General features: G+C 42.6%; 2 protein-coding genes and 2 long non-coding RNA genes across 25 annotated transcripts; 2 read left to right on the forward strand and 2 right to left on the reverse strand.

The window, feature by feature from the left end:
- Window positions 1-11131: 11131 nt before the first annotated feature.
- LOC135320912 (uncharacterized) lies at window positions 11132-50934 on the forward strand. Of its 2 annotated transcripts, XR_010380287.1 has the most exons (5): window positions 11132-11335; window positions 13891-14005; window positions 18951-19050; window positions 46616-46713; window positions 50447-50934. It is a non-coding gene; the product is annotated as an uncharacterized LOC135320912 (long non-coding RNA). The 2 variants fall into 2 exon arrangements; XR_010380286.1 differs by lacking the exon at window positions 50447-50934 and having other exon boundaries at window positions 46616-47266.
- A 41716-nt stretch (window positions 50935-92650) lies between these two features.
- LOC135320917 (uncharacterized) lies at window positions 92651-232967 on the reverse strand. 9 transcript variants are annotated; one of them, XM_064484126.1, is made up of 34 exons: window positions 232731-232967; window positions 230926-231304; window positions 230173-230308; window positions 227617-227703; window positions 227109-227269; window positions 226772-226818; window positions 224095-224223; window positions 223618-223751; window positions 223159-223211; window positions 221216-221380; window positions 220796-220908; window positions 218844-219387; window positions 211375-211534; window positions 208091-208321; window positions 207595-207728; window positions 180674-180855; window positions 177967-178191; window positions 174219-177350; window positions 171697-171805; window positions 171179-171302; window positions 155902-156147; window positions 155124-155211; window positions 153691-153917; window positions 148525-148645; window positions 147849-147985; window positions 143193-143766; window positions 141640-141809; window positions 136854-139891; window positions 124589-124750; window positions 123937-124060; window positions 121260-121445; window positions 118577-118801; window positions 101351-101490; window positions 92651-93696 (listed from the first exon to the last, which is right to left on the reverse strand). In XM_064484126.1, the coding sequence occupies exons 3-11, from the start codon at window positions 230212-230214 to the stop codon at window positions 220905-220907; spliced, it is 822 nt and encodes a 273-aa protein (XP_064340196.1). In that variant the 5' UTR covers window positions 230215-230308; window positions 230926-231304; window positions 232731-232967; the 3' UTR covers window positions 92651-93696; window positions 101351-101490; window positions 118577-118801; window positions 121260-121445; window positions 123937-124060; window positions 124589-124750; window positions 136854-139891; window positions 141640-141809; window positions 143193-143766; window positions 147849-147985; window positions 148525-148645; window positions 153691-153917; window positions 155124-155211; window positions 155902-156147; window positions 171179-171302; window positions 171697-171805; window positions 174219-177350; window positions 177967-178191; window positions 180674-180855; window positions 207595-207728; window positions 208091-208321; window positions 211375-211534; window positions 218844-219387; window positions 220796-220904. The 9 variants fall into 9 exon arrangements, with proteins under 9 accessions (XP_064340196.1, XP_064340197.1, XP_064340198.1 ...); XM_064484127.1 differs by lacking the exons at window positions 92651-93696; window positions 101351-101490; window positions 118577-118801; ... (14 more) ...; window positions 177967-178191; window positions 180674-180855 and adding an exon at window positions 194104-194508; XM_064484128.1 differs by lacking the exons at window positions 92651-93696; window positions 101351-101490; window positions 118577-118801; ... (14 more) ...; window positions 177967-178191; window positions 180674-180855 and adding an exon at window positions 206481-206838.
- Window positions 232968-233079: 112 nt separating this feature from the next.
- On the forward strand, window positions 233080-240482 carry LOC135320918 (GDP-fucose protein O-fucosyltransferase 2-like). 11 transcript variants are annotated; one of them, XM_064484146.1, is made up of 5 exons: window positions 233099-233307; window positions 234693-234929; window positions 237053-237219; window positions 238047-238176; window positions 239085-240482. In XM_064484146.1, exons 1-3 carry the CDS (start codon window positions 233109-233111, stop codon window positions 237058-237060), a joined length of 444 nt encoding a protein of 147 aa, XP_064340216.1. In that variant the 5' UTR covers window positions 233099-233108; the 3' UTR covers window positions 237061-237219; window positions 238047-238176; window positions 239085-240482. The 11 variants fall into 11 exon arrangements, with proteins under 11 accessions (XP_064340214.1, XP_064340207.1, XP_064340206.1 ...); XM_064484147.1 differs by having other exon boundaries at window positions 237053-237154; XM_064484144.1 differs by lacking the exon at window positions 237053-237219 and having other exon boundaries at window positions 233080-233301; window positions 238119-238176.
- A 12765-nt stretch (window positions 240483-253247) lies between these two features.
- Window positions 253248-256888, reverse strand: LOC135320911 (uncharacterized). Of its 3 annotated transcripts, none has more exons than XR_010380285.1 (3): window positions 256511-256888; window positions 255554-255683; window positions 253248-253956 (listed from the first exon to the last, which is right to left on the reverse strand). It is a non-coding gene; the product is annotated as an uncharacterized LOC135320911 (long non-coding RNA). The 3 variants fall into 3 exon arrangements; XR_010380283.1 differs by having other exon boundaries at window positions 253248-254645; XR_010380284.1 differs by having other exon boundaries at window positions 253248-254648.
- Between the last annotated feature and the right edge of the window lie 8 nt (window positions 256889-256896).

A 256896-nucleotide genomic window follows, 5' to 3' on the forward strand; every position in this document is an offset into this window, starting at 1 on the left:
CAGTGTCTTTTTCTCTATTTTTTTAGATTGCACATATGAGTGATATCATTTGGTATTTTTCTGTTTCTGGCTGCTTTCACTTAGAATGACGATCTCTAGCTCCACCCATGTTGCTGCAAATGGTTTTATTTTGTCCTATTCATGGTAGAGTAATATTCCAGTCTATAAATATGCCACAACTTCTTTATCCAGTCATCTGTTGCTACATTTAGCTTGCCTCCATGTCTCGGCTACTGTATACAGTGATGCTATGAATACTGGGGTGCAGATATCTTTTCACATTGGAGTTCTTTCCAGTTATATACCCAGATGTGGGATTTCTGGGTCATAGGGTAAGTATACTTTTAGTTTTTTGAGGGATTTCCATGCTTTCCATAATGACTACACCAAACTGGATTCCCACCAGCAGTGTAAGAGGGTACCCTTCCCTCTACAGCCTCTCTAGCATTTATCATTCATGAACTTCTGAGCGATGGCCATTCTGACTGGTGTGAGCTGATATCTCATTGTAGTTTTGATATGAATCTCTCTGTTTGTTAGTGATATCGAGCATTTTTTCATGTGCCTATTGGCCATTTGTGTCTTCATTGTAGAAATGCTTGTTTAGGTCTTCTGCCTATGTTTGGATTGAGTTGTTTGTTTTTTTGTTTTTAAGTTGTATGAGCTGTTTATATATTCTGAAAATTAAGGCTTTTTTGTTAGTCGTATCATTTGCAAATATTTTCTCCCATTCGTAGGTTGTTGTTTCCTTTTGTTTTACTTATGGTTGCCTATGCTGTGAAGAAATTTATGAGTTTAATTACGTCCCTTTTGTTTTTTTTCTCTTATTTCCATTGCCTGGGTAGATTGCCCTAGGAGAACGTTGCTAAGATTTATGTCAGATAATGTTTTGCATATGTTTTCTTTTAGGAGATTTATCATGTCTTGTCCATCTGCATCTTAAGCCTGTACTCTAGATCTGTGCTTCAGTTTTGAATTTTGAGCTTCTTAGAGAACACCTACTCTTAGCTCATATGTCAGATTCAACATGTCTAAAGCTGATTTCATAATCATTTTTCTTGCAGCGTATCCATTTATTCAGTGGCATAATCATTCTTCTAGTCTTGAATACCCAAAGGCTTGGAATGGTCTTTGATTTATATTTCTCTCACCACCCTCCACATATTCTTGGCTTCTGGAACTGTATGTTTTTGGTTTCAAATGTCTATTCTGATTGCTGATACTCTGATGAAGAGCGTTCATCCCTGATACAAGAATTTTTCCTTCTGCTGAATTCTTGAATATTCTCTCCCCTCCTTTCAGTCAACCTTCAGTTTTGACCCTCCAACATCTAGAGTCAAGTCAAAGACTTACCACAACCAGATCTCAGCCAGGTAGTCTCGACCCTTAATCACTTTGGCCTTACCTTATTTGTTCCAATCATTATGTGACTTAGCCTCCTAGGGTAACCTGTGCCTTATTAAAAACCAGGAGTCACCAGTCTTTTCCTATCCAGTCCTCAGTTAAAACAGCTTAGAATTGCCCTGAGAACTAGTTGGAGCCCCATCCCCTTCATTGATTCTTCCCTATTTACTCCAAATATTTCTAGCTCCTCTTTGTATTTCTGCACTGTTCATGATCGGTAGCCTGTAATCTAGTCTTTGAGTACTGACTTGGTACCATTGCCGGTTGGTTTCCAATGTGTCTCCTCACTTAGCTGGTAACTGGAGAAGACTCCCTTGTTCAGCCTCCTTTATACCCTCACCCTGCTTAGCATCGGGCAATAGCAGGCATCCAGGCAGTGCTAACCTACTTTATTCGCAGGGGTGGTGGTTTGGAGTATAGCTAATAACTATTAATTCAGTGTTGCAATTAAAAAAGAAAGCCAAGAAAATCCATAAAACTTTATCTCCATGTTCAGTTTAGCGCTTTACCTCAACAGTTTTCTTAATTCTGTGTTTACATTCACATAGTGTTCAGTGCTTTTACAGTTCCCTGAGGCAAGCAGGTGAGTTGACATTATGTTTGACTTTCACGTTACATTTCATATTGGATATATTTGTGCAATGACAAAACCTTCTTTTTTAAGTAAACAGCTGGAAGCCCAGAGAGACTAACAGCCTAACCCAGGGTCACCTGGTTAGTGTTTGGCACAGGCCAGGACCGCGGTTCACATCTTCCAGCTGCTCCTCTTCCAGTGCTGGGAAATGTAGCCCCATCAGCCAAACGGCCAAGTCTCATTGCTGCCCCTTTACCTGCCAGTGATGGCAGTGCTACAAAACGTGGCAAAGGAAAGGTCAGAAATAGGAGTGATAAAAGACATGGAAGTGCTGGAAATGGATCCTCAGCCTCTTCCTCCCTATTTGAGCACCTCACAAGTGTCCCACTCTGACACTGCTGTTCATTGATTATAACACAGTCTTTAAAATCAGACTGATCTTTTGTAGGACATGCTTTTATCCTGGTCCCTTTCCTGCTAGTAGTCACCGTCATGGGCAGAAAGTGCCTGACTGTGCTCTGTTTGTCACTTAGGTGGGAGGGGAAGTGGGAGACGAAGCGGGTTGAACTGAAGCCGAGCTTTTTACAGCTCTGTTGTTCTAGGACCAGAGCAGTTCCACTCCTGCTTTCATCACCTCTCCACCTGTGAGTCCCAGCCACCCACTTCTGCCTGCTTCCCCACATGCCACGTCCTGGGGGAGGACAGTGTGGTTGGCAATGCCCCCTCCACCCTCCGCCTTCCGCCCTGGGAGGTGCAGGAGTCTGCTTCAACTTTTGAGCTGTTTTGGTAGTTGGGCTTTTCCAGCCTTTCTAGGCATCTGCTTTCCAGCTCTGGGAAATTGGAGATGTAACTTAACCATACAAGTTCTATACTAATGTATTCAGTGGCATTAATGTGATGTTGTCTTTAAGGTGTTCTGGGACTGGATAGGAGGTTTTTAACACAGGATGCTTCACATCCAATTCTAAAGGCCTACAGGATGCAGGTGTAATTCAAGTTCTTACATGGCTGTAAGGCAGACATGGACATTATTTTATAATATGACCATATGTTCATAGATTACGGTTAGTCCGCCGGCTCTGTATCTAATAAAAGTTTAAATTCCAAACGCTTGAAGAAAATTTGCGGACCATGTCTTTTTGCCTGTAACTAGTTGCAAAAACTGAAATCAAGACTCTACCACAAGCCAGTGTTTCCCAGTAGAGAAACCCTCTAATTTTACAACCTCTAAGTAATGCGGTGGTTCTTTGGGTGAGATGAGGGATGCCAGAGTATTTTGTTGGGACACTAGAGTGGCATGACAAGTATTCTGGGACTGGTTACAGTTGAATCTCTGCTTCCTATATCCTGGACTGATTACAGAGTCAATGTTAGTGCGTTAACCAGCTTCTGAATGCAAGGGTAGCTAGGAAGACAACAGAGAAAATAGAAGGATATAAAGTAATGGAGAGACTTCAGAGCAGTACAAATGTTGACTTTGACACCACCAGCTGCTGACGTGAACTTGGCAGGAATTTGTGAGAAATGGTGGGTGTCACTGCAAGCAGGAGAGTCCTGCAGCTTTTGTGGTGAACAGGCAAAGGGGAGAACAGTTATTGTGACCACTCGGGGGCTGATTATTTGTGTCCTGAATGTGAAAATGTCTGGTCTCCTGTTCAATTTTGCAGCCACAACTTCACGTGACTCAGGGCATTATTTCCACCAGAAAACCATAAAAACATAAACAACTTCTGTTTCCCAAAGTGTTTGTTCTCGATCTGAGATGATTGTCCTGTGGTGGGAGGTAAGTGGGCGGTGGGTCCTATTACATCACTCCCTTTCACTAAAAGTCTACCTCGCTGTTTTTCACCCTACTGAAGAGGTGCTGCCATTCTGTTACACCTAGACCTATAAGACGGGCTTGCCTGAATCCTCAGGTGAATAGGGATAGTTATGTGAAATTTTAAATAATTGCTTGGGTCATGTGGTCCTTTGTTCCCTCCATTGGAAATCACTATTCCAGAGCAAATAGTATGAATCTATATAAACTATATTGTTTGTAAGGTGTCTTCAGAAGTTTTGCAGTAGGTTTAAATATTTGCTTGGTGATGGCATCTTGATTGTTTGAAGGAGGCAACACTCACTAGGGGCTTTGTTGGCTCCCTTAGAGTTCCCTTACTGGCAGTAGAGTGTTTGTAGGCAGAGTTAGAAATTTAACTGTGCTGAGAAGCCAAATTTGCCCTCAGCTGGGAATTGGCAGAAGAGTCAGTTATGGAAGGAAGGCTTTAGGATTATCTGGTAGCAGAGTTGTGGGATCCAAGCCCTGGGAAACCTCAGCTTTTGTAGAGTATGTTCTGTAACAATAGGCTATTGGATAATTTTAACACTTGTTATGGGATGTAGAGTTGGGGAAAGACTTAAAAGTGAAAGAACCTTAAAAAAGAATCTCCAAATATTTTAAAGAAAACAGTACTCAGAATGAGAGCTTTCCTGGAAAAGACTAGTTCTTCACTTCACAGGGGAAGCAGGGAGAAGGTGTAACTGCACTTACGGTAACTTAAAAGGTAAACCTTACCCTCCCACTTAGCTGTTTCCTGGTGTAAGTTCATATTCCACATCTGTAGTTTTAGACATGATGTGTCATTTTCTGGTACTCCATTCTGCTTCTGAGTGAGAGACTGATGCAAAGTCACATAGCAATTGAAAAATTGCACAAAAGTCTTTATTGTTAAAAATGTAGATATGTGGCAGAGTGCTGCATTTGCAAATGACTTTCAGTACAGAGAACACTTAAAAGAATGCGGTGTTATTTCTTTTTTTATTCCTTTAAGCCTTTGAATAGAAGGTTTTCTTTGCAGAGTTTCTGGAGTACATCAGAACAAGCAGGAACTAAAAATAGCTTTAAGAAAGCACCAGTATAGATGTTGTTTATAGTATGGTATCTGTCTTAAAGTTAACTCTTTAAAGCAGGAAGTTGTAACTCTCAATTTCTTAAGCAAATAAATACATTCTTGACTGTTAATGACATACTTTGTGGGGTGAAGCCGCTTTTGCTTCCATTCTGAGCATTGAAAGGCCTTCAAGGATTATTCTACCAGTCCTCAATATTTTATTTTCCTTCTGTTGTGAACTTGTTATTAAACTTGAAGCAGATATAAATATCATTAACTTGCTACATATGTAGATATTTAGTGTTACATAGTCAGAAAGTTTGTGTACATCACACGTATCTACATAATTCCCCAGGTTCCAACTGTGTTCCTGATAAAAGAATGGTGGGAAATGGCATTATGGGGATATGTCTTACAGTACACAGTGTTTCCCCTGTTCCCTCTACCAGATCTGGATGTTCTTTCATCTTTCGGCTTCTAGAATTTCTACCTCTTTTTCTTAAGACAGGTGTAACTCATCCCCCTGCTCACACAAATATGCGTACACACACACACACACACACACACACGCACACACAATGTGCCGTAGGGAGTAGCGTGCACCATCCCATTCTCTGACTCCAGCTCTGATCCCACACACTGGAGGCAGTGTCTTGCACGAATTCATTTGTAAGTTCCTTTTTAAAACTCGAGTGGTCGGGAAATAGGACTGATATCCTCACCTAGTAGGCAAGCCCTCAAGGATAACTTCTATGGTTAATGCCAGGGTATCTTAATGTTTGAGTACCTGGGTTTCATGTCTTCCTGTACCACCTGTGTGACCCATGATTCCCACAGTTCTGTCTCCCGTTAGACTTTTTCTCTCAAACTCTGGACTCTTATAATATTCTGCTGATTTGGCATCTTCACTTGGAACTCTGATATCTTAAAACCAACATGTGTAAAAACTGAACTCTTGGTCCTCCTACCCCCCAAACTGGTTCTTTATGCAGCCTCCCCCATTCAGTTAGTGGAAACTTAATCCTTCCAGCTGCTTGGGTCAAAAAACTTGGAGTTATTCTGACTTTCACTGACATACCACATGAATTCTGTCAATAGATCTGGTTTAACACTGCTTTAAAACATATCCAGAGCCCAGCCACTTCTCACCATGGCTCCTGCTTCCACTGCTGCTTCCATGCCCTGAGCCACTGTCCTCTCCTCCTGCATAGCCCTTCTCAGTAGCTTCCCACCTTTCATCTCTGACCCGTTTGCACTATTCTCACCCCGCAGTCAAGTGAGCCTTGAAAACCTAAGTTAGATTGTGTCGTCCTTCTGCAGTGCCTCCCCATTTCACTCCGGGTAAAAGCCACAGTCCTTACAATCTCCTCCAAGGCCATACAGGATCTGCACTGACCCTTCTCCGCAGCTCCATCCGTGCCCCCATTCTGGAACATGCGAGGTCACGCTGGCCTTGGTGATGGTTATTCCGTCCTCCTGGGACTTCTCACCTCCTAGTCTTAATTCTAACCTCAGTTCACAGTGTGCCCTGCTCTGGTATTTAATACAACATCACCCTCATCCTATACCCTCAACTCTCTTTACTTTGCCCTTTTTACTTTTTTCCATGGTTCCTCTTTCCTAGCATGCCACCTCCTCTGCTGCTCTGTTGTGTGTATTGTCATCTCCACCCCCCACCCCAGCTAGACTCCAACCAAGCTCCGTGAGGACAGGACTTTTGTTTTGTTATTGATCTATTCCAAGTGCCTAGAGTAGTCCTGGGTACATTGTAGGCCGTCAAAAATTATTTGCTGAATAAATTAAAAGGCTATTTTAAAAATGAATCATCCTTTCATTAACAGGTGAGGAAAGGAAGCTGCATGAAGGAAAATAGTGCAGTAAATAATGATATTTGCCTGTTGTACTATGTATGATATATATATATGTGTTTTAGTCTTAATTTGGTATCTCAGTTTCTTAATTTAATAGCTGTATTAAGGTGTAATTTACAGGCCATACAATTCACATATTATAATTGTACAATTCAGCCATTTTAACTATTTCTAGAGTTGTGCAACTGTGTCCTCATAAAGTCCCCTTGTGTCCATCCATATGCAGTTCGCCCTCCCCTCAGTGGCACCCTGATTTTATTTGTTTTTGTTTTTTTGGCAATCACATCTGAAAAGAATAATTTACACAGCAGTACTAATATAGCTTTGCACTTTTAGAAATGACACACTTAAATATGAAATCAGGAGTCATTGCTGAATGTAGGCAGCAGTATCAGACATCGGTGAGAAGAATGGACTTGAGTGTCAGACTGGCTGCGATATTACCCAGCTCCACCATTTACCAAGTTACCCAAATTATTTTCTGTCTCAAGCTCTATGTCTGTTATATGGGTGTAATAATAGCAGCTTACAGAGTTGTGAGGATTAAGCAAACAGGGAAACAAAATTTAGTATAGTGGCCAGCTTATGTTATTACCTAAGAAATAGCCTTGCAGGTAGAGAGCAAAATTCAAATCAGTTTCTAAAGTATGTGTAAAATATGATCCAGTTCCTGCCTGGTTTGTAAACACATATGCCTACTGCAGAATGTAAAAGCAGGCTAATTTCCAACAGAAAAGATCATTTCTCAGCATTTCTTTCAAAGGTAGTTGCAAAATAATTTTTACTAAATTTTCTGTGCCCATCTCTGACAGAGCTTTGACACCAGGGAGGTAATTATCTACATTTTTGTTAAAATGATGCTGACCATCAGGAAGTGTTCCGAATTATATTTTAGCCTTTATGTTGGGAAATATTGTGAAACTTCTTCTAAATTAATGGAGGAGGGGCATTCATTGTAGCTCTTGTAGCCTGATAAGGCTTCTCTAAATTATCTTTTTTTAAATTTTAATTAAAGTAATTAATTAATTTTTTGCAGGGGGTGGTAATTAGGTTTTTATTTATTTTATTTTTATAAGAAGTTCTGGGGATTGAACCCAGGCCCTTGTGCATGCTAAGAATATGATCTTTCACTTGAGCTATACTCCCCTAAATTATCTTTAATAAGGTCTTTTTCTCTGTTTTGTTATTTTCTTTTATGTACAGATGCACAAAGCAGGGTCATCAGAAGCCTCTCAATTCCAAAGATGATTATAGTGAAAAACATTGCACAGTGACAGTGAATCCTTGGAATATGAAGAAAGATTGTAAAGTCCTGAATGAATTAAGAAGGAATTGTTACATTAACTTACATGTAACCATGGCTCTCTTACCTTTATTTTTCACTTTATAATGAAGATATTCCTCACCCGTCAAGGTTGCTTTGTTAGATATAGGGAATATCTAAAGCCTTTTCTGGAAGTTTTTTAAATAAATAAGAGCAGGTAATTTATCAGAAGTGTGAATGGTGTAATCTGCTCTGTCTAGTATGGTAGCCACCAGCCACATGTGGCTATTGTGAATTGAGATGTTCTATAAGTGGAAAATACATAATAGATTTTCAAGACTTCGTACAACAATAATAATGTAAAATATTTATTAAAAGTTTTCAAAGTGTTAATCACACTTTTGAAATGATAGTATATTGGATATTTTGGGATAAATATAATTATTCCTGGAATTAAGTACACTTGTTCCTTTTTATTGTCTAAATGGGATTACTGGAAAATTGTGACTTGCACTATGTTTCTATTGACAGTGCTGGCTTCTAACTTATTGCAAATAATATGAAAAAAACTTTGATTAAGTATTTTATAATTGAGTAGTTGATTTCCATCATATTATTTTCAGGTGTACAACACAGAGGCTCAACATCTTTATATATTATATTCCATTTAATGTCACCATAAAATAATGGCTATATTTCCCTGTGCTGTATGATACAGCCCTATAACCTATCCATTTTATACATAGTACTTTTTACCTCTCAATCCCTTACCCCCTTCCTGCCTCCCTCTCCTCCTTCTCCCCATTGGTAACCACCAGTCTGTTCTGTGTACCTGTGAGTCTATTTCTGTTTTATTATAGTAATTAATTTGTTTTATTTTTTAGATATACATATAAGTTAATAAATAGAATATTTGTTTTTCTTTCTCTGACATATTTCACTTAGCATAATACCCTGTAGGTCCATCCATGTTATTGCAAAAGACATTATTTAATTTTTTAATGGCTGAGCAGTATTCCATTGTGTGTGTGTGTGTTCATGTGTATATATGTGTGTGTATATGCGTGTATATATGTAAATATACATATATATATAATATACCACAACTTCTTTATCCAATCATCTGCCAGTGAACATTTGGGTTGTTTCAGTGTGTTGGCTATTGTAAATAGTGCTGCTGTGAACACTGGGGTGCATGTGTCTTTTTGAATTATATTTTTCTCCAGACATATACCCATGAATGGGATTGCTGGATCACACGGAAGTATATTTTCAGTTTTTTAAGGAAACTCTATACTGTCCTCCATGGTGGCTGCAACATTTACATTCCCACCAACCGAGTAGGAGGGTTCCTTTTTCTCTTAAAAGGTCAAAAATTCTCTACATTTATATACTTTCCTTACAGTTTAGGACACAATTTGGCAAAAGCCAGATAGAATTTAATAGGAGTAAATACAGTATTTTTTCAAATGTCCATGCATTATGGATAGATATGTTATTGATGAGTTGGTTCCCTATTTTTGTAGATGCAGAAGTTTTTATAGCTTCACAGACATTTCAGTCTTGCAGAAAGAAAAATGTCTTTGCATTTTGCTGAACTTGTCCGGGTGGCTTTATGGAATTTGGTCCAGGCCTGCAGAGGTGAATACACATCCAAACCTGAACCATTTGAATGTCTGCAAGATTTTAAGAGTCTAGAATGTCAGATCTGGACTATAACTCTGGTGAATGACATCAGTGAGTGGACTAAAGAAAACTCCATTTGAGTGCAAAGCCTTTCATAAGCCAAAAAAGGCTTTGAAATTGTGGCAAAGCCAGAGACTTTTGTGCACCACATATGGCCACAAACCCATGGGGACAACCACAGGCCTTCTGGAGTGCCAAGGGAATTCCATGTGAGGAGTCCAGCACTCAAAGGAATCCAACAAGTCCCTGCCAGCCAGAGCACCTTCATTGCTACTGTGGTATTTTGAGCAAATGTCTTTTCTTCAGGTTCAAATTGGTTTGTTGTTTTTTTTTTAATAAAAGAAAATCAAACAACTTCTTGTTCCCTTGGTGAAAGTAAAAGCCTAACATTTTCTGATTTCTTTTGACAGAGAAAACTTGAGCCTATGAATCTAAACTCATCTGTGATGGTCTGCAGCTGGGAGCAAGCAGATCAGTGTCAGTCCCTTTGCAGCCATTGGCTGGGAGCCTGCATGTTCCCTGGACTGATATTTGAAACATGTCACCCTAGCCGTGCCTTCGCTCTGGACTGGGAGGCGAGTCAGTCAGAATCTGCATTATGGAATGTATTTTTCAGATCCAAAGCTACGAGATCTTTTTTAATAGCCAGAGAATGTAGTCATAAATATATCTATTAATGTATTTATGCAAGAACAATTTTAAAGTTTTTTTATTATAAAAATTTCCCCCAAAATTGAAAATGAAAGAACATTGGAATTAAAATCCAATGGAATTAAAAACAGTGGAATTAAAAATCATCTGTACCTTAGTTATACATAAAGAATCTTAAAATCCTTCTAAACATTTTTTTGTTCAAATGTAGATATTTTTCCCTTCCAAAAATGAAAATTATTATTTCACATTTTTTTCTTTTTCCTTTTATTATATATTCCATATTAATAAATATAATTCTTTTAAATCCCTTTTAATGGCTGTTTAACATTATATTGAACAGATATGTAAATAGTCCTAGGTTTAAGAAATTTAAAAAATTGTCATTACAGTGCCCCTGCAAAGAATTTTTTCGTGTTTCTATTCTTAGTTACTAATTTGGACTAAAAGTTAACAAGTTTACTTTTCTTCATCTAAAACATTGGTTATTTTATGAATGAATTGTAAGGATTTTAAATAACTTTTCAGTAATTTCAACAAAGAAATTAACTTTAATGCAAAAATGTATGGTGGTTTGCAAATCTATTTTCATTATATCTTCACTTTTACCAGTGTCATATCTGTGTGTGTTTGCACAAGTGCTTTAACTACCAGCAATGTAAGAAAAATCTGTGTACTAAAAATGTGAAAATAGTTTCCTGGTTTGTGTTTTCATTCTCCCAATATAGGTTTTGGATGACAAGCTTGTATTTGCAAATGTACACACCCTGTGGGAGGTGATCTGTACATACGCTGAGATAGTGTACATAAAATTGCCTCTGAATCCCAATCATCTGAAAACCGTGTCCTCAGCCTTTGATACCTTCAGCTGTTTTATGAAAGTCCTCCAAGTGGATGAAAGTATCAACAACCGGAACAAGAGTTTTTCATTGCCCTATTTGAGAAGAGCTGCGTGAACGACTTTTATATTCAGGATAGAGATACATTCATCAATCCAACCACCAGGAGCCGCACTGTAAGTCTAAACCGAGTTTAGCTGCTGTCTTGGGGGTGATTTAGAACCTGCTGTTGAATTATAAGTGATTTGGTTTTGTTGGTTTGGTTTGGTTTTTAAAAGCTGCCCATAAAAATGAAAAAAGAGAAAGAAAAGAAATATGCCTACAGATTCCTGTTAGGATAGTAAACAGTGGCTGGTTATTTACCCTGTATAAACCACACGCTTTCTTAGAATCTATTTAGGTTTACTTCATCCTTTCTCAGATCAAGTATCAAGTAAGGGACAGTTTTAAAAAAAAATTCAGGATTAACTGGCTTGTGAGCTCCGGGATCTGCAAGGCAGCTTTCCCTTCCCATGGTGTAAGTCAAATGGCAGAAATGAAATAAAGCACTTCATGTATCCTCCGGTGTTAACAGGAAAAGGTGAGTCTTCTTGACCTTGTTACTTCCTGGGTAAAATGAAGATAATATGTCAGGAGTCGACAAGCCCATTTAGGGCAGGAACCATGTTGTCTTGTTCACTGCTGAATCCCAGGCACCAGGAAGGCTGAGTTTAACAAGTGGGTGAATGAATGAACTGTATTTCCCCCAGAGTTACCATGTGGGGCAGTGTGGATTAGCATCTAAGAACATAGACACGAGAGGTGAGGGTACAGCTCAAGTGATGGGGCGCATGCTTAGCACGCATAAAGTCCTGGGTTCAGCCCCCAACACCTCCTCTAAAATAGACAAATAACCCTAATTACCTCCCCACCCCCCCACCAGAATTACCTTATTATCTCCCTGACACCAAAAAAAAAAAAAAAAGGTAGAAGTGGCCAAGAGCATAGACTCAGGCTGGAACACTTGTGCTGGTTTCTCGCTGTCTACCTTGTAAAAGTCATTTAGCCTCTGTGTTTATCAAGTTCCTCATCAATAAAATGGGGATAATAATAGTACCCACCTCGTAGAGATGCTATGGGGATTAATGAATCTGCTTGAATTTTAGAACAGCCCTGGCTAATATTAAGTACTATGCATTTGCCAGCTCTTTTCATAATTACTGACAGATGTTATTATCAACCAAAGAAGTATTAGTTCTTTGTAAGGGAAATGCATGTTAGACCATTTCATTTATCATTTTCTGTAATTCAGGCTTTTTCCCTCTGAAATACCATTTTCTGTCTGTGCACTAGTAAATCACAGGGCTTTCCAAATTTCATCTGTCTGAGTTCTTGTCATGATGACAATACTGCAGAGTTTTGACATTTTTTAGGGACTCCATCTGAGATGACAGCAACCCCTCAAATTCAGAAGCACTTCTCTAACTGACAACATCTCGCATGAAATGAAGTTTGTAAAATGTAAGAGCTTCAGACGCTAAATGATGCCATAAATGCAAAGATGTTATATCTAAGCTCTTTAAATAAATCCTGTCATTGAAATAAAGGAAATACTATATTATAGCGCTCTATGACTTTGTTACCTTGCTATCCGTTTATCTGACTCTCTAAGACAAAAGAAAGCAAAGACTGAGATTGATCATTACTACTGTGTGGTACACGTATTTGTGGATGAAGACCATACTGAAATACACTGTCTAAGATACTAAAATGGACACTAAACAGCTGCTTGATGCACATGCATGAACAGAACAGGGAGCTGGTTGCAGGGAGCAGACACTGAGCTTCCTGGATCAGAGACTCAGCATAGCAGTCCAGCCCAGCAGTCCACATGTTTTATATTTATATCCGAGCAAAATTAGCAGTGAGAGTCTGAAATGAACTTTGGGGACACTTGCAAACAGCTGTCATGATTACTAATGTGGGACACCAGGATTCTACAGTGTTTAGTTGGCATCTGCACACAACCATTTCTTTTCCACTAAAGCCTGTTGTAATTGCTGGTTCCACATCCAGGCTGAGGAATCATCTCATGTGTTGTTTGGGAGGGAGGTAAGTGGAGTCAGGACCCATGCTAAGGCTGGGTGGGTAATAATCTGGTTCTAGTACAGGAGAAAGGAAAGTAGGTCAGGTGGGAAGGAGAATGACTGGATTTAAATTTTGTTTCTTGAGTAAGCTAAATATATAACATCATGTCAAGTTTCTTTATTGTTTATATTCCATGTGCTGTCACCGAATAACTACTGAATTGTGGGGACAAAATAGCCTGGGTTTTAGAATTGACCCTGCCCCTAAACAGCCAGAGTCCAGGTTCCTCTGGGTGTCCAAGGAGGGGGCTGCTGCCTCCACTGAAGCAGTTTGGGCACTTGGGTGGCGTAGTTTTTTTTGCTGTGGAAGACTGGCCCGGTTGTAGGACATTAAGCATCTGCAAGGCCCTCACCAGGTACCCACGGTGGTCCCAGGAGTGTAACATCCAAGTGTTCCTTTTCAGCCACGTTTGCAAATGACCCTCAAGGGGTTAGTATTAATCCTCGGTGAGAATTATGAAAAATTATATGGTACCTCCATCCCTTCTGGCAAAGGAGGGCCCCTTATTTACAAATGACCACAAAGTGTTAGCACCACATTTTATTAGCAGAACATGTGAACACGTGGTGACAGTGACGCTCACCTGTTTGCTTCTGCTTCCCAGTGCAACTTCAGCCTCCATCAGAGGACCTCAGCTGCCCCAGCGAACAGGGCCTTCTGTACAGGGAATGTGCTCCTCCTCGAAGCATAGACAAGAAGCAGCCCTTAGATCTCATCAGGTGAGCTGTTGTGGAGGGCACTCCAGTGGGAAGGGCTCAGGGTTGCCCTCATGGCTTCTGAGTGTGACAGTCCTCCGAGAGTGTTACCAACCAGGAAGCTCACAGGAGCTCTGAGCTTTGTTGCCCCAAGTTTTTACTGGAGACTTTATTACAAAGACATGGTTTATTGGGTCACTACTGACATGGCTACCCCACACAATAACTGTAAGTCAAAGCCCTAACATTTGAGCCCCTACCTCTCCTGATGGTCAGTCACTTGTCACAAAGCTCAAAGCCCCACTCCTCTAATCACATGGTTGGTGTCTCTGGCTGGCCAGTCCCCATCCTGAGTTATCTCATGAACACAAGCCATCCAAGGGTCCACCATGAATAGTAAAGACACTCCTATCTTGGGAAATTTCAAGGCTTTAGGGGTTGCCGTCCAGGAACTGGGAACAAAGACCTACCAAATTCTTCATTAAACAGGAGTAAATGTTAGGTTTCACTTAAATTATAAAATAAGAGAAGTATTCTCACTGCTTAGCTCTATCTGCTGTTCGACACCATTTCACTACACCACGTGACTGTAATGTCGCGCTCAGCATGTGTATTCTCAGAGCATCAGCGCCGGCTGCTCCCCGGGAGCTTATGCTGTTTGTGCAAGGCTTCTGGGAGGAGGGAGGCCAAGGACAACTGAGCAAACAAAAATAATCGGGCTAATAAGGAAACAATTTCAGATTGAAATGAAGGAAATAATACAGTGTTGAGATGGGAGACTTGGGGGAAATGGAGTCAAGAAAGCTATCTTTGAGAAGGTTACATGTGAGCTGAGATGGTGATAAGGAGGCTGGTCTTTGAGGATCTGGGATAAGTCACCCCAGGAATAGAGGCAGCTTGTCCATTGCCCCGAGGCACAAATGTGCTCAGCAGGTTTGAGGAGATACTGGAGCCAACGCTGGTGAGAGTGATGAGACGCGAGGTTTAGAAGGGCATCAGGAGCACGGAAAGTAGTGTAGACTCTAAGTGCAGTGAGAAGCAGTCATGATAGTTTAAGCACTAAGGTAATTTTCTCTCACAATTTGCAAAGATAATGTGGAGAATGAATTGCAGGGACCCAGGAAGCAGGGAGGCCTGGTCGGAGGCTCTTGGAGTGGGCCAGATGAGAGATGGTGGGAGCCAGGGAGAATGCGTTTGGGGAGTGGAGCTGACAGGATGCAGTTATGGGCTGGCTGTGGATGGTGAGGAGAAGAGAAGGGTCAAGGTAGCCCCAGGTCGGCCTGGAGCCAGGTGCCTGATCTTCCTAATCTCAGTGCCCCATTCAGATGCCCACCTACTTGGGCAAACCTCTTAACCTTCCAAGTGAGGGTTTTAAATCACTGAAGTCTTTTTGTTTGTTTCACATTTTATGGAAAGATACAAACACGTACAGAAGTAGAGAGAACAGCACAGCCAGCCTGTCTGTATCAGTCACCCATCTCCAGAATTATCAACTCAGAGTCACTGTTGTTGCAACTTTCATCTCCACCTCTTCCCCTCCCCCACTTCGGGATCATTTTGAAGGCAATCCTACGTAGCTTAACCTTTCATTAGTGAAATGACAAGGTCTCTTTCAAATACAATTGGAATATTCATTTTTTTTAGGGTTACAAAATAATTCCCTGATTGTCACAAAAATACACTTTTAAGCAGTTTTGGGGTTGAAATCAGGATCCAGACTAAGTTCACACATTGCAGCTAGCATATCTCTCAAGTGGGTTCTAATCTATAATTTTCCTGTTTCTCATTTTCCTTGAAATTGCTGAGGGATTTCTCTATTTCCTGTTTGGTTGATTTCATTCTCCCCTGTGGTTAGACTTATTTCTCCATCCTATGTATTGGCTTTAGCTAAGTGATTTTATCCTCCCCTAAAAGCTTGATCTGAACGAGGTTCAAATTTGTGCAAGAATATTTGTTATATGAAGTTTTGTACTCCTGTCATAAGGTACATAATGTCCAGTTGACTCTCTTTTTTGTGATGACAGCAGCCAATAATGATTGTCACCCGGGATCATTATTACATAAGGGATTTTATTTCATGTGGTCATACTCTAATTTCCTCCCACAATTATCAGCAGGATCACAGTCATGAAGAGGCACTTTCTCATTAACCCGGATTATCCTGTAGAACAGTTTTAAAACAGGAAGTTTTTATATTTGTAAATATTTAAAGTTGATACATTTTTCTATTGTTTCTAATGTTTTTTTCTAATAGAGGTACTGAAGATTGAATCTAGGACCTTATGCTTGCTGAGCACACACTCTGCCACTGAGTGTACCCCATCCCCCTTGAGATTCATATTTATATGATATATTCCTTCTGTTATTTTTGTTTTATGTTATACAAAATTTGATGGCAGGGCAATGGGTTTGATGGCTATTTAATCATTCTTTATGGGATTTTGGGGTTGGTGTGTGTGTTTGTGTTTGTAAAGAAAACAATTTTCCCACTATTTTAAGTATGTTTTGTGAAGGAAATTATGTTGATCTGTTCCCTTCTCCTGGTCCATGTATTCCCTTGTTGCTTCCCACTAGTGGCCCCTTGAGCTCTGTGACAAGACTAGCATGTCTTTAATCCAGGTTGAAGGAGATCTGAAGAGATTTATTCAAGGAGATGAAATTTGTAGACAGTGAATTGGAAAGTATTGAGAAAGTTATTCATTAGGAGAAGGTATGGGGTTGAATTGTTAAGCGCAGAAAAATCTAAGCTATGAACCACCAAGACAATTATTAACTCCAGGAAAAACAAAGTAGGGAATAAAAAAGTAAGCCTAGCAGACAACTTGCTACAGCTGTGAACAGTCTGTAGAGAGTCCTAATAATGTAAAGCAGGGATACTGAGCTGATCAAAATTATAATGTATTTGTATCAAAAGGTTGGAAGAATGAAGGTTTGGGTGTGTAGAGGAGATGTGGTTTGAAAGAGAGCTTAATATTCATTTTCCAAAATAGAAAGTTAAATAGGTGATACATAAAGCTGAAAAAGTCAGTAGGCTGTGTTACAAGGATATTAGTCAGAAATAGGGAGCTTTTATTCCAAGAGTCAGCAGTAGGAGCTGAACATTGTTGCTTCTGACCAGGAAATGGGGTGGTTGTTGGGAACTGCTCCTTTTTACAATCGGTGTTCGAGAACTGTTTGACTCTTTAATGAATGTATGGTATAAGTTTGATAAAAAGAAATCAAAGCTGAATTTTGAAAAATTGATGTTAAGAATTGGGGTGTTTTTGACAGAGAGAGATAACAATCAGACAAAACTACATTTGAAGGGATCCTCATTATTTCTAGCCTTTCAGCAAGGACTAGGGGGCAGACATCTGTTTAAGGTTCAAAAATTCTTTCTGACATTCTTGCCGACATGTAACCTTTGGAAGTAATGAACTCTCCGTCATTGTAAATATGCAGGCAGAGGCTGCCTGACCAGCTCTCTAACTGTAGCAGGGTGTGTTTACCATTGGCCAGTTGGAGCAAGCAACTTCTAACATTCTTTCAGTTTTGAATGTGGCATTTTCAGGATGGATAGTTGATAAGAATGTATTACAAAAAGCTTAACAAGAAAGAGTCCAAGATATCTCAAACCCATTGCCAGGGTTTTCTCTGCCAGACACCATCCTGAGCCTGCCATCTGTGAGCCAGGCCACAAAGACCAGTCACATGAGAATGAACACACTTTGTCCCTCCTATCTGATTTGGCATCGGGCTCAGCCATTTTCCCCATGGAATGGTCCACGCCCAGGTCTCTGACGATGGAGCTGGTCTCACAGCAGCCCTGTGAGCGCTGGTCCAGCCCTAGGGGTTCCTGCGTGAAGTTTCTCAGGACTCCAGGCTGTTCTCAGAGCTGAGTCCCCCCTAGACTAGGCCCTCGGAGCTCATCTCAGCTCCAGACTGAGCCGGAAGCTTCCGAGAGAACTCAGAGCTGAGGAAAGTCACAGGTTTTACCCAGCACTGCCGCGTCAGCAGTGCTCCAGCTGAGGGAAGTATCAGCAGCAGCAAACACACCTGAGCCGCCGCCTCATTGTTCCGCCTCATCCCTAAGCCCTCTGTGTCTGCCTGTCTGTGTCTGTCTCCCTTTCAGGACCAGCCTGGCACCGCTTCGTGCCCTGACTCCTTTCTTCTAATCTTGCCTCCCTGGCCTGTTCCGTCTACTCCAGATTAACTGAGTAACATTGAAGGGTTTTTGAAACCTAGGAACAGCCGACGTGCTAGATAAAAAGAATACAGGGCAGTTCCTTACTCAGCCACATCCCTCCTGCCCTCTCCCATTCCTACATGAGTTTTATAAATATTTTGTCAGAGAGACATTGCACTCCCAGTTGTTATCATTATCAGCCATTTCCTTATTATCTGTGGTTTACGATGCATTTGCTCCTGGGAAGTTCCCGAGATAAGGCAGACTCAGATGACTGAGCCAGTAGTTGAAGTCCACTTGTGTCAAGCCTGTTAAGAATGATCTTTGGTGGGATTTGTTGAATGTGCCAGACTGTCCAGTGAGTGGTGATGATCCCCTGCATCTGCTCCGGAGTCGGCCTCGTCCCCTCCTTTGCTCTGTTCTCATTTATCTCTCTTCAGCAGGTGAACCAGTGATCTGTATTTCTATGATACGTAAAATACTTCTTATTTCACGGTAGAATTTGGGGGCTGCTGTGAAAGCGCATATGTTTTAAGTGTGAATTGAGTCAGAGGTTTAAACTTAAAGCCCCCTTGATTTAGAATCAGAAATTAGTATGATGGAAGGAGGGTATAACTCAGTGGTAGAGTGAATGCCTTGCATGCATGAGGTACTGGGTTCAATCCCCAATGCCTCCATTTAAAAAACAAATAAATAAACCTATTTATGCCCCACCAAAAAACAAAGAAAAAAGAAATTAACATGAGGATGAAGCTACAGAGTGAATATGTGTGTCTTCTGAAACTACCTTCTGTCTTTCTACAGGAAATTCTACGGAGAGAAGGTCGGAATCTACTTTGCTTGGGCTGGGCTATTACATTCAGATGCTCCTCCTGGCAGCAGTCGTGGGGGTGACTTGCTTTCTGTATGTATATTTTAATCAAAATAACTGTACTTAGAGGTAACTTCTCTTTATTCCTTGTTACCGTGCTTACTTAACTTAGAATGACATTCTCCAGGAGCATCCACGTTGCTGCAAATGGCCCTATATTGTCAGTTTTTATAGCCGAGTGGTTTTCCATTGTATAAATATACCACTTCTTTAGCCAGTCATCCGTTGATGGACATTTAGGCTATCTCCATGTCTTGGCTATTGTAAATAGTGCTGCTATGTATATTGGGGTTGCAGCTGTCATCCTGAAGTAGGGTTCCTTCAGGATATATGCACAGGAGTGGGATTCCTGTGTCATATGGCAATTCTATTCCTAGTCTTTTGAGGAAACTCAATACTGTTTCCACAGTGGCTGCACCAAACTGCATTCCCACCAGAAGTGTCGGAGGTTTCCCTTTGTCCACAGCCTCTCTAGCATATGTCATTTGTGGATTTTTGAATGATGGCCATTCTGACTGGTTTGAGGTGATACCTCATTGTACTTTTGATTTGCATTTCTCTGATAATTAGTGATATTGAGCATTTTTTCATGTGCCCATTGATCATTTGTATATCTTCCTTGGAGAATTGCTTGTTTTGGTCTTCTGCCTATGTTTGGATTGGGTTATTTGGTTGTTTCTTAGTAAGTCATATGAGCTGCTTATATATTCTGGAGATCAAGCCTTTGTTAGTTTCATTTGCAAAAATGTTCTCCCATTCTGTAAGTTGTATTTTGTTTTACTTAAGGTGTCCTTTGCTGTGCAGAAGCTTGTAAGTTTCATTAGGTCCCATTTGTTTATTCTTGCTTTTATTTCTATTGCTTGGGTAGACTGCCCTAGGGGAAGATTTCTGAGATGTATGTCAGATATTTTGCCTGTATTTTCTCCTAGGAGGTTTATTGTATCTTGTCTTATGTTTATCTTGCTGAAGAGACTATCTTTATTCCATTGTATATTCTTGCCTCCTTTGTTGAATATTAGTTGACCAAAAGTATTTGGGCTCATTTCTGGGCTCTCTATTCTGTTCCATTTGGCTGTATGTCTGTTTTTGTACTAATACCATGCTGTCTTGACGACTGTAAGTCTATAGTATTGTCTCTAGTCTGTGAGAGTTACTCTTCCAGCCTCTTTCTTTTTTTCTTCAGTAATGCCCTGGAAATTCTATGTCTTTGATGGTTCCATATAAATTTTATTGTGATTTGTTCTAGTTCTATGGAATATGTCCAGGTTAATTTGGTAGGGATTGCATTAAATCTGTAGATTGCCTTGGGCAGTGTGACCATTTTAACAATATTGCTTCTTGCAATCAAAGAGCATGGGATACCTTTCCATTTTTTAAAGTCTTCTTTAATTTCCTTCACCAATGCTTTATAGTTTTCTGTGTATAATTCTGTCACGTCTGTGGTTAGATTTATTCCTAGATATTTTATTACTTTGGGTGCTATTTTAAAGGGGATTGTTTCTTTACTTTCTTTTTCTGTTGATTCATCATTTGTGTAAAGAAATGCAACTGATTTTTGAACATTAATCTTGTAACCTGCTACTTTGCTATATTCTTCGATCAGCTCTGGTAGTTTTTGTGTGGACCTTTTAGGGTTTTCTATATATATTGTCATGTCATCTGCATATAGTGACACTTTTACCTCTTCTTTTCCAATTTAGACCCCTTTTACTTCTGTTACTTGCCTGATTGCTGTGGCCAGGACTTCCAAGTCTATGTTGAATAGGAGTGGTGATAGTGGGCATCTTTGACTTGTCCCAGATTTTAGTGGGAATCTTTTGAGGTTTTCACCGTTGAGTGCTATGCTGGCTGTAGGTTTGTCATATATAGCTTTTATGATGTTGAGATATGTTCCCTCAATACCCACTTTGGTGAGAATTTTTATCATAAATGGGTGTTGAATTTTATCAAAAGTTTTCTGCATCTATTGAGATGATCATGTGGTTTTTGTCCTTTCTCTTGTTGATGTGAAGTATTACATTGATTGATTTTCATATGTTGAACCACCCTTGTGTCCCTGAGATGAACCCCACTTGAGCATGATGTATTATTTTTTTATGTGCTGTTGGATTTTATTTACTAGTATTTTGGTAAGGATTTTTTCATCTGTGTTCATCAGTGATATTGGTCTGTAATTCTCTTTTTTGGTGGTGTCTTTGCCTGGTTTTGGTATCAGGGTAATGGTGGCTTCATAGAATGAGTTTGGGAATATTCCTTCTTTTCAATCTTCTGGAAGAGTTTGAGAAGGACTGGTATGAGTTCTTCTTTGTATGTGTGGTAGAACTCCCTGGTGAAGCTGTCCAGTCCTGGACTTTTATTTGTAGGGAAGTTTTTTATTGTTAATTCAATTTCATTCCTAGTGATCCATTTGTTCAAGTGGATAGTTTCTTCTTGATTCAGTCTTAGTGGACTGTATGTTTCCAGAAACTTGTCCATCTCCTCTAGGTTATCCACTTTTCCATGTAGTTTTTCATGATATTCTCATATGATATTCTGTATTTCTATGTTATTTGTTGTAATTTCTCCATTTTCCTTTCTTATTTTGCAAATTTGTGCTCTCTCTTTCTTCTTCTTTGTGAGTTTGGCCAGAGGTTTGTCGATTTTATTTACTCTTTCAAAAAACTAGCTTTTGGTTTGATTGATTATTTTCTCTATTTTTTTAATCTTTATTTTATTTATTTCCTCCATGATCTTTATTATTTCCTTCCTTCTGCTGACTTTTGTGTGTTTTTGCTCTTCTGTTTCTAGTTCTTTCAGCTGGTGGGTTAGATTGTTTATTTGGTATTGTTCTTCTTTTTTGAGGAAGGCCTGCATTACCCTAAACTTTCCTCTTAGTACTGCTTTTGCTGTGTACCGTATGTTTTGTGTGGTTGTGTTTTCATTTTCATTTGTCTCAAGGTATTCTTTAATTTCAACTTTGATTACATCATCGACCCATTTGTTTTCTAATAGCATGTTGTTTAATCTCAATGCTTTCCTTTCTTTCTCCTTTGTTTCTCTGAAGTTGATTTCTAGTTTCAATGGCATTGTGGTCAGTAAAGATGCTTGAGATAATTTCTATCTTCTTAAAATTGTTGAGGCTTCTTTTGTGACTAAGTACATGATCAATCCTAGAAAGTGTTCCACACACATTTGAAAAGAATATGTATTCTATTATGGAGGATTGTAATGCTCTGAAAATATCCACTAAATCCAATTATTCTCTTGTATCATTTAATTTCTCTGTTGCCTTATTTATTTTCTGTCTGGAAGATCTGTCTAGTGATGTTAATGTGGTGTTAAAATTTCTGACAATGATTGTATTCCCATCAATTTCCCCCTTTATCTCTGTTAGTAGTTGTTTAATGTACTTAGGTGCTCATGTTGGGTGCATATATATTAATGATTGTAATATCTTCATCTTGTATTGATCCTTTAATCATTATAAAATGTCTTTATTTATCTTTCTTTATGGGCCTTGTTTTAAAGTCTATTTTGTCTGAAATCAATACTGCTACACCTGCTTTTATGGCATTTCCATTTGCATGGAATATCCTTTTCCGTCCATTCACTCTCAATCTATATGTGTCCTTCTCCCTAAAGTGTGTCTCTTGTATGCAGTGTATTGAAGGTTCTTGCTTTATTATCCAGTCTGCTACTATGTCTTTTGACTGGAGCATTTAGACCATTAACATTTACAGTAATTAATGATAGATGAGAGTTTATTGCTATTTTCAACTTATTTTTGCAGTTGATTTGGTATTTCTTCTTGGTTCCTTTCTTCTTCCTTTTGTGGTATGGTAATTTTCCTTTGTATTGTATTTAGTTTTTGTGACTCACTTGTAAGTTTTTGGCTTGTGATTACACTTTTTTGTAAGTCTGTTAACCAATTACTGTAACTGTGTGTACTAAACAGATATTAATGTAATCTCAAACCCATCCTACTGAGAACAAGATTTAAAAAAAAAAAAAAGAAGAAAGGAAAAATACTCTCACAGTCATGAATTCTCATTTCTGTAGCATCCTGCTTCTTTTCTATTTAGAGTAGACCTTTCAATATTTCTTTTAGCATGGGTTTAGTGTTGCTAAATTCTTTTAGTATTTGCTTCTCTGTGAAATTCTTTATCTCTCCTTCTATTCTAAAGGATAGCCTTGCTGGAGCAAGTATCCTAGACTGCATCTTTTTTTTTCATTCAGGACTTTGAATATATCTTGCCACTCCCTTCTGGCCTGTAGTGTTTCTGTAGAGAAATCAGCTGAGAGCCTTCTCTTGTAACTCACTCTTTGTTTTTCTCTTGCTGCCTTTAGGAACATTTCTTTATCCTTCAGTCTGGCCATCTTGATTTATGATATATCTTGGCGTGTTTCTCTTTGGGCTCTTCCTGTTTGGGACCCTCTGATCCTCCTGTGCTTGGGTGTCTGATTCCTTCTTTAAGTTTGGGAAGTTTTCAGTCATGATTTCTTTAATTACCTTTTCCATCCCCTTTGTTCTTTCTTCCCCTTCTGGTACCCCTATTATGCATAGATTGGCATGCTTTATATTATCCCATAGGTTCCTTATATTGTTTTCATTGTTTTATATTTGTTTTTCTCTCAGCTGTTCTGATTGGGTGCTTTCTGTTGTCCTGTCTTCTAGGTCACTTATTCGTTCTGCTGCATTATCTAGCCTGCTTTGTACAGCCTTTAGGTCAGATCTCATTTCAGCCAATGAATTTACCAATTCTACTTGGCTCTTCTTTATAGCTTCTATTTTGTTTTTGATATATTTTATGTCTCTAAAGACTATCTCTTTTAGTTCCTTCAGTAATTTGATCACTTCTTTTTTGAAATCTTGATCTAGTAGGCCATCAATGTCTATTTTATTGATCGTTCTTTGAGGGGATTTCTCTTGCTATTTTAATTGGCAGGACTTCCTCTGCTTCCTCATTCTGCTCATATCTCTCTGGCCCTGTGGCTTTTGGAGTATCAGTTATCTATTGTGGTCCTTAAAGGAGTTTATTTATTTATCTATCTAAAGCCTATGTGGGAATAAAACTTAAAAGAGAGAGAGAGAGAATTTTAAAAGAATGGAGGAAAAGAAGGTTTGAAAAGAGTGTATAATCAATAATAGAAGAGCAAGTTGAAGCAGAATAGCAATCGAGTTGAGATATCTTTTAAGAATCTTAATAAAAAGAAGAGAAAATTCAAAATACAATATTTGAAAACTGTGACTAATAAATAACAGATCAAAACCAAGAGAATATAAATGAAATGAGAATTGTAAACATATAGGACTGTTTAAAAATAAAGATTAAAAATGTAATAGGAATAAAACAGATATAAAAAGATTTTAAAAACAAAGATGTGTTCTCCTAGAGACTGCGTGCTCTTAATGGTTTTATTGAGAGGCCTTTGTGTCTTCGCCCTGTTTCACAAACTCACCTTGCTCTGTTTGCCCCCTTGTCTGTGCTGCTCACAGTGTCTTTCGGCAAGAAGATTGCACCCCTCCAACACTGGGTCAGGTGATCCTTTCCTTTGTGGTGGGTGGGTGGGTCACTCCCCCTCCAGATGCTGCAGTCAGTGCTGGGCCAGTTGCTCCATATGTGGGCTCAGCTTCAAAAGTAACAGCTTTATGGAGATATAATTCACATACAATAAAATGCAGCCTTTGAAATTGTGCATTAGGATTTTAAGTACATTTCAGTGTTTTGTAGCCATCACTCCCAAAAAGAACCAGTACCCTTTAGTAAGTCACTCCCTAAACTTCCTTTCCCTTAGACCCCAGCAGCCACCACTCTACTTTCTGTCTCTACGGATTTGCCTGTTCTGGGCATTTCATATAAGTAGAACCATACAGTATGCTGCCTATTTTGATTGTCGTCTTTCATTTAGTGTGACGTTGTCAAGGCTCATCCATGGTGTAGCATATATCAGTACCCAAAGTCCTTTTTGTGTTCAAATAATATGCCATTGTTATAAATACACCACTTTGCTTATCCATCTATCAGTTGATGATGAATAATTCTGCTGTAAATGCTCATGGACAAGTTTTTGTGTGAACACATATTTTCAGTTCTTCTCAGGATATATCAAAAAATGGAATTGCTGGGATGTATTCTACTTTTAACATTTTGAGGAATTGCTAAAGTAGTTTTTAAAGTGACTGCACCATTTTATATTTCCAGTAGTAATGTATGAGGAGTCCAGTTTCTCCAAATCCTCATCAACACTTTTTATTACCGAGTTTATAGATACATATTTATATATCATATATCATATATATTTGTCATCCTATTTGGTATGAAGTGGCATGTCATTGTGCTTTTGATTTCTGTTTCCCTAATGCCTACTGATGTTGAACATCTTTTTATGTGCTTATTTCCCATTCGTATGTCTTCTTTGGAGAAACATCTATTCAAATTCTTTGCCCATTTTAATTGTATTTGTCTTTGTATTTTCATGTTTTAAGTCTCCTTTGTCTATTCTGGATAAAAAGTCCCTTATCAGGGAAAATATTGGAAATATTTTCACCCATTCTGTGGATTGTCCTCTTACTTTGTTGATGAAGTCCTTTGAAGCACAGAAGTGTTTAATTTTACTGAAGTCCAGTTCACTTGATATATTTTCTTTTGTTGTTTGTGCTTTTGCTGTCATATCTTAGAAGTATTTGTACTTCAAAATCCTGAAGATTTTCTCATTGTTCATTTTCTAAAAGTTTTATAATTTCAGGTCTGTGATTTATTTTGAGTTAATTTTCATAAATGGTGTTAAGGTAAAAGTTCAGTTTTCTTTCTTTCCAGGTGTATGTTCAGGTGTCCCAGCATCATTTTTGTAAAAATTACTTTTTTCCCGTTGGATTGTCATGGAACCTTTACGAAAAATTAACTGGCTACATGTAAGAGTTTGTTTATGGACTCTCAGTTCTTTTCTCTCAATCTATTTGTGTGTCCCTTATGCAAGTACCACACTGTATGGATTACCATTTTGTTACTGAGTTTTGAATTTGGAAACTTCAAAACTTTGTTCTTTTTCAAGATTGTTTTGACTATTCTGGGTATCTTGCATTTCCATAGTTTTAGGAACAGTTTGCTCATTTCTCCCAAAAAGCCAGATTTGCATTGAATCTATAGGTCATTTTGAGGACAAATGCCATCCTAACAATGATAAGGCTTCTGATCCATGAACACAGAAGAGCTTTCCATTTATTTTAGGTCATTTTTAACTTCTATCAGTAGTATTTTAGTTTTCAATATACAAGTTTCAGACATTTTCCTCAGTATTCCACAAATTTTTCTTAATATTCCTAAGTATTTTATTCTTTTTGATGCTATTGTAAATGAAAATGTTTCCTACATTTTATTTTTAGATTATTCACTGCTGTTGTATAGAAATATAATTACTTTTTTATATATCGATTTGTGTCTTACAATTTTGGTCAAACTATGTTGTTAATTCTAATAGTTTTTTTTTTCTCTCTCTCTCTCTCTTTTTTCTTTGTGGATTCCTTGTGATTTCAATGTATAATATCATGTCATCTGGAATTGAAATAGTTTTATTTCTTTCTTTCTAATCTAGAGGCTTTATTTTCTTTGTCTGTTTGCTTTGACTAGAACCTCTAGTACAATGTTGATTTTGGGAGGAAATAATTCAGTCTTTCACCATTATGTATGATCTTTGCTCCAGGTTTTTCATAGATGTTCTCTGTCAAGTTGAGGAAGTTCCCTTCTATTCCTAGTTTTTATCTATTATTCTATTAATATGGCATATTACATGAATTGACTTTTGTATGTTGAAATGCCTTTGCATACCTGGATACATCCCACTGAATTGTGGTCTATTTTATATGTTACTGGATTGGATTTGCTTTTATTCTGTTGAGGACTTTTGCATTTATATCCATAAGAGATAGTCTTTAGTTTTCTTGTGATGCCTTTGTCTGGTTTTGGTATCAGTGTGATACTCGTGTCATTGAATGAATTGGGAAGTGTGCCCACCTCTTTATTTTTAGACGAGTTTGTGAAGCATTTTTTTGTTTGTTTGTTTTTTGTTTTTGTTTTTTCTTTAAGTAGTTGATGGAATTCACCAGCAAAGCCATACTGGCCTAGCATTTCCTTGTGGGAATGTTTTGGATTACTGTTTCAGTCACTACTTATTGTAGGATTATTTGAGTTTTCTATCTCTCCTTGAATTAGATTTAGTCACATATCCTTCTAGAAATTTATCCATTTCATCTAGATTATCTCATTTATTGGCTATACAAGTATTCATGGTATTCCCTTATATTCCTTGTTATTTTTGTTAGGGCAGTAGTGACATCCTTCCTTTCATTTCTCATCTTAGTAATTTGAACCTTCTCTCTTTTTTTCTTCAGTATTAGCTAAAAATTTGTCAATTTTCTTGATCTTTTCAAAGAACCAACTTTTCTTTTTGTTGATTATTCTCTGTTATTCATCTATTCTCTATTCCATTTATTTCTGCCTTTACTATTTTGATTAGAATATTTAATTCATTTACATTAATGTAATTTCTTATCAGGTTGAAGTTACATCTGCTATCTGCTTTCTATATGACTTTTTATTTCCCCAATGCTCTATTACTACACTTTTTTGTACAAAGTAGGCATTTTCAAGTGTGCCATTTTAATTTGTTGTTTATTTTATCTTTTTCTTCTCCTCCTCCTCCTCCTCTTCCTCCTCCTCCTTCTCCTCCATTGCCCTGGAGATTATTATTAACATATTGTTTTAAAGCAATCTTATTCACATGAATGCCAACTTAATTTCAATAGTACACAAAAACTTTGCTTTGATAACAATCTTTTCCCTCCCCCTCCTCATGCTGTCACTGTCATACAAGTTACACCTTTATGCATTTATAAGTGCATCTACACTGTTTCATAAGTATTGTTTTATGTAGTTGTCTTTTACATCAAATAGAAGAAAACACGTACATGTAATACTGTATTTATACTGTTTTATTTTCTTACTCATGTAGTAGTGCTCTTTATTTTTCAAGTGAGTGTCTTTTCATTTACACCTGCTGGACTATCCTTAGTATTTCTTGTAGGGCAGGCCTGCTAGCAATTGATCCTTTCAGATTTTGTAGGAGTGTGTTAATTTCTTCTTTTTTTTTTTTTTGAAGAATCATTTTGTTGGCTATAAAATACTTGGTGACAGTATTTTCCTTTTATCACTTTGACGATACCATCCCACTGCCTTCTGGTCTCCATGGTTTTTGATGAGAAATCAACTGTCTTACTGAGGAGCCTTTGAATATGTTGAGCCTCTTTTCTCTTTCTGCTGTCAAGATTCTTTGTTCTTCTCTTTTGACACACTTAGTCTGATGTGCCTATTTTCGATGTCTCTACGTTCATACCACGTGGAGTTTGTTGAGCTGCTGGGATGTACAAATTAATGTTTTCATCAAATTTGGGAAGTTTTCAGCCATTATTTCTTTATATATTTTTTCTACCCCTTCTTTTCTCTCCTTCCTTCTGGCGCTCATATTATATGTGTATTGGTATTGTTGATGGTGTCCAACCTATCTCTGACACAGTGTTTATTTTTTTTCATTCCTTTTTCTTTCTGTTCCACAGACTGGATAATCTCAGTAGTTTTAAATTAACTGACTTTTTCTTCAACAAGTTCATATCTACAGAGAAATCTCTTATTGAATTTTTCATTTTAGTCATTATATTTGTATCTCTAGAATGTCCAGTTGGTTTTTAATGTAAATTTTATCTATTGATATTCTCTGTACAATGAGATGTTCACATACTTAAATTCTTTAGGCATGGTTTCGGTTAGCTCTTTAATCATATGTGTAATTCCTTATTTATGTCTTTGTCTAGTAAGTCCAGTGTCTGGGTTTCCTCAGGGAGTTTCTATTGACTACTTTCTCCCCTGTGTTATGGCCAAACTTTTCTGTTTCTTTGTACATCTTGTAATTTTCTGTTGAAAATTGGACATTTAAAATATTACAATATGGCAGATCTGAAAGCCAGATTTTCCTCATCTCCAGGGTTTATCGTTGCTTCCATTGTCATTGCTGCTGCAGCTATTTATGTAGTTACTTTCCTGAACAAATTCTGTAAAGTCTGTATTCTTTATCATGCATGGCCATGAGATCTGTATGTGTGCAGAAAGCCTAGTTGTCATCACTGTAATAATGATTGGACAGTGAATTCTTTCAATGCCTGGAGCCAATCGTTTGAGCTGTTGCCAGGTGGCTGTGTGCCTGCGTGCTGAGGGAAGCCCTCAGCACCGGCAGGCAGTCTGCAGCTATTCTGTAGACTTTAGTTCTTGCTTATGCAGAACCTCAAGTTCAGCCAGAGTTGAAGGCTTAAGATTTTCTCAGATCTTTCCTTGCCATATGCCACACATGTGTATGGACTTCTACAATTCTCAGAATTTTTTGGAGCTATTTAACCCTACCTCCAACCCCAGAAAGTCTCAATACTCAATTTTGCCTTCTAAGTTTCCTAGTCAGCATCTAATTAGCCTGTACTGGTACCACTGCCTCATGCAGTTGTAAAGTTACTCACTGCTGATTGTTTTCCACAAACACTCTGGGGACAGGCTGTTTGCACAGCATGAGTTTGAGATAGGTGAATTAGTGACAGCTCTCTGGGGGCGGATTTTTTGGGTAACTTCAAATCACTTCTGCCTCTTCCTTGATTGTGAGACTGTTGCTTTCAAAGGCCACCATTTAGGTGAGGATACGGGGATGGGGGTAGTTCAAGTTACGATATGACAAACCTGACTATCTTTATGGAGATTTAGCTGTTATTTTTTCTCAAATAAACATTCCCCTTATTGCTGGAAGCCTTGGTTAAATTTCCAGAGTTCTGCAGAGGTTAATTTTAACAAATTTTGCCATTGTCATTGCTTAACAGAGGAGTAAGTTTTCCAAGATTTTTACTCAGATATTGTAGAAGTGTATCCCATTTGCATTTGTTTTTAACTGAGTTACTTGCAAGAGTAACTAATTCTACAGCTACAGCCCCATTCACATAAGAGTCCATCTGCATGGCTTCTCCTACAGGGAGAAGTGTGCAACCTGTTGTCCGTTTGTTGTTTTACTTATTAAAGTGTAGGGGTTTTTAAGAATATGCTCATGAATAGCCCTTTGTCATTTTTACACGTTACAAATCTTCCACTAGTCTGTGGCTATTTTTTTCCCTTTCTTTTAGTTGCTTTAATGAAGTTCTCAGTTTTAAGGATTTTCAGTATAGCAATATGTGGATGCTGATTACACGGGTGAGGCATTTAACTACTGTCTAAACCTCAGTCTTTGCTCTGATTCACTGTCTAGAACATCTGAACATATCTACTGAACCCCATATACCAATGGACACTGACAGTCCTAATTAAAAAAATGCTTTTTAAGTAAAGCAAAAAATATTATCTTCGACACTGGAAAAGACAAATTTCAAATTTACTAGCTGATCTTGTTTTCTGTGATCATTAGCTACATCATGATTATAGAGCCGAGAGGCATATTGAGCTACTGATTATATTTCATCGGATTTTAGAATGTAGAACACATTTCAGGCCCACTTATAGCACCATATGTGTATCTTTAAGGATATGTACATATGATGATGTCTTTATTATAAGTACCTTATTTTATTTTAAGTACCAACTCTGTGAACCTCATTAAGGAAAACTTGGAACTGCGGGACTGAAATTTTTCACACCACCACCATCCCGTAGCATCTCTTTTGCACTTAGATGTTGTGTGGCAGAGTATTTTTCTGCTCCCTAGGAATGATCAATGTTGAAGGGGGAAAAAAATCCCTCCTCTAATAAATAAAGTCCAAATCACATATTTATCTGAACAATGGCCACCATTTTAGTCCACACCAATCCATCTACTCATACTGACTCAGAGTCCTTAACACAGACAATCCACAACTGTAGTCAGGGTCCTCAGCCCACGTTGTATCCCCTCCTCATTCTTTGTTGATTCTGACCTACTTTTGTCCAACACGTCCTGCCAGCCTCTTCGCTACCTTACTGCAGTTTTTAATTTTTACCTTTGAGTCCCAGGCTGTGCCTAGTGATTTCCAGAGAAACGCCAGACACCTGGCTCATCAGGAGGGGTGGGGAGGATTTCAGGAAGCTATTACCAAAACTCACTTGCAGATCAGTAAGTGGCTGTTGTGAGCATTCCTTCTAGATCTCTGCCAGGCCCGCTGCATCCACCCCAGCAAAATAACGTAGCTCCTCCACCCACCTTTGCCTCCATTCATCTGGTTTTCTGCTTTAAGTGACACTCAGAAGCTGCTGATGGGCATTATATATATATATTTTTTTTTTTATTTGAAGTATAGTCAGTTACAATGTGTCAATTTCTGATGTACAGCACAATGTTCCAGTCATTCATATACACATATATATGTATGAATTCCTTTCCATATTATTTTTCATTAAAAGTTATTACAAGATATTAAATATAGTTCCCTGTGCTATACAGAAGAAATTTAGTTTTTTTAGCTATTTTTATATATAGTTGTTAATATTTGTAAATCTCAATCTCTGATGGGCATTTTTAAAGCCACATCTGGAACCCTTGCTGCAGAAGAGTCTGAGAAATATATTTTCAACCTCATAGCATTTTGGTTAGGAAGTTGGAATAAAGGCTGAGCTGGCTCACCTAACTTGTCTGCCTTTGTGAGTAAAGAGGTCTGGAGATTCAAGGCCCAATGAAATGTCCCAGCCCTTCAGTAGCAAACTCTTAAAGCAACCAAAATGCTCCCATCTGCCAGAGCATGACTTGTCCTTAGATACTGCTGGCCATAACCACCAACGCTGTCTAATGCATCGTCTTCATCTGGTGCACACTTTCTTTAGATGTCTAATATCCTGATTAAGAGGACAAGCTGGTTTGGATTCCCAAGGTCACAGGCAGCCTTCTGCCTGACTTTGATGTATATATGTTCATTGAAGAGTCCTCTCTCAGATCAGCTAGAGCTGCCTGGTGTGTGGCTTGCCAGAGAATGTGGGTATATTGCTCCCCACCAGAGTCCTACCAGTTGTTTTATTGCAGGAAGAGAGAGAGCAAAAGAGACAGAACAGAAAGTTCTTGTCCAGCCTCAAGCACAGTCACCCCTGCCCAGGGCCCTTGCTCTGGGACACGAAGAAGTACAGGTCAGCATCGACGTGGCCCTGGTGTACTCCAAAACATGGTGTGGTTTTACTGGGCTATCTGTGTCTTTCATGGACCCTGCAAAATTCTCCCCATTTGTGAAATGGGGAACCAAGGAACTCCCACCCATGCCTGTAGCTCCCAGGGTTTGCACCCTTATGGGTTTTGAGGATTTGCTGGCAATTCATTCTTTTACACCAGGTCATTTCTCAGTTACACGGCAGTCCTGTGACTTCCTCATCAGAACTACTCCTTAAGTACGGGATTCAGTGAAAGATGCCATTCAAGTTCAGGGAGGAGGAGGAAGACAACACAGATCAGAATTTCTGTTTTGCTTTTTTTGTTCTTGTTGTTTTCATAAGCCGTCTCCAGTTGTCGAATAGACCCTGAGCAAATGAATGACAGTTACACTCCCATTTGAAGGATGAGGAAAATGACACTCAGGGAGAGGAGGCAAATATCCTGAGGTTCCAAAGACAAAAAGGGATGAGCACAGAATAAGATCCCTGCAAATTTCTTGGCTGTCATCAGCCTTTAGGTCAATGACAGAGTGCCGTGTGTAGTAGTAAAGTTGTAGCGTGCATTTAGAAGGGTGCAGATATTCTTGTTTTAGTTGATACAATCACACTGTTTTGTCTGGGACTCTGAAAAAGAGAAATGGGTTAGAAAACGTTGGTTTCTCATCCTTGGTCCTTCCTCACCCTCACCCGTCTCATGAGATCAGTACTCATTCATTTCATCCCTGCCCACCTGTAGGTGATAAAGCATAGCATGATTTTCATGTCCTGCTTCACTGATTCTTGTGAAATTAGGTGTTTGAAGATAGGAAGTCATGAAAGGAAGCTGCTTTTTTTAAATAAAGTGCAGTAATTTTCTTAGCAGTGTAGGAAATTGAGGATTTTCTTCATTGAAAATCAATAGAGATTTCAAGAATATCTGTATTTCTGATGTGTAGATTAAAATGACAAAATCTAGAGGGATTATAGAAACACAAGGATGATACAAAAAGTATCTTTAAAGAGCTTTCCTAAGACTGGGCTTGTAAAGAGACTGTTAGTTGACAGAGACCCTCTTCTCACCCATAGTCCCTCTCCTTAGGTTGTAAAGGGCCAGCGTTTCCCCTGTGTGCAGTCCTGGTGCTTCAAGTGAGTTGTGGGGTAGGGCGGTGCACATGGTGCTGCCTTCAGTTTGTCCACCCTAAGTAACCTCTAACAGTCAAGGGGCGAGTGTGTTGTAACGGCATGAACCATGCGCCATGCTCTCCGGGGTGTGTGCCCATCTCAGCTCATCCCAGCTCAGGTGATGGCAGAGCAGAGAGTGGTGGCAAGAGGTCAGCCATGAGTAGCAGGGAGCACCTGTAGTCAGCTGGGACCCAAGAGGCTAGGAGTTCCAGGTGGAAATCCCAGGACTTCCCACAGCTCATTCATTCAGCTAATACTTCTCCAGCACCTGTGATGTGCTGGTGCTTCCTTTGTGAACAGAACCAAATCCTTGTCCTCCTGAAGTTGATGTTCTAGTGGAAATAAGAAATGATACACACAGGAGCAGATCCTGGTCAGGACACATGAGTGCTGTCTATTTTGGAGTGCACAAGGTGAGATCCTTTGGGAAGGAATGTATGATACAGGAAAATGTGGGGGAGAGGATGGCCATATCCCAGGTCGTATTTGGGTCCCTGGGATGCACCTCACCAAGTGTGGGTCCTTGGTTTGCCCAGCAACAAATTCGAGAGCCACAGTTCAGTAAAAGTAGATTTATTCAGAGAGATATATACACCATAGACAGAGTGGGCTGTTTCAGAAGGCAACAGAAAGGCCATGAGGCATGGGGGTTGGGTGCTCCAGTTTAAAGTAAAAGTAGATACACACTCCACAGACAGTGTGTGGGCTGTCTATCTCAGCAGAGAGAGCAACCACGAGCTGTGGGATAGTTAGATTTTATGCACTCAGTATCTTCATATGCTAATAAGTGGGAGGAATATTCCAACTGCTTTGGGAAAGGTGTTGGGATTCCCAGAAATTGGGCCACCACTCACCCTTTGACATTTTATGGTCAGCCTTGAACCTGTCCTGGGACCTGTGGGAGTGCCATTTAACATCCTGCTGTATTTCGGTGAGTGTGTATTGAAGCTCAAGATCTACTGGGAGTTGACTTTTCCACCATCTTGGTGCTAAAGGCTGTGCCATTCCTTTATTGGATTTGCCCGGCCCCTTCCTTTCTCATGAGGGAGCTCTGGACTGATTGCACAATTGCAGAGCAGGGGACACAGTGGAAAGAACTTCATAAGTGGAAGGTGGAAGGCAGTGTTTTCAGTAGAATTCTCAAGTCAATTACAAAGTAACGGTCTTCTTTTTGCTGGGGGTACATGGTGTCACATGAGGGAACTGTGAGCCTTGGATACTGTAGTGAGTGGGTGGCTCACTGTGTATACTGTGTTGCTTCTTAGGTGGCCCAAGGACAGTTGGCTTATAGGTGACCCATTCCCTCAAGCAGGGGTCTCTTTGGGGATTTTCTGCATGTGAGGGTAACATGGGTCACTTGGGGGGCAGGACCAGCCAGTCACAGCTTGGTCCACAGTCACCTAGTGCCCTCAAGGCTTTCACCCCATGGATGCGTCACCTCCCCCTGGATGGGGACAAGGGCACAAGTGGTGGGGCAGCTTCTCAGTGGTGGAGGCATTGCTCTCCAGACCCAACACTCAACAGCGTGGACCCCTGGTGTTGGCCACAGTCTTGGCTAGATGAGGCTGTTCGGTAGCTGAGCTCATGAGACATGGGTGCCATGCTTCCATTCTCACCAAGAGCTCTAGTTTCGAAGGTTCTCGTCAGACAGCCACAAATACTCCATAGCCCATAAACAAAGAACAGTCTCCTTCAATCGGGGAAGGGCACACAGAAGGAGAACGGATGATCCCGAGAGCAGGAGAGGACAAATCCGTCCTGCCATCAGGGATCTGACAGACGAGCCAGCTCAGTTCCTCTTACTAGTTGTTTACTTGGAGGATCTGGGGTATTTGGGTGACCTGCAAGTGTCAGGAAATAGTACACGAGGGCTTTGTAGATTTTCTGGTCCGGTGTTTACTCACCCTATTGTAGCTGTCGTGTAAGGAAACAAAACTTGTTGGACAACAGGCCATGGCCTCTGCTCCCTGGTGGAGCCAGGAGATTACAATATTAAGTACGACTGCGGGGGCATCATTTCTATGTTGAGAGGCCAGATGGCCTTACATAACTCTCATGCTGGATGTCTAAGTTGCAGAGGGAAACTGGATTCCATCCAGCTCTCCAGCCAAGGAGGATACCAGAAGTGGCCTCCGCCACCAACTGTGAGCTCTTTGCCTCCACTGACAGCAGCATCTATAGCAAAAAGCTGGGCTGCCACCTGCGTTTCCGTGTAAACATCCGAGTACCCACAGCAATGGCCTCGTGAGGGTTGGTGTGCCCAAGGAAGCGGTGTGTGAGATGGAGGGAGCAGTGCCGGGGTCAGACACCGGGCGGGCAGGCAGGCAGTGACGACATCTGTGCAGCGCAGGGCCCATGGAACTGAGCCAAAGGGAGGCGGGTTTTGGAGCAGGGAGCCTGGGCAGTGCCGTGTTATTCGTAAGAAGATCCTGGGCTCTGGATCCACGAAGTCATTGGCTTGATTCCAGACACTAACCTTCATCTTGGGCAAATGTTTGAAGCTTTCTGTGACTCTGTTTCTTGGTGTCCCAAATGGGGACAATAGTAGCAATTACCTCTGAGAGTCAGGAGTGCCTTTATAGTTGTCATTTCATTACGCTCACAGCAGCCCACGAGCACGGTTCTAGGTCCCCCAGTTTACACGTGGCAGACCGGTAACCTTTTAATCAGTAATCACGCAGCTAAGAATGGTCAGAACGAGCATTTGAATTTGATCCCTTTGTCCAGATTATTTCTATTCTCACCCAGTATTACTGGAAAAGTAGTAAACTCAGAAGAAACACTGCTGGGAAGTGGGTGCTTGAAACATGTTTGTCATTGGGGAGTGTTGAGTTCACGTTCCTCACAGCCCATCCGAGGCTCCCTGCATCTCCGGCTGCCCTTGCTGGGGTCTGCAGGGCTCTGGGAAGCTTCTCCTTGATCTCTACCCCAAGGCTCTCTGCTCTCTACAGGTTGATTCTCAACCCTGACTGCTCAGTAGAGCTAATGTCTAAAAACAAAAAAATGGTGGGGAGGGTATGGCTCAGTGGCTGAGCACTTGCTTAGCATGCAAGAGGTCCTGGGTTCAATTCCAAGTACCTCCATTAAAATAAATAAATCTAACTACCCCCCCAACAAAGGAAAGTATTTAAAAAACAATAAACAGTACAAAGGCCCCACACCAGGCTGGGGCGCACTATGTTTTAAAGTCTCCCAGATGCTTCCCATGTGCAGGACGGTGAGAGCTACCCCTCTACATCTCTTCTCGTGAGCTTGTCCACTCACAACCATTAGCCTCTTGAAGCAGGAAAACTACTTGGCTCAGCCTAGAACTTTCTCCCGATTTCTAGACTTTTATTTGCCTATTGGACATCTCTCCTGGAGCCCACAGGCACCCAGCCAGAACTGAATCAGTTGTCTCCTCTCACGACTTGCTCCTCTTCCTGCCCTTCTTGTTTTAGGAAATGGCACTATAATTTAGGACACTGCCAAAGCCAGAAAGCTGGCCGGCATCTTTGACCTCTTCCTGCCCTTCCATCACATCTGTGGCCAATCCGTCCACCTGCTGAAATGTTTTCTTCTCTCTCCTCCTAGCGGGGCCTCAGCAGGCCTTCACATGAACCTGCCAATAGGTCTCCCTGCCTCTATCTTTTTTCTTTCTAGATCACTTTGCATGTCTCCTTTACCTTGGAGGCACACAGAGTCCTGTGTGATGTGCACCTGTGATCTCTCCACCTGGTTGCCTCACCTGCCTCCCACACCCTGTTCTCACTTCTAGACTATTTGCAGTTCCTGGAAGTGACCTGGCTCTCTTTGGCCTCCCTCCTTTGCATGTGCAGCTCCCCAGGGAGAAATGGCCTTAACATTATAACTTCACCTGATCACTTCTAGGGCATCTCAGAACTCACCACAGTGGTTCCCTCCTCTGGGAGAGCGTTGGCTACAGTTCCGGCTCTCTGCCCCGAGCACCCACTGCTGACTGTTATCCAAGCCGTCTTAACACGCCTCCTCAGCCATCATTTCATGATGAGTCCTGTGCACCTAGGAGCTCCCGGAAGCAGGGACTGTGTCTTTTTTCTCTTTATTCTCAGAGCATGGTAGAGACTCAGGTATAATGGTGGAGGGAACAGTGGTTATTCTGGAATTTCTCTAGAGTTAGGGCCTAGGGGTAACAGTCTGGTTGGAAGAAGGGCTTAGGGGATTTACCCTGAAGCCACATTTTTCAATAAACATTTCATGTTGTTTTTGTCTACTATTTGAAGTTACGAGTCTTAAAACAGATTGACGATTTCTAAAAATTACTTTACCGAAGATTGAGGAAAATGGCAGTTTTCCATATTTAAGAATATTATTTTAATTTTGTGTGACTGGGGTGGTGGAAAATAGAAATGCAAGGGTTACTAAAGCATTGTTATCCCCTTCCCCACCCTCAGGTCCTTTGGACAGAAGAGACAGGGATGTGAGGAGAAGGCTTGGAGGGTGGACCGTGCACTGCTTTTAAATTGTGACAGTTAATTTTACTTTTTTTTAATTTTCTTTTTTAATGGAGGTACTGGGGTTGAACCCAGGACCTTGTACATGCTTAGCACGTGCTCTACCACTGAGCTATACCCATCCCCCTGATATTTGTGTTTTTAGTGGGCATAATATGCTGGTAGCAGGTACTTTAGCATCAGACACAGTCACCTGCGTCAGACCATCACGTTAATAACTTTTTCTTGAGCTAGAGAGCTAGTCTGTTTCCAAAAGTTCAATAAATAATCTACATTTTCTTTTTTCTAAAAAAAAGGCATTAACTCATGTTTCTCTTTAGTATCGCCTATAAATAAATGTGATTTTATTAACCGTTTACCAAAGTGTTAACGGTAATAAATATTAAGTGCTGGTTTCTGAAGCATCAGTCATCACTGAAGATCCACATTCTGCTGTTCTCTCTCTCTGTTAGTCACCTTACTTCTGGAGTTCTGGAAGCGGCGCCAGGCAGAACTTGAGTAAAAATGGGACACGTTTGAACAGGAAGAACAAGTCCAGCCAGAATAGGAGGCGCGGTGTCCCCACGTGGAGACAGATGAGATTACCCAGGAAAAGCGGGCGCTGTTTAGATGCACTTTAGTCTGTTTACTTTTGGGCTTGTCAGCCTTGGCTGCATGTTGGAATCACCAGGGTACCTTAAAAAATGTTGGTGCCTGGATTCCATCACTGCTAACTCGGATGGTACTTAGTGGCCTTTGGTGCATTCTGGCATAGGGAAGTTTTTAAATCTCCTCTGGTTATTCTAATGTGCAGCCAAGTTGAAGGAGCACTGACTGGAATGGTGTACACAGAAGAGAAGTGTGGTCCTTCATTCATAGTAACAGTAAAATGGGGGAAAAGAAAAAGTCTTGTATAAGTGTATAAGAAAAGAGGCATTGACTTTTATCCTTTCATAACACCAATAAATAAATGCAAAATATAAATTAGCTGCTATGACATAGATGTAGGAGGAAAGACACATTGGTTTTTATAGTTGACTCCCATTTTTTCACATGTGCCTTCATTATTGCCGCCTCCTTTTCATCGTAGACTAGGTGCCCCTTTGTCTTTAACTAAGTCCCGGTCACTGCTCCCACTTCCGTTTGGGATGTGCACAAAGCAGCATGACTCTCATCCTAAAGTCAGAGAAAGGTTAGGAGAAGCAGGGAAACATTTGTTGAGATGCCATCAGTGTTTGAGCAGTGTTTGAGCTAGGCATTTTATATAATTGGAAATGTAAATTTATTGCTGCCACTCCTGCTGCAAAATTAAAAAAATAAAACTATATATCTTTGTATCAACGTTCCAGAGCTATGAAAAGATGATTTTTTGAGTCATCTGTATTATTGCTTCTTTCCATCAGCTGAGATAATTTAGAGCTGATGGTACTTGCAGTCAGCAGCAGCAGGACAGTATGTTGTGAACATGAATAACACTTGGAAAGAAAATGCTTTTACTAGGAGCATCTGAAAATGTCTCCAACTATAGATTTAATAAATTGAATCACAGATCTACAGAATGTTGGCACTGAAAAGTTCTGGAGGGAGCAGGTAAAACTCCTCTTTTTATAAATGGAAAAAAATGAGGTTCAGCTACCAATAGAAAGTGACATTTGTCTTTTACAATGTAATAAGCTTCTAATAATCCCCATTATGAATATTTCCCATTGTTTACAACTGAAGATGGGGGTCAAAGCATATGTTGGTAAAAGACTGTACATTCAGAGTTGAAAGCTGAAACTTAGACAAAATTAGATGTACATAATGCTTTTGAGTCCTGAAAAACAAAAACGTATCATATTGGCAGCATACAAAACATACTGAAGAAAAGTTTTTTGGTCATTTAAACTGCCAATTTTAAATTTAAAATTGCCAGCTAATAAGTTTAAATTTTCATTAGAACATGCTTGTTGAAAAATTGAAGATGAAAACTCATTTCACTTTATCGTACTTCCTTTTTTAAAAAATTGCCTAATATTTTTTTGTTTAGTTTTTTAATTGAAGCATTTTACTTTACTTGCGAAAGTATGCTCCATTGTTTAGAGAGGCCAGCGTTGTGGTAGTGAGAGCTTGGGAATGAAGTTGCCTAAATTCATATTTGAACACAGCAGCTTGCTTCCTGAGTGATCTTGGACAACTTAACTTCTCTGTGCCATAGTTTCCTATAAAATAAAAATAAGAGGGTTGCTTCTTCATGACTGTGGCAATGACGGGTCGAAGTAATGTACAGAATCTACTTGGAAGACTTCCTGGCACAGAGGAAGGGTCATGTACTTAGGGACAGCTATTATTATACTATATCTGTTTTTATAATCCAGGTAAACCTTGATTCTTACTGATTTCATCTCTTAAAAATATTCGAAATATAAACTCTAAAATGTAAACACTAAAACTTCATAGTTGTAGCTAATTAACACATAAAGCTCAACCAAGAAACACACAGTGGAGACCAGTTAGCTGCCGATACCTCTGATACATTCTGTCCTGCACAGACTCTATGCTGTCACTACCGTCACTTCTGAAATCTAAGGCAAGCTCAGGCCTCGTCAGGTACCCAGACCCCCAAGCTCAGGCCATGGCAGGGAAATAGTTTACTGTTCACATATGCATTTTCAAAAAATAGTATTAAAATGAACACTGTACGTATTTTGTTGTTTGTTTGACATCGTTAACGGAAAAGAAAAGAACAAAAAAAAGGAAAAAACCCATGCAATTACAAATAATGAGGCTATGTCTGAAAATTATTTTTTTTAAATTATGTTTAGGATTTATTGACCAATTAGGAGAAAAGTCATTTCATTGGTGTAATCCCTTGATTGACTTAACTTGTTTTTTTAATTAGGAAGAAGAGAGTTTTCCATTTACCACCTGGGGAAAGTTTATACATATAACCCTTTGTGCAAGTGCTCTTTTTCTGGGTAAGAACCTGCCACAGACTTTTTAAAATCTAATGTGAAATCCTGAGAAAACTGAAAATCAAGCTGGGAACTATGAAGTCTCATAGAGAAAACTTTTTCCAGAGAACATCTGAGCCAATGCAGGGCGCCACTCTGGAGGTTCCACAGTCTCTTCTGCTCACAGTGCTTCCCCCTATTCTTTTCACCTCATTTGTTCAAATCAGATCAGTGGTTTAGGATTCTCCAGGGTCTGATTAAGAGACCAGATGGAGGCATTAAGATTTCTAAAATTTCCCAAGAGTAACAACCAAGGTAAAATGTCTAAGAATAACCTAAGAAAAGGATAGTAGGAACTATCAAAAAATAAAAGTAAAAACTACTGAAAGATATAAAAGATGCTTTAATCACATGATTCTAGATTAAAAGATCATATCTCCAAAATATCAGAAGTTATAAAATTGATTTGGGGTTTATTGTGAATAAAATCATATTAGTAATATAATAATTAATAAGATAATGAGACTTTTAGTAGTTCAAGAATAGCCAGATTAGAAAATAGGACAGGAAGTCCAGATATGGGCTCTGATATCAATAATAATTTAATATAAGAGATGGAAGGCATTACAAATCAGGGAGATAAATAAAGGTTATTCAGTGAATGGAACACTCGTTAGCTACTTGGGGGGAAAAGAAAAGATTGAAATCATACAGTGAACCATATATTGTGATAAATTCCAGAAACATTTAAAAAGTAACACAATTAGAAAAAAACTAGAAATAAATATGGATGTTTACACAAACTCTAGATGAACAGTAAGTTTCTGAGGAAAGTATACAAAGATTTCCATGCATCAGAAGCATCCTAATTTTAAACAAAACACCAGAGGATGTTATTTGTTTACAAATCCAACAAGGGGCTAATTCCTTCAATACATAGAGAGTTCAGATCACTTCAAAGGTAACATCAAAAAATCTCAGGAGCATAGAAGGCAGAGAAAAGGAACACACATTCACAAAGAAAAATAGATGTCACACTCCAATGGTAATTCACTCAGTGCACATCAAAATGAAGTAGTTTTCCACCTCTCAAGTGACACAGCTCTGTTTATGAGGATGAAATGCCAGTGATCACCAATCCCATGCCTAGGTTACTGGATATTTTTTGTGAAGTATGGTTGATTTACAATGCTGTGTTAATTTCTGGTGTACTCCTCAAGCTTTCTTAGAAAGCAGTCTGGCAGTTGATATCAAGAGTCAAAAATATTCCTATGTTTTAATCAACTAATTCAGCTTTGAAAAACTTTTAATCAGGAAGTATTTCAAAATGGCAGGGAAAAGTCAGTACGGATGCAAGTCACAGACATATTTTTATATGTATATATATATATATAAAATCTCAGCCAAAATATTCTTCCAAACGTTCACAAAGTAGAATAGTTTGCAGCCATGAAAAAGTGTGTCCATGAAAATATTTTATGACATGTCAAAGTGTTACACTTACGATAGGCTTGAGAATAAAATTAATATATAAAATGATTTGTAATATACAAACAATGTACCCTTCTGAAGGAATTATGTCTATAGGTAGAAGCATTTTCCTTATTTTATTTTTTATTCATTTTCAGAGTTGGAGTCCTTTCATTGTAGGTGACAAAATCAATTTCCAATGTGTTTAAACAACACCCAAAAAATGGGGATGCATGGGATTTATTGGTTCCTGTAAATGAAAACCTCAGATCTGAGGTCTGGCTTCAGTCAAGGAGAGATACTGTAGCCCAGATGATGTCAAGGGCTGGTCTTGTCCTGTCTTCATTCTGTGTCCAATTATGTCTCAGCATGCTGCTTCTAGGCACTCAGCATCCCAGATCATCCATCCAAACCAAGAGAGGTCTCTTTGGCAGCTTCCTCTCTTGATAGAGGAAGCTTATCATTCACATGGGCACAAGCACGTATCTCCTCACATAATAGTGGCTCTTACTGGGTTATTTGCCAATTCTCCAATCATGTGTGAGGCCAATACAATGAGGGGTATTATTTGTCTTAAACCAACTGAGATCTACCTCTGGTGCTTCAGAAAGAGTTGGTTAATCGAGCTTAAATCACAGGACTAAAAACAAAAGGGAGGTTATTTATCCTAAAGCAAATTCTGGGCCCTCTTCTAAGACTGGGGACAGATCCAGGACAACAGTTCTGTCCAGTACTGAGTACTTTCAAATTATCTTTAATGAGCAAATGTTAAAATTATGATCAGAAATGATGATAAATAAGAAGAAACTTGAGGAAGGAGAATGGAAAGCTTTCCTGTTTCGTAAGAAATATTGAACCCATTAAGTGCTTGGAAGAAAAATGGAAATGTGTCAAGTTTGTAAAAGTTCTGAAATGAATTACAATTGATTTCACAGACCATGTAGTAGACAGTGCTCTACAGTTAGTGTGTCTTTGGGCTCTTTGAGTATTTCAGTTCTTTCACTTAATAGTTGCTTCATTTGGGGCAAATTGCATCATCTCCATGTGGCCCTATTTCCTCATCTGTAAAAGAGATATAATATTACCTTCCCAACAGGGTGATTGTGAGGATTTAGAAAAATAGATGTGTGCTGAAGCAATAGTAAGCATTTAAAGAATCTTAACTATTAAGATTACTTAATATATAATTAAAAAATTATTATGCAGACTTTTTAAAAATGCATAGTATTTAAATAGCCTATATGTGCTGTACAAGAGAGGAAGGCTTAATATACCTTGTATAATACATTTTTCACAGCCTTAACTAATTTTCACATTTAATCACACACACACCAAAAAGTTATTCCTTTCACAATCATGAAGACTTACTGTGAAGAAAAGGATGATGAAAGAGAGTAGAGGAGAAAATAAAATGCTTTCTCTACAAAGTGATGGCTTAAAAACTAAGAAAAACACCTTTTTAAGACTTTGGTCACCATATTCATAGCTAACACTTAGGTATAGTTTTTCACATGCCTGTGGTTAATGTTCTAATTGTTTTCACAATTAATAAATCATTGACTCATCACAATAGTCCTATAAATTGCTATTATTATCCCCCCATTATATGGGTGAGGAGATTGAAGCCCCTAGAAGTTAAGAAATTTGCACAAGGCCCCACAGCTAGCATCGGAGCTGGGATCCAGATGCAGGAGTGTGGTTCCAGGAGGGGCTTGTAAACACTCCATCTGCTCTCCCCTGCAGGTGCAAGCCAGCCTCCCGCTGTTACTGTAAATAACATGATGTGGTTCACCTAGTCTTGAAATTCACATTCTTTGTAGCTTTCTCTCTGGGGCAGCCATCAGGAGCAGCCAGGGACCCTGAGTACATGCTTCTGGACTATGACCAAGAAGGTAGATGGAAGGAAAACAGTTTAAAAATGGTACCTTTAATGTGCATTCTTCAGTGGGCAGAAAAATACCTGCCTAGTGAGGAACTGAAGCCTTACCAGCCACGTGCAAATTATGATTCAGACACTCCCGTTGCCCTTGAGTCCACACAGTCAGAACTACAATGGATCAGGGACATGAATCTTGTGCAAATGCAGGGAGTAGGAGTACCTGTCATTTTAAGATCTCAAGGAGTATGAAAAGCATGTGAAGCTTTCATCAGCAGAGACCTGCAGTCACTTCCACTATTTCCCTCAGGGCATGTCCACAGCTTCACTGGTCCTATTCAGAATGAAGATGACAGCTAGCACCTGCTGACCCCTGAATCAGTGATAGGTTCTCCCTTGAAAGAAAGCATATCCCCTTCATGGGTTACAACTAGTTCATAACCTAAATAATTCTATAGATGTAGAAGGGATACTTTCATTTGTTCTGCTATCACAGACTTGTCTCCAAAAGAACATGCCACCAGTTACTCCATTTTCAGCCATTTAAAGATATACTTAACAGGCTTCCTTCTTTAGTGCAGTTTTAGGTTTACAGAAAAATTCACAGAAAGTGGAGTTCCCATATATTCCTTATGCCCTGCACACAGCTGCTCCTGCTGTCAGCATGTTACATTAGTGGATGCACTCATTCTTTTTGACATCCTTCATTCCTCCTCCCCTAAAATTTAACATGCCGGATATTCACGTCTCTTGTGGCATTTACATGAGATTTACATCACTTCTCAGGTTTATGTGAGGTTTACAGCACGTGCATGTTGTCTGTTTAAGCGTAGATTGGGGGCAAGTTTTCTGTGTAAAAATATGATCATTAGTGAGCCTTATGCTGCTGGGCTTTTGGGTTGTCAGGTCCTGTTGACCATTGCTTCAGTTATTGGGATCATTGTCTACGGACTTTCAGTGTTCATTGTATTTTCAGCAGAACTTCCCAAGAACCTGAATGGAAGAGACCCAATCCAGAAGTACCTGACTGTGCAGGTGGGCCACGCCCATCACTGCTTCCCTCATCAGTTTTAACATCATCGTGACCCTGAACGCCATATATGAGAAAGTGGCAATCAAGATGACTGAGTCTGTTAAGCTCCTTCTGCAGCTGAGGTCATTTCTACACCAGTTTTAGAACCAGGTCAAAACAGAGACTTTATCTTTTAGGCACTTCAATTCCAGTACATTACAGTCTTTAGAAAACTTCAAGTGTAAACGTATTTTCTCTAGCCTATATGAGAAGTGAATTAGCTGCAGCTATGCATTAGTAAAAGGGACAAAGATAGCTTTAGAATGTCCAAGCTCTGTGTAAATATGTCAGTGCTTAATAATAATTTCAATTACATTAGATCATGTACCCTATTGTTGAAAGTAAATAGTCTCTCTATTGCAAATAAGTGGAAGAGGGTCGTGGTTCCAGTGGCAGATTTGCTTGTGCGTTACGGAGAGGACAAGTAATCACACTGTTATGTGTCCTCCCCCCATGCTGTTCCTGTTAGTGTAGCTCCATTCTCATCAGCTGTGGCTTCTATAACAAATGTTTCTTCTCTCTGGCTTGTATCCCAGCCAGCGGCTTAGCGGCCCTAGTTAACTGCTTCCCACACACTGCATGTGGCTGGGTCGTTCTCCCAGTTGTCTGCTCAGTGGTCATCTTCTGAAAACACTAAGACCAATTCAAATTTTGAACTAGGAGGATGTTTTATGTTCCCCAAATGCTTCTAGCAAGTTGCCCCGTGTTTTGTTTGTTTTCTTCAATAGTCCTACCTTCCTGCCGTTCAGGGAGACAAGAGAATTTCACTTAGCAGGATGTTTAGAAGTAGCTTTCTTTCAACTTACACCTGACAGAGGACAGTTCTTGCCCATTGGATACTGTTGTGCTTATAAATTTTAAGGAACGGGTGACTTTGTTTTTTTTTTGCCTTGTGTGATATTGCATTCATAGTGGGAGAAACTCTTACAACAGTGTGTACAGTTGGAATTAACATAGTAGCTATTTTAAGGAATTCAAAACAGCTTATATGAAAAAAGTGTGAATTGTGTATATATATATATATATATACATATTTAGCTTGTTAACTCATGTGTCCGTGGCTTTGATTATGGTCTCAAAGCTGTTCACAGTTTTACAGACTTAACTTTTCTTTATTCTAGCTGCAGAGATCCCAAGGACCAGACTGACTGTGGGAACAACCTAGCCATGAAGGTGTTCTTCTTCCAGTTTGTCAAATACTACTCCTCGTGTTTCTACATCACATTCTTTAATGGCAGATTTGTGACTTATCCTGGAGATCTGGTGTATTGGCTGTGAAAATACAGAAATGAAGACGTGTGAATACAGCTTTGTGTTCTGACAGTCTAACCTGTTTCATGTTTTCTCTTAGTTGCCCAATGAAGAGTGTCTTTACTCTCTGTTCCTTAGATTTTTTTAGGCATAAAATAATGACTTTATTTCATGTTACAGCTATCTAAAATTTAAATGAGATTTTCTTTCTAATATTCCAGTGTGACCCAGGTGGCTGTCTCCTTGAACTGATGATGCAGCTGACAATAATCATGGGAGGACAGTCCATCTGGAATAACATACAAGAGGTGTTACTTCCGTGAGTACTAAGTCATGTGATCTTGGGGTGAGAACGGCCCACCCATCCAAGTAATTTTCCTGCATGCCCATCTCTAAAACAGGGGAGACTCTCTGCTTATTAAAGCTCTCCAGATAAGATGATCCAGCCAACAGTGTAAACATACCTCCTGTTTAATAATTATGTTTAAATTCCTTCCTTTTTATGTTTAAATTAAATCCTCAAGTGCTATAGTTTCTGCTTATTAGCCCATCACTGGGGACTGACTGATCAGAGCCCGTTGAGAGATGGCCCTTTTTGGGGCCATGAACTAAGTTTTCCCACAACTTCCCGCAACTTTCTCCTCCTTTTATACATGCATTTAAAAATCCATAACAGGAATTTGTTGAGTGCCTAGTATGTGTTAGTCACTGTATTAAATGTTGTACATATATGTGTGTGTGTGTGTACAATTTAATCACCCAAACAATCCTTATTCTTATCTTCCTTTTCAAATGAAGATCCTGTGGCTTAAAGAGGGTAAATGATTTGCCCAAGTTCTCATTGCCAATAAGAGACCACTGTGGGACTCAGATGTAAGACCCTATCTCATGGGATTCATGTTCTTCTAAGAACAGAGACTCTCTTGGTGTCCTAAGGCACAGGGCTACATAATGTTTTAAGAGACACTTGTCTAAAATAATAACTACAGAGGTTTTGACTTACTGTTCTCTTCCTAAAAATGAGAAAAGCAGATGTTAGCAAAGGTCACACTGTCCTTTGGACTTTCACATAAGCCCTATCCCATATCAAAGTGGACAGTCCAGTGTTATCTGCAATTTCTGAACATTTCAAGGAGCTTAGTGTATTCACTTTCTGTTGTAACAAGTATCCCCAAATGACATGGTAGTAGGAAGAAAAAAGAAATAGTCTCCACTAAACAACACAAATTTAACCTTGTAGGGTTCTTGAACGCAGGAGCCTGCTGAAGTCAAAATATTGGCACGGCTGTTTCTGAAGGCCTCAGGGGAAACTGTATGTTTGACTTTTCTGGCTTCCAGAGGCCACCTACGTCTCTTGGCCTGTGACCTCTTTTCCTTCTTTCAAGGTCAGCATGGTTGTGTGCCTCTGACTCTGATCCTGTGGTCAAATCTCCTCTCCTCTCTCCCCTCTTCTGTCTCCCTCTTCCTCATTTAACTACCCTGGTGATTAAAATGGGCCCACCTCTATAATCCAGCTCATCTCTCTTAGAGTAGGCTGGTTAGCAACGTTAACCACAACTGCAAACATAGGCCCCCTTTGCCAGGGAAAATTACCTCTTCCTATGTTCTGGGGATAAGGACATAGACATATTGGGGGGGGACATTTTTCTGCCCACCACACTAAGCTTTTTAAGATAATTTCTGGCTTTGAGTTTCTGTCCTCATGAAACTGTTGATCTCTCTTCAGTCTTGCCTTCCACAAAAGCATTCTGCTCCTGGCCAACCGAACTGCATTGCTCACCCCTCTCTGTGGTGTCCCCCAAAACCAATTACACAAGCAGATCTTACTGTTGTTTGGAGCATGGAGGAGAAACTCAAACAACTTGAATTTTGAAATAAAATCCTCCATCATTTTACAATCTTCCATGTCACTATAGAAAAATTATTTTTTAACTTCATTTTTTAATTTTTAAACTATTTTAAACTTTGTAACTTTTTTTAAACTTTACTTTTTTTCTTATCATCCTTCATTGTAAGCTCCAGAAACCTGCTACTCTGCCCACCGCATCCAAGTTCCCTTTCACTGTTTCTCCTCCCTTCCCTAACTTTCCTTCACTCTCCCTTATTACCAATTTTCTGTCCATTCTCTTTATAGGGCAGTTAAATTATTTTTTCTTTCCTTCTTTCTGTTTTTGCAGAGTGAACACATTTGTGTGTCAGTGTGTCCTTCCACATTTCTTCACAAGGTTTTCATCTTTCAGCTTCAGGATGGATTACTGTGGTCTGTCTCCAAACAAAGGCATTTCCCTTGTCCCCCAGCTCACCATGCCCCTCAAAAAAAAGATTCTGATCTTTGCTGTGAAATGAATCTTTTTTTTCCCTACTGTGCAGTAGACAACTCTTACCCTGAGCTCACAGTCAGATTTCTCCAGAGGAGTAAAAGTAGCTCATGTGCAAATAATACTACTTTTCTCTGTGAAAAGAAATAGATCAGATAGAGGAAATACTTAACTCAGATTACTCAAAAGCATTTCCTGAAGGAAATAGGTTAATTATTTAACACTAAATTTTGTTGAATCTGGTTATCAGTGAGCTATTTTTACCAATCAAGAAGGATATATTTCCTAAATTGGTACTGAGCAATTCATGTGAAATGAAACTTGCTCACATTAACTAGTTTAAAGTAAAGGATGCATTATAGTATCTGTGGTCTGTTTATACCTTCGCTTAAGTAAGCACATTGTTGTAGGTTCCAGTGAGCTGAACTTTGCCTACATGTATTTCTACTCTGGGCTAAAATATTTAGGGAAAATATTTTGAATTATGTTTCCCTTTTTTGAATACCAGAAATTCTGAATGGTAGCCAAGTTCGAGGGTGGCTTGTGTTTTCCTCACTGCCTCTTCCCTTTGTATAAGGTGCCAGTTTCCTTCTTAATTTTTCATATAAAATCCTAACATACTAAAGATCTATCAATTACTCTTGCTGCCCCAAAACTATACCCATCCTCAAAAATACATCGGAAGGGAAAAGAAAACTTATCAAAGTTAGTGACTATTTTCATGCTATTTAAATATGTCTAAAGGAACATAATGAAATGAATTTTACCATATCTCACCTGCCTCCACCCCCCAATCCCATGTGGGTTTGTTGAGTAGGATTCTGGGAGCAAATGAAGAAGGACAGTGATGCCGTGATCCAGGCTCTCTCTGGGGTCTCCCCAGCACTTGGATCGGCACTTGGTATAAAGTAGGTCTCAGTCCGAGCCAGCTGAGTGAGTGAGTGACTCACAGGCATCGAATGAGTAACATCAGTGAATTAACAGCATTCTTTGTAGGACTCAGAGAATAAGCTGAGTGCCCTATGGCCTTCCCAGCCTCCCGTACTATTTTGATGTTGGGGTCATTTCTGGGAATGTTATTCTGTACTTGACAAAAGTCTAGTACAATTCCAGGGTTAAGTAACTTGCCCTAGGGAAATTTTATGATAAAATATTAAGAAAAATGGTTAAATGCCCAACATGACATAGCACTGTCCTTTGGTGTTTAGATAATGTATGGCTGTAATTTTCTTACTTTATATGCTTTCTACATTTTCCACCGTGTGTACGCACTACTATATAGTAAGAAAATGCAAATATTTAAAAGAGAAAATCTCTCTTCTCCAGATATGATTTGGTTAGAGGATAAGTCAGATAGATATATTAAGAGAATCTTAAATACATGTGTCCATAATTCACTCTTTAAATCCAGGAACAGGAAACTCAGGAATGAAATAGATTAAGAGAATCAAAGATACTTGTATTCAAGATTAGCAAGTAGGAGTGTCCTCAAAAGAAAAGGTGATTATCTATAATTCAGGGATTAAATGTGATAATGAACGTACTAAGACAACATGAAGTAGAAAATGCCACGTGGGAAGCACTGAGTAAAGGGCAATTTACCATGATTATGCCAATATGTGTGGTCAATTCCCAAGCAAATTATTGTGTAACCCCTGCTAGAGGGAGAAAGCTTCCAGCCTTGGCTGAAGAGTGGGGAGGATCCAGTGTCTGTATTTTTTAAAATGTCTACAGGTGTTTCTCATGTGCAAATTGGTATCCCTGCATGAGAACCATAAACCAACAGAAAACCCAAAAGACCGAGGACAATGATGGGTTGCCGACAGCCCAAGCTTTTCTGCCACAGAAGAGTGGTTCCAGTCAGGAAGACTGAGCAAGAGGCTCAGAGTCTTAGCTAAGGACAAGCAAGTCGGGACTTCTAATACGACCTAATGTCATCGACGGGGGAGGGCAGTTCAGCACAAGAAGGGAGCACCAGGTGAGTTAACATGGAAGTTACATCCTGGATCCAAACAGTGATGGATTTGGGTCCCGGAGGGTTAAAGCCCTGCTTCCGTTGGGCATGGACCGCATTCCACAAGAGGCTGAGACAGGAATTATGAGGCAGAGAAAAATTCCCCCAGGGGACTCCCGAGTCTGGGTGCCTGGAAGGGTGATGGACGAGCACGGTCCCAGCTCCACCCGCACCGCAGGGCTCCGAGTGGCTGTGGAGCTGTGCGCTCCCGGCCGGACCTCAGACCTGACTGCAGTGCTCCGGGCTGCGGCCTGGGGAGCGGCATCAGGAGCAGGCTGTCCCCGTCATTCTCGTAGGTGCTGCAGTGACCCCCACCCCGGTGGCCACGGCGTTCCCAAGCCAAGGGTCTAAGTGACTTCAACCTTATTTACAGGTGACCACAGCTGGTTAGCCTGTGCTGCTCAAAAAGAAGATCCCATATGGGGTTTTGATGTGTTAGGGGGTTTGCTAATACCTGGCCTGCTTTGAATCGTTTCATCTTGACAGCAGCCTGGGCAGTCGAAGTTTCACTTCCCAATTTTATTTCAACATTTTTTGTTGAAAGTATAGTTGGTGTACAATATTGTGTTAATTCTTGGTATACAGCATAGTGATTCACATATACATACATATATATATATATATATTCCTTGTCATATACTTTTCCACTATAGGCTATTAAAAGTTTTTGAATGTCGTTCCCTGTGCTATGCAGTAGGATCTTGTTGTTTGAAACAAAAATTACTAAACAAAGTAACAAAGGAAGCAGACTAAACCTAGCCATGTATACGGCACAGATGAGTTTATCTCAGGATTTAAATGTGGTTTTGAACTCCAGGATCTCTTTATCAACTTATCTTATGTAAAGTGCCTGTGGAACACTTCTCAGAAAAATGTTTAAAAATCATAAGATTTAGAGAATAAAGAAGGAAGATAATTATACTTAAAAGCAGGTATCAAAATATAGAAATGGGCATTTTGTGATACAGTAATATCTGAATTATTGGAAGGACGTGTTGAATAAGAGGATCCAGTGATGGGTCTACTGACCGCAACATTCTGCCACAGCAGTGAGTGTAAGTCAACTTCTGAGATCTGCAACAATTGCATTTTGAATGTAAATAAAGTTAAATAACAAATAAGCCATGAAGTGTGGATTCAGATTCAGGGGTATCACGAGTCCATATCCCCACCCCTTCACAGAGCTCCCTGCTCTTCCCCTAATATCATTGAAAGAATTGGGGAAAGTTTGTGAAGCGAAGGGCATGTTCCATTGCAAAGAAATCTCGTAGCAACCCTGGGAGCATGGCCAGGGAAAGTTTAACGCTGAGATCAGAGGCAGTGGGAAACCTAGCAGGGGAAGCTCTTTGCAAGTCACATCATATACTCTGTGTGTGTCCACGTGTGTGTGCATACAGACGTGTGGGCATGTATGATGTATACACCTGCCTTTCGTGTGAAGACGCCTCACTGTCCAAATTTGAAATCCATCCAAACGTGCAGTGCAGTCAGCCGAAGCTCCGCCAGACGCTAAGTTGTCTGTTGTTGCTCTGTCTCTTCTGCTGAACTCCACGAGTAAACCAAGCGCCAGCTGTTGCTTTCAGGAACAACAGCTCTGTAGTCTACAGGTCCATGCCTTGTTTCACTGCCAACTCCGAATTCCTTTCAGGACAAATTGCCATTTGAAAAAGGGGGAAGCATTCAGTTGTCCCACAAGCCTCTGAGTGAGGAAAAAATTTAACCTTAGAGACAGCTCTGTGGGACAACATCCAGAAGGGTGCAGAGCACTGGGCTGCGAGTCGAGGCTGTTTCTTTCAAGCTCTGCACTGAATTTGAGGTGGCATGTCTCTTCTTTGGCCCTTGATTTGTTCAGCTGAAGTTAGGGTCTTGGACCTGTTCGATCCAACGGTAGAGTATCACTTTTCTGATCAGTGATCCTCCATGGTTCCACAATTCCTTCAGAGGGAAAAATGAACATCCTCACGGCAGCCTCTAAGGCTCCACCCCCCAAAACCACCACTTATTTCCTATTCATTCTGGCCCACACCAGCCTCCATGCTGTCTGTCCAGCGTGAGGGACCTCAAGGCCTGTGATCACTCTTCCCTCTGCCCACACCTTTGCCTCCGTCTTTGCCTTATTCAAAGGTCACTTGCCCCATCCACACTCCTCCCTACCACACATTCCTCGCCCTCCTTTATTTTCCTCTGCAGCACTTATCACCAGCTCACCGACCCTGTATTTCTTTCTTTTACTTATTTTCTCTGACAATTTACAAACTGGAAATGCCATGGTGGATAATAGCAGAGAAATAGGGGGAAAAAACTAATGAGGGTAGGTATCTTCTAAAAGCTAAAGTGCCCACCTGAAAAGGAGGTAGGAGATAAAGTAGTAGTAGTCGTTACAATTTTGGTAAACACAAGGTACGTAGTCAGGACTAGTTTTCACAATACTTGAGTGTAGGTAGGCAGCAATAAAAAGAAATTTATCCTGAAAACAAGAAATTAAATTCTTGGGAAGATGATGTGTTCAGCTTGAAATGTCAGTAATACTTTTATGACCTTGGTCTGATAATATCTTGCTTTATAATTTGATCTGTTTGACAGCTGGGTCATGAATCTAATGATGCCACAGTTACGGAAGCAGAACAGACCACCCCACGATGGGAATGGGACAACCATCTGTATCCAACGGGCAAACTGGGGTTATTTTATGAATACCCTGAAATGAGTAAGTCATCAGTGGGGATTTCTGTGCTGTCGGTTATACTAGAATATGCTTTGGGTCTCAGAAGCATCGGTTACCGAGCCAAACAAAGACCTAGCATACCGAAACGGATCCCGCTTTTCTCAATTAGATGCAATTATGCAGTCAGGCTTTCAAATAGGTTGCCTGTGTATATCTTTGTCAATATTTATGTTGTACAATGCTGAAGGTTTACTGCCAAGGAATGAAATGGAATACTCATTCAGGTAATTCTCCATCATTGATTCTCAGATCCTTCTGGTCATGTCGTCTAAGGATGAACTCAGAACCGTTACTAGATGTGACTCAGCACGGGCTGCAGCCCGTGTGGCACAGCTGTTGGCTGATATCCTTCTAAACAGAGTCATGTGAGCCCGCCAGCCTGTGCAGAAAGCCCGCAAGAGCATCCTGCCTCATGGCAGCAAGGGTCACAGGGTCACCCCTTCCACACCTCACACCTGCCTTTGACATTTTTCCTATTTCTTCTGGCCGATGGTTTCAGCCTGGTTCCTTGAGTCACCTCATGGCACATCACTGGCTTGAATTCAGGATGAATTTGCTGATCTGGAGTATTGGTAGAACACAGATCCCCTCCTTCTCCAATGTCTTTGTCCATTTCTGTAAATTTGCTTGGCCTTTGTTTCTCTTTGTTTGAACTTGGTTTTGAGCTCTCGGTTGCCTTTAAATTGTTGCATCTCAAAATAGATTTCCCTAGGAAACTTCAACTTTTCTATTATGCATGGCGCACTTTTATCTACTAGAAGGCTGATGATGTGCACGTTTTGTATCTGAGACCTTTGAGCTCACCACTGCCTTGAATTACTTTTTTTTTTTTAAGCTTAGGAGACAGGAAAGTATTTTTGTCAATAGGCTTTGCATTTATGCATGCCGGTTCATGTCTGCAAGACACCCCATTGGGCTTCCTGTTTATAAGTCTACAGAAAGAGGGAGTTTTCTTTTTCCTAAATTACATGCTATATATATAATAATTGCTTTTAAAATATATAATATACATAGAAAAGCATCTGATTCCCTCGGTGAATGAAAGGTCATTTTGTGTCATCTTCAGTCAGCTATGCTTTGTGGCCTGGTGTCTGATTTGAGTTTCATCTTTGCTTTTGTTGTGCTTAGTGACCAGGTTCGATTAAGGGTGCAGCTCCTGTCCCTGGTGTAGAAATTATGTTCGTTTTTTCTGCTTATTTTCAAAAGGACTTTAATCCAATGACCTGTTATTCCAAAATGAGTCATAATTGTAAATATTTCTTATTGGGGCTATTATCAGCATTAATAATAACAACAACATTCTGAGGGCAGCATATCATTTGGTATTTTAACACACACGAAAAAAGCCTTGGAAAATAGTTATTGTTCTAGTTAAGTCAAATAAAGGTCATTGAAAGGAAAAGTTGCACGCTTTTGGGAGAAATGGATAGGACTTTTAGAACTTTATAGTCTCATTAAAATACTAATTAAATAATTCAGCCTAACTCTACCCTACATAACAGGATGGAGTAACAGCTATTCTAGAGAGATTGTTCAGATTTATTCGTTTTCCTATTCTCTAAATAATCCCTAACGAATTAGAAATTTCAATCCATTTTTGAGAGTAGGCAGTCAGTTATTCTGTATTCAACGCTGGAGTGAAACTTATTTTGTGTTCTTTTCGTTCATGGGAGATAGGATTTCCAAGTGCTTTTTGAATTATTTTTGTTCCTCTCAAATAAAGTGCCTTTGGTGGTGATCTCCTGACCTCAGTTTCCTCCTCCCAGTTTTCCCCATGATCATTAATGACACCCCACCTGCCTTTTTAGTTAGGCCTCTTAGCTGCTGAAGGGGAACAGCTTCTGACAGATGACCCTGGAGCCCTCCACCCTTGCTTCTTTAGGCCTCGCACCCTGCCACCATCCCTAGTCTCCTTCGCCAGAAGTATCTTTCTCTGCTTTTCTGCCTGGAAGGGCTCTTGCCAAGCCTTGGCAGCAAACCCTCAACTTTTTAGAGATTTTCTGCTCTCCTTTCTAAGCATGAATTGCAGTTGATTCTTGTCTTGATGGTGCGTGATCATGTCTGTGTCCATTGCGCTCCCCGGCTGGACTGATCCTGTCGGAGGCAATAGTCAGGCTTTTCATCTTCCCGTGCATGTCTGAAGCACCACAGCCTGGACCCTGGTTCTCATACGTGTTTAAGTGACTTGAGCTTGGAGTTTCAATGCACTCACATACAACTGTTAGATGAGTTGGCGGTAACATTGCCCCCAAGGCCCCCACAAGTTTCTATAGGGCATATGTTTTTTTCTGAGTGAAATTTCTCTTTTATTTGTTCTAGTGATTTCCCCACTGTCCTTTGAGATTATTGGAGTAACCCTGAGTTATTAACCACAGTAGCTCACCCCCAGAAGCAAAAGATCCTGCTGTTTGAGAACTCAGACACGGGACATAAGAGAAATAATCTATCAGTCTTAAAATCTGGAAGCCATAAGATACCGTTTTGTACTTAGAGCACCCACAGCACAAACACCAGTCTCTCAAGAACTTGGCGCTGCCTTCCCAGAGGGCGGGTGCCGTAAGTGAAATGCAGTAAGTGATGAAGTGAGAGCTCTTCGTCTCTGGTACTGCCTTTTCCATCCTTGCTGTGTTAACTTGATCTTCCCTTCATTTATTATGTTCTCTATTTAATTTACTGCATTTAATATCAGTTGTTCTTCAACATCTCCTTGCACCCGCCCCCTCCATTCCCTCTCTCTCCAGTGCTCTCCCACCCACGCCTCTCCTGCGCTCTCCAGGACCGCCTTTCTCCCCCACGCCCTTACCTCTGTTCTGTCTGCTCACCACCTGCATTGACATTTCCTTAACTCCGCAGAATGAACTTTCCAAAATGGCAGCTGAGTTACTGGGGGGGATTGTAGACCTCTCATCTCTTTACTGATTCATTCGTTTATCTATCCAACAAACACTGAGCACCTGCTATGCCAAACACTGTATCAACTGCTGGGGAGACCAAGACAGGTAAGACATGGTGTCTGCACTCTGCAGGGCAGGCGAGACTTGGCGAGTAGTTGATGGATTGCTAAGCAGGTGAACACACATTGGACTTCATAGAGCTGGAAATATTTGAACTGAATTTTGAAAGGTGAAAGGAAGTTAGCTCTCTAATGTGTGGTAGAGGGAGTGGACACTTCATGCAGAGAGGTAGAGACATATAAGAGTACACGGCATGAAGCGGCTTGGCCAGACTGAAGAACAACAAGTAGGGTTAGAACAAAGTATCCACAGGTGGGAATATCAGGTGCACAAGGCCTCTGTCATGATGGGTCTTGTGTGCTTAGACTTGAATGTATCCTTAAAAAAACAGCGCTATATTGGAATATATGTAAGCAAGAGAATTGCATAATGATTATGTTAAAGAAGATCTGGTTATACTGGCAGCAGAATGGAAAATAATATTTTTGGGAGGAGGCCCATATTTTGGTGGGAAAGGATATTTCGGGGGCCACTCCAGGTAATCCAGACAAGTGGCACATGCCTGCAGAGAGGCCCTGGGCAGAGGGATAGAGACGTGGGCGGCAGAAGTGGTGACTGCTGCAGAGGGGACTGCAGGGCCGCGGCGGCGGGCCACAGAGCTGCTGAGGTGACTTTCCAGTGACCCATCTGGAGAGCGGATCTGCAGGGGGAGTGTAAGGGGAGGAGATGGTTTCCAGGAGATTGTTCTGTGTGTGGCATTTTGATTGCAAAGTGTCTATGGGACATCTGAGGAGTGATGCCCGTTGTTAAGCTGGATTCAACAGTCAGGAGCTCAGAGGAGCTGCGGGTGAGGCCGTGGGGGCGATTCATTCCTGCCAAGTGAAGGATTGAGGACGAGGCCCTGGGGAAAAGGGCCATGTACATGGCACATGGGAGAAGAGAAATCCAGCAAGAGAAAGAATAATATCAGAGCAGTTGGGAGAAACTAGTTGAGGCAACACAGAGAAGGCTGTAACTTGGCTTCAGAGGGATTTGAACACTGACTAAAAGGAGCATAGTGAGAAAGGGTGTGTGTGTGGGGCAAAAAAGCAAGAGCTAAAACCCAGCTTTAATTGCCAAGACTGGGGAAAAGGCAGAGGAGGACTATACTTAGGTAGACTTTAAAAAACAGATCTGTGTGTATCTGTGTGTGTGCATATGTGCACACACAATTTTCTGTCTGGGCTTTTTAAATTTATTTAAGTAAAACAAAAATTAAGGGGGGAAAATATTCCACTGAGAGGAAAATATTTGTCCACGGCAAAAGCTAACTGGTAATCAAATAAATAGGAGCTGGAAGTGCCGACTAGTTTGAAACACGCAGCCACCGGCAATGCAACTCCTGTCTCAGTGCTGCGATGAGGGCCGTGGGGGATGCAGGGCTCTGAGCCCTGGAGAAGTCTTCAGCGCAGGTACTTCTCCAAGAAACTGGACTTTAAAGGGAAGAAGAAAGTGTAGAAAGTATCAGAGAGCAACACAGGACCGTGAGAGAGGGTTGGGCGAGGGTTAGTTTTGTTTTACAGTGGGCGTTTCTGGCCTTGCTGAGTTGCTGGGCCTTTGCTCTTTTTGGTCTTTGCTCCAAAAGCTTTTTAGAAAGTTCTTCTCGCTTGAAAATCTGAACAGATTAAATCATGTTGGGTTATTTCTGGTGTTTTATTTTTTAATTAAAAAATTATCTGGAATTTATTTTAATGTCATAAATGAGGACACTGTACCAGGTCTTCCAATGATTTAGCTAATTACTGCAGTACTTGAATCCACTGATTTGAAGTGTCAGTTTTATAATATTACTAAAATCTCACAAATATCCACGTCTATTCTTGAAATGTAATCTATTTCATTCATACTCTCAGTGCACTATTTCTATAATGTTTCCATGAACATAGATTAATACCTCCTAGAGTTGGTCCTGTTTTATCCTTTTCCAGAATGTCTCTAATACTACAAATTCAAACATCCCTCCTCATTATTTTATTTGTATATATGGGTATATTTCTGGAATACATTTAGGATCACCTTTCAGATTTTTTTCTTAAATCCATTTGGGAATATTAACTAAATTTGCATTCAGATACTAAATTTATTTTGGAGAAAAAATGTTCTATGTCCCCCAAATTTGAGTCTGCCCACTGAAGAGGGTGGTGCATTCTACTGTTCATTCAATCATCTTTTTTTTTTCTTTTTTTAAATCATTTATCAGAATCTTCTTAATATTTTTCATTAATTTATTTCTGAATAGTCTGTGCCTGCTTTGTCATTATAAAATGATATCTTTTCTGGGTTTTGATCTGGGTTGATTGCTAATAAACTCATAATTTCTGGCTTCTCTTGAATAAGAAGGAGATCTGACACTGTGAGGCCCTATTTCCAATATGGTGATGGTGAGCATTGCGTTTCCTTAGGATGTCCACTTGCCAATTTGCCAGTGGCTGCACCCACTCCAAGCATTTCTGCTACTTACCTGCCCCCGTAGGCAGATGAGCTCATGTAGGGTTAGGTGGGTTATGGACACAGATACTGACATCAATGCTGCCACGCTGCTGACCCTGTGGCGTCACTAACTCTGGTTCTTGCTCTCTGACCTCCCTGAATATGACAGCTCCTTTTGGGCTGTGGACCTACTGCATCTTTCCAGCACTGTCGGCTTTTCTGCAACACACGCCTGCCTCTCAGGTCAGAAGCAAATGTCAGCTCCTCCTACCCATCCACCCCATTCACGGTCTTGCCGTTCCTGGCCAGAGTGGTCCCTACCCCTTGACTGAGCAGTAACACTAAAGGGACTATAAATTTGCCTCTCATCCACTGTCTTAGTTACATACCTGTGCTAGTTTACTTTAAAGGTCTGCCAGTTAGGAGGGGAGGGTCTAAAAGTCTTTTAGATCTCTGACCTTATCATTTCTAACCACTCCCCCACCCTATGGAACAGCTTACCACAGATCTCTGCTGCCCCATCTGTAGCATTGCCCTGTAAATTACACACAGAGAGAAAAGAACTTCTAAGCCACCACCATAACTTTGACTTCCTGTGACCACACAGACCATAGAAATATCAAGATAAAAATTCCTGAAGAAGAATATTTTGCTTAGGAAGACACTTTAATTGCATACCTTTCTGTGACTTGTAATAACTTCATAGACCCTCTGAATGTGCTGCACTCACTTTCCCAGACTCAAGGGAGCTTGCTCACTTGCCTATATTCAGTGTATTTCCTCCAACATTCTCTATGCATAGCTTTCCCAAAGGTACATTTCTTATTTCTATTTAAATTGTTAGATACATCCACAATATTCTTTTTTTAATCCTCAAATACAAATCATCTTCCAAGATTGTATTATTTCAACACTGAGAGTGAATAATATGCTTCAAGATTCCCAAGTTTATTATGAGCAAATAATTATGGTTGGTTGAAGATTTTTAAGTATGTTATTCCTACTAAGGGTATATATGTGAAAGAAACAGGTTGTAATGAGTCTTCTTCCCAGAGATTTTATATTTGCCTTTTGTTTGGATTCTTTCACTGTTGAACATTATTATTACCATGAACTTCTTTTCTCTTTGGGATTTAGTTCACCATTTTCCCCTCTCTCTTTACAGGAGTAAAAGAATTTATGTTGTCCTTCCATCCATCCACCACTTCATGTTTTGTGTCCATTCCTTCAACAGGTATTCAGTTTGGGTTCACCACAGTATATGTGGCCTCTTTCCAGTGGCCCCTCTGTTGGCTCTGGAGAACAATATATTGGAAATCAGAGTGGGTACGTGGAACCTTGACTACCCAGTATAGATGCATTGTGCCAGAAAGCCCAGAACATCGCAGCATGGCAGCCCACCATGCAAGGAACTGCAATTCTGGCTTTGGTGGACCAATGTGAATAAAAAGGCTTCATTGGGTGAAGACTTAGAAAAGTCCAAAAATGCATTGGTGTTGTTTCCTAAGGAATCTAGTGTTGGGTACTGTTTAATATGAGAGGGAGATGCTAACACTATCATCGTTATAAACAACATAGTTGTTGTAACTGTAATTGTTATTATTTTTAATATATTTTCTTTACAATTATTATTTGTGACTTACAAGACCCTTACAGAGGCAGTTGTTAAGGAGCGTGGCCGTTATACTGTTGCTGAAGTGTTAATTCAGTAGAAGCATGGTAATAGCATTAATAAGTACTCACTCTTTTGATCCTCACATTGACTATAAAGGTCACCCAGCAGTGCTTGTATAATGGAGATAGAAATCTATCCGTTTAAGTGTTTGTAGAACTTAAAATAAGAGCAGACATTCCACCGCATTTGACCATATATTCCAGACTATCAGTTTAAAATAGGAAATACCTGATGAGGCCATAGAAACACTTTGTGCATCCCCAATCATTCACTACCTTCCTGGTCCCCTGGGGCAGCGGTTCTTCCAGAAGGTGGCCCCATCTCTCCTCCCCACCCCACTCTTGGCCTTTGATAACAACTGTTGGTCATTAGCTAAGCATCCTCATGTCCTGCATGTGTCTGAGCTGTGAGGGAACAGAACTCAGCTGTTTACAAACTGTATTGACTATGACCAGTATGAACAGCCTCTCTCCTTCCCTGCCCACAACCCCACAGTGCAACACGGGGCTCACAACCACAGCGATTCCCATGCCAGCCCATCAGGGAACCTTCTTCCCTAGAAATATTCTTACAACCAGAGATGTTTCCTCCCTTACTTCACTGCCAGTTTCACTCCCAGGTTACAGTCCCCAACAAAAGGCTATCCCAGTTTGAATTCCTTAATCAAGTCTCATTGACCCTGAGTACCTGGCTTTTTCCTATGAGCACTCATAGAAATAGAACAGGGCCAGGCAGTGGCTGTGGGCCAGGTTCCTGGGTGAGGGGACTTGCTGGGAGCTTCAGGTTCTGTAGCCTGGCCCGAGCTGAGCTCCCAGCACGGCGTCTTCCCATCTGCATTATTTCGGGCCAGGCTTCAACAGTTCAGAGTTTCATTTTATCATCTGCAAACAGAAAAATCCCCTGCTGCATATTTTAAGACTGTTATGTACCACAAAGGGTTCTTAGGGAATTCAGTGAGTCAATGCATGGAAGTCACACAACCTGGTCCTCAGGGAATGTTAGTTATCTTCATTATGCACCATCGATAAAATTGGCTCACAGACTTGGCCAGGTATCAAAGCTACAGGCACAAGAATTTGACAGTGTGTTACTGTCTGGATCATAGTCACAATTTTACACAGTAAAACAAACTACCTGGGACCACCCAGCTGTCAGCCCACCTGACTCCCCACCCCAGGATCCCTCAATTTATCTGATTTGCTTGCTACCCCTACTTTTTGGAGAAAGTTGGCAAATCACACACAGTCAATGACTGCTAGGTTATGTCCATTCCCATTCACTCAAATTGCCCCATTTTCAGTATCCACTGTGCTGCAAAACATAGACTAATGTTCAGAAATATGACAGCAAGGCCTTTCCCGTTCCACAGTCAGAGAACTAAGAATCTGTCATGTTTAATATGCCATGTGACACTAAGCAAAGCAGGAAAACAGGCTTCTGTGCTTTAAGAAACTTTTTAACAATGACGTTTGAAACTAAAAGTGTTTTTGTTTGGCCTTCAGCTAACCAGAAAATTCAATTGACTCCTATTACCCATTACTCAGGTGTCCTGGTTTGATTGTATTAGGCACTTTTTCCTCATCTCCCCAGCATGGCTTTGCTCCATCAGCACAGATGGAGTGTCTCCAAGGCTGCTCCGTGTGCATAGGCGTGTGTATGCACACATGTGCACCCACTGATTGGTGCCACTGATTCACATCCAGGAGTTGTTCTGTCTTATAACTCAAGCACTGCTTTATTATATCCTAGAAAACTGCTTTTAGATCATTGATTGAACTATAGACCATTCTTTTGCCCACATTAGAAAGTGACATCTTCCAAGACACAGGTCCTGTGTGCTTGTATTTATGTATAAGTAAGAATTAAATATGTATGTCATCCCCTCACATATTTAATTTGTGCCTTCCCAATTGAATGTGCACAGTAAAGGCTAACTTCCCATAACAGGAGAACTTTTAGGAAGTAAGAAGAAGGAATTAGCCACCATGGAGAAGACAGGATATCAAGCAGGAGTTTGGTATAAAGTCATTTATTCTAAAGCTGCTCTGGCTCAATAAATAAGTGGAATTGACATTGTTGTATCATGCCAGAGCATCTGCTATTGAAGACTGATTTTAATTTACTTTGATATAAGTGGAAAATTGTGTCAGAACAGCATGGGAAATGAAGAACACTGCATCTATCTGTACTCCTGAAGTGTGTTTCAGAGCTGCTCAATTTTGAGGAAAATTATCTTGTCTGGAGACAATAGAATTATTTTCATTGTTGGAATTTTTGTAGCTCCCAGAAGCACATCTGCAGGTGATTGTGTAAAAGTCTAGAGTTGACTTAAATAGCAGTAAATTTTAGCCTATTGAAATCAGGAGATGTGAAATATTTTTGCCTACCACCACCACCGCCACCACCACCACCAGGCAAGCACTTGTACACCCAGAGAGATTTCACATCAGAGGGAATGACAAAGCTGGTTCTGTTACTGAGGCCAAACTTGTTCTCCTCACTGCACAACAGTGATAAATAAATAAATCAGGAGACAAGGTTTTGGGGCAAGGAATAGTAACTTTATTCAGAAAGCTGGCAGACCAAGAAGATGGGGGACTAATGTCCTGGAGAATCATCTTTCCCAAGTCAGAATTAAGGCTCCTTTTGAACTAAAAAGGGGAGGGGGTGTGGTTGGTTGTGAAACTTCTTGCTGCCGGGATTCTTTGTTCTTGCAGCCATCCATGTGGCTCAGGCTATTGTGTCCCTGTAAGCCTCCAACAAAACAAAGGTTATTCTCTATTTTGCAACTTGCCATCTCTGCATAAGTGCAGAAGTGCTAACATCCTTAAAGGTCAGAGCCCCGAGAATAGGCTTTCCTGTAGGTTTTAGGCTAAAGGCAACGTTGTTTTACAAAAGGTGCAAAGCCAGCAAGATTAAGCCTGGAAAACAGGGCACAGTGCTTCAAATTGAAGGAACAGATCCAATATGGCATCAGATTTGTTCTCAATTACAGTTTTAGTTAGGGGAAATTTTGCAGCAGAAAATCCCCTCAGTTGTTTTTCTTGCTTTGCCTGAGATCTTGTTTGCTGGCTTGTGGTCTCATGGTGTCAAAACCGTATGTTCAGATGAATACTATTAAAATCATATGGTGCACAAAACATACCTATTCTGCTTCAAAAAAATGACTGAAACATTTAGCTTTGTTTATTCCCATAGAATTTGGATTGAATCTATTCTCGACTTTCTTCTTCTTCAAACCAGTTTTTTACTGGAGGATTTAAAGCCCAAATTAAAGAATTTTGGAGAAGACTCATGTAATTTATAAGACGTTTACATCCGAATTTAAGACTGACTCATATTTGTACTTTTAATCAAGGAACACAATAAACTTTGTTAGTCAATCATTTATGACGTTTTAAACTTTGTCCATGTAATCTTTTGGAAGTTGAGAGGCTTAGACAATTGATATAACAAAACAGGTATCATTGCTTAACTGTGTGAATGAAAGAATCCCAGTATAGTTTCCTGAAAGTATATTTTATTAAAAATAATAATGAATTCTTGCTCTCTAATAAAGCAACAGACAGAAGCACATACTGAGTGTTTAAAATAAATAATACTGCGGGAAAAATTATCTAAGCAACTCAAGATAGTATAGAGAAAAAAGGATGAACTTGAAGGAAAATACATATTGTGCAATTAATATCTTATTTTTAAGAAGCAAATGATAAAAAAAAACCAATTTTTAAATGATTTATCGAAAAAGGATTTATATAAAGCCAACTTATTTTCATAAGTATTACATAAAACAGGGCTATCTAAATCTATATTATTAAAGAATAAAATATATGAAATATATCTCCAAGGTTAATTGATTTTCATAATATTATAATTTTTGAAAATATAACTTACATATACATATTCAAGAAGCTCTTCAGATAAACACAGTAACCTAGTATACAGTTATACCTATTCCACATAAAAAATGAAAAGGCAAAGATAATGCCCTTGCTTACGAACTGCCACTGGACTTCTGGATATTCCTTTAGATTAAAGACCAAAAGCAAATAACTAGTCTACTTTGAAGCGGTCGCTCAAGATTTTAAGATATTCACTATCTATATCCAGTTACAGGAAAAACTTAAGTTTTCTGAAGTTTAAAAAAAAGAAATCAACTGCTGAAAACGAAATTCTGTAATGTCTCATGGCCATAACTATAAAGGCTCTAAATTAATGCTCCCTTAACTGCTTTTTTTACAAGCACAGGTCATGATCATGACTTTCAAATTCCATTTATGCTAGATGAACGAACGTCTCCCCACATGCTCAATTCTGAGAGTTAAGTGTGTGTGAAAGCCGTCAGTCACCTACCTTATTGAGAAAACACAGTTTCATTTAAGTGGGAAACAACACTACATACATACATATGATGAGGAACAAGTTCCAACTGGGAATTAAAGTGAAAACTGCAGGAACTTAAAATCGGCAGAGGAAACATACTGAGAATCCAGAGTAAGTGTTTTAACTGCAAACCATTTCCCTTAAGCTAGATGAACGAATGTCTTTCCACATGATCAATTCTGAGATATAAGTGTGAGTGAAAAAGTCAATCACGTAGCTTGTTGGGAACACAGCTTCTTTTCAGTGGGAAACTACACTACATACATATATATGGGGAGGTTCTAGCTCCAAATCTGTTTTACAGTAAAAACTGCATGAACTTTCAACAGGCACTAGGAAACATACTGAAACCAGAGTAAGTGATTCTACTGAAACTCACTACATTTGAGCTAGATGAACGAATATCTCTCCACATGCTATGGTCTGAGATATAAGTGTGAGTGAAAGAAGACATTCACTTAGCTCGTTAGGAAAACAAATTTCTTTTCAGTTGGATTCTACACTACATAAATATATATTTATTGTTACTACCTCGAACTCGGGTTTACAGTGAAAACTGCATGAATTAAAACCCGGCATTTCGAAACAGAATGAGAAACCAGAGTAAGTGATCCTACAGCATCCAATTCCGTTTGTGCTACATGAAAGAACATCTCTCCAAATGCTCAGTTCTCAGGTATACGTGTGTGTGTGGCCGTCAATCATCTAGCTTGTTGGGAACATAAAGTTTCTCTAATTTGGAAGCAACATGACATACATATATATGGGGAGGTACAAGCTCCAACTCGGTTTTACACTGAAAATTGCATGAACTTCAAAACGGTACTAGGAAAAATACTGAGAAACCAGAGTAAGTGTTTTTACAGCAACCCATTTCCTTTGTGCTAGATTAACGAACGTCTCGCCACATGATCAGTTCTCAGAGATAAATGTGTGTGAAAGACGACATTCACATAGTTGGATGGAAAAAAAGGTTATTTTCAGTTGGAAAAAACAGAAAATATATATATGTGGGAAGGTACAAGCTCCAACAGGGTTTTAAGGTGAAAACTGAATTAATTCCAAACCAGCACTAGGAAACATACTGAGAAACCACAGTAAGTATTTCTACGGCAACCCCTTCCGTTTCTGCTAAATTATAGAACGTCTCTCCACAGGCTCAGTTCCGAAAGATAAATTTGTGTGAAAGCCTAACTTCACCTAGACTATAGGGAACATACAGCTCCTTTTATGTTGGAAATTACACTCCATACATATATATGGGGAGTTTCTAGCTCCAACACGGTATTACAGTGAAAAATTTAAAGTTCAAACCGGAAATAGGAAAAAGACTGACTAACCAGAGTAAGTGTCTCACCTTCAAGCCGTTCCCTCTGTGCTAGATGAACGAAAGTCTCTAAACAAGCTCAGTTCTGAGAGATAAGTGTGTGTGAAAGCCGAACTTCACTTAGATTGTTGGGAACACAAAGTATCCTTTCACTTAGAAACAACACAGCATGGATATATATAGGGAGGTACTAGCTCCAAATAGGTTTTACAGTGAAAAATACAGGAATATCAAACCGGCACTAGGAAAGAGACAGAAAAAACAGAGTAATTGTTTCACCTGCAACCCGTTCCCATTGTGCTAGATGAAAGAAAGTCTCTCAACATAATCAGTTCTGAGAGATAATTGTGTGGGGAAGCCGACTATCACCTAGCTTGTTGAGAACACAAAGTTTCTCTTTAGTTGGAAACTACACTGCATAAATATATACGGGGAGGTACAAACTCCAACTCGGTTTTTCATTGAAAACTGCAGGAATTTCTTACCAGCACTAGGAAACAGACGGAGAAAAGAGAGTAATTGTTTATCTTTCAAACAGTTCCCTTTCTACTACATGAGCGAACGTCTCTCCACATGCTCAGTTCTGAGAGATAAGTGTGTGTGAAAGCTATGCTTCACCTAGCTTATTGGGAACACAAAGTTTCTTATCAGTTGGAAACAACACGACATACATATTTATGGGGAGATACTAACTCCTAGTCGATTTTACAGTGAAAACGGCATGAATTTGAAAACGGCACTACGAAAAAGACTGAGAAACCAGAGTTAGTGTTCTACAGCAACAAATTCCTTTTGCGCTAGATGAACGAACGTCTCTCCACATGCTCAGTTCTGAGAGATAATTGTGTGTGAAAGCCGTCCTTCAACTATCTTGTTGGGAAAATAAAGTTTATTTCAGGAAGAAACTACATAATATACATATATATGTTGTGGTATTAGCTCCAACACGGGTTTACAGTGAAAATTGCAGGAACATCAAACCGGCAGTAGGAAACAGACTGAGAAACCAGTATAAGAGTTTCCCCCGCAACCCGTTCCTTTTGTGCTGGATGAACGAAAGTCTCTCCACATGCTCAGTTCTGAGAGATAATTGTGTGTGAAAGCCGTACTTCACCTAGCTTGTTGGGAACATAAAGTTTCTTTTCACTTAGAAATTACACTATATACATATATCTGGGTTGTTACTATCTCCCGCTTGGTTTTACAGTGAAATCGGCAGGAATTTGAAACAGGAACTAGGAAGCAGAGTGAGAAAAAATAGTGTTTCTCCTGAAAACTTAACTTTTGTGCTAGATGAACAAACGTCTCTCAAAATGCTCAGATCTGAGATATATGTGTGTGTGAAAGCCATCCTTCACCTAGCGTGCTGGGTACACAAAGTTTCTTTTAAGTTGGAAACTGCAATATATACATATATATGGGGAGGTACAAGCGCCAATACGGTTTTTCAGTGAAAACAGCAGGGACTTCAAACAGAACCTAGGAAACAGACTGAGAAAACAGAGAAAAATATTTTCCTGCAACCCGTTCCCTTTCTAATAGGTGAACGAACGACTCTCAACATGCTGAATACTGAGGGATACTTTTGTGTGGAAACCGTCCTTCAACAAGCTTGTTGGGAACACAAGATTCTTTTCAGTTGGAAACTACACTACATACATATATATGGGGAGTCACTAGCTCCAATTCGTCTTTACAGTGAAAACGGCAGGAAAATGAAACCGGTACTAGGAAAAAGCATGAGAAACCAGAGTAAGTGTTCTCCTGCAAACCGTTCCTTTTGTGCTAAATAAACGAACGTCTCTCCACACGCTCACTTCTGAGAGTTAAGTGTGTGTGAAAGCCGTCCTTCACCTAGCTTGTTGGGAACACAAAGTTTCTTTTAATTTGGTATATACACTTCATACATATGTATGGCTAGGTACTAAATCCAACTCAGTTTTACAGTGAAAAGGGCAGGAATTTAAAACCGGCACTAGGAAACAGAATGAGAAACCAGACTATGTGTTTCTCCTGCAAACTGTTCCCTTCGTGCTAGATGAACGAACGTCTCTCCACATGGTCTTTTCAGAGAGAGAAGTGCGTTTGAAAGCAGCCCTTCACATATCTTGTTGGCAACACAAATTTTCTTTTCATTTTGAAACTACACTACTTACACATATATGGGGAGGTACAAGTTCCAGCTCGGTTTTACACTGAAAACTGTAGGAACTTCAAACCGACAGAAAGAAAAACACTTTGAAAGCAAAATATTTCTCCTTTATCACGTTCCCTTCATGCTAGAGGAACGAATATCTCTCAAAATGCCCAGTCTGAGAGATACGTATGTGTGAAATGCGTAATTTACCTTAATTGTTGGGAAGACAAAGATTCTTTACAGTTAGAAATTTTACTACATACATATATATTTGGGGATGTTCTAGCTCCAACTCTGTTTTCAGTGAAAATTGCAGGAACTTGAAACGGGAACTGGGAAACTGACTGAAAATCCAGTGTAAATGTTTGTACTATTACACTTTCCCTTAGAGCTTGATGAACGAAATTCCTCCACTTGCTGAGTTCTGAGAGCTACGTGTGTGGGAAAGCCACCCTTCACCTAGCTGTTTGGGAACACAAGGTTTATTTTTAGTTCAAATTACACTGCATAAATGTATAAAGGGAGGTACAAACTCCCACTCATTTTTTCATTGAAAACTGCAGGAATTTCTAACCGGAACTAGGAAACAGACTGAGAAACAAAGTAAATGTTTCTCCTACAACCAGTTCCCTTTGGACTACATGAAGGAACGTCTCTCCACATGCTCAGTTGAGAGAAAATTTTTTGTGAAAGCCGTCTTCAACTAGCTTGCTGGGAACATAAAATTTTTTATCAGTTAGAAAGTACACTATATGGATATATATATTGAGGTACTAGCTCCAATAAAATTTTACAGTGAAAACTGCTGGAACATCAAACGGGCACTAGGAAACAAACTGAGAAAGCAGTAAAAAGTTTCCACTGCAAACCGTTTCCTTTGTGCTAGATGAACGAACGTCTGTCAACATGCTGTGTTCTGAGAGATGTTTCTTAGAAAGCCGTCTTTCATATATCTTGTTGAGAACACAAATTTTTTTCAGATGAAAAACATTATCTACATATATATGGGGAGGTAGAAGTTCCAACACGTTTTAAGTTTGAAAACTTCATAAACTTCACACAGGCACAAGGAAAAAGACTAAGAAACAAGAGAAAGTATTTTCCCTGCAACCCGTTCCCTTTGTGCTGGATGAACGAACGTCTATCCACATGCTCAGTTCTGAGAGATAATTTTTTGTGGAAGCCGACTTCACCAAGCTTGTTGGGAACGCAAAGATTCATTTCCTTTAGAAACTACACTACATACATGTATATGTAGATGTACTAGTTCCAAGTATTCATTACTGTGACAACTGCAGGAGCTTCAAATCGGCACTAGCAAACAGACTGAGAAAACAGAGTAAGTGTTTCTCCTGCAACCCGTTTTCTTTGTGCAAGTTGAACGAACTTCTCTCCACTTACTCAGTTCTGAGGGCTATCTGTGTGTGAATCCGTCCTTCAGCAAACTTTTTGTGAAAGCAAAGTTTGTTTTCATTTGGAAACTACACTTCATACATATATATGGGGTGGTACTAGCTCCAACTCTGTTATAGAGGGAAAACTGCATGAACTTTAAACAAGCCCTAGGAAACAGAGTGATAGAACAGAGTAAATGTTTCCCCTGAAAACCGTTCCCTTTTTGCTAGATGAACGAACGTCTATCCACATGCTCATTTCGGAGTATTAAGTGTGTGTGAATGCCGTCCTGCAGCTAGCTTGATGGGAACACAAAGTTTCTTTTCAGTTGGAATCTACACTACAAACATATATATGAAGAGGTACTAGCTCCAACTCGATTTTACAGTGAAAACTGCAGGCACTTCAAACAGACACAAGGAAACAGACTGAGAAATCACTGTAATTGTTTCCCAGCAACCCGTTCCCTTTGTTCTAGATGAACGAAAGTAGATCCACATGCTCATTTCTGAGAGATAATTGTGTGTGGAATCAGTCCTTCAACAAACTTTCGGGAACACAAATTTCTTTCCCTTTGGAAACTACCAAACATAAATATATACAGGGAGACACAAGTTCCAACGCAGTTAGACAGGGAAAAGAGCAGGATATTGAAACCTGCACTAGGAAACAGACTGAGAAACGAGAGTAATTGTTTATCCTGCAAAAACTTCCCCTTGTGCTAGATGAACGAATGTCTCTCCACATGCTCTGTTATGAGAGATTAGTGTGTGTGAAAGCCGTCCTTCAGATTGCATGTTGGGAACGCAAATATCTTTTCAGTTGGAATCTACTCTTTATACATATATATTGGTGGGTTCAAGCTCCAACTCGGTTTTACAGGGAAAACTGCAGCCATTTCAAACAGGCACTAGGAAACACTATGAGAAAACAGAGTAAGTGATTTCCCTGCAACCCGTTCCCTTTGTGCTAAATGAACGAACGTCTCTCCACGTGCTTTTTTCGGAGAGATAAGTATGTGTAAAAACCTTCCTTCACCTAGCTTGATAGGAACATAAAGTTTCTTTACATTTGGATACTGCACTTCTTACATATATTTGGGGAGATAATAGCTCCATTACGGTTTTAAAGTGAAAACTGCAGGAACTTCAAACCGGCACTAGGGAACAGACTGAGAACCCAGATTAAGTGTTTTCCCTGCGGCCGTTCCCTTTGTGCTAGTTGAACGACCGTCTCTCCACAAGCTCAGTTCTGAGAGATAATTGTGTGTGAAAACCGAACTTCACAATGTTTGTTGGGACCACAAATAATCTGTTCAGTTTGAAACTACAGTACATACGTATATATAGGGATGTACTATCTTCAACTCGGTTTTAGATTGAAAACTGCAGACACTTCAAGCAGACACAAGGAAACAGAGTGCGAAAACTGAGTAAGTGATTTTCTTGTAAACGTTCCCTTTGCGCTAAATGAACGAACGTCTCTCCACATGCTCAGATCTGAGAGATAAGTGTGTGTGAAAGCCGTTCTTCACCTAGCTTGTCGGTAACACAAAGGTTCTTTTCAGTTGGAAACTACACTACATACCTCTATAAGGGTATTTAATAGCTCAAACTCGGATTTACAGTGAAATCTGCAGGAACTTCAATCCGGCACTAGGAATAGTCTGAGAAACCAGAGTAGGTGTTTCTCCTGCAATTCGTCCCCTTTTTTCTAGATGAAAAACTTCTCTCCACATGCTCACTTCTCAGATAATGGTGTATGAAAGCAGTCCTTCCCCTAGCTTGTTGGAAACACAAAGATTGTTTTCAGTTGCAAACTATACTCGATACATATATATGGGGAGGTACTAGCCCGAAATCGATTTTACATTGAAAACCGCATGAACTTCAAACAGGCCCTAGGAGACAGACTGAGAAACCAGAATATTTCTTTTACTAGAAACCACTCCCTTTAAGCTAAATGAACGAACGTCTGTCTATATGTTTAATCCTGAGTGTTAAGTGTGTGGGAATTCTTCTATCTTCTATCTTGTTTGGAACACATATTCTTTTCAGTGGGTAACTACACTGCTTACATATATATGTGGAATTACTAGCTCCAACTCGACTTTACAGAGTAAACTTCATGAATTTCTAAAGGGCACTAGGCAAAGATTCTGAGAAACCAGTGAAATTTTTTCTACCTCAATCAGTTCCATTTTTGCTAGATGAAACATCGTCTCACCACATGCTCTATTCTGAGAGATAAATGACTTTGCAAGCCATCCTAAACCTTACTTGTTTGAAACACATTTTGTTTTCAGTGGGTAACTACACTACATGAATACATGTGTGGAGGTATAGCTCCAACTCCGTTTTACAGTGAAAACTGCAATAATTTCCAAGCGGCACTAGGAAACATACTGTGTGTCCAGGGTAAGTGTTTCTATTTCAACCCTTTACCTTTGTGTAGATGAACGAATGTCTCTCCACTTGCTCAATTCTGAGAGTTAAGTGTGTGGGAAACCTTCAATCACCTAGCTTGTTGGGATCACACAGTTTCGTTAAAGCCGGGAAATTCACTGCTTACATATATAATGGGAAGTACTATCTCCAATTCGGTGTTACAGTGAAAACTTCATGAACTTCAATCTGGCACGAGGAAAACATACTGAAAACCCAGTAGAAGTCTTTCTAGTAGAAACCATTCCATTTAAGCTAGATGAACGAACTTCTCTCCACATGCTCATTTATGAGATTTAATTGTGAAGCCATCAATCTCCTTGCTTGTTGGGAACACACAGTTTTTTTTATGTGGGGACTACACTTCTTATATATGTATATGGATGTACTAGCTCAAACTCGGTTTTATCGTGAAAACATCATGAACATCAAACCGGCAGTAGAAAACATACTGAGAAACCCGAGTACGTGTTTCTACAAACCCGAGTACGTGTTTCTACAAACCCATTCCCTTTATGCTAGATTATCGAACGTCTCTTCACATTTTCAATTCTGAATTTTAAATGAGTATGAAAGCCGTCAATCACGTAGCTTGTTGGGAACACACAGTTTCTTTTATTTTGGGACTACACTACTTATATATGTATATGGATGTAGTAGCTCAAACTCGGTTTTACCGTGAAAACTGCATGAACTTCAAACTGGCAGTAGAAAACATACTGAGAAACCCGAGTACGTGTTTCTACACACCCATTCCCTTTATGCTAGATTATCGAACGTCTCTTCACATTTTCAATTCTGACACTTAAATGAGTATGAATGCCGTCAATCACGTAGCTTGTTGGGAACACACAGTTTCTTTTGTGTGGAAAACTAAGCTAAATAAATATATTTTGGGAGGTACAAGCTCCAACTCGGTTTTTCAGTGAGAACTGCATGAATCTCCAACCGGCACTAGGAAAACATACTGAGAAACCAGAGCAAGGGTTTCTACTGCAACCCATTCCCTTCATGCTAGATGAATGAACGTCTCTCCACTTGCACAATTCTGAGAGTTAAGTTGTGTGAAAGTCTTCAATCAGCTAGCTTGTTGGGAACACACAGTTTCTTATGAGTGGGTAAATTCACTACATTTGTGTAAATGCGAAGGTACTAGTTCCAAATGGGATTTACAATGAAAACTGCATGAAATTCAAACCAGCACTAGGAAGCTTACTGAGAATCCAGTGTAGGTGTTTCTACTGCAAACCATTCCCTTTATTATAGACAAACGAATGTCTCTCCACATTCTCAATATTCAGAACTGAATGAGTGTTGAAGCCATACTTCACCTACCTTGTGGGAAACCCAGAGTTTCAGTCCAGTGGAAACTACGCTTCTTTCATATATATGGGTACTTTCTAGCACGGACTCGGTTTTACACTGCAAACAGCTTTTATTTGAAACCGGCTTTGAGAAACATGCTGACAAGTCAGAAAATGTGTTTCTGTATACCATTTAACCTTCAATGCTGGATGAAAAAATGCCTCTCCACAGGCTTACTTCTGACATCTGAATTTGTTTTGGAGACGTCCTTCAACTATCTTGTTGGAAAACCAGTTTCTGGTATAGGGGAACTACGCTACTTACATATCTAAGGGGAGGCACTCGCTCCAACGTGGTTTTCCACACTAAATCGCTTTTACATTGAAAACGGCATTAGGAAACTTGCTGAAATTTTAGAGAATGTGTGTCTATAATACCTCTGCATTTTATGCTGCATGAAGGAACTCCTCTCAACATGCTCAATTTTCATAACTGTATGAGTGTGGAAGCCGTATTTCACCCAGCTTGTTGGAAACCCAGAGTTCCAGTCCAAGGTAAACTACGCTCCTTCCATATATATCGGGACGTACTAGTACGAACTCGATTTTACAGTGCAAACCGCCTTTACTTGAAACCGGCTATGAGAAACATGCATAGAAATCAGAGTATTTCTTTCTGTATGTCCCTTAACCTTCAATGCTGGATGAAGGAACGCCACTCCACAAGCTCACTTCGGATATCTGAATGTGTCTTGGAGCCATTCTTCAACTAACTTGTTGGAAACGCAGAGTTTGTGGTATAGAGGAATTAAGCTGCTTACATATCTAAGGGGAGGCACTTGCTCCAACTTGGTTTTCCACAGCAAACCGGTTTTACATTGAAAACGGAGGTAGGAAACCTGCTGAGATAACAGTGTGTGTGAAGAATACCTCTGCATTTTATGCTGCATGAAAGAACGTCTCTCCACATGCTCCATTTTCAGAGCTGTATGAGTATGGAAGCCGTACTTCACCTAGCTTGTTGGAAACCCAGAGTTTCAGTCCAAGGTAAACTACGCTGCTTTAATATATATGGGGACCTACTGGCACCAACAAGGTTTTTCACAGTAAACCACTTTTATTTCAAACCGACTTTGAGGAACATGCTGAGAAATCAGAGTAATTATTTCTGTCACATAACCTTCCATGCTGGATGAAAGAACGCCTCCACACAAGCTCACTTCTGACATCTGAGTTTGTGTTGGAGCCGTCCTTCAGCTAACTTGTTGGAAACCCAGAGTTTCTGGTATAGGGGAACTACGCTACTTACATATCTAAGGGGGAGGCACTCGCTCCTAAGTGGTTTTCCACAGCAAACTGGATTTACATTGAAAAAGGCGTTAGGAAACATGTTTAGAAATCAGAGAATTTGTGTCTCGAATACCTCTGCTTTTTATGCTGCATGAAGGAACGCGTCTCAACATAATCAATTATCAGATCTGTATGAGTGTGAAAGCCGTTCTTCACCTAGCTTTTTGGAAACTCAGTGTTTCAGTCCAAGGTAAACTACGCTGCTTTCCAATATATGGGGATGTACTAGCACGAACTCGATTTTTTTCACTGCAAACCGCTTTTACTTGAAAACGGCTTTGAGAAACATGCTGAGAAATCAGAGTACTTGTTTCTGTATGTAACTTAACCTTCAAGGCTGGATGAAAGAAGCCTCTCCACAAGCTCACTTTTGACATCTGAATTTCTCTTCAAGCCGTCCTTCACCTAACTTGTTGGAACCCCAGAGTTTCTTGTATAGAGGAACTATGCAACTTACATATGTAAGGGGGGGCTCTCGCTCCAACTTCGTTTTCCAGATCAAACCACTTTTACATTGAAACCGGCGTAAGAAACACGGTCAGAAATCAGAGAATGTGTGTCTAGAAGTCCCTCTGCCTTTTATGCTGAAGGAACGCCTCTCCACATGCTCAATTTTCAGGAATGTAGGAGTGTGGAAGCCGCATATCACCTAGCTTGTTGGAAACCCAGACTTTCACTCCAATGTAAACTTCGCTGCTTTCATATATATGGGGATGTACTAGCACGAACTCAGCTTTTCACTGCAAACCGCTTTTACTTGAAACCGGGTTTAAGAAACATACTGAGAAATCAGAGAACGTGTTTGTACATCTCACTCTGACTTTTATGTATACTGTGAAATGCTGGTTTCAAAAAAATTACTTTGCTTTGGTAAACTGTTTTGAATCGTGTTCCTCTGCTTTGATATGTAAATTGGGTAGTTCCCGTATTCCAGAAACTCTGGTTTTCCAACATGTTAGGAGAAGGACGTCTCCAACACAAATTCAAATGTCAGAAGTGATCTTGTGGAGAGGCGTACTTTCATCCAGCATTGAAGGTTAAGTGACATACAGAAATACTTATTCTGAATTCTCAGCATGTTTCCTAATGCCAGTTTCTAAGGAAGAGTGCTTTGCTGTGGAAAACCGCTTTGGAGCGAGAGCCTCTGCTTAGATATGTAAGCAGCGTAGTTCCCCTAGACCAGAAACCCTTGTTCTCGAAGAATGTGAAGAATGGCTTCAACTCACATTTAGATGTCAGAAGTGAGCATGTTGGGAGGCGTTCCTTCTTCCACCATTGAAGGTTAAGTGACATACTGAAACACTCACTCTGATTTCTTAGCATGTTTCTGAAATCCGTTTCAAGTAAAAACGTTTTGCAGTGGAAATGCGAGTTGGTGCTAGGACGTCCCCAAATATAAGAAAGCAGCGTAGTTCCCCTAGTCCTGAAACTATGGTTCCCAACAAGTTAGGTGAAAGACGGCTTCCGTACATATACAGATTTGAAAATAGAGCATGTGGAGTGGCGTTCTTTCATCCATCATAAAAGGCAGAGTGACATGTAGAAACAGATTCTCTGATTTCTCAGCGTGTTTACTAACGCTGGTTTCAAAGTAAAAGTGGTTTGCTTAGGAAAACCGCGTTGGAGCGAGTGCCTCCGGTTAGGTATGTAAGTAGCGTAGTTCCCCTAGACCAGAAACTTTGGGTTTCCAACAAGATAGGTGAAGGACAGCTCCAACACACATTCAAATGTCAGCAGTTATCATGTGGAGAGGCGTTCTTTCATCCAGCATTGAAGGTTAAGTGACATACTGAAACACTTACACTGATTTCTCAGTATGTTTTTCAGAGCCGGTTGCAAGTAAACTCGGTTTGCAGTGTAAAACCTTTTTGGTACTAGTGCATCCCAATAGATATGTATGTAGCGTAGTTTCCCTATCCCAGAAACTGTGGGTTCCCAATTAGCTAGTTGAAGGATGGCTTCCAAACTCATACATATCTAAAAATTGAGCATGTGGTGTGGAGTTCTTTCATACAGCATAAAAGATGGAGTGACATATAGAAACACTAACTCTGATTTCTCAGCATGATTCTGAAAGCCGGTTTCAAGTGAAAGCTCTTTGGAATGGAAAAGCCTCCTGGAGATTGTGCCTCCCCTTATATATGTAAGTACCGTAATTCCCCGAGGCCAGAAACTCTGGGTTCTCAAAAACCTAGGTGAAGGTTGGCTTCTACTCACAAATGTTTCCAAAATGGAACAAGTGTAGAAGCATTCCTTTATCTTACCTAAACAGCAAGGCTTCATCTCAAGCACTTACCATGATTTCTCTGCATGTTTACTTGAGTAGATTTAAAGCTAAAAGCATTTTTCGCTCAGAAACCTAGTTAGAGCTTATTCCTGCTGTTATATATATCTGTCGGGCAGTGCCCCAACACCACAGTTCTGTGCTTCCAGCAGTGTTGGTGAAGGATGGCTTCCACACACTTTCGGTTTTCTCTCCTCCTCACTCTTCTGCTTAGACATCAATGCAGGTTGTGTATTGTGGAAGCCAAGAATTTTTTTTTCATTTAGGATCATCCTCGGAGAAAACTGAGACCTGCTTCTGCTTCTTTTCCCTGCTAGATTTCCCCTTGGTGCATTTCAAATTCTCAAAATTGAGTTCCTTTAACCAAGTAATTATTTCAAAAAAAATGAGCAGGTTTCCATAGGGCCATTACTTCTTTTATATTCTTGCTTTTTAATACCTCTCTTCCATCTCTTTATCTCTAGGTGTCTTATTTCTATGTCCTTTGGTTTGGGCTGATGGCTAATCAGCATTAGTGTAGAAATTGTTACTTGATATTACTGATCTATATTCTTTCCATGGATATTTGATTTATCATTGGATTTTAGGGAAGATAGTTTCTTTAAAAAAATTCTGGTAAGTAACTTGTGGGGGATTCTGATTCTCTTGGCCTAGAATTATAATGCTTAATTTCTGAATAAGTGATACTTTCATAGAGCTCAAAATTCCAAAGGTTTGAGTGCCACCACTTTCCCGAAGCCTTTTATAATTTTCTTTGGCGGCACCCAGAACTGAGTGTGTGTGTGTGTGTGTGTGTCCTTCTGGACTTAGTTTAGCCTGAAATGAGCAAAGGCAAGTACCCCCCATTTTACACAGACGACTTTCACAAATTGATACCTTTTAAAAATTTATGAACTGTAATGTTGTAGAATTTTACAAGAGGCAGTGACCTTCAGGGCTGTCAGCAATGGAGGCAGAACAGTTGGAGGGACAGCAGGTGCTCGTGCTCAGTGGCTGAAGTCACACAACATCCACGGCCACCTCTGGTTAATCTTATAGAGTTGGTGCTGTCTGCAGGCATTCAGGGCTGTGCCCCCCTCCCCACCATACATATATATTAGGAAAAGTGGTGAGACTCAGTATAAGAAACAATAAAGAATGAGTAAGGGAAATTGAGTTTATTGTTTTTAAAAAGAAAAATTAGCATCCATGTAGTTTAATTTCAGCTCCTAATAGATTGATGTGTTGACATTCACAAGGATGCGTAAACACCTGCAAGATCTTGTGGCGGCACCGGAGACTCTGAAGCAGCAATCACCACACACAAAGTTCACTGCTGCCCTTGACAGCCTTATAGATTTACTTGATTAAGAAAAGGCCATAGATGTTAAATATCATCATTTTGAGAAACGAGTTCTTTTGAAATCTTATATACTAATGTAACTGAATTGGATAAAGAAATGCTAAATGTGTAATAAAGTATTCAAAGAGGAAATGATTACTGAAAACACCACAAATTGAAGAGGACCACAGCATAATGTGCATATATATTTTAATTATCTGGAAGATTCAGCTCAGCAGTGTATTCAAGACATCTAGGTATGATGTCAAAAGGTGGTGTCTTTGGATAGCTTTTTGTGAATGTTAGAGTGAAGTCAGGGTCAGGTACACAAATTAGGTTTAAAAGCAAAAGGTGAACCAGATTTCTTTTCAAAAATCTATTGTGTCTGTTTAGAAATCATCAAATCCATGGGTCAAGGTAAGAAAAGAAAAAAAAAAAAACTAGTGACCACGTGACTGTTTCAGGAGCTGGTTGTAAAATGACAGTTGACAATTGTGTAAATTAGATATGATCTTGATGTCCAACTGACCCAAAGAATTTTAGTCCATGTGCCAAAAATATATCAAGGAATAAATAGTGATCTATGTTTTGTCAGATCTTTTATCCCCCCTTCAATCCTGCATTGTGATTGGGAAACTAAGAACTTCTACTGCAGGGAGGGGGATTTTCAGAAATGGAATGTCCCCCAACCGAGAAAATAAAGAAAATGTAGCCATACACTGTAGAGACACAGGGAGATCTGTTGAGCCAGATGACACTTGCTTTAATGTCAACTAGTAGGAGGTGCAGGTTTTGATGAATTGGGTACAATGTTGCTGCCTTTCTCAAGGTATTGCCCAAGGCTCTTGAGAAGCGATGAATTGGGGCCAAGGAATTAGCCTCCGATTGCCCTTTGCCATGGATGTTGTCTGTATTCTCCACTTTTAAGCTTTAGCTAAGACAAGTTGTAGCGTGTTGCCAAGTGAGCTACAGACAGGAAGTGAGTCTTGAAGCACACGGCTCTTTCCTCCTCACTGCAGCAGAGAACCTCTGCGTTGGAGCTTCCTGAGATGTCATCGATGGTCATTTTTCATGTCAGGAATCAGTAAGAATGCTATGTCCATATGGATGAGGAGGGTAAGATTTCAGTCTCTAAAGTGGTAATGATGGGTTGACATTTTCACTTAAAGAGACTCACATCAACAAATGCGTGTCTGTTCTGGACCAAGAAGAAGCAAGTGTTTGAAAAAGAATAGCTTGAAAGGTCAGTGGGACATGTCAGGCATCTTCTTCATGTCTTCAAGTTCGGGTATCAAAAATTCTTTTCCTATCCTGAGTGATACTGACAATTTGCCGTGCTCTGTGCCTCATGAATACCAAAGGCTTTCCTAAATAAAAATCTAGAAATGGTAACATTCTTGATATGTGTTAAACCAGGGGAGATGAAGGAATTAAAATTAGTCCCAAATTCTGATTTTTTTAAGGACATCAATTTTATAGAAACTTTTGAAAAATTAAAGTGACAGAAAATTACAAAGCACTTTTCCTTCTGGTAAGAAAGGGTTCTGTGTTCCTTTATTGATGAGTGTAACATAGAATCAGTACTAATATTGTTTGTATTGTACTTAGTGTTTACAGAGTGATTCACAGATATTCTCCTATTTCATCTGTGCAATGACCTCTGGAAGGTAAGATTTCCTAGTTATGCTTTTTAATGTCTATTTTTAGCTCTGTCTAAAAGCAGATTGATTGAGCTCCATTTGCTCAATTTAGAAGGCTGGACTGATTAATTGTGTCAGAAAATTCCAGGAGGCAGAGGAAAGGAAGAGACATGGGTTCTACACGATGGAAGCTGCTCCTGAAATGATTTGACCAGCAGTCTTATCCATTTTTCCCAAGGCTGGAAACAGAACACAACCCAAGACATGGATAACAGGGAGCCCATGTGACTCCAGCCTTGGCATGTATAGTCACGGCTGTACTCCTGTGCCTTGGAGAGGAGGATGCTTTGGGTCTCTGTTCTACAAACTCTGTTTTGCTTCATCTCCGCAGTGTCTTGTTTTATTGGCATATGCTGAAACTTGATTTACATTTCATAGCATTAAAACAAAAATCAAGATCTCTTTATAATTTATTAACTATTTGGTAAATAGTTTTTGGTGAATATTGAACTTTATTATTAGGTCTTACCATGGCAATGTACAACACCTAGTTCCCCAGATAACAGCAGTGGCTTAAACATGCTAAAATTGTATTTCCCTCTTACATAAAGAAGTCAAGCAATCGGTAGCCCAGGGCTGGTTTGCATGATGGCCCCTGGGTCAGAGAACAAGATGCCTGTTATCTTCAGCCCATCAACCTGATGGCTCAAAGTGGCTGCCTGAGGGTCAACCATCAGGTCCACATTCCAGGAGCAGAAAGGAGGGAAGAAATGTGCTTCAGTTCCCTTTTGGGATGGTTCTGTAAAGTCCCTTGTAGCTTTCCTGCTTTTATTTTGCTTTAGACAGAGGGCTGAGAGACAGCTTTCTATGAGGTAAGATCAACTCACGACCAGCCATCTCCCTTGAGAGGAGTGGAGGGAGTGGGCGGGAAGGAACCGATCATCCTGCACATGGTGTAAGACACCACGATGAGCCGCCGGGGGCCTCTGCAGTCCGTCCATTGCTTCGGGCTGCACTGAGCAGTTGGTAACGGTTGAGATTTTCACGTAGAGGTGCGTGTATGCTGGAACAATTGCTCGGTTCATTTAAACTAGTGGCGACCAGAGCACGTTGGAGAACACATTTGTTCTCACCTTCTAGCCAGTGACCCTCCCGCCAGGTTTCTGTCCTGCTGTTCATTTCCACGTTATTTTCCAAGACTTCCGGAGGAAATGTAAGCAGCCTGATGCTCAAATGCTTTTCTGTGTGATTACCCCCTTGTTCTTTGCAGGAACAATAATTTGCCTAGAAAAGAGTGGACGAAATTCCAACCCTCCATTTCTTTAAAGCTCTGAGATTTGGTGTTAGGAAATAGAAGAAAATTCCAGAAACACCCTTAAGAAACATTATTCTTTCAAATGTGATATGGAACAGCAAAAGACAATATATTTTATAGAACAATTTTTAAGACAACTGAATTGGCAGTAAGTTCACATAATGAAACTTCCAACAATTCTTTATATTTCTCCTGGAATTTCCTTGGTACTTGGTGTAAATTATTAGTAATTAATATCAGCTTTCTATTCTTTCTCTTCCTGTAGTTGTAGAGTTAACATGAAAATAGCTTCTTGTGTAACTGAGAAAGCCTCCTGGTCAGACTTCTAGTTAAACAGCATGTGTGCATTTCGGTGGCAGGTGTGCTAAATAGTAGTTTTCAGGCCCTTGAGGGATGCCCATCACACCAGCACTGCGGGAGCCTATTTCTCACCCTCGACCAGGTGAGACCCTCCTTCCTTCCGCTGCCTTGCCCAGGCCCCAGCATTCTGGTTCTTTCTCATGACCCATTTTCATAAAGTTCAGCCCTGCACCAGCCGAGCAAGCCTTGGTTTCTCAAAGACCAGGGTCTTAGTTCTAGGCTTTCTGTTAAAGGACAGTGTATAAAATCAGGAAACTTTATATGTCTTTTGAGGCCTCAGGATCTCTGCAATTAAAACAAGAACTTGAGTTACAATACTATTCTTTTCCACTTCTGAATTTCTAAAACTCCACACAATAGCTTTTTTATTAATTAGCTAAAAATTTTTCCAGAATATATTTTTCGAAGGTTCACAAATATCTGTTAATTTATATTTAAAGATGCTATATTTAAGAAATGGAATAATTATTTACTTTAAAAAGTAATTTAAGTCAAGAAATGTTTGATACTGAATGTTTACTATGAGCTTAATTTTTGTGGTACTGTCAATAAACCACACAATGTGAGAGTTCTGGGTTAAGTTTTATCTGGGGCAAAATGAGGACCAGAACCCAGGTGACAGCATCTCAGAGAGCTCGGAGGAACTGCTCTGAAGATGAGGGGGATCTCAGCATAATATGAGATTTCATTGAAGTGGGACGTGCCGTCAACTATACATTAAGTCAGAGGCTGCTGCTAGTCGAGGAACAGGTGTCTCTGTTAATGATTTTAGTGCTTTTCTAGATAGGAGGAAATGCAAGAACTTGGGCTCTTAAAGTTTCCTGAAAATGTCTATCTGAAGTTTTTCTGCCCATTTTCCCAGAGCACAGAGCGCCCCATTCCTGATCTCCACACAGATCTACTTTCAGAGGGTGTTGAAGGTCAGCAGCTGCAGTGGCTCATGACTTAATCAAATCAGAGGCAGATGGCAAGTGCCAATTTTTAGTTGACAATATGTATATATTGTAGGAAAAAATTTACTTTTCAAAACTACCCCTGTTTTACTTTTAGTTAGAGATCACCTGATAACTGTTAGATGACTTAAGTCAGACGAGGGGTTGAAGGAGTCGTCTCTTGAGCCAGCCAGTGCTCTATGTCAGCCTCCTTGATCACATTCAATTTTCTTTCTCTTCAAACAGCATGCATCTGATTTTATGAAGTTTGGAGCCTGTCCTGAGCACAGGGGGTCTGGAAGTGGCCCTGTTCCTGTGGTCTTTGTTTATTCTGTGAATTATGGTGTGAATCTTTATGTGCCCAAGCTTCATCATAATTTCAAACTTAAAGGATTTAAATATGGGAGATGGATGCCAAGTTCTGGGAATAGATTTTCAGGATAACAGCCAGGATTGGTAAAAAGTAGGGAGAATGGATACAGCCTTTAAAAAGAAATGTTATTTTACAATTTCTGGCAGATAAATTAAAGTGTTTGTTGGGATTCTGTCAGGAATGTTTAATTGGGAGACCTACCTCCCATTTTCATGAAATAAAATAATTTTATTATTTGTTTAGTGCCTACTGCCTAACAAATAAGTATCCCCTATGCATATAGTTTTATCGTTTAATCTCTACAAAGATTCCCTGGAGAACACAAGTGTCACAGGTGAGGGAACCAAGATCGTCCAGGGTATGTGGCTGGAAGGCAGATGGGCTGGATGGCTTACCCTCCAGGCTGAGACAGAGACACCAAGGTTTATTGACAAGCCTGTTGTTGAAGTGGTTTATTTAATACTTTGCTTCCTTGATGAAGTGGATCTCTTGAAATTGTTTATGTCTGGATTATCTTCCCCTCTCTCCTGTGCCTCAGGACTTCTCCTCATAAGTAGTATGAATTCAGCCTGAACTGATTCAGGAAAATCAGAAAATAAAAAATTAGCCCACACAAATGCCTGATAAGTCTTTGTATTTCAGTACTTCTTAAAACTCTTAGAAACGCAAGGAAGGTGTGTTACCTCGGGGACTGAGTGCATTTGAAGTGTGAGAAATGTAAGTGTGATCTGGTAAAGGCACAGGCTCTATAGACAGTGATCCGGGTTTGGATACTGGCTCCCCTAAGTACTGGAAACATGACCACCTAGAGCCTCAGTTTCTTCATGTGTTAAATGGGCTGATGGAGCTCACTTCCAAGTGGCTAGGTCAAAATGAGATGGTACGAGTGACTCTCAGGCAGAATGCTTGTAACAGTGCTAGTTGCTCTTGCTGCTTTATACTGTCTTCTTAGGTAATTCCGTTGTCCATTGGCTTGCAAATACCTCCTCATTTGATTTAAAAAAATAGCATGCCCTAAAAATTTTAAAAATAAGGAATGAAGATTTACTGATTAATGCTGGTTGTATTTTTATAGGTCATTTATTAAAAAAAAAATTAGGAGTTCTCTAAAGAGAATTTATTCTGTGTGCCTAGAATATGATTCAGTTAAAAATGATTTTCCTTTAAATACTTTTCAGAAATTATCTGTGATATTTTTCTTGAATAGTAGTTTAAGCTTTCTGAGGAAGTTTTACATTTAGAAAAGTTTATTCTTGTAACAATTGACACGTTAAATAAATGTATCAAACCCTGGACAGCATAAAGCCCTTGCTTTTTTTTAAATATCTATAATTTTGGTGGTTAGTGTTATGACATATTATTATTTATTAACGGTTTTGATTTTGCTTCTGGGTTGTCCTAGATTTCGGCGCATGTGCCTGGGAAGGCCTCTCGGGCAAAGATGGTTATTTAAGAAGGTTGTCATTGTAAATGCTCTCAAGAGGATTAAACAAATTCCACAGCAAATAAATGAACATGTTTGGAAGGTTTTCCACCCTCATGTAATTTCCAGAAAACAGACATGATTCACTTGCTAAACCATACACACTGGTACAGTAATGAGCCTGGCTCACATGACTGGACAGCACGGAGGGAGCCTCATCTATTGGCGTGGGTTACGCTGCAGGAAGCGCAACTGAAATTTTAATTAGAATTTATTTCCAGCGAGTGCTGCTTCCGTGTTTTTCTCCCCAATATAAGGAAGTGCCCTCTTTGCCTCGCCATCAGTCTGCAGAGCCCCTCGTCTCACACACTCCCCTGTTCATCAGAAGGCTGATGGAGCCAGTTTGCTTAGACACACTTAGCTACACTCGCAGCGGGGATCATCAGTCTCTTCTGTGTGTTCACCTCCACGTGCAGGGGAGAAAATCGACTTTTGCTGCCGACAAACGCTAATTGACTACCAGTTGTTTCAGAGGGACTGTGATGTTGAAAACTGGTGTCCCTTTCATTTTTATATGTTGGATGCTGACAAATTGCACGGCCACACCCCCACTGTAAGTACACCCACCAGGGAGGGTGTCGGAGCTTGAATCTGTGTGTTTTAGTATTCTGATTCTGGCACTTGTCAGCTTTCAGTGTTCTCGCTGGGTTTGGGAGACTATTTCTCAAGCGATTTCTTTGGCTACCAATAAATTTGCAAAGCCGTCTCCTTCAGTGGAGTTCCGATGAGCTGAGTTGGGAGGGGCATGTGAAATTGAGGCTGGCAGAGAGGTGCAATGAAAACTAGCCACCATCTGGTTACCTCTCATTTTTTATGGGCCAAAGATGCTTGTCTTCTTTTCTTTCCTCCTCCATCCATCCCTTCAGGTCAGGGAGTCGTCTTCAAGAATTTCATCCTAAAATGTAAAGTAATGATGAAGGCATTGTGTTTCTGTTGTTGATTTCATTTGATTTGCATTCATTGTTAAAGATTTTCTGGTGAGGTTCTTATGAGCACTTAAAAGCTGGAAGAGCAGCACAACCAAGGAGAGAAAGTCAGAGAAACGAGTCAGCGGCCCCTGTGAGGTCTGCGGGACGAAGGCAGGAGGTGGGGCAGAGGCAGCACCGTGGCCTCCCCTGCAGCCCTGAGGGCAACGTGCGCATGTAAAGCCAGCGTCTCTTGTCACCATGTGTTCTAACAGGACTCCAACTAAAGGAATGCGAGGAGATTTGGGGAGGCCTTACCTTTTACCCTCTGGTCAAACATCTTTAATGCTGACTTTATTTATTCAAGATGACACAGAGATCACCTGCAGAGCGTGAGGGAGTGGTGCTTGCTTCCTGTCTTACCCGCCCCAGGCTCACTCATCTGACACCTGATCCTCGTAGGCACTGCAGTGCCCGTGGGGGGAGCTCTGCTCCTCGGGGAGCTGGGCACGGGAGTGCGCACATTGGAGCCGGCTGCACCAGCGCTGATACATCTCTATATGTTGAGCCCTTTGTGTAAGTAGTAGAGGTGGGATCCAGAGTCTTCCTGTGTCCACGGAGTTCTCCAGCAAAGCCAACTTGGAGGAAAGAAAGAAAATTCCTACTGTTCCATGACTGTGTCCTAAGGGTTTAAAGCTCATGCGGAGCACACGTGAGATCTCATTCAGTAAATACTCTGGGGTCTTTACTCTGACTTGTCATGAATTTGGCATTCTCATAATGTTATTTCTCTTAAAACATGTCTAAGCAACCATTTTTGTGTGATGGTTATTGTGCGTAAGTGTCCTGAAGAAACTGTTGTGGATGGAAGTGTGGGCATCAGTGGTACAAGAATGTTTGGTGGCCCTGGGGGCTGCCCGAGCTCCACACAATTTGTTACCAGCAGTCTTTCAGATTGCATCTTATTCCAGAGCTCACCGGGGCTCCCATCTCTCACTACGTGTCTTGAGAGAATATTTGTTCAGAGGGGAGGGGACAGGATGCTTCCAAGTCTGGGTTCTGGGGTTCCTTGTCTAAAGGTGGCACTGGCACAAATCCTTTATTCATGGAGTAATGAAGCCCCCCAGTCTCGTGGCTAATTGGGACTCCCTGTCCTTCTTCATGTTAGGAGCCTGAGGGCTTGGGTTAGGCCCCCAAACCTGTTTTTGGTGAGCTTTCAGCCCTATCACACCACCTGTGTTTTCCCATTTCAGTCACATGACTTTGATTTTTGCAGGTAGGTGTGAATCCTGGACATTACCTGGGACATCCAGGTTTCCCCTACAGTAGGGACAGTGAAGAAATTTCACCCCGTATGGTGTGTTCGGTGTCCTCGAGGACAAGTAGGGACCCACAGATAGATGTCTGGATGGGTGGTGATCAGGCCCGAGTCTTGAAAGAACCGAGATTCCATTACTGTTTTAAAAGTGAAATTGAGGGATTAATTCTGGAAGGTCTGATGCAACTGAGATTAAAATTATTATATGGTTTTTATTGTTAGCAGAAGTGGTTTTTAACCCTTAGACCCAGTCCCCCCTATTTATAATAAATATTTTGTAACCTTTCTTTTCTGGTGCCCGGAAGTGAACGTCATAGAAAATGTAACCTAACTATAAGTATGATAAACAAATAGACAGGTAGATGGAAAGATGGGATACCCAAATTCTTATATTATGGGGTATTTTATATTCTATGCTAATTATTGACCTCTCAGGACAAAAGGCACATACAAAGGGAGTCACTTCTAATAAACTATTTTTCCAACCCTTACCTAACTGGGAAACAAGTGGCTTCACAATGAGCACCTCCCAGGTCCCCGGGGAAATCTTCTTGTCAGAGTTACACTTGCTTATGGTGTCCTGTGCCAAGTGCAAGCAGATGCGGTTTGGAAGCTGCCCGGAGGCTGACTCTGGGGATTCCTTCTCCGTCGCAGCTGTGAGGGAGCCTTGCCTTTCCTGACCACAACAACAGAGGCGATTTTGAATCTCTTAAAACTGCCATACCAGTGTATATCACAACCCTCACAAGATACGTTGAATAAAGTAGAAAACATTAAGTGTCTCCTTTAGGATAGAAATAGGGTATAAAAGAAATCATGAATTAAAAAATTCTAGTGCCCGAATAAGTGCTACATTACACTGGCTGCATCATAAGGTTAGAAAACTTCATTACCACTTTACATACCACATCTTATAGTTAGATTTTATTAATGTTTTTTTCCCTAAAGAAAAAAAAATCATTTCATGAGTTCTTGCGTCATAGATGACGAGAAGAGTGCAAGTGTAAAACCAGGAATCTTGATGCTGGTTAGTCTAGACCATCTCCGTCACTGCGCAGATCATCTTTACTCATTTTACTGCACTTTTTAGAATCACCTTCTCACTTGGAAAAACCCCTGTGTCAGTTGGATTTTTTAGTAAAACAATTCTTTTTCTTACCTAGAACATCAGTGATGTTTTCAAGATGATAAAAAAAATTTGCCCATGGCATTTAAACAGTTGCTAGTTCTCGTAATTTATGGCTCACTGTCTCGTATTTATCACAATTGGAGAACTGTGTTTACTTTCTGCAAATTCTCATTGCTTTGGTGACGCAGGGACACGTGTCCTTACTGGATGGATTATGAAAGTAGTTGTTTGCATTCTCTCCCTAAATCTGGAGTCCTGTGTCATGTTTCCTGTTAACTTAAAAAATAGGAAAATTGTTAATTACCTAAATATCTAACCTCACACCAGTGATGCATATCAAATTGGTCCAAATAGGAATTCCAACATTAAATGAGACAATAATTTCACAACCCACTTTTCCAAAAATTTGGATTGATGGTTCAATTATACCAGGGACATTAGCTGTTTTAATTGAATCAATCATTGCTTTCTTCAATAAAATTTTCCATTCCATCTGCTATTTTGGTTAATTGTTCTTCAGTGTTTCATTTGCTTTCTTTCCCAAAAATATATGATTTTGGCTTTTGTCATTGAAAATCCTTGCTGGTTTTGCTACCTCATGCTGGAGAGGAAGGCTTGTGACTGTTTTATAGTCACTGGTTTCATGTTTGTATGAGTGCTTAATGCCACGTTGCAGGGGTGTGGAGACATAATGAAGTGTGTACATAAAAGGCTTATTCTACACTGAGTGCAGGGTTAGTGTTCACAGCCCATGTCATCAGTATCATAATTAATCCATTACAATCATCCTCTATTAATCAGTGTTATCCTTCTAACGTCTCCAGGAGAGGAAATGTAGTAGTCTAAATGCAAATCTTTGCCAAACTTTCAGTCAATTCAATACCTTTAAAGCTTTGCTTTCAATAGGAATATGTGCCTGCTATCCCTACTTCTGCTCCTCCTGACCCAGGACGCAGTCTCCACAGCTGATGATCCATGAGGTACTGGATTCTTGATCTCATGGCTCTGTGTGTTCTGAGACATCTGGGGACTTCAGCACTGTTTTAGGGGCTTTGGGTCCCACCTCTTCATAGCATTGCTGAGATGAGATCTGTGGGTTCACCCTCATTCTTGAGTGTATGGTGCATTTTTTCTAGAACCAACACACGCCACCGTGACAGCACTGCTTTGACCACGTGCTGGGACATCATGTGCTTGTCAGTTCTTGGGTTTAAATTTTCTGTTCTAATTTCTATAATGGGGTATATTGACAGATAAACTCCATGTAAACAGAAGCTCTGTGGGGTTTTCAGCAACTTCTAAGAACATAAATAATCCTGAAGCAGCTAATCTTCCTCCCAACAAGTGAGGAGCAAGCCGGCAAGTCCTGGGGGCCTGTGGCGGCCAAGCTGTGCAGCCCAGGCTGCTCACCGAGGAACAAGGAGAAAATCTTAAAAACCTACTTCAATGCTGTCTTTCACAGAATCCCAGAAATGAACGTTTTAATATCTAAATAGGGGTGATTTTTTAAAATAAATTTTTTATTTTTTTCCTTTTTCAGTTTTATTAGGTAGAATTTTTACAGTTCAACTTCACATACACATATTGCATGCAAATATATGTATAGAGCATACTGCATTTTTTTGTTTACATATATGTACTAATTATTGTTTCTAAGAACAGATTAGAGCTTTAGATTTTTAAAATTAGTTACCAGAGGATTAAGGACATCTACAAAAGAATAAACAGAATATGGTAATCCAATCACAAAGGACAGTCAGATGTGCTTGCATATATTCAAAAAATCAAAACAATATTTAGTTCATTTGTGGTCTTATTATTATTGCTATTAATTTTAGATTCCTCATAAATGAAATCATATGGAATTTTTCTTTCTCTTTCCACCCCACTTCACTTAGAATGACAGTTTTCAGGTCCATCCATATTGCTGCAAATGGTATCTTTTATGGCTGAGTAGTATTCCATTGTATATATGTATCACCTTGTCTTTATCCAGTCATGTGCTGATGGACATTTGTGTTGTTTACATGTTCCTTGTTCTATGTCCCTTCTGGCAACAATTACGGATCTTAAATATTTTCCACCTTAAAATCCTTCCTGAAGGAGATGTGGTAACTGGAATCAAAAACAGTTACAGCACAGGGTTGTGTGTGATGGGCCCTGGGGGCTTGGTAGAAAGGTTGGCAGAAAGGATTTCAGATTCTGATCAAATGAGTTCTCCTCTTGTAGCCCTGCTGACCGCCTCTCTCACGGCCTGCCCTACAAGTCTGACAAGTCCCTTCTGTGAATCCTACTGTATTGTGCACAAATTTTGTCCAATTGGTGTCATCCAGAAGGGACCTTAAGTGAGGCACCCAAGCTCCTGTGTTGGTTTCTTCCATCAGCCCTTAACTTCCTTGGGAGCCAGGACTGTCTCATTGCCCCAAGGATCCCTAATGCCTAGTGAGATGCCTGATAAAGCTGATACTTAACGAGCACATGGGTCAAATGGAAAAACCTGATCAAAAAAAGGCCCTCATTTTTCAGACATGCCTACTTGAGCACATAGGGTAAAATGACATGTCTTCTTGGATTTGCTGTCAAGTACTTCAACAAAGGACAAATAAAAGAACAAAGGTCTGAATAAAGGAAATATGGAAAAGTTTGTGAATACCTTAATCTGGGTGATGGGCTGATTGTACTATACTTACTGATGTACACTTAATTTAGTTTATAATTTTACTGTCATTAGCTGAATAGCAAGTATTAATAAGTATTAATTGAAATCCTTAGAACTGAATAAACTTACCCCACACAAAATCCTTAATATCCTAGTAGTTTGTCTTTCAGAAATCTTTTCCCACAAAGACAGGAAAAAAGGGAAATGCAGATCCGTGGAGTATTTCCACGTTGTCAAAAAACCAAAGGCCGATACAAAAGAAGAGATTGTAAAAAAGATAAAGAGGCTGAAATCAATGTCCGGAAAACCTAGCTAACAATCCTAAATGGCCCAACTTAACTAACCTCAGCACTGCTGCATCAAGAATGGGGCAAATAGCACCTAGTGGATTTTTTTTTTTAATAAATAAATAATGATCCAGTTCCTACCACAGGCAATTATGATAAGACTGAGTATAAGTTCTAACACCAACTAGTGTACAAATCATAATTTCTACTTGATTCAAACTGCTTCTTCTATAAAATTTGAATCTTTTTATTCTTAAGACAGATTTGTGGCCTATGACCTAGTGATAGAATTTTCAAGTGGCTTGTATTAAAAAAGTTCACCATAGTGAGAATTTATTACATCAAGTATTCCTTTTTGGGAAACCCATGTGCCTTGTCACTCTCTTTCATAAGATTTCCTGTGGAAAATTCAATCCTTCATTCAGGAAATGGCTGAGCAATATATCTCATGGAAAACCTTCATAAACTGCAACACAAGAAAATGAAAATGAAAGTGAGCAGCCCGTGAAGCCAGCAGACACACAGCGCACGGCTGTGTTCTCGCCTCGAATTTCTGTAACCAGCAGGGAAAATGTGCATTTCAAGAAATAGACATAAACAATTTTCAGGACCTGAGCACACAATTTCCCTTTCAGGGTTTAATGGGCTTCCATTTAATTCTATGAGAAATGTTTAAAACAACAGAACAACACCTGAGATAGGGTTTAAAGTAACTTTTATGTCTTAGTGAAAATAAAGCCAACTGATAGTTATCATTTTTACTTTATTTGATCTCACTCTCTTACTTTACCTCCCCAACCTCCTCCACAAAATGATGGTGAACATCCCCTCCTGGGTCAGAAGGCTAAGTGGAAAGTACCAATCAAATGGAGGTGTGCTTTGTTGTTTATTTTTCAAAACAAACAAGTTTCATTCATGTGATTTAATAATTAAGATCAGAAACAAAGTCTACTCAATAAATGGTAGCCAACACATGTCATCATAGCTGCTCATCAGGTTTGGCCCCACGTTACACACTTTTACATGGACATGTGCCATGTGCTGTCATGGGAAACGGTGAGTGGGGACAGGGCCTCTGCTCTCACAGCGCACACAGCCTGGTGGGGGAGGTGGTGTTCAATCATTGCCCTTTTTTTTAATGTACTTACAAATTATGGGAAATGCTATTTAAAAACAACAAAATGAGTCAATGAAAGTGAAAAATACAAGGACAGTATTTAGGCTGAGGGAAGACAGGGAACCTCTTTGAAGAGCTGACACTCCACTGAGACCCCAAGGGCAACTCCGGTGCTGCAGGTGAAGGGCAGGGACACATTGATAAAGGGCTGATATCCAGAATATACCAAAATCTCTTTAAACTCAACAAGAAGGATGAACAACCTGATTAAAAAATGAGCAAAATGCCTGAACACACACCTCATCAAAGAAGAAATCTAGATGCCAAAGAAGTCTATGGAAAGATGCTCCACAGCATCTGTCATCAAGGGGATGCAGACTGAAACAGCGAGGTATCACTGCACACCTGTCAGAACTGCCAAAACGCAGAACACTGACAGCACCGAATGCGGGTGAGGATGTGGAGCGTCAGGAATTCTCATGCATTGCTGGTGGGAATGTAAAATGGCCCAGATATTTTGGAAGACGGTCTGGCAATTTTTTACAAAACTAAACGTACTCCTAACATATGATCCGGCAACTGTGCTCCTTGGTGTTTACTCGACGAAATGGAAACATATGTCCACAAAGAAATCTGCATACAGATGTTAATAGCAGCTTTATTCATAATCACCAGAACTCAGAAACAAATAAGCTCTTCTTCAGTAGGTGAATGGATAAACTGTGGTCCAGCCAGAAAGTGGACTATTATTTAGTGCTAAAATGAAATGAGTTATCAAGGCATGGAAAAGACATGGAGGAACCTTAAATGCATATTACTAAGTGAAAGAAGCCAATCTGGGAAGGTTCCGCAACTGTCTGATTCCAACTGTATGGTGTTCTGGGAAAGGGAACACCAAAGAGAGTAAAAGATCAGTGGCTGTCAGAGGCTAGAGGGGAAGGAGCAATGAATGAGGTGCAGCACGGAGCATTTTAAGGTCACTAAGACAGACTACTCTGTATGATGCTGTGACGGCGGATACATGTCATTTCACATCTGTCCAAACCCACAGAGTGCACACCACCAAGTGTAAATCCTAGTGTCAAGTCTGGGCTCTGGGTGATGATGACGTGTCAGTGCAGGTTCACCCATTGTCGCAAATGCACGCTCTGGTGCAGGCGTCAATAGTGAGGAGGCTGTGGGGACAAACTGCAGTTCATACACTGAATCCAGCCCCAGACACCGCTGTTAATAAAGCTCTGTGGGTGTGTGGAATGTCCGGATGCTCTGGCGTCTGAACAGCAGAGCTGAGCAGCTGCACCAGAGATCAGGAGGTTTGCAGACCCTGAAATATTTACTCCCAAGCTCTTGACAGAAAAAGTCTGCTGAGCCCTATTCTAAACGAATCAGAATTCACCCTGATGAGACAGGACAGCAGGGCCCAAACCAGGCAGGGTTAATGGGACTGAAGCAATGTTTTAGTTCCAACACCTTTGCTGAAGTCCTGCAGATCCCGCGACAGACTGTAGCCAGGAAGCGTCTGCAGAAGGAGTCGGGAGAAGACCTTCCCGCCAGGCTCCGGGATGCCGGGGGCCGCGCGCTGCACGGGGGCCACCCGCTTGAAGAAGGCGGACTTGCGGTGGAAGCCGATCAACTCATAGAGCTCGGAGAGGATGCTGCACTGCTGAATTCTCTCCTAGGAATGCTGAAGCACAGGGAGAAAAGCAACAAGCATCTGAACGAAACATGTAAGTGAAAAAAACCCGTAAAAAATTTTCCCTTAAAACAGAGACCCAATGACACAGGAAGGAAGAGGAAGGCTGACTTCGTGCACTGATGGGACCGGATGCAGAAATGCAGGGAAGCAGCGCTGTGCAGACGCTCCAGACCCCCTCTGGGCCCCACCTTTCCGCGTTCCTCCTCTCCTTTTACTAGAAAGGCCCGTATTACCTGAAACAGAGGAGTCTGCTACCTAAACATGGGACACAGAGAAGGGAAAGAGGAAAAGGACGGGAAAGTAAAGGAACAACAGTTCATCTACACCCTAGGGTTTGGGCGGGACTTTCATCAAACACACAACCTCTCAAAGCACAGAGCACACAGTGAGATGCTGACAGAGTGACTGCGACTTCTGCTCCTTAAACACCAGCTACCTGCCAGCACACGCTGTGCCCGTTACTGAATCATTACAATCATTTCAGAAAATATTACTACCCCGGCTCACAGGCAAGGAAATCTGAATCTCGGGGAGGATTTATTATCATCCTGGACAAATTCCCACTGCCCAGAAGTGTCAGAGCCTCCGGCAGACCCTGGACTAAAATGCTCCTCATCACCACGGGCACTGAGTCTCAGGCTGAGGCCACGTTAGGTCTGCACGGGCCCAGAGCATGAGTCTGTGGGACAGGGAGTGGTCCCACTCGAAGTGCCAGGCCAAGGCCCTCAGGAACCTATGTAATGAAACCAAATACCCAAACTCATTTCCAACCCGCTGCCCTGTCCGGGAGGACTGCTCGGCACATCTGGCTTATCACCTGTGCACAGGCTGTGCAAGGGGCCCAGACAGTGACGTGAAGTCCCAATGGAAGTGGTTCGGAGACCGCTTCATCACAGGACAGACTCTCCCGGCTTCCAACGTTAACTCTCCATTCCATTTCCAACTGGAAAGTAAGTTTAGACTTGTTTTCCTCTCCAGAAACAAAGAGAGTGGTAACATCAGGGGGAAACTCAAGACTGAGGAAGAGTCTCCTGGCCATTTGGAAGGATAGGCTGGGGAGGGAACAGAGACAGGGATCAGAAAGACCCGTGTTCCAGTCCAAAGTCTGCACGTCACTCGCTTTCACAGTTTCCTTATTAATACAGGTGATAAAATCTAATTATGATTGTTGGGAAAACTAAATGAAATAACGTATGCCCCTAGCATAGGTGTAAAATCCTAAATGAGTGTTCCAGAAATGGACGTGACCATGGTTAGATACTGTCTGCCAAGTCTTGTGTGCTAAGCTCACATCAGCCAGCCAGAGATGTGCCAGAGAATGCCTCAACAGCCAGCAGCCTTCTCCAACTTGGAAACTCACAGTGTCCGAAGAACAGGCAGTGGTGGATGCTTTGGGACACTCTGGAGGTAGCACTCCAGTGATGACTTTAAAAAGCTGGGGAGAATTTAGGGGACCATACAGTTCAAATACAGTAAACTCATTTCATGTCTACAAATATTCATCTCTAGCCATGATGATTCAGAAAGGAAATACATATTCAAACGTACATCATTTTCCCACATAAGTGCAACAAAACAATTTGGAAAGAATGTCACTTTCTTCTCTAGATCACACAGTGGGGATTACGAGGTTTGTACTGAAAGCCCTATGTGTAAATCATCTGCAAAAGTAACTGGGTCCATTATCAGTCATCATCATTCGAAGGGAAGGATGGAAAAATACTAAGCCAAGCTAATACGCTCCGGTATTTTGTTGGGTTACGTTGTCACAGAGGAGACGGACAGGTCATCAAGGAACCACTCGGCCGTGATCACGGAACCAGGGAGCGGGATGGGCGGCAAGATGTAAGGCGCAGCCGTAGCTGTGCCCGCGCTTCTAGGCAGGTACAAGGTGTCAAAATAGTATGCCCACGTCCTCATCACCTGTCATGCATTAAAGAGAAATGGAAACCTATAAACGGCCAATAACCTCGGTGGGTACACCGTCCAAAGAGCAACGTCACAGTTTGACAACTGGCCATCCCGGTTCCCTGGTTCATTATTGAAGAACCTTAAAAACCACTCCTCTGTCCTCAAGAAGTGCTGCCTACTTGTCCTATCTTTGGCTCAGGGATACAGCACGTTCACGTGGACTTTAATGTCTGCACAAATTTGACTGTCTTTTTCCAGGTTCACTTGTCCATTCTGAAGAGGCCTGAGTTAAGTCCAAACTCCATAAGATCAATTCCCTCCAGTGACAACTCAACGAGCCTGCAATTACAAACCAACTGAACAGGACTGTCCTCAGCTAAAAATGTCACCCGCCCTTCACTGCTTTCTTAATCTCCTATCCTGGCTAATTGCAACAGACTAACACCACCCTCCACCAAGTTCCCCAACTATGTCAAATAGAAAGTAAAGTCCATAAAAGAGGAGACAACTCCATAGTCACCTCTGAATTCCTAGCATATATTAATGTCAATAAATAGAACTATGATTATGGCTTCTTTCCTTTAAAACCTTTCTGGTTATTTAAATGAGACCATGGAAGGGAGGTGTTTGGGTCCAGTATCTTGATCCAGAAGACTCTGGAGAACTTTTTCGGAATGGCTGCCCACTGATTCATTCAAAACACAACTTCTCTTTCCGGGAGGAGCTGTGATTTTCTGCCAGGAGTTTGTTGTCACTCTCATGCCAGAACAGATTTAAACTAAATACTTACATTGGATATGTTATTTTTCCCCGCTTCCAAAAAAATTGACTTTCCTTACTTCCTTGCCTTGAGGAATGCTTTTTTAATTTTCTTTCTAATTCACCCTTTTATAAAGCAGAATTCTCAGGATGTGCTTGGCCTTACATAAGAAAAGCCATCCAACTCCCAGTGTGAGAGGCCTGGGGCTAACCTCCTGCACTCCTGTCAAGGCAACTGAAACAGTTCAGGAGCCAACTGTTCCCCAGGGCTTCTAAGGCTCGCGTATCTCCCAGAATCCCTGCTTTCTGGTTTGACTTGGCTTCTGAGGATTTCCCCTCACTTTCTTGACAATTAGCTGTGCAGCTTGAAAGATGAGGAAGGAAGGTATAATTTCTTAATCAGCATTTTAAGGAACTTATGTAATGAAGGTTTTCAAGAGTTTCTAGAACCCTCAAATGCCGAGACAGAAAACACACTAGATATATTCTAAATCTAGCTATCATGTGCATTTTTTATTTGCTTTTGTTTTCTAAACTGCTAACAGACATTTTTTAATTAAAAAATAAAATAAGGCCCCAAATAGGATAGAACATTGAAGAGGAAACAAAATTAAAGGACAAAGACAGAAAAATGATAAGTACTCTAGAAAGTTAATAGAAAAAATACACTATAGATCAGATCAGCAGTTCTCAGTAACAGCTAATTGAAACCTGACCATGAGGTAAAATGTCTCTCCTGTCAGGAGACGGGCAACAGAAAACAGAATTAAATCAACAAACTAAAATTCTAAGTCTGGCGAAGTAGAGAAGTCTACCAGCTAAATGTGTTTTCTTCTGGAAAAGAGGGAGACTCACAAGATCTTTTCTGTGGAGCCTGAGCCCAGGTGAGGATGGTGAAGTGAACTCTGTAAGAACCCAATTAGCAAAGTGAGTGATGAATAAAGAGACCTGAGCTTTGATGACAGAGATGATACTTACTATTCACTTGTCCTGTAAGTATGTCTTCACGTTCAATGATCAATAACTTGGCGTCCTCAGGGATTGAGATTATAGGAAAATGCACAGCCCGGGCCTAGACCTCCTCTGTGATTGTGGAACTGCACTTAGATGTTTCAAGGGAACCTCCAACTCCACCTGCAAATAGCTGACTTCACGGTGCTCCTCCCATAGCCGTCCTGCCCAGGGCCTCTTGTCGGGGGGCAAGGTCTCTCTGCCTCTCCCAGCTCAGTCCCATCACTCACAGATGTGACTGGACCCCTCCTTCAGGGCCCAATTTCCTCAGTCAACGAGTCACACCACCCAAACCTCAACTACCAGGTTCTCACTGGCACTCCCTCAGCACTGACTCTGTGCTGGGGACCACGCTGCACATTGTGCACACGTTACCTCACTGGATCTCCACAGAAGTCCTGGGAAGTCGGTATATCACTGCTTCAATTAATAAGATAAATTGTTTCACTTCCTTGAGTGCGTCATCCAAAGTGACACGGCTACTGAGCCACAAACCTGGGACTGAAAACCACTTGAAAATTGAACACTGCTGCACCAAAGAGCCACCCTACTCTGACTTATCACATCACCTCCTGCCGAGCCTTCTAAATGTTTCTAAGCATTCTACAAGACAAAAGTGATCTACGAGAGCACCTCTCTCCCCTACTTAAAATCTGACAATGACTTTCCACTTCCCTTAGGAGAAAGCCCCACTGATCCTGAGCACAGACCAACGGCCTGGCATCCGCGTTCCCTGCGCGGCCTCGCTGCCTCACCCACCACGCAGCACTACACGTGCCGTGACCAGGACAGGGATGCTGACTCCGTACAAACCGTGGCTCGTCTTACTCAAACAATGATCACCCTCTTCAGTGCTGACTCTCAGAAAAATGTTTTCTCTGGATGAATCAGTATCTTTTTCCTTACAACTTCCCATCATTGATAATGAGCTCCCCCCAAAAGAGAGAAAACCTAATCCTCAGACTCCTTATCTGTAAAGTGTGAATAACAAGGAAATATGAGAGGTTTTAAGCGAAATAATATTCATGTGAAGCTAAGGGACAATTCCCAACATACAGTAAGCACTCAATATGTGCTTACTTAATATTAATAAAATAGATTCCATTCCAGCAACCTTAAATCAATGCTTTATGGCTTTGTCCAAAAGACTACCGACAAACTATTGGACGAACCCCTTTGAGCAGATCCGCCCAAGCGTACTGGGATAGGTAAGACTTGACTCCAGTTACAGCTGCAGCCAACCAGCAGTATGGGGCGGGGGCAGTTTGCTCAAACTCTTACATGTTGTTTGTGCATTTAGTTGTAGTTATTGAATAAAGACAGGTATTATATAGTCAAAGCTCCTGAAACATAAATCTTCAAAGATTGATGCAAATTAGTTTCAAGTACAACACTCTCACTAGAAATTATTTGAAAATTATAGTCTTAGCTCCTCCACACATCGAAAGGGGATTTTCTTAATGTATCTGACTATATACACTGAAAGGATTGTTTAAAAGAAATTAAGATGAAGCCATAATGAATAAGCTTTCAGTATAATCTGCACAAAGCCCCAAACAAGGGTCTCACTTCTCACTTCCACATAGGTGTTCAGGTAGCTTAACCTGGGTCTTGGTTTCTTATGACACGGGGGTGGGAAGAATTGTGGATAGATTTATGTAGCAAATATAAATCTAGTGTATTTGCTGTGTGGGAATCCTAGAAATAAATAAATTGATATATAGTCCCACCCTTAGGAAGCTCAGCCTTTCCAATTACAACAGCATTAAAAATAAAATGAGAGATATATTTAACAAAATTTTACAAGATTTGCACATTGAACATTTTGAAGTATCACCAAAAAAAAATTAAAAGATCTACATATATGGAAGGCATCCCATGTTCATGGAATGGTAGACAATATTGTTAAAAATGTTAAGACTCCCGAAAGTGATCTACAAATTTAATGGAATCCCTATCAAAATTCCAGCTGACTTCTTTGCAAAAATTGAAGAACTGATGCCAAAATTCATATGGAAGTGCAAGGGAACCAGGTCAGCCAAAACAATCTTGAAAAAGAAGAGCAAAGTTGGAGGACTCACTCAAAGGTTACTACAAATCTATAGTACTCAAGTCATTATGGTACTGGCATAAGTTTGGATGCATAAATCTATGAGACACAATAAAAAATCTAGGGGGGAAACTTACATTTACAGTCATTTTTCCAGAAATGTGCCAACAAAACTCCATTGAAAGAATAGTCTATTCAACAAATGGTGCAGAGACACCTGGGTATCTGAAGGCAAAATAATTAATCTGGAATCTGGACCCCCGTATTTTATATAACAAATAAAATATTAATTCAAAATGGATCACAGACGGAAACGTAAAAACTAAATATATAAACTTTCTAATAAAGACATAGTTTAAATCCTTGTGGTTCAAGGATATGCTATGGCTTCCTAGATACAATACCAAGAGCACAAGTGAAAAACAAGAAAGATAAAATGGACTTCATCACAATTAAAACCATTTGTTACAAAGGACATCATCAAGAAAGTGAAATGAAGGGGAAGGGGGTAGCTCAAGTGATAGAGTGCGTGCTTAGCAAGAAAAATAAAATGAATAAATCTAATTACCTCCCCTAGAAAGAAATTGTTTTAATGTTTAAAAAAACTAAAGTGAAACGACAATCTGCAGAATAGGAGAAAAATTTTGCAAAGCCTATATCTAATAAGAGACTAGTATCCAGGATATAAAACAAATGCTTACAACTGAACAATACAAAGAAAATCGACCCAATTTTTAAATATGCCAAGTATTTAAATAGATACACAATTGGCCAATAAGCATATGAAAAGATGCTCAGCATCACTAGCGAAATCAACATCAAAATGATATCTGATTTTACACTCACTAGGATGGTTATAATCAAAACATGGACAATAACAAGTGTCGGTCAGGAGGCAGAGAAATGGGAACCCTCAATATGCAGCGGTTGGAAAGGGGCAATGGTGCAGCTTCTTTGGAAAAGCCTGGTGTTTCCTCAAAAGGTTAGAATTATATGGCACAGCAATTCCACTCCTACATATAGAGTCATTCCTCAGTATCCTCGGGGGGTTCGTTTCAGGAAACCCCCACCCTGGATACCATAATCCAAGGATGTTCGAGTCCCTTTACAATCAGCCATCTGGATCCATAAAGTGGAAACTACAGATATGGCGGGCCAACTGTACAGCCAACAGAATGAAAATATATTCTCACAAAAAGTTGCACCTCAATATTCATGGCAGTATCTTTCAGAGTAACCAAAGGTTACAAACAATATCCATCCATCAATGAACGGATAAACAAAATTACCAAGAATAGTCCCACAAACTTTTGGTCATTAAATCTTTGACAAAGGAGGTGAGAACATACAATGGAGTAAAGACAGCCTCTTCAGAAAATGGTGTAGGGAAAAGTGGACAGCTGCATGTAAATCAATGAAGTTAGTCTACTCCCTCACAGCATACACAAAAATAAATTTAAAATGGCTTAAAGACTTAAACATGTAGACAAGACACTATAAACCTCTTAGAAGAAAACATAGGCAAAACATCTGACATACATCTCAACAATGTTTTCCTGGAGCAGTCTACTCAAGCAATAGAAATACAAGCAAAATAATACAAGTAGGATCTAATTAAACTTAAAAGCTTTTGCACAGTAAAGGAAACAAAAAGCAAAACAAAAAGACAATCTATGGAATGAGAGAAAATAGTTGCAATAAATGAAATTGACAAGGGCTTAATTCCCAGAATATGTAAACAGCTTTTACACTTAATAAGAAAGAAAAACAAACAATTCAATTCAAAAATGGGCAGAAGTCCTAAAGAAACTTTTCTCCAATGAAGACATACAAATGGCCAATAGGCACATGAAAAAAATGCTCAATATCATTATCAGAGAAATGCAAATCAAAACTGCAATCAAGACTCACCTCTCACCAATCCGAATAGCCATCATTCAGAAGTTCACAGACAGTAAATGCTGGAGAGGCTACGGAGAACTGGGAACCCTCCTGCACTGTGGTGGGAATGCAGTTTGGTGGAGCCATTGGGGAAAACTGTACAGAGGTTCCTAAAAAGACAAAAAATTGACCTCCCATATGACCCAGCAATCCCACTCCTGGACATATATCCAGAAGGAACCCTAACTCAAAAAGACACTTTCACCCCAATGTTCACAGCAGCACTATTTACAATAGCAAGACATGGAAACAACCTAAATATCCACTGAAATATGACTGGATAAAGAGACTGTAGTATATTTCTCCAATAAACTACTATTCAGCCATAAAATAATAATAAAGTAATGCCATTTGCAGAAACATGAATGGACCTGGAGAATGTCATTCAAAGAAAAGTAAGCCCGAAAGACAAAGAAAAATACCATATGAGATCGCTAACATGTGGAATCTTAAAAAAAAAAAAAATCAAAAAACAAAGACACAAAAAGATAAACTTATCTACAGAACAGAAACAGACACAGAGACATAGAAACCAAACTATGGTTACCAGAGGGGAGAGGGTGTGGGAAGGAATATATTGGGAGTTCAAGATTTGCAGATACTGAGTATGTATAGAATAAACCGCAAGTTTATACTGTATAGCACAGGAGAATATATTTAATATCTTATAGTAACTTATGTTTAAAAGAATATGAAAATGAATACAGGTATGTTCCTATTTAACTGAATTGTTGTGCTGTACACAAGAAACTGACACAACATTATAAACTGACTAGACTTCAATGAAAATATTTTTAAATAGACCAAAAACGAAAAAAAAGAAAAAGGATATTATGAAACCAAAAGAATAAAGTACTGACTCAGGCTACAATATGGATGAACCTTGAAACTTTATGTTAAAATAAGCCAGACACAAAAGGACAAATAGTGCCCTTTTAGGTGAACTGTTTCTAAGCGTTTACTATACTACTCCTGTAAATTTTCCGGAGGTTTGAAGTCTATCAATATCAAAATAAAATGTATTATTCATTAAAATCATAAAACGCTTCCTCACAGGAGGGCTTTAATTATTAAATGCAGAAATGCATGTAAAGCTCCTGGAAAAACACTTTGCACGTCCACACACAGACACTGCTGTCACTGCCGCTCAGAGGGTGGTGCCAGCGCTGATGAGGGCTGCCTTCACTCGCTGCCCTGCAGACAGGAGTGAGGGCCTGGGCTCTGACAGGCAGGGTGAGCGTGACCCTGGGTCAGACACAGCCATGCCCCAGACTCTGCGTTACCCAACTTTCTTATACAAACTGCAACAAGTTATGTAAACACGCTACAGGGATGTATCTTACAACACAGGGAATACAGCCAATGTTTACAGTAACTATAAATGGAGCATCTATTGTACACCTGAAACATATCATATTTTAAATCAGCTATATCTTTGTAAAAAATTGAAAAATAACTTCAAAATGTTATCAATTTAATATTCAATTCGGTTTTTAAGTAACTACTAAACAGCTTAGAATGTATAAAAGCATTTAAGTGTGCTGTTTGTTTACATATTTATTTACTTTCAGCCTCCTGCTAAAAGAGAAATTAAACAATTTTTTTAAACACACCTTAACAACCATAACAACAAAAAGGCAATACTGAGAGTGAAGAGAAAATGGAGATTCAATACTTAAATGAAACCTGGGGGAGGTAAAGTCATAAAAATGGATTCCCTGGAGTCAGGGCAAGTGTTAAAGGACGACTAGAAATTCAGCTGTAAGATTCTTGGCAACTAAAGCAAAAAGAAAAGATCATGGGGGGGTGGTAGAGGGTGTGCTTAGCGTGCACAGGGTCCCGGGTTCAAGCCCCAGGGCTTCCACTAACAGATAAATACACCTAATTACCTACCCCCCCAAAAGAGTCCCAAAGAAAAGAAAAAGAGAAATTTCTTTCCAAAAAAACCTGATATTAAATTTGAATTAAATACTTAAAAAAAAAAAAAGAAATATAGAAAAGATGAATGACACTGTGAAGGAAAAGCCCAGCTGGGCTAACGAGCTAAGTCACAAATCTAAGTGTGATAAATGTCGGTTTACTGATCTAAGTATTGCTGGGCTAACTCGTAAATCTGAAGTTTAGTGTCAGTTGACTGGGCTAATAAGCTAACTCGTAAATCCAAGGTCAACAATTGTCAGTAAAGTGATCTGTTCCAAATTCATAAGCTTCAGTGTACTGATTCCTTGCTTTTTGTTGTTTGAGCCTTATTGGCTAATAGCCCCTTACTTGTAACTAACCCTATAGAACCTCATGTGCAGGTCTTGGAGGTGCTCAGAGCTTCGGAACAGAAGCCCCTCTGAGCCCGCCGGAGTAATAAATCTCAGTGCATGTTTCTTGGCTGGCCTGTTGTTTCCGTAACAACACAAGCGATAATGCCCTTGAGATAAATCTGTGATGGCTGCTGGCAGGTCCCCATGTCTCACGTGGCAAAATCTGAAACACCTTTCTCACTACTCAGAGTCATCATAAGCCCACTCCACACATCCTGCTGTTAAATGCAGGAGCACAGGCAGGGCCCTGCCTTTGCTCTCTCTGTGTCATCATAGTGAGACAGGATGGAATAGGCAGAGCACAGCCATTCAAGGAAGGCCACAGCAATTAACATCAAAATGGTGAAGGATTCAAACCCCAGTAGGCCTTGAGGCTCAGGATGAAGAGATTTAACTTCTAGCAGAGCTTGAGCATCATTATACACCCATTGTAATAGTAACATGGTGAACAACATGCCCCAAGGCACCATGGCAGTCCCAAGGCTAGCCACAAAAGGTCAAAGGGTGGGAAATGGCCAACTCCCTGGGAATCCCAGCCCCTTGCCCTTAGGCTGCTTCTTCTATATATTAGCAAATGAAACCACCAAGCCCAAGAAAACGAGCAACACAGCGCCACCTCGCGGTCACCCCTCTCTCTCCCTCTTCGGAGAAAGCCCACACTCTGTGGAGTGTGTACCTACTTTTAATCTGAGCACCCAAACCCCACACCTCGTGGCCTTTCTCTTGCCTTTCAATGTGTCTCTGTGAATAAATCTACCTTTCCTCAACACTGGCTTGCTCTTGAATACTTTACTGAACAAAGCCAAGGAACAAAATCTGGTGGGACACATTCCAGGGGCTCAACAAAAGCCTGGGAAACAGCCCTTCTCATGCCTCACGTTTTTTTCCTTGTATCAACAGGACTGGGTTGTGAAGGGAGCTCTGAGGCCCCAGCTAAGGGACAGAAGCTGCCCCCAGGGCTCGAATTGGCGGGCAGCCTCTTCCCCAGCAGGGGCCTTGGGGTCTGCACGGTTCTCTGTGTTTCTCTGTTGTGCTGAATCCCCAGCCACAGAGCGTTCTCCCTAGGCCTGTCCCCACAAAACCCTTCTCTCCAAAATACAAGCACATCATGTCACAATCCTCTTGTTCCACCAGGAAATGCTTAACCCACTTTTTCCCTCCACAGTAAAGTACCTAACTGTCCTCCCTCCCATCACAACTCTTCTTTCTTTGTGAGAACTCTGCACTCCCCACACACCATCCTGAACGCAGGTGCCTTGCTGGCTGGGAACGAGATGTTTCAGTCTCACACAGCCTGCATCCTTTCACTTTCCCCTTGTTACCATAAAAAAGCCTTTCCTGAGTCACCCACAAATCTGATTCTGAACTTCATAAAGTGCTGAAGTTGCAGTCACTGTGTGCATAACTCCCAGGTTTTGACTAAGTTTCCTTCACGAGATCTTCATTAAGGAGCTGCATCAAGAAGTCGAAAGAGGATATTCTTACATCTGAGCGGAGGAGCCTGCAAGAAATTTAAATGGCTTTCAAGAGAGAGTTAACCAGGGACAGAGAGGTCGCAGGTCCTAGTCAACAATGTCATGAGGCAAAATGTTCTTCAAAGACTCAGAGTGGCTTCTGAACGTAGAGTCGGCAGGGAGGAGGTGACACGCAGTGAGTGGGGTGAGTGACACAGGGTACGCTCCCCCAGCTGGGGAAGAATTGGATTTTGTTCTAGTTTTCCAAACAATTTCTTAATAGCTTTTTCTCCTATTGTCACATACCATTTCCTATGAATTAAGAATATCAATGTCAGTCATTTGGGCCGCTTGGGAGAGGCAACATGATGCCATTCACAGGGCTGGGACATGACAGCCACACCAGTCTAGGTTGAAAGACCAGTGGGGGTATTTCCATGGTGATCACGGGCATGCAGCAAACTCCCCAGCTTCAATGACCTCATCTCAAAGGTAGGGCAATAAAACTACCAAGAAAATTGCGTGATGATTATGGAAGACATCTGTTTACTAGGTAAGTGCCCGTGACAGCTGCAGCTTAATGGGGAATGTGTATGATTAACAAGGCCCTGTCTACCTGGCCACACGCTCCCTGCCTTCCTGCCTTGGTGGAGCAGCAGAGTTTGTTTAGCTGAGATGAACGCCCCCAGAGCAGCCCCGACGGGAAAGCTCGCAGCTCTGCATTGTGAGGCGTGTTCCTTTCCTTCTCAGTGCTGATCACAGTTTGCTGTCATCTGTTTTTATGTTTATCCCTTTTGTAATTTCCTCTCCTCCGGAGTTTTTGCTCAAGCAGCGCAGGGCCAGGTGTGTCTTGCGGCCTGCCCGATATTCTGGGCTGGGAAACAGCCGACCACACATCTGGCTCTGGTGCTGAACGGAGAGGGCAGAAGGCCCTGGGGCCCATGCTGAACCGAGGCCCATGCACCCAAAATTATGGTCTGACTTTGGGCAAATTACACAGTCTTCTTTACCCTGAGATTCCTCATCTGTCCATGAAAATAACTGCCCATGGCACACAGAGTTACCAAGATTAAAGGAAATCACCAAATTCACAACATATTCAAGGGGCTACCAGTGCATCCTCAACAGACAAATGCTGCCTTTACGGCTCTGACACACGCCAAGCGGGGCGGCCACACACAGTGAACACTGCTAAGTGCTTCATGTGTGCTACAATACACTTTAGAACTTACAACAATCCCAGGAAGAAACGAATATTATCATGCCCATTTCACAGATTCACCAACAGGTTAAGAGAGGTTGCATTCTAGTCCAAGGCCGTATGGTGAGGAAATGGCGATTTAAACCGGAATCTGGGCCCAGGCCTGGGCTCCATTTCTCTCCCATCCACCTGACCATTTGCCTATGAATTCCACCTGTCCAATACACAAGTTTGCAGCCGGCCAGCTCTTAAATGCAATGTGTGCCACCATTTGTAAATGTTGGTTAATTACCATAAACTGTTCTCAGAAACCACTACAGAAAAAAAAGGTGGACTTAAGGAATTCTGCATTGCGTTCTCCTGTAATGTGCAGAAACCCTTCCCTACACCACCAAATCCAAATGTATGCTTCCTCCATGTTTATGTTTGCACACGGCTTATTAAAGAAGAAGGTACCTGCAGTAATTCCATCTCGGTTCCTTTCCAAGGTTGCAGATTATCCATAATCAGTCCGTGAATGAAAATACTACAATGTGAATGAAAATACTGCAACCATGTCAGTAAACAAAGAGTGCTGAAACCAAGTCATTAGCGGCTGCCGCCAACTCCCAGCGAGGACAGGCCTGCAGCCCAGCAGCTGCAGCAACTCACAATGGTGCCCTCTGAGCAGACTCAGAATAAGAAAGGACAGGATACTGGCCCTAGGTAGCTAGGTGCTTGTTTAAAGAATGAATTCAGGGAGTCCAAAATATTTGCTTCCTCCCATACATAGAAAAGCACTAAATTCTTGAACTTGAGATACCTGGCTTTCTTTAGATAACAAGCAATCTTTTACTGTTCCAACAACCTGGTCTTTGTTGTAAAGCTCCTATATATCCTAGCTCCTCCTCAACCTCTTGGGAGCAGTCCCTCAGAGAGATCTGAGAGGCTGTCATCATGGCTCGAGTCGTCTCGCCAAATAAAACATAACTCTTAACCTTTAGGCTGCACATGTATTTCAGTCAACAGTTTTGGACATCATGAAGGGACCCAGAGCAGACTTTCTCCACCTGAACTCTCCGAGTATCTGGAGCCTTGGTACCATAAGTGGCCCTTTGTGCCCATCTGCCTCCTCGGGGAGTCCAGATGAATTTGGGTGAGTCTTTCTTGTTTCTCGGAAATCACATATTGTTTGATGATCCTGAGTTTTATTTGGCGGAGTTTCCAGGTAACTGGCCCTCCAGTTGAAAGATACTGGGGTGAATTACCCACCCAGTGGAGACATACTGGGTGGGGCCTGGTTGAAATATAATGGGAAATACCCACCTTGCAGAGACGTCCGAAGTGGGGCTGGTGGAAGCATACCAGGAAAATACTCACCCAGTGGAGACGTCCCGAGTGTGTCCAAGTTGAAGGACACTGGGTTCAGGGCTGAGTGGTTAGGTAAGAGGTTCTAATGTTTTCCTCAATTTGGTTACCTCCATTGAATTTTTCAGGATAAAAGTAAAACTCTTATGAGTAACCTTTCAACTCCAAAAATGGGACCCTCCTCCTGGCTGGTAACAGCTTTCTCTGGTGACAGAGAATCTTGCAGGAGTGGTAGAGGCAAAGACTTCATGCCATAGAGTTGTCCCTGAGGGAAATCTTACTAGCAAATTTATTCTGAGAACCCGAACTTACAATGTGGAATAGAACTTTCAAAAAAAAATAAAAAACAGAAAAGAAAAGAAAAAATTACAGATTGCCAGCCTCCAACTATTACCCCAGCCAGGTTTATGTACATACAAAACTTACAGCATTAATTGGGAATTAGAAAAAAAAAAAAAAAACAACTCACTATGAAAGTAACTAACCAGGCCTGATAAAAATATTTTTTGGAATTCTGAACTTATAAAAACAAAATCCCCATTAGGGGGAACTTAGATTTCTCTTCCTGTGTCCTTGAAATGTAAATGTTTTATCTTTCTCTGGGTGTTTTAAATGTGTGTATGTATGTATATATAAGTTTACTTTTTTTTAAAGGAAACCTTGGACTCTGCCATACAAAAGGTTCAAGTATTGTGTACATATGGTGGCCACGCAAATAAATTGGGATTCTAAGCAACTCTTTGTACCAATTGTCAGATATTTTGCCATCTTAAACTTTGTTTCATCAGCCTGGACCACAAAGGTCTTTAGCTTTTGAAGAGTAAACCTTTGAATTTTATTTAGGCAACACCCCCACTCTCATGTGGAAGAGCCTCTTCATCTTATTGGTTTAAAATCACTATATATATATTATATATATATTGTATAATAATAATATATATATTATTATATATATATATATAAAATGATAGCCATATGATGGATCCTTTAATTTGGAAAAACTTTTAAATTGGTGAAAGTTGAAAGAGATCTCATTATAAACAGCTGTTTTATTGGTATCTATTAAAATCAATTTTAAAGGTAGAAAAATATATCTAATGTTTAAGCTAAGAACTTAGTGAAAAAAATAAAACTGGTTTGAAAAGCTACATTTGTGTTTTTCCTTTCCGATAAATGGTTCTAGGGATGCTAATAAAATCTTAGAATAATTAATGTTAATTAGGTTGAATAACTGGAAAAAGGATTGTTAAAAGGTCGAAAAATAAAAGATAAGGGGCTTATCCCAAGTGGATAAATATTTTTATATGGTTATTTTGAATGAGATAAATAAAATGGACATTTTTGGATTTAGGTACAAGGTTTTGATACTACACTACATAAAGTAAAAATAAAGGGCCAAAGAGATCACCTACTGCCCCCCAACATTAAAGTTCAAACAAGTCCGTTTTATTTGCCGCAGTTTAAAATATATATATATATAGACTGAAATATTTGATCAATGATTGGGACAACAGACCAATTAATCAAAGTAAAAATTGAGAAGGGTCTAAGCTCTTTGGCTGAAACTTGGGCATCCTAGAGACTTTTCTATAAAATTAGATACAATGCACAAAAAAAAAAAAAGGCTTCTGGCACTCCTTCTAGAAATAAGAATTATTGATTAAAACATAAATATAAAAATTAAAGGTATAAGATTTAATAAAATTGAGATAAAAGTTTGTAAAATTGGTATATTTAAATGGTCTTTATATAAAACTTTTGCTTAATTATGTTGTGGGATAGATATGTTTCAATGGAAAAACGCGTCCCCTTCTTGGTGTTATAAGTCTGGGCACAAATCTGTCCCTCAGAAAATATTAATTGAACAAAGTAAAAGAAACCAACAGAGTTACATGAGCTGTCCAGTATAACGTAAAACTAAAAACTAATATTCAGTGGCTAATAAAAAAATATAATAAGAGGTTTACCCTGGGTTAACTTATAACTCAAGAAAAAGAGACCTTACTAAATGCCTTATGCAAGCTTTGGAAAACATGATAAATTAAACCTTAAGGTTTTAAAACACGGAATTCTTTGTTTACAGCTCTTCTCACTGATAAAAAATGCCAATTAAGGAGGGAAAATTGGGTCTGGGTGACAGAGCAGTTCTCTGGGGAATTGGAAGATTGTGTCTTTGTCTTGCAGATCAGAAATGTAAATACAGCAAACAATGACCTAGGACTGAGCCTAATTAGCTCAACGAAATAAAATTTAAGGCCAAGAAATTTTTGGCATTTTAAAACTTAGAACTCAGAACTCTGACGTGTCCTTCAGACTTTGTCAAGAAATCTTAAATGTCTGTTTCATAAATAGCAAGCCTTAGTGATTTGAGCAAGCAAATTCACTTTACTCCAACTATTATTATACCTATCTTATAAGTAAGTTTTAAAGTGAAGCTATGAGATCTCTAGCTTTTGTCTGTTTATAAGACTGTGTACACATTATTGATGTGAGATATTTCTACAGCTAAAAAAATCAAAGTCAAAGAGATATGCTTAATTGACGTAAAAAATAGGAGCTTGAAAATTAAGTATTTTTAAAATAAAAACTGAACAAATTGACTTTCAGCGTCACGTGAACTGGAAAATATTCAATATTAAGATAATATTTGATATTGTTTAGTTTAAGAATGTCCTAATTAATATAGACATCTTTAAAGTCATCAATATTAAGTATAATGCTTTTACTGTACCTAGGTTTAATGAAAGTCAAATAAGATCCTGTTATATCTGTTGCAGATATGCCAAGAAAAAAAAAACAGTAATGTGGTGTGGTAAAATTTTAAGTAAATTAAATGCAAATGAGATGAGAGCTTTGGGTAAATTTTTAAAATATATTTTTAAAATGTATGCTTAAGATAATCTCTAAATGTTTGGTAAATTTAAATTCTAGAGTTGTGCTAAATTAAGTCAAATGATAGGATTTTATTAAATAGCTATGCCATTTTCAGATAAAATAAGATTGAAATATGAATTACTTAACATGTAACTTCCTCTTACAGAGAAAATAAAGGTGTTTAGAAATACTAATAAATGGATGATGCCACCCTGAAATAGTCTCTATTATTAAGGGAATGATCTCAGTATCCTAGGAAAGTAAGATAAATGTGTAAAGGAAGATATAAGAATGGAATTATATTTTGTTAATGAAAAATAGTGGATTTCTCCTGAAGCTGGTTACTTCTGAATGGAAGAGAAAATAAGGGACACACTAATATGAGTATAGAAAGCTATGGAAGGCTTGTGGAAGTGGAACCCTGAGGAAAGAGTTTCATACGTGGTCAGAATTGGCTAAGTTTAGAATCAACTTGGGCAAAGTAAATGAATCTTAGAAGTAAGCAGGTACAAGACTAGATTTGGTTTTCTCGCTGTTAAGAGGAAAAAATTTTCTTAAAATGTTAATCCACCTTCAGTAACAGATTGTAAAACATCTTATACCACTTAACTGATCTGTTCTGCCATTACCTTTGACGCATTTTCTTGTTAATGAATTAGTACTACGTTACAGTGATCTATATGTTTATCTGACCAAGTGTTCTGAAATCTTTAAACAAGCTCCCCAAATATCAATTTCTAATTAAAGTTCTTTTAATCTCCAGTTAAGTTTGGGATGCTACAGAGGGCCCCTGAAACATCCCAAAGAGAGATTTTAATCTAGTAAATTTCATTTGGCATGTTAAATAACATGGTATTGTCAAATGAATAATAAATCTTCTAAGGTTATATTGTATGAGAAAATGTTATTAATATAGATATTGTAGAAATTATATGGACTCCCTAAAATTCTGGTATATCTGAAATGTTACCAGTGATAATTCTGGGTATAGTGACCAGGTTTCTTTATCGATTATAGTGTAACGGTGTTTAACCATGATTTTAAATCTTTTGTCATTTATAGACAGTTAATGGTTGTCTTCTGATGGTTTTGCAAAATGCTTGCTCTTCAAGGAGATTTACTGATTTCTAATAAATTTCAAACTATAGCAGTGAAATAAACTGGGTAAGAAATTTTAAATTTCCAATGAAAACTGTGATTAAAAGAATTAGTTACATGGGACTGAGTAAACTGGTGAATATGGTTATAATTTTTGATTTTGTTTAAAATACTACTGGCTTTTAACCTGTTTCCCAGACATAAAGAATCTCTTCTCTTTAAGCTAGCTATGATTCACAGCAATTTGATAAATTATACCTATGTAATCAGACTTGGAACAGTTATCTTTTCTCTCTATCTGATCCCTCAATAGACTAAAAACTCTTAGGTCCCCAGTGGCTCTATCAGACAAATGAGGAAGATCATCTCCTAACAGATATAGGAATCTCAAGGTATTTTAAGGATTTTAAAGAGAAAAGAATTTACCTAAATCTGTAAGGCAGAAATCCATGACAAGCCCTTGACGGGGCTTTCCTGGCCTTAGCAAACCTTATTAACATTCTACCCTGAGACTCCTAATTAAAAGTTCCAACACAGCCAATTTAAAAAAGCTTATATGATCAAATAATCAGACAACTTGTAAAGCAATTAATCTTGACATGGCTTTATTTGAGAAAAATGAGGGTAACTTTAGAGAGAAAAAAGATTATATTTTAGTGGATATTAAATTCTAGTTTTGTTGACGTCCGTATTTACTAACACACTTCCCAACCATTCCTTGCTGTTATGTCACATTGCTGTACAGTTTAACTGAATTATTAATAGGATACTCTAACTTTGTTTCTGAAGCTCACTAATCTATCCTTGGGTAAAATTCCAATGCCCCATGACCTGCAGCCAGGGGATTATACAAACTGGAACAGGCATGACTTAAAGAACTGTCTCCAACCTGAATGGAAGGACCCTTTATCAGGTACTCTTAAATAGACCATACACACCAAAGCTGAAGGAAACGGACTTTCGGGTTCATTTCCTATCAGAAATAGCCCCTGCAATGCACTGGCCTATAGAGCACTGCTCACCTTAAAACAATGCCCAAATGGAGAAAAAGCTACCAGGCCAGGATGAGAAGAAGACGATATCTGAGGTAGACAGCTGACCCAAGACACCGTACCAGGCCTGCATAAAAATTACTGTGATAATTTCTCCTACCTTTGATTATGAACTACTCCAATTGTTAAGTTTATGGTAAATTACCTATGTCTAGTTCTTCTGTGTTACCTTGGTGGGTTTCCCTACTCCAAGTCTCTAACTAGATAGCCCTCAGAAACGTTATTCTAAAAAGAAATTATAGTTCTGTTTAGACCTCTGTTGATCTTACAAGGTGGGAGACGTCACCTGACCAATTAATACCTGCTCTGAGACTGACCATAAATATGAACTTTCTCATAAGATCACTCAAACTCAATCAGAAACACAAGCAAAATTTTAACCCCAAAATACAACTTCCCGATTATTAAATTCTTAATCATGACTTTATTAACGTTACTAGCTGTATTACTTATATCCTGTCTATTTTATAAAATTGTCTGTTACATTTCCCAAAGTGTAACTAGGCCTACAAAATTGATGATGGCTAAACATCTTGAAGAAATAGAAAAAATTTATAACCCTGAATAAAGTAATTGTAATAGTGTGATTCTAGGTATGGGAATGAGCAATGAAGGGAAAACACTTCCTGGATCATAACAAACAAGTAAGACAGGTGATCCAGAGAATTTTTAGTATCAACAGGGCATCCCCGCCCCTTTTTAGTATAAAAGTGGACTGATTTCTGACTTGGGGGAGACGGTTCTCCAGCATGTCATTCAGCCATCTTCTGGGTCTGCCAGCTTTTCAAATAAAGTCACTATTCCTTGCTCCAAAACCTCAATCTCCCGATTTATTGGCCTGTCATACAGCAAGCAGTAGGAGTTTCGACTTGGTAACAAGATGACTGCATTGGAGGTAGTATGTCTCCACTTTTTCCTCGTTTCCAATATGTAACATGCACATCATTTATGATCTAGTGCAAATAATTCATCAAAGACAACCACAAAAAGAAACTACACTCACCTAGCTATCAACAGTGAAGTCACAACCTATCAATTTTATATGCTTATTAACAACACAACTAAAAAACCTAACATAGGGAATTGATTCCACAGAAATAAAATTATTTCTACTCCTTCAAAACCTTTTTTTCTTTTCTATTTTATTTTGTTTTGCATATTGAAAAGAAAATAAAAGACAAATCATTTTATTTCACGTATTTTGTTATAGCTACATAATATAAATACTACAAAGATATTTAAATTGCAATAAAAAATTGTTCATATATTGTACAAAGATATATACACAATCAATGTGGATAAGGAAAGGAATGGATATTTACTAAAAATCCACTGCACATCCAGTCTTTTACAAGCATATCCTGGAATATAAGATCTATGATCCAGGGGTCCCCCACCTGCATTCTCACTGTTGAGTCCCTTAGTAATCTTCTACCAAGGCACCAGCATAGAACCACGCGATCAGTATTTTAGGTATAAATGAGGAAATTAGCTCATTCAGTTCTAAAACAAAAACCCTAAAGTAAATACTGAACTTATTTACAGATAAAGAAAATTGGACACAAACAAGTACAGTTTCTTCCCCAAGTTCACAAAGCTAATAACTGGTAAAGGCAAGATTTGAACTCATCTGTCTGATTCTAAAAACTAAGTTGGAAATCCCTTTCGAATGGGAAGGGTCCAGCAGCACAGCCTATCACCCTATCTTTGTTCAGATCTAGCCTTAGACAGCCTGAGACAGCACCCCATTACTATGGAACTTGAGGGCAAATGATAACAATAAGGATTTTATATCCAGTAGTTTCTTAGGTATCATTTATATAAACTGTCAGCAGGACAGCAGAAAAACTCTGGGAAATATGAGTGGGTCCAGGGCTTTTTGCTGATTAGAAACTCAGTCTTTCAGGACAGAGTGACCTTCCCATGAGAGGCCACACGGACCTAAACTAAAGACAGCTGAGCAATGAAAACTAGCAAGACCCTGGAACTCAAGCAAGAAGGATCCCTGCCATCTCCCGCCCTGTTGCCTCTTCATCTACGTGGACACGAAGACAGAAGACCCAGGTTCTTGTCCAAGTTACACCATCATGGATTCTCACCCATAAAAATTTACGACTCTATGCTGTCCTAAGTCCTTTCCAACTCAAATATGTTGACACCAATATCTCAGCAGAATGTCTATGTCTCCACAAACTCTCTTCTGTAAGAATAGTTCTATGGCCACAAAGCAGAAATCCAATTAAAAACACCATGCACTAAGCAAGGTGAAAGTCTGCGTAAGAGACTTTGCTCTCACGCTCAGTGAATGAAAACTCAGAAAAATTGGTCCTTCTCCCTCAGCAAGTTGTAGGTAGGCTGATTGTGTGTGTGTGTGGGTGTGCATGTGTGTGTGTAAATCAAATACAATGACGTCTGGGATCTGTACAGATTTTTTTTATGTTACTGTCATATCATGAGGATGAGACACCCTTTAAAGTAATTTGAATCTAGTTTTCTGAGAGAGTCTCAGGATCTTTTGGTGGAGGAGGGAAAAGGAAAGGAGGAAAGAAGTAAATGAAGCAAAGGAGTAAGAATACTGCAAGGGAAAGGCAAGACATTAATTTTGTTCCTCATTGCATCACAAACAAATTACGGACTGGCTTTGCCCCGATGTCCTGTCGAGCACTGAGTTGCAGATGAAGAGGTGACAGCCCATTTCTCACTGAGCTTGTGACTGTACGTGGCATCTTATAGAAACAAATCATTTACCCTGATCAAACACTCTAGCAGCAGGCCGTAATTCTCCTATTTTGAGAGATAAGAAAATAGGAGTTCAAAGAGGGTAGATAACTTGACAAAAGTCAGAGGACCAGTAAATAAGAGAGGATGAATTCAAACTCAGATCTGAATGCAGAGTCTGATCTTCCCACTCCCAGGACTGGAAAATCCTTAACACACAGACTCCCCAGCTCCCCTGCAGTGTTCCTGGCGCCAAGCATTTCCCATGGCGATGGACTCCAGTTCTCACAGACACAGCGCTCTGTGCAGCCAATGACCTTGACCAGACCTTGATCATCTACCTGCCACGCCCACCAGGCTTCACCATACAGGTAGGAAAGCTGGCTTTCAAGTGCATACAAAGCCACCCCTGGTCTAACCTGGGCTCTTCTGGGGCTTCTCCAGCCTAAAGGCAGCCATGAAAGTGCTCACAGTTTGTACATGAGCCACACTACCTCTCTCCATCTGTCTCCACACCTATACTTCTTAGCTATGACCATTTTGATAATATTGGAAACAAATTTTTAAAAACACAAAAGAAAGGATCCTCGAACAATTACTTAATACTTACAATTTTAAATGATTTGTTACAAAGTGAGTATTTACAAACCGAATCTGCCTTCCTAGGTGTCAGTTTAAACAGTTAAAAAATATAATAGCAAAAAATTCTCACTTACAAAATTAACAAAAACATCAACAATAATCTGGAATAAACTCAAAATTAATGCCCATGTTGTACATGGAGAAAACTACAGGACTGTACTGAGGGGTAAATAAGAGGTGTGAATGTAGAGACATCAACATATTGCATGGAGGAAAACAGTTTTGTAAAGATGTAAGTTCTCCTAAAAATAATTCAAAACTTAATAAAAATCCCATGAATACTCTTATCTGACTTTTTTTTAACTTGAACAAAATATTTTAGAATTCTTCAGGAATAATAAAGTCATAATAATAGCCAAGAAAGTTTGGGATGGAAGAAAAGAACAAAAAATATCACACTGTCAGATAATAATTAATTTTTACAATATGTAAGATATGGCGCTGGATTAAGGAAGTAAGATTGACAGAAATATAGCATGAGCTCAAAAAGAGACTCTAGTGTACATAAGTATTTTGTGCATGTGGGATTTCAAATCAAAGAGCAAAGTATGAATTCAATAATTCTCCTGGGACAATCAGAGAATCACCTGGAAAGAACAAATTCTATTCCTGTCATAATGACCACAAAAAAAATTACAGATAGTTGTTTAAATATTAAAATACTAATAACAGCAAATACAACTCTTTGCTCATATTAATTCAAGTTCTCCTCACTATAACAAGTACTATTATCATCTCCAACTTAGACATTAATTAAACCTACATAAGAGATTTATACCATTATAAGAAAGTATTTCTAAGAATAATAACAAAGATAAAACCCAAAAGGAAGACATTTACTATCTTAAGAATATTTTGAGCCACAACGAAAATAAAAAACCTACTGAACAAAATGAAAGGCAAGAAATGACAGAAAAAGCTCTGTGATACATGTTGATGAAGACAAGGGGTTAATGTTCATAACATACAAAGAGCTGTCACAAAGCAACAAGAAGCTCCCTCACTTAAATGTGTGCAAAGGACAAAAGGGATCATTCACTTTTAAAAAGTCAGATGACTAATGAGTGAAAAATGCTCAATAACTCACTGGTCATCAAATACAAACTAAAACAATGAAAAAGCAATTTTGCTTATCATATCGGCAAATATTTGTAAAAGATATTCTAGCTAGTGTCCATCTGTGAGAGAACAAACTGTGAGCGACATTTTGGAGGACGACATGTCAATGGATATGTAAACTCTGAAAAACGTGTGTACACACAGAATCAACTCAACTTCTAGGAATCATTTCATTTAGAAAAAAAATCAGTTCAAAAGATGTACTCATCAGAGCATTTACACAGCACTGTTTACAATGGTGGGATGAAAAGCTGAAGTGAAATCATATCCTGTGATAGAGAATTGGTTACATAAGTTATTCTACAGATTTTCATTCCCCACTGGAGAAGCAATTTCTAGAGTCACTTGAAAGGAGCCTGTGATGAATGTAAATATCACATCCAGGGACAAAATTTCCAGAAGCCTTAACTAAAGGAATACTCATACAAGATCACAGGTATGTTTGTACAAGAGGGATGCCAGTCAAACATCCTTTCTGAAAGTGGAAAATGGAGAAAACTTAAGGGTCCAACATCAAGAAAATGATGCGGTAAATCACGGCGAGACGTGGGCTCTGAAGGGGCCGGCGATTCGGCATTGTCCAGGGCCTTGTCCACATCACTCTCCCACCAAAGGTCTCCTTCCACAAGAGACCACACCTGCACATCAGGAGACCCCTCCATTCTATCTGAAAGGACCAGGTGAGTCTGGAGTGGGAGGACGTCTATGATATACCCGTGAGTGAATAAAGCGAGCTGCAGAACACATATAGTACGGTCTTATTTTTCAATAAAGCATATATATACACACATATACATAGATTTCTCATATACGTGTATGTATGTAGGTATGTATGTATTTATGGGTATATATATATATGTCATAGGCATAAAGGTCATGAAATATATACACCACATTGTCAACAGCTTTTACACTCAGGAAATAAGGGGAAGGGAGTTAGGGGCCTTTAAGTACCACCACAGTTCCCTTTTCAGTATTTCAGTTAAGTATACTTGAATTTAAAAGTTTATTTAAGTCCGAAGTAAAATGGACGATGCCTCCACAAGACAGAATGCTATACTGGTCATTAAAAATCATGCCAGGGGAGATAGAATATTGCAGAAAAACATGTAATAAGCCGAATGGAAAATGGAGGTCTCCACACAGTAAACAGGCACAGAGTGATCGCTGGTTTTTATGACAGAGGTGATACACACTGAAGAAAAGAACAGAAAATAGAAGTTAAAGTGTTAATTACTGTCTCTGAGTAGTGGGACAAGGATACCCTATTTTGCCCCTTTTTTCAGACTTATTATATTAAATACACATTATTTTTCATCTGAAAAAATCATTTTTAGATGTCTAGTACCATGCATTGGAGAAAATACATGAGTACTTACATAAATAAATAACTAGGAGACACCGCAGCAGCGTCACACAATGTAGAATGGGCGATCCTGAATAACAACGCACAGTTACATAAGGACCCACAAATTGAGAGCACCTGCTGTAACAGGGCATGGCCCCCTTCTATTTGTCAGTTGTATCTTCAGGGCTGAGGCAGTTCTGAGCACGGCCAGTGTCAGTGCTGGTGTCTGGATGGATGCCACTGGAGGTGAGGGCACCTGCATGCCGAGAGGAAGAACAGAAATCATCCTCTGCTTTTTCTGTCTTGTTTCTTTGTTACTTTTAAAGAGAGGCATAAATAAGATAAACTAAATCTTCCCTGCTGAAATTTAAGTAATGAAACATTTTTTAAAGTCTTCACAGCTTATATTCTGCCTATAACTGTCTTTACAACAAAGCATCATATTTATTACATGTTAATTAACTCAATTAACTCCCTGTTGAAGCCTATTAAAGAACATGAAATGCACTACGTGAAAGCACCACGCCTGCAGTGACTAACTCAGCTGTCTTGAAGGCAGTGCAGTCACCCCCACCATCCCGTGGCCCTGAGCTCCTGATGCTGCTAAGAGAGCATGCTGCCGCCTCAGATGGAGAGGAACTGTGAAAGCATTTTCTGAAGTCATCAGCACTGACAAAACATAACTGACAAATCCCAGGCTTCTTGGAGGATGTCATTTTCGGTTTCTGGCCAACACCCGTCAATGAGCAGAACCACCCCATTCCGAGCCATGGGACACACGTGGGAAGCAGTTTTGGAGAAATTTCCATGTATAGAATGTAACCAACTATACATAGAACTCTGAAAAAGGAAAAGATGAAATAGTCTGATTTTGGAAGACACTCAAAATATTCTCCTAAGCCTTAGTAGCTGGAAAGGCTGGGCTTCTCCTCAGCCACTTATTTATTTCACAGCCAGTGAGCATCTCCCACACACCCTGTTTCCCTGTGTCTGCTGGGAGCCTCAGGCACACTGTTGCTGTCGATCTTATAAGTCACAGGGCAGACGCGTGTCTCTCATGCTTGCCACCCTCACACAGGCTCGCCTCCTAGCCTCACTGTATGAACTTGGCCCCATTTTCTCACCTGCTTATTTGGTATCTGTTCTTCTGTAAGCTGCCTGAAATGCTTTTTGGAACAAGTCAGAAGAATGAGTGGGTAGAGAAATGGACAGTTGGACAGGTGAGAGGTGGGCAGACAGACAGAGAGACTCCAAGAAAAGGGGAACAAAGAAAATTCCCTATGCAGAACCCTCTTCTAGTCAGGGAAGAAAACCGCCACGGAGACGTGTGAAGAGGCAGGTGGCTTAGGGCTGTTTCCTGGATTCCATGAAAAGTCACACCAAGAGATGAGAGGGTAGAACTATAAATAATAAAAGAAAAAAGCATGCATGCTTGAAAAATATATCTACAATATGTACTTTCTAAAGAATAGATTCAAATCAGCAGGGCCCAATTACACAATCCTTGGGTATTTACAGAAATGAGAATCCCATCTCCAAACCACAAGGCATCCCTTAGGAGCACTGAGAGTCTTCACGGGGCGGTCATAAAGCCGTAACCGCAAAAGCTATGCTCTCCTGCACTTATGAGGAACGAGCAGCTGTGCTAGGGCTGCCCACGTGTGTCAGTTACACCCCCCAGCACCTCTATGGGGGGGACGCCTAGCGAGCCCCGTCTCTGCAGGACCGAAAACTAGTCCGAGAGACGCTAAGCCGGCCTACCAGTTCTCCATCTCACAGGACTGATCATTCCAGAGCAGGACTCGAACTCGGACCCACGTTTGTTATCACGGTTCTACCGTGCTTTGTGTGCTTATTTTGTGTATAATACATTTGTTTCTGGCATGAAAGGACATTTAATAAATGATCGGTTGTCTTGCCTATCTCTTTAGCTCACAATCTTTATATTTTTGAATTGTACTCTCTTCCCCTGGAGAAAGGAACGGAAAGAGCAGTGGTCAGAATGAGCTGGGGTTCCATTCTTTATCTGTTACCTCATCTCATCCAAGTCCCCAACCAGGGAGAAGGATCAAATATCCTCTTCATCTTTTAAAGAGAGGTCTCCAGTTATGGTGACTTACTCAACTCCAAAACCAAGTCTGGGGGAAGGGCACATGCAGCAACCAGAGCAGTATCATGTATAGGAAGGTGAAAAGAGCTCAGGGGGTCAGCCTGATTTAATTTCAATCGATAAAAGAATACCACACACTAAAAATACTAGCATGCAATGGATTGGCTCTTTCTTGACATCTAGCAAGTTTCCACAGCCCATATGTAACATTATCGTGAACTAGTGAAAGGAAGAGTCCACAGATAGGGAAAATCAATGCCACAGGCAGGCTGAAACCCAGGCTGGAGGAAAGGAAGGGAAAGGGCATAGTTAAGAAAAGGGGAAAGTCTGGGAAAAAGATATCATCACAAGGATTCTCAAGCATCATTCAGCAATCATAAAATCATTCATTCAAGAAAGAGTTACTTAGGTCCTATTTTGTGCAAGATTTTACAGAGGGCAAAGACCGCAGCGTCCATGTTAGCAGCAAGTGGCGGGGCTATAATACAGTTCTCATTCTGGTACCTTGCACATTTTTACTCAGTATAAAGGGAAAAAATAAAGTAAAATAATACTATGTAAACTCTACACATTGTTGAAATAAAATTAAAGAAGACCTAAATACCTGGACAGACACACCACGCACATTCCTGGATCAGATGACAGTGCTCTTGGAATGTCAGTGCTCCACAGAGCGATCCATATATTCAACGTGGTCTCGATCATAATCCCAGTGGGCTCCTCTGCAGTAACTGACTAGCTGCTGCTACAATTCATATGGGAATTCGAGGGTCTCAGTAACCAAAACGTACTTGAAAAAGAAGAACAACGTGAGAGGACTTGTAATTCTCAATTTCAAACCTTACAACTGTATCTCCAGGTGAGATTAGAGGCCATTTTAACTTATTACTGTGTTTATCCTTATTTTCTAAATTCTCTACAACGAATAAACCTGTTAGAATAAGAAAAATAAAAATTAAGGTATCTTTTAAAACATGCACAACGATTCATTCATTGGGAAAAAATTATTTTAACTATAAAGAGATAAACAAATATCTATTGAAAAAGGACTACTTAAAAAAAAGGGTGCATTTACATTTTTCATAAATTGAAAACTGAAAAGCACAAACACATCAAGTTTCCAGGGAGACAAATACAACATATCAACACTTATTTTCAAAAATTCTAATTGAACAATGAAAACTCAAGAAAGGGAATATCGTGATTGACAGCCAACTGCAAACACATGGAGAGCAAAGGCCTAGAAATCACAGTTCCTTTAAATCTGCTACTAACTCAATAGGAGAGGAAATTCCTCCCTGAGGGGACAGTGGAATCCCATGCATAAGACAGGATACACAGTACAAACTGCACTAGAATCTGGGGTGATTTTCTTAGAACAATTCTCAAGTTACAACATTGCTGAAAAACTATAAAAACACTGACAGACAGATTAAAACACACAGTCATATATATTATATAGAAACATATGAAGTCTGCTCCCATATTACATAGAAATACAAACATATTTGTGCATTTATAGGCACTGATTACTTTATCTCAGATAGAATATTTCAACTAAAACAAAAAATCAATACACACCTCTTGTCAAATCTAGTTGATAAGTTACTCTTCTATGTAACCATAATGTGTCTAAGATAGATCTAAAATTAGTGAAAAAGATCTTTGTATGGTTTCTTGAATTCTTCTCAAAATTCCAAGCTTAATTTTAAAATAGATCTGAGCAGTATTTCTATATTATCTTTTCCCTTGTGAAATGAACAACATAGTCTGTTGTCAAAATTCTGTCCTTACAATGATTCACGAGCACCGTATCCTCACAAAACTGCTGGACAGCAAGGCGCTATCCAGACACTGTGACCAAACAAATGAAACACAAGGAAGACAGTGACACTATTCTGGAGGGCATATAATCTGTGTCAACACTGGGTTTTTATTTGATTGGTTTGATTGGGTAGCAAGATGAAATCAATCAAGTACTTTCTTCTTTGAGCATGCTGTAAGTCATGACTCTTTTCAGTGTCATGAGCAGGAAAGAGTTAAGCATGACTTGATTAGGTCAAATAACAACAATCATAACCGGAGATTGAGTAATAAAGAAGTTAACTGAAAGCAATACTTCTGCCTACATGAGACCTAAAATAAATCTACACTGATATCCGAAAGGAAAATGAGGAGATGAGGTCCCCAAAGAGAAAACAAACTAACAAGAAATCAAAAACGGAAACAGTTTTTCATTAACGATTCCAGGAAGGAGTGGAGCATGTTGGTGAAAAGCACAGATGTTGGGGACAAACATGAGGGTCTGAACTCCCACAGCACTGGGTAGCTGTGACACTGATATGTCAGTGAAATTTTCTGCATCTCAGTCTCCTATCCATAGACTGGGGACAACAACCGCACCCATCTCCTAGAACGGTCCTACGAATTAAGTTATTTTATATATAAAATTTTAAATAAAATACCTCAGATTTTATATAATACCCCAAAAGCACAAGGAACAAAGAAAACAGAGATAAATTGGAGTTCATCAAAATTTAAAACTTTGCTTCAAAGGGCACCATCCAGAGAGTGAAAAACCAATACACAGGAGAAAATTTTTTCAAATCATTTATCTGATTAGGAATTTGTATCTCCAAATGAAAAAAAAAAAAAAACCCTACAACTCAACAATAAAAAGGCAACTCAATTAAAAGGTGAATAAATGATCTGAAAAGGTATTTTTCAAGGAAAATATACAAATGGCCAATAAGCACAATGAAACGATGTTCAATATCATTAGCTCTAAGGGAAATCAAGTCAAAACCACTAGAAGAAACCGTTTCACACCCACAACAATAGGTTATATTAAAAAAAAAATAACAAGCACTAATGAGGACACAGAGGAAGCGGAGCAGGCAGCAGTTGCTGGTGAGGACGTAACACAGCGTGGCCACTTTGGTAAACAGGCTGGCAGGTCCTCAGGGAGTTGAACATTTGGTTTCTGAATGACCCAGCAATTCTGCTGTCTGGGCACACACGTAAGAGAACTGAAAACAAATGTCCACATAAAAACTCCTAAAGGAATGTTCGCGGCGACACTACTCATCACAGCCAAAAAGCAGAAACAACCCAAATGCCTATCACCTGATGAATGGGTAAACAGTGGGGCCCAGCCATACAGTGGAATATTATTCAGCAATAGCAAAGCATAGAGTACTGACACAGGCCACAACGTGGACAAACATTGAAAACGTTACTCAGTGTGAAAGAAGTCAGTCACAATAGACGGTTCCACTTACATGAAGTGACTCGATTTAAATGAAATGTCCAGTACAGGCAAATCCACAGAGAGAGAAGAGTGGCTCATTGGGGCTGGGGGACGATGGGGAAGATGGAAATATCTGCTTATGCATACGGGGCTTCCTGTTGGGGGGAAGAAAATGTTCTAAGATTGAATGGGATGCACAATTCTGGGCATAGAGTAAAAACCGCTGTATATTTTAATGGGTGAATTGTATTAAAATTGTTAAGAAAAAAAGCACCTCGGGCCAGTACCTTCCCATAGTAAATGCAAATTGCTAACTTTTATTAGAGGAAGAAGAAACTGCCCTCAGCATGAAAGCAGGAGATCAGCAAATGTGAGTTAACCGAAATTGGACAAGAGCATTTCACTTGAAACAGTTGCTGAGAGTACACGAAATATTCAGAAATAGGAAAATTAGTTTCACATCAAAAAGAAGCATTCTGCTTCAAATGCAGATCAAGGATTCTGCAAGCCAAGCTGCTAGAAATGACCAGAGAAGAAACCTGGTCTGTAAAACAAGCACCAGAGCCAGCAAGGAAGTGGTGATGAGGAAAGCAGGCGGCGGAAAATCTGGAACAGTTTGCTACAAATAATTTCTCTACTGAAAATTCAATAATAAAATGAAAGTGATGTAATGCTCTGTTGACCTCACGTGAATGGGCTTCCTTCGGTTCTCGACTGTTCTGTAACCCCGATTGAGAGATTCAGGAGAATCAGCATGGCTCCTGGGAGTCCCCAAATGACTGCCCACCAGCACGCTGACCACCATCACATCTGCCAGGGTGGAATTGCAGAGAAGAGACCAACTTCTGAAAGGAAATGTTGACAAGGGAAGAAAAGGCTGCAGTCAGTCCTGGGACAGAGGCCATCTTAGCAGGGGCCAGAAAGCTTCAGGTGAACTGCAGTTGCTCTGGGGCAAGAAGTGACCACGGCGGAGCATATCTCAATTCTCTCCTCTCTCTCCCTCGGGTAGGAGAGATAAAGCCTGCATACTTCTCACCTGGAACTGTGGCATCTGGCTGGCAGAAGTCTTACCAGCACGGAATGATTATTCAAGACTCTGTGTAAAAAGCCAGGAAATCGAGAGGGAGTAGGGAGCCAACTCCACGAGCCTCTCAAGTGCTCCCATATTTATTGTGTATAATCAAAGGAAAAATTCATCAACAGTTGTGAGATAGTAAGGAGGAAATTCGGGAAAGACGGGATGAGGCAGAGATTGTAAAATCCACAATGAGTACAAAGGATTAGTGTATCTTTAGGGAAGTCATGGGGTGAGAGGAACAAGATACATTTTTAGATATGTGAATTACAAAGCAGACCACCAGACCAGCCAGGTCCTTGTTTTGGGGATAATAGACTATCTAACAGCACACAAGCCCAGCGTTTATTGCTGAGGGCCACGGTCCTTGCTTTGCAACCAGCAGAGTGATATCTAAAACCTCAACTATGCAAGGAAAGCATTTTCTCTGCTTTTTAAGGCAAGGAGACTGGTGTGAGGATGCACAGGCACTTGCTTGCAAAGCAGTTTCTAAGCATATTTTTTTTTTATCAAAGTTCACAGCAGGCTGGTGTGTGCTACAGTTTGTTAAACCAATCATGGGCTTTCACATGGAACCATTATGGAGGACACCCTAGGATGACAAATCCTGCCTCTGGGTCTTTTCCTGCCATCTTCAGACACTCTAGCAGGGTCTAGGCACATCCGTGAATAACGATCCTAAAGAACCACCCACACTCTTAAATCCTGGTGCTTGAAACTTAATTTTAGCTCTACACAACTTACCGTAGAAAAGTTTCAGAAATAAAAGATATGATATCCCTTTTATATCTCATCATATTACTGATTTTTCTGATTGCTCTAAGCTGCTTCTACTTGGTAAAGCACATAATTCTACAGGTCAACTCAGTAATTTCCATTGGGCATATCTATCCATTTTGGGCTCGCTAACTACTATTGGTCAAATATCGATACACTTAATTGATTTATTTGTTTATCAATTTCAGCCGGGAGGAGAGGGAGTGTCACTCTTTTCCTCAGCCCACCCTCAACAATTTTCTCATCAACTCAGGACTCCTGAAAACAAAACAAAGTATCTGTTTCCCTTCTACTCTTTCCACAAACACAACAGGAAACATCAGCCTGGAGAAAGAATTCAACACAAATGTTAAAACAAAAATCTACAAACCTGAAGCAACTCCATCTCCGAATCATGATACACAATGAAATGAGAGTAAGTGTGTCAGGCACAAAGCAGGCGTGAGCCTGACCACCTCATTTCTATTCTTCAAAGGAAGGAAGGTTTTTGTATTTTTTTATCATTCTTTGTCATTGTTTCTGATTATGCCAAAAAATAGTTTATGAAATAATTATGCACTGCAATAACAGATTTTTATTGTATCAAGTATAGATGGCATTCAGAGGGGATAGGAAAACCCAGCTCTGTAAAAAATGCAAATTTTTTTCCCCTGTTAATAACACGTATACAAAATGCCAGAGAATTCAAATTCTTGTGGAGAGGAGCAAAAGCCACAAAACAAAAGCAAAGTCATTACAATGAGTCAATTCAAAATTCACTGGACAAACATGCTCAATGCATTCAAAGAATTTTAAAGGCACACTGCAAACCATTCACTTAATGATCTACAGGCTAGAGGAAGCATTTCCCTCTTTAAAAGACAACAGAATTCAATAGGGTGCCCCAACAAACAAGGACCAAAGAACAATCAGGTTTTTAACGGTTCTCATAAATCAGCATGTTCTAAAGATCAAAATCCAGAAATTTTAAACATTCATTCAAACCACAATGAAACAAGCATTTCAAAAAAAAAAAAAAAAAAAAAAAAGAAAACCAAAGAAACTAAGCACACAGATCATGTACATAGATTAATATGCATGTCTTGTACCGCTGGAAGAAAGAACAGGCTATAGCCTTTTACTTGAAAAATAAAACTACTTTTAAAGATAACTGCTAAAACACATTTCACCATTCTTGTTGCCTTCAAAAATCTGAGGCACTTGTATCTGATCAGAAAAGCAATTCTGAGTAATAGTATGTTACAATTCAGCGCCAGTTTGCTTTAGAAGAAAAAAGAAAACTACTGTTCCTCAAATCCTGCACAGAGTGTGAAGTGCCTCCCGGCCTCTTTCTCCTCCCGTTTTCTAAGCTCATGCTCCCCAACCCTTCTGAAACAAGTATGACAACCTCTTATTCCCAATATGCCAAATGACAAAAGAATATCAATTTATTTGTGTAAATATATGCCTACACCTTGAACTTGAGGAGAAAGGTATCAGAAGTCTATATGGAACTTATTTCTACCTTCCTGAAATCACACACACAAACGTTCACACAGACACAGACACATACCCCCTGGATTACTGGACACTTCACAAGCTTAGGAATTCCAACTTCTAGAAGATAACTTTGTAGTTAGTTTAAAATACAATTCTGTCAGCTTTTGAAAGCCTTGATCATCTGCTAAACCATCCAAATATCAAAGAGACCCAATTAGCCTTCTCTGTAGAATGTAATTTCCATTGATGGCAAAACAGACCCTAAGAAGTACTGGATCAAAGACTCGTGTTTATCACTACCTATGATCGTTTTTAAGCACATTAACAGATTCAGAAATGTATGTCTCAACAACATTTATTCTTATTGAAATAGCATACGTGTTCAATTGTCTATACAGAGACTAGGTCACATGATGGTGTTTAAGATCTATTTTGTGTATTGCAATATTTATTTTCAAGTGCAGACAAGGAGGGTGTGTATTACTCAGTTGTAGAGCACCTACTTAGCATGCACAATGTCCTGGCTTCAATCCCCAATACCTCCAAAAAAATAAATAAAAATAAGTGCATATTTAAAAATAAGAATAAAGTTATAAAAAAATACAGACTAAAAACCACTGCAATCTAGCTGCTACAATTATACTAAAAAAACAAGGGTTTCTATCAAACACTGACTATATGCCAATCACAGAGACAATCACAAATCACACCTGACAACCATCACGTGTGATTCTCTGCTAACCTACTAAGTAAACACGGATGAGCAACCCGGCACTGCGGATGAGGAGACGGATCTCGGAGGAGCCGTGGACGCTGACCGTCCTGCTCCCCGCGACACCACGTCAGCCCAGGGCAAGCACTGACAGAGCTGCTCTGAGGGGACACTCAGCTGCATGGAGCCTTGGGGCACTGGGGAGTCCCAGAAAACACTAAAAATTGTTCAGTGAAAAACCAGCTCAAATATATTACATTGTGCAACATCCTTTAAACAGGGAACATGACTGAGACTTTTTGATGCCTCCGTGTCCTTTCCACCATCATCAATTATTTGCCCTCTCAGCGCGACCAGTGATGAACTGGACCCCATATGAAGTGCACTCAAATGGCAGAGTTTTTAAAGCTGTTTTATGAAGTTTGTAAGACTCTGTCTATGCCTCACACAGTCGGTCATCCATCACTTCTCACCAGTGTGGACGTACCACCTGAAATCACTCCTTTCTCCTTTTTAAAATCCCTTCATCTAATCCAGACTTTTCAACAGCAAAGCAGCAGCTCAACCACAGACAGTGGACAGCTTCTCACCAAATGGACTCGAACAGCCCATCGGACTACCTGGAAGCCCTTTTCGTCTATTAAACCCACTTCCGGCTACTTCATCATTTTCTGATTGGTGGACTTGGCCACCGACTGGCCAACTCATAGAGCTCCCAGCCTCACATCCTGGGGTGGGAGAGGACCCTGCTGTTTGGAGAAATCAGTGAGGAAGGCGGACATCCTCCAGCCAGGTCTGCACAGGTAGAAGTGCGACAGTGTGCTCAGAAATTATAGCTTTAGCATCCCTGGGCTCCCATGGACTGGTTTCACATTAACCAAACTCATGACACACTGATGCAAGAAAACCAGAAATTTATTAATGTAACAGAAGAAGTGAAACTATAAACCAGACTGAAATATCAGAGTTCAACCATGAGTACATTTTCTCCTCCACAGCCCAATCACGGGCAGGCAGTCACATGGCAACCATGGACAGAAGCAGAGCAGGAAGGGTTTGTAGATTAACTCAATGGACTAAATTTCTGTTATACGAACAGATCTACTGCCTAGAAAATAATTAACGCTAATGACAGTGCACACTTCGTGGACAGTGGCTGAGACATGATAGTGAGCACCTGTGTAACTCTACTTTCCCTGTCATTTCTGGGCTAACTGATGCAAAGTGGTACAAAGATTCAGGGATGCAGATACCTCTAAACACCCAAAGCCCATCGCTGGGAGCCTCAAAACCAGACAGCCAGGGTTTAAATACCAGCTCTGCCACTTACTAGCTCTGTGACCTTGGCCAACTTACTTACCCTCTCCGTGCCGAAATTTCCACACTGTAAAACTGGGATAACAATCAAACCTTCCTTACTCACTTGTTGAGAAAATTGAAGGATTCATTTCTGTAAAACTCTCAGAAAAGAATGTAGCACATTTTTGGTGTTCAACAAATGTCAACTTAATATAAAAGTGATTTACAAGTCTCCCTTCTAATAATATTATGTGTTTCCTGGCTAGTATAAGTCCCAAAGAAAATCCTTATTTCTCCTTTTATAAACTCTTGGGGAGCACCCTCCCATTCCATCCCACCACCTGTTTAAACTAGGGAGGGGATGCCTCCTCCCAACTCCTCTGGGCCATGGAGAGTGCTTCTCCCTTCATACCCCTGGCCACTGGATCACAGCTAGCCCTCGTCACACTAAGAGTGTGAGGTGTGAGTCCGGGGAGACAAGCAGGGAATGTGAAACCCTACCTTTCCCTCCAGTGTTGGTCACCATTGGGAAGCACCTGGGATGCTCAGCTCCATGTCAGGACAGCCCTGTGCATGAAGGGGCAGGTCCTCTCAAGGGAAGGCTCGCTGTGGCCCAGAGTTAACTGGGACAGGGTGAGTCTCTAATTCTGGGACACAGTATCATGACACACATTTTCCCACAGCCCTGAAGTTCATGGAGAATGTAGCTTCATCAGTAAGAAGACATTTATCGCCTGCCTACTCTTTTGTGTCATCTCTCAGTTGGCTGCTGGAGACAACATGCATATAAGTATTGGATCCCCATAGGCCCCAACATATATGAAATAACAAAAATTCTGTGGCTTAACGTTGGTTCAGGGTGACTGTGTAACAGTTCTGACTCTGCTGATGCTTAATTATGGGTATAGGAACTATGGAACCTCCTCAAATATCTTTCATCATAAAACCAGCTTATCTTGTTTTCCTGTTTCTTATTAATGGACAAAGACTATAAAATGATGGCTTCACACCAAACAGCAGCTAAGGATTATGAGCCCTCTTGACATACCCACTGTGGTAAACACTTTACATAATTTCTAATTCTCACAATTCTACAAAGCAGATACCAACGTCCCAATCTCTCAGACGAGGGAAAATCTCAGAACGAACTGACTCAGGCTCACATGGCTCAGTGGCAGCACGTGCACGCAAACCCAAGTCAAAAAACTACACCCCTTCCTATATGTACCAAATCTCCTACCACCAATTAACACAGAGCAGCGGGATCAATACTCAGGGAACCCAGCACACTTTTCAGATTTAAGGTGCTCCAGAGGCCGCTACTAGCTGTTTTATAAATTCCCGGCTCACTGGTTTCTAACACTGGAAGAAAAGTCCGATTTTGCCATTGTTTACACAGCAAGTCTGAGATGTTCACAGCGAGATGACAGAATAAAACTAAAATATAAGCAGAACAATTTTTACAGGTAGACAGACATAATGGACATTGTGCTATTCTGAAGCATCAAGCAAAGAAATCAAAACAAAATAACGTTGTTTAAGCCTTCTTTAACAAACAGGAAAATTAAGATGGTAAGAAGGTGCAACAAGCGCCACCTATGGCTAAAAAGACCTTCCAGGTTGCCAGGAAGCATGCAACACAAAAATTGCCTGTAGGATCAGAAACGAGAATCAGATAACTAAAAGCTTCTGTAGCACACACTGCACTTTGCTTCGGGGGAAGCGACGGTAACTCAGTATTTAATCTGATATTGCTAATACTCCTGAATATAAACAAAAGACACAGGCTCATGGAAACTCATCTTAGAAGAGGAAAGAATCCAGTCAAGCCACTTCATTTTACAGGAGGGGAGACTGAGACATGGGATCTGTCCTCCTTGCAATCGGCAGCAAATCTCTCCTAGGCCTCATGTCTTGCACTGTAGCAAAAACGAACAGATCTGTACTAGGCCTATATTCATAAAAGCCGCGTCTGTATATTTCCGAAAGTAGGTTATCTAAGTATCTTGCAACATACTTCTCAAAATCCAGGAAATCATACATTTGTTGAAATACAAAAACATTTATTTACATAATAAAACAGCATGAGCTTTATTGTCTCTATTAAAAAAGTTACATGTCAAATCAATGTTTTGATATTTTAAACCTGTTAAGACTGCAGGAAAAAAGATCAAAATTTTCTTTAATCACAAAAGAGAGAAGCTTATTCCCAGAAAATGATAAATGTGGATGTCAGAATCCAACGAATTTAAATGTCTGAGTGGATGGTTACACGGCAACATGACATCTGATTTCTAACAATACACATTCTGTGTAAATAATCTTCAAGGTCGTCTGCTTAAGGCAATTTAACTAGTCCCTGTCTCACTAGAATGATACAGATTTCATTAAAACTTCATAGTGCACTAAAAAATAAATGAATCCTTGTTACTTTAAGCCATATTCATATATATCATATATATACATATTAAATATGCATCAGTAATAAGCCACCCTCTTTAGTATTCAGAGTTGATCCTTCTAAAATATCTGTCATTGTGACAGCACATTTTTACTAAGCACCTCTTGAGTTCTTTGTATACAAGGCTACTAACTCTCACAGTCAGACAAGTTAAACGATATTACTCAAATTTCACAAATGAGGAAATGTACTTAAGACATGAAAACAACTTATATATACATCATCAGGAAAGAAAAGAATAAAGATTTTCTTAAAATATTCACTGACAATCTTTTTTTCCATATTAAGACTACATAAAACCAATTCAGTCTTTGTAAGTATTTCTGTCAATAAGGGCCACTAGAGAAAAACAAGTAACATCATCAGCAGTGGTTGGACTTTCAAAGCCCCCTTCTCATTTGCACTATAATTATTTTTAATGTTTTGTTTTTAGTGCTTACAGAGCACTAAAATACATAAAAATTAACTTTTTATGCCACTACCTGAGAATTAAACATCTGTGAAAATGTACAATTTTAATTTATGCCACTCTGTCTCACATTCTCACTGGTGTCTCCCCTTTGAAGGCCTCATCAGGCTGAGATCACTAAAATCGGCCATTTATGGAGTCACAGGAGTTCGGGTAACCACTCAACGGGAGGCTGATTAGAGAAGCAATTAAGAATGCATCCTGTGAAGCCTGGGTTCCAGCACCGAGCTAGCCACCGCCAGCTGCGTGTGATTTGGGACAAGCTGCTCCATCTCTCAATCCCTCAGCTGTAAAAAAGGAGACACTGATACCTACCGTCAAACACCTGCTATGAAGTAAAGCATGAGGAAAGTATTTTAGCCTTAGGGAGGTGTCCACTCAGAGCGAGTTTGGTCATTATGATGATGAGGATGTCTGTTAATAAATTGAGCTAGACCAAAAAGGAGAAATCACCTTAAAGGAGAAACATTTTAAGCCAATGAACATTTCCTTTTGGATGGATTGCAGAATATTCTATTCATTTTTTTAATAAACCAAGTTTTGTCCATTAATAATAGATTTACAGGTTCATGGACAAGTCTCCAGAAAAAGAATTAGAGGCCTCTAACCTCTGAATACTAAGAAAGTAAATTTTAAAAAAAATCAGGGGGGAGATTATACCTCATTTGGGAGAGTATGTGCTTAGCATGCATGAGGCCCTCAGTTCAGTCCCCACTAACTCAATTTAAAAACTTCTTTTTTTAAGAAATGGAGAATTAATGCAAAAAGATGGAGGAATACAGAAATTTTTTAGAGACTCATCTCAGATTTAAGATGGGGAAAAAACCATCCATTTCTCAGAGGAAATCTTGAGAACTATGTAAACTGAATCTGAGATGTCTAGTCTTCTAACATTATTCATGAATTCATATTACCAAGTCTTAAAACTACCTGATAACCCACAGTTGTGATACTGATCACAACAGCTGCCAACACGGATCTAGCTCTGGCTAGGAATTCTCTGTTCTGACATCTCTGCCCCTGAGGCCTCACCAGGCTGAGAGCACTAAATTCAGTCATTCATGAGCATCTCCTGTAAGTCCTCCCTTTGTGCTCCTCACTCTCCCCTCACCAGCCCCTCTGAGGGAAACACTGTTATCACCATCCCCAACCGCAGATTAGGCCACTGAGGCACAGAGACTAAATCCTTTCCAGGTCATATTGGCATTAAAGGACGTCTGTATTTCTGCTGTTTTGCTTTTGACAAAGGAATCTGAGATATCAATTCAAGGGAGACTGTTAAATAATAAACTCTGTCAGGTCTTCACCTCAAAGAGCAGATACTATAAATTCCTGATGTAGAATGAGGCTGCCGCCACAAACTGACTCAGCTTGAAATTAATATCCAAGATGAAGCAGCGGATACACGTAAATATTCACGATTGTCAACTCCGCTCACGGGTCTGGGCCCTTCACTGCCTGAAATGGGGTGAATACTCCACCCGTGTCAGGGAGGGAAGCGCGGTTTTTCCAGGTCTCCCCAAGGCTTCACGGGCTATTTCCCCCCACAGACTGTCCTCAACAATTAAAAAGCTCTCAAGATTTTTACACCATGCAAACCTGAAATACATTTCTGCAGATGAAGCACTTTCTCAGGCTTAAATTTATTTTGCCTACACTCAGCAGGGGGGGTAAAAGAAACAAGACTCTGCAAAGTCGCTGATTCTCACCACTCACACTAGTAGAAAGGCCACTGCACAAGATGTCTCTTCAGAGTGCAGGGTGAGAAGAAAATAAAGCCGCCCCCAACCACAGGCACTCCCAGAGACAGAGCTCAGCAGTCTTCTGCACACTCACGGTTGTGCAGCCCTCATCACCATCTATTTCCAGAACACTTCATCACCCCAAAAGAATCCCCCTGTCACTAGCAGTCACTCCCTAACCCCCCTCCACCTAGCCCTTTGCAACCATCACCTGCTCTCCGCCTCTGCATGTGCCTATTCTGGGCATTTCAGATCACTGAAGGCAACAATATGTGGCCGTGTTTGTCTGCTTCCTTTCACTTAACATGCTCTTGTCAAGGCTCTTCCATGTTGAAGTGGTATCAGCATCCCTTTTTTTTTTTTGAAAACGTTAATGTTTATTAGAGGGTTGTAAGTACTATCAAAAAGAGTAGAGTGGAGCATAAGTGATTGTGTTTCAAAGAGAAAAGGGCGGGTTGAGCAGTCAGAGTGGACTTCCCAGAAGAGGTGGCCTTTTTCATTTTCCTCTTTTTCTTTTTTATTCACACTTACGTCTGAATAATGTTTCACTAAATGGAGATTCTACATTCTGTTCATCCATTCAGCAGCTATGTATGGACGAGGTCCAGAAGGATGAGCGTATGAGGCGACTTGCAGGGATGGCATTTAAGCAAAGGGCAAGATGTGCTTTCAAAAAAAAGCCAACAAACAGAGGCGCAAGGAAATTCAGTGCGTTTCTGAGCAAAGTGCATGCTTGCTTCGGCAGGACAACCGTGCAGGGCTGGGGCGGATATTGGCAGGAATCACGGCGTGGGAGTCACCTGAGAAGACTCCCCACTGCACGCAGCTCAGACAATTCTCCTCCCTCATCCTGTATTGTTAGAGCCATATTTCTAGGTTTCTCTTATTTCAAGTAATAGCACTTTAACTACATATCTGATCATTTGCATCAGACCACTTTACCTCCAAGGCACAGAAAATTATTCACTAACCGGAGCAGCTCCAGCACATAACGGTGATGGGTTAGGGAGTCCTGCAGCATCCCAGCCTGCATGCACAAACCCCACATGTGCCCTGGTGATGTCTGGAAAATTAAACGCATGGAAATATCTCACTGCTGCTACACGACATCTGCCCTCAAATTGCCCCAAAATCATGCTGGCAAAGCACTACTCAGCCCTCTCACTACAAAGAAAAAAAAATGCTAAGAAGGCAAATTTAGGCTCTTCCATTGAAAACCAGCAACCATCAATGCCAGTATCTGAGTTGGAATGCTCCTGACTTCTAAAACCACTGCGCCGTTACTTTTCAAATGTGGAAGTCATATATGTATTCCACTTAGATGATATTACAGTAGGATTTTTCTTTTCAAAATTTCCAGTTGCAACATTAGCACAAGAAAGTTTATGTTTCAGCTTTAAAAAATCAATTATCTTCCACTTTCTTAATTTTGAACCTATTATTATTTTATAAATGGAGCTATGCTGCATAATATAAAAAAACTGTTTGAATTCTGCAAACAAGACCTTTATGACCTCACTATTTCAGAGCAAACTTTAATGGTGTTTTGAGAGGTGGGGCCTGGGGTGCTCACTAACAGCTCACTAAGGATGTGCTATTAAGTAATGCAAAGGCTCTAACTCCACATTAGCTCAGAAACCAAAGAAACTACACCAAAGCCTTACTTTATCATTTTTAAATTTTGCTATTCTTTGGAATATTAAATTTCTTTAAAGATATGATTTTTTTTGAGAAAGACAACAGCTGTATTAAATTTCCTCTCACCAAGAAAGCAATCTTTATCAAGAATAAATACCCCATGGAAATCGAAATGACGGGAGGTTTCTAGCTAAGTGAACATGCAGATCTGAACAGAAATCTAAATCCTATCACATCTCACTCGAACCAGATCAACAAAGTCCTGGGCTACCCTGGAACTTAGCTCTTCTGTTCCAAAAGTTGGCTGAGCTAAGATCATCACACAAGGCAGGGAAGGAGAGAAGAGGAAAGTCCACCTGGCAGCCTCCATCTCTTTTCTTCCAGCCAAAAGTCGCCTCTCGGGCGACCCCGATAACAAGTCCTCCCCATAAGGAAATCCGGCATCCACACTGCCCCAGCCGTCCCCAAGCAGCCCTGACGCCCCTCTCCCAGCCTGTGAATTGTGTTTTAGTGGCCCCCCAGTTGGTGGCACCCTCCCCCTCTTCCCCGCTACACACACACACACACACACAGAGCAACGGCAGCCTTCCCAAATCACAAAGTTGATTAAATCACCCCACTTCAAACCCTTCAGAGGCTCCCTGGCCCCGTTCTAGCCCCGCCCCCGACACTGCTCTCCCAGCCTCACCCCAGTTCCCAGGTCCCCAGTGACCTCAGGGACCCGCTGTCCTGCTCCTACTACCCACTTAACTCCAGGCTCATTTTGATTGTTTCCCAAGGAAGACTTCCCTCCCTCCAACCTCCGCAACTTGTTCCTCTATTCCTAGAACATTCTAGGCTAAGTCAACTTCTGACACTGCTAAGCTCACAAGAAGCAAATACATTTTGCTTAATAATGTGGGTCCACCCACTCTCCCCTAGACACACAGAAGTGCGCGTGTTATGAATAAATGAATGATGGGGTGGGTCTCAAAGGGACAGACAGACCTGCTCTCGCCCGTCCCGACCCTTCTGTCTGTAGAATATCAGAAGCAAAACCAGAAGTACCTTTCCTGAGGGTCACTTCCTGCTGACACCCTTCACTGCCTCCAGTGTCTGTTCAAATAAAACCCAACGTCTTCCAAAGCCCTTCACCCCAGGCTCTCTCCAGGGTCCTCCCAAGCAGGGGAACACTCCACCCTGGACCACAGAGGACACTCTCCCCAGGTCCCCACCCCACAAGCCTCCAGGCCTCTGCCCGGGCTGCACCTGCCACCTGAGCCACACTCTTGACTCCTTCTCCTGGCTGACACTTACTCTGTCCTCACGATTGAATGTAGAGCCCATTTCTTCCAGGAAGTCCTCTCTGATAATGTCCTTTAGGTCTTGGCATGGCTCCATCTATAGCAACAGTACATGGTGACCAACTGGGTGTTTGCCCACTCCTTTGAAACCACGAACTCTTGGGGGCCACGTGGGAAGGAGTGAGAGATTACAAGAGGGGTGGGGGAAGCAAAAAGCAAAAATCACAGCCCAAGTCCCAAATTCAAGGATTCTTTCTCAGAAAAAAGTATAAACTATTTTGCACCTGTGCAATTTGGCTACTATTTTTGTGGCTTGTGGACAGCAAGAGCTTGGTGTTCTAGTCCAAAACCCGGGTTACATGCAAAGAAATGTATATATTCATATCCAAAGGAAACCAGAGCTGTTCAACAACAGTTTGCAGTTAGAATAGAAAGGAACTTTGATAAAGGCAATCTCTCTCTCCCTCTTCTTTCTTTTCTGGCATCATATAATTTTAGAAGTATTTGCGTGACTAAGAGATGGCTACAGCCCGTGATTCTGCACTGGAGTGTTTGGGGCTGAGGAAGCCCAGATTACATTGACTGCATAAATGCAATCACACCAACACACTGATAGGTGCCGTGGTGGTGGAGCTGATGTTCCAAAGCAGGCAACCTTACTCTGTAAGAGAACTCTAAATAGAAAGTAAGAATTGCAATGTTCTGTACTCAATTTCATTCGATATATGGGTCATTAACTGATAGAATATCTTCACTAATGTAACCCAAAAATAAATTGTCAACGTCGATTTTCTTCATCTGACCGTTTTATGCTAACTTTGGTTATCAAACCCTCACTCCATATGGAAAGCTCAGGCCTATGCTGCAGCAGTTACATCCCGTGGAAGAAAGCCGAACAAGGGAGAACTGGAGAGTTTCCCTTCAGAAGCTCCTAAGTCTGGTTTTGCACCTGTACGTCATTTGCAACCACGTCATCGGCAAGGAGTAAGACCTTACCTCTGTGTGGCGAAAAGCACTGCGGTGCTTCTGAACCATCAAAGAACACTGAGCTTTGTGAAACTGTCCTGAGACACTTAAATCGTATTTTTTGTGAAAGGCTCCAAAACTGACCCAATTCACCAATCCAGGTACAACAGAGAGGTACCGGAATTAGTAGAGAGAACATGCCCTTGAAGTCTGACAAGGCCCTGCTTGAATCCTGCTACAGCATTGACTAGCCGCTAAACGGACCAATTCCTTAACCCCTCTGAGAAGGCTTCCCAATCCGCAAAAGGGAGCTGCCATCGCCCAACTGGGAGGCATGGATGAGAATGCAACACGCAAGTAGGGCTGCCGTCTGGTACCTGACACGGGGACTGACTAGCTTCCCTCCGCTGCCCTTCTCCCCCTTTAAACTTGCAGTGTTCCCCCTGGTAAGGATCAAACCCCTGGAAAAGACTGCCCGAATCTTCTGTGTATCCCTGAATACATGCATTACTCTTAGTAGGCCAGAAAAACAACTGCCTCCTCCCCAGTCACTATCAATGTTCTTAAGAGTCTGGGTATTTTTAACTCAAATTTTCAGGGAGACTATTCCAGAACTTTGCACGCACCATTCTCCAGGTTTGCTCCCCTCCCAGTGCCCATCTCTTCTCACCTCAGATCCTCTGTCTGATTGCCTTCTGTTCATTGGAAAGCGAGTCCAGTAGGGTGGCGACTCCCAAGGACGCCCTCCCTCCCTCACAGGTGAGTGTGACTACTTTCTCCCCACTCCAACTCCAGCTTCTTAGAAATCTACCCTCCCGGACCCTGCAGAATCTGCGTCTTCCCAAGACACACACGTGGCCACGAACCTCCTTTCAGATTTCTTCCAGGCTGGCCCTGCCCAACCCCCGGCCACTTAAGGATAAATGGCATTAGTTTGAAAATCGCAAACGCCGCAGACGGACACACGAAAGCTGCATGGTCTGGGCTTTCCTCCAACCCAGGCACAGCCCTGCCCCCCATCAGCCTCAGTCTGCAGCTCTCAAGATGATCTAATTCACATGCGCGTCTGTGAACACCAGCTAAGAATGACGACTCCCAACGTGTATCTCTAGTCTGGCTCCTTCACCTGAGCCCCAGGGCCTTAGACCCGAGTGCCTCTTTGAAGTCCTAACTTGGATGACAAATGGCATCTTAAAAATGCCTCATGTCCACCATTTACTCTGGAATTCGATTCCTGGCAGGTACCTCCCTGACACCCCATTTTAGTAACAGCCCCAGCACCCACCTATGTGTTTTAGGTCACATTCAATTTCCACTGTTCCCTCCCCCAAGCCCTGCCCTGGAATCAGTCCTGTTATATCCGTCACTAAGCCCATCTCAAGTCTGGTTCTGCAGGGACCACGGCCGGAACCCCACAAGCTCACAGCATGGTGCACTGACTCACAGTCCTCCAAAGGGTGCTCCCTGGAGGGGGAGGCATCTCCTGCCACTGGTCACCTCAGAAGGCACTGTATTCTCACAAAGGAGGCCCAGGAGAAGGGACTCAATGTTCTCCCGTGGTCTTTTGAAGGGCCCGAGGTGTGGGGGAACTCCTAATTAGCAGAAACAGTTGTCAGTAAGCAGACGAGGATGGAGGAACCCAGGCCAGGCTGTTCTCACTCCGACCCCTGGGCTCTCGGGAGACACGGGAAAGGCCTGTGTCCAGGGCATAGCCCGGCCATCACCGATCCCAGCCTGCATTTGCCAACCCGGACAGACTAGACTCCTTCTACTTGCGACATTTACTTCTGATCTGTTCCCCACCCACAATGTGATGGACTCCTTCAGATATTCTCTCCTGTCTGAAGCGAGACAAATTCAGTGAAATGAAGTGTCCACATTTGGACCAGAGCATGCAAGGAGAAACAAGGCCTCATGGTCAGCATGATGGTGGTGGCCAAACACTTTCACCGCGTGAGATGAACCATGGTGGGGGTGAGAATCCAAGGTCCTACGTCGGCCAAAGCATCTTCCTTCACAGTTGACTGGGGTGTTGGAGACTCACTACCGCAAACTAACGACAAGGCCGACAGTGGTGGACGTCAGCTGCAACAGACACAGAGTCAGCTATTTACTGCCAATATGGGTTAAAAGTAAAGGCCGGTGCAGGGAGGCCTGCACGGCTGCTGAGGCAAACCACAGACCCGGCTCTGAATGCCCACTGGCTGGAGCAGGGTGGAAGCTACGGTCCCCTTTAGCAGTCCCTATGTCCACCAGATCCAGGTGAGCCAGCTACTTAGGGGAAGGACATGTTGTCCTGATACTCAGATAAACCAGCCTCGTAAAGTGAACAAAAAAGTGGCATGGATTTTAGACCAACTTCTGCCTCTTTGTGAAGGCAAAGTAAAGTAAATAGCACGGGAAGAAAAATGCAAAAAAAAAAAAATTAAATAACAAAACGGTGACTGCTTCCTCCAACAGCTGCTCACCCCCGAGCCTGCCACTTCCTCACCAGTGACCGCCGGCCAGGCAGCGCTGTCACGCGCGTCACACAGCGACAGCCAGGAACCGAGTGCCAAGCACGTTTGTGTAAAAGAAGGAATGTAGCAAGATGCTGCAGAATTTGACTTTACAAGTTTAAATACTCCATGAAAAACATCCCTCAGCAGCCGCCTAAATGAATTCGCATCTCACTTCTTGAAAACAATCAAACAAATTTAATAAGGGCGCATTTGTCACCAAATATAAGGAGGACCAAACTGGTTCCTTAAAGCAAGGATTTTAAGAGGTATCAAACACAAGTGGGTGATGTGCTAAAAAAAAATTAGAAAATAAAAAGATGACAAGGATAATACATGGATTAAGGCAGCTGTTAAGTTTTTGCTTTTTAAAGCGATGGAGACAGCACGGAGGGCTATCTATCTATTTCCAATGCAGGGTGTGCACAGCCCACATTTTCAGACGCAACAACATGCTCACAGGGCAGTACAAGAGAAAAAGGAATAAGGAAAAAGGAAAAGAGGAACAAGAGAAAATCAGAAACACACAAGAACAAAAATGACTTTGACAGCACGTACAAGAATTTACGTGAGTGTGTGAGGCCAGGGAAGCGGGGATGGTGAGACCCACCCTCACCTCCTGCTCCAGGGAGAGCAGGGGCCTGAGGGGAACGGCGCTGCCGGGGGACCCCAACGTGGTCAGCGCCCCTAACCAAAACTCCACATACATGGGTCTAGGCAGGTCTTAAGCTACAAATTGTGGTCACATTTCAGGCTGGACAGTTTTATGCACTTCCACCAAGAGTAGCAGGAGAGGATTAGGCTCTGTTCCTGCACCAAAGCATTGTTTAAAAAATTAATTTCTGCGGAATAGTAAAAGCAACAATGGAGTAAAAGTGACTGGAGGAGAACGTGCTTGACCCGAGCTCACTGGCCGCGTTATCTCACTGACGTTAAGATGCTGGCTGAGACCTTACTGTACCAAAACAGACAGACGCACCAGGAGGGAGGTTTAATGCGCTGCTATATTTTGATGCCGGGAGCCATGCCTGGTACACGAGGTTCTGGGTAAACAATGGTGACTGTGTCAACCACTATGGCCTAAGCACATATCCAGCTACTCCTCCAAATCCCAAGGGCAGACTTCAAAAATCAAAAACAAGCAGGAATTCTCTGGTGGGTCCGTAGACCCAGAGCCAAGTAGTTGCTGAGCAAAAATGTCACCAGTGCCTCCTGTGACAAAACAGGAGGCACTGGCCTGGGGGCTGGGGCAGGGCTCCAGGCTTCCACTGCTCACCCACCAGTCTGTCCAGGGGGAGAGGGTGGTCCCTGCTTACGTTGCACCGATGCACCTACCTTGACTGACGCCTGGTGGATCAGCAGGAGGTGACATGTGAGGTGAACGGAGCCAGCCTCCGTGTAGCACGGTGCTGGCAGCTGTGCCCTCAGCAGTGCCCAGGCTCCTAAACCTGACACCTCATCTCCAAGGAGCAGATGGTGAGTGCGGGCATGTAGATCACAGGGCCCTGTGAGGACAAGAACAGATCATGGCCACGACGTGCCTTGCCCCTTCTTTAAGCATGTCCCGGAGGAACAGGAAATTCATCCAGAGCCCGCTAGGCACCTCACGCAGGTGGGACTCGGGTCCTCTTGCCTATCACTCACAGGGCTGATCTCATATTCTTTTTATCAATTCTCTGGCATCTTCTCCTCCAACTTACCAACAACCAGAAAGTAGAATCTGATCTTAGATAAGTTCAAGAATCACAGAGCACCGCCTCCACAGCGGGCACGGCAGCACGTGCCAGGTCGTCTGACCATCACCTGTGGGACCGCCATGAGCGTCTCCAGACTCAAGGACCGAGGCCGTAGGCCGGGGGTACACAGATTCCCTCACTCTCCCCAGCAAAGGGGGACCACCCCCCGGCAAAGGCATCTCACCCTCTTCTGCCCGAGGGACAGCACAATAGATACATGGGGAAACAGAGCAGAAGTTGGGGGGGTTAGGCAGCCCAGAAGAGCTCGTCTGTAATTAGGAGGCAAAGTGGGGCCGTTGACTTAATCACAGGGACAAAGTGAGGATGAACATTTCTCTGCTCTTTCCCATACACTGTGATACGCCTTTCCCTGCATAAGGAGTTCTTTCGGAGGTCCCTGGTGGTGTTTCTGATGTCCTAACATGGCATGCTGCCTGTCGGGCAGGAAGAGAGGGCCTGAGCCGAACAGGTGCTGAGCCTGGGAGGCAGGAGACACTGTCTCCAAGCCAGCTCAACCAGCGCCTCGTTCTGCCTCTCGGGATTCAGCATCTCATCTATAAGCAAAGGGATGAGACTGTCCCAGGAAACGCTGCCCAACAGAAATGAAATGAGAGCCATGTAAAGAAAGTTTCCCAGTTGCCACATTTAAAAAGGTAAACAAAGAAACAAACCAACAAACAAAAAACTAGTACTAGAAACTGATTTTAAGAACATATCTTACATAATCTACTGTATGTAAAATACTATCATTTTGACATGTAATCAATAGAGGAAGTAACAAGATAGTATATATGCTTTTAGTAGACAAGCCTCAGCGTCTCATGTGCATTTGAACTACAGCACATCTCAGCTCAGACCAGCCTCCTCCCCAGTGCTCCTAGCATCAGTGGCTGTGGCTACTCTATTGAACAGCAACTCCAGGGGTCCCACCAGGGTCCTGGCTGAAAAGCAGGAGTAAGTGCTCTAACACTATCACTAAAAGGATCTCTCTGAAACAAAGGCGGATTCACTTTTAAATGTCTGTAAACCGGTGGGCTGCACCTCCCTCCCCCCTTGGATACAAAAGAGTCCTATTCCGTGCTGATCCCTTTCTGGATGGAGAGAAGAAACCCGGCACACAGCCAGGGTGGACTGGCCTCCAGGTAAACTTACCTGCTGTCTGTGTCCAGTCCCATGAAGTCCTCCTTCTCAAACGGCATGCAGAGGAGTGGGATCTTGTCCCCAGACTTGTCAGGGGCCCCATCCAGCCACTTGGACTTGAGCAAGATGAAGAGTGACTCAGTGAAGTCCTCGATCCTCTTCTCCACCACCCTGCAGTCCTCATAGATTGAAGGCCACGTCGGTGCGCGGCTGCTTGGCTTACCTCCCCATGCAGCACAAAGACAAAGAGCTGAGAGTCATTAAGCATGATGCCATACAGCTCCTCTGCACGTGGAGCTTCTCGAAGGCCTTGGCCGAGAGGCAGTCGGTAATGGTGACAAGGCCCACAACCATGCGGTGTGTCTGGAAGAAGCTCCATCCATTCTTGGGCGCATAGTGGTGCCTGTAGTGCGTAGAGAGTGCGCCCTGGGAGCTGCACGGGCTGATCTGGCTCACCAAGGAGGTTCGCTTATAGATGCAAAAGAAATTCTCCTCTGAGATGATCCCCACTGGTTTGACCACCACGGGAAGAGTCTCATAGTCCTCAGCAAACTGCACGTAGTCAGGGATGCTCATGTTGCAGGCCCTGCCGAGAGGGGAGAGGAGATCGAGATAAATATTGTGCTGTGGGCTGTGGGCGCCTCTGGGTTGCGGTGACCTGGTGTGTACCAGCCAGAAGGCAGGGGAAGCCCAAGCAAATCCAGGGGTACAGTTTGACCTTCAGAGCCTGCACATGGCTACCGTAGCTCGGATCACTTTACCCAGCTTTTTGTCTAGGCTTCCTGCCCATGCAGAGAAGGGTCATTTCTTGTTTTCTGTTTCAAAGCACCTAACAAGGCCCTGATGCAAAGTCACTGCTCAAAAATGCGGAATAAAGAAATGAAAAAAGGAACTGCTTTCCGCAACCCCCTTCAGCAGAATATAAAGAAAAGGACAACAGTAGGAACAAAAGATCTGGATTTCAATTCCAATTTAATTGAAACCCTAAGCTGCAGAATAATGGATAAGAAAACTTGCCTTGGGGAGGAGGGTACAGTTCAGTGGTAGAGCACATGCTTATCATGTACGAGGTCCCAGTACCTCATTTTAATAAATGAAACAAATAAATAAACCTAATTACCCTCCTCAAAAAATACTTTTTAATTCAAAATTCAAAAAACACCTTGCAATTGACACAACAATGTAATCTTGACTATACTTAAATTAAAAAAAAAAAATCCTTGCCTTACAAGAATTTATCTGGATTACGGAAGTTTGCAAATGTAAAATGCCTAGGGTACCACCTGCATAAAAAGGGGTGACTACAAATTTACTATCCCTCCTTTATGAGCTATATTTCCTTTGGGGTGCTAATAACCTCTCAGAGCTAATTTTCTCAGATAAAAAAAAAGTAAATATTACCTGATTCTCAGTACTGCTGAAGAATCAGATAACCCTATGAAAGCATCTGACCCATAGAGGTTACTCAATAAATGTTTGTTGAATGAATGAATAAACAAGCAAAATGAATGCTGCTCCCTGCCACAGACCATCATAATGGTACTGCTTGGAAATCCCAAGCCCACGTTCCACCCGTCTCTACACTAACCATGTGGGTGACCTGGGCAGGCTTGTGTGCTCCTCTAAGCCCCAGTTTAATCGTGAATAGAAATGATGGCAATAACACAAACCTCAAATTGTTAGTGAGTCAGTAATGAATCGTACCCCAACTTTGCAAGATGGAACCATTAAGGAAAACTGGGAAAAGGGTCCATAGGCCCTCTCCATATTATCTCTTACAACTACATGGGAATCTACATTATATCTCAAAATAAAATTTCTACTTTTTTAAAGAAGCTATTGAGGTTAAATGCGCTCACTGTCTCAAAAAAGGAACACACAGAAAAAATAGGACAATGCCCAGCACATGAGATACATTCAGTTAACATTCCCACTGAACCCACAGGTCCCTCCAAATTCAGAGCAAGAGGATGGGTCCTCGTGGCAAGAGGCCACTGCACCTGAAGCTAACAAAGCTAAAGGTGCTCACTTCCAAGAGTCCCTGTCACCACCCTTGTTCTAATTTTCTATTTGTAATTTTTTTCCTTTTTATTACATAGAAACTCCCAATTGCATGGCCTTCACCTGACTAGACATCAAGATGCAGCCCTTCAAAACCTGACCACAGAGATCATGATGGCAGCCCTTCTTGGTGAAACAATAAAATGAAAAGCCTTTTCCACAAGACCTCTGTGTAAATCTACTAGGGAACTTCATCCTGGACTGAGGAAGAGGACTGGGTAGGAGGGGGCAAACTGGGACATAGAGAACTATGGGCTACCTGACCCATGATGGACTTTAGACTCAACCATCACCCTCCAGGAAATTTAAAATACACAGCTACATAGTGCTATGGGCAAGAATTTTTTTTTTAAAATCCCTGAATCCCTTGCAGGTCTTGTTTCTACTGAGACACAAATAGATTATGTGTATATTGTTTCACAAAAGCCTTAAAATATTATCACCCCAACTTGACACATCAAGAAACTGAGGTAGAGAGGTTTGTCACATTGTGCAAGATTAAAGTGAGGCCACGACAGACATCATATTTAAATCCAAGCCCCTGCTCCAGTGCTCACACTAGAAAGAGTGACATACTGCCCCTTTTCTGCCCTCTCCCTGCAATAAATCTCTGAAGAGTATTTTCTGTGCCACCTGGAATCACAATCACATCAATTTTCCACAAAGAACTATGTGACTCCTTGCAGGAAGTAACAAAATCTAAAGTGTTGGGATGGGAGGAGAGATTTGCATTTTCTTTTTCTCAAAGGAAATATGGCTTTAAAAGAAACTGAAAAGCACTTATCTAGTCTAAGCCCTCATTGTGCAGAGAAAGAAACGGAGGGTCAGAAAAGATGAGGAAAGGGCCTTATTAACAAATATTGCCTCAGCACAGCACCAAGCCAGCCCTGGGCACTACTGGGGGAGGATCTGGGAGGACCAGGAGATTGAGTGTTAGAAAACGGAAAGAGAAGAAGCATACAAGGCCCTGTCTCTACACCACCATACCATGAAATTCCACCAAATTACCCAGTATGGGGGCAGCCAATAATAAGGTGGGGTAAACAGGTTACAGAAACCTGGAAGTCTCAACCATAGTGGAAATTCCAACATTTACTATGTTTTTTTTCGCAGTTCAAGCATCAACTCAGTGGGCACTCTGTACCAGGGACTACACGAGGCCTGGAGTTCTCCCAAATACAGATCTCTATTACCACGTGTGCAAACCACATAAAGGCCACCAGAAGAAAAGCGCTCACAGATAACATGGAATTACTGAAACTGAAAGCAGCCAAAGAGCATATATAACTAGGAAAAATGGTGCTGCTACAAATGGACTCATGGACATAGAAAGCAAACTGTGCTTAGCAGGCAGGAAAGGGGAGATTAACAGATACACGTTAATAAATATAAAATAAATGACAAGGGCCTACTATATAGCACAGGGAACTATATTCAATTTCTTGTAATGAGTTCTACTAAAAACAATATAATACATATGTATATACATATGCATATGTTTATAACTGAATCTCTGCTGTACACCTGAAATTAACACTGTAAACTGACTACACTTCAATAAAAAATAAATTAAAAAAAATAAGTAAAAATAAAAGCAACGCCATTAAGAAAAAAAAAGAATACTGTAATCCCCTTAGCTGTAGGTGCTGGAGAATCCTGGTTGCAAGCACCAAGTCCACTGGATCACTCCAGCACTGGCTGTCACTCTTTCTGACCATTAGAGTGTCACTTGGCTTCACGGAGGTTACTTTTCTCTTCTGTGAAAGGCTACAGTAGCAACTAACGATGTATAGAATCTCATCATTCACAAGCCCAACAATTAGTGAGGACTTCCCATTCGCCAGGCTCTGGAGAGATGAAAAGATACAGTCCCAGATATATTCATGGGTAGAAGAAATTTATGCCATAAAGACATTAATTCTTCCTGTTTTGATACACAGATTCATTGCAATTCTGATTAGAATTCCTACCAGATATTTCATGGAATGTAACAAGTTATTTTATGGTCAGGAATAGGCATGAAACTTCTTTAGAAACACCACTGAGGAGGGGTGGGTATGTCACTCATTTTCACTGGTCTTTCTGATGTGATGAAAACGTTCTGGAATAATAATTGTTGCACCACTGTGAATATGCTAAAAGTTGCTGAATTGTACCATTTAAGTGGATGGACTTCATGGTGTGTGAACAATATCACAATAAAGCTGTTATATGAAAAATTATTTCTTGACAATTATTTTTCCCTCTATACTACTAGTCTGCCCCACGATTTAAGAAAAACAAAAAACCAAAACAAACCAAACTGTGCCAGGAGCTCTTTAGGACTGCAATGTCCCTGGGTCTCCAACGCCTCTGGTGGTGCTGTTCCTGTTAACGCACCCTAGCTGGGCTGGGCTAGTTAGGGACTGTAACTATCTTTTTAAAATCGACGGTTACACGTTTCACACTGGGAGTGGGAAGGAAGGAGCATGTCACAACCTCATGCCTTCAGCTCATTTTTAACTGAACCAAGCCCTGCTTTCAACACTGTAATCCCTGGCACTATAAAAACACGTGACATCAACAAGCACCGCCATCATAACACCTGAAAGTGTTCAAGGTACTTACCTGGGGCAGAAACACTGAGGGAGGAGACAGAAGCTCGCTCAGCACTGAGGATCCACTTTCCCGACTCCACCAGAAGCTGGGCTTTACAGCCGGAGGCTCTCAGCCCAGGGAGCAGCGCCCACGCCGCTGAGCTTGTCCTCAGGGAGCAGGAAAGGAAGAGCAGGGCAGCCCCGGGGTCGCGGGGCAGGGAAAGCGGGCGGGGGGTTGGTGGAAACGCGGGCTGCAGCCCTGCTCGGAGGCCAGCCCCAGCCCCAGCCGCCTGCCCCCGTTCGGGTCCGCAGACCCCGCCCGCCCGGGACACAGCCCGCCCAGGGGCGGGGATGGGCCGGCGGCCGAGGAGAGGCAGCCCGGGAGGAGAGGACTCTCGGGCGGGAGAGGACTCGCGGGCGGGAGAGGGGAAGGGGACGCCAGCAACGGACTGAGGCGGGCCCGGCTGGGTGAGAGGCTGCAGGTGCACACCTGGCCATGGACAGGTGTGGCCGGGGCGCCGGGGTAGGTGGCGCGGGCAGAGGGGTCTGGCCAGAGCAATTCAGCTGAACACAGGCTGACTGGCGCCCTGGGGGGCTGTGACATGCCGACCGCCCTCCCGCAGCCGCCTGACCCCTTTCCCGGAAGCCCCCCTCCTTGCACTTCCACAGCCAGAGGCCCCGGCCCCGGGCAGGAGTTAAAGGCCTACCGGTCGACAGAGCTAAGAAGACTTTGGGGCCGATCCCCGGCTCGGTGCTGGAGCTTCCAACCCGCGGTCCAGCTGGCACCGACTGCCCATGCGCAGGAGGGCCAGCGATCCACTCTGGGTTCTGCGAGAGAAGGTGGGGCAGTGAGGGAGGAAGAAGATGGGAGGGGGAGGAGAGGAGGGGAAAAGTGGAGGGAGACAGATGGACCGGAAGAGCAGAGAAAAGGGATGGATCTGGAGAGGGGAGGGTCGTAGCGGAGATGGAGAGAAAAAGCTTTACCTCTGGGGGCACCCCGAAAGAGGCTGCAGTACTGACTCTGTACCATTCTGTTACCCTTCAAGGCCCGCAGCTCTTGTTTTACCTCTCTGATCCAGCCCTCCATCCGATGCTTCTGCAGAACCCCTATGGGTATCACACCCATTGCCCCCACGCGGAGCTGGGTTTTCTGTTGGTCTGGGAACCAAGCACCCGCAGGTGTTGTCGCTCATAACTACCTTGGGAAGAGTACCTATTCCCCTTTTACACGCTGGGAAACAGGCAGGCATGATCTCTGCCTTAGTTCCACTCTCCCAGGTGTTGGGCTGGTGGGGAGCGGGGTGGTACAAGATCAGAGCCCCAGACAGAGCAGACTGCCTGAGTGTTGGTGCACAGTCCCCATCCCTCCTGGGTAAACCACACCCCACCCTAGTGGAACCATCAAGGGCTCACAGTAGTTCCCTGGGTGTGGGAGAGCTATCCTCATGTAAAGGAAAAGCCCAGCTGGGCTAACAAGCTAAGTCACAAATCTAAGTGTGATAAGTGTCGGTTTACTGATCTAAATTCTGCTGGGCTAACTCGTAAATCTGAAGTTTAGTATCAGTTTACTGGGCTAACAAGCTAACTCATAAATCCAACCTCAACAGGTGTCAGTAACGTGATCTATTACAAGTTGATAAGCTCCAGTGTACTGATTCCTTGCTTTTTGTTGTTTGAGCCTTATTGGCTAATACCCCTTACTTGTAATTAACCCTTTAAAACCTCATGTGCATGTCTTGGAGTTGCTCAGAAGTTCGGAGCAGAAGCCCCTCTGAGCCCGCCAGCATAATAAATCTGAGTACTCCAACCCTCCCAGTGGTGCTTGTTTCTTGGCTGGCCTGTTGTTTCCATAACACTCAGTTCCAGTGCCCGGCTTGCTAGGTATATAGGAGTGCTACCAAATCCAAATTCATTCTCCTCAGTGCAGGACAGGCCAATAAGTTGGGAGACCAGGTGTTGGGGCAAGGAATAGCAAGTCTCTGTAGACCTAGATGGCAAACTAATGTCCTGGAAAACCATCTCCCCAAGTCAGAATTCAGGCTCCTTTCCTACGTGCTTGGTTGTTGCAATCTTCCTAGTGTAGGAATTCCTTGTTGTTAGAATCCTTTGTTCTTGCAGCTATCTGCCTGGGTCAAATATCTGTAAACCTCCAACAAAACAAACGTTATTTTTTATTCTGTAATTTGTTATCATTTTATGAATGAAAAAGTGTTAAATATCCTTAAAGGTCAGAGCCTTCAGAATAGGCTCTTCTGTATATTTAAGGCTCTAAGCAACATTGTTTTACAAGCAAGAAGAAGACTAGGAGACAGAGCATAGGGTTAAAGTCAAAGTAACAGATCTAATATGGAGTCAGATTTGTTCTGTTCTATTACCCGGGCAGAAGCCACTTGAGGATTTAAATCCCTTTAAGTTAAAAATAACTAAAACTGTAAAGGAATTTACATACATAGTTGGGAATGTGCATACCATATCTGGGAAAGCATCCAAAGGATAGTAAACAGTGGCATCTCCAGGGAGGGCTGGAAGAAGAGAGGATGAGGGTAAACTTCTTTCACTTGTGTATTTTTGTGCTCTGTTTGAATTTTATTTAACCATTTGCATGTATTTCTTTTTTACTTAAAAAAAAATGTGTAATGGAGCAAAGGAGTAATTAGCTCAGCAAATACAGCAGCCATGGAATCACTGAGTCATCACTTTTGACTTAAGCCAGGAAGCATTTATTGACTCTCTCCAATGTGCCCAGTGCTGTTTTAAGACTTCTTTTACTATTATTATTTATTAATATTATTACTATTATTATTATTATTCTTATTTTTATTTTATGAAATAATAACAAGGTATCCCCCACCCCTGCCCATGGCTGGTGGGAAACCAACTGAGTTTTTATTGAGTTGTTTTCCAAGGAGTAGAGATGAGTTATAAACTGAACACTTCTTCAGGGCAAAACAGGCGGAGTGGTTTTACAGCACTCCAGACAGCTATGAAGGGTTTTCAATAAAGGTGCCCAGAGGCTGAGAGAGAAAGCCTCCAGGGCCCTACAAAAAGCTGCCCAAACTGCCTTCTCCATGGCACTACTGAAGTAGGAAAGAACAAATCTGACTCCATATTTGATCTCTTCCTTTGACTTTAAGAAAACCACGTTAATACGCTCCGGTCTTTTCATGGGTTATGATGTCACAGAGGAGACGGACAGGTCAACAAGGGACCACTCTGCCGTGATCACTGAGCCGGGGAACGGGATGGGCGGCAAGATGTATGACGCAGCCATAGCAGTGCCCGTGCTTCTAGGCAGGTAACCAATGTCGCCTCGACAAGGTGTCAAATACTTGTGCCCACGTCCTAATCACCTGACGTGTATTAAAGAGAAATGGAAACCTATAAAAGTCCAATACCCTTGGTGGGTACACCGTCCAAAGAGCAAAGTCACAGTTTGACAACTGGCCATCCCGGCTCCCTGGGATTCATTCTTGGAGAACCTTAGAAACCACTCCTCTGTCCTTAAGAAGTGCTGCATATTTGTCCTATCTTTGGCTCAGGGATGGAGCATGTTCAAATGAACTTTAATGTCTGCACAGATTTGACTGTCTTTCTCCAGTTTCACGTGTCCATTCTAAAGAGGCCTGAGCTAAGTCCATCCTCCGTAAGATCTATTCCCTCCAGTGACTACTCATTGAGCCTGCAATTAAAAGCCAACTGAACAAGACTGTCTGTCCTCAGCTAAAAAGTTCACCCACCCTTCACTGCTTTCTCAATCTCCTCTCCTGGCTAATTGCAACAGACTAACACCTCCCTCTACCAAGCTCCCCAACTACGTCAGTTTTTCTCCCCAAAGAGAAAGTAAGGTCCATAAATGAGGAGTCAACTCCATAGTCACCTCTGAATTCCTAGCATATAGTAATGTTAATAAATAGAACTATGATTATGGCTTCTTTCCTTTAAAACATTTCCAGTTATTTGAATGAGACCTTGGAAGAGAGGTGTTTGCCGTCCAGTATCTTGATCCACAAGACTCTGGAGGCCTTTTTCGGAATGGCTGCTCACTGATTCATTCAAACCACAGCTTCTCATTCCAGGAGTAGCTGTGCTTCTCTGCCAGGAGTTTGTGGTCACTCTCATGCCAGAAGAGCTTTAAACTATATCCTTACTTTGGATTTGTAATTTTTCCCCTCTTCCAACAAAATTGACTTTCCTTACTGTCTTGCCTTGAGGAATTTTTTTTCCTAGTTCACCCTTTAGTAAACCATGCTTCTCGGAATGGGCTTGGCCTTACATATGATCAGTCATCCAACTCCCAGTGTGAGAGGCTTCGAGCTCACCTGCTGCCCTACTGTCAAGGCAACTGAAACTCAGTACAGGAGCCAACAGGCACCCCAGGGCTTCTAAGGCTCATGTAACACCCAGAATCCCTGCTTTCTGGTTTGTCTTGGCTTCTGAGGATTTCCCCTCACTTTATTCACAATTAGCTGTGCAGCTTGAAAGATGAGGAAGGAAGGTTTTATTTCTTAATCCGCATTTTAAGAAACTTGTGTATTGAAGGTTTTCATAAGTTTCTACAACCGTCCATTGCCAAAACAGAAAACACACTAGATATTTTCTATGTTTAGCTATCATGTGTATTTTTTCCTTTTGTTTTCTTAACTGCAAACAGACATCTTTTAATTAAAAAAAATTAAGGCCCCAAATAGGAAAGAGAAAGTTCATACAAAATTAAAGGGCAAAGACAGAAAAATAATAAGTACTCTACAAGGTTAATATAACACTTACTCTATGGATCAGATCAGCAATTCTCAGTAACAGCTAATTGAAATATGACCATGAGGTAAAAGGTCTCTCTTGTCAGCATATGGCTAATAGAAATTAGAATTAAATCAACAAACTAAAATTCTAAGTCTGGCAAGGTACAGAAGGCTACCAGCAAAATGTGTCGTCTTCTGGAAAGGAGGGAGGCTCAACAGCTCTTTACAGTGGAGCCTGAGCCCATGGGAGGTCGGTGAAGTGAGCTCTGTAAGTACCCAATTAGCAAAGTGGGTGATGAATAAAGAGACTTGAGCTTTGATGACAGAGATGATACTACTATTCACTTGTCCTGTAAAGTATGTCTTCACGTTCAGTGATCACTACCTCAGCGTCCTCAGGGATTAAGATTATAGGAAAATTCACAGCCTGGGCCCAGACCTCCTCTTTGAGCTCGTGACACTGCACTTAGATGTCTCAAGGGCAACTCCAACTCCACCTGCAAAGAGCTGACTTCACGGTGCTCCTCCCATATCCGTCCTGCCCAGGGCCCCTGGTCGGGGGGCAAGGTCTCTCGGCCTCTCCCAGCTCAGGCCCATCACTCACAGATGTGACTGGACCCCTCCTTCAGGGCCCAGATTTCCTCATTCACCGAGTCCCACCACCCACACCTGTCCTACCAGATACTCACTGGCACTCACTCAGCAATGACTCTGTGCTGGGTACCTTGCTGCACACTGTGCACATGTGATCTCACTGGATCTCCACAGCAGTCCTGGGAGGTCGGTACATCACTGCTTTTATTGATTAGATAAATTGTTTCTCTTCCTTGAGTGCATCATCCAAAGTGACACGGCTACTGAGCCACAAAACTGGGACTGAAAACCACTTGAAAATTCTACACTCCTACACCTGGCAGCCACCCTAATCTGACTCATCACATCACCTCCTGCTGAGCCTTCTAAATGTTTCTAAGCATTCTACAAGACAAAAGTGATCTACGAGAGCACCCCACTCCCCTGCTTAAAATCTGTCAATGACTGTCCACTACCCTTAGGAGAAAGCCCCACCGGGCCTGAGCACAGTGCAATGGCCCGGCATCTGCGTTCCCTGCGCGGCCGCGCCGCCTCACCCACCACGCAGCTCTGCACTGGCTGTGTCCAGGACAGGGATGCTGACTCCGTACAACCCGGGGCTCGTCTCAATCGAACAATGATCACCTTCTTCAGTGTCCACCTTCTTCACTGCTGACTCTCAGAAAAATGTTTTCTCAGGATGAATCAATATCTTTTTCCTTACAACTTCCCGTCATTGATAATGAGCTCCACCCAAAGAGAGAAGACTTAATTCTCAGTCTCCTTATCTGTAAAGTGAGAATAACAAGAAAATATGTGAGGTTTTAAGAGAAATAATATTCATGTGAGGCTGAGGGACAATTCCCAACATACAGTAAGCACTCAATATGTGCTTACTTATTATTAATAAGAATATAATGCATTCCAGCAACCTTAACTCAATGTTTTATGGCTATGTCCAACAGACTACAGACACACTGTTGGACGAACCGCTTTGAGCGGATCAGCACAAGCATACTGGGAAAGGTAAGCGCTGACTCCGGTTACAGCTGCAGCCACCCAGCACTATGGGGCGGGGGCAGTTTCTCAGACTATTACATGTTGCTTGAGCATTTGTCACTAATGAATAAAGACAGGTGTTCTTCAGTCAAAGCTCCTGAAACATAAATCTTCAAAGATTGATGCAAATTAGATTTCAAGTACAACACTCTCTCTAGAAATTATTTGATAATAGTCTTACCTCCTCTGCACATCAAAAGGGCATGTTCTTAATATATCTGACTACACCGAAAGTGTTGTTTAAAAGAAATTAAGATGAAGTCATCCTAAATAAGCTCTCAGTATCATCTTCACAAAGCCCCACCCAAGGGTCTCATTTCTCACTTCCACATAGGTGTTCAGGTAGCTTAACCTGGGTCTTGGTTTCTTATAACATGGGGGTGGGAAGAGTTGTGGATAGATTTATGTTGCAAATATAAACCTAGGGTAGTTGCTGCGTAGAAATCCTAGAAATAAACAAATTGATATATAGTCCTACCTCAAGAAGCTCAGACTTTCCATTTACAACAGCATTAAAAATTAAATGAGAGATACATTTAACAAAAATTTACAAGATTTGTACATTGAATATTTTGAAGTATCACCAAAACATTTTAAAAGATCTACATATATGGAAGACATCTCATGTTGATGGAATGGTAGACAATATTGTTAAAAAATGTTAAGACTCCCAAAAGTGATTTACAAATTCAGTGGAATCCCTATCAAAATTCCAGCTGACTTCTTTGCAAAAATTGAAAAACTTATCCCAAAATTCATATGGAAGTGCAAGGGGCCCAGGACAGCCAAAGCAATCTTGAAGAAGCAGAGCAAAGTGGGATGACTCACTTTAAAGTGTACTAAAAAGCTATAGTACTAAGTCAGTATGGTACTGGCATAAGTTTGGATAAATAAATCTATGAGACACAATAAAATCCCAGGGGGAAAAAACTTACATTTACAGTCAGTTTTCCACAAGGGTGCCAACAACACTCCATGGAAAGAATTGTCTATTCAACAAATGGTGCAGGGAAAGCTGGGTATCTGCAGGCAAAAGAATGAATCTGGAATCTGGACCCCCATATTTTATATAACAAATAAAAATTAATTCAAAATGGATCAGAGACAGAAACGTAAAAAGTAAACCTATAAACTTTCTAAAAGAAGACACAGTATAAATCTTTGAGGTCCTAGGATAGGCTTTGGTTTCCTAGATACAATACGAAGAGCACAAGTGATAGAAGAAAAAAGCAGATAAACTGGACTTCATCAAAATTAAAACCTTTTTGTTACAGAGGACATCATCAAGAAAGGGAAATGACAGGGGAAGGGGGTATCTCAACTGATAGAGGGCGTGCTTAGCAAGAAAAATAAAATAAATCAATACATCTAATTACCTCACCTGTAAAGAAATTGTTTTAATGTTTAAAAGAACTAAAGTGAAAGCACAATCTGCAGAATAGGAGAAAAATTTTACAAAGCATGTATCTAATAAGAGACTAGTATTCAGGATATATAACAAATGCTTACACCTGAACAATACAAAGAAAATCGACCCAATTTTTAAAATTTCCAAGGATTTAAAAAAATACACAAATGGCCAATAAGCATATGAAAAGAAGCTCAGCATCACTAGCCATATCAAAATGAAAATTAGATCTTATTTTACAACCACCAGGATGGTTATAATCAAAACATTCACAATAACAAGTGTTGTTCAGGAAGCAGAGATACCTCATATGCGGCCAGTGGAAAGGGACAATGGTGCAGCTTCTTTGGAGAAGTCTGTTGTTTCCTCAAAAGGTTAGAGTTATATGGCTCAGCAATTTCACTCCTACATGTAGAGTCATCCCTTAGTATCCTCGAGGGGTTGGTTTCAGGAACCCCCGATCCTGGATTCCATTATCCAAGGATGTTCGAGTCCCTTTACAATCAGCCATCTGGATCCATGAAGTGGAAACTGCAGATATGGCGGGCCAACTGTACAGCCAACAGAATGAAAACATATTCTCACAAAAACTTGCACATCAATATTCATGGCAGTATCATTCAGAGTAGCCAAAGGTTACAAACAATATCCATCCATCAATGAACGGATAAACAAAATTACCAAGAATAGTCCCACAAACTTTTGGTCATTGAATCTTTGACAAAGGAGGTGAGAACATACAATGGAATAAAGACAGCCTCTTCAGAAAATGGTGTAGGGAAAAGTGGACAGCTGCATGTAAATCAATGAAGTTAGACTACTCCCTCACAGCATACACAAAAATAAATTCAAAATGGCTTAAAGACTTAAACATGTAGACAAGACACTATAAACCTCTTAGAAGAAAACATAGGCAAAACATCTGGCATACATCTCAGCAATGTTCTCCTAGAGCAGTCTACTCAAGCAATAGAAATACAAGCAAAAATATACAAGTGGGATGTAATTAAACTTACAAGCTTTTTCACAGCAAAGGAAACAGTAAGCAAAACAAAAAGACAACCTATGGAATGAGAGAAAATATTTGCAATAAATGAGACTGACAAGGGCTTAATTCCCAGAATATATAAACAGCTTTTACACTTGATAAGAAAGAAAAACAAACAACTCAATCCAAAAATGGGCAGAAGACCTAAAGAGACTTTTCTCCAATGAAGACATACAAATGGCCGATAGGCACATGAAAAAATGCTCAATATCATTATCAGAGAAATGCAAATCAAAACTGCAATCAAATATCACATCTCGCCAGTCCGAATAGCCATCATTCAGAAGTTCACAAACAATAAATGCTGGAGAGTCTGTGGAGAATAGGGAACCCTCCTACACTGTGGTGGGAATGCAGTTTGGTGGAGCCATTGTGGAAAACAGTATAGAGGTTCTTGCAAAGACAAAAAATTGACCTCCCATATGACCCAGCAATCCCACTCCTAGGCACATATCCAGAAGGAACCCTAATTCAAAAAGACACCTACACCCCAATGTTCACAGCAGCACTATTTACAATAGCAAGACATGGAAACAACCTAAATGTCCACTGACAGATGACTGGATAAAGAGGTTGTAGTATATTTGTACAATAGACTACTTTTCACCATAAAAAATAATAATAAAATAATGCCATTTGTAGCAACATGAATGGACCTGGAGAATGTCATTCTAATTGAAGTAACCCAGAAAGAGGGAGAAAAATACCATATGAGATCGCTCACATTTGGAATCTAAAAAAAAAACAAAAAATGAAAAAACAACAAAACAAAAAGATAAACTTATCTACAGAACAGAAACAGACACAGAGACATCGAAACCTAACTATGGTTACCAGAGGGGAGAGGGTGTGGGAAGGAATAAATTGGGAGTTCAAGATTTGCAGATAGTATATATAGAGTAAACAGCAAGTTTATACTGTATAGCACAGGAGAATATATTTAGTATCTTATAGTAACTTATGTTGAAAAAGAATATGAAAATGAATACAGGTATGTTTCTATATAAATGAAGTGTTGTGCTGTACACAAGAAACTGATGCAACATTATAAACTGACTAGAATTCAATGAAAATATTTTTAAATAGACAAAAACGAGAAAAAGAAAAAAGATACTATCAAATCAAAAGAATAAATTACTGATTGAGGCTACAACATGGATGGACCTTGAAAGTTTATACTAAAATAAGCCACACACAAAAGGGCAAATAGTGCCCTTTTAGGTGAACTGTCTCTAAGCGTTTATTGTACTATTCCAGTACATTTTCTGGAGGTTTGAAGTCTATCAAAATCAAAATAAAATGTATTATTCATTAAAAACATAAAATGATTCCTCACAGGAGGGCTTTAATTATTAAATGCAGAAATGCATGTAAAGATCCTGGAACAACAATTTGCATGTCCACAGAGAGTCAGTGTTGTCACTGCCACTCAGAGGGTGGTGCCAGCGCTGATGAGGGCTGCCTCCACTCGCTGCCCTGCAGAGAGGAGTGAGGGCCTGGGCTCTGACAGGAAGGTTGACCATGAACATGGGTTAGACAGAGCCACTCCCCAGACTCTGCGTTACCCAGCTTTCTTATACAAACTGCTCCATCTAACATAAACAAGCTACAGGGATGGATCTTACAACACAGGGAATATAGCCAATGTTTTACAATAACTATAAATGGAACATAAAAATAAAAATTGTGCAACTATTGTACACCTGAAACTTATATCATATTGTAAATCAGCTATACCTTTATAAAAAATTAAAAAATAATTTAAAAATTTTATCACTTTAGTATTCAATTCGGTTTTTAAGTAACTACTAAACAGCTTAGAAAGTATAAAATATTTAAGTGTGATAAGTTTGTTTACATATTTATTTACTTTCAGCCTCCTGCTAAAAGAGAAATTAAACAATTTTTTTAAACACGGCTTAACAACCATAACAACAAAAAGACAAAAGTGAGAGTGAAGACAAAATGGAGATTGAATACTTAAATGAAACCAGGGGAAGGTAAATTCATAAAACTGAATGCCATGAATTTAGGGTAAGTGTTAAAGGCCGACTAGAAATTCAGCTGTAAGATTCTTGGCAGCTAAAGCAAAAAGTAAAAGATGATGGGACGGGTGGTAGAGCTCAGTGGTAGAGCGTGTGCTTAGCGTGCACGGGGTCCTGGGTTCAAGTGCCAGGGCCTCCAAGAACAGATAAATACACCTAATTACCTACCCCCTAAAGAGCCCCAAAGAAAAGAAAAAGAGAAATTTGTTTCCTAAAAAATCCTGATATTAAATTTAGATTAAATAATTGAAAAAAATAAAAGAAAAATAGAAAAGATGAGTGACACAAGCGATAATGCCCGTTAGATAAATCTGCAGTGGCTGCTGGCAGGTCCCCATGTCCCACGTGGGAAAATCTGAAACATCCTTCTCACCACTCAGAGTCATCCTCAGCCCACACCACCCCTCCCCCTGTTAAATACAGGAGCATGGGTAGGGCCCGGCCTTTGCTCTCTCTGTGTCATCACAGTGAGACAGAATGGAAGGGGGCAGAGCACAGCCATTCAAGGAAGGCCACAACAATTAACATCAAAATGGTGAAGGATTCAATGCCCAATAGGCCTTGAGGCTCAAGATGAAGAGATATAACTTCTAGCAGAGCTTGAGCTTCATTATACACCCATTGTAATAGTAACATGGTGAATTTACATGCCCCAAGGCACCATGGCCATCCCAAGGCTAGCCACAAAAGGTCACAGGGTGGGAAATGGCCAACTCCCTGGGAATCCCAGCCCCTTGCCCTTAGGCTGCTCAGTCTACTTATTAGCATATGAAACAACCAAGCCCAAGAAAACGAGCAACACAGCGTCACCTCGCGGTCACCACTCTCTCTCCCTCTTCCGAGAAGGCCCACACTCTGTCTGTGGAGTGTGTACCTACTTTTAATCTGAGCACCCGAACCCCACAACTCGTGGCCTTTCTCTTGCCTTTCAATGTGTCTCTGTGAATAAATCTACCATTACTCAACAGTGGCTTGCTCTTGAAATCTTTCCTGCAGGAAGCCAAGGACCCACGTCTGGTGGGGCACATTCCAGGGGCTCAACCAAAGCCTGGGACACAGCCCTTCTCATGCCCCACATCTGTTTTCTTGTATCAACAGGACTGGGATATGAAGGGAGTTCTGAGGCCCCAGCTAAGGGACAGAAGCAGCCCCCAGGGCTCAAAATGGCGGGCAGGCCCTCCCCCAGCAGGGTCCCTGAGGTCGGCCCTGTTCTCTGTGGTTCCCTGTTGTGCTGACCCCCTAGCCAGACAGCGTTCTCCTAGGCCTGTCCCCACAAAACCCTTCTCTCCAAAATACAAGCACATCATGTCACAGTCCTCTTATTCAACCAGAAAGTTTTCAGCGCACTTTTTCCTTCCCTAGTAAAGAATCTATCTGTCCTCCCTCCCATCCCACCACTTCTTTCTTTGTGAGAACTCTGTACTCCTCACATACCATCCTGAACGCCGCTGCCTTGCTAGCTGGGACCGAGATGCTTCAGTCTCACACAGCCTGCGTCCTTTCACTTTCCCCTTTCTACCTTAAAAAGCCTTTCCTGTGTCTCCCACCCCTCTGATTCTGAACTTCACAAAGTGCTGAGTTTGCAGTCACTGTGTGCATACCTCCCAGGTTTTGGCTAGTTTTCCTTCAAAAGATCTTCACTAAGGAGCTGCATCAAGAAGTTTAAAGAGGCTATTCTTACATCTGAGCTGAGGAGCCTGCATAAAATTTAAATGGCTTTGAAGAGAGAGTTAACCAGGGACAGAGAGGCCGCAGGTCCTAGTCAACAGTGTCATGAGGCAAAATGTTCTTCAAAGGCTCAGAGTGGCTTCTGAACACGGAGTCGGCAGGGAGGAGATGCCAGGCAGTGAGTGGGGTGAGTGACACTGGGTACGCTTCCCAGCTGGGGAAGAACTGGATTTTGTTCTAGTTTTCCAAACAATTTCTGACTACCTTTTTCTCTTATTGTCACATACCATTTCCTACGAATTAAGAAAAATCAATGTCAGTCATTTGTGCCACTTGGTAGAAGCTACACGATGCCATTCAAAGGGCTGGGATATAACAGCCACACCAGTCTAGGCTGAAAGACCAGTGGGGTTATTTCCAAGGTAATCACGGGCATGCAACAAACTCCCCAGCTTCAATTACCTCATCTCAAATGTGAGGCCAATAAAACTACCAAGCAAAGTGCGTGATGATTATGGCTGAAATCTGTTTACTAGGTAAGTGCCCGTAAGAGCTGCCGCTGAATGGGGAATGAGTATGATCAACGAGGCCAAGTCAACCTGGTCACACGCGCCCTGCCTTCCCGCGTTGGTGCAGGACCGGAGTTTGTTTAGCTGAGATGAACGCCCCCAGAGCAGCCCCGAAGGGAAAGCTCCCAGCTCTGCGTGGCGAGGCGTGTTCCTTTCCTTCTCAGAGCTGATCACAATTTGCAGTCTTCTGTTTTTACATTTATCCCCTTAGTACCTGCCTCCCCTCCGGAGTTTTGCTTAAGCAGCACAGGTCCAGGTTTGTGTTGCTGCCTACTGGATATTCTGGGCTGGGAGACAGGCGACCCCACGTCTGGCTCTGGGGCTGAACCGAGAGGGCAGAAGGCCCAGGGGCCCATGCTGAACCGAGGCCCCAGCACCCAAAATTATGGTCTGACTTTGGGCAAATTACACAGTCTTCTTTACCCTGAGATTCCTCATCTGTCCATGAAAATAACTGCCCATGGCATATAGAGTTTCAAGGATTAAAGGAAATCACCAAATTCACAACCTATTCAAGGGGCTACCAGTGCATCCTCAACAGGCACATGCTACCTTTACGGCTGTGACACACGCTAAGCGGGGCGGACAGACACAGTGAACACTGCTAAGTGCCTGTTTGTTAAGTGTTTCAAGAGTGTTATAATATTGTTTACAACTTACAACAAACCCAGGAAGAAACGAATATTATAATGCACATTTCACAGATTCACCAACAGATTAAGGGAGGTTACACTCTAGTCCAAGGCCCTTTGGTGAGGAAATGACGATTTAAACCTGTATCTGAGCCCAGGCCTGGGCTACATCTCTCTCCAATCCACCTGTCCAATACACAAGTTTGCACAGGCCAGCTCTTAAATGCAATGTGTGCCACCGTTTGTCAATGTTTGTTAGTTACCATAAACTGCTCTCAGAAACCGCTACAGAAAAGACAGGTGGACCCACATCCCTGCCAACAAAGTAGAGGAATTCTGCCTTGCCTTCTCCTGTAATGTGCAGAAACCCTTCCCTACACCACCAAATTCAAATGTATGCTTCATCCGTGTTTATGTTTGCACACGGAATATTAAAGTAGAAGGTACCTGCAGTAATTCTATCTCGGTTCCTTTCCACGTATCCAGATTATCCACAATCAGTCTGTGAATGAAAATACTACAATGTGAATGAAAATACTGCAACCATGTCAGGAAACAAATAATGCTGAAACCAAGTCATCAGCGGCTGCCGCCATCCCCCAGCGAGGACAGGCCTGAAGTCCAGCCTCTACAGCCACTCACAACAGTGCCCTCTGAACAGAATGAGAATAATACAAGACAGGATACTTGCCCTAGATAGCTAGGTGCTTGTCTAAAGAATGAATCCAGTGAGCCCAAATGATACATAGAAAATCACTAAACTCTTTAACTTGACATACCTGGCTTTTTTTAGATAACAATGTTTTATTGTTCCAACAACCTGGTCTTTGTTGTAAAGCTCCTATATATCCTAGCTCCTCCCCAACCTCTTCGGAGCAGTCCCTCAGAGAGATCTGAGAGGCTGTCATCCCGGCTCGAGTCCTCCCGCCAAATAAACATAACTCTTAACTTTTAGGCTGCACATGTATTTCAGTCAACAGTTTTGGACACCATGAAGGGACCCAGAGCAGACTTTCTCCACCTGAACTCTCCGAGTATCCGGACCTTGGTATCAGCAGTGGCCCTTTGTGCCCATCCACATCCTCGGGGAGTCCAGATGAATTTGGGTGAGTCTATCTTGGTTCTCGGATCTCCCATATTGGCTGATAATCCTGAGTTTTATTTGGCGGTGTATCCAGGTACCTGGCCCTCCAGTTGAAAGATACTGGGGGGGAATAACCCACCCAGTGGAGACATACTGGGTGGGGCCTGGTTGAAAGATAACGGGAAACACCCATCTTTAGGAGACTTCCAAGGTGGGGCTGGTTGAAAGATACCAGGAAAATTCCCAGTGGAGACATCCAGAGTGGGTCCATGTTGAAAGACACTGGGGTCAGGACTGAGTGGTTAGGTAAGGGGCTGGTCTAATGTTTTCCTCAATTTGGTTACCTCCATTGAATTTTTCAGAATAAAAGTAAAACTCTTATGAGGAACCTTTCAACTCCAAAAATGGGACCCCCTTCCTGGCTGGTAACAGTTTTCTCGGATGACTGAGAAACTTGCAGGAGTGATATAGGCAAAGACTTCATGCCATAGAGTTGTCCCTGCGGGAAAGCCTACTAGCAATTTTATTCTGACAACCCTACGTTAGAATGGGGAATAGAACTTTCAAAAAAAAAAAAAAAAAAGAAAGAAAGAAAGGAAGAAAGAAAAGGAAAAAAAGATAAAGAAATGACAGATTGCCAGCCTCCAACTAATACCCCAGCCAGGATTATATACATACAAAACTTACAAATTTAATTGGGAATTAAAAAAAAAATCTCACTCTTAAAGTAACTAAGCAGGCCTGATAAAAACATTTTTTGGAATTCTGGACTTATAAAAACCAAAACCCTTTTAGGGGGAACTTCGATTTCTCTTCCTGTGTCCTTGAAATATAAACGTTTTATCTTTCGCTGGATGTTTTATGTGTGTGTATGTATGTATATATGTGTTTCCTTTTTGTTTTTAATGGAAAATTTGGACTCTGCCATGCAAAAGGTACAAGTATTGTGTACATATGGTGGCCACACAAATAAATTGGGATTCTCAACAATCCTTTGTACCAATTTTCAGGCATTTTGCCATCTTAACCTTTGTTGCATCAGTCTGGACCATGAATTGCTTTACCTTTTGAAGAGTAAACTTTTGAATTTTATTTAGGCAGCACCCCTACTCTCATTTGGAAAAGCCTCTTCATCTTATTCGTTTAAAATCATTATATATATATAAATTGATGGCTATATGATGGATCCCTTAATTTGGAAAACCTTTTAAATTGGTGAGAGTTGAAAGAGCTCTCATTATAAACAGCCGTTTTATTGGTACCTATTAAAATCAAGTTTAAAGGTAGAAAATATATCTAATGGTTAATCTAAGAACTTATTTTACAAAAACTGGTTTAAAAAGCTACATTTATGTTTTTCCTTTCCCATTAATGGTTTTAGAGATGTTAATAAAATCTAAGAATAATTAATGTTAATTAGGTTGAGTAACTGGAAAAAAGAATGTAAAAATGTCGAAAGACTTTTTTCTTAACGGAAAAAAAAGAAAGATAAGGGGCTTATCCAAAATGGGTAAATTTTTTTGATGGTTATTTTGAATGAGATAAATAAAATGGACATTTTTGGATTTAGAGACAAGGTTTTAATACTACACTACGTAAAGTTAAAAAAAAAAAGTGGCCAAAGAGATCACCTACTGCCCCCCAAAATTAAAGTTCAAACAAGTCCGTTTTATTTACCCCAGTTTAAAATGTATGTATTTATAGGGATAGATACATATAATATATTTAGACTGTGATATTTGATCAATGACTGGGGCAACAGACCAATTAATCAAATTAAAAGTTGAGAAGGGCCTAAGTTCTTAGGCTCAAACTTGGGGATCCCAGAGACTTTTCTATAAAATTAGATACAGTGAAAAAAAAAAAAAAAAGAAAGAAAAGAAAAGAAGAAAAAGGCTTCTGGCATTCCTTCTAGAAATAAAAATTATTGATTAAACCTAATAAATATTAAAATTAAAGGTATAAGAGTTAATAAAATTGAGATAAAAGTTTGTAAATTTGGTATGTTTAAATGGGCTTTATATAAACTTTTTGCTTAATTATGTTGTGGGATAGATATGTTTCAATGGAAAAACGCTTCCTCTTCTTGGTATTACAAGGCTGGGCACATTTCTGTCCCTCAGAAAATATTAATTGAACAAAATAAAGGAAACCAATAGAGTTACATGAGCCGTCCAATATAATGTAAAACTAAAAACTAATATTCAGTGGCTAATAGAAAAATATAATAAGAGGTTTACCCTGGGTTTAACTTATAACTCAAGGAAAAGAGACCTTACTAAATGCCTTATGCAAGCTTTGGAAGACAAGATAAATTGAACCTTAAAGTTTTAAAACATGGAATTCTTGGTTTACAGCTCTTCTCACTGATACAAAAAAGCCAAATAAGGAGATACAATTGGGCCTGCGTGACAGAGCAGTTCTCTGGGGAACTGGAAGTGTCTGTCATTTTCTTGCAGATCAGAAATGTATATACAGCAAACAGTGACCTACGACTGAGCCTAATTAGCTCAATGAGAGAAAACTTAAGGCCAAAGAAATTTTTGGCATTTTAGAGCTCAGAACTCTGATGGGTCCGTCAGACTTTGTCAAGAAATCTTAAATGTCTTTTTCATAAATAGTAAGCCTTAGTGATTTGAGCAAGCAAATTAAGCTTACTCCAACTATTATTATACCTATCTTATAAGTAAGTTTTAAAGTGAAGCTATGAGATCTCTAACTTTGGTCTGTTTATAAGCCTGAGTACACATTATAGATGTGAGATATTTCTACAGCTAAAAAAAAAAAAAAAAAAAGTCAAAGAGCTCTGCTTAATTGACGTAAAAAGTAATAGCTTACAAATTAAGTATTTTTAAAATAAAAACTGACTAAGTTGACCTTCAGGTTCACGTGAACTGGAAAATATTCAATATTAAGATAACACTTGGTATTGTTTAGTTTAAGTATGTTCTAATTAATATAGACATCTTTAAAGTCATCAATATTAAGTATAATACTTTTACTGTACCTAGGTTTAATGAAAGTCAAATAAGATCCTGTTATATATGTTACAGATTTGTCAAAAAAAAAATAGTAATGTGGTGTGATAAAAATTGAAGTAAATTAAATGCAAATGAGATGAGAGTTTTGGGTAAATTTTTTAAAATATATATTTAAAATGTATGCTTAAGATAATCTCTAAATGTTTGGTATCTAAATTCTAGAGTTGTGCTAAATTAAGTTAAATGATAGGATTTTATTTAATAGCTATACCATTTTCAGATAAAATAAGATTGAAATATGAATTACTTAACATATGACTTCCTCTTACAGAGAAACTAAAGGTGTTTAGAAATATTAATAAATGCTTGGTGCCACTCTGAAATAGTCTCTATTATTAAGGGAAAGATCTCAGTAACCTAGGAAGGTAAGATAAATGTGTAAAGGAAGATATAAGGAATGGAATTATATTTTGTTAATGAAAAATAGTGACTTTGTCCTGAATCTGGTTACTTCTGAATGGAAGAAAAAATAAGGGACACACTAATACGAGTATAGAAAGCTGGGGAAGGCTTGTGGAAGAGGAACCCTGAGGAAAGAGTTTTGTACGTGGTCAGAATTGGCTAAGTTTAGAATCAATTTGTGCAAAGTAAATGAATCTTAGAAGTAAGCTGGTACAAGACTACATTTGGTTTTCTCTCTGTTAAGGGGACAAATTTTTCTTAAAATATTAATCCACCTTCAGTAACAAATTGTAAAGCTTCTTATGCGAATTAAGTGATCTGTTGTGTCTTTACCTTTGAAATATTTTCTTGTTAATGAGTAAGTACTACTTTACAGTGATCTATACGTTTATCTGATCAAGTGTTTTGAAAACTTTTAACAAGCTCCCCAAATATCAATTCCTCATTAAAATTCTTTTAGTCTCCAGTTAACTATGGGATGCTACAAAGGGTCCGTGAAACATCTCAAAGAGAGATTTTAAAGTAGTAAGTTTCATTTGGCATGTTAACTAACATGGGAAGTATTGTCAAATGAATAATAAATCTTCCTAGGTTGTATTGTATGAGAAAATATTATTAATATAGATATTCTAGAAATTATATGGACTCCCTAACATTCTGGTATATCTGAAATGTTACCAGTCATAATTCTGGTTATTGTGACCAGGTTTCTTTATAGATTACAGTGTAATGTTGTTTAACCATGCTGTTAATTCTGTTGTCATTTATAGGCAGGTAATTGTTTTCTTCTGATGATTTTGCAAGATACTCTCTCTTCAAGGAGATTTACTGATTTCTAATAAATTTCAAACTATAGCACTGAAATAAACTGGGTAAGAAATTTTAAAGGTCTAATGAAAACTCTGATTAAAAGAATTAGTTACGTGGGACCAAATAAACTGATGAATATGGTTACAATTTTTGATTTTGTCTGAAATACTAGTGGCTTTTAACCTGTTTACCAGACATAAAGAAACTCTTCTCCTTAAACTAGTTATGATTCACGTCAATTTGATAAATTATACCTATGTAAGCAGACTTAGAACAGTTATCTTTTCTCTCTATCTGATCCCTCAAGAGACTAAAGTCTTTAAGTTCCCCAGTGGCTCTATGAGATAAATTAGGAAGATCGTCTCCTAACAGGTATAGGAACCTCAAAGTATTTTAAGGACTTCAAAAAGAAAAGAATTTACCTAAATCTGTTAGGCAGAAATCTATGACAAGCCCTTGACGGGGCTTTCCGGGCCTTAGCAAACCTTATTAACATTGTAGCTTAAAAGTCCTTATTAAAAGTTCCAACACAGCCAATTTAAAAGAGCCTATATGATCAAATAATCAGACTTAACTTGTAAACAAATTCACCTTGATTTGACTATATTTGATAAAAATGAGGGAACTTTAGAGAGAAAAAGATTATATTTTAGTGGATATTAAATTCTCGTTTTGTTAATTGAGGTCTATATTTAGTAAGACACTTCCCAGATCATTCCTTGCTGTCATGTTACATTGCTGCAAAGTTTAATTGAATTATTAAAAGGACACTGTATGTTTCTTTCTGAAGCTTAGTAATATATCCTTGGGTAAAGATCCAATGCCCCATGACATGCGGCCAGGGGATTATACATACTGGAACAGGCATGACTTTAAAAACTGTCTCCAACATGAATGGAAGGACTCTATCAGGTACTCTTAACTAGACCATACACAGCAAAGCTGAAGGAAACTGACTTTCAGATTCATTTCCAATCAGAAAGAGCCCCTGCAGTGCACTGGCCTATAGAGCACTGCTCACCTTAAAACAAGGCCCAAATGGAGAAGAAGCTACCAGGCCAGGATGAGAAGACGACGACATATCAGGTAGACAGCTGACCCAAGACACCAAATCAGGCCTGTATACCAATTACTTTGATAATTTCTCCTACCTTTGATTATGAACTACTCCAATTGTTAAGTTTATGGTAAATTACCTTTGTCTAGTACTTCTGTGTTACCTTGGTGGGTTTCCCTACTCCAAGGCTCTAACTAGATAGCCCTCAGAAACGTTATTCTAAAAAGGAAATTATAGTTCTGTTTAGGCCACTGTTGATCTTACAAGGTGGGAGACCTCACCTGGCCAATTAATACCTGCTCGAAGCCTGACCATAAATACGAACTTTCTCGTAAGATCACTCAAACTCAGTCAGAAACACAAGAAAAATTTTAACCCAAAAATATAACTCCTTGACTATTAAATTCTTAATCGTGACTTTATTAACGTTACTAGCTCTATTACTTATATCCTGTCTATTTTATAAGATTGTTTTCTCTTACATTTCCCAAAGTGTAGCTAGGCCTACAACAAGATTGATGATGGCAAATCATATTGAAGAAATACATAAAATTTATAACCCTGCATAAAATAATTATAACAGTGTGATTCTAGGTATGGGAATGAGCAATGAAGGGTAAACATTTCCTGGATCATAACAGACTAGTAAGACAGGCCATCCAGAGAACTTTTAGTATCAACAGGGCCTGATAAAAACACCTAACACCTTGAATGGCAGGTCAGAAGTTTCTTCAACCTGAACTAGGAATGAGCCTTCATAGCACCCTGGGACAAAATTGGTCATGAAATGTCTCTCAAAATATTGGTCGAATTTAGGACCAACGGGGAGCACTGTGAATGAAAATACTACAATGTGAATGAAAATACGGCAACCATGTCAGTAAACAAAGAATGCTGAAACCAAATCATCAGCAGCTGCCACCATCTCCCAGGGAGTACAGGCCTGTGCATCCAGCACCCTGCTCAGAGGCTCTTCCTCCCCTGCAGGAACACGTTCCCACTCTCCGCAGGGACACCCCCACAGGGAAGCCCTCTTTTCGCCCTCAGCACAGCAAGTGTCCCAGGCCACAACCCGAGCTGCCCCATTAGGACTGCGGGTGCCCAGGTTTGCTAGTCAGACCAGCAGCCTCAGAGCCAGGGTTTATGCCCGGGTCACCCTGCAAACCTACTGCCCACCATACAGCCCCCAGCCAGCAGGTCACCTGGAAGTCGCAGCAAGTACCCCACCCAATCCCGAAGTCTCTTCATTTGCCAGCACCGCTGATGACTGGTCTCCAAACTTTGGTCAGTTTTGCACAAAACAGCAGCTTCCACTGTGAAGCAGGGGGTTTTCTCTTCTGCTCCCCATCCTTACTGGACACGTCAAGGGAAACCAAAAGGCCTTTTCTCAACCCTTTTCTGATGACACCCTCCCACCCACAATATTCACATGCTCAAGAGATTTGGGTCCACGTGGTTTTGTTTCCCATACGCTAAGTGGCTCAAAACACTGCGGGATTCTTTCCCATTTGAGAGTATTAGTTTGTACTGAGTTTATCGGCTTTAATCACTTTTTGTGTCTCTCTTCAGTGTCCCTAGCAGTTGCCACTTTTTACTCCCTTCAGCAGCCTCCCTCCCAACATCTAGTCTAGGAAATCAGCTGTGATGAGGGGTCCGGGGGCAGTCACAGAAGATGGAACTAAGGCACAGACTGGCGACATAATTTGCCTGAGAAGATCATCTTCAAGCCCCAGCACTGTGTGTCACGTCCCTCTGTTTAACTCTTATGCTAAACTAGTTAACTTTTTATAGATTATGGTTATAAACAGATGAGGTATCAAAATACATACAAGGACACACATCAACTCTATGATGTTCATTAACTCTACTGTTTTGTTTCTATTTTTTTATTTCTGTTAAAAAAAATTAGGAAACTCTGCAGTCAATATAGCAAAATGTTAATGGGTTTTAAATCCAGAATGTAGAGACGTAAGTGTATCATTAATCATAATTATTTGTATGCTCACAAAATGATTTGACAGTCTCTCTCCCCTCCCGCTACTCGTTACTGGCTCTCACCTGAGCTCCCAGACCACACATCGAACAGCCTTTCACTTTACCCACAGCTGAACTCATCAGTTTTCCCCCAGAGCTCCCTCTGCAGCTTTCCCTCCTCAGAGCACAGCAGGACCATCACTTACCTCATTAATCCACCCAGAAACCTGGGCCTAACTCCAACCTACCTTCACAGACATCATTCATCCTTTCCTTTTTACCATCTAAACATGCCTAAAGTCTGTTCGTTTTTTCCCAGTGGCTGTCCCACTGACTGTCCCACCGCTCAGGTGGAAGCCACCAACACTGCACTCCTGGACTCACGAGGCTCACATGTGGCCCCACAGCCGCTCTCCAATACTAGACACAAAAGGGATATTGTCACTCCCGTGCTTTTATGACTCTTTCCAAACCTACTGTTCTTAGAAGAAACTCCAAGTTTTTCACCTGGTGAAGGTGTTTGCCATGAAACTTTGAGCTCAGGAACGGCAGGACCCCCCTCGTTCTTGGCCCTCCCCTTTCCCCAAGGCCCAGCCCTCTCCCCCTCAGCCCCACCCTCTGGCACAAGGCTGGCTCAGGAGGACCTGCTGAGCTACACCAGCCTGTATTCTAACCCTGGTCTTGAGTTCTTAGCAAACTGCTTCACTTATCCATACAAATCCAAGGTAGATTAGATAGATTTTAGATGTTGAGCTGGACTATTGATTTGGGGATTTTGCACTAGCAACCTGCAAGTACATTTTCTAATGATTCTGTCTTCTTAAAACCACACCCAGGTTTTAGTAGTATTTGTGGAATGTCTTTGGAGTAAAAGGGACTGTACTTTAACAGACTATATGTTTTATAACATGAACAACCCGGACAGGGTCACAAATGGAATCGCCTCTCACAAGTGACAGAAGACAGGTGAGAGGCACAAAGCAACAGGTCTCAAAGATTGTAAGAGCAAAGTTGTTTCGCCAACCCCCCAAAAATTCCTGAAAGAACGAAAAATTCTGAATTTTGAAAGTAAAAGGCTATCATATATAGAAATAAAATAAATGATCCTCTTCATCAGTGTTTCAAGATCTGACTCCAGATATTTTAGCAGGCCATACTGAATCCTAGCACAGAAAAATCAGATGGACTAGTGGTGAGTAAGGTCCAGGAAAACGGCAGTAATTCCTCCACTTGTGTAAAGACATACACTCACCTGCCGAAAGTGAATGTAGAACGCATTCTGGAGAAATTTGGAAGCTTCCAGGGTCCGCTTCTGAATGGCAAGGACACGGACAGCTTGGGAGCATGCTTCTAACTCAGTCACCGGCATTCTTACACTGCAGGGGGAAAAGGAGGCCCTCAGTCGAGAGCAGAGATATTCCTGTCCTGTCTCCCAGGCCGCGCCTCAGGGACTCAGTGCCCTGCAGCAGCCCGGCCCCAGGCGAGGACACGCAGCGTGGCCCACCCAAGCAGGAGGGGCACTGTGCTTGAGAAATCCCATCCCCGATGGGGGCAAGAGGGGCTGCTGGGGTTGAGTGAACCTATAAATGCCCACAGAAATATGCCTGCATTCATTCAAGTGATACAAGCAACAGTAGCAGGCTATTTAACAAAATTTCAATTTTCAGTGGAAATTTTGCCATTCCTTTCCACTTGTCCCCTGCACTCTGAGACAGGCTTAGGCTCTCTCACACCTGCAACTCTGAAGCAATAGTTGTGAAGTAATTTTACTTTGCTGCAAGTGTCCTCGCTCCCCGTGTCACTGTGTCTGTCCTCTCTTAACACAGTCGGATATCTTCCTGGATCTCTATCTGAGTTCCTTTCTCCTCCTCCTCAGATCCTGAGATAAAGGACAAGTGAAGACACATGAACAGAAAAGGCACTGTGGACTTGACCGAAATCTACAGTGACCCCTAGGTGAGTGCTGCCCACCCCTTACCTTCGATTCTCAAGGTTCTGCACAGGGTGACATCCAGCCCAGAGAGGTGGCCCAATTAAAAGCTATGTGGCTTGGGCATGTTGACAGGTGCAGGAGCTGGTTCCGGTGCCAGGCCCCTCCCCACGTCTGCTCCCCTCTCCCCCGAAGCCCCGCTGCCAAGCACTCAGGCTCCGTGATCTGATGTCCTTCTCTTCTACTCTACTCCAAACCCTTTTACTTTTCCTTTTTTCCCTAATTATCCCCAGCTGGAGTGATTTTTCAATCGCAGTATCTAAAAAATTTCCTGCAGCCGAAAATGAGGTCTCCAGATATCAATGCCCATATGCTGCCTCCTGAAGAGAGCCGCTGGCTAGGGGACCCTCACCAACACTCACGGGGCATCAGACATGTTCCAGGGTCGGCCACCCCCAACAAGAGTTTGCTGTGACCCCTATGCCCGCACAGCATCCCTGCTCACAAAAATATAGTTGGCCCACTTATCGGTTATTAAGAAGCAAAAATACAAAATTGCTCATGTTTCTTACTAAAATTATCTATGAAGCGGAAAAGGGAATTGTAATAGAAAAGAACAATTTTGACCCCATGTTAGGTCTGTTCCTTTGGCTTTAAACCTGTGCCCTGTTTTCTAGGCTCAGACTTGCTATCTCTGCACCATTTGTAAAAGAAAGTTGCCTTTAGACTGAAATATCCAGGACAGCCTCTTCTCCTGGCCGTGATCTTGAAGGATGCTAACTAATCTGCACTTATGTAGAGATGGCAAGTTGCAAAATAGAGAATAACTTTGTTTTACTTTTGGAGGTATTACAATGGCAACATGATTTGATCCACATGGACAGCTGCAAGAACAGCGGATTCAAAGGACAAGCAATTCATACAACAAGAAGTTTCCAACAACCAACTGCAGCCCCACCCCTTTTTAGTATAAAAGGAGACTCAATTCTGACTTGGGGAAGATGGTTCTTCAGGACATCAGTCTGCCATCTTCTGGGTCTGCCAGCTTTGCAAATAAAGTCACTATTCCTTGCTCCAACACCTCATCTCCCAGTTTATTGGCCTGTCATTTGGTGAGCAGAATGAGTTTGGACTCGGTAACAAAATGACTGCATTGGAGGTAGTATGTCTCCACTGTTTCCTCGTTTCCAATATGTAACATGCACATTATTTATGATCTAGTGCAAATAATTCATCAAAGACAACCACAAAAAGAAACTATACTCACCCAGCTATCAACACTGAAGTCAAAACCTGTCAATTTATATGCTGTTTAAGAACACAACCGAAAAACCTAACATAGGGAGTCGATTACACGGAAATAAAATTATTTCTACTCCTTCAAAACTTTTTCTTTTCTTTTCTATTTTATTTTGTTTTGTTTATTGAAAAGAAAATAAAAGTCAAATCATTTTATTTCACGTATTTTTGTTATAGCTACATACTTTAAATACTACAAAAAGACTTATATTGCAATAAAAAATTGTTCATATATTAGTGTAAAGATATATACACAATCAATGGGGATTACGAAAAGAATGGACATTTACTAAAAATCCACTGCAATCCAGTCTTTTACAAGCATATCATGGAATATAAGCTCTATTATCCAGGGAGCCTCACCCACATTCTCACTACTGAGTCCCTTAGTAATCAACCACTAGGTCACCAGCATAGAACCATGTGATCAGTATTTTAGGAATAAGTGAGGGAATTAGCTCATTCAATTCTAAAACAAAAACCCTAAAATAAATACTGAACTTATTTACGGATAAAGAAAATTTGTCCCCAAAAAAGTAAAGTTTCTTCCTCAAGGTCACAAAGCTAATAACTGGTAAAGGTAAGATTTGAACTCATCTGCCTGATTCTAAAAACTAAGGTGGAAATCCCATTCGACTGGGGAGTGTCCAGCTGCACAGCCTATCACCCTATCTTTGTTCAGAGCTGGCCTTAGACAGCCTGAGACAGCACCCCATTCCTGTGGAACTCGAGGGCAAATGATAACAATAAGGATTTTATATCCAGCAGTTTCTAAGATCTCATGTATATAAACTGTCAGCAGGTCAGCAGAAAATCTCTGGGAAACATGAGTGGGTCCAGACCTTTTTGCTGATTAGAAACTCAATCTATCAGGATAGAGTGACCTTCCCATGAGAGGCCACATGGACATAAACTAAAGGCAGCTGAACAATGGAAACTAGCAAGACCCCGGAACTCAAGTAAGGATCCCTGCCATCCCCCACCCAGTTGCCTCTTCATCCGCGTGGACATGAAGACAGAAGACCCGGGTTCTTGTCCAAGTTACACTATCATGGATTCTCACCCATAAAAAGGTACGACTCTATGCTGTCGTAAGTCCTTTCCAACTCAAATATGATGACACCAATATCTCAGCAGAATATCTATGTCTCCACTTCCCCTCTTCTAATAGGAGTCTATTTCTGTGGACACAAAGCAGAAATCCAATTTAAAAAACCATGCAAGAAGCCAGGCGAATTTCTGCTTAAGAGACTTTGCTCTCACGCTCAGTGAATGAAAACTCAGAAAAAGTGGTCCTTCTCCCTCAGCAAATGGGAGGTAGCCTGATTGTGTGTGTGTGTGTGTGTGTGTGTGTGTGTGTGTGTAAATCAAATATAATCATGTCTGGGACGTGTACAGATTATTTTTAATTTCACTGTAATTTCATGGGGATGAGCCAACATTTAAAGTAATTTGAATGTAGTGTTCTGAGACAGACTCAGTCTCTTTTGGTGGAGGAGGTGAAAGGGGAGAGTAAAGGAGGAAAGAGGTAAATGAAGCAAAGAAATAAGAATCCTGCTAGGGAAAGGCAAGACGTTAATTTTGTTCCTCATTGCATCACATACAAATTAGGGACTGGCTTTCCCCCGATGTCTTATCGAGCACTGAGTTGCAGAAGAAGAGGCGACAGCCCATTTCTCACTGAGATTGTGACTGTACGTGGCATCTTATAGACACAAATCATTTACCCTGATCAAACACTCTAGCAGCAGGCTGTAATTCTCCTGTTTTGAGAGACAAGAAAACAGGAGTTCAAAGCGGGTAGATAACTTGACAAAAGTCAGAGGACCAGTAAACAAGAGAGGATGAATTCAAACTCAGATCTGAATGCAGAGTCTCATCTTCCCACTCCCAGGGCTGGAAAATCCTTAACACACAGGCTCCCCAGCTCCCCTGCAGTGTTCCTGGCGCCAAGCATTTCCCATGGTAATGGTCTCCAGTTCTCACAGACACAGTGCTCTGTGCAGCCAATGACCTTGATCAGACCTTGATCATCTACCTGCCACGCCCACCAGGCTTCACCATACAGGCAGGAAAGCTGGCTTTCAAGTGCATACAAAGCCACCCTTGGTCTAACCTGGGCTCTTCTGTGGCTTCTCCAGCCTAAAGGCAGCCATGAAATTGCTCACAGTTTGTTCGTGAGCCACACTTCCTCTCTCCATCTGTGTCCCCACCTATACTACTTAGCTATGAACATTTTGAGAATCTTGGAAACAAATTTTAAAAAACAGAAAAGAAAGGATTCTGGAACAAGTACTTAATACTTACAATTTTAAATGACAAGTTACAAAGTGAGTATTGACAAACCGAATCTTCCTTTCTAAATGTCAGTTTTAAACATTTAAAAATATAATAGCAAAAAATTCTCACTTACAAAATTAACAAAAACATAAACAATAATCTGGAATAAATTCAAAAATAATGCCCATATTCTAAATGGAGAAACTTCAGGACTGTACTGAGGGTTAAAGTAAGAGGTATGAATGTAGAGACATAAACATATTGCATGGAGAAAAGCAGTTTTGTAAAGATGTAAGTTCTCCTAAGAATAATTCAAAACTTACTAAAAAATCCCATGAAAATTCCAATCTGATTTTTTTTAACTTGAACAAAATATTTTGGAATTCTTCAGGAATAATAAAGTCATAATACTTGACAAGAAAATTTGGGATGGAAGAAAAGAATCAAAAAAAATCAGACTGCCAGTTATTAAATAAATTTTTACAACATGTAAGATATGGTGCTGGAGTAAGGAAAGGAGATTGACAGAAGGGAACCATGAGCTCAAAAAAGACTCTAGTGTATGTAAGTATTTTGTACAGGTGGGATTTCAAATCAAAGAGAAAATTTTGAATTCGATAATTGTCCTGGGACAGAGAATCACCTGGAAAGAATAAATTCTACTCCTGTCATAATGACCACAAGATAAATTGCAGATAGCGATGTAAATATTAAAAAGTACTAGTAACAGCAAATACAACTCTTTGCTCTTATTAACTCAACTTCTCCTCACTATAACATGTACTATTATAATCTCCATCTTAGAGATTAAAAAATACCTACAGAAGAGATTTATTCCATTATAAGAGAGTATTTCTAAGAATAATGTCAAAGATAAAACCCATAAGGAAGACATTTACTATCCTAAGAATAGTTTGAGCCACAACAAAAATCAGAAAACTTCCTGAACAAAATGAAAGGAAAGAAATGACAAGAAAAAGCTCTGTGATACATGTTGATGAATTCACGAAGTTAATTTTCATAACATACAAAAAGCTGTCACAAAGCAACAAGAAGCTCCCTCACTTAAATGTGGGCAAAGGACAAAAGGAATCATTCATTTTAAAAAAGTCAAATGACTAATGAGTGAAAAATGCTCAAAACTTCACTGGTCATCAAATGCAAAAAAAAAACAATGAAAAAGCACTTTTGCTTATCATATTGGCAAATATTTTTAAGATAATCTAGCTAGTGTCCATCTGTGGGAGAACAAATCATGAGCGACTTTTTCAGAGGATGACATATCAATGGATTTGTAAGCTCTGAAAAACGTACATACACACTGACTCAACTCCACTTCTAGGAATCGTTTCCTTTAGGAAAAAAAAATCAGTCCAAAAAGATGTACCCATCAGGGCATTTACACAGCACTGTTTACAAAGGTGGGAAGAAAAACTGAAGTGAAATCATATCCAGCGATAGAGAATTGGTTACATAAGTAATTGTGCATTTTTTCATTCCCCAATGGAGAAGGAATTTCTAGTCACTTGAAAGGAGTCTGTGATGAATGTAAATGTCACATCCAGGGACTAAATTTCCAGAAGCCTTAACTAAAGGAATACACATACAAGATCACAGGAAGTTCTGTACAAGAAGGATGCAACTCAAACATTCTTTCTGACAGTGGAAAATGGAGAAAACTTAACTGTCCACCATCAAGACAATGATGCGGTAAATCAAGGCGAGCTGCGGGCGCTGAGGGAGCCGGCGTTTCGCCGTGGTCCAGGGCCTTGTCCACAGCAGTCTCGCACCAAATGTTTCCGTGGACAAGAGACGACACCCGCACATCAGGAGACCCCTCCAATCTATCTGAAAGGGCCGGGTGAGTCTGGAGTGGGAGGACGTCCATGATATACCCCTGAGTGAATAAAGCGAGCTGCAGAAAAACATATAGTATGGTCTCATTTTTAAATAAAGCATATATACACACACCTATATATTGATTTCTCATATGTGTATATATATGTATCTCATAGGCATAAAGGTCATGAAATATATATACCAAATTTTCAACAGCTTTTACTCTCAGGAAATAATGAGAAGGGAGTTAGGGGCCTTCCTGTACCACCACAGTTCTCTTTTCAGTATTTCAGTTAAGTACACTTGGAATTTAAAAGTTTATTTAAGTCCGAAGTAAAATGGACCATGCCTCCATAAGACAGAATGCTACACTGGTCTTTAAAAATCATGCCAGGGGAGATAGAATATTGTAGAAAAACATGTAATAAGCCGAATGGAAAATGGAGGTCTCCGAACAGTAAACAGGGACAGAGTGCTCACTGGTTTTTATGACAGAGATGATACACACTAACGAAAAGAACAGAAAATAAATGTTAAATTGTTAATTATTATCTCTGAGTAGAGGGACCAGGATAGAATCTTTTGCCCCTTTTTTCAGACATATTATATTAAATGCACATTATTTTTCATCTGAAAAAAGCATTTTTAGACGTGTAGTACCACTCAGTGGGGAATAATACATGAATACTTACAGAAACAAGTAACTAGGAGACACCGCAGCAGCGCCACACAATGTAGAACGGGCAATCCTGATTAACACCGCTCAGTTACATAAGGATCCACAAAGTGAGAGCACCTGCTGTAACAGGGCGTGGTCCCCTTCTATTTGTCAGTTGTGTCTTCAGGGCTGAGGCAGTTCGGAGCACGGCCAGTGTCAGTTCCGGTGTCTGGATGGATGCTACTGGAGGTGAGGGCACCTGCAAGCAGAAAGGAAGAACAGAAACAATCCTCTGCCTTTTCTGTCTTGTTTCTTTGTTACTTTAAAAGACAGGCATAAATAAGATAAACTGTGTATCTCCCCTACTGAAATTTCAGTAATGAAACCATTTTTAAAGGCTTCAGAGCTTATATTCTGTCTATAACTGTCTTTTCAACAAAGAATCATATTTATTAAATGTTAATTAACTCAGTTAATTAACTCCCTGTTGAAACATTCAAGTAAAGAACATGAAAGGCCTTACGTAAAAGAATCAAACCTGCAGTGACTAGCTCAGCTGTCTTGACGGCAAAGCAGTCAGCCCCCACCATCCCATGGCCCTGAGCTCCTGATGCTGGTAAGAGAGCACGCTGCCGCCTCAGATGGAGAGATACTGTGAAAGCATTTTTTGAACTCTACAGTACTGACAAAACATAACTGACAAATCCCAGGCTCCTTTGAAGCTGTCATTTTTGGTTTCTGGCCAACCCCAGTCAATGAGCAGAACCACCCCATTCCCGAGTCATGGGACTCAAGTGGGAAGAAATTTTGTAGAAATTTCCAGGTACAGAATGTAACCATCTATATGTAGAACTCTGACAAAAGAAAAGATGAAATACTCTGATGTTGAAGACACTCAAAATATTCTCCTAAGCCTTAGTAGCTGGAAAGGCTGGGCTTCTCCTCAGCCACTTATTTATTTCACAGCCAGTGAGCATCTCCCACAAACCCTGTTAACCTGTGTCTGCTGGGAGCCTCAGGCACACTCTTGCTGTCGATCTTATAAGTCACAGGGCAGACGCGTGTCTCTCATGCCTGCCACCCTCACACAGGCTCGCCTCCTAGCCTCACTGTCTGAACTTGGTCCCATTATCTCACCTGTTTGTTTGGTATCTGTTCTTCTGTAAGCTGCCTGAAATGCTATTTGGAACAAGTCAGAAGAATGAGTGGGTAGAGAAATGGACAGTTGGACAGGTGAGAGGTGGGCAGACAGACAGAGAGACTCCAAGAAAAGGGGAACAAAGAAAATTCCCTATGCAGAACCCTCTTCTAGTCAGGGAAGAAAACCGCCACGGAGACGTGTGAAGAGGCAGGTGGCTTAGGGCTGTTTCCTGGATTCCATGAAAAGTCCCACCAAGAGAGAGGGTAGAACAATAAATGATAAAAGAAAAAAGCATGCATGCTTGAAAAATATATCTACAATATGTACTTTCTAAAGAATAGATTCAAATCAGCAGGGCCCAATTACACAATCCTTGGGTATTTACAGAAATGAGAATCCCATCTCCAAATCACAAGGCATTCCTTCGGAGCACTGAAAGTCCACACGGGGCTGTTATAAAGCCTTCACCACAAAAGCTATGCTCTCCTTCACTTACGAGGAATGAGCAGCTATGCTCGGGCTGCCCATGCGCATCATTTGCACCCTACAGCATCTCTATGGGGGAGGGACGCCTAGCGAGCCCCATCTCTGCAGGACAGGAAACAAGCCCGGGAGAGGCTAAGCCGACCTACCAGTTCTCCATCTCACAGGACTGGTCACTCCAGAGCAGGACTCGAACTCGGACCCACGTTGGTAATCACGGTACTACCGTGCTTTGTGTGCTTTTTGTGTGAATAATACATTTGTTTCTGGCATGAAAGTATATTTAATAAATGATCGGTTGTCCTGTCTATCTCATTTGCTCACAATCAATCTTTATAGTGTTGAATTGTACTCTTTTTCCGTGGAGAAAGGAACGGAACGAGCGGGTGTTAGAATGAGGTGGGGCTCCATTCTTTATCTGTTACCTCATCTCATCCAAGTCCCCAACCAGGGAGAAGGAGCAAATGTTTTCTTCATCTTTTAAAGAGAGGGCTCCACTGATGGTGACTTAACTCCAAAACCAAGTCTGGGGAAAGGGCACATTCAGCAGCCAGAGCATTATCACCTGTAGGATGGCAAAAACAGCTCACAGGAGGGCTCAGGGGGTCACCCTGATTTAATTTCAATCGATAAAACAATAATGCACTCTAAAAATACTAGCATGCAATGGATTGGCTCTTTCTTGACATCTAGCAAGTTTCCACAGCCCACATGTAAAATTATCGTGAACCAGTGAAAGGAAGTGTCTACAGACAAGAAAAATCAATGCCACAGGTAAACTGAAACCCAGGCTGGAGGAAAGGAAGAGAAAGGGCATAGTAAAGAAGTGGGGAAAGGCTGGGGAAAAAAATCATCACACGGACTCTCAAGCATCATCCAACAAGCATATAATCATTCGAGAGAGAGAGTTACTGAGGTCCTATTCTGTGCAAGATTGTAGAGCGGGTGAAGCAAGAGCGCAGTGACCATGGTGGCAGCAAGTGGCGGGGCTCAAATACACTTCTGATCCCGGTACCTGGCACAATTGTCCTCAGTATAAAGGCAAAAAAAAAACAAAGTAAAATAACTCTGTAAACTCAAAGCATTGTTAAAAAAAAATTAAACAATACCTAAATACCTGGACAAACCACGCACATTGCTGGATCAGAAGACAGCGCTTTTGGAATGGCAGTGCTCCCCAGAACGATCCGTATATTCAACGTGGTCTCGATCACAATCCCTGCGGTCTCCTCTGCAGAAACTGACTAGCTGCTGCTACAATTCATATGGGAATTCGAGGGTCTCAGTAACCAAAACGTACTTGAAAAAGAAGAACAATGTGAGAGGACTTGTAATTCTCAATTTCAAACCTTACAACTGTATGTCTAGGTGAGATTAGAGGCCATTTTAAGTTATTAATGTGTTTATCCGTATTTTCTAAATTCTCTACAATGAATATAACTGTTACAATAAGAAAAATAAAAAGTAAGGTATCTTTTAAAACATGCACACTGATTCATACATTGGGAAAAAATATTTTAACTATAAAGAGGTAACCAAATATCTAGTGAAAAAGGACTACTTAAAAACAAGTGTGTATTTACATTTTTCATAAATTGAAAACTGAAAAGCACAAACACATCAAGTTTCTAGGGAGATCGATGCAACATATTAATAGTTATTTTCAAAAATTCTAATTGAACAATGAAAACTCAAGAAAGGGAAAATCGCGATTGACAGCCAAATGCAAACACATGGAGAGCAAAGGCCTAGAAATCACAGTTCCTTTAACTCTGATACTAACTCAATATAAGAGGAAATTCCTCCCTGTGGGGACAGTGGAATCCCATGCATAAGACAGGATACACAGTACAAACTGCACTAGAATCTGGGGTGATTTTCTTAGAAGAATTCTAAAGTTACAACATTGCTGAAAAACTATAAAAACACTGAAAGACAGATTAAAACACACAGTCATATATATTATATAGAAACATATGAAGTCTGCTCCCATGTTGCATAGAAATACAAACATATTTGTTCATTTATGGGCACTGAATATTTTATCCCAGGTAGAATATTTCAACTAAAACAAATAATCAATAATACACACCTCTTGTCAAATCTACTTGATAAGGTACTCTGCTATGTAACCATAATGTGTCTAAGATAGATCTAAAATTAGTGAAAAAGATCTTTGTATGGTTTCTTGAACTCTTCTCAAAATTCCAAGCTTAATTTTAAAATAGATCTGAGCAGTATTTCTATATTAACTTTTCCCTCGTGAAATGAACAGCACAGTCTGTTGTCAAAATTCTGTCCTTACAATGATTCACGAACACTGTATCCTAACAAAACTGCTGGACAGCAAGGCACTATCCAGACACTGTGACCAAACAAATGAAACACAAGGAAGACAGTGACCCTATTCTGGAGGGCTTACCGTCTGTGTCAACTCTGGGGTTCTTATTTGATTGGTTTGATTGGGTAGCAAAATAAAATCAATCAAGTACTTTCTTCTTTAAGCATTCTGTAAGTCATGACTCTGTTGTTAGTGTCATGAGAAGGAAAGACTAAAGCAAGACTTCATTAGGTCAATTAGCAACAGCCATCACTGGGGAGTGAGTAATAAAGAAGTTAACTGATAGCAATGCTTCTGCCTACATGAGACCTAAAATAAACCTACACTGATCTCTTTAAGGAAAATGAGGAGATGAGGCCCCAATGAGAAAAACAAAAACTAACAAGAAATCAAAAAAGTAAAGACTTTTTCATTAACGATTCCAGGAAGGAGTGGAGCATGGTGGTGAAGAGCACAGACGCTGGGGACAAACATGAGGGTCTGAACTCCCAAAGCACTGGGTAGCTTTGACACTGATAAGTCAGTGAAATTTTCTGCAACCCAGTCTCCTATCCATAGACTGGGGACAACAACAGCACCCGTCTCCTAGAACTGTCCTAATAATTAAGTTATTTTATGTATAAAAGTTTAAATAAAATACCTCAGATATTAAATATTACCCCAAAAGGACAAGGTAAACTGAAGGAAAGGACAAGGAAAAAGAAAACAGAGGATAAGGAAAAAGGACAAGGAAAAAGAAAACAGAGATAAATTGGAGTTCATCAAATTTTAAAACATTGCTTCAAAGGACACCATCCAGAAAGTGAAAAAACAACACACAGCAGAAATTTTTTCAAATCATTTATCTGATAAGGAATTTGTATCTACCAAAAAAAAAAAAAAAACAAAACAAAAACAAAAATAACCTCCTACAACTCAACAATAAAAAGGCAACTCAATTAAAAAATGAATAGAGGATCTGAAAAACATTTATCAAGGAAAATATACAAATGACCAATAAGCACAACGAAACGATGTTCAATATCATTAGCTGTAAGGGAAATCAAGTCAAAACCACTAGGAGAAACCGCTTCACACTCACTACAATAGGTTATAATCAAAAAAAGAGTAAAAAGCACTAATGAGGACACAGAAGATGCAGAGGACGCAGCCGTTGCTGGTGAGGATGTAACACAGCCTGGCCACTTTGGAAAAACGCCTGGCAGGTCCTTAGAGAGTTGAACATTTGGTTTCTGAATAACCAGGCAATTTTGCTTCCTGGGCACACACGTAAGAGAACTGAAAACAAATGTTCACATAAAAACTCCTACAGGAATATTCACGGAGCCATTACTCATCACAGCCAAAAAGCAGAAACAACACAAATGCCTATCACGTGATGAATGGGTAAACAGAGGGGCCCAGCCATACAGAGGAATATTATTCAGCAATAGCAAAGCATTGAGTACTGACCCAGGCCACAACGTGGACAAATATTGAAAACGTTACTCAGTGTGAAAGAAGTCAGTCACAATAGATGCTTCCACTTACATGAAGTAACTCGATTTACATGAAATTTCCAGCAGAGGCAAACCCACAGAGAGAGAAAAGTGGCTCCCTGGGGCTGTGGGAGGATGGGGAAGATGGGGATGTCTGCTTATGCGTAAGGAGCTTCCTGTTGGGGGGATGAAAATGTTCTAAGATTGAATGGGATGCACAATTCTGGGCATAGAGTAAAAACCACTGTACATTTTAATGGGTGAATTGTTATTAAAACTGTTAAGAACGAGAGCACCTCGGGCCAGTACCTTCCCATAGTAAATGCAAATTGCTAAATTTTATTACAGGAAGAAGAAACTGCCCTCAGCATGAAAGCAGGAGTTCAGCAAATGTGAGTTAACCGAAATTGGACAAGAGCATTTCACTTGAAACAGTTACTGAGTGTACACAAAATATTAAGACATGACAAGGAAAATCAGTTTGACATCACGAAGAAGCATTCTGCTTCAAATGCAGATCAAGGATTCGGCAAGCCCAGCTGCTAGAAATGACCAGAGAAGAAACCTTGTTCTTTAAACAAGCACCAGAGCCAACAAGGAATTAGTGGTGAGGAAAGCAGGCGGCCGAAAATCTGGAACAGTTTGTTACAAATAATTTCTCCACTGAAAATTCAAAAATAAAAAGAAAGTGATGTAATACTGTGTTGACCTCACGTGAATGGGCTTCCTCCGGTTCTCGACAGTTTTGTAACCCCGAATGAGAGACTCAGGAGAATCAGAATGGTTCCTGGGAGTCCCCAAATGACTGCCCACCAGCACGCTGACCACCATCACATCTGCCAGGGTGGAATTGCAGAGAAGAGACCAACTCCTGAAAGGCACAGGAAATATTGACAAGGGAAAAAAAGGCTGATGTCAGTCTTGGGACAGAGGCCCTGAGAGCAGAGGCCAGAAGGCTGCAGGTGAACTGGAGTGGCCCTGGGGCAGGAAGGGACCACGGGGGAGCAGATCTCAATTCTCTTCTCTCTCTCCCTCGGGTAGGAGAGATAAAGTCTGCATCCTTCTCACCTGGAACTGTGGGTTCTGGCTGGCAGAAGTCTTACCGACATGGAATGAATGACTCAAGACTGTGGAAAAAGGAAAGAAAGCGAGAGGGAGTAGGGAGCCAACTCCAAGAGCCTCTCAAATCCTCCCATATTTATTGTGTATAATCAAAGAAAATAGTCTTTAACAGTTGTGTGATAGTAAACAGGAACTTGGGGAAAGACAGGATGAGACAGAGATTGTAGAATCCACAATGAGTAAAAAGGCTTAGTTTACCTTTAGGGGAGTCATGGGGAGAGGGGAACAAGATAAATTCTTTAGATATTCATTACAAAGCAGACCACCAGTCCAGCCAGGTCCGTGTTTTGGGGATAATAGACTATCTAACAGCACGCACGCCCAGCATTTATAGCTGAGGGCCTGGGTCATTGCTGTGCAATGAACAGAGTGCTATCTAAAACCTAAAATATGCAAGCAAGGCATTGTCTCTGCTTTTTATGGCAAGGAGACAGGAGTGAGGATGCACAGGTGCTTGCTTGAAAGCAGTTACTAAGCACACTTTTTCTTCTTAAGGTTGACATGCGTCTGGTGTCTGTTAAATTTGTTAACCCAATCATGGGCTATCACATGGAACCATTATGGAGGACACCCTAGGATGACAAATCCTGCCTCTGCGTCTTTTCCTGCCAGCTTCGGCCATTCCAGCAGGGTCTAGACACATCCCTGAATAACGATCCCACAGAACCACCCAGACTCTTAACTCCTGGTGCTTGGAACTTAATTTTAGCTCTACACAACTTAACATAGAAAAGTTTCAGAAATAATAGATATTATATTCTTTTTATATCTCATCATAGAACTGATTTTTCTGATTGCTCTAAGCTGTTTCTACTTGGTAAATCACCTAATTCTGCAGGTGAATTCAGTACTTTCCATTGCGCATAACTAGACAGTCTGGGCCCTCTGACTTCTATTGGTCAAATAAATACCGATACACCTAATTGATTTCATCGTTCATCAATTTCAGCCTGGAGGTGAGGGAGTGTCACTCTGTTCCTCAGCCCACCCTCTACTCTATACTCTTCAGCAACTCAGGCCTCCTGAATACAAAACGTAGCATCTGTTTCCCTTCACCTACACTTTCCACAAACGCAACAGGAAACATCAGCCTAGAGAATGAATTCAACACAAATGTTAAAACAAAAATCTACAAACCTGAAGCAACTCCATCTCCGAATCATGATACACAATGACATGAAAGTACGGGTGTCAGGTACAAAGCACGCGTGAGCCTGACCACCTCATTTCTATTCTTCAAAGGAAGGAAGGTTTTCATGTTTTTTATTATCATTCTTTGTCATTGTTTCTGATTAAGCCAAAAAATAGTTTATGAAATAATTAAGCACTGAAATAACAGATTTTCGCTGTATCAATTACAGAAGGCATTCAGAGGGGATAGGAAAACCCACCTATGTAAAAAATGCAAAATTTCTTCCCCTGTTAAGAACACGTATACAAAATGCAACAGAGAATTCAAATTCATGTGGAGAGGAGCAAAAGCCACAGAATCAAACAAATTCATTACTATGAGTCAATTCAAAATTCACTGGACAAACATGCTCAATGCATTCAAAGAATTTTAAAGGCACACTGCAAACCATTCACTTAATGATCTACAGGCTAGAGGAAGAATTTCCCTCTTTAACAGACAACAGAATTCAATAGGTTGCCCCACCAAACGAGGACCAAACAACAATCAGGTTTTTAACAGTTCTGATAAATCAGCATGTTCTAAACATCAAAATCCAGAAATTTTAAACATTCATTCACACCACAATGAAACAAGCACTTAAAAAAAAAAACAAAACAATAACCCGAAGAAACTAAGCACAATTATCATGTACCTGGATCAATGGGAACTTCTTGTAACGCTGGAAGAAAGAACAGGCTATAGCCTTTTACTTAAAAAATAAAACTACATTTAAAGATAATTGCTAAAACACATTTCATCATTCATGTTGCCTTGAAAAATCTGAGGCACTCGTATCTGATCAGAAAAGCAATTCTGAGTAATAGTATGTTACAATTCAGTGCCAGTTTGCTTTAGTAGAAAAAAGAAAAGCTACTGTTTCTCATCCTGCACAAAGTGTAAAGAACCTTCCTGCCTCTATCTCCTCCTATTTTCTAAGCTCATTCTCCCCAACCCTTCTGAAACAAGTATGAGAAACTTTTATACCCACCAATATGCCAAATGACAAAAGAGTATCAATTTATTTGTATAAATATATGCCTACACCTTGAACTGGAAGAGAAAGGTATCAGAAGGCTATATGGAACTTATTTCTACCTTCCTGAAATCACACACACACACACACACACACACACACACGTTCACAGAGACACAGACATGTACACACTGAATTACTGGGCAATTCACAAGCTGAGGACTTCCAATTTATAGAAGATAACTTTGTAGTTAGTTTAAAATACAAAACTGTCAGCTTTTGAAAGCCTTCATCATCTGCTAAATCATCCAAATATCAACGAGACCCAATTAGCCTTCTCTGTAAAATATAATTTCCCATGATGGCAAAACAGACCCTAAGTAGTGGATCCAAGACTCGTGTTTATCACTACCTATGATCGTTTTTAAACACATAAACAGATTCAGAAATTATGTCCCAACAACATTTATTCTTATTGAATTAGCATATGTATTCAATTGTCTATACAGAAAATAGGCCCATGATGGGGTTTAAGAGCTATTTTGTGTATTGAAATATTTATTTTTAAGTTCAGACAAGGAGGGTCTGTATTACTCAGTTGTAGAACACCTGCTTAGCATGCACAATGTGCTGGCTTCAGTCCCCAGTTCCTTCATAAAAATAAATAAAAATAAGTGCTTATTTAAAAATAAGAATAAATTTATAAAAAGAGTAAATGCAGACTAAAAACCACTGCAATCTAGGAGCCATAATTTTAATAAAAAACAAGAGTTTCTATCAAATATTCACTATATGACAATCACAGAGACAACCACAAATCGCCCCTGACAACCATCACGTGTGATTCTCAGCAACCCTACTAAGTAGACACCGAAGAGAAACCCAGCATTGCGGATGAAGAAACGGAGCTCGGAGGAGCCGGGGACGCTGACTGTCCTGCTCCCCGTGACACCACGTCAGCCCAGGATGAGCGCTGACAGAGCTGCACTGAGGGGACACCCAGCTGCACGGAACCTTGGTGCACTGGGGAGTCCCAGAAAACACTCAAAACTGTTCAGTGAAGAACCAGCTCAAATATATTACATTGTGCCACATCCTTTAAACAGGGAAAATGACTGAGACCTTTTTGATGCCTCTGTGTCCTTTCTGCCATTATCAATTATTTGCCCTCTCAGCATGCCCAGTCATGAATTGGACCCCATATGAAGTGCACTCAGATGGCAGAGCTTTTAAAGCTGTTTTATGAAGTTTGTAAGACTCTGTCTATGCCTCACACAGGCGGTCATCCATCACTACTCACCGGTGTGGATGTACCACATGAAATCACACCTTTCTGCTTTTTAAAATCCCTCCATGTAATCCAGACTTTTCAACAGCAAAGAAGCAGCTCAACCAGTAACAGTGGATAGCTTTTCACCAAATGGACTCGAACAGCCCATCGGAATACCTGGAAGCCCTTTTTTTCTATTAAACCCACTTCCAAGGACTTCATTATTTTCTGATTTGTGGACTTGGCCTCTGACTGGCCTACTCTGAGAGCTCCCAGCCTCACATCCGGGGGTGGGAGAGGACCCTGCTGTTCGGGAAAATAAGTGCGGAAGGCGGAAATCTTCCACCCAGGTCCACACGGGTAGAAGTGCCACAACGTGCTCAGAAAATATACCGTCAGCAACACTAGGCTCCCATGGACTGATGTCACATTAACCAAACTCATGAGAGACTGATGCAAAGAAACCAGAAATTGAATTTATTAATGTAACAGGAGATGTGAAACTACGAACCAGACTGAAATATCAGAGTTCAACTATGAGTACAGATTCTCCTCAACGGCCCAATCACGGGCAGGCAGTCACATGGAAACCATGGACAGAAGCAGAGCAGGAAGGGTTTCTAGATTAACTCAATGGACTAAATTTCTGTTATACGAACAGATCTGCTGCCCAGAAGACATTTAACGCCAATCACGGTGCACTGTCCGTGGACAGTGGCTGAGACACGACTGTGAGCACCTGTGTAACTCTCCTTTCCCTGTCCTTTCTGGGCTAAGTGATGCACAGAGGTACAGAGATCCAGGGATGCAGATACCTCTAAACACCCAAAGCCCATCCCTGGGAGCCTGGAAACCAGACAGCCAGGGTTTAAACACCAGCTCTGCCACTTACTAGCTCTGTGACCTTGGCCAACTTACTTACTCTCTCCGTGCCTCAATTTCCACATTGTAAACCTGGGATAACAATCAAATCTCCCTTACTCACTTGTTGTGAAGATTGAAGGATTCATTTCTGTAAAACGCTCAGAAAAGAATGTAGCACATTTTTGGTGCTCAACAAATGTGAATTTAATAAGAAAGTGATTTACAAGTCTCCCTACTAATCATCTTCTGTGTTTCATGGCTAGTCTGAGTCCCAAAGGAAATCCTTATTTCCCCTCTTATAAACTCTTGGAGAGCACCCTTCTCTTGCATCTCACCACCTGTTTAAACTGAGAGAAGGGATGCCTCCTCCACACTCCTCTGGTCCATGGAGAGTGCTTCCCCCTTCACACCCCTGACCCCTGGCCAACGGCTAGCACTCTTCACAATAACAGATTGAGTTGTGAGTCCGGAGAGACAAGCAGGGCATATGAAACCTTTCCTTTCCCTCCAGTGTTGGCCACCCTTGGGAAGCACCCGGGATGCTCAGCTCCATGGCAGGGCAGCCCTGTGCAGGATGGGGCAGATCATCTTAAGGGAAGGCTCGCTGTGGCCCAGAGTTACCTGGGACTGCGTGAGTCTCTAATTCTGGGACACAGTATCATGACATGCATTTTCCCACAGCCCTGAATTTCATGGAGAACGTGGCTTCATCAGTAATAAAGGAGACATTTATCGCCTGTCTGTTCTTCTGTGTCATCTCTCAGTTGGCTGCTGGAGAAAACATGTGTATAAGTATTGGGTCCACTTAAGCCCCAATATATATGAAGTACCAAAAAATTCTGTGGCTTAACGTTGGTTCAGGGCGACTGTGTAACGGTCCTGACTTTGCTGATGCTAAATTATGGGTATAGGAACTATGGAACCTCCTCAAATATCTTTCATCATAAAACCAGCTTTTCTTATTTTCCTGTTTCTTAGTAATTGCCAAAGACTGTAAAATGATGGCTTCATACAAAACAGGAGCTAAACTTTATGAGCCCTTTGACATTCCCACTGTGCTAAACAATTTACATAATTTCTAATTCTCACAATTCTGCAAAGCATATACGAGCATCCCCATCTCACAGACGAGGGAGAAACTCAGAACAAACTGACTCAGGCTCACGTGGCTCAGTGACAGCGTGTGCACGCAAACCCAAGTCAAATCACTACACCCCTTCTTCTATGTACAAAATCACCTCCCACCAAATGACACACAGCGGCTGGGTCAATACTCAGGGAACTCAGTACACTTTTCAGCTTTAAGGTGCTCAAGAGGCCGCTTCTAGCTGCTTTATAAAATCCCGGCTCACTGGTTGCTAACACTGGAATAAAAGACCGATTTTGCCATTGTTGCACAGCAAGTCTGAAATGTTCACAGCGAGATGACAGAATAAAACAAAGATATAAGCAGAATAATTTTTCCAGGTAGACAGACATAATGGACATTGTGCTATTCTGAAGCACTAAGCAAAGGAATCAAAGCAAAAAAATATTTGTTAAGCCTTCTTTTACAAACAGGAAAATTAAGAATGTATGAAGGTGCAACAGCGCCTCCTATGGCTAAAAAGACCTTCCAGGTTGCCGGGAAAGATGCAACACAAAAATTGCTTGTTGAATCAGAAACAAGAATCAGATAACTAAAAGCTTATGTAGCACATACTGCAGTTTGCTTCGGGGAATGGAGGGGTATTCAGTATTTAATCTGACATTGCTAATACTCTTGAATATAAACAAAAGACACAGGCTCATGGAAACACATCTTAGAAGAGGAAAGAATCCAGTCCAGCCACTTCATTTTACAGGAGGGGAGACTGAGATCTGGGATCTGTCCTTCCGGCAATCAGCAGCAAAGCTCTCTCTCCTAGGCCTCATGTCATGCACTGTAGCAAAAACCAACAGATCTGTACTAGACCTCTATTCATAAAAGTCACGTCTGTATTTTTCCAACAGTAGGTAATCTAAGTATCTTGCAAAATACTTCTCAAAGAGCCAGGGAAATCATACAAGTGTATTGAAATACAAAAACTTTTATTTGCACATTAAAACAGCATGAGCTTTATTCTATTAAAAAAAGTGACATGTCAAATCAATGTTTTGATATTTTAAAACCTATTAAGCATGCAGAAAAATAAATCAAAATTTCTTTAATCACAAAAGAAAGAAGCTTATTCCCTTAAAATAATCAATGTGGATTTTTCTAAACTTAATAGTTCTGGTCAGATTTCTACGAATTTAAATGTCTGAGTGGATGGTTACACGGCAACATGAATTCTGAGTTGTAACAACACACATTCTGTGTAAATAATCTTCAAGGCCATCTGCTTAAGGTGGTTTAACTAGTCCCTGTCTCACTAGAATGATACAGATTTCATTAAACCTTCATACTGCACACACACACAAAACCCTGAATCCTTGTTACTTTAAGCCATATTCATATATTCATATATATGCATATTGAATATGCATCAGAAACAAGCCACCCTCTTTAGTATTCAGAGTTGATCCTTCTAAACTATCTGTCCTTGTGACAGCATATTTTTACTAAGCAGCTCTTGGGTGCTTCGTATACAAGGCGTCTACATCTCACAGTCAAACAAGGTAAACGGCATCACTCAAATTTCACAAATGAGGAAATGTACTTAAGCCATGAAAACAACTTACATATTGATCAACAGGAAAGAAAAGAGTAAAGATTTTACTTACAATATTCACTGACAAAACTTTCCTCCATACTAAGACTACATAGAACCAATTCAGTCTTTGTAAATTTTTCTGTCAATAAGCACCACTAGAGAAAAACAAGCAACATCATTAGCAATGGTTGGACTTTCAAAGCCCACTCCTATTTTGCACTATAATCATTTTTAATATTTTGTTTTTAGTGTTTACAGAGCACTAAAATAAAAAAATATAAACTTTTTAAGCCATTGCCTGAGAATGCAACATTTGTGAAAATGTACAATTTCAATTTATGCCACTCTGTCTCACATTCTCACTGGTGTCTCTCCTTTGAAGGCTTCATCAAACTGAGACCGCTAAAATCGTTCACTTATGGACTCACAGGAGTTCGGGAAACCACTCAACACGGGGCTGATCAGAGGAGACATTGAGAAAGCATCCTGTGCAGCCTGGGTTCCAGCCCTGAGTCTGCCAGCGCCAGCTGTGTGAGATTTTGGACAAGCTGCCCCATTTCTCAATCCCTCAGCTGCAAAAAAGGAGACACTGATGCCTACCCTTAAACACCTGCTATGAGGTAAAATATGAGGAAAGCATTTTAGCCTTAGGGAGGTGTCCACTCAGAGCAAGCTTGGTCATTATGATGATGAGGATTACTTTTAATAAGTTAAGGCAGACAAAAAATTAGAAATCACCATAAAGGAGAAACATTTTATGTCAATGAGCATTTACTTTTGAAAGGATTGCAGAATGTTTTATAGAATTTTTTAATAAACCAAATTTTGTCCACTAATTATAGATTTACAGGTTCATGGACATGTCTCCAGAAAAAGAATTAGAGGCCTCTAATCTCTGAATACTAAGAAAGAAAAGTTTAAAAAAATCACGGGGGAGATTATACCTCACTTGAGAGAGTATGTGCTCAGCATGCATGAGACCCTCAGTTCAGACACCAGTAACTCCATTTAAAGACTTTTTTTTTCAAGAAATGGAGAATTAAATAAAATTTGGAGGAATACAGAAGTTGTTTAGAGACTCAACTCAGATTAAAGATGGGGGAAAAATATCCATTTCTCATAGGAAATCTTGAGAACTATGTAAACCGGATCTGAGTTGTCTAATCTTTTAACATTACTCATGAATTCCTATTACCAAGTCTTAAAACTGCCTGATAACCCACAGTGGTGATACTGATCATAACAGCTGCCAACACGGATCGAGCTCCGGCTAGGACTGCTCTGTTCGGCCATCTCGGCCCTGAGGCCTCACCAGGCTGAGAGCACTAAATTTTGTCATTCATGAGTATCTCGTGTAAGTCCTCCCTTTGTGCTCCTCCCTCTCCCCTCACCAGCCCCTCTGAGGGAAGCACTGTTATCATCTTCCCCACCCGCAGATAAGGCCACTGAGGCACAGAGACTAAACCTGCTCCAGGTCACATCGGCATAAAAGGACGTCTATATTTCTGCTGTTTTACTATTCACAAAGGAATCTGAGATATCAATTCAAGGGAGACTGTTAAATAATCAAGTCTGTCAGGTCTTCACCTCAAAGAGCAGATAGTATAGATTCCTGATGTAGGATGAGGCTGCCGCCACAAACTGACTCAGCTTGAAATTAATATCCAAGATGAAGCAGCGGATACACGTAAATATTCACGATTGTCAACTCCGCTCACGGGTCTGGGCCCTTCACTGCCTGAACGGGGGTGAAATCCCCACCCCTGTCAGGGATGGAAGCGCGGCTCTTCCCAGTGTCACCCAGGCTTCACGGGCTGTTTCCCCCCACAGGCTCTCCTCAACGATTAAAAATCTCTCAAGATTTTTACACCATGCAAAACTCAAAGACATTTCTGCAGATAGAGCACTTCCTCAGGCTTAAAAATTTTTTGCTTACACTCAGCAAGGGGGAAAATAACACATGACTCTGCAAAGTCTCTGAGCCTCACCACTCACAGGAGTAGAATGGCCTCAGCACAAGATGACTCTTCACGGATGAGAACAAAATAAATCCGCCCCCAACCACAGGCACTCCCAGAGACAGCGCTCAGCAGTTTTCTGCACACTCACAGTTGTGCAGCCCTCACCACCATCTATTTCCAGAACACTTCATCACCCCAGAAGAAGACCCCTGTCACTAGCATTCACTCCCCAAGCCCCCTCCACCCATCCCCTAGCAACCATCACCTGCTCCCTGCCTCTGCATGTGCCTATTCTGAGCATTTCAGATCACTGAAGTCAACAATATGTGGCCGTTTGTGTCTGCTTCCTTTCACTTAACGTGCTGTTATGAAGGCTCGTCCATGTTGAAGTGGTATCAGCATCTCTCTCTTTTTTTTTTTTTTGAAAGTGTTAAAGTTTATTAGAAGGTGGTAAGTACTATCAAAAAGAGTAGAGAGGAGCATAAGTGATTGGGTTTCAAAGGGAAAAGGGCGGGTTGAGCAGTCAGGGTGGACTTCCCAGAGCAGGTGGCTTTTTCATATTCCCCTTTATTTATTTTTTCTTTTTTATTCACTCTTACGTCTGAATAATGTTCCACTACATGGAGATACTACATTCTGTTCATCCATTCAGCAGCTTTGTACAGACGAGGTCCAGAAGAATGAGTGTAAGAGGTGACTAGGCAGGGATGGCATTAAACAAAGGGCAAGATGTGCTTTGAAAAAAAAAAAAGCCAACAAACAGAGGCACAAGGAAATTCAGCGTGTTTCTGAGAAAGTGCATGCTTGCTTCAGCATGACTGCCGTGCAGGGCTGGGTGGGGGGATTGACAGGAGACACAATGAGGGAGTCACCTGAGAATATTCCCCATGCAAGCAGCTCAGCCATTTCTCCTCCTTCATCCTGTATTTTAGAGCCATTTTTGATAGGTTTTCTATTTCAAGTAACAGTACTTTTTACACATCTGATCATCTGCATCAGATCACCTTACCTCCAAGCCACAGAAAGTCATTCACTGACTGGAGCAGCTCCAAGACATAACGGTGATGGACCAGGGAGTCCTGCAGCATCCCGGCCTGCAGGCACAAACCCCCACATGTTCCATGGTGATGTCCGGAATGTAAAATGCATGGAAATATCTCACTGCTTGTGCACGATATCTGCCCCCAAATTGCCCCAAAATCATGCTGGCAGAGCACTACTGAGCCCTCTCACTACAAAAAAAAAAAAAAAAAAAAAAAAAGATAGAGAGAGAGAGAACAGAAAAGAAAAGAATAAAGCTAAGTAGGCAAATTTAGGGTTTTCCATTGAAAACCAGCAAGCATCACTGCCAGTATCTCAGCTGGAATGGTCCTGTCTTCAAAAACCACTGCGCAGTTACGTTGCAAACGTGATAGACATATATGTATTCCACGTAGATGATATTACAGTAGGATTTTTTTTCGAAATTTCCAGTTGCAACATTAACACAAGAGAGTTTATATTTCAGCTTTAAAAAAATCAGTTATCTTCCACTTTCTTAATTTTGAACCTATTATTATTTTATAAAGGGTGCTATGCTGCAAATTATAAACCAACTGTTTGGCTTCTGCCAACAAGAACTTTATGACTTCAGTATTTCAGAGCAAGATTTAATGATGCTTTGAGAAGTGGGGCCTGGGGCGCTCACTAACAGCTCTTTAAATACTGACAAGGATGTGCTATTTAAGTAATGCAAAGGCTCTAACTCTACATTAACTCAGAATCCAAAGAAACTACACCAAAGCCTTAATTTATCATTTTTAAATTTTGCTATTCTTTTGAATATTAAATTTCTTAAAAGATAAGATTTTTTTTTGAGAAAGACAGCAGCTGTATTAAATTTCCTCTCACCAAGAAAGCAATCTTTATCAAGAATAAATACCCCTATGGAAATCCAAAAGACGGGACGTTTCTAGCTAAGTGAACATGCAGATCTCAACACAAGCCTAAATCCTATCAGATCTCACTCGAACGAGCTCATCAAAGTCCTGGACTACCCTGAAACTTAGCTCTTCTGTTCCAAATGTTGGCTGAGCTAAGATCATCACACAAGGCAGGGAAGAAGAGAAAAGTCCACCTGGCTGCATCCGTTTTCTTCCAGCCACAAGGTGCCGCTAGGAGGTCACAGTTAATAAGCCCTCCCCATGAGGAAATCCGGCATCCACACTGCCCCTGCCGTCCCCAAGCAGCCCCGACGCCCCTCTCCCACTGGTGGCCCCCCAGCCTGTCAATGGTCTTCTAATGACCCTCCCAGTTGCTGGCACTCTCCCCCTCTTCCCCGCTTCACACACACACACACACACACACACACACACACACACACACACACACACACAACACACACACACACACACAGCCAGGACAGCCTTCCCAAAGCACAAATTTGATTACATCACCCCCACTTCAAACCCTTCAGAGGCTCCCTGGTAGAGTTCTAGCCCCACCCCCGACCCTGCTCGCCCACCTTCACCACAGTACCCAGGTCCACAATGACCTCAGGTGCCCCCTGACCTGCTGCTACTTCCCACTTGCCTCCAGGCTCATTTTGACGGTTTGTCAAGGAAGCCTTCCTTCCCTCGAACCTCTGCCCTTTGGGTTAGGTGCCCCTGCTGTGTTCCTAGAACATTCTACGCTAAGACAACTTCTGACACTGCTAAGCTCTCAAGAAGCAATACATTTTTCTTACTACTGTGAGTCCACACTCTCTCCCCTGGACACTCAGAATTGCATGTGTTATGAATAAATGAATGAAGGGGTGGGTCTCAAAGGGACGGGCAGAGTTGCTCTCGCCCACCCCGACCCCTTCTTTCTGTAGAACATCAGAAACAAAACCAGGAGTACCTCTCCTGAGGGTCACTTTCTGCTGACACACTTCACTGCCTCTTCTGTGTCAGTTCTAGTAAAAAAGCAAGCTCCTCCAAAACCTCCAACCCTAGGCCCACTCCAGGGTCCTCCCAAGCAGGGGCACCCTCCACCCTGGACCACACAGTGCACTCTCCCCGAGTCCCCACCCCACAATCCTCCAGGCCTCTACCCGGGCTGCTCCTGCCACCTGAGTCACCCTCTTGATTCCTTCTCTTGGCTGACTCTTACTCTGTCCTCATAACTGAATGTAGAGCCCATTTCTTCAAGGAAGCCCTCTCTGATGATGTCCTTTAGCTCTTGGCTGGGCTCCCTCTACAGCAGGACTGCTTGGCGACCAACTGGTGTTTGTCCACCTGCTCCTCGGAGACCATGACATCTTGGAGGCCACGTGGGAAAAAGGAGTGAGACGACAAGAGGGGTGGGAAGAGCAAAAAGCAAAATCACAGCCCAAGTCCCAGATTCAAGGATTCTGTCTCAGAAGAAAAGAATAAAATATTTCATACGTATGTCATTTGGCTATGAGTTTTGTGGCTCATGGAAAGCAACAGGTTGGTGTTCTAGTCTAAAATCCAAGTTACATGCAAAGAAATGTACATATTCATATCCAAAGGAAACCAGAGCTGCTCAACAACAGTTTGCAGTTAAAATCAAAGGAACTTTGATAAAGGCAATCTCTCTCTCTCTCTCTCTCTCTCTCTCTCTTTTTTTTTTTTTGTATCATATAGCTGTAGAAGTATTTGTGTAACTAAGTGATGGCTACAGCCTATGATTCTGCACTAGAGTGTTTGGGGCTGAGGAAGCCCAGATTACATGCACTGTGTAAATACAATCACACCAACACACTGACAGGCGCCCTAGTGGCTAAGCTGAAGTTCCAAAGCAGACAACCTTACTTTGCAAGACAGCTCTCATTAGAAATTAAGGAATGCAATATTCTGTATTCAATTACATACGTTATATGGGCCATTAAGCGATAGTGCATCTTGTCTAATGAAACCCCAAAATAAATTGTTAACGTCGATTTTCTCCATCTGACCCTTCTTTGCTAATTTGGATATCAAACCCTCACTCCATACGGAAAGCTCAGATCTACGCTGCAGCAGGTTACATCCCGTGGAAGAAAGCCTATCAAGGGAGAACTGGAGAGTTTCCCTTCAGAAGCTGCTAAGTCTGGTTTTGCACCTGTACGTCATTTGCAACCACGTCAGCGTCAAAGGAGTAAGACCTTACCTCTGTGGGGCGAAAAGCACTGCGGTGCTTCTGAACCATCAAAGAACTCTGAGCTTTGTGAAACAGTCCTGAGGCACTTAAATCGTACTTTTTGTGAAAGGCTCCAAAACTGACCCAATTCACCAATCCAGGTACAACAGGGAGGTACCGGAATTAGTAGATAGAACATGCCCTTGAAGTCTGACAAGGCCCTGCTTGAATCCTGCTACAGCATTGACTAGCCGCTAAACGGACCAATCCCTTAACCCCTCTGAGAAGGCTTCCCAATCTGCAAAAGGGGGCTGCCACCGCCCACCTGGGAGACATGGATGTGAATGCAACACGCAAGTAGTGTGGCCGACTGGTACCTGACACGAGGCCTGGCTAGTTTCCCTCCGCTGCCCTTCTCCCCCTTTAAACTTGCATTGTTCCCCCTGGTAAGGGTCAAGCCCCCGGACCAGACTGCCCGATTCTTCTGTGTATCCCCGGATACATGCCTTACATTTAGGAGGCCAGAAAAAGAACTATCTCCTCCAACGTCACTATCAATATTCTTAAGAGTCTGGGTTTTTTAACTCTATTTTGCAGGGAGACTATTCCAGAACTGTCCAACCACCATTCTCCACTTTGGCTCCTCTCCCAGCGCCCGTCCCTTCTCACCTCAAATCTTCTGTCTGCTGGCCTTTTGTTCGTGGGAAAGAGAGTCCGCTAGGGTGGAGACTCCCTAGGCCTCTGTCCCTCCCTCACAGGTGAGTGTGACTACCTTCTCCCCACTCCCCACTCCGACTCCAGCTTCCGAGGAGGTTCCTCTCCCGGACCATTCAGCCTCTGCATCATCCCAAGACGCGCACGCGTGGCCACAACCCTCCCTTCAGATTTCTTCCTGGGTGGCCCTGCCCACCCCCAGGACCCTTAAGGATAAATGCCATTGCTCTGAAAATCCCAAACGCCACTGACTGACACACCAAAGCTGCATGGTCTGGGATTTCCTCCAACCCAGGCACAGCCCTGCCCCGCCTCAGCCTCAGTCTGCACCTCTCGAGATGAGCTCATCCACCTGCACGGCTGTGAACACCAGCTAAGAATGATGACTCCCAACGTGTATCTGTGGTCCGGCTCCTTCACATGAGCCCCAGGGCCATAGACCCGAGTGCCTCTTTGAAGTCCTAACTTGGATGAAAAATGGAATCTTAAAAATGCCTCATGTCCACCATTTACTCTAGAGTTCGATTCCTGGCAGGTACCTCCCAGGCTCCCGATTTTAGTAACAGACCCAGAACCCACCTAGGTGTTTGAGGTCACATTCAATTTCCCCTGTTCCTCCCCCCGGCCCTGCCCTGGAATCACTCCTGTCATTTCTATCGTTAAGCCAGTCTCAAGTCTGGTTCTGCAAGGACCACGGATGGAACCCCACAAGCTCATAGCAAGGTACAGTGCGTCACAGTCCTCCGAAGAGAGCTCCCTGGAGGGGGAGGCATCTCCTGCCGCTGGTCATCTCAGAAGGCACTGGATTCTCACAAAGGAGGCCCAGGAGAAGGGACTCAAGGTTCTCCTGTGGTCTGAACTTTGAAGGGCCCGAGGTTTGGGGCAGTTCCTAGTTAGCAGACACACCTGCCAGTGAGCAGATGAGGATGGGGGAACCCAGGCAAGGCTGTTCTCACTCCGACCCCTGGGCTATCGGGAGCCACGGGAAAGGCCTGTGTCCAAGGCACAGCCCAGCCTTCACAGATCCCAGCCTGCATTTGCCAACCCAGATTGCCTAGACACCTACTTGCTACTCTTCCTTCTGTTCTGTTCCCCCCCAGAATGTGATGGACTCTTTCAGAAAGTCTGGCCTGTCTCAAGCGAGACCAAGTCAGTGAAGGATGAAGTGTCCACAATTGGACCAGGGCATGAAAGGAGAAACAAGGTCTCATGGCCAGCATGACGGTGGTGGCCAAACCCTTTCCCCGGGTGAGATGAACCAGGGTGTGGGTGAGAATGCAAGGTCACTTCACGGCTGACTGGGGTGTTGGAGACTCACTACCGCAAACTAACGACACGGCCGTCAGTGGTGGACGTCAGCTGCAACAGACACGGAGTCAGCTATTTACTGCCAACATGGGTTAATAGTAAAGGCTGGTACAGGGAGGCCTGCATGGCTGCTGAGGCAAACCACAGACCCGACTCTGAATGCCCACTGGCTGGAGCAGAGAGGAAGCTACGGTCCCCTTTAGCGGTCCCTGTGTCCACCAGATCCAAGTGAGCCAGCTACTTAGGAGAAGGCCATGTTGTTCTGATACTCAGAAAAACCAGCCTCGTAAAGGGAAAATAAGAGTGGCATGGAGTTTAGACCCGCTCCTGCCTCTCTATGAAGGCAAAGTAAAGTAAATGGCACGGGGAAGGTGAATGCAAACACAAAAAACAAAAAAAACATAAAACCGGTGACTGCTTCCTCCAACAGCATCCCCTGCAGCTGCTCATCTCCGAGCCTGCCACTTTCTCACCAGTGACCACCGGCCAGGAATCTCCGTCACGCACGTCACACAGCGACAGCCCGGAACCGCGTGCCAAACACGTTTGTGTGAAAGACAGAATCAAGGAAGATGCTGCAGATTTTGACTTTCCAAGTTTAAATACTCCATGAAAAAAATCCCTCAGCAGCCGCCTAAATCAATTCGCATCTCACTTCTTCAAAACAATCAAACAAATTTAATAAGTGCGCATTTGTCACCAAACATAAGGAGGACCAAACTGGTTCCTCAAAGCAAGGATTTTAACAGGTATCAAACCCCAGTGGGTGATGTGCTAACAAAGCAAACATTCCAAAAAACTAGAAAATAAAAAGATGACTAGGATAATATATGGATCAAGGCAACTGTTAAGGTTTTTGCTTTTTAAAGCGATGGGGACAGCACGGAGGACAATCTGGCTATTTCCAATGCAGGGTGTGCACAGTCCACTTTTCAGACGCAACAACATGCTCACAGGGCGGTACAAGATAGAAAGGGAAATAGAAAAAGGAAAAGAGGAACAGCGAAAATTAGAAACACATGAGAACAAAAATAACTGACAGCAATTACAAGAATTTAGGTGAGTTTGGTGAGGACAGGGACGAGGGGACGGTGAGACCCACCCTCACCTATTGTTCCAGGGAAGGCAGGGGCCTGAGGCGAGCGGCGCTGCCTGGGGACCCCAACGTGGTCAGCGCCCCAAACCTAAACTTCACCTAGATGCGTGTAGACAGCTTTTGAGCTACAAAATGTGGTCGCATTTCAAGCTGGACAATTTTACTCACTCCCACCAAGAGTAACAGGAGAGAATTAGGCTCTGTTCCTGCACGAAAGCATTGTTTAAAAAAAGTAACGACTGAGGAATAGTAAAAGCAACAATGGAGTAAAAGTGACTGGAGGAGAGCGTACTTGACCCGAGCTCACTGGCCGCGTTATCTCACTGACGTTCAGATGCTGGCTGAGCCCTTACGGTACCAAAACAGACAGACCCACCAGGAGGGAGGTTTAATGCGCTGCTGTATTTTGATGCCGAGAGCCATGCCTGGTAAACGAGGTTCTGGGTAAACAATGGTGACAGTGTCAACCACTATGGGCTAAGCACACAACCAGCTACTCCGCCAAATCCCAAGGACACACTTCAAAAAGCAAAAACAAGCTGGCATTCTCTGGTGGGTCTGCAGACTCAGAGCCAAGCAGTTGCTGAGCAAACATATCACAAGTGATTCCTGTGACAAAAGAGGAGGCACTGGCCAGGGGGCTGGGGCAGGGCTCCAGGCTTCCACTGCTCACCCACCATTCTGTCCAGGGGGATAATGTGGTCCCTGCTTACGTTGCACCGATGCACCTACATTCACTGACGCCTGGGGACTGAGCAGGAGGTGACAGGTGACGGGAATGGAGCCAGCCTGGGAGTGGCACGGTGCTGGCATCTGTGCCCTCGGCTTTGCCCAGACCACTACATCTGCCAGCTCATCTACAAGAAGCAGAAGGGGAGAAAGCCATGTAGATCACAGGGCCCTGCGAGGACAAGTACAGGTCATGGCCACGATATGCCTCGCCCCTTCCTTAAGCCATAGAGGTATGTCCGGGGAGGAAGTGAAAATTCATCCAGAGCCCGCCAGGCACCACAAGCAGGTGGGACTCGGGTCCCCTGTGCCTGTCACTCACAGGACTGGTCTGGACTATCTTTTTATCAATTCTCTGGCATCTTCTCCTCCAACTTACCAACAACCAGAAAGTAGAATCTGATTTTAGACTCACAGAGAATCGCAGAACACCTCCTCCACTTCGGGCCCGGCAGCACGTGCCAGGTCCTCCGACCGTCACCTGTGGGACCGCCATAAGCCCTCTCCAGAGTCAAGGCCCGAGGCCGTAGGCCGGGGGGACACAGATTCCCACAATCTCCCCAGCAAATGGGGACCACCTCTCGGCAAAGGCATCTCACCCTCTTCTTCTCGAGGGATATCTCAATAGATACACAGGGAAACAGAGCAGAAGGTGGGGGGGTAGGCAGCCCAGAAGAACTCGTCTGCACTTCCAAGACAAAGTGGGTCCGTTGACCTAATCACAGGGACAAAGTGAGGACGAATCTTTCCCTGCTGTGCCCCATACTCCGTGACATGCCTTTCCCTGCGTAAGGAGTTCATTTGGAAGCCCCTGGCAGTGTTTCCGTTGTCCTCAATTGGCATGGTGGTTGTCAGGCAGGGAGAGAGGGCCTGAGCCGTGCAGGTGCTGGACCTGGGAAGCAGGAGACACTGGCTCCACCCCCAGCTCAACCAGCGCCTCATTCTGCATCTCAGGATTCAGCATGACATCTATAAGCACAGGGATGAGACTGTCCCAGGAGAGGCTGTCCAACAGGAATGAAATGTGAGCCATGTAAAGAAAGTTTCCCAGTTGCCACATTTAAAGAGGTAACCCCCCCAAAAAAACCCCTAGAAACTGATTTTAAGAACATATCTTACTTATTCTACTGTATGTAAAATACTATCATTTTGACATGTAATCAATAAAGAAAGTAACAAGATAGTTTACATTCTATTTACTAGACAAGTCTCAGCGTCTGATGTGCATTTGACCTAGAGCACATCTCAGCTCCGAGCAGCCTCCTCCCCAGCTCTCCTAGCATCAGTGGCTTTGGCTAATCTATTGGACAGCAACTCCAGGGGTCACACCAGGGTAATTGGCTGAAAAGCGGGAGTAAGTGTCCATAATAACCCTAAAAGAATCTCTCCGAAACAAAGGCGGATTCACTTTTAAACGTCTGAAAACCGGCGGGTTGCTCCTCCCTCACGCCTTGGCTACAAGACAGCCCTCCTCCTTGCTGATCCCTTTCTGGATGTAGGGAAGCAACCCTTCACATAGCCAGGGTGGCCGGGCATCCAGGTAGACTTTCCTGTTCTCTGTGTCCAGTCCCACGAAGTCCTCATTCTCAAACAGGATGTAGAGCAGGAGGATCTTGTCCCCAGACTTGTCGGATGCAACGTCCAGCCACTTGGACTTGAGCATGATGAAGAGAGACTCAGTGAAGTCCTCGATCCTCTTCTCCACCACCCTGCAGTCCTCGTAAATTGACGGCCACGTTCATGCGCGGCTGCTCGGCCACCTCCCCATGCAGCACAAAGACAAAGAGCCGAGAGTCATAGAGCGTGGTGCCATACAGCTCCTCTGCACGTGGAGCTTCTCGAAGGTCTTGGCCAAGAGGCAGTCGGTAATGGTGACAAGGCCCACGACCTTGTGGTGTGTCTGGAAGTCGCTCCACCCATTCTCAGGCGCATAGTGGTGACTTTAGTGGATACAGAGTGCCCACTGCGAGCCGCACGGGCTGATCTGCCTCACCAAGGAGATTCGCTTATAGATGCATAACAAATTCTGCTCTGAGATGATCCCCACGAGTTGGACCACCACGGGGAGAGTCTGGTGGTCCTCAGCACACTGCACGTAGTCAGGGATGTTCATGTTGCAGGCCCTGACGAGAGGGAAGAGGAGACCGAGGTACATACTGTGCTGCGGGCTGCGGGCCTCACTGGGTTGCGGTGACCTGGTGTGTACCAGTCAGAAGGCAGGGGAAGCCCAAGCAAAGCCGGGGGTACAGTTTGTCCTCAGCGTCTGCACATGGCTACCGCAGCTCAGATCACATTACGCAGCTTTTGGTCTAGGCCTCCGCCCTCTGCAGAAAAGGGTCATTTCTTGTTTTCTGTTTCCAAGCACCTAGCCAGGCCCTGATGCAAAGTCAGTGCTCAAAACTGCTGAATAAAGGAATGAATAAAGGAACTGCTTCCACACCCCTCAGCAGGATATAATGCAAAGAAACACAGTAGGATCAAAAGTCCTGGATTTCAACTCCAATTTATTTGAACTCCTAAGCTGCAGAATACTTGATAAGAAAACTTGCTTTGGGGAGGAGGGTACAGTTCAGTGGTAGAGCAAATGCTTAGCATGTATGAGGTCCTGGGTTGAATCCTCAGTACCTCATTTAAAAAAAAAATGAAACAAATAAATAAACCTATTTACCCCCCTCAAAAAATATTTTTTGAATTCCAAATTCAAGAAAAAAAAAAAAACACCTTGCAACTGACACAACATTGTAAACATGAGTATACTTCAATTAAAAAAAAAATCCTTGCCTTACAAGAATATATCTGGATTATGGAAGTTTACAAGTGTAAAATGCCTAGGGTACCACCTGCATAAGAAGAAGGAACTGTACAAATTTACTATCCCTCATTTATGAGCTATATTTCCTTTGGGCGGTTTATAACATCTCAGAGCTAATTTTCTCAGATTAAAACAAAAGAAGGAAACATTACCGGATTCTCCATACTGCTGAAGAATCAGATAAACCTATGATAGCATCTGACCCACAGAGTTTACTCAATAAATGCTTGTTGAATGAATGAACAAGCAAAGTGAATGCTGCTCCCTGCCACAGAGCATCATGATGGTACTGCCTGGAAATCCCAAGCCCACGTTTCACCCGACTCTACACTAACCATGTGTGACCTGGGCAGGCCTGTGTGCTCCTCTTAACCCCAGTTTAATCATGAATAGAAATGAGGGCAATAACACAAACCTCAAAGGGTTAGTGAGTCATTACTGAATTGTATCCCAACTTTGCAAGATGGAACCTTTAAAGAAACTTGGGCAAAAAGTCCGTAGGCCCTCTCCATATTATCTCTTACAACTACATGGGAATCTACATTATATCTCAAAATAAAAAGTCTAATTTATTAAAGAGGCTATTGAGGTTAAATGAGCTCACTGTCTCAAATAAGGAACACACAGTACAAATAGGTCAATGCCCAGCCCATGAGATACACTCAGTAAACATTCCCACTGAGCCCACTGGTCCCTCAAACTTCAGAGCACGATGATGTGTCCTCATGGCCAGAGGCCCCTGCACCTGAAACTAACAAAGCTAATGGTCCCCACTTTCAAGAGCCCCTGCCACCACCGTAGGTCTAATTTTGTACTTGTAATTTTTTTCTATTTATTAAATAGAAAAACGTAATTGCATAGCCTTCAGGTCACCAAAAGCAGACTACAGAGATCATGATGGCAGCCCTTCTTCATGAAACAATAAAATGAAAAGCCATTTCCACAAGATCTCTGTGTAAATCTACTAGGGAACTTCATCCTGGACTGAGAGGAAGAGGACTGGGGAGGAGGGGGCAATCTGCTGCACACAGACCCATGGGCCACCTGTCCCACGATGGACTTTAGACCCAACACTCACCCTCAAGGAACTTCAAAATAGACACAGACAGAGTGCTGTGGACAAGATTTTTTTTTTTAAAAAAATCCCTGATTCTCTCGCAGGTTTTGTTTCTACCGAGAAACAAATGTCTTATGTGTATAATGTTTCACAAAAGACTTAAACTATTATCACCCCAACTTGACGCATTAAGAAACTGAGGGAGAGAGGTTTATCACATTGTGCAAGATTAGAGAGAGGCAAAAAAAAAAAAAAGATTAGACTGAGGCCACGTCAGACACTGTATTTAAACCCAAGCCCCTGTTCCAGTGCTCACACTAGAAAGTGGGATACACTGCCCCTTTCCTGCCCTCTCCCTGCAATAAATGTCTGAAGAGTCTTTTCTGTGCCACCTGGAATCACAATCACTTCAATTTTCCACAAAGAGCTATGTCATTCCTTGGAGGATGTGTCAAAATCTGTATGTTGAATGGGAGGAGAGATTTGTATATTCGGTTTCTCAAAGGAAACATGGCTTAAAAGAAACTGAAAAGCACTTTTCTAGTCTAAGTCTTCATTGTGCAGAGAAGGAAACGGAGGCTCAGAAGAGATGAGGAAAGGGTCTTATTAACAAATATTGCCTCAGCGCAGCACCAAGCCAGCCTTGGGCACTTCTGGGGGAGGATCTGGAAGGCCCAGGAGAATGAGTCTTAGAAAACGGAAAGAGAAGAAGCATACGAGGCCCCGTCTCTACACCACCATACCATGAAGTTCCACCAAATTACCCAGTATGGGTGCAGCCAACATTAAGGTGGGCTAAACAGGTTATGGAAACCTGGAACTCTCAACCATAGTGGAAATTCCAACGTTTACTATGTTTTTTTTCCCAGTTCAAGCATCAGCTCAGTGGGCACTCTGTACCAGGCACTACATGAGGCCTGGAGTTCTCCCAAATACACAACTCTTATATCACGTGTGCAAACCACACACAGGCCCACCAGAAGGAAAATGCCCACAGATAAGGTGGAATTACTGAAACTGAAAGCAGCCAACCAGCATATATTACTAGCAAATACGGTGCTGCTAGAAATAGACTCATGGACATAGAAAGCAAACTGTGGTTAGCAGGCAGGAAAAGGGGGATTAACAGATACACATTAATAAATATAAAATAAATGACAAGGACCTACTATATAGCACAGGGAACTATATTCAATTTCTTGTAATGAGTTGTACTAAAAACAATCTAAAACATATGTAGATACATATGCATATGTTTATAACTGAATCTCTGCTGTACATCTGAAACTAACATTCTAAATTGACTACACTTCAATAAAAAGTAATTTTAAAAAATAAGTAAAAATAAAAGCAACGCCATTTAGAAAAAATAAAAGAATTCTCTGATCCCCTTAGCTGTAGGTGCTAGAGAAATCTGGTTACAAACACCAAGTCCACTGGGTCACTCCAGCACTGGCTGTCACTCTTTCTGACCATCAGAGAGTCACTTGGCTTCAGTGAGTTTATTTTCTCTTCTGTGAAAGGCTTCAGTTGCAACTAACGATGTATAGAATCTCATCATTCACAAACCCAACAATTAATGAGGACTTCCCATGGGCCAGGCTCTGGAAATATGAAAATATAGGGTCCGAGATATATTCATGGGTAGAAGAAATTTATGCCATAAAGACATTAATTCTTCTTGCTTTGATAGACAGATTCAATACAATTCTGTTTAGATTTCCTACCAGAGTTTTTATGGGTAACAAGATAATTTATGGTCAGGAACAACCAAGAAACTTCTTTAGAACCAGCACTGGGAAGGGGTGGATAGGTCATTCATTTCCACTGGTCTTTCTGAAGTGATGAAAACGTTCTGGAATATTAATGGTTGCACCACTGTGAATATGCTAAAGCTGCTGAATTGTAGCATTTAAGTGGGTGGACTTCATGGTGTGTGAACAATATCACAATAAAGATGTTAAATGAAAAAATATTTCTTGACAATTATTTTTCCCTCTATACTACTAGTCTGCCCCACAATTTAAGAAGAACAAAAAAACCAAAACAAACCAAATTTTGCCAGGAGCTCTTTAGGACTGCAAAGTCCCTGAGTCTCCAACTCCTCTGGTGGTGCTGTTCCTGTTAACACACCCTAGCTGGGCTGGGCTAGTTAAGGACTGTAACTATCTTTTTAAGAAAGACGGCCACACGTTTCACCCTGGGAGAGGGAAGGATGGAGGATGTCACAGCCTCATGCCTTCAGCTCATTTTTAACTGAACCAAGCCTTGCTTTCAACACTGTAATCCCTCTCACTATAAAAACAGTGACATCATCAAGCACCGCCATCAAAACACGTGAAAGTGTTCAAGGTACTTACCTGGGGCAGAAACACTGAGGGAGGAGACGGAAGCTCGCTCAGCACTGACGCTCCCTTTTCCCGACTCCAACAGGAGAAGCTGGGGTTCACAGCCGGAGGCTCTCAGCCCGGGGAGCAGCGCCCACACCACTGAGCTGGTCCCAAGGTAGCGGGAAAGGGAGAGGAGGGCAGCCCCGGGGTCGCGGGTCAGGGAAAGCGGGGGGGGGGGGACGCGGGCTGTAGCCCCGCTCGGAGGCCAGCCCCAGCCCCAGCCCCAGCCGCCCGCCCCCGTCCGGGTCCGCAGACCCCGCCCGCCCGGGACACAGCCCGCCCAGGGGCGGGGACGGGCCGGCGGCCGAGGAGAGGCAGCCCGGGAGGAGAGAACTCGCGGGCGGGAGAGGGGAAGGGGACGCCAGCCGCGGACTGAGGGGAGCCCGGCTGGGGCGAGACGCGGCAAGTGCACACTTGGCCCTGGACAGCTGTGGCCGGGGCGCCGGGGCAGGAGCCAAAGTCCTACCGGGCGAAAGAGCTGAGAAGCCTTTGGGGCCGATCCCCGGCTCGGAGTTGCAGCTTCCAACCCTCGGTCCAGCTGGCACAGACTGCGCATGCGCAGGAGGGCCAGCTATCCTCTCTGTGTTCTGCAAGAGAAGTTGGGGAAGGGAGGGACGGAGAAGATGGGAGGAGGAGGGGAGAAGGGGAAAAGTGGAGGGAGAGACATGGACAGGAGGAGCAGAGAGAAGGCAGGGATCTGGAGTGTGGAGGAGAGTAGCAGAGATGGAGAGAAATAGTTTTAACTCTGGGGGCATCCTGAAGGAGGCAGCAGTCCTGCCTCTGCACACTTCTCTAACCCTTCAAGGCCCGCAGCTCATATTTTAACTCCCTGGCACAGCCCTCCACCCAAGGCCTCTGCAGGACCCCTACGGGGATCACACCCGTTGCCCCCAAGCGGAGCTGGGTTTCCTTTTGCTCTGGGAACCAAGCACCCGCAGGTGTTGTCGCTCAGAACTACCTTGGAAAGAGTACATATTCCCCTTTTACACGCTGGGACACAGGCAGGCAATATATCTGCCTTACCTCCACTGTCCCAGGTGTTGTGCTGGCGGGGAGCGGGAGGTACAAGGTCAGATCCCAAAAGGAGCATACTGCCTGAGTTTTGGTGCATAGTCCCCATCCTTCCTGGGTAAACCACTCCCCACACTCGGGGAACCATCAAGGGCACACAGTATGTCCCTGGGTGTGGGATAGCTGCCCTCAATTCCAGTGCCCATCTTGCTAGGAAGATAGGAGTGTTACTGAGTCCAAATTCATTCTCCTTAATGCAGGACAGGCCAGTAAGTTGGGAGACCAGGTGTTGGGGCATGAAATAGCAACTTTCTGTAGACCTAGATGGCAAACTAATGTCCTGGAAAACCATCTCCCCAAGTCAGAATTCAGGCTCCTTTCCTACGAGCTTGGTTTTTGCAATCTTCTTGATGTAGTAATTCTTTGTTGTTAGAATCCTTTGTTCTTGCAGCTATCTACCTGGGTCAGATCCCTGTAAACCTCCAACAAAACAAACGTTATTTTCTATTAGGTAACTTGTTATCTTTATATGAATGGAAAAGTGTTAAATATCCTTAAAGGTCAGAGCATTCAAAATAGGCTCTCCTGTATATTTTAGGCTCTAGGCAACATTGTTTTACAAGCAAGATGAAGCCTAGGAGACAGAGCACAGGGTTTAGTCAAAGGAACAGATCTAATATGGAGTCAGATTTGTTCTTTTCTATTACCAGGGCAGAAGACACATGAGGATTTAAATCCCTTTAAGTTAAAAATAAGTAATATTTTAAAGGAATTTACATACATAGGTCGGAATGTGCATAGCATATCTGGAAAACACACAAAGGTTTGTAAACAGTGGCATCTCCAGGGAGGGCTGAAAGAAGAGAGGATGAGGGAAAACTTCTTTCACTTGTGTATTTTTGTGCTCTGTTTGAAATTTTTTAACCACATGCATGTATTTCTTTTTCAGTTAAAAAAAATGTGTAATGGAGCAAAGGAGTAGCAAGCTCAGCAAATAAAGCAGCCATGGAATCACTGAGCCATCACTTTTGATTTCAGCCAGGAAGCATTTATTGACTCTCTCCTATGTGCCCAGTGCTGTTTTAAGACTTCTTTTATTTTTTTTCATAAAATAATAAAGTGCTATTCCTCACCCCTGCCCATGGCTGGTGGAAAACCAACTGAGTTTTTATTGAGTTGTTTTCCAAGAAGTAGAGATCAGTTATAAACAGAACACATCTTCAGGGCAAAACAGGCGGAGTGGTTTTCCAGCAGGCCAGATAGCTATGAAGGGTTTTCAACAGAGGCACACAGAGGCTGAGAGAGAAAGCCTCCAGGACCCTACAAAAAGCTGCCCAAACTGCCTTCTCCATGGCACTACTGAAATAGGAAAGAAAAAATCTGACTCCATATTAGATCTGTTCCTTTGACTTTAACCCTGTGCCCTGTTTCCTAGGCTTAGTCTTGTTGGTTCTGCACCTTTTGTAAAACAATGTTGCCTAGAGCCTGAAATATACAGGAGACCCTATTCTCAAGGCTCTGACTTTGAAGGATATTAACACTTTTCTATTCACATAAAGATAACAAGTTACAGAATAGAAAACAACATTTGTTTGTTGGAGGTTTACACGGATGTGACCCAGGTGAAGAGCTGCAAGAACAAAGGATTCTAACAACAAAGAATTCATACACCAAGTTTGCAACAACCAAGCATTCCCACTTCCCATTTTTAATATAAGAAGAGCCTGAAATCTGACTTGGGGTGATGGTTCCCCAGGACATTATTCTACCATTTCTCAGCTGGCTTTCCAAATTAAAGTCGCTATTTCTTGCCCCCAAAACCAGGTCTCCTGATTTATTGGCCTGTAATGCACGAGCAGAACAAGCCTGGACTCGGAAACACACACATTGAAAGTACCCATTTGGTATATTAAATGACCTGCTTCTACTCATCTTCCTGACGTTTTATTCTCTTGACCACTCCTGCTATGTTTATGAAAAACCTGTCATGTGGACACATTTCCACCTCTAGCCACTACCCTTCCAGGTAAGAACTGATGCCAAGAAGGCAATGGAAGTTGCTAGAAGGTATTACCTGGACAAAATAGAGCAGAAGTGGGTTCTGGCTGATGTTCAGGAGCAGGCTGGAACACCTGACAAGATGTTATAAGTACGGATAGACAGCTGGGCACCAAAGGAGAAGCTTCTAAACTTCCATGAGGGACTTGTTGGATAGGAAGGAAAAGTCCCAGACTATAGCTCGGATCCCACCACGAGCTTCCTGGGCGAGTCTGGGCAAGTAATTTAAAATCTCTAGGCCCGTGCTGTCCAACATGGGAGCTACCAGCAACATGCAGGATTATGAAGTTATTCTGTAGCCAGACAGAATTATAAAAAGACATTTTATTGCAAAGGCCCAGCAGGTATAATATTTAAAAACGTTATTGGTTATCTTGACCTAACGAGATATTTTTGTATGTGTAGGTTTCTGTGGTTTGTAAGGCCTGTGACTAATGATTCCGTTACAGTGAAGTATTTTGAAATTATAAGTTACTGGACACAGTACCCTCATATCACAGTTGAAAAAAACTGATCCACATAAGCAAGGTGATCTGACTTATTAGTTATGAGCAGGGGCTCTGGGGCCAGCCTGCCTGAGTATAAATTCTCACTCTGCCTCCAGGGGGTTCTGTGTGAATCTTGGACAAATTATTGTTGTTTTTGTTGTCGTTGTTATTATTTGTGCCTCTTTTTCCTTACCTTTTAAGTAGCGAGGAATATGTAGACTCTATCTCCTACTGTGTTGGCAGGATTAAATGAGTAAACGTCTGTGCTGCCCACTTCCCTGGGTTTCAGCATTCTCCAGGCAATCAGTGCCAAACTCAGAGGCATTCTCCACTGTCTTCGTCAGTCTGGGGTGCTGTAACAAATTACCGTGGGTCGGGTGGCTTAAACAACCAGCATATTCCTTATGGTTTGGAGGCTGAGACTTTCAAGGTCAATGTATCCTTGAGAGGATTGCCAGCTCGAAGATGGCTGTCTTCCCAATATCTTCATATCCCAGAGAGCAGAGAGAAGCAAGCACTCTGGGGGCTTGTATAAGAACACTAATCCCATTCATGAGGGCTCTACTCTCATGACCTCATTTTATCCTACTAATCACGTCCCAAAGGCCCCACCTCCCAATACCATCACCCTGGGAGATGGGGTTTCGACATATGGATTTTGAGGGGATGCAAACATTCAGTCCACACATCGGCTAAGTCTCCCCAACATGCAGTCATCAAACCTGTAGCTAATTTCAAAGTAATATTTATGTCTCTCTGCCCATTTCCATTCCTACATCCACTATCACTGAAGCCCTGTTACATTTTATTCCTTATTTTTCTGGTAGAGATTTAATTGATTCCTCTAACTCCAATGCTCCCCTCGCTCCAGTCTGCTTAATAGCCCTGCCAGGTAGGTCTTCCTTAAAACACCTTCCACTTCACCTGGTTGTTTTTTAGTTGTAAATGTCAGAATCCTCTCCACACCCCATCCTATACCTTTAATCCGTTACACTACGGCTCACTATGTTATTTTCCTCTTACCAATGTAAGAAATTTCCATAAGCTTAAGAGCTTAAACCAGCACAGATTTATCAGCTTATGGCTGTGGAGGTCAGAGATCCAACACAGTTCTCATTGGGCTAAATTCAAGGTAGCAGCAGGGTTCCTTCCTTCTAGAGGGTCTAGAAGAGAATGTTTCCTTGTTGTTGTTGTTTTTTTCCAGTTTCCAGAGGTCACCCACCTTCCTTAGCTTGTGCCCCACGACTTCCTCCATTTTCATGGTCAGCAGCCTTTCTGAACATTGCTCTATGGCTACACCTCCCTCTGATTTTAAACTCAGCTGGGAAATGTCCTCCATTTCAAGGACCCCTGTGATTACATTCAGCCCACCTGGACAATCCAGGCTACTCGCCCTATTGTCTCATCTCAGGATCCCCTTGTCCCATCCCATTCAGGCATTATGAATGTGGCTGTGACACTCACCTTGTGTAACATTTCCTCTCATGGGCATTTTATGGTTCAAGGCACATATGAATGACTTTTTGTTTTTCTTCCTTAGCCTTTCTACATTCAGTATGTCTGGTGAGATTATATGAATCCTTTTTATTTGTCCCCCTGCACTAATCTTTAATAATGTATCATGGGTTTAAAATGCTAACTGATAGACAATTTAGAAGACAGAAATCCTCTAAGATTTTTGTCCTAAAATATCTGTCATGCATTTTGCCATGTACAGTAACATGTCACAGGTGGCTACCCTGTGGCCGGGGAGGGACATGATTCTGCCATAACACTCCCCTCATTCTCACCAATGTGCTGATCACCTAACCAAGGACCTATGCTCCCCGCTTCGCTCACTTCCTCCTCCTTTCCATTGACTACCCTGTTCCCATCGCTTCCTTCATTCAGCACATCAGGATTTCATGACCACATTCTTCTCTAAATGGAATGGGTATCTTGAATCTAATGTCTGACAACTGTTCTTACTGTATATGCACACACTGACCTGCACATAACCCCGTCCAGCTCTTTATTTTCCTAGAATCTCCCAGAGGAATCAGTTCCATGATGATGGTGATGATGATGATGATACTGACAATGATGACAGGGACCTCTCAAGGATTCTGATAAAGAGGGAATTAATAAAGGGAGGGAATCATTGCAAAATTGCCCCAGAGACAGGCTTAAAAGTAAATAACTGCTGTAGTGTTTAATGAAATTGACTAATATTTAACTATTTTTAAAACTTTATATCACTGAATTTAAAATTTTAACGGGAATTCTCATTCACCAGTAACCAAGATTCAACTCTAGGACCAAAGTCTAAGGATTTCAATCTTCTAACAAATTGTCCACTAGCCTTTTAAACACGTGATCCTTTTAAAAAGCTTAGTGCTGGGCTGAAAATAAGCAGGATTCATATAATCTCACCAGACACAGTGAATGTGGAAAGACTAAGGAAGAAAAACAAAAAGCCATTCATAACGTCTTGAACTTCACGTTGCTCACAGGAGAAAATGTTAGCCAAGGTGAGCGTCACATCAACATGACGCCTGAGTGGGATGGGGAAGCTGATCTTCCTCATCAGACATTTATCCTGATTTGTTAGATGCCAACACAGTTTCCTCATTGGATTTGCTTCTAACAAGTATGGAAGAATTTACGTTCTACCAAAAGCAGTCTAAACATTTTCCCCTGCTGTCAGGTCTCTGGACTGAATGTCCCCACAAGAAGGACATGAATATGTTTCATAGGGAATTCTTCCTGAGAAACAACAGGATTTTCGAGGGAAGAACTGCAGGCCCCCCATGGAGGGCTGGAGGAGTGCTAGAGGGGGCACTGGAAAAACAGCAGGAGTGAGTTCAGATACTACCGCTCAGGTTGCCAAAGACAGCATTGCTATCTCTGAGGATATGACATTCTCCCAAAAGTTCCATGAGTGAAGGTACCTGTGAACACTAAGCAGGTTGTTAAGAAACAGCAGCACATAATTTGCGTCACAGCTCAATTACAGTATGTTTAGATATTTGGAAAATAATTAGCCCATTTTCCTTTGAAACTGCAGCAGTAGCAATAGAAATAAAAAAGGCTGAGCCGTCTTGGAGACAACAATCAATAAACAATTCTAAATCGGCAGGATTCCTTGACGATATGCAAGCAATGAGCTAGATGTGTGCTGCAGATACCTCTTACTGCAGGGCTCACTCCTGCAAAGCATAGAACTAGTTTTCTCAGCAGACAGAGGGAACCAAGTCAAGATTCCAAATCTTGAGAGATTTACTATATGGCAGGAAAGATCACACAAGTACATCCAGCCAAATATGAATAAATGTAATCAAATATTATCAAATGTGATTGGAGCACAGATGAAACAGAAATTCCTTTCACCTGGGATCTAGAGAGACTTCTTCAGAAAATGTGGCTTTGGAGATGGCCAAAGACATGGGTGGAAATTTGGCAGAACAGGATGTAAGGAATTTTAAAACTGATTCTAAAATTCATATAAAAATTCAAAGGATCCCAAATATCCAAAACAATTTTGAACAAGAAAAACAAAGTTGGAAGACTTGCACTATCTGATTTTCAGCCTTTTTTTTTTTTTTTTAAACTACAGTAATCAGAAAGTATGGTGTTGGTGTAAAACAGGAAAATAGAATAATGGAGCAGAATAGAATGTTCAGAACTAAACCAACACTTATATAGACAATTGATTCTCAAAAAGGATGCAGTGGAGAAAGGATCTTTTCAACAAGTAGTGCTGGAAGAATTAGATAGTGATATGCAAAAAAAAAAAAAATGAACTTTGATCCACACCTCACAAAATATACAAAAATTAAGTCACAATGGATCATAGATCTTAATAGGAAATCTAAAACTATAAAACAGCTAGGAGAAAAAGCATAGGCTTAAGCTTTATGACCTTGGGTTTGGCAAATATTTCTTTGCTATGACACCAAAAGTATAATCTATTTTAAAAAGAAACTGATAGAGTGAACTTTATCAAAATGAAGACTCTTCAAAGCTGTTCTAAACACTGCTAAGCAAATGAAAAGACAAGCCTTAGACAGAAGCTATTTGCAGATCATATATCTGATAAAGGTCTCTCTTTGTATCTGATCCAGAATAAAGAGGTCTCAAAACTCAATAATAATGCAAACACCTGAATGAATGAATGAGGCCAGAAAACACACTTCAGTAAAGATATCCAGATGGATAATAAGCATATGAAAAGATGCTGATTAAAGATGCCATTAGTCATTAGAGAAATGCTTTCAAAAACCACAGTGAGATACTAGTACACATACATACAAGAATGAATACGATTAGAAAGACCGACCTTACCAAGTGCTGGTAAGGAAGTAGAGCAACCAGAGCTGATACACACCACAAGGAATTTACAATAGTACAACCATTTTGGAAAAGTCTTTAACAGTTTCTTTAAAAAAGGTAAATACCTATCTACCATATAACCCAGATATTCCTCATGTGGTGCTTTAGAAAAGAAAAGCATATGTCCATATAAAGACTTGTAACCAAATATTCACTGCAATTTTATTTATAATAGCTCAAGTTGTAAATAACCCATGCATCCATCAAGAAGTAAATGGAGAAACAAATGATGGTCTATCCAAACACTGCTCACAACAAACTCTTCAGTAAAAACTCAGCACTAAACAATACTCTGCTATAAGAAAAATAAGCTATTAATACAGCAACACAGATGACTCTCAAAATAATTACACTGAATGAAAGAAGTCAGACAACATAGAGTAGATACTGCATTAATCCATTCATACAAGGATCTTGAAAATGCAGACCAATATGTTGTGATGGAAAGCAGATCAATGGTTTCCAGGGGAAGAGATGGGGAGGGAGGGAGGGACAACAAATGGCAGGAGAGAAGCTTTGTGGGTGATGGGTATGTTCACTCTCTTGAATGTGGTCATGGTTTCTTGGGGATATACTTATGTCAAAACGTATTAGCTGTACACTTTATACGTGTGAAAATTACTTTGCCAAGTATACCTCAAAGCTGTTTTAAGAAAAAAGGCACTTCAGTCCTGATCCACCTCAGCGCCTGATTGGAGCGACATGATCAGTCCCTCACCCTGTTTGCCTAACAGGAAGGTAGAAAACCTCTCACGGAAAATAACATATGGATTTTTCATTTGCAATGTCTGCCATGTAATAAAGAATTTCAAGACATGCAACATGTCAAGACTATATAACGGATAATATGAGAATAAGAAACATTAGACAAAGGATGCAAACCCCCAGGTGATGTAGGCATCAGAGTTACCAATAAAGGCTATAAAATACTTTTAATATATTCAAGAAAATAAGGAAATTATGGGAGAATAGACAACAGGGTAAAGACTTTCACCAGAGAAATATACTGGAATGTATTTTTAAGAGAAATCAAACAGATAATCTAGAACTGAAGCCTTCAGATCTGGAAACAGGTAAACAGAGCTAATTAGGATCCATTTTAAGTAAAACTTTCAGTAATGCCGGGTAAAATACAACAACAAATGTAACACAGAGCTAACTATGGAAAGAGAAGTTCCCAGGTGTCAATACAAAGAGGACACTTAAAGCCCAGAGTGGTAATCTTGTGAGCTGATGCCACCACACCCTGGAGGGAAGGGGTTTTAATCTGCACATAAATAGAGATACAATGTCCATTTAGGAAAAAGGGTCCATACCAGATGTCGAAGACTCTTCCTTTATATCTATATAGTCAGAGACAGAGATGTAAAGTGGCAGCAGAGGTCACAGTGACACAGGGCCCTGGGCCAAGGAGTGTGAACACCTCTGCAAGCTGGGAAAGGTAGGAAGACGAATCCCTCCCTAGAGCCTCGGTGTGGAACGTAGCCTTGGCCACACGTTGGTTTAAGCCCACTGACAATGACTTTGCACTTCTGCACAAAAGAACAGTGAGATGATGAATGTGTATTGCTTTAAGCCACTGAGTCTGTGGTCCTTTGTTAGAACAGCAAAAGGAAAGAAACTCAGGAACCAACATGAACATGAACCCCAAGCTGCCTGCTGTGCTGGCAAGAAGTTCTTTGTCTCTGAACCTGGGGGAGTCTCCTGTCTTCTGGCAGCATCCACAAACTACCTCATGCTAACTTGAGAGCTTGCAGAGGGTTCAAACTTAACCCTGCACAGTTCTTGATATTTAGTTAATAAAAATGATGGTGTCATCATGGGTATTTTTCCATCTTTTAAATACCCTTCAGTCTTCTAATAAAGCTACCTCTAATTGAGAGACAGTGTAAATAGTTTTCAAACTTCATAATAAATAACTGTGGTTTTATTTGGTTACTTAAATTATGAGTAATAATATTCACATTAGTAAAAGTTATTAAAATCAACATTGTTTAATGAAAATATCATTTCTTTTTGCATGAACATGTATTAACTACAATAAATGTTCCATGCTTTGTTCTACGATTTACTGTTAGAGCCTTAAAGAATAATATTTTCCTCAAAAGATATTATGGCAAAGGGATTTCTTTTGGTGGAACAGTTCCTACATCAAATCTGGTGCATGGCTCAGGCCACTGGGAACCTAGAGATGATAGATATTAGGAGGCATTATAAACACAAAATGATTTTTAAAGGAATTAAACAACTGGATGTGTGAAAACAAAGAATCTGAGAATATTCTAGTGAAATAAATGTATTTTTCAGCTTAAGCAAGACACTGGGTGAATAAATCTAAAATGAAAAAACCACCCAGAGATCAGCAGTGAGTCATGCATGCAGTGTGACTGATCAAAACCAAGTTGTTTCCAAACCAGTGTGCAGGCTTGATGCCTTCATGAATCAAGTCTGTGTGGCACCAGGCCATCTCGAATACATGTTGATGAGGTATTTATAAGCCCTTCACCATCCCAGCACAAAGCCCACACATGAGCCACAAGACCATCACCTACACATCTGCAAAAGACACAGCATGGTGAATAGCACTTTTCTTGTTCAGTAGCCGGTGGCAGGGCACTGTGAGCAGACAGAGATACAGGGACACAGAGACACAGAGGCACTTCCCCTCACTCAGCTGATAACCTTCCGTGCATTCCTGGGGACAGGATTGTCATAAAATGCACCATGGATTGATCCTCCTCCTAGGAAAGGAACGGTAGGTCTGTCCTCAGGTTGGAGCAAGGGTGGCCGGAGGATCTCAGAAGAGCTGTTTCAGCACAACCAATAGAAATGTCTGCCACCGTGACCAGGAGAGACAGGTCTCCTGCCATCCCGGTAGGCACTTGGGCTCCTGACAAAAGCTGGGCTCAGTAAAGGCTTGAGTAGAAGGCACAGACCTGAGGGATGCCCCAGCAAGAGACAGGAGGTAGGGCCTGGTTTATGCTGCTCTGGGTGTATCCCAGCCTCATCCGAATACGAAATCAGAAATTTGCAAAACAGCAGAGCTGGGATGGATCATCTACTCCAGACTCCTCACCTTACAGTTTAAAGGGTGGCAGCCCTGGGAGGCAAAGCAACGTGCTAAAGGCAGAGCGTGGAAGTGGCAGCGCCAGATGAAAAGCACCATGGCAACCCCGTTCAAGGCCGCTGACACTGAGGACGGGGCCAAGGTTTCCAACGAGGAGAATGAGACAGTGTAAATACTTTGTTCCCCCCAAAACCCCAAATGTTTACTAAGGCACAAAAACTCACCTTAACTAGCTCTCTTCTGAGGGGGCTCTCTTCTGTCTCCGTCTTTCTGTCTGTCTCCATTTCTCTCTCTCAGACACAAACACATACAATTTTGTGAAAGGGGACTTCCTGCCATACAAAGACAGACTTCACATCTTCAGAGAAACACTTGACAAAGCACATTTCCAATTCAAGTCTTTGTGTGAGGTCTGGGCAACTGGCTTATTTTCTAGAACAATCGGTGGTTCCAAAATCAGGAGATCATCTTCCCCAAAGGAAGAGTTCTGGTCCGTGTTGATGAAGCTGGGGGTGTCACATTTCATGAGCCCGTTAGGCTCCTTCTCTGGCCACCTGCTGCATCTGATGGCTTCCTGGAGCCGAACATCACTGTCAAGGGCTATGGTTGGGATACCAGCTTTGGCCTTGTCCATGCGGTCCACTTCATTGACGTAGCAGTGAAAGAGGGACCTAGATTCGTCATTGTGCTGCCAGAGAACCCCTTGGGCACCAGCGGTCTTCCAAAGTCCGACACAAAGCTGTTCAGTCTGAATCTCTTCTCGGGAGACTCCGCATTGCAATAAAGAAAACCAAAATAAAAGATCGCCCACACTCTAGCTCGGTGACCTGAAGACTTATAGTTTTTGATATCTGCTGAGAGCAAATCCCTGCACAGAGCATGCTGACAAGCACTGGAAGTGAGAGACATCACTTTCGAACACATACAATTACACCCAAGGCAAAAGTCTCGTGAGGGCCCTTGGACCATCCTGAAAAAACATCGCTCCCTGAGAATCCTCAATACTGGTGCATCGCACACCAGTGTTTCTCAGTGGGACACTCAGATCATCTTCATCAGAATTAGTTAAAGTGCTTCTTAAAATGCAGAATTCTGGGGTGCACACCCTCAGAGTCTCCAGAATTAGGGACCGGCAGTCTGTATTTTCATAGCCACCAAGATCACTAAACATGCTCAGATTTAGCACCGCGGTCTACATCGGGTCACCTAAGCATCGACAATGCTGTCTCATGGGGTGGGGGGGGTGCCATATGTGTCAGTGTGCTGTCCTACCCACGTGTCTCCCCTGATTCTCAGAACTGACAGTGCAGTCCCATTGGGCAAGAAATACCACCATTTCACAATGCATACGCAGGGCGCCTGACTGACAGATACAATCAGTGCTAGGAAAGGGGACAAAACTCAGGTTCCTCATCGCTTGTTTCACTTACTGTGGGACAAATGATCAATTCAAGGGTAATAAATCAGTGTATGAGTGAATAACATGACTCTCGTTAGTCCCACGAGTGCCTGGAAGAGCGAGCCTGGGCACACTGAGAATCATAACAGCCCATCTACTTAATTGTCATCCTCCCCAGATTTATGTAAAGGTTACTTCCACCCAGGCAGTGACCCCTGAAGGGCAAGAATCATGTCTGAACACACTCTCAAATCCAGAACAGAACCTGACAACAATTAGGCTCTGGGGTCTGTGTTTAGCGAGTGTGGAATCTCAGTGATGCCAGCTCTTAGACCTTGCCTTCCCATCCCACCCCTCACGATATGGCCCTTATGACCAGCTCTCCCGGGGCTGGGGCCACGGAACCCATTTACAGGACTGGAAGAATCTGATCATATAAACCATCCCCCAGATTATCATCAAGAGTCACCTGCATTTCAGGGATCAGTAATCCCAGAAGCTTTGCAGTTCAGGCAGGTGAGGGATTTTTATATCAGCTCTGTCTTCTACTGTGACTGCCTGGGTGACATCAGACAAGGAATTCTCAAAAGCCTGAGCTTTTCCTTTCAGGAATAATCTAAATAACAAATCTCGTTGACCACTCAACAAGTGTGATGTGAAGATCAATGATTTACACAGGAGTACAACATTCACTAGGTCATGGATTTAGAATCAGAGAAAAATCATTTGAGAAAGATTGACAGAATGTAGCTTTAATGCAAATTTAAGTATTCTTACCTTTCAGTAAATCATCTTCTTCCCCAACTTATCACTTCACCCAAGTTTAAAAGATGTTTGAGAACAGGGATGAGTGTGCCAGCAATCTGGGACCCAATAACCTAAAATGTCACCTAGGAAAAAGAGGGGAGTAACACATTTTTAAAAAGCATGGTGAGGATGGCGGGGCCATCCCCCAACTCCAGACTAAGAAGCTCTAAGCAATACATTTCCTGCCTGCCTGGGGCATCAGCTGATGTGAAAACCCACCCAGAAACCTCACTGTCCAGCAGCTCCTCCGTAACACAGGCTACACTTTCTCAGAATTAAGAATTGGGGCCAGTAACCACTTTGCTGAAGAATAAAGACAAAGAAGAAGAAGAGCGTTCTGCCCCTCCCCAGGGGAGAGCCCAGACCTTGGGCTGCATGCACTGAGCCTACCTCCCAGGAGAAGGATAAACTGGAGAAGGGCGTCCTGCGAAACTGGGACAGCAAATGTTGAGATGGGAACAAATTGACCGGCTGGCCAGGGACAGCCCCCTCCGTCGCTGCCTTGGCGGCTGCCTCCGCCCCCTCAGCACATCCTGCCCACTTCCGGTGGTTAAGCTGTCAGGGAAACAGTGCTTTGCGACCTGGGGCAACAGAGGCTGCCCCCAGGCCAAGCTGCGGGGGAAATGGGATCTAAACCACCAGCTCCCAAGCGGCAAGCTCCATACCCCCACCAACAACCCGCCGCCCCCGCAGCCTACAGCACCCCCGGGGCAATATGTCCTGGAGAAGGGTGACCCAGGAATGAGGGGCAGCAGATGCCACCCCCACGTCAGGCCTCCAGAGAGATGGGAGCTTATCCTCCAGCCCGCCAGGGGCAGCCCCCCTCCTCTCCAACCCTTGATGTCACCGCGCCCACCTCCCAGGAGCAACCTGACCGGGTGTGGGGTTTCAGGCTAATCTTGGGCGGGAGAGGCCGTCCCCAGGCCAGGTCAGGGGAGAGGAGAAGAAGTGGCCCCATTAGGCGGGGCAGCCGGCCGTCGCAGCTGCCTCTGCCCCTCGACAGCATCGCGCCCGCCTCCCAGGAGCAAGCTGACCTGGAGACGGGCATCCGGCTTCTTGGGCAGCAGAGTACGCCCCCAGGTTTGGCCGTGGGGAAGAGGAGAGCAAATTGACCGGCTCCGCGCTGCAGGTCCTCTACGCCTGCCGTCGCCTCCCCCACACTTTAAAGGCACTTCCCAGGGCGCCCCTCCCCCAGCAGGCTAAATGGGACAGGTGTGTCTGGTGATCTGAGGCAGGAGAGGCCACTCCCACACCAGGCCATCGGGGAGACGGGAGCCAATCCACCAGCTCCCCAAGGCAGCCCCCTACCCCCACAGCAGCCACCGCTCCTGCCCCCTGACCTCACGGTGGCCGCCTCTAGGGAGCAGGCTGACCTGGAGATGGACGTCCGGCGAACTAGGGACAACAGGGACCGCCCCCAGGGCAAACCACGGGGAGAAATGGGAGCAAATGGACCGGCACCATGGGAAAACCTGCCGCTGCTGCCACCACCCCCAACGTAACACGCCCGCCTCCTGGGGCCAGGCTGACTAGGATACACGTGTCTCTTAACCCAGGGCAAGAGACACCGCCCCCAGGACAAGCCGCGGGGAAGATGGGAGCAAATGTGCCCGCTCCCCCGCTGCAGGCCCCCGACCCCCGCCACCCGTGCACCCTGACTACCCTGCCTCCCGCCCCCAGCAGGCAAAGTGGGAAAGGGTTGTCCCAGGACCTGGCGCAGCAGAGGCCGCCTGCAGGCCACGCGGCACAGACATGGGAGCTAATCCTCAAGCTCCCCCGGGGCAGCCTCCCTATCCCCGCAGCCACCACCATCCCAGCCCCCTGACTGCACCGCACCCATCTCCCAGGAGCAAGCTCACCTGGAGTCGGACCTCAGGCAAATCTCTGGCGGCAGAGGTCGCCCCCAGGCCAGGCCGCGGGGGAGAGAAGAAATGGAGCAGCTCCCTGGAACGGACCCCAACCCCCAGCCGCCGCCGCCGCCGCCGCCTCCCAGGACCAAGCTCACCTGGAGACCGGCGTCCCGCCTCTACGGCAGCAGAAGCCGCCCCTGGCTCCGCCGCGGGGGAGAGCGGAGCGAATTGACCGGCTTCCGTGCGGCAGCCCCCCTATCCCCGTGGGCCCTGCACCTTAACCACACCGCCTCCACTCCCCACTCAGCTTGCTGAGTGGGACAGGTGTGTGCAGCGACCTGGGGCAGCAGAGGCCGCTCCCAGGCCCGGCAGCCGGGAGAAGGCAGCTATTCCATCAGTTCGCCAGGGGCAGCCCCGCTCCGCCCCCTTGCCGCTGCCACCGCCCACTGACCTAACCGCCCCACCACCCAGGAGCAAGCTTACCTGGAGTCCAACATCTGGCGAATCTCCGGCGGCCAACACCCCCCCAGGCCAGGCTGCAGGGAAGAGAAGAAATCGACCGGCTTGCCCGGGCAGCCTCCCACCCACCGCCGCCGCCGCCGCCGCCGCCGCCCCCTCCGCCACCCCAGACCATTGCACTAATCTCCCGGGGTCAGGCTGACTGCGAGGATGTGCACTTGCCTTCTGACCCTGGCCACGTGCCGGAGCACCTTCCTGCACCCCTACACTCCCTGTACCTCTGCACCCCTGCCACTCTCTGCCCTTCCGCACTGCCTGCACCCCCGCATCCCCTGAACTGCCTGCACCCTCCACAGCCCCTGCACCCCTGCCACCATTTACACCTTTGCACTGCGTACACTCCTGCACCCCTGCTTGTCCCACACACCACCTCTTGGGCCTGTGGCAGAGTCTCTGCTGTTAGACCAATGCACAGGAACTCACATCTTTGCCAGTATATGATGCATCAGTGGACGTCTGGGGTTGGCTGCAGGAAGGTACATGTTCCCGGTCACTAGCCTGGGCCACTAGGGTGATCTCTGTGAGGTCACCAAGGGCGGGCTCAGAGATGCTGTTCTCTGGGAAGAGAGGAGTTGAAACCGGTCTTGAGGGCAGAGCTGTGCTCACCAGGTCGTCCACGCTTCATGTTTTACACAGGGTTTCGGAGAAGTGAAATTGATCCGGCCAAGTAAGACCGGCCTGCTGTGCGCCCACCTCAGTCCTGGGCTCTGAGGCAGACCGACTGGCTCCCACCATCAGGACACAGTTTGGGCATCTGAATGGTCCCTTGGAGGCATCCTATCACTTCTCAGGAAGAAGTCTGGCTGCTTCCACCCTATGGCCCTCCCTCCCACTGTGCTGGCCTCAGGAAGGTTCCTTATTTGGGGAAGAAGGCAGCCCACCCCCTACCCCACCCCTCACCTTTCTCTAACCCAGGCTGGTGCTTTCTCTGCCCTTCAGAGTCTGGAAAGCCATTTCTCTTCAGGTATGTCCCTTCTGAGATGGACTTGCTTCCACTCAATTCTAGGCGAGGATGCACCATGGAATGCACTGGGTAAGAGAACCAAAATAAATAGTTTCTTCTGTGAGGTTTTCTGTTTATCTACTGGGGCTGGGCTGTGTGTAGTTTGCTACAGCTATTCGTGCGAGAGGCTAAAGCCACCCGTGAGTCCTTGTTTCCATCTCCCCGCTGTCTTTGGGTTTTCCCTAGACACTCCTGAGACATTTACTTCTTTTAATTTTATTCCTGTTATAACACAGGGGCCCTACTGAAATGGAGGTAAGGTGTTGGGGGAGTGGGACAGAGCAGGGCATCTGTAGTCCTGTGATTAGTTCTCATTGAGCCTGTGCCCTGAGCTGTGACCTCCACAAGTGTGTCTCTTTCCCCCACCCCAATTTGGGTGACACAGAAGGTATTTCCCTTCCCCCAGGTAGGTTAGGCTCTGGGAAAATAATTTCTCATTAAAAAAAAAAAAACAAAACACAACCACCCACAATGGAAGAGAATGTTCTGGGTGTATTTCAATAGAGCTATTTTTTCCTTTCCTGGCAGGAACCATGAGGAGTTTTCCTATGATCTTCACTCTGAGAACAGGAAACGGTCCTGGAAGTAAAATGCATGAAAAAGAGCAGGGGGCCCCTCTGACTGGCCCCCTGGAGTTGTCACACTCGGACTTCCCCACGCTGAGCCTCCAGCTGGCCTCAGGGACCTGTTAAATCTGCCTGCCCCCGGGGTTCTTACAAAAGCGGGTTCTGCCCTGGGAGCTGTGACTCTCCAAGCCTGCCCGGCTGCCTCTCTGTGTTGGGAGCAGCTTTCCCCCTCAGTTTTCTTGTGGATCTAAGAAGAGCAGTGGGTTTGCAGCTCCCTCAGCTCTGGTGTTGTTTTCAGGACAGAAGGAGCAACTTCTGAGCTCCACACGAGCTGGACCAGAGGCTGGAAGCCTCCCCTCCTCTGCCTCCATGCAGACAATCAGTGGCTGTGGTTCTGGCCGAGTTTCTGAAGATGTGGATTTAAACACACACATCCCAGCCCCCACAGGAGCACACAGTCCCATAAATCCCTACAACTTCCACTGGTAACTACGGAACTGATGAGGACACGGGTTTCGGGGCTGCAGAGGCCTGACTGCATGACTTTCTCCGTGGCCTATTAATGTGGTTGTTATGGGCCTTGTCTGAAGTGGCTTGCTTACCGCACCTGGTACATGGGAAATATAAAATAAGTACTAGAACCTCCACTTTTTCTCCCTCTTGGGCCTTCCAACCTAAAAAGTAATACGTGAACTCAGACGGCCTAGTCACCACAATGAGGTCCGACCAGCCCGGCTCTCCTGAGTGATGGACACTGACTTGCGCATTAACTCGGAACAGTAGGGGAACCGCCTTCCTCTAACTGGGCATCTCCCCACACCAGGCACGCCCTCAGCTGAGAAGGGGCCAACTCCCCCATTGAGGTGTGTGCTGGTGGCTTCAGTGTGACCTGGCCCTGCCGGGACATGAACCTGCAGTGAGGTGGAGTGTCAGGAGGAGTGGGGTCCCTGCTGGGGCAGCAGGGGGCCCGGTAGCACCCTGCGCAGCCTGGTGCCTGAGGCTCCCCAACATCTCCTACGGCCCCCGGGTCGGCTCTGGTCTGGGCCACTCCATGCACCCTCCCAGTATCTTTTCATTAAGTCCCTTTTTTGCTTTTATCAGCCAGAGGTGGCTTCTGTTGCTTGTTCAGTGAAACAGTGCATCAGGAAACCAGACTATTTCTAAGATCAGTAAAATACGAACTTTGGTCAGCTCGCCGGGCAGACCGTGCAGCACAAATTCCCGCACAGGGCTGTGCAAATGCCTTACGTGAAGGGTCCTCATCATCTGTCTTCAGAGATACAGAAGCTCGTGGTTCAGGTAAAACCTCAGGGAGGGATTGAGGAATCCAAAGCTGGTTGGTTTCAAAGACTAACCGGTCAGAACAGACCCCTGAGCTGTGGTCAGAAGCCTGGCTCAATGTCACGCAGACTTAGCACCCTAATGTCCAGTGGGGCCGGTGCTGTTTCCTTTACAGGCTCTCGTTGGGGAGTCACTGTAGCCCCTTACACTCAGCAGGGAATCCAGCCCTCTTAGCCCCCACCCTGAGTGTTCCATGACACAAATCTCGGGAGTGTTTAATTTTCATCTTTGTTTAGGAGGATGAATGTGGGGCAAGAGGAGAGATAAATTCACACTTAGTGACACCAAGTCACAGCCAGTACCTCCTCCTCGGAGAGCTATGTGCTCCCACAGTGGTGGCTGGGGGGCTGGGCAGAGCCCCTCCTCTGGTCACAGAGGGACTCACTCCTCTGACTGCAACTGATGGGTTGGACAACCAATCCAGAGGGGACAGAGCATCTTTCCCGGGAATTTGGAACTGACACACAGAAATTAATTTCACTCATCTGGGGATTGGGAGGAGGGTGGGAATCAAATGAAACCAGAGCAGTAGAGAAAGTTACAAGTGAATGAGAGAGACAGAGAGACTGAACTTGTGAGAGTAAATAGTGTGAAGGAAGGATTACAATCAGGGCACAGAGGAATTCCAGCTCCTGGCAGTCTAGTGTGTCCCAGCCCATCAACAAACCTGCGGGATGGTTAACATCATTCCAGTTTTGCAGATTAGGAAACAGGCTGAAAGAGACGGGGGTTGGCTTTGGGTGCACAGTTAATTTAATTGCCACTGGACCCCTCACTTCCCACTGCCTGAAGGCACCATGATCCTCACAGGGACCCTGCAGTGCTGACAGCCTAGCACCCTGATCAAAGGGACCCTGCGGGAGTGGGAACCTCTCTGAGTTTGGAGAGTTCCCTGCACCGAGATTCCATGCATCAGCCGGCTCCCGCTCACCCCAGGTTAACGTCTCCCCAGCTGTGTAGTCCCCCGACCCGCTTCCCTCCCTGCCAGGCACCCCCGTTCTTACCACCGAGTGTACTGCAGGAATTCAGGCACAGGGATGCCCAAAGCAACACGAGCCCACCGGCTGTACAAACAGCAGACTCCCAGCCCCACCTGCGCTCCATGGGGATAGTAGGTGTCCTCACCTTTCATGTACCTAAGGCAATCTGTTTCTTCAGCTGGAGGCTATAGAGAAAAATAAAAGGTCCAAAACATTGTTCAGTGAGGAATTCCTCCAAGGACCTGACTTCAGAGTCTACAAACAGTTGTGCTGGCCGCTCTTACCCCCGGACATTGGGTGAGGTGGATTATTGATCAGCACAATCGCCGGTGGCCCAGCTCCTGGGCTTGGCTGCCCAGAGGGGACTGGGGGAATGGGTAAGGCCAGGGCACTCAGGAAGAGCACAGAGGACCTGACATCTCGCCTCCGCAGTTGTAAACCCTTCCCCAAATCTCAAGGCATCGGACAGAGTGCAGCCACCACAATAATGAGATGTTCCCATCACTTCACTCACTCCTGTTGGTTCACTTACGTGCTGAGCATCCACTGGGTCACAGGACATGACACACAGGATGGCCGATGGGACAGGCTTGGTACTTCCCCCTGGATCCTGTTCAATCTGATGGAAGAATGATCACTCATAAATGGTTTCTCAAAAGGATACATAGACAGGAGACAAACTGCAGAGTGAATCAAATTTTAAAATATAAATGAAGATCCCCCAGTCTCCCCGCCTAAGGTTAACAGCATAAAGAAAATAGATCTTGCCTTTGATCACCAAGGAAGTGGTCACCCTCTCTCAGGAGGAAAGGAGAGTTAATCTTTGAGCAGGACACAGAAGTGCTCCATCGAATTGGACCAGGACCTCTGCTTTCATTCAGCAAATCTGTATAAGCTCCTACTACTTATGGGAATCTAGTAACTATACCCATTCCCAAGGCTCTTGGGCTTTATTAGTCAACAAAATAGACACGACTCCCCATCACTGGGGGCTCAGAGTTTTAGCAGAGAAAACAGGCAACATGATGGGGGTAGCAAGAGCTTGGGGAAAAATAAGAGTGATATGAGCAAACTCAGGTGATGGTGGTGGGGTGGGAGGCAGGCAGGAGGGAATAAGGCAATCCTGGCAGATCTCAAGGAGTAATGAACTTGAAGCAGAATAGATCCGGAGGAAGAAGGAAGAGCCGGAGCCAGAGGCCCCCAGAGTGGTGGGGAGAGTGTGGGCGGAGAGGCAGAGCAGGCCGGGTCCTCGAAGACTTTGGGACGACTTTGGCTCCTAATGGAATGGTGACCCTTTTAGTGAGTTTTGATGGGATGGGTGATGTCCAATTTATGCTTTTGTTTTGAGTTTTCTTGGGAGGAGGTTAATTTATTTATTTTAGTGAAGGTGCTGTAGTTTGAACCCAGGATCTCATGCATGCTAAGCATGCACTGTATCACTGAGCTACACCCACCCCCTCAATGTATGCTTTTAAAGGCTCCCTCTGACTCTGTGTGGATGAGATTGTAGAAAAGCAAAGATGGAAGAAGTAGGCTAATTGGTGTCCAACAAGGGGTTGAAGGTGGCTCCTAGGAGGGTGGGGAACAGGGAGTATGTGGTTAATGATTTCAGAGTAGCCAGAATTTTCTAACAAGCTGGATTTGCTGTCTGTGTGTGTGTAAGAGAAAGAGAGAGAGAGAACATGGTTCCAACATCTGGACCTGGAAAATGGGATGGATGTCCTCTCCATCCACAGGGGATGGGACAAGATGGGGCTGAGCAGGTGGAAAGGGGCTGGAATCAGCTCAGTTCTTCAATGTCATGATTAAGGAGTCTATTAGATATTGCCACAGAAATGCCTAATAGGTAGAGGAGTCTGGGGTTTTTTTTCTTTCTTTTTAACATTAAAAAATATAATTTAAATGTATTAATTTTATTATGTGAATGGATTTGGAATTTTATTTCATGCCAAGGTATATGTTATAATAGCCAAATGGAAAATATATCAGAAAAGGGGAGAAATGAGGGCTTTCACATAAACTGACTGTCCATAACGTAGGTAAAATTTCAATGAAACAGTCTTCAGTGCAAAAACCTCATCTTGGTGTTACATAAAATTAAATGAAAAAGGACTATGTTGATGTATCATTATTTCATGTTACATAGTAGCCCCAAACAAACACACTGTTTAACTATGAGGCTTGTAGAAATACTATTCACTTTATTGACATAAATACAGAAATGCAGAAAGGTTCTAAGGTAGAATAAGCATCTTAGTGGAAATAATAGAGATCTGAGCATTTCACATGATATGTATGGACTGATTCAAAATTTGGAAAAGTAATTTACACAGTAGAACATATGTATGAATGTGAAAGCAAGATGAATGAAAGAAAAAGAATATGAGTATCAGGGAGAGAGTTCCAAATGGAAAAGGCCAATCAGGGAGTTTTGGACAAATCGAGAAATTGATGGCATGTCAATTTCCAAGTCTGGTTGCTTCCACCAAAAGTATAGCAGTGAGATAGAGGAGAGACCCACGACCCAACTCCGAGGCACATTCGCAGTAAATATTTGGAAAAAAGAGGAGACGTTGGCAAAAGACCAGCCAGTGGATCGAAAGCAGAGCGATGGGCTGGAGGCCAAGTGAAGCAGGAACACGGGGGAGGAGAAATGGAAGAGCTGGGTCAAATGCTGCCAAAGGGCCACGCATGATGAAGACTAAAAACTGACCACTATATTTAGCAACGTGGGGTCACTGATGGCCTTGACAGAGCAGTTTCCATAGAGCGAGGGATCAGGGGGAAAGCCAGAGTGGGTGCCAAAGGGAATGGCTCAAGAGAATATGCAGACAGTGAGTTTAAACGACTCATTAAAGATTTGCTGCAAAGACATGGGGTGGCAATTGGTGGGGGCCAATTAGAGTCAAGGAGTGCTGTTTGTTTCTTTTAAGAGGATGGACTTTTATATACTGATAGGAGCCAACTAGCAGGAGAACAAAATAGATGAGGTAGTGACAGAGAGGATGGATGTGGGAGTGACAGCCCGGAGAAGATTGTATGGATGGGCCCCCTGGTGACTTTTGGATGATCTGGCTTTCGATGTCACCTGTAATAAGAGGTGGGGCAGCGAGAGTGAGGTCACAGACATCAGAAGGCGAGCGGATGTGCTGGGAGTTGCTGGTGAAAGTTCTCTTCTGTTGGCTTCAGTTTGCTTGGTCAAAGTAGAAAAGTAAACTTACCAGCTGAGGGACGAGAAGGAAGAGTTACTGGAGTCATGAGCAGAAGATACAAAAGAGCCTTCAGGGACAATGGGACAGTGAAAAGAGCAGAGGGAGACGGGGGGAGTGTGCTCCCAGAAAGTTACGTTTTATCTTTGAGGTCCCCAAGTGTTGGATGTGTGATTGCCCTTCCTGCTGTCTACGAAATAAAAATTGAGTATGGTTCAGGGAAAATGCTATTTCATTCTAAGAGGCTGCCTGTTTCTCAGGAACGGTCATCTTAAACTGCAAACACTACAAAAATGTTGAAAAGAAGAACTTGTGTACCCAATGACCCACTATTTTCTATAAATTTGGTTGCTATTTAGTTCCCCTATCAATACCACAGAACCGATACTGCCTAGGATGGAGATACATCGATGCTTAAATGGAAATGAAATCTGTATCTTTTTCCTAAACTCCATGGCTTCCTTAACATCCCATTCCCCTTGGAATTTAGGGGTGTCCGGTATAAGAAATAAGAAACAGTTTGAGAAAATCCCGGCTCAGAATTACACAGCACAACCTCAGCTCAGAAGTATAGAGCCATAAAAATGTTTAGAAGCAAAACTCCATAACTACTCTTAAAGAATTTTGCAAACCTGGGCCTGCCCAGATGTTTCCAAACTGGAAAGGTACTCCAATCAGTTGACCGGTACGGGAACCAGAGGCTGGTCAGCCTTTTCTGTAAAAGCCAGAGAGTAAATATTTTCAGTTTTGCAGATCATTTTGTTGTAACCATGCAGGTCTGCAATAAGAAAGCGAAGAGCACTGGGAGACACGAAACAAATGGGCATGCCCACACCCTCCCTTCCACTCAGGGCAGCTTCTCTGTGGTGGGGAGCTTTGCCACAATGACTTGTTTCTTTGTTTCCATTGGTTTCTTTGTTTCCACCTTACTGCTCAAACTCAGAACTTCAAGTGAGCCTGGTCCTTCAGCATCCATGCAGAAAGAAGGCTGAGCGGGGGTGGGGATCCCACCTGACAGAGAAGAGAGATGGCTTGTCACCATGACATGAGACAATCACACCTTCCGGGGTGAAAGGGAACAAAGATAAGGGAGGGGCACAGCAGTGGGACCCCTGGGTCACCTGCCAGGCTTGCTCTCCCTCCACGGCCACCCTGGGGGCCTGGGTGGTGTTGGAACTCAGCTACAGTGATTAGGCTGAGGGGACTCAGGATAAAGGACCCTCTGTCTCCACACCGGGTTCCAAACGCAGCCTCTCTAAGTCTACCCTCTGAATTTCTGGAACTCAGCTGGAAGAATACATGATCAGGCCAGACCCAGAGCCCAAGCCAAACACGACAAGGGTCACGTGGGGTTGTAACCCGGTGCTCAGCGGTCGGGGTCTCCTTGCAAATCTGCAGAAATCCCTGTTCTGCCTCATTCCTGGGAGAAACCCCACATCTCTTCCTGCTCTGTCTGTTCTTCTCTTGAGGCTATTGTCCTGGAGGGATGCAGAGTCCTTGAACCTGGCCCTCCAAACGTACATAAGCAGCCTGTTCAATAAAACAAATTATGCACTTTTTCACATTTGCCAGTTTTTTGATTCCAGAAAGGCTGCGGGACTCTTTCTCACTGTCTCCTGTGCCCCCACCACTTGGTGGCCCTCTCCTCATGGAAACACGATTTCCCACAACTGCACCCTGCCTCCCAGCTTGTCAGAGGGGAGTGACCCACAAAGACACAGGTGTTTGTGAGGATCCTGTCCCCCAGCAGAAAGCCTACTCCTGGAGCCACGGACAGGGATCTGGCCTCCTGAGCCGCTCAGCTCTATTTGAAAGCCTAAACTGGGGACCCCGAACATTGCTGACTGACTTTCTGAGTCACCTGGGCTGGAAGGGCCTGATTTTTCTTTCCAAGAATGGATGTAGCACAGCCTCCATTTTCAGGGCTGACATTCATGACGTATCTAGTTCCCCCAAATGCACCCCAGGAAGGAAAGGCCCTTCCATCCCACTGGTTAGAAACCCAGCCCAGGGGAGTTCCGAAGCACTGCATTGCTGTCAGGTCCAGCATCCCTGCAGAGTGGCCCCTGCCCCTGAATGAGCCCCTTCCCTGGGCCTTCCCTGCCTCGACATGACCACACCCCAGGTGGTGCTGGGGAAGGCAGGGAGTGCAGTGAGGGGAGGGGGGAAGCAGAGCCCCTTGCTCTGGAGTGAGGAGACCACGGAGAAAGGCACACACCACCCCGACCCTATACCCCAAACTCTTAGCCCCGCCAACACAGGGGCCGCTCTGCGCCCTCTCACCGTGGCTCTCCTGTGAGACTGCACCCAACCCGACATCTGGTACCCAAGCCCTACCTCCCCTCTTATGACAGATCCCGTCTTCTTGGAAACTGCCTAGCAGCGCGTATTCAAGGCCGGCAGCGGGCCTGGCGGATCTGCACTTCAGGTGCCCTACCTGGCCAGCCGTGCGTGCCTGGGCTCAGTCCTCTATCTTGCCCACCGGTAGCCTGGGTCCACGTCCGGTGCAAGCGGAGGCCACGGAGCCCAGGCTGATCCCCACACACGGACAGGTGAGGGTGCCCCCGCCCCGCTGCCCCGCTGCCCCGCCCACTGGTGGCAGCAACGCCCCAGCCTCCGGCCGGCGCCACCTGCAGGTCAGGACTTCCGGGCGGCCCTGCCCTCCCCGGCCCCGCCCAGCTGTCCCATAAGCCTCCCCCCACCCCCGTCCTGGCTGCGCCCTGGCTCCCATTGGCTCTGCAAGTTCTGCCCTCGCACAACTAGACTCGGGAGGACGCACGACGCAAGCGCTAGGGGAGGGTCCCGCGGAGTTGCCATGGTTACAGGCGCCACGCTCTGCGCGGGCCGGCGTGCGCTTCTGGGGCGGGTAGCGGGCTCCGGAAGTGTGCAGCTGCCCGGGACCATGGCGGTGCTTGCTGCTGGGGATGGCGGCTTGCTCGGCCGGGCGACTAGTTCTGGCCTGGTCAGTCGGCGGCCGACATCCTGTCTGGGGCGGCGTCCCACAGACGGTAAACGTACGTCCGCGCCGTCGGCGGGGCCGGCGGACATGAACCGGGGTGGGATCGGGGTTGGGGCGGTGGCCGGGGAGGGCTGTGGTGCCGGGGAGCGTGTTGGGGCGGGGCGGGGCAGGGCTTGGGCACAGCCTCAAGCTTTCCTCCCCCTCAGGCAATGGGGCTGGGGCCGCGAGTCTGGGTCGCCCTTGGTGGCCGCGGCCTCCCAGAACCCCCCGGGAAGGGCAGGCGGAGGACCCATCTTAGATGAAGCGGGGCCTTACCCGGGTTTTGAAGAGCCCCAGAATCAGATGTTGGAATGGGGTGGCTTATCAGCCTTGTTTATCTGCAGGGAAATTTCAGTTCCATCCAGATGTTGGTTCCTTCAGTCAACCTCAGGAAAAAGACACAAGGGTCAGTGCCGATAAGCAGTTATCTAGGGCTTGACTCAAAATAAACTATGCGGGGTGTAGGGATGGTAGATGGGACCCTCCCTCTTGAAGTTAGCAGTCTTCTGGGATTAGAGGCCCCAGTTGAGGATTACATCCTCATCTGCAGTAATGGAGCTTGTGAGAAACACACAGAGAAGGGAGGGGTGTTTTGGCGGTAACTCATTACAGAATCCAGGACCCTTGCCTGGCTCTTGTGTAGAAGAGTCTCGCCTTGGATAGGGCAACAGTTATCAAAGTGTATCCAAGGCCCCTGAGGTGCAAGACCATTTTCATAGAAACGCCGGGATGTCACCTGCCTTTTGCACACTCTTGCTCTCCCGAGTTCCTGCGGGGTTTTCCAGGGAAAACCTGGCCTGCGATATCACAAAACAGGGAATGCAGAGGCAGATAGGAGAATTCAGCTCTCACCAGTCCAAAAGAGATTTGCAGAAATTAAAATCACTGCTATTCTTCTCACTAATGATTTTTCTTTTGAAAAATAGAAATATATTTTGTTTAAGAGTATTAATGGTAACATACAGTAGATTGTTAATATTTTTAAGTGAATTCATACACTTTCTCTAACTTCTTATTTAACTTCTAACACAGGAAATAGTGATAGATTAAACTCACATAAATAGCAGCCTTTTGGAGTTCTCAGTAATTGTTAAGAGTGTATAGGGTTCTGTAGAACAAGAAGTTTGAGAGCCCCTGGAGAACGGGTGCTCAGATGCTAGTCGGGTGCTTAGTGGTGTTAGACGGATGCCAAGATGTCTTCCGCAACTGCTCCCGGACTTGAAGTAATTGGCCACATGGAGATGGGTGGGCAGTGCCTCCACTTTACAAACCAGAAGCTGCTGAATGTGTCTGGAGTCTAGGCCATGGGCTGTGCAGGGATTCCCGTTGTATCTGTTCTATCTAAGCCGGGATTCCTGTGCAGAGGCCTGGCCCTGAAGACCCGCTCTCCTTTGCTCCCAGCCAGGTACCTTCTGTGTGACTTCAACCCTCCAGAGGGCTTCAACCTCCTTAGGAACGTCTGCATCCACATTGCCTTCCTCCTGAAGACCCTGCTGAAGATGGAGGAGCCGGTACTGGTGCTATTCCCTTGGGGCCACCTCTACCACTGGCAGAGCCCCGATCCCTGGTCCGACTCCTTTGACCTCCCAAGTCTCAACAGAAACATCCCTGACATTGAGTACGAGCAGTTCGTTGCAGGTGAGGTGGTGGTCATTTAACTGGGGCCAGGTGGTCTTTGTTCTGGTTCCGATCTGAACATCGGGCCATCTTACTTTGGGCTTGTCGGTCTGCTTAGGGGCCCTGCTCATGTTTCCTACACTGCAGGTGAATTTGGTTTTTCCATAGTTTTTTCGGGAAGTCAATTTGAAGTGTATGAGCTCTATGTCCCCTCCCCTCTGAAAACCCTGGCCTCCTGGTGAGATGCAGCGGTGACAAGGAGGCCACTGCCACAGAGGCCCTTGTCCCAGAAAGAGTCGCTCGCTGTGCAGTCAGGGCTGTTCTTACCTGTAGGAAAACACGATGTGTGTGTAGCATGGGCCACGTGCTGGAGAAGATATGTAACTGCCCATCCAGTATAATTTGGTCCTGCTCAAGCTACCCATTTTAAATTTTGTAAGAGGGAAGAGTTCAAGATTTTCTTTGAATAAAGGTATTTAGAGCTTATCAATTTTTTTTAAATTGAAATGTGTTTGATTTACCATGTTTTGTTAGTTTCAGTTATACAGCTGTTTTGTTAGTTTCAGGTATGCAGCATAGTGATTCAGTTGTACATATACATAGTCTATTCTTTTTCAGGTTCTTTTCCATTATAGGTTGCAAGATACTGAATATTCTTCCCTGTGTTCTACAGTGAATCCTTGTCGTTTGTCTGTTTTACATATAGTAATTTGTATCTGTTAATCCCAAACTCCTAAGTTTGTTTTATAAGTCTGTGAGTCTGTTTTTTGTTTTATAGATAAGTCCATTTGTATCATTTTTTTAAAAATTCCACATATAAATGATATCATATGATACTTGTCTTTGTCTAACTTATTTCACTTAGTGAGATAATCTCCAGTTCCATCCATGTTGCTGTAAATGGCCTTATTTCCTTCTTTGTTATGACTGTTATATCTAAATACCGCATCTTTATCCAGTCATCTGTCAGTGAATGTTTAGGTTGCTTCTATGTCTTGGCCATTGTAAACAGTGCTCCTGTGAAAATTGGGGTGCAGATATCTTTTGGAATGAAGGTTCCCTCTGGTTATATGCCCAGGAGTGGGATTGCTGGATTAGGTAATAAGCCTTTTTTTTTTTTTTTTTTTTTTGTCTTTTGAGGAATCTCCATACTGTTTTCCACAGTGGCTGCAACAAACTACATTCCCACCAACAATGTAGGAGGGTTTCCTTTCCTCCACAGCCTCTCCGGCATTTATGGTTTGTGGACTTTTGAATGATGGCCATTCTGACTGGTGTGAGATGATAACATTGTAGTTTTGAGTTGCATTTCTCTGATAATTGAACGATATTAAGCATTTTTTATATGCCTATTGGCCATCTGTGTGTCTTCATTGGAGAATTGCTTGTTTAGTTGTTCTGCCCATTTTTGGATTTGGTTGTTTATTTTTTTCTTATTAAGTTGTATGGACTATTTATATAGTCTAGAAATTAAGCCATGGTCAGTCTCATCTTTTGCAAATATTTTCTCCCATTCCATAGGTTGTCTTTTAGTTTTACTTATGGTTTCTATTGCTGTGCAAAAGTTTATAAGTTTAATTAGGTCTCATTTATTTATTTTGGCTTTTATTTCTGTTGCTTGGGTTACTTAGATTGCCCTACGAAAACATTGCTGAGATGTATGTCAAATAATGTTTTGCCTATGTTTTCTTGTGAGAAGTTTATAGTGTCGTGTGTAATATTTAAGTCTTTAAGCCATTTTGAGTTTGTTTCTTTTTGGTTTTTTTGCGACTCTAATGTATGCTTTTGATTTGTGGTTACCTTATTCTTCAAATATATCAGCCCATTACTATATCTATTTCCTTTAGACTGATAATCACGTAGGCTCCAACACATCCTAAGAATAACGAAGAAAAAAAAGAAAGAAAAAAATCTACATTTTCTTGCTCCCCTCTCCCATTCCCAACTCTTTTTATTTTGATGTCCTTTTTCATTTTTACATCTTTATGTTTATTCTCTTGCAACTCGTTATTGCATTTCCAACTATGGTTTTCCTGTTTCTATAGCATCCTGCTTCCTTTCTGTTTAGAATAGAACTTTTTAATGTCTCTGTTAGGTTCAATATTGCTGAGTTATCTCACCTCCCCCTCCCCCCTTCCCCCCAGGCCTCTGAATCCTCAGTCCAGGGAAGCTAAACCATTCTAGCCTTCATCGGTTCTGGGAAAGCAATCTTCAGAGTGGGAAAAGACATTGAAAAATAATATTCTGTGAGTTGCATTCTACCCTTGCCCAGAGATGAGAAACATCTGAAGGTGGAGGAAAACAGTTGGAGGTGGGGAACACAAAGTCTTTTCTCCTTTTGCTACTGAAGAAATGATTGCTTTTGTAATTAGTGATGATGCCCTTTAAATTGGTGAGATCGAGATTCCACAGCTTCAGCGCCTGTGAATAACCAGCTGGGAGAAAGCTCTCTAGGGCCCCTGCAGTGGGAAAGGCAGCCCCTCTGAGCACCTGTTGTTCTGTATTCTTCCTGCCTCCACACGGGTTCCCTAGGCACCGTGCAGGACGATGCAGTTACCCAAGGTGGAGGACGGGGAGACCCCTGCTGTGTGGCGAGCCACAGAAGCCCACACTTGAAGGACAAAATGTAGAGTAGTGGGGCGGTCATAGGAACAGGGGATGGTTGAGACCCAGGATGGTGTCCTGGAGTCCAGCAGCCAAGGCTGGTGGGGCAGATGGGGCCCTGGGGCATGGGCAGTCCTTGAGGGATCTGAAGCAAAGATAGGAACCAAGAGACTGGATTCGTGTGGGGGTACGGCACCCCTTGGAGGCTGCGGGGCAGCTCAGTGGGCCCAGGGGGAGCAGGCACTTCCCCAAAGCTGGGTTGACAGGTCACAACCAACTCACTGGGGACCGAGAGGCACTGAGTCATTTTTAACTTTTTGTCCCTCTTCCTGGAAAAGAAACTGCTGCCTGTTAAATAGCCTGTGTCGTTAGTGAGAATTAAAGACATGAAGCAAGATTGCCTCAAAAGTCATCCATTGTGTAGTTGTTAATAAGGGTCAAATGAAAACTTGAATAGATGAAATGAAGCATTCATCAGAGGATTTGAAACTCCTTTAAAATAAAAATTCTTGCTGCCTTTGTTCTTCATTTCAGGGTTCACTTGGTGATAATAATCATAACCAAAGCAACAGCAAACCCTTACAGAACTCTGTCCTGCTGTTCCAGGAACGCTGTGTTCATGACAACCCAATGAGTTGGCACCACTATGAGTTCCACTTTAAAGGTAAGGACATTCATTAGTCACACGGCTAATAAATGGCAGAGCTGGGACTTGAATCCGAGCTCTCTGGAACCAGAGACCCCTCTCAGCCCCTTCACTGCAGCTCATCACTTGGCATGCCCGACACAGGCCAGCATTTACGAGCAGCGTGACCTTGGCCAAGGCTGCTTCACTGCTTGGTCTCTGATTCCTCATCTGTAGAATGGGGGTGTGGGCAGTGAACTCTGTGAGCTCAGTGGTCACTTCCTCCAGCTCTGCAATTCTACTGCTTTGAGTTAGTATAGTAAGTATCCGAGCCCCTACATGGCCCACACATGGGCTGGCGCTTTGCTAGGCCCTGGGTTACGGAGCAAAGTAAGATCCGCCTGCTCCTCCGAGGAGCCTGTGTCCCTCCACGGCAAACAGCTGCGAGGCCCAGGCTCCCTCGCTGGCGGTCGGGGGCTGGGCAGGAAAGTCTGATAAGAGAAGATGGAGGCAGAGCCCCTCCGGGAACAGTGGTGGCCACACAGCTCTCAGGAGCGAGAGCCTCTGTCCAGGCTGCTGAGAGGGGGATCCTCATGAGGCCAGTAGTCCCCCCAACCTAAGCCCTCAGGACAAAGATCCAGCCATCCCTGCAGTGTCACCATAGAGCCAGTCCATCCTCATCACTGTGCCTCTGTGCTCCTTTGTCCTGGGGCCTCTCTTCCCCCTACACCCAGAAGACTCTTCTCCCTCTCTTCTCTGAGTGCCCCCTCACTTCACCCGTGGTCCCTGCTTCCTGGGCCACCATCACTGGAGTTGACGCTTTGCACCTTCACAACCCCCGTTTGATCAGGAGCCTGGGTTGGCCTCCTTGTGCTCACTTTCCACCTTCAGATGATTGCTCCTCCCCTCGTGGGAGCACATGGAAAACCCAGATCCTTTCCTAGCAGTGCCTGCCACCCTGGCCTCCCTGCTCATCTGCCTCAGTCAGGAGCACCTGGACCACCAGCTCTGTATTGCCTCGCCTCCTACCATCAAGACGTCAAAGTTCATTCTCCTTCCACCACCCAGTATGGTCATTGTAGGGTCTTCTTCTCTGTCAGCCTGAGCCAGCCACCCCCCATTCACCCTACCCCCGGGCTCATACCCGGGCGTGTCTCCACCCAAGGTCCAGCCTCTCTCCTTTAAGTGCCCACCTCTAGCCGTCCAGCTTCTTCTCCACCAGCCTCCCTGGCCCTCCTTCACCCTCACTGGGGCATCATGCGCTGACTCCTCTGCTTTCCTGCCTGTCCACGTTCCTCTTACTTCCACTTCCCCACCTTCCAGCTCTGCATCCACAGTCAGCACTCTCTTTATGACAGACAAAACCCCCTTGAGCCTTGACCTTTTCAGTTCCTCACCAGGCCGACTTCCATCTCGGTTCACCCAGCTCTACTTGTTCTGAGCCTGCAGGCAGCAGGCTCTCCCAGCACAGATTTCCAAGACTACAAATCAATGCCCACCATGTTGCCGCTGCCAGGCAATCCTCCAGGATTTCTCTAGTGAGCACATTTCCCCACTTATCACTCAGTGGTGTCAACATTCTCTGCTCTCTGCACACCTCTAACCTTCCCTCTGTCTCTTCCCTGACTCCCAGCAGATGGCCTTGCCTCCTGCTTCAGAGAGAATGACATGTCACTGGAAAGGAACTGGCTCACCTGCAGCAAACCTGCTCACCTCACCTTTTATCTGTCCCTCTCCCACCTGGACTCTAGCTGTAGTTGTTCTTAATTCAGTGAGTTTAGTTGACATATATATACACAGTTAAAAGCATAGCACACTATCGGCTACCTTCTAGGGGTTACTTTTTCAATTTAACATGGAGTGTGTGATTCATCCACTTCATTGCATGTACCTGCAGTTCATTTGTTTTAACTGATCTTAAATGTTGTGTGTGTGAAAGTAACACAAGGCAAGGGTAAGCCAGGATTCAGGATGCTGGTTACTTCCTGTGAGAAAAGGCCAAGAGCAGGATAGGGAAAGAGGACACAGTATGTCACTGTCAATATTCCTGTTATGATGCTGGGTGATAGGTTCATAACTGTGTCTTATAATATTAATTTTAATACATAAATACCTCTGACAGGCACCTAAGATGAGAATGTGTCATGAACCAAGACATACAATGGGTAATATTACATCATTATTGTTATGTAATCTTGTTATATTATATATTAATCATAATCTTACATTATTTGTTATGGGTTATATATTATATAGATGCATGAATTATATATTATGTGTATAAACACCTACATATGTATTATATACTATCTGCTAATAAATAAACAGAAGATAATATGCTAGTATATCTTCTATTATGTATTATTTAATAAATAATAGCATACTCTATCCTGTTATATGACATGGAACATAATCTTTAATAAAATAAGAAATCTGTCAATATATATTGGTAATTAATAAAATTAAAAAAAACAGCCCGCAGCTTTTAACGCCGACACCGCTCCAGCTGTCACTGTGATTTCTCTTCCCTTTCATGGCCGAGGCCCTCACAGTGCTGTCCGTTCCCCCTTTCATCTCCTTATCCTGAACCTTCCTCCTCCTCCCATCCCATGCTGCCTTCTGCCCCGTGGCCCCTCTAGTCAACAGCGGCCTCTGGGGCACTGACCTGCGGGCACGGTCTCAGGCCCCAGCTCACCTGCCTGTCCGCCGCCTCTGCCACCGCTGGTGGGGGCGGGGCGGGGGTCAGAGTGCACCCCTTGTCCTGGAAGAGAACACAGCACAGACTGTGACCAGCAGCAGGTGTGGCCCAGAACTGCAGGACTTGGGGGAGAGCCAGACTGTCTGCATCCAGACCTGGGGCACTTGGAGTGTGAAGAAGCCCCGTCCTCACTGCCCCTGAAGTGAGGAAAACACCCTCAGGTGAGTTAAAGTGCTTATGACCTAGGTCTGTTGGCTGGAAAGGACAAACGGGCCCCTAAGGGGAGGGTAGTTGATGTTCCAGGCCCCACCAAAGCCCTAAGGGCTGGCGGGGAACCAGGCTGGACGCTCCACTGGACCCAGTGCCCCCTCGGGGGTGGGGCCTTCGGGAACAAGCAGAAAGCCCTCTGTCTCTGGGGGGGAACGGGGCAGTGTGGGAGCATCCCTGCAGCGAGTCAAGTGAAGTCAGGGCCTGTGGGATCCATTTGTATGGCCACATCGAGCCTCAGCAGAAGCCACAGCAGGAGTGGATTCCTGTCTCTCCAGCTGTCATCCTCGTGTCTGAGTGCCAGGCTTCAGACCTGATCCCCTGGGGTGCTAGGACAGTTATAGACAGAGGCGGCTCGGGGAGGCCTCAAGAGGGTGGTACTGGCCTTCCTGCCAACACGATTACATGAAGATCAAACAGTCCATCGATGGGAAGAAAATAAGAACCATGGTCACCTCTGGACCCCAAGCTTAGACGTTGTGCATGGGGGACATCTATCGACAATTCAGCGAGGTTCTGGCCAGAGCTAGAGGCCAGGGCAGCAAGCCGGGAGTGACACTGGGGAGCATCATTGTGCAGAGGCTGGACTGGGTGTCTGCAGGCTCCTCCCAGGAGAAGCCTCAGAGTTTGGGAGGTGGCTAACATGGTTCCTTCATGTCACCAGCAAGTGGTGCCACCTGTGGAAAATCAGCTGTGATCCTGAGATGGGTCAGCCCTGGGTGATGTGATAAAGGCTCCTACAAGAGGGGGCGCCAGATGGACAGTGAACCAACCAACAGGCTGATGAGATTCCCACCTGTGTTTATCGTGCTTTCGTAGCCAAGAATGAGGAGAGAGTTGAATGGCTCACCATGAATATTTTAACAACTTTAGAGAGTTCCATGTCTCACTGCATTTAAGTGTCACCTGGAAGAATTCAAGCAGTGTCTAGACCCAGGGGAGGCAAACGGCCTCTCGGTTCCTCTTCAACCTGGCAAACCCAGCAGCCCTCTATGGCCAGACCTTGGCAAGTGCCTTCCCTTGTTATAACAAAACCCTTCCCCCGCACGCCTGTGGTAAGCTTTTGTTTTATTTAATTAATGGGAATGAAGGTACCTTACAGCCTCCACAGACTTTTCCTTAGGGCTTCTCTCCTTAGACCCGGGCCCCCCGCTGCCCTGGGTCCTGCACTGCAGAAGGTTCCCCTGGCCCTGACACTTCCTCTGGCCACGCCCTCCATCGGGTGGAGTCAGCAAGGCCAAGGGGACATGGTCATTGGCTCCATCCCATGCTCTAGAAACCCAGGACGCCGAATGCCCTGCCTCAGCAGCCCCTGACCCATTTCTAGTGCCTGCACCGGCTCTCCCCGGAGTTCAGATTCCCAGGACTCACAGAGAGGCCAAAGGGCAGCTGTTTGCATGGAGGTTATAGGCAGAGCCCGGACGTGAAATCTGAGTGTCCCCCTGTGCACATCCAAGGCCACTTATGGCAAGGGATGGACCCAGCATTGGGAAGAAAAGGGTCAGGCTAGTGATCAGAGTCTGGGAATCAGCTCTCCCCACACACTCACTTTCTTTGCAGGACTCCCCTGAGTCTGGTTGGTCTAATTTTGAACCTGGCCTTCCCCCTTATAATGAATGTATATTTGTAAAGGCAGGACTTTAGAACCTACTGCACTTAAAATGTTTAGATATATAGAATGTGAGCTCCCAGGTATGCTCTGGCCCTGCACTTCCAAGGGTCCAGAGCATTTATGTTGGCTCTACTGAGACTGTAAGTGGCAAAGACCATCTCCAGAGAGGAGGGGCTCCTGCTTCACAGTCCGAAGTCAGGATCTTCTGAGCGGATAAAACAATGGACACTGAGACCCTCAATTGTAAATTGATTTAGAATAACGCCAAAGGTGTGTATGACGTGTGTGTGCGCACGCACGCACCTGGGGAATTGTGTGGTACATGACTGTGAGTGTGTGTGTGGCTGTGCGCGCACGCGCCTGGGGATGTGTGTGGTTGTGTGTATGCTATGTGTGTGTGTGGTACATGAGTCCATGTACGTCTGTGTGTAGGGAATGTATGTGGGCCAGAGTCAGTGCATCTGCACGTGTGTTTGTGTGTATGTGCATGCATTAGTATTAACAGTAGAAGCTGTCCTTTAGAATTATGAAGTAGTAAAATTTGTATGATGTCTTTTGCTGTATAATTCAAAATTAAAAAAATCTTCAGTCACTAGAAATTTATTCCCCCCCGATTCTGACTTTATTTTTCCATATTGATATGTCTTCATTTTACTGATGAAGAAACTTAGCTTAGAGATGTTAACTGACTCAACCAAGGACATGGAGCTCGCGCACCCAGGGCCAGGACGCAGTCCAAGCCACGCTGCTCCAGAGGCCTGGAGCCCTACTCAAGATCACGCGTTGCCTCTTGGCGGGGGAACAGATTCTGATGGGCTGTGGCCAGCGTGCAGGCTGCCCAAACGGGACACGGGAAGCCGGGCAGAGAGTACCAGGCAGCAGAGAAGAGTGAAGCCCTGCTCAGAAATTAGATAGGTTCCTAGGTCTTGGATGAGTAAAGAGGCTCACTGCTCATCCTTGATCCCTTTGCTGGTGGCCAAAAGGGACCAAGGTCCACGAGAGCACTTCTGGGAGCTGCCTGCCAAAACCTGCAAAAGGACTGCTCAGGACTGGCTCTGCAGTAGGAGCAGAGGAAGGAAATGTCACCTCTTGGTGGACATTATTGGTGATGGCAGTAGGAGGCCTAGCAGCCTCGGTATAGTGGTGGCAGGACAGGGTCCTAGTGGATGATCGTTTTCACCTCTCTTAAAAATCATTGCTTCATATATTGTATCCATTTTGTGGTTTATTTTAGGGTGGTAAATATGGTCTCTGTTACTCCATATTAGCTGGATTGATTAATTTTTTTATTGTTAATTTTCTCTTCAATGATTTGGAAGCTATATTGCCTTTTAATGAAAATTCTCTCTAAATTTTTATAAATCATCTCTAAGTTCATAACTTTATATGTAATTGGACCAGTATTCCTATAACACTATCAAAACTGAAATAACCTATTAGATCCTGTTCCTCAATAATGATAAATTTAGCATATTTTACCTCTCTGCTCTTCCAGATTGTGTGTGTGCGCGTGTGTGTGTGTGTGTGTGTGTGTGTGTGTGTGTATGTGTCCTCCAGTTACTATGTTTAGACAGTTGCTTCCAGTTTGTTATATTAACAATGAAATATAGCTATAAACTTCCTGGATTTCATTGCTCACTACCACTATTTAATACCATGTCTTTCCCACTTTTGAGTTATTTACTTATCGGGATTTTCAAATCAACTGGACACATGATTGGCTAAGTTTTTTTGAGAAGTGGACTTGGAACACTTTCATGTCTATATGAAGCTTTATGTTCTCCTCCTCAACAACTCTCAGGGTGTTGTTGATGGCCCAAGCCTTGTTTTAAAATATGGCATTGTTTTTCATCACCAAAAAAACAAAAAAGTTTTCTTGATTTAAATTGCTGTCTTTTTATGACTGGCTAGTCTTTTCTGGTGGATAGAGATTTACTTAACCTTCCCCCTTCTTTTCGCCATAACTCGGATTCACTGAGATGCATGTTTTTACCATTTCTCAGACGGGCTTCCGCTTTGACTTCCACTTTAAACCATCACCCCACTCTTTTGCTCCATGCTTATTCCTGAAAAAGTGAGCTCTCTATCGGATTAAAGGTGGTTCCCGTCAGAGATGTGTGGCTCCCTGTCCAAAGGTCCAAATGAAGAGAAAAGGAAAGATTCCTGTTTCTGGTGGTTACATTTTGTCAGCTTAGAGATCTAGTTATCCGTGTGGCTGCGGTGGAATCTGCAATATCTTGGCTCAGAGTTTCCTTTTTCTGGCTTACTAGGGGAGCCGTAATAGCTGGGGTCACGGCGCTGTGGCCGTTGTCAGGATCCCGGGACTGAGGCAGCCCCTCTCCCCCCTTGTTATTTTGATCTTGCAAACTGGGCCCCAGTTATGCGAACCCTGCATCTGGCGGCCAGGATCGCCCCCCACGTGACGTGTCCCCAGTTCCTCGGCGTCCCTCACTGCTATCAGCTAGCTCCAGTAGGGTGCGAGCTGGCTTCCACTGCGGTCTTTCCTCCTTCCTCTCCAGGCAGGCCGTCCTTTCCCACTAGATGTCCCTATACTTTCTCTCCTGTGCTACATAAGCTGAAGGAATTCCTCAGGGTTTCCAGCAGGTACATGGCGCTCTTCTATGTTTGGACCCCTTCAGTGCTTGTAGTGGAAATTTAGGAGGTGGAAAGGAAGAGCTTGGGGGTTCTCCGTATCTAGGGGCTCCCTATCCAGCAGATTCAACTAACTGTGGTTTGAAAATATTCGTGAAAAAACAGTTTCAAAAAGCAACACTTGAATTTGCCATCATTGACAACTACTTACATAGCATTCATGTTGTATTAGATACAGTGAGTAATCCAGAGATGATTTGAAGATATAGATAAAGTACATGGGAGGGTGCACATAAGTTCCATGCAAGTCCTATGCCATTTTATACAAGAGGCGTCAGCATCCATGGATGTTGACTTCAGGGGGGAGTCCTGGAACCAGTGCCCCATGGTTACCAAGGGATGACTAGAAGTCCAGGCTCCTTATCCCAGCCTGTCAGGTCCCCATGTGGTCTGAAACCTACCTGTACCACACTTCCCTTGTCACTCTCCTCCAGCCCTGGCAGACTGTCCTTTGATTTTTGAACAGGCCACACTCACTGTGCTTCATATCTGGCCCCTAGAAATACCCGTTACTTTCTGAGCATGGCTCTGCTTTCACAAAAAGGGCTGCATTGTCACTAGAGAAGACACTGTGGAATTTCCTTTAAAAACTGAAAATAGACTTAACTCATGATCCAGCCTTCCCACTCCCGGGCATATGTCAGAAGAAAACTCTAATTCAAAAAGTCACATGCACCTCAATGCTCAGAGCAGCACTATTTATAATAGCCAGGACATGGCAAAAACGCAAATGTCCGTCGACAGCTGACTAGATAAAGATGTAGTAGTATATTTATACAAAGGAATACTACTCAACCATTAAGAAGAACAAAATAATGTCATTTGCAGCAACATAGATGGATGTAGAGATAGTCATTCTAAGTGAAGTAAGCCAGAAAAAGAGAAGAATGCCATATAATATCACTTATATGTGGAATCTAAAAAAAGACACAAGTGAACTTAACTACAAAAGTGAAACAGACCCACAGACATAGAGAAACAAACTTACGGTTACCAGGGAGAGAAGGGGATGGGAAGGGATAAATATGGTAATTGGAAAAGTGTCCCTCTTGGAGAGTTATGGAAATGTTAGCTATCTTGATTGCGATGATGTTTTTCTGGGTGTAGACATCTATCAAATTCATCAAATAGTACATGTGAAATATGTGTAATTTACTATACAGGAATCGTACCACAATAAATATGCCTGTAAAAAAAAAAAACAAGAAAATATTGGCGGCATTGTGTCCTACGTTTTTATGTGTCTTTAGTGAGTGGGTCTTCAATTTTCCGGTCTGCCATATTTTCTGAACCAGAAGTGCCCTCCTTCCCTTTTCTTTGATAAACTGTCAGTGGGTGGCATTTATTCCCGTGGCTTCAACTGCTCTCTGTCCACTGATTAACTGTCAAATCTTTTCCAGCAAGGACATTTCATTTCAGTCCCAGAAATATACTTATAATTGACAAGTAGACATGCCATTGTTTGAAGAAGTAAACCTAGTTCTGAGCGAGTGTAAATTCAAACACACAGAGCTTGAGATTTTTATGGGCTAAACAAGTGGGAATGTCTACTTGTCAATTATAAGTATATTTCTGGGACTGAAATGAAATGTCCTTGCTGGAAAAGATTTGACAGTTAATCAGTGGACAGAGAGCAGTTGAAGCCACGGGAATAAATGCCACCCACTGACAGTTTATCAAAGAAAAGGGAAGGAGGGCACTTCTGGTTCAGAAAATATGGCAGACCGGAAAATTGAAGACCCACTCACTAAAGACACATAAAAACGTAGGACACAATGCCGCCAATATTTTCTTGTTTTTTTTTTTTACAGGCATATTTATTGTGGTACGATTCCTGTATAGTAAATTACACATATTTCACATGTACTATTTGATGAATTTGATAGATGTCTACACCCAGAAAAACATCATCGCAATCAAGATAGCTAACATTTCCATAACTCTCCAAGAGGGACACTTTTCCAATTACCATATTTATCCCTTCCCATCCCCTTCTCTCCCTGGTAACCGTAAGTTTGTTTCTCTATGTCTGTGGGTCTGTTTCACTTTTGTAGTTAAGTTCACTTGTGTCTTTTTTTAGATTCCACATATAAGTGATATTATATGGCATTCTTCTCTTTTTCTGGCTTACTTCACTTAGAATGACTATCTCTACATCCATCTATGTTGCTGCAAATGACATTATTTTGTTCTTCTTAATGGTTGAGTAGTATTCCTTTGTATAAATATACTACTACATCTTTATCTAGTCAGCTGTCGACGGACATTTGCGTTTTTGCCATGTCCTGGCTATTATAAATAGTGCTGCTCTGAGCATTGAGGTGCATGTGACTTTTTGAATTAGAGTTTTCTTCTGACATATGCCCGGGAGTGGGAAGGCTGGATCATGAGTTAAGTCTATTTTCAGTTTTTAAAGGAAATTCCACAGTGTCTTCTCTAGTGACAATGCAGCCCTTTTTGTGAAAGCAGAGCCATGCTCAGAAAGTAACGGGTATTTCTAGGGGCCAGATATGAAGCACAGTGAGTGTGGCCTGTTCAAAAATCAAAGGACAGTCTGCCAGGGCTGGAGGAGAGTGACAAGGGAAGTGTGGTACAGGTAGGTTTCAGACCACATGGGGACCTGACAGGCTGGGATAAGGAGCCTGGACTTCTAGTCATCCCTTGGTAACCATGGGGCACTGGTTCCAGGACTCCCCCCTGAAGTCAACATCCATGGATGCTGACGCCTCTTGTATAAAATGGCATAGGACTTGCATGGAACTTATGTGCACCCTCCCATGTACTTTATCTATATCTTCAAATCATCTCTGGATTACTCACTGTATCTAATACAACATGAATGCTATGTAAGTAGTTGTCAATGATGGCAAATTCAAGTGTTGCTTTTTGAAACTGTTTTTTCACGAATATTTTCAAACCACAGTTAGTTGAATCTGCTGGATAGGGAGCCCCTAGATACGGAGAACCCCCAAGCTCTTCCTTTCCACCTCCTAAATTTCCACTACAAGCACTGAAGGGGTCCAAACATAGAAGAGCGCCATGTACCTGCTGGAAACCCTGAGGAATTCCTTCAGCTTATGTAGCACAGGAGAGAAAGTATAGGGACATCTAGTGGGAAAGGACGGCCTGCCTGGAGAGGAAGGAGGAAAGACCGCAGTGGAAGCCAGCTCGCACCCTACTGGAGCTAGCTGATAGCAGTGAGGGACGCCGAGGAACTGGGGACACGTCACGTGGGGGGCGATCCTGGCCGCCAGATGCAGGGTTCGCATAACTGGGGCCCAGTTTGCAAGATCAAAATAACAAGGGGGGAGAGGGGCTGCCTCAGTCCCGGGATCCTGACAACGGCCACAGCGCCGTGACCCCAGCTATTACGGCTCCCCTAGTAAGCCAGAAAAAGGAAACTCTGAGCCAAGATATTGCAGATTCCACCGCAGCCACACGGATAACTAGATCTCTAAGCTGACAAAATGTAACCACCAGAAACAGGAATCTTTCCTTTTCTCTTCATTTGGACCTTTGGACAGGGAGCCACACATCTCTGACGGGAACCACCTTTAATCCGATAGAGAGCTCACTTTTTCAGGAATAAGCATGGAGCAAAAGAGTGGGGTGATGGTTTAAAGTGGAAGTCAAAGCGGAAGCCCGTCTGAGAAATGGTAAAAACATGCATCTCAGTGAATCCGAGTTATGGCGAAAAGAAGGGGGAAGGTTAAGTAAATCTCTATCCACCAGAAAAGACTAGCCAGTCATAAAAAGACAGCAATTTAAATCAAGAAAACTTTTTTGTTTTTTTGGTGATGAAAAACAATGCCATATTTTAAAACAAGGCTTGGGCCATCAACAACACCCTGAGAGTTGTTGAGGAGGAGAACATAAAGCTTCATATAGACATGAAAGTGTTCCAAGTCCACTTCTCAAAAAAACTTAGCCAATCATGTGTCCAGTTGATTTGAAAATCCCGATAAGTAAATAACTCAAAAGTGGGAAAGACATGGTATTAAATAGTGGTAGTGAGCAATGAAATCCAGGAAGTTTATAGCTATATTTCATTGTTAATATAACAAACTGGAAGCAACTGTCTAAACATAGTAACTGGAGGACACATACACACACACACACACACACACACACACACACACGCGCACACACACAATCTGGAAGAGCAGAGAGGTAAAATATGCTAAATTTATCATTATTGAGGAACAGGATCTAATAGGTTATTTCAGTTTTGATAGTGTTATAGGAATACTGGTCCAATTACATATAAAGTTATGAACTTAGAGATGATTTATAAAAATTTAGAGAGAATTTTCATTAAAAGGCAATATAGCTTCCAAATCATTGAAGAGAAAATTAACAATAAAAAAATTAATCAATCCAGCTAATATGGAGTAACAGAGACCATATTTACCACCCTAAAATAAACCACAAAATGGATACAATATATGAAGCAATGATTTTTAAGAGAGGTGAAAACGATCATCCACTAGGACCCTGTCCTGCCACCACTATACCGAGGCTGCTAGGCCTCCTACTGCCATCACCAATAATGTCCACCAAGAGGTGACATTTCCTTCCTCTGCTCCTACTGCAGAGCCAGTCCTGAGCAGTCCTTTTGCAGGTTTTGGCAGGCAGCTCCCAGAAGTGCTCTCGTGGACCTTGGTCCCTTTTGGCCACCAGCAAAGGGATCAAGGATGAGCAGTGAGCCTCTTTACTCATCCAAGACCTAGGAACCTATCTAATTTCTGAGCAGGGCTTCACTCTTCTCTGCTGCCTGGTACTCTCTGCCCGGCTTCCCGTGTCCCGTTTGGGCAGCCTGCACGCTGGCCACAGCCCATCAGAATCTGTTCCCCCGCCAAGAGGCAACGCGTGATCTTGAGTAGGGCTCCAGGCCTCTGGAGCAGCGTGGCTTGGACTGCGTCCTGGCCCTGGGTGCGCGAGCTCCATGTCCTTGGTTGAGTCAGTTAACATCTCTAAGCTAAGTTTCTTCATCAGTAAATGAAGACATATCAATATGGAAAAATAAAGTCAGAATCGGGGGGGAATAAATTTCTAGTGACTGAAGATTTTTTTAATTTTGAATTATACAGCAAAAGACATCATACAAATTTTACTACTTCATAATTCTAAAGGACAGCTTCTACTGTTAATACTAATGCATGCACATACACACAAACACACGTGCAGATGCACTGACTCTGGCCCACATACATTCCCTACACACAGACGTACATGGACTCATGTACCACACACACACATAGCATACACACAACCACACACATCCCCAGGCGCGTGCGCGCACAGCCACACACACACTCACAGTCATGTACCACACAATTCCCCAGGTGCGTGCGTGCGCACACACACGTCATACACACCTTGGCGTTATTCTAAATCAATTTACAATTGAGGGTCTCAGTGTCCATTGTTTTATCCGCTCAGAAGATCCTGACTTCGGACTGTGAAGCAGGAGCCCCTCCTCTCTGGAGATGGTCTTTGCCACTTACAGTCTCAGTAGAGCCAACATAAATGCTCTGGACCCTTGGAAGTGCAGGGCCAGAGCATACCTGGGAGCTCACATTCTATATATCTAAACATTTTAAGTGCAGTAGGTTCTAAAGTCCTGCCTTTACAAATATACATTCATTATAAGGGGGAAGGCCAGGTTCAAAATTAGACCAACCAGACTCAGGGGAGTCCTGCAAAGAAAGTGAGTGTGTGGGGAGAGCTGATTCCCAGACTCTGATCACTAGCCTGACCCTTTTCTTCCCAATGCTGGGTCCATCCCTTGCCATAAGTGGCCTTGGATGTGCACAGGGGGACACTCAGATTTCACGTCCGGGCTCTGCCTATAACCTCCATGCAAACAGCTGCCCTTTGGCCTCTCTGTGAGTCCTGGGAATCTGAACTCCGGGGAGAGCCGGTGCAGGCACTAGAAATGGGTCAGGGGCTGCTGAGGCAGGGCATTCGGCGTCCTGGGTTTCTAGAGCATGGGATGGAGCCAATGACCATGTCCCCTTGGCCTTGCTGACTCCACCCGATGGAGGGCGTGGCCAGAGGAAGTGTCAGGGCCAGGGGAACCTTCTGCAGTGCAGGACCCAGGGCAGCGGGGGGCCCGGTCTAAGGAGAGAAGCCCTAAGGAAAAGTCTGTGGAGGCTGTAAGGTACCTTCATTCCCATTAATTAAATAAAACAAAAGCTTACCACAGGCGTGCGGGGGAAGGGTTTTGTTTATAACAAGGGAAGGCACTTGCCAAGGTCTGGCCATAGAGGGCTGCTGGGTTTGCCAGGTTGAAGAGGAACCGAGAGGCCGTTTGCCTCCCCTGGGTCTAGACACTGCTTGAATTCTTCCAGGTGACACTTAAATGCAGTGAGACATGGAACTCTCTAAAGTTGTTAAAATATTCATGGTGAGCCATTCAACTCTCTCCTCATTCTTGGCTACGAAAGCACGATAAACACAGGTGGGAATCACGCAGCGCTCGACTGTTTGGTTCACTGTCCATCTGGCGCCCCCTCTTGTAGGAGCCTTTATCACATCACCCAGGGCTGACCCATCTCAGGATCACAGCTGATTTTCCACAGGTGGCACCACTTGCTGGTGACATGAAGGAACCATGTTAGCCACCTCCCAAACTCTGAGGCTTCTCCTGGGAGGAGCCTGCAGACACCCAGTCCAGCCTCTGCACAATGATGCTCCCCAGTGTCACTCCCGGCTTGCTGCCCTGGCCTCTAGCTCTGGCCAGAACCTCGCTGAATTGTCGATAGATGTCCCCCATGCACAACGTCTAAGCTTGGGGTCCAGAGGTGACCATGGTTCTTATTTTCTTCCCATCGATGGACTGTTTGATCTTCATGTAATCGTGTTGGCAGGAAGGCCAGTACCACCCTCTTGAGGCCTCCCCGAGCCGCCTCTGTCTATAACTGTCCTAGCACCCCAGGGGATCAGGTCTGAAGCCTGGCACTCAGACACGAGGATGACAGCTGGAGAGACAGGAATCCACTCCTGCTGTGGCTTCTGCTGAGGCTCGATGTGGCCATACAAATGGATCCCACAGGCCCTGACTTCACTTGACTCGCTGCAGGGATGCTCCCACACTGCCCCGTTCCCCCCCAGAGACAGAGGGCTTTCTGCTTGTTCCCGAAGGCCCCACCCCCGAGGGGGCACTGGGTCCAGTGGAGCGTCCAGCCTGGTTCCCCGCCAGCCCTTAGGGCTTTGGTGGGGCCTGGAACATCAACTACCCTCCCCTTAGGGGCCCGTTTGTCCTTTCCAGCCAACAGACCTAGGTCATAAGCACTTTAACTCACCTGAGGGTGTTTTCCTCACTTCAGGGGCAGTGAGGACGGGGCTTCTTCACACTCCAAGTGCCCCAGGTCTGGATGCAGACAGTCTGGCTCTCCCCCAAGTCCTGCAGTTCTGGGCCACACCTGCTGCTGGTCACAGTCTGTGCTGTGTTCTCTTCCAGGACAAGGGGTGCACTCTGACCCCCGCCCCGCCCCCACCAGCGGTGGCAGAGGCGGCGGACAGGCAGGTGAGCTGGGGCCTGAGACCGTGCCCGCAGGTCAGTGCCCCAGAGGCCGCTGTTGACTAGAGGGGCCACGGGGCAGAAGGCAGCATGGGATGGGAGGAGGAGGAAGGTTCAGGATAAGGAGATGAAAGGGGGAACGGACAGCACTGTGAGGGCCTCGGCCATGAAAGGGAAGAGAAATCACAGTGACAGCTGGAGCGGTGTCGGCGTTAAAAGCTGCGGGCTGTTTTTTTTAATTTTATTAATTACCAATATATATTGACAGATTTCTTATTTTATTAAAGATTATGTTCCATGTCATATAACAGGATAGAGTATGCTATTATTTATTAAATAATACATAATAGAAGATATACTAGCATATTATCTTCTGTTTATTTATTAGCAGATAGTATATAATACATATGTAGGTGTTTATACACATAATATATAATTCATGCATCTATATAATATATAACCCATAACAAATAATGTAAGATTATGATTAATATATAATATAACAAGATTACATAACAATAATGATGTAATATTACCCATTGTATGTCTTGGTTCATGACACATTCTCATCTTAGGTGCCTGTCAGAGGTATTTATGTATTAAAATTAATATTATAAGACACAGTTATGAACCTATCACCCAGCATCATAACAGGAATATTGACAGTGACATACTGTGTCCTCTTTCCCTATCCTGCTCTTGGCCTTTTCTCACAGGAAGTAACCAGCATCCTGAATCCTGGCTTACCCTTGCCTTGTGTTACTTTCACACACACAACATTTAAGATCAGTTAAAACAAATGAACTGCAGGTACATGCAATGAAGTGGATGAATCACACACTCCATGTTAAATTGAAAAAGTAACCCCTAGAAGGTAGCCGATAGTGTGCTATGCTTTTAACTGTGTATATATATGTCAACTAAACTCACTGAATTAAGAACAACTACAGCTAGAGTCCAGGTGGGAGAGGGACAGATAAAAGGTGAGGTGAGCAGGTTTGCTGCAGGTGAGCCAGTTCCTTTCCAGTGACATGTCATTCTCTCTGAAGCAGGAGGCAAGGCCATCTGCTGGGAGTCAGGGAAGAGACAGAGGGAAGGTTAGAGGTGTGCAGAGAGCAGAGAATGTTGACACCACTGAGTGATAAGTGGGGAAATGTGCTCACTAGAGAAATCCTGGAGGATTGCCTGGCAGCGGCAACATGGTGGGCATTGATTTGTAGTCTTGGAAATCTGTGCTGGGAGAGCCTGCTGCCTGCAGGCTCAGAACAAGTAGAGCTGGGTGAACCGAGATGGAAGTCGGCCTGGTGAGGAACTGAAAAGGTCAAGGCTCAAGGGGGTTTTGTCTGTCATAAAGAGAGTGCTGACTGTGGATGCAGAGCTGGAAGGTGGGGAAGTGGAAGTAAGAGGAACGTGGACAGGCAGGAAAGCAGAGGAGTCAGCGCATGATGCCCCAGTGAGGGTGAAGGAGGGCCAGGGAGGCTGGTGGAGAAGAAGCTGGACGGCTAGAGGTGGGCACTTAAAGGAGAGAGGCTGGACCTTGGGTGGAGACACGCCCGGGTATGAGCCCGGGGGTAGGGTGAATGGGGGGTGGCTGGCTCAGGCTGACAGAGAAGAAGACCCTACAATGACCATACTGGGTGGTGGAAGGAGAATGAACTTTGACGTCTTGATGGTAGGAGGCGAGGCAATACAGAGCTGGTGGTCCAGGTGCTCCTGACTGAGGCAGATGAGCAGGGAGGCCAGGGTGGCAGGCACTGCTAGGAAAGGATCTGGGTTTTCCATGTGCTCCCACGAGGGGAGGAGCAATCATCTGAAGGTGGAAAGTGAGCACAAGGAGGCCAACCCAGGCTCCTGATCAAACGGGGGTTGTGAAGGTGCAAAGCGTCAACTCCAGTGATGGTGGCCCAGGAAGCAGGGACCACGGGTGAAGTGAGGGGGCACTCAGAGAAGAGAGGGAGAAGAGTCTTCTGGGTGTAGGGGGAAGAGAGGCCCCAGGACAAAGGAGCACAGAGGCACAGTGATGAGGATGGACTGGCTCTATGGTGACACTGCAGGGATGGCTGGATCTTTGTCCTGAGGGCTTAGGTTGGGGGGACTACTGGCCTCATGAGGATCCCCCTCTCAGCAGCCTGGACAGAGGCTCTCGCTCCTGAGAGCTGTGTGGCCACCACTGTTCCCGGAGGGGCTCTGCCTCCATCTTCTCTTATCAGACTTTCCTGCCCAGCCCCCGACCGCCAGCGAGGGAGCCTGGGCCTCGCAGCTGTTTGCCGTGGAGGGACACAGGCTCCTCGGAGGAGCAGGCGGATCTTACTTTGCTCCGTAACCCAGGGCCTAGCAAAGCGCCAGCCCATGTGTGGGCCATGTAGGGGCTCGGATACTTACTATACTAACTCAAAGCAGTAGAATTGCAGAGCTGGAGGAAGTGACCACTGAGCTCACAGAGTTCACTGCCCACACCCCCATTCTACAGATGAGGAATCAGAGACCAAGCAGTGAAGCAGCCTTGGCCAAGGTCACGCTGCTCGTAAATGCTGGCCTGTGTCGGGCATGCCAAGTGATGAGCTGCAGTGAAGGGGCTGAGAGGGGTCTCTGGTTCCAGAGAGCTCGGATTCAAGTCCCAGCTCTGCCATTTATTAGCCGTGTGACTAATGAATGTCCTTACCTTTAAAGTGGAACTCATAGTGGTGCCAACTCATTGGGTTGTCATGAACACAGCGTTCCTGGAACAGCAGGACAGAGTTCTGTAAGGGTTTGCTGTTGCTTTGGTTATGATTATTATCACCAAGTGAACCCTGAAATGAAGAACAAAGGCAGCAAGAATTTTTATTTTAAAGGAGTTTCAAATCCTCTGATGAATGCTTCATTTCATCTATTCAAGTTTTCATTTGACCCTTATTAACAACTACACAATGGATGACTTTTGAGGCAATCTTGCTTCATGTCTTTAATTCTCACTAACGACACAGGCTATTTAACAGGCAGCAGTTTCTTTTCCAGGAAGAGGGACAAAAAGTTAAAAATGACTCAGTGCCTCTCGGTCCCCAGTGAGTTGGTTGTGACCTGTCAACCCAGCTTTGGGGAAGTGCCTGCTCCCCCTGGGCCCACTGAGCTGCCCCGCAGCCTCCAAGGGGTGCCGTACCCCCACACGAATCCAGTCTCTTGGTTCCTATCTTTGCTTCAGATCCCTCAAGGACTGCCCATGCCCCAGGGCCCCATCTGCCCCACCAGCCTTGGCTGCTGGACTCCAGGACACCATCCTGGGTCTCAACCATCCCCTGTTCCTATGACCGCCCCACTACTCTACATTTTGTCCTTCAAGTGTGGGCTTCTGTGGCTCGCCACACAGCAGGGGTCTCCCCGTCCTCCACCTTGGGTAACTGCATCGTCCTGCACGGTGCCTAGGGAACCCGTGTGGAGGCAGGAAGAATACAGAACAACAGGTGCTCAGAGGGGCTGCCTTTCCCACTGCAGGGGCCCTAGAGAGCTTTCTCCCAGCTGGTTATTCACAGGCGCTGAAGCTGTGGAATCTCGATCTCACCAATTTAAAGGGCATCATCACTAATTACAAAAGCAATCATTTCTTCAGTAGCAAAAGGAGAAAAGACTTTGTGTTCCCCACCTCCAACTGTTTTCCTCCACCTTCAGATGTTTCTCATCTCTGGGCAAGGGTAGAATGCAACTCACAGAATATTATTTTTCAATGTCTTTTCCCACTCTGAAGATTGCTTTCCCAGAACCGATGAAGGCTAGAATGGTTTAGCTTCCCTGGACTGAGGATTCAGAGGCCTGGGGGGAAGGGGGGAGGGGGAGGTGAGATAACTCAGCAATATTGAACCTAACAGAGACATTAAAAAGTTCTATTCTAAACAGAAAGGAAGCAGGATGCTATAGAAACAGGAAAACCATAGTTGGAAATGCAATAACGAGTTGCAAGAGAATAAACATAAAGATGTAAAAATGAAAAAGGACATCAAAATAAAAAGAGTTGGGAATGGGAGAGGGGAG

The sequence above is a fragment of the Camelus dromedarius genome, unplaced genomic scaffold (assembly GCF_036321535.1).
Source record: "Camelus dromedarius isolate mCamDro1 unplaced genomic scaffold, mCamDro1.pat HAP1_SCAFFOLD_164, whole genome shotgun sequence".
Taxonomy (NCBI): domain Eukaryota; kingdom Metazoa; phylum Chordata; class Mammalia; order Artiodactyla; family Camelidae; genus Camelus; species Camelus dromedarius.

What these genes read in the sequence shown, in the direction of transcription:
- LOC135320917 (XM_064484126.1), bottom strand. Translation starts at nt 230,214, where the DNA reads ATGTCTGTGACCTCACTCTCGCTGCCCCACCTCTTATTACAG. An exon ending in TGATGTTAACCATCCCGCAG is followed by an intron (nt 224,224 to 226,771) that starts GTTTGTTGATGG and finishes TCTCTTACCCAG; the next exon opens with TGCATTCCATGGTGCATCCT. An exon ending in CGCCAGATGTTGGACTCCAG is followed by an intron (nt 221,381 to 223,158) that starts GTAAGCTTGCTC and finishes TTTCCCTGACAG; the next exon opens with CTTAACCACCGGAAGTGGGC.
- LOC135320918 (XM_064484137.1), top strand. Translation starts at nt 233,109, where the DNA reads ATGGTTACAGGCGCCACGCTCTGCGCGGGCCGGCGTGCGCTTCTGGGG. An exon ending in GCGTCCCACAGACGGTAAAC is followed by an intron (nt 233,308 to 234,692) that starts GTACGTCCGCGC and finishes CTTTGCTCCCAG; the next exon opens with CCAGGTACCTTCTGTGTGAC.